The sequence below is a fragment of the Hypomesus transpacificus genome, chromosome 4 (genome assembly GCF_021917145.1).
Source record: "Hypomesus transpacificus isolate Combined female chromosome 4, fHypTra1, whole genome shotgun sequence".
Taxonomy (NCBI): domain Eukaryota; kingdom Metazoa; phylum Chordata; class Actinopteri; order Osmeriformes; family Osmeridae; genus Hypomesus; species Hypomesus transpacificus.
The window spans coordinates 6,972,692-7,243,729 of NC_061063.1; the positions used below are offsets into that span (position 1 = coordinate 6,972,692).

Genomic DNA, 271,038 nt, shown 5'->3' on the forward strand with positions numbered 1-271,038 from the left:
CACCTCTTTTAGCAGAAGGTACTATGGGACAGGAGACTCCTACAGGATACGCAATCTTGCACTAATAGTTATTTAAAAAGTCATTTTTATTCAAAGCATCTGTACAATCACTCTTATGGCCATTTAAAATCAAAGACGTAGCAGAAGTTAGCATAGTCACAGGTTTCTGTCTAATCAGTAACATCCCTGGTCTGATTTCCCGGTTCAGTGTTGGGTTAGTGAACCGTGTTGACATGGCCACCTAACTTCACCCACCTTCCTAGTCTTTGACCCCGTCTCCCTCTCTCACCCCTAGTCCAATGTGTATTTTCAAATCCTCTGTTTACCTAACCCCACTGTGCCAAAACAAGCAAGATGAGAGAGAGAGAACAACTGGATGAGGGAGGCACAACGAGTGAGGGATAGAAATAAAAAGGTAGGACAACAGAAATGGTTAGGTGCATTCAGACGGAGATAGAGACTGAGAGATGGCAAAAAGAGAGAGGCTACAAGTGACTGAGATTAAATCGTAAAAAAAAGAAAAATATGATAATACAGATAATTAGATGGAGAAAACAAGAGTGAAGAGATGGATTGAAATAGCAGGGGGTGAAAAGAAAGAGACCAATAAAAGCGAGGTAGGTGTCCAAGTGGAAAGACAGATGAATGGAGAGAAGGCCACCAGTGAGCTGTTGTTATGGTTGGTGATGAGGACTGTGGTAGGACTGAGCTCCAGGTGGACCCAGACTGTTTGTACCCCTGAGCGTAGTGCTTAACCTGCTTTGCTCTAGTAAGTACCCAGCTGTACAAATGGCTAATGTGATTGTGAAGATATAAGCCCAGGATAATGGCATCTGTCAAGCCATCACGCACAATGTTCTGCAATGTCGGGGACATGATGAAAAGGGAGAGAAAGAAAATAGAGGTGTGGATATGGGGTGAACCTTTGGGAAATGAGCGGGAGGAATAGTAAACGTTCAAGAACAAAAGGAAAAAAGGATTTGAAAAAGAAAAGACAAGTGGGACTATGTTCTTTATCACTATGATTTAGTCCATAAAGCTTTGGTTTCTTAAATGCTGAGCACTGACATCACTTGATATAACCAATACAGTGAAGATATGATGCTTGACATCAAGAGAAGGTTAAACGAAGGCACCACGAAGCAAACCACTGCCTTCAGGGTCACTGCACAGGATTGCCCCAACTGGGAAGATTGAGAGGCAAGAGGGGGGGTATGAGACAACAGAGAGACGCAGGAAGATAGAAAATTATGTTTTGACAGTTAGGGAGGTGGTAAAGCATTTGGAAGACCAAAAATAGATGCACTTTCAATGGCATGAAATATTGAAGAGAAGGGAGCAAAAAACAAGAGAGGGTAAAGCAGCATGTGTTTGATGAGCAGACAAAAAGAGGAGAGTGAGTTATTAGCATGAGTGATGGAGGGAAATTTACTGGGGAGAAAGAGGCAGGGACGGTCTGAGGCTCTGAGAGAGGAGGACAATGAGCTCGGTACAGGTAAATACCTCATGGCACTCTCCTAATTGACTAGAAGTCGAAAGAAAAAAACGAATGTGCTCTGGATCCTTAGCTTGAAAATCTGACAATGCGTAACATTAGAGAACAAACGCTTTACAAATGCTTACATTGGCCTTGTTCAATAACACCTGACAAGAACATGCACTGTATGAACGAGTATTGACAAACGGGAAACTCAAACCTCGGAATGAGAATCTGTGTGCTAAGCAAGTTGAGGCGAGACTGAGCATGATGTGGTCTGTAAAGTATATTTTAAAGCCAATATTTTTTTACAATGCACCCCTCCTCTTAAGCCTCCAAAGATTAGGTTTTGTACGACAAAGCAAATACGGAATCAACAACAGGGTCAATAACCTAGCCCCAATCAGCAGTCTCAACTGACCAAGCCACAAGACGACGATCGATTAAGGAAGCAATTAAGTACAGAGGTCAATGAATCCATAGATGTTTCTCTTTAATTTCCTACTACTGTCTCTCTCTCCCTCCCTCTCTCTTTCTCTCTCTTACTCTGGCTCTGAGTTGCTCAAATTTCATCTTTCTATGAGTTATACGCAGATTGTGACCGGGGAGTGCAATCAATCTGTAAATGTAGCAGGATTAGCACGATGGTGGGGATAATCACGATATTTGATTCTCCTCTCATTGCCTTGATGAGTTGCATAGCACTGTACATTTGGGATGCCGGAGTTTTGCTCTCCATCCCATCACTTTGTTTCATTCCCAACGCTAATGAGAATCTATGGAAAGGAAACTGGGCTGGCAGAGTCAACTGGTTGGCAGAGTGAATCAGAGCCAACTGAATTAGTCACTGTCCTCACTGCCTGAGGCACTGACAGTGACCTGGCCTGCTTCCTCACTCTAACGCCGATTTACAACACAAAACAAATAACAGAACAGTGAGTGCTCACCTCCATTTTGAACCACTTCCATTTTATTGTCTATTTATAAAAAATATAAAAAGTGTACAACAAATGTTTCTCAACAGCACTGTTTAGCATCTCCATCCTTTCAGAAACCTCACCATGCCAAAATCCTGTTTCTTTAAAGTCGAGAGCTATTTTTCGCCTCCTCTGTAAATGTTAGGTCGAAAGTTCACTTTGAAATAATGGAGCATGTGACCTTTTTCTCTGTGAGGAAGAGCTATTGCTCCTGAGGCATAGGAGGATTTGGGTGTGGGGGTGTGGCGTGAGGGTGAATATTCCCCTGAGGGGGGGGCAGGAAATGTCACAATCACTATCAGAGTGTGGCTTAGTGTGGACATCAACCTTTTCCTTGTGTGCATTTTGAAGGAGAACTGGCGCGGGATTATGGCATTACATTAGGGAAAAGAAACAGCTCATTGGGTTTGAGTGAGAGTTAGAAAGGGGCTGATTACGGAAGAACATGACACAGCAGGTTTTGGATCCAGCCGCTACCTGATGGTTTGTTAATTGACGTCTTTGCAGGGCAGCAGTTAACTGTCAACGACACCACTGCTCAGAGCATTAACTATGTGGATGTTTGATGTTCTTCAAAAGGTATGGAACAAGTTTTTGTGAATACCTCTGACCTTCTTAGAGGTTAGAGACATTTAGCTACCACGGGGACTAACCTGTCTGAGAACAGTTGTGGTCCTGAACCACTGTACTTTCGATGCTAGGCCAATCTTACACTCAATAGGATGTTTGCAGTTTGCCAGCTCTAATTCCATCATATGTCTGAGAATATCATGGGGCAATCATGGCAAGCCTACACTGAAGGCTCAGGGTCTTAATCATGAGTCCAACTGACGGTTAGGTCAACCTTCCCTTGGCTGGGGACCAATCCCAGGCAGGAACACTCAGAAAACCCGCTACACAGAGCCAGTAAGGTCAGCCTGGGCTGTCTTGCGCGTCTGTCGTCGTGTGGGGCTGGAGGAGTTGACTGACCTAATTAGTCGTCTGAATAATTGCCGCCTGTCTGGCGTGGAGCCGGTGGGTCGGGGGTAGGTGGTGGGAGGTGGTGGTGGTAGTGGTGGTAACATGGATGGGTGGTCGATGGCCTGACCGATATGAGAAGTTTGCCGCCCTCTCACTCACTGCTCAGCGTATTGTCGATGGGAGGCACGGTTGGACAGTGGCGGCCGGCTGTAATGAGGTCTCGTGCTCTGTGCTGCTTCCCCTCTGATGGATAGATGGCCCTCCCCTCCCCTGCCTACCTGACTGGGGTATTGACCCAATTGACAGAGCAGTGCTGCTCTGCAGAAAGTCTGGTTACAATATTAGCTTCTACTTAAGTCACTTTTATCTCGTACTCTCTCAGGGCCTTTTTCTAGTGTCTAACAGTAAGCCAAGGGGAGTGGCCTCCAGCTAACCAAGGCACACCCAGAGAGCTGTTTCAAAGGATAGGGATTTCAGCATTGTTCACCTAAGTGCTAGGTCCAAATGTGCTTCAAGAACATTACTAGGCAACACTGCGATCTGAGATAATGAGTCTGCCAATCAGGCGAAGCAATCAGCGATACTTGTTCGTTTCTCATTGACAGATTTGAGGCATTTCCTATCAGACAAGGCATGTATGAATGGTTCATGGTGTTTAGGTGACATGAGTGGAATTTTAAAGATAATGTATAGCAGCCATTTTGAAATTAAATGGTCTCTTCTGTTAATGAACAATATATTGTCCACAAGAATAGCACTTGCACAACAGGGGTTTTAGTCTTGATTGTTCTATATAGCTTTATGGTTGTGCATGACTGAGGGTCTTGTAATGTGGCAGGGGTCGATAATGCTGGTTATTAAGGTCGAGAGGTTTTTGCATGTGTCTGACTGCACATGTGTACCTGTGGCTGTGCGTTTGGAGACTGCATGTAGTAGCCAATACATTTATTCCTGGAGGACCTATTTACAAATTGTACATCACATTTTGCAGAGAGGAAAGAGATAAAAATCTTTCCTTGATTGAGGATGCAACATTATTTGAGGATATTGTGAATTGCAGCGAAGCAGCAATTAATTTTTTACAAGTTATTACCATCATCAGCACTCGATAGCGGAGATGGTGGTGATCCACTCCTGAGCTCCGTGCAAGGCTGTGCTATTGATTTGGCTGTGAAGAGGTGCTTGTGCTACAAAGGGCACATTGCAGTCTTCCATTAAGATAATTGCGCTCTCCATCCCCTTCTGCACACCTCCGTGGACATTTGATTGAATAAAAGGGCCGATAATTACGTTGCTTCTATGTTTTTCAGCTGACAATGTTCAACAAGTTAAGCAACTGTGTGCTTAGCTGAGGGTTTACCAGATGGTAGTCGTGGAATTAATATTTCATTAGCTTGAGAACATTATTAATGGTCTTGATCATGAATAGTTGGCCACCGACCATAATAGACCATCATGGTTTAATAACCTGACCTGAACTTGAAATACCTCTTATTTTTCACCCAAACATCAGAAGTTCTACTTCCACTTTGGCCTGTTGACTATCTCTTCCAAACAGTTTTTTTATATTATTATCCGGGTGTCAATCGTTTCTGGGGCTCCTCAAAATAGACCTAAATATTCTCAAGCATTTTCTGTCCCCAGATCCCAATCATCCACACCTTGTTCATGAAAGCACCTATGAAGCCACTCATGTTGTGGATCTGTCACAACCACGACCCCAGACTTGACTCAACGCTCCCTCGAGAGCACGGCTTGTGGTCCCCCCGTTCTCGAACGCCAAGGGCTTCTCGGAGGACCTGTTTCACAGCAAACCGTTTGGTATTAGCATTTTTGAAAGGTCAATCGAGTCGGCACGTCAAAAACAGAGAAAGGTCACCAGGTTTCCTGCCGGTTAGAAACTCCACACTCTATCAATCTCTGGCCTGGCCGCCACAGACCAGATCACGCCAAATTGAGAGATTGCCCGTCGTTCTCGCCAGTGACATTAAGAGGGTCATTTAGCACTCCAACAGGAAAGACTTGATTGCTGTCCTTCACAGGGGGCTTCATGCGCACACACACACAGGCAGAAACTGACCCGGTGTATGTCGCCTCCAGACTTGGTGGTGGAGAACCTTGTGGGTGTCACCAACAGACTGGGAGGGGCGGGGGGGGGGGGGGGTTCTACAGAACAGAAGGAGGGAAGGGGGGTTGTTCTCAATGTGGCTGGCTGTCTGGCTGTCTGTCTGGCTGTCTTCCAGGCATCCAGTTAAACCGGCCGTGCACGTATGGTGGGCTGTGTGGCCAAGCCAGCGGGGCCTCCATGGAGGCTGGTTCCAGTAGTCTGGGAGATGTGCTTACACGGATGAGTTAGCTAAGCTCGGAGCTCTGGAGGGACCCTGGAGGGGGGGGGTTGACCTTGGCATGCTCTCACTCACAGTCACTCTGTCAACATGCTATAGAAAGAGTAAAAGAGATGTTGTAACCATGAAATCACACATCTGGTGGCTGGAATGGGTTGGCTGAGCTAAGCTGTGAATGATATGATCCAGTGTAATGTCATCTGACATCTGTGGGCTTTGGAGGGTATTTTGAGTCTTTGAAATCTGTATGCATAACTCATATCATGATTAAAACTAAGCTCATCAATACACAATGTGAGTGAGCATATCAACACTCGGTCAACCGTCTCCCCCCCACCCCTGATCGTCATATCTCTCTCTCCTGAACTGTAAATCTGGACCAAGTGTTTCCATCTGTTACTCTCATTGTCAGCATGTTATCATTGCCTGAACACCTCTCTTCTCTTCCACCCGCCCTCCCCTCACCTTCCTCACCCCATCCCTCACCCGCTCTCCTTTAATTCTCTCCCTCTATTTGTCCTTTTGGCTGAGCGATGTGCGCAGAGCAGGTGAATAAATCACTAAGCAGCCCACGAGAAGATAACGAGGCGATGGGGGATATGCTGTTCACGCTGCACATGTGTACAGATGCTTCGCCTGAGGCCAAACACACAGTCACAGATCTAGACCAGCAGATATAAACACTGTGAGAGTCATATTCAGCATACATAGATATGGACATATACAGCATACATTCTCTATATATGTACACACATACACAGTCACAGATCTAGACCAGCAGATATTCTCACTGCTTGAGCCAAATATCGATATGCAGCTTAACCCAAAAAACGAATGTCTCTTTCATGCTCACAAATCCCCTTCTCCCCCAAAACCAAAAAGAATGCCTCATTTCACAACAGGACCCAAGAAAGTGAAAGAGGGAGAGAAAGAACATATCCCGTAGAGGAGGCAATAACTGCCCTAATACACACATGATGCAACGCAGAATCATTGGATCCTATGGACATAGACTTGTCTGACTTATTGACCGACAATATTACTTGTACAGGGCATGTATGTAGTATGAGTTTAAATATTAAGGATGAAATGGGGATGATCAGATCCACCCCGATTTATGTCGTCAACGCCAAGCTTGAGAACAGTAAAACTACAAGCAAAGTGCTTCAAACATGCAATTAAAATGGCATTGTTCGAACTCTAAACGCCCATTAGAGAAAAGTGGCTTGTTCCTTATTTGAGAACAAGAGGGAAGGAGAGGGAGGGAGGAAGGGTAAAGCCAACTATCAGAAGGATATCCATTTACCAAACGACACTGAGCTAGACTGAAAGAAGAGCAACACAGACAAATAAATCTACCAGCCACGTGATTTACAAGAAAATAAACAAGTGCGGAAATGTTATCAGAGCACATTATACACTGCACAGTTTTATATGATAACATTATACTGTTATAACTAGCGTTATAGTGAGGCTTTGAAATGAAGAAACTAAAGAAACTAATTATACAGAGATACTGGATATGTGTGTGTCTGTGTGTTTGAGTGTGTATGTATGTGGGTTTGTCGGTGGGTGTGTGTGCGTCAAGCAGAACTTCATGACATTGAACAGTTTCCTGCCTGCCGATTAGCTAGGTGAAGCACTACAGTATATTAGGATTTGCTCTGTTAAATGCTTCATGGCGTCTACACAATGGTTTATTTATTAACACTTCTGCCAAGCATTGAAAAAGCAAATGGAGGCTCAATTAAGGCGAATAAATTAGGATTAGTGCTGAAATGTGCCGCATTTTCATTTTAATTAAATGTGTTTATTATTTATTTTCCCAGATATAGCGGAGGGAATTAGGAGAAAATAAGACGCCTGACTGCTTCCCAGCACAGGCTGAACAGGATGACAGCCAGGTAGGAAGGCAGGGTAGCATCAAGGGGACGTGGCAACTTACTACCACAACAACGTGGTGAGATATCATGTGTTGTATCTGTGAAACAAAGGTTCAACAAAACTCACAGAACAGAAAGCTTACAGACAAACACACATCCAACACATCAGCCGTTTCTAACTGTATTTGCACAAACCCTGCAATGCGACAAGAGGATTCCAACCTTCACTTCCATTCTTTTTTGAAGTTACGCATGGCAGAGTTTTATGAGTCTGTACACACAAATCATATTAGACCAGTTGCCCACAAGTCAATTCTTATATATTCCTCCTTTATGTCTGACGTTCCCAGAGGGAAGGAGAGAAGCAAGAAGGGGAGAGAAACCTGTCCCCCATGCAGAGACAATGAAAGACACATCACTAAATGGCAGGGAGACTGCGGAGGGGTGACACACGTTGTGTCATCAATGTCACGCAGCAGCATCCTGCTGTCTTGTTCTGTATAATCTAACCAGCCTTGGCATCAGCCGAGCCTTTACTGCCATGCCAATATGGTTCTTTGGAAAGAAACACACAGAGAGAGAGAGAGAGAGAGAGAGAGAGAGAGAGAGAGAGAGAGAGAGAGAGAGAGAGAGAGAGAGAGAGAGAGAGAGAGAGAGAGAGAGAGAGAGAGAGAGAGAGAGAGAGCAACATAGATGAGACATGCAGATGAGTGGCAGCAGGAGTTGAGTGTTTGGAATACAAGATCATGTCCAAATATCCTGCTACAGTCAGACAGACGAGCATGCTGACACGGTGCTGCAGTGACCGGAGAGACTCTTGTCCACATTCTCAAAGCTGTTTGCTGGTACATTGTGGGTACAGGTTTTCTTTTTCATATAAGTGGATGTATATGCAAACCTGCCTCCAGCTATTTATTTTGAGAGCTGTTGGCAGGTGTAACATTTCATAATTACATAAACACATGACCTGTCCTGCATTAGCCCCGATCTCTGCCTGAACCTAGTAGGTGTGCATCTGTAGGCCCAAAGCACTTTAACCAAAGCTGTATAAATAGGCATCATACCCCAATTGTCTTCTTAGATGCATATAAACATGAATCAGCTCAACATTACACTTGCATGAGGGTCCAGAAAGACAACCCACAGCTTTGATCTCCTTTACATTAACTCCCTCTTCACTAAGGCAGGGAAGTGTTGGCCAAACCGAGATATATCGTTTATACCCACTCACACGCATTACCATAAAAACAAGCTCCAGTAGGCCTTCTCCTGGCAGGAAAGTGTCTTCCCCTCCTGCTTGCAGCCAGACAAAGACGGAAGCCCTGAGGTATTGTAAACACCTAGATTGGGAATCTGTTTGAATGAAGCTCATTTGAGCATTGGGGTAAATTAGGCATTAATTCTCTGCAATGAGACTTGCATAGCAATTGACTGAGCTGATGGAGGCGGTGAAATTATTGAAATAATGAGATTTGGAGAAAGAGTGAGACGATAGAAGAAGAGAATGGAGAACAGAAGAATGTGGGGAAGAAGAAGGAAAGAAAATGAAAGGTAGAAAGGAACAAAACATTTTTAATAGTAACCGACCAATAAAGAAAAACAATACTAACCAACCAATAAATGTATGAAAGAAAGAATAGAATGAGCGGAGAAAGGCAGAGAATGGTCGGGGGATGGAAGAGGGAGAAACGACAGAGAGAAAGGGCAGACCGGGAATCATAAAAACAGAAAAGTGCATTTATAAACACGTCTCTATAGTAACCAACTGGTAATCTGGCTTGTGGGGAGAGAGAGGCAGGGCGGTGGGGGGGCAGGAGGGTGAGCATTTACCAACGTCTCCGGCATCAGACCGGTTATTACAGAGGAGAGATGAAGAAAATGAAAGATGGAGACAAAAGAAAAATGGAAAGGGGGGGGGGGGTGATTGTGAAGAATAGACATTTACGTGTAAGTGACAAAGACGCCAATTAAGGAGTGAGTGGAAAAACACAAAAACGCCGAATTGGAGAAAAACAAGAGACGGACATCCTTTTTTCTAAAGAAAAGAAAGACAGAGGTCACGGTCCCTTGGGTTCCATAATTCTTGTGGTTGGGCTGTAGTTTGGTCCTGCTGAGGGAGTAATTCTATCCTCCCTTTTACTGCGCAGTTTTCGGGGCGCTTTACCCTTGCTGTGTGAAATCACCAGCACTTACAGCCAACATTTACTAGTGGGGCAATAATGTTCTTGGAGTGAGACAAAAAAATTATAAATGAGATTGAACATGGAAGATAGAGGTCATCGTTACTGTACGTGATCAACATACTGCATGTTTGTGTGTGCCGTTACCCTTTAGATATGTGATTGCACTGTATGTATAGATCACGTGGTGCATGTGTGTATGTGGGTGTGTGTGTGTACATGTGTGTGTTTGTGTGTGTAAATGTGTGTGTGTGCGCAAACCACTTCAAACCCCACTAATGAGTGAACCTGTTGGTAGGGTTTTCTCTGTCACTGTTGTGCTTCTGTCAGGAGGGTACCCGTTTATTTTTGATGTGACATGCAGCCTGGAATGCACACAACCTTTTACACCCTTTTATACACACACACGAGACACAGAGCACCAGGCAGGTGTTGATAGGGTTCTTCCACACTGAGCAACAGCTGCCTTGTAAAGATTCAGATCTTCCCCAGATTTTGTATCTGAAGGTATAAAATGTATACTGTCTTTACTTGACAAGTATGGAATACTGTATTAAAATTACACATGAAGTGCTTTTCTGACACTTGCAAATCTCTTGAGTGAGAAAAAGATTGCCTAATCTACATACTACAATGGTTTTCATTGACTATGATCTCCTTTTTGCCTAGAGATAGAGCTTATGTTGCCTCATGCTTCTTCTCATCACCCTTGAGAAGCTGGAGTATGTGAGGAGAATCCGGTAATCTCCAGTTTCCTTTATCCCCATTACGGATTCTCCCCTCTCTCTCCGTCTCTCTCTCTCTCTCTCTCTCTCTCTCTCTCTCTCTCTCTCTCTCTCTCTCTCTCTCTCTCTCTCTCTCTCTCACCCTTCCTCTGTTTCTCTCTACCTACCTCTCTCTCCTTCCTGACATGAATCCTTGCCCTAAAACAGCGGTAAACAAAGAGCAGGGGCATGTGTCTCCGGCTCCCAGAGTCACCAGAGAGAAGGCACGTCCTCTCAGGGACTACCCAAGGCGCCGATGAGTAACAGTCCGTGGTTGACTTCCAAGGCACCTAAGCAGACTTGAGAATTAATCACCAGCGCTAGGCTTACTGCTGGAGACCAGCTGGGCCCTTTTGCCAGGGCTAGCCCTAGCTCAAGCTGTGTCTGGATTTGTAGCAGTGACTACAGTAGCATTAGTCTCCGTGCACCTCTGGCTGTCTGTGTGAGTGATGGCAGTGTTCGGTCTCAGGTGAGTTATCTCGCCACTTTATAAACTCCTCGCTGCTGTAATGTGACAACAACATGGCTAATAATGGGTGACCCTCCACAGCCTTCCGTCTTTCTCTGTCTCTCTCCAAACACACAGGCAGCTAATTCCACAAGGAATCCCTCTTAGCTACATGAATGCTGTACAACTTCATACAGCCCATCTAGGGACACCTTTGTACAGTATACATAACAACATATACAAGAGAGGTGGAGAAAACACAGGTGCAAATCTATTTCAACACATGCTCACAAGCAATAAGTACTGTACAGTATAATATATACAAACATATATTATTCACAATAGTTTTGTCATGTGAAAACATTTTGTAATTGAGAATGCTGTTGAGGTGTAATTCATCTAGGATGACAGGACAGAGTAGTTCAAATACAATTCCCTCCTATTATCGGAAGCACTGTTTGAAAGTCAGAGGTCTTGTACTTTATCAACACCAAACTGAGGAAAAACAGATAAGAAGCATTAAAGGAGTTGGTGGAGGCTAGAGTACAGTAGACAGGCCCTTACTTACATATAATACATTCAAAACGTGAGATAAACAGCCAGTAGACAAACAGCTGCAGCAAGGAGGCTGTGTTGTTGGTGGCAGTGCTGTCAGAATCAGGATCAGAATGGGCTTTATTCAAATGACTGGTAGATGACTTGTCCCCTCCTGAGCGGGAAGCCTAAATGCTGTGTCTTAGACAATGCTGGGTTCTCTTCATTTGGCCCCAGTACAGGGACCCTGGCGGCGCCTGCTGTTTGCCTATCTGTCCGAGAGGACCCCGGTCCTATCACTGGTGCGTTGTGGATAATCCAGCTAATCCCTCCTCTCCCTGAAGACTCCTCCTGGCTCTGGGCTCATCTGCTTTGATCCCCGGCCGTGGTAAGAGCCCGGCGTCTTGTCCACAACTAAGGGGGGACTCTCCTCGCGCCTGCTACTGAAGGCTACTCTCAACACACGGGGTCCAAGGGGAACGAGGGAGGGAAGCTTGGCAGGGGCCTTCTCTTCTCCTCCGAAAATATCCCTCACTCTAATCCTGCAGGAGAAGATAGGAACTGGCTCAGGTTGTCTTCCAAGGTTGAATATTGGATTCTGCCGGATGCTCATTTCCCAGTAAAGCAGGGCGTGATGACTAATCATGTCTAAACAGAGAGCAATTTTACTATAGCTCTGCAGACAGTTTGGACTGACAAGAGACCAATACTAGTTGATTTTGGGATGCAAAAGCATCAAAAGATTCAAGTCCAAAATCCCTAAAAAAATTCCCTTCCATCAAATACTAGACGGTCTGCTGACTATTGAACATGACCTGTGTGTACACAGAAAATCTCCTATCGTGAATAAACCAAGAAATGTCAAACATTGCAGTAATTGGTTGTTTTTCTGAAATCTAGATATTTGTTTACCAGACTGGCCATAGGATCAATGTGAGCAAATATAGATCAGGGTCAAGAGTTTTTGTGAAATAGTTACAGTTTTTTACAGTCGCTAGGACACATTTCTCAATACTTAAGTCATGTTTTCAAAACTCTCCACACAGTGAGCACAACAGAAGTACATGTGGGTTACATAAATGTGGATCATTTATCGTTGTTTTGGCCCAAAATGCATTCAATGACTACATCTTTCAAATTACATTTTCTGAAATGTGCTACATTTCTACAGTAATATTGTAATAAAATATATTTAAAATCAGTGTATGGTGTGTATACAAATTATTGTATTCTGGAATTAGTGAAAACAAATTTATATATATAGAACATATTGAAGCATACTGCATCATCTGTCTAATTACAGTAACATATATTGCAGTGAATTCAAGGTGTCCTTGTTTTACATAAAAAACATTGTATAATGGTACCTGTTGTTAGTGATTTTTAGGTAATTGTTTTGTGGGTGACAAAGAATGTTTGTTGGCTGCCAACCTTTGCTAGTGTTGAGTTGATTTGAGACATGTATGAAGTGATTTGGTAGTTTTACTGCATTTTGAATGGGCAATTAACTGCTGTGCCGAGCTGAAAGTTGGTTAGGAGAACTGTTAGAAGAGTTTTTTTAAAGTGGCCTAAGTATTGAGAAATGTATCCTAGCGTCTGTAAAAAACAGTAATAAAAGATTGAGCACGCTTTCTGTCATCATTTATGCTTTCAAGAAAAGCTACATCTAATTGCATAGAGGGTGTACATCCAATCAATATCACAAAATATAATTTGAAATGGAGTTACAGTTTCTCAGTCTGTAAAAAAGAGTGTATGTTGTTGCCTTAGTGTGTTACAAAGTGTGCAAGGGGTGTACATGTTCAAAGGAAGCTGTGTGAACGCTGGGAGGCGGTGATAAGCATAAAGATCTGATTTCACCTCTCAGTACGCCTCCTGCTTTGGACTAATTTTCATAATGAATTAAAAACCCTGTAAACATTACATAGCGCATTTGATAAGCTCTCTTTTGATTTCCTCTCCCCCCATTAACTCCCCATTATCAGCACGTGCTCTATTTTTTCATTCCACCTCGCTGTTTGACTGCAATGGAAAGATCCTTGAGCGTGACCTTTCGCTGTTTAGTCAGCCCCCTTCCCCTCATGGAGCTGTCAATCACATGATGAGTGATGTCATCTCCACAGAATTATCTCCAAAACAACAGAGTTGATCCGTTAACTGTAAAACGCATACAGTATGCAAATGAAGTCATTCAATTTGTTTTGTTTAGTACATCACAAAACCTATGGTATATTCTTTTGATGGAAACGTAACACTTGTAGGAGATTGGCATAATTTATGCAAAAGTCTTTTATACATACTCCAAACCTTCACAAATTCCAGTTATTTGAGATACCCTAGCTCCACACAGACTCACGCAGCAGAGACAGCCTGTGGTGTGGCCTGGCCCCATCTCCTGTCAAGAGAGGAGGGAGAAGGAAAGGAAGGAAAAGGGGATGGAGGAAAACCAGGGAGGCGGACGACACAGACTGAAAAGATGAAGAGGGGGAATGGGAGGAGAGGAGATGGAGAAAAAGAAGGCAGGGAGAACGAGAATGTGTAATTGTAGGAAAACAAAAGAAGGAGGAAGAAGAGATGGTGGAGGAGGGGGAAGAATTGGGTGGGGTGGAGAAGGAGGGTAAGAAGGGCTGTATAGTCTAATGTGATAGCAGCTGCCTGCTGTGAACAGGCCCTCTCAGCTTCCTCTCCCTTGGCGGGCAATCCTCGCGGAAATGCCATAGGCCCTGTCTTTCTCTCTCTCTATCTCCCTCTTTCTTCCCCTTATTCCCTACTCTGCCTCATCTCAGTCTATCTTCCCTTCTTCCTCAATCATCCCCCTCTTCATCTCCCTCTGCCACACTTTCTGCACAAGCTCACTCTCTGTCCTTTTTTTGCCGTTCTCCGCATTTTCACCCCACTACGCTCATCTTCAGCCATACTTTGCCACCTCTCTCCCCTACCCTCCTTCCATGCATCCCCTCTTCTCAACCACCAGCTCTACCCTTTATTTCTCCCTTTCCCTCCCTTTTTCTTTCTCTCCCTCTCATTCCTCTTCTTCTCCATATCCTTCTCGCTATCTCTTTCTCTCAGACTGCAACCTTGCATCTTTGCTGCCCTGACAGTCACTGTTATCCTCTCCAGCTGCTGGGTGTGTATGCATGTGTGGCTCTCTGTGAGTGCGATTTCTGTGTGTGTGTGTGTGTGTGTGTGTGAAATGCATACTTTCCATGTGTTTACTTTGTGTGTTTGTTTATATTGGTGCGTGACTGCGTTTGTGTGTCTGTGTGTGTGTGTGTGTGTGTGTGTGTGTGTGTGTGTTTGTGCCTGTACGGTGTGTGTATATGTGTTTGTGCCTGTGCTGTGTGTGTGTATGTGTTTGTGCCTGTGCTGTGTGTGTGTGTGTTTGCTCCAAGCTGTCTCTGTGTGAGCAGGGCTCCTGCTTGGCACTGGCTTCTCTGCTGCTCTGTGTGATGAGTGTCTTAGCTTGGGGATTAAGAACGTCATAATGAGCAGCACAGGGAGGAACACAGCTCCAAGGTAGTGTTGGAACAGTGCTCGGACGGATTAACACAGGAGGGAAGTGTTCGACTGCACCTCAGTCCTGCTTTGAAGAATCCAATTCCTGGAAGGAAAGATTCAGTATGAGGCACTTTCACTCAAAATAAGATCCTTAATTCCAACATGATTGACCTCTAGTAAAACAAATCGATACGAGAGGCTGGTGTTCGAATTGAACCAAAACCCTGTAATTCCACATTTGTAGAAGCTTGGTGTGTGGTTGTCTAATGCTACTTTTGAACAGAAACCTTATTGACCATATGACCAGACAGGTTAACCCTTGAAAAGTTCCTTCCCTGATGGTATCCATGACAGGCACCTGCAGGAGGGGGAATAGACGGACGTGTGTCAGACACACACCTGAGGCCCCGAAATCAGGTGCAGGCCTAATACATTTCAGGTCTAAAGGCACAGAATAACTCTCCGGTTTAATTGCACATTTTCCCACAGTAATTGGCAGAATAATTAAGACTCAGAGGAGCCTGTGAAACCATCTGTGCAGGTAAGGGGGGGGGGGGATGTCCAAGAGGAGAGAGAGAGAGAGAGAGAGAGAGAGAGAGAGAGAGAGAGAGAGAGGAGAGAGAGAGAGAGAGAGAGAGAGAGAGAGAGAGAGAGAGAGAGAGAGAGAGAGAGAGAGAGAGAACATGGATGGGAAAGATGTACTCATAAGTTATGTTGTGGTGATTCACTATAAAGGGAACATTCTGCCAGACAACCCTAATTTCTCCTGGACACTGAGACCCCTCTAGCAGTCTGAAACCCCACAGTTTTGAAACCCACCGAGTTGAGCAAAGTTATTTTGCTGTGTGTGACTGCGCGGTTGTGTTTCACTTATCTTTACATCAATGTGATCATTCAATTTAGAGGACAAACACACGGGCACGGCAGACAGCTGGAGAGGGCATCCAGAGAGATACAGAGAAAACAGAGAGAACAACTCTGCCATTACTCTTCTCATGTCTCCTCTCTCTCTGCAGACGTCTTCTTATTGAGTCTCTGTTCTTTACATACTGTTCTCCGACGCTGCTCATTGAGCTTGGGAGAAAGTACATTACTTCTGTAATAAAGCCTGCGAGATGGAATCAACAGGGGAGAAAACACATTTCAGAGGAGTTGGAGGGGGCAGTTGACAGACCTCGACTCCACCCAACATCAAGGGGGGCCCCTGGGGTAAGAGAGAGAGAGGAGGCGAGGGCGTCCTGGAAAATGATGGGAAGGGCTGGAATACGTTCCTGTCATGGCCGACACACTTTCTGAGACGCAGAGGGCTGGAAACTACTGCTGACAGAACACAGAAGAAAATCCTAGAGAATTACAAAGTGCTGTAACTCCATGATGTGTGAACCGTGAATAAGATGTATTCTTTTTACAGCATTGTGTCTCATATAGGCACAACCCAAACTCATACTCACATTGCATAGAAATTATGTGACTATGTGGCACTCCGACAGAAAAAATTCACATAAACTACACAACATTGTAAGTACAGATGTATATATGTACCACCATCTAATTGTCTTCATTTTAATATTAGGACCTTGGAATTGACTATGTTATTGAGACATGCGTAACTGCTTGTACAGTCAGGAGATACAATACCATGTCCCATAAGGCCATTTGTAACAGATTACTGTAAATTGTTTCGTAATGTCTCAAAATGTCTCATATTTAAATGCTAAATGATGTATTCACAGAAGATAAAAACTCCTCCAATACACATTGTTATCAAAGATAATGTAAATCTAAAACTTGAAGAGTCAGATTACTGTCTCTCCATTGCTCTTGTTAAATTAGTCATAGTTGATTGTCACCACTGCCATATCAAAGTTTTTAAATTGGACGGAAGAAAATGTGCTCTTTTATGACATCCATCATAATTATAATTGCGAGCTGTTTGGAAAAGGTTTTCTTTTTATTTAATGATTACAAGTCTGAAGTCTCTAAGCAAATTTTTCTTTTATGCAAGTTATATTTGGCCCAGTTTCTCCTGAGTCCCTCAGATCTAAAAAGCTCTGACAGTGAGAGAGAGAGAGAGAGAGAGAGAGAGAGAGAGAGAGAGAGAGAGAGAGAGAGAGAGAGAGAAAGAGAGAGAGAGAGAGAGAGAGAGAGAGAGAGAGAGAGAGAGAGAGAGAGAGAGAGGAGAAAGAGAGAGAGAGAGAGAGAGAGAGAGAGAGAGAGAGAGAGAGAGAGAGAGAGAGAGAGAAGGCCCGGGATGGCTTTGAACGATACATTTCCGAATGTTTAAAGGAACATTGCAAGGAAGATAAAAGGAGGGTAAAGAAGTAAGAGAGAGAGAGACAAAGAAAAACAGAGTGAGACAGGGAAGGAGAGAGTGTGTTAAGAAAGAGAGTGGGACGGAGGGAGGGAGAGAGGGGGGGGGAGAGAGGGGGGGAGGGATGAAGAAAGGACAGTTCCGCCCAGTGAGAGCAGGGTGCAGTGACCGTGAAAGTGCTTAAATAAACACTGCAAGAGAGCAGGAGAGGGAGGGAGAGAGGGAAGATTGGGCTACTCAGAGAAAGAAAGAGCAGAGAGAGATCTATATGGAGGGGAGTAAGGAAGACAGGCCTCCAGAAAGAACCTAGGGGGGAGACACTCGAAGCATTAACGACAGAAAGGGAAAGAGATAAAGTAAGTGAGAAGGCCACATGGAGGGAGAAAGTGAGCAAGACAGAGAGGTGAGAGGAAAGAGTGTAGATCACAGAGATAAAGAACGAGTGAGAAGAGAAGAGAAAAGAAGAGATAGATAAAGAGTAGATAAAGGTATAGGCAGAGAAATGGGCCAAAGTGGAAGCAGTGGAGAGTAAATGCAGTTAGTAAAAAGATAGGACTGACCAGGGAGAAAATTGATCGCTGGATTTAGAACACATGACTGCTGGAGGAACTACCCCAGGAACTACCCTAGGAACTACCGAACCCTTGTTTAACACAATGTCCTGTCCTTCAGACCGGTGTGCCAAGTAGATGAGAACACGCAATGTACACGCAATGCAAGAAGTGAGGGGGGGGGATATACCCCAAAGATAAAAGCAACAATATCTAGATGGATGGACAGACAGACAGACAGATAGATACTGTTACCGCAACATTTCGTCGTTGTGACATTATTTCATCATACTGTTCTGGATTCACCTGCTGTCACATCCCAATGGACTCCCATATCATATGATATACCAGGCTATATGGCAACATTGTCTTGGCTTTAGAAGAGGTGTTTGTGGGTTTGCACATGTTTGGATGTTAGTGAGGTTAAAGACAGTGCATGAGCATGAGACATACAGACTTATGGACGTACTAGTGTGCATATCTCCATGTTCACACACCGACAGGCTGGCATTGCTGCAAACCTTTGGGATTAATGTAAAAGCCATTCGGGCTGTGTGTGTGTTCGTCTGGGTTTGGCGGGTGAAAGGGCAGTTATTCAACTGTCACATTTTGTCCGTCATAGGACCTGCACCGTGTTACATCTGTGTGCGGTTCAAGGCCTGCAGGCGGTGTTGTCCCTTCCTCCCTTGCAGGCCAGCAGGAGAGTGACAGAGTGGGACAAGGGATGGCAGAAGACACAGAGGTCACAAGGCATGGGGTCATGGAGAGAGCTACCAGGATGGGGAAAAAAAACATGTAGAGGGTGACCAAGGAGAACTGAAAAGGACAAGGAAAGATGTTCCACCATCCTGGCAAGCGAGTGTGTTTTCAGACATTCTCCTTCTCTCTCTCTCTTTTTCGCCGATACTTTTGTGTGTCTCTCTTCCTCAGGCTGTCCCTCTGTCTTTCTCGGTCTCTCTGTCATGTTCTCCGGTTTTCTCATAGCCCCCATCCTGTCTCTGCCTCTCTCCTTCTCTCTCCTTCAATCCCTCCTTCGCTCTATTGCTCCATCGGCTGCAGGCGAGGCTGTCCGTTCCCCTTGCTCGCTCTGTGATGGAGGGACGGCCTGTGGAGTGAAAGAGCAGTGAAGCGACGGAGGCCCTCGGTGGAGCGACGGAACGCTGGAGAGCCGGGGGAGGGAACATACTCCTCCTTTACCTCGCACCTCCATTGCTTGCCTTTCTGGGTGGCAACGTGCTCTTCCACTTCTGCACTCTCCCACAAAGCTTGTCCCTCCATTTCCTCGTCTTCATCTTTCAGACTGCCTTTGTCATGAGTACTACAGTGTGCCTTCTGGACATTGACATGCTTGTGCTAATTACACGCAAACACTGGTAAAGTATCTATTTTACGGGTTAAGTTCTTTTAAGTTCTGTACAAGTATTTCACACTGAGGAGGCTTGTCATTGTCTAATTAAACACACAGGAAAAGCTGTGTCTTGTGCTTTCGTTCGCCTCATTCTGCTGGTCTGCAACATGCTTCGTTATCTCTTTAAACTATTTAATGAGCAATTTCTGTGGATTGGACCAATTAGTCTCAGTAATCTAGTCAGTTTAGCCATTGGGCTTCCTCCGCTGGGCTTTCACTCCTGGAAACGTGTTAGTGCCTCTCACAGTGGTTTCAGAGAGAGCCTCCACTCAATATCGTAATGGTGCATTACGACAATGGGGCTTCCAGTGAGGCTGTACAGACACATACACACAACAACACAAACACGTACACATCACCGGAGGTCAGTGAAAAGTCTCACTTAGCCCAGTGTAAAAGCATCTCTGTTGCAAGACCACAAAAAAAACTCTTTCCTCTGCACTATCATTTAATTGCAGGTGAGGAGGGCATATGAGCGAACGACGAGGTCGTCCTGGATGGGTAGCTCGGTTCGTCCTAACGGCAGATCATAGTCCAGACTCAGACCATTAGGAGAGCTGTGCACATCAGTATTGATCTCCGCTTCTCATTTACATTTAATATGCACCACAATTATGGTAGCTAAATGAAGATTTTGGATCTTTGCCGTCACCCATTGCTTCTGTGTTAGTAGAGTAGGGCCACAACCCTTTCTTTCTCTATCTCATTATCAAGAAGCCCCTGGGTGGCAGGCATAACAGCCATCCGCTGTAATTAAACTCCACCTATAATAAAGACATATGATGTTGTTTTCAGGCACTTCTCGTCTCATTGTCTTGCTTTGTGGTGCTGTCAGGTGCAACCTAGAGGGGTCAACCCCCATCACCTGTCTCCATTCCCACCTCCCTGCGCCTCAGTGAGCTGTGTACATTAACTTGTACCGGAACGGGAACTGGGGCTTTGTCTGTGCCTGTGAGCTTTGAGAGATAGATGTTTTTATTGACAGTACGGTGGACAGTCAGATACCTGTCTGTCTAGGCCAATGTTTCTCAGCCTAGAATTTGTAGACTTGGCATCCCTCCTTGGAGTGTGTCGCTGACAGAGGCCTATTTTACAGTGGACAATCTGTTATTTTAATTTACAGGAAGCAGTCCCTTCTCACCCTCCCCTCCCCCCAAGGCAAAAGAACATCATCTTCTCAGCCCTTCTGAGATCTTACTTTGCAGGTTCCTTGCAGAACAATCCTTATGTAAAAATCGCTATAGGTGGTGGAAGCTCTTTCCAACTCATTCATATTTAAACAGAAATGCACAGCCGTGTTTCCAACATGGCTGCTTGTTCACCGCGCTCTTCTGTTTCCCATTGGGTCATTACTAACAGCTGGAGGTATCTCTGTCTCTGGCATCATGGGCTTACACTCTATGTCACATGCTGATGTGCATAAATGGGTCTGTTTATCAAACTATACAGCAAAGTAACGACGAGTTAATTGAGATACAGTGCGTTTGTTTTGCACTAGAATAGACACACAGTGAATCGACCGCGCTGCCTTGTTTATGTCACATTTGACTGAACATGATCAATGCACTCCTGGCACTTTGATTGATCACCAATATGCTGTCACATCTATTGATAGAGACAATGGTTAGAATAATGCTGTTGTCCTAAATGTTGGATAGACTGGAATCTGCTGAGCTGGTGGGATTTTGTTTGGAGTCTGACCTATAGTCCCTGTGGGCAAACTCTCACAGACCCACACACACACACCTACACACGCTTTCTCTTGTCTCTCTTCTCATTATCCCCCTGTTCTCATTTTTTGGACTCCCCAGTTCTCCGTTGGGTGTTTGTGAATTCTCTCTCTCCACAGTTCTCTCTCTCTGTATCCACAGTTTTGACTCCATCCATCTCTGTCTGATGGCCGTCTCCAGCCTCTCCTTCCATCCATCTCTCCCATTTTCTCATTCATATCCTCAGAGCTTTCTCTGCACTCTATCGTGTGTCATGGCAACCATCTCTCTCCCTCCTCGCGGCAGTCAAAACACGGCGTGCTAACACACACCCACACATCCACAAATACACAGGCACTCACACAAGCACATCCGCACACACACACAGAGAAACTGACATATACACTCGGTGCTGTCCGTCCTCTCCCGCTCTCGACAGAGCAGGGCCAATTAAGGAACATCCCAGTTTCCTCTTTGGCTCCACGAAGACGCTCTCCAGGGTCGCTAATTAAACACAAACCTTCTCCCTCTCCGTCCCTCCCTGCTCTCCGTCATCACCTCTCTCCATCTGTCTCCCCCTCCTTTCTTCCCCACCAGATTCTCTCCGTCTTATCCCCTCTCTTCTCCCCCCCTGCACCTCTCTTCTACTCTTCTGCTTGAGTCCATTTGTTAGGGAGGAGGGTGCAGACAAGCAGCTGGTCCTCAGAGTCAATCTGGACAAAGTGCAAGGCTTGTTCTCATCCCGATGGTGTTAACCATGCAGTGTGTGTGTGTGTGTGTGTGTGCCCGTGTGTGTGTGTGTGTGACCTCACACATGTACACTTTAGGCAAGTGTCCAGTTTTGACAGTCGTCTCCTCTTAACAATGTTCCCCACGCCGCAGCTGAGACCCCCAAGTCTGTCATCCCGCACCCCGTTAATGGTGTCTCCATAGAAACGCTGTGTTCTCTGCCTCTCTTTGTCTGTCCCTCCTTCTCGCTCTCTCCCTTGCTCTCTCTGTCTGTACCTCTCTCTCTCGTCTCTCTTCTTACCTCTGTCAGCTCACAGCAGGAAACGTATGCAGGCTAAAATAGGAACACTTACCTGAACAAGCAGAGGGTCAGTCACTTTTCATATGAGGCTGATGGGGCCGTGGAAAACATCCCTTAATACCATCACAATAAACATAAAGCATTGAGCTGTCAAGTCAAAACCATGTTTACATTGTTACTTTTATTCATTTAACATAAACATCCACACTAGTAAGTGATAAGAGGGCAAAGTGTTTCTGCTTGTATAAGACAGTTGTTTGAGACGAGAGAGATTGCCTTAGGTCTTACTTGGTCACAAATTGATTGATAAGAGGGTTTGTTTCCATGACGCCAACAAGATGGGCCAACTTCAGCTTCATCTTTCAATCCCCTGCCCCCGTAGCAAAACTAATCCTAAGTAAACTCCTCGGTTTCTTCCCCCTCTCCCATCCCTCTCCTCCTCCTCTCCCATCCCTCTCCTCCTCCTCTCCCTCTCTTTCTCCTGTTCTGGTGCTCCTGGAGTAGCACTAATCCCCCCCCCCCCCTCTCTGTTTCATCTCCTCTTTCCTCCCTCTCGTGTTTTTATGATCTGTCGTTACCGGAGCAAAACTAATCTTCCCTCCCTTCCAACGTTGCTCTGTCTCCAGACCCCCTGTTCTCTTTTTCTCTACCCCCCACCCCCTCCATCCCTCCCTCTCTTCCCTGGTGGTTTGACACCCTACTGTTCTTCATCTCAGACCTCGACTGTATTTACTTCTGTCTGCATGCCCTGTGGAACATCTCTTCTGTCTTCTCTGGCAGACATCAGACACACAATCCTTTCACATGCAACATGGAACAACGCTGAATGTAGAGTTACTAGCTGTCCACCAAGCCCTGAAACGAACACACTTGCTCTGGTCTGTGCATCTGGGGGCGGGGCAGGGACGCAGAATGGAGAAGAGTTCCATCATAAGGGCAGGGTGGAACAGTAGAACACAGTGGGGGACAGATCTCTGTTAAATCTCAGAGGGTCTGTAGGTTCACCCACACACATGCACACAAGGACCAAGGACAAGAAAGTGTCTCTGTTAAATGCTGGAATTTCTATAGGTTCAGTCTCAGCTGACATTTTATCCATATCCTGTAGCACCACACACACACACACAGACAAACACACACACACACACACAGGCATACTGTACACACACAAATAAGGAGAAAAGAACATCTCTGTTAAGGCACTGGCGTTTCTATAGGTTCAGTCTCGCCTGACAGTTCATTCATATACCGAGGCACCACACACACATCCGGTAAGTTCCTCGCCTGCACATTCAGCTGTATCTGACAGGTCCTGGTAAAGACAGTAAACTTACAGGGAGCCCTAGCTGTCAGCTCGTTCTTCACTACACCACGGAAGCTGAGTGTATCTGCTGTAGCCACATAATTACAGCCTTATCCTAAGCCTTTCTCAGGCCCTCAGCCAGTGACAGCATATGAAAAGGCCCCAATTAAGCAATTATCTTTAAAGGTAGAGCCTAATTCAGTCATTTGAGCTCCACAGAAACCCAGAGAAGGAGGCCAGCACTGCTGACAGCTAATTGAGAGTGTGGGGTATTCAAAAAAAGGACATTAGAAGAAAAAAAAGACTCTGATAAAAAATACAAATAAATGGAGTGGGCTGTCATTAAAGAAATATTGGAGAGGCTCCAGCAGTTTTTAAAGACTCAGTTCAGATTCAGATTCAACTTTATTTCGCCATGTATACAGATACTAGGAATTTGATTTGGTATTCTTCATGCACTCCTGCCTGATATCTCCACGGCCGCAACACAAGCGCCCCTACCAGTTGTTGTCAGATGTGCACAAGCACACACACATAGAGCGGCAAATACAGACAAAGACAGAAAAACACACCCGACAATGAATTCATTTGCGGTGTTATTTTCTCCTTTCGTAAATCCTACTCCTCAACTTTCGTAGTGCCTAACGCTGGGTGCAAGTCTCCACAAACTCCTAGATTTACCAGAAGCTCAACAATGATGAGTACTGCTGATGAATGAGCCCCCAAAACCATAGCCACTATCTTTTCAGCCTTGCTTTTCTCTACAACAGGAGCCTGGCTAAACATTTTACCTCTCTCTCTTCCGCTGTGAGAAGCCATTACAGCCATTTTGACTCTCTCTCTCTAATTGATCCTCCCTCTCCCTTCTCCCCCCTGATGTGTTCTCACTGTAATGGAAATCCCCCTCCCCCATCCCCCTTGAGTTTCCCCATTTCATATATTAAAAAAGGCCCTGGTAAATTCATCCACCTTTTATCCCCCCTCCCCCATTCAGAATTACCATCCCTCTGTCTCTCTTCTTCGTTCTCCCTCTCGTTGCCAAAGTAATGGCTTGTTTGTTCTTCTGATGAACACAGTAAATGTTGAGGCGCAATTTTCAAGCCATTTGCCAGCTACATCTTGTTTTATGATTCATTTATTTGTTTCATTGTTTGTGTGGCTCTCCAATGTACTTTAATAATTATCTGCTCTTAGGCATTCAGAATCGGTTGTAAAATGCAGATACAGTGCATTTTTACTTGGACTAGATGGTAGATTAAAACAGGTTTGTAGCCTACACAGGCGTCTTTTGCATAAACACAATCGCTTATTTAAGCGCTTGGGGTAAATATCTCCTACATCAAGTGGCCAATTACGCAGACCATACAGAATATTGAAAGACAGATTCGGAGTGCCAAAGTAATTCATTTCATTTGAACAGTACAGGTCGTATAGCCTTTTCCTATTGATTAATGTCATTTCGGAAGTGTGTTGCTGTCAGGAGAATAGAATGGAGAGGATACTTAAGGCTCCACACAGAGATCAATAGAGCAGTCTCCAGGTCCAGTCTGGGCTCAAATCAAGGCCATGGAAGTCTACCGAGTTCCTTTCCAGTAGAATCAATAATCTACCGACTCCATTAGACACCTTTTCATCAACAAGTGCCGTTTAATATGCTCCTTTGTGTGAGCGTACGGAGTTCGCCATGATGAGAACCTCAGTTCTTTGGAAAGAGACGTCCTAGGTGACAAGAAGAAAGGAAGTAAAAAGCGTCTCAAAATCAGACGTCAACCAAAGGAACACGTCAACTCTAGAAATTGATTTGTCAGCCTATTCATGTTCTACGCTGGTTTCAAATATATTCATTGACACATATATATTTCCACATTTAAGACTTACTGGAGTCGCGTTAATAAAACTTTTGGACTTAGCCTAAAACCTGGCGTGGGGGGGTATTTAGTTTGTCTGTCTCAACTTAGAATGAGTCAGACACCTGGAAAGTTTATACCTCCACAATGTTAAAGCTGCACTAAGTAAATTTATGAAAAGAAATTCAAATATGAGAAACAGTTCTGCAAATCCTTGTTTAAACTTCTGTGCTTTCCTCCCACTCGAGTTTGATTGACAGTTTTTTCACCCTATAAACCAAGGAGGAAAGCCTGGTTTGCCAAAGACCATTGGCTGAAACTGGAATCCAGGAAAGAACATAACTGGATGGAAAGTAACGGGCCAGTCTTAATATGTAAATTGACATTCCACTAGCACTGAGCTATCTGTGTTGCTAAACAACCCTCAGAGGGCCTCATTAGCTTCCACGTGTTTATTGGCGGACAAAACTTTTCTTTTAGACTGAAACAATCTCCCCCTCAGTATTGTACCTTTGAACGCCACAGGGACTGGATGCTTAGCTGTATACTGTACATATTGACAGCCTCTACTGATTCTCTGGCTTATCAGACAAAATCTGTGGGGGCCTGTTCCAATAGGCCACCAGCTCACAAAACAACTCTCCCTCAAGGAGCACGGATGTACCAACAGAAACCTGCCCTAAGATCAACACAGCTAACCTGCAGGACTCCTAGTCCTCCATCTCATGCTGCCTGGAGATGGTAATGTCTCTCTCCAACCAGATCGATAGTCTGTAGACTCAGCCTTTATACAAACAAGAGTGATGTAGTCAGTGAATGAGTCGGAGGTAATGCAGGGATGGTATACAGCACAGTTTATCAGTAAACAAAATGATGTGGGTAACACTATCGTTTTTTGGATTGACACTGAACAGACTTATCACAGAAAAAGTCTGATATTATTTAGGGCATTCGTGGATTTAGGATATAGACAGTATAGAGCAACAGGCAAAGAATGGGAGAGAGGGGATGACATGCAGGAAATGGCCCGGAATAGGTTCGAACAACTGAACAAGATACCTCCATTGGAAGATACAGGCAGACCTCTATTGTTTTAAGAGACTAAATAATGGATTTGTATCTAATATTTATAGGACCATTCTTTCAACTGAGACGGTGCCAAATAATATTAAGCCTTGAAATCAAGTTTGTATTTACTTCAATATATTTTCTCATTAATATTAATATTGTAACTGCATCATTGGGCAAAATATTTCTTATTAGATTTTGGTTTTGAAGGTTGGCAAACAAACACAAAAGGATCCCTCGATCTGTCTTCACTTGCATACAAAACATGTCAATCACGGCGATGTTTCTGTATGAACTTCATCAATATTTTCTGCTTCACACATTTCAACAAGATAACTGTAGAAGCAGGTTATGGGTTAATACCAAGGAAAATAAGCTACTCTTCCTGTCAACCATTTCTTTTTGAGAGCAAAATTCTGCTTTCCCTCCCAGACTTTTATTCCCCATTCCCGTCCTTTAGACGACTCCCCACTGCGCAAGCGACACCCAGACACAAATACCCACCCTTCTACAGCACTCCCCATCTTTCTGTCTGACCTTCTTTCTCTCTCAGCTCCCCCACCCGCCCGCTTTTTTTTCTGTCTGTCTGTCTCTTTTGCATTTCTTCACTCCCCTCACCCATCTTCCTGTTCCTCTAATCCTCTCTTCTTCCTGACTTTCTCTGCTGTGTTAGCTTTGTCTCTCTGTGTCCTACCTTGCATTCTAATTTGTAAAAGATTTAGTCTTTCTCATCCTATCTTTGGCATTGGATATCTTCGACACAAATGTATGTCTCTCTTAAACCTTTCCCTTATATTTTGATGGATCCACCTATCATGTGAAAGAGTATTTATTATTAACTGTGCACAGTGGAATAATAAAAAAGAAAAAAAGAGTATCATAAACCTGTGCAGTTTTCATATAGCAGGTATTTAATCTTCTATATCAGTTCCTTCTCACAAGGTCTGGTGGACACACTGTTGTGATAAGTAATTCTGTTTGCCTGCAACGGTATAGTTACCAGTTTTGGTATCACTTTTGAGGCTAACCGATCCAGTATGATTCATAGATACCTCTGTGTGGAAGAAAACCATTTTTCTACACAGAGAGGCCAACTGCTCATTCTCACAATCACATCTCTCAATCTCACCAGGGGCCCGAAATAGCTGACCATTGGGCCCGGGTGATTGCGACTTCGAAGACATTTTCCAGGGCAATTGTGGGAAATATCCTCCTGATACCTAAAACATTTTCTCCTTCCATTACCACATATCACCTAAAAGTGCTGTATATTTACTGCCACAACAAAGTTAACTGTCAATACCACAATGTAAACTGGCTATACTGTAGCAACTGCTATACTGTTGGTTGTGAAAGACATCTATGTGATTTTTGTTCCACGTAACAACGTAACGGTCTGATTTCAGTCTAAAACATATGCACCTTCCATGTAAAATCTTAAATAGCTGCACGAGTCAGCTAGCACAGCATCAACATTATCACTGTTGAGCTGGATGTGAAAAAGCCAAAAAGCTGAACACCTCCAGCCCAACTTCCATTTGCCAATGGATAAATCATGATCTCGTCCTTATCGTGAGAGCGACATTTGACCTGCATCGTATTCTCCTGCTTTATACTGCCCTCCTCAGCTCAAAGAAGGAAAATGCAGAACACAATCCTAAATTATTATTTAGCATGTACACAAGTGTACACATACATTACCCCGGGAAAACAGACATGCCTGTATCATGAGTTAAAACGACTTTCCAAAAGTTACAAGTTTAATTTCAGGCTGGGTAATAAAAAATAAAATAAAAGACGTATAAATACTGAGCAGCTGATTCTTACAATCATGAAAGACAGTAAACAAAGATAATGGCCCCTATTTTGACAGTAAGCCTGTACTTCATATTTGCAGTGGAATGTATTCAATAAAATCTTTTTGCAGCAAGGCTGTCTTTATTGTACACTGTATGTAGATAATGTATGCAAAAGGTTTACATACTGCTTCATTCTAACTCCTGTACTTAACTAATTGGAATCAATCATCATGAAAGTAGCCTATGTAAAAATTCATACAACCAGTCGTAAAAAAAAAAAAGAAAAAAATCTAATTGTCACACTCGTGTGTACAATTTCTCTATTTCAACATCTGGTTTAAAATACTAAGCATGGCATTTTAGATATCTTACAATAGCTTAAGTGGGATTTTGAATCATTCAAAAATGTTGACACAAATTTGACATTTCCTTTTTCTTCCAATACACTGGTAACATTATCACATTGATTAAAAGAACCAAAAAAAAGGGTCTTGAAGGTTAAAACTATTCAGCGACAGGAAAATACTCCAAAGATGCCTTTTGGAACTGAAGTCGAAAGTTTTTGCAGTGAGGACAGAGCTATGGAGAGCCCTAGACTGGGCGTATGATGCTGTACAGACGCATGAAGATAAAGTCTTTTGTTCATCCGGCTGTGTTATGTTGGTTCATACTGCCCTGCACTCTCTTCTGGTCTGTGGTATAGTGGATCTCTCTGCAGGCAGTTAGTGGGAGGCTGTGGGTAGTGGTCGACGGAAGAGCAGGATGTGGGGCTCTGGAAATGATAATGACAATGTATTCATTAAGCAGTTGCTTTTATCCAAAGTGATACACAGTACAGGTGGAAACTGTGTATCGCAACAGTTTTCAATTGACAGTCTACTGCTATCAATTGATTTAACCATTAAGCTCTACCGTCCCTCGAAAAACAGGATAAAATGAGTAAACGTAAGATAACAATGGGAACAGCAGGGTAATGTGTACAGTGGCCCCAGGAGGTTAGCTGAGGTAAATGACAGCATGACATGAGCTAAGGTAATGACTCTAAACAACCGTTAAAGCTTTTCACAAATATGGGAAGACCTTGTCTGGTTCCAAGAAAATCAGTGCACGCATAGACCATATGGCGACCAGTAAACTGCACTAATAAAAAGTGTAATTAGATACATATAGTATCCATTCTCCTGATGTCTACCTGCTGGCTAAATGCTCAAATCAAACCCTAGCACCTGTTACCTACCCACAGGGCTTGTTTTTCCATCTTAGATATACCCATGAAGTCTAATGCATTTGCAAGTCTTCCTCAAGACCTAGGTATTTAAATCCAACTACGTAGCAACACAGTAAATAATATAATAATACTGCCATAGTCTATTTGGTTCCTAGCCCACTGCCTTTAGTTCTGTTGATATCAAACAAAGAAAATGTCCTCCCAAATAAAGCCTGCCTCTATCTTCTCAACTGTTGATGCCACAAAAGGTGAAAATAACTCTTAGAAGTGGCTCAGTCTGTCTAAATGTGTTTCGCAATCCGTCAGCTAGGCAGCATTTCAGACACCACTGTATTACTCTAATATTTTGCACTTACCAGGCATGGCAAGGACGACTGATTAACACATCATATTTGCACTACACTTAACATAATTTCCGTATTTATAAGTCCTTGTCTGAGATATATTTTGCATTGTGCCTTTCAATGTGACTGTACCAATATAATGTTTTCCTTCCAGGGCACAATAAAGTACTTAGTTACTTTACATCTGCCTATAAGCAAGCCAGCCAGTCAGTCAATAGAATCAGTCTTTTGGTTTAACTTTACCTGGTTGGTGGATCATATAGTGAATCCAGCCCTGACTTTGCTGGACACCCAAATTCCTCCACTCCGTCTCTGACATCAGATGGGTCTTGGGCACGCGCTTGGCAATGTCCTTGGGCAGCATCACATGCCTACAATGAAGACATATTAGAGGCAGAATGGCACAAAAACATCTGCCTGCTTGATCATGAAGCTGCGCATCATGGAGCAGACAAGGCTATAATAGATGAAAAGCATTCTAAGCCACGTTAATATTGATGATAATGTATAGTCAAAAGCTGGACTCACCTGTACTCAAACTTTTCGTCGTCATACTTGTCAGAGTAATAAATCTGCTTTTGAGACATGGTAGGTATCTCCTAAAAACATGAAAACGAGAATATAAGGAAGTAGTCCACACAGTTCTTTAGCCAGGTGGCTAGCAAATTTCATTAGAAACGTTCTAGCTACAACCAACAATGGTACCCGAAAGTTTTTGCCGTATGTATGACAACTGGCTAACTAGCTAGGTGTAACCATTTAAATGGAAGTCATTAACAATCGAAGTTGTTGTTATGGGATGTTACACGTCAACTGGGCGTTAGCCAACTAACTTGATTTGAGAGGTGGGGAGCTAGCTAACTAGCTCCAACTAGCTGGCCTGGTGTCCGGACACAAAATCAAATAGATATTGTTAGCTAGATAAATAGGACGACAGCATGCAGAACAATCTTAGCTCACCTTTAACTAGTTGTTCGTGTCTACTGAATCTCTGTTGTAAATCCAGAAATAAACACGTTTCTGAATGTTTATCCAGTGGCTGGAGTGCTTTGTGCTGGATGTCTTCTCCCCTTCCACTGTTCACTGCTAGGTTTCCCTCTCTAATGTGTCCCTGATCCCGCCTTGATCATTCAAACACTCTCCACTGCTTCCTATTGGACAATGACTGTCATGTGGCTCCGATCAGGCTTCTCATTCGTCACAGGCCAAGATTACGATTGGTTACTGTATTCGTTATTTCACACATTAGATATGTTTTAGTGGATGTCACACATTCATCTGATATCATGTAACTAGTGACCATACATTTTATGTTGATAGAATAATTTCCAAATTAACAGAACCACGTGCTTTTAAAATTTTAATTAGTAAATGGCGGATTTTGGGGACATTACAGGAAGTTCTCAGTTACAAGACATTTGAACACTTAGATGGTGTATGAAGAATATACATGATAATGTAGCTACCTATTTGGGTGAAGGAATATTCAGCCACTTGTTCCATTGAATCCAACCCAAACAATAAGTCATAATCGAATCTGACGAAACAGAGTGCAAGTCTGATGAAACAAATCGGCAATCTCTTCCAACAGTCAGGAGCTGGGGTGAAGGGACAGTCCGTTGGTAAGTCCCTTATTGCTGTCCAGACAAATATAGCAGTGCAGACGTGTCAATGGACGGCTGGTTGAGAATTCCTCTCCCTTCGTTATATATATGTACATGCATGCATGTATCTTGAGTGTAAGGTTCCTACAAGTCAAGGAAAAGAAGGGACTGCTCTAAATCCATCACCTGTCACTTTCACCTGCGAACATCAATCAAACTGCGTGTCAATCGCTTTCGTGGCAGTTGTCTTCATTCTGATTGGCTTTCTATCCCTTTAGGGCGTAAACGTATACAATTTTGTTGGAATCCTATTGGAAAACGCCGAGCTTTGCTGTAGTGACGCAGTTGGAATTCCCAAACTTCCTAAGTTCACGAGGAACATTGCGCATCTCGACCAAGCCGCAAAGGACTATCCAAAAACGAAGAGTAAAACTAGCATTGAAGTATAAACCAAAAAGGTAAGTATTTGCGGTTTAATTAGAATGGCACGCGGCCTTAAACGTTTGATTGGGGGCTGGCCTGTGAATGCGGAAAAGAGAACGTGGGATTCAGACAGCACAACATCATGTGTTTACTAGGTGTGTGGCAATTATTTTAATCGATTCAGCATTCAAGAAACGATTTACTAAGTCGGCTACCAGAGTCCTTTGAAAATCAAAATAAGTGAGCTCTCACAGAAAATCGTGCATGCTATTCTAGCCTGGCTGCTCTCCTTGGTCTGACTATTTTTGGTCCTATTGGTTACAGTATGCATATATGGAAATAAATATTGTGTATGGACATTAAAGACAGAAAGAGAAGCGTGTGCCCACACATTATGACAATATTTTTGCTATGCATTATGATCACTGTTATGTAATAGGCTAACAGGCTTTGCTCTTTAGAATCAATAGACTACACTGTCCATATTTCTATTGATTGTCTATCTATCTTATTTCATATCTGGGGGATTACTCTCTTTAATTGAGTCATTTATATGATTTATTCTGCAAAAATCCTTTGCAAGTACCTGTATTATGATCATCCACAATTCCAGTGTTTTGTTTCCTCCTCTGTGTTCTCTGGTTGACTGATTGAGTATTAGGCATGTATATGCTGTAGTTCAAAAGCTCAAAGTCCCTTTTCAGCATATTACAGGCCTACAGCACTTCCAATGATAATTTTGTTGTTGTCAGCAGGACAAGAGATTACATATCTCTGTTGCTGTGCCTGGCCACCAGGGGGCAATGTCGGACAGCAGCAGCACAGGCAGTAGTGGCTCCTCCAACAGCTGGACCATTATCAACCCGGAGGTAAGTCATTCGAAACCCCATACAAACTGAAAACACAGTGTAGTTCAGGTCACCACACCAGGTGTCTTAACATATAAATGATTTCAAAATGTAGTATTGTGAAATGTAATGATAGGTATTTCAGAATGTTTTAACATATTTGACAAGGGCATTCTGGAGACCTTTGCATCCCACTGCTGTATGTTACATTTCAGTCGACAACTTTGCTAAACTTTTCTCCACACCACTCATCTTTCTCTTTCAGGATGCTGCAGTGGAGTGTGTTGGCCTTGCGGACGATGGACCAGAGAGTTTGGGGGATGTCCCTAGTCTCTACGAGGAAGTGACAGGTATCTCTTTCTCTAAACATTTGTCAATGGGATTAAAATGATCCTTTTGAGCGTCATAAAGTCACGGTTGATTCTAATTCGTTGAGTTGAAGATGGTTGTTGTTGCTCCAGGGCCCACACTACAGGTCAGGCCGGGTGAGGCTTCAGTAGAGACGGTTCTGTCTGAGGAAGGCCAACAGGTCAGTCGGTATCCTATCGTGAGTCCCCATTTAAACACATTGTTTTCCCATGGATTCATTCTTGATGTTCATCTTAGAAATGTGTCCAAATGTATAAAATTCAACCTCAAACATGATTCAAAAGTTCCAAGTCTTTTGTTTTCGTTGAGTCTTTATAACTAATGACTACTAAGTTTATAAATGCCTTGACTGCCTTTTTGCATCCAGGTTTGTCAGGAAACCACTCCTGATGTGGGCGAGGGCTCCTCTAACCCCACCTTGCTCAGCCCCTCTTCCAGCAGTTATATCCCCCTAGAATCTGACCTGGTGCTCAGACCCTCCCCCAGCAGTTATATCCCCCTAGAATCTGACCTGGTGCTCAACCCCTCCCCCAGCAGTTATATCCCCCTAGAATCTGACCTGGAGAGCCAGCCCCCAGTCATCCATGACATCGTCACCAGCTCCCCCTCTGACAACAATGACCAGCTTTCGGCCACCCCCTTTGTAACCCATATTGACCTGCTTGAACCCTTCGACGTTGCCTACACGGAGCCTGAGGGCGAGGCGGAGCCTGAGGGCGAGGCGGAGCTTGAGGGCGAGGCGGAGCCTGAGGTGGAGGCGGAGCCTGAGGTGGAGGCAGAGCCTGAGGTGGAGGCGGAGTCCGAGGCTGAGGCCAAGCCCGAGGTTAAGGCCGAGGTTAAGGTCGAGGCCGAGGTGATCTGGGCCCATGAGTCTCCACCTCCAGAGGGTGCTGTACCCAAGGACCCCGACCTAGACACCACTGCAGACATAGCCCCTGCCCCTGAGAGTCAAGCCCCTGCCCCATCCCTGTCCGAAGAAAGCCTCCCTGTGGAGATTGTCACCCCGTTGGACGTTCACACAGATAGTATCCCCGCCCTCGAGAGCGAGGAATCTGTTAGCCCCATCCCCGAAAGCAAAGAATCTGCAAGCCCCGCCTTCGAAAGCGTGGAGTGTGTAAGCCCCGCCCCCGACAGTCGTCTCCCAATGACCATTGGTTCAACCATGACAGCTGAGGCAGTCGAAGCACCAGCAGTGGAGGAGACCACGCTTCCTGAGGAAATAGAGGAAGTTGGACAGGTTGAAGGTATGGGATAGTACGGCATAGTATGTACTGTGAATAAGAGGTTAAGAGGGATGGAAATACTTCCTTTTTAGAGAGAAATTAGATCAAAAGGTTTCACACATAAGGTAGCTAATTTTCTAGTTTTTCCTTATTAACAGTCAGGTGTCAGGTGGGGAGTCAGGGAGTCAGGTGGCTGAACGGTGAGGGAATCGGGCTGGTAATCTGAACACGCCAGTTCGATTCCCGGCCGAGCCAAAAATGACGTTGTGTCCTTGGGCAAGGCACTTCACCCTACTTGCCTCGGGGGGATTGTCCCTGTAGTAGTTACTGTAAGTCGCTCTGGATAAGAGCGTCTGCTAAATGTAAATGTAAACAGTCAACACCTTGCATAACAGATTGCGCTGGAAGGTCTGTGTTTGAGGTCTAGTGTGAGGTTTAAAGTGAGATCCTCCTGTAGTGGAGCAGTTGTTAAGTGTCTCCTATCTTCAGAAGGACATTGGCTGGACAAGGACACATTGATATAACACGATTGCATGCTCTTCAGTAAATAGCAACACTGTGTACCACGTATAACTAGTTAGTAATCTGCAGGAAATTGCTTTTTTATTTAACTGAGTTGTGTTGTCTACTAGAGTTAGTGTTATCATTGACATTTTACGTGTTGACTTTTCTGAGGTTAATGTGCTCTCTGCTATTAAATGTCTTGAGAAGTTTGTTTTCTGGAACTTTCTGTTCAAAGCCGCTATGCAAAAAGTGGTGCATTAAAATAAATGTATCGTCTTGGTACAGCATAGCCCATTTATAATAGTTTTGTGCTTCAGTAGATTTAAAATGGTTGTGTGGTGTGATTAATCAAGGTTGGGTGTCAGCCATGTTGCTAGTCCCTTATACTCTATACTGTATTTATAATACACATATACTTTACGTACGTCATATTGCTCATATTGCCTGTTTCTCCTCCAGAGCCACCTAGGAGCTTTGACATGGGAAGAGGTGACACCAGCACTGAGGGGGATGGCCCGAGGAGGAGGACCATACCGTCCTTCGAGGTGCCGAGGCGAACATCCGAGGAAGAAGACGAGGAAGAGGATGTGGAGTTCAAACTGCCGGAGAAGGAGGAGGAGAAGCGTGGGTTCTCCCTGAACAAGCTGATCGTGACAGCAGTCGTCCTGCTATGCCTAGGATCCCTCTTCCTGTCAGGTTAGCCTTTCACTCGGTACCCACTATCGGGATTGACCATACTTTCTATTCAGACCAGACCAGAGCTCTATTATGTTTTGTATCCTTTCGTTTGTTGTTTAAGTGTTTTAAGAGTACATGACTGTGAGGGAAAACAATAAATTACTTGTTTGCAACACTTTCAATTAATTATCATAATTAAAGGCACCACTCGTAAATTGTATTTATTTATTGATAAATCCTTTTTTTAAATTATATTTTAGCAATATTTAAGATATGAAAAACGATGAGTAATGCGCTTGACTGGAAACGTCAGCATCAATATCATACTTTGTTGTCGGCTTCAAAACCTGCATATGACAATGTTGTGTACATTTTAAGCCATCTCTATTTGACCTCCAGTGAAGGTGCTGAGGTAATGTAGACACCTGTAGATGTGCTTGACTGAGCTGTGTCGTACCCGCAGGTGTCGTCACCAATCTGGATGATGGTGGGTCCAAAGAATGAGATAAGATGGCAGTTGTAGCTTTTGCACTAGCCAGCTAATTCTCATGCACTCGCCCCCAAGCGCTAATCTTGTCTCAACTATCATGCACTACTGACTGCTTACACTATGGCAGCTTGCCCATAGGCTTAACACTTACAGACATACTGTGTAGTGTCTATGATGGGATATAACTGGCATATTGCAGCCTAGTGCTGGTCAGAAGAGTGTGGTGCTTAGGATATTCCCTGCACTCCGACTTGCTGCCAGGGATTAGCAAATTCAGCAAAAAGACATCATTTTAATATGTGTCTAGGCACTTTTGTTTTGAGCTGGCCTTGGCCAACTACTGGATTCTGTCATCCTCACCTGTTCGTACAGCAACTGCTTTTTTATTAGTTGTATATTCAAATGGTAATTATATGCTTCAGACCAACAGGAATTTCTTCATGAGCATGGTTTGAGAAACACTGCTTTATGAAACCTTTGCATAATGCATAATGCAACCCCTCCCCTTCCACCACCAATTCAAAGATTATAAATTATTTAATTGAAAGGGTGTGCACCTGGTTGTTTCTTGTCCATTGGTTGTTGAAGAATCTGCCCAATCTGTCAACTACTGCTGTATGTGCTTTATTGGCAATGTATTATTTATACAGACAATATACATTTGTCTGTTGTAATATGGCAGTGATGTAAGCAGGCTATTTGTGCGTTGTGTCATCTAGTGTTGTAGATACACAGGTTTTAGAATAGCACATTCTCTTTGCCTACAGACGACCTTGACTCTTCTGAGATGAGCGATGGAGACCAGGTTGGTAAAGTATACACTTATTGTCCCAGTGTAATAACTAGAGGGATACATTGTTGATTGTCTGGTGTGATGTATGCTGGATAGGACTGGGTAAACCCTCAGGAAATGAAGGAGGTTTTGGACAAACTGGCACAAGAAAACCATCAAATCACCCAATTAGAAGCCCAGCTACAGGTCAGCCCTTAAACAACATTCAAACTGTTTGGAATTGTTTGAAGTCTTAAGACTCGTCAGTTTGTTGTAGGTAGGCAGTAACATTATGTACTGTCTCCGCTGGCTGTAGAATAAATCAACTTAATTGGTCCCAGACCCAGAAAGAAGAACTCGACTCAGCACTAAAGTTAGCATCAGCAAAGGCAGGGGAAGAAGGGAAAGGAGCTTTGGAAAAAGAAAATAGCAACATGAGAGAGGAGCTGTCGTCCCTGCCTGACCTGAAGGTGGAGCTGGAGACCCTAAGATCCAGAGTGAGAGAACTTTCCCAAATCACAGGTAGGCTTTGTAGATTTCTTCTATTCTAGGTGAAAATATAGTAGAATTGAATTTTGAATAATCAAACTCGCCATTCGTGTAATTGTAGCCTTAAGGCTCAGGCTGTTTTTCTTAGTGGTTGTGATGTAATCCTCTAATGTGATAACTGTTGCTTAGCTGTACCGTATTGGGGTCAGGTGGCTGAGCGGTTAGGGTGTCGGGCTATTAATCAGAAGGTTGTTTGGTTCGATTCCCGGCCGTGCCAAATGAAGTTGTGCCCTTGGGCAAGGCACTTCACCCTACTTGCCTAGGGGAGGATGTCCCTGTACTTTACTGTAAGTCGCTCTGGATAAGAGTGTCTGGTAAATGACTAAACATAAATGTAACGTTCTCCCATGTCTCCCCTCAGCCAACCATGACACTCCCACTCCACCACCTAGCTCCTCCCCACCTCCTGCTGGCCAGCCAGGGAAGAGCAGCCAGAGCACAGCTGGGCCTGACGGGGGGAAGGACCTCGGGAAGGGGATCCGCATAAAGGAAGAGCTACAGAGACAGAGGGTCCTCTTAGAGGAAAGCAGGAAAAGACTTGAGGGGATGAAGAAAGATGGAGGGCACAGGAAAGGTGTGAGGGAGAGCCTATCAGAGATCCAGAAGAGGCTGACTGAGCAGGTGGAGAAGCTCGGCAAGAGGAGGCCATGGGAGGGTGGGTCCAAGTGGGACGCAAAGAAAGGTAAAGATAACGGGAAAGACCACTGGAAAAAAGAGGAGAAGGAGTGGCGGGGAGAGAAGGAGTGGAAGCACAGCAAAGACAAGCACGTAGGCGGGTCAAAGTCACACAAGCAGAGCTCCCACAAGGAAGCCTGGCGGAAGTACCAAGATGAGTGGAACAGTAAGAAGGACGAGCGCAGGCTGGATAGGGAGAAGAGGAAGAGGGAGGGACACTGGCATGTCCGGTCTGCTAAGAAATCCAACCACCACCATCAGCATCAGAATCCCCAACATAACCAGCCTCCCCAACACCAGCCTCATCAGTCTCACCAGTTCGACCATACCACCTTCTGGAAGCACCAGGAGGAGAAACTCATCCGCAACATGCACATTAGGGCAGGATGTGGTGGCATCAAGGACTGTGCTGCCAAGGAGGGGCTGAAACCAGTGGACCAATCCCAGTTCCAGGCCCTTCTCGAGGGCTACCTGAGCAAGCTGGAGGGGGTCACGCCAGAGAGCAAGAAGGAGATCCGCGAGCTGACCGCTCAGTTTTTCAAGGGCGGTGTGTTCACCCACGACAGGGTGCAATTCAGTGACTTTGCAGAGGACGTGGCAGACATTTTGGAAGATTTGGCAGACCTCCTGGAAGACGAAGGGCAGGGGGAGGATGATGTGCTGGAGGAGGCGATGGAGGAGTTTCCTGTTGAGGCTTTGTGGAGGTTTGCTGTTCCAGCTTAGAAACCAAAACAACAGAAATAACTGGAAAGAAAATGAACACCAAGATACAATGGTATAACATGGTTGTTTACAGCAAGGTGTTGCCAATTCTGTGGTCTATCTTGGAAAATGCTTCTGGTCCCAGGAGTGATCCGTTGCCTCATAAACACTCCCCCCTCAGTCTGTAATTACAAGTTGTTTGTGTGTTGGATTTTAGTTGTTTACCTACCTCTGTCAGTTCAAGGACACTATCCTCAGTCACATCAGCTGTGTGTGCAAATTTGTGTGTGAGTGTGAAACAAATTCTCCCACTACCTTTAATATTTAACACTCAGAATGTAGCCGTTTACGATAATGGTCAGATGTATTTGCTTGTGATCTCCCTGCCCCCTCAACACGGTTACCGTCAGATCTAGTAGGACTGGTTCAACTGTCGGCTCTGTTTGAGTGTGTAACTGTCAGTGTTTATTAACAGCACACGGATCATTCTGGAACATGCAAATGAAAGGAGATTTTTACCAGGCGAGAACTAGGTTCTTGCTCTGTTTCTCTTTGACATGGTTCTCTCACTCACACTTATAGAATGCTGTTATAATGCAGGATTAAACTATTCTGATGTATGGTGCAAAGCCCAGCACACATTAATACAGATTAGCAGCTCGTGAAGATTTTATTACCACATTATTATTTGTCACACTGTGCATTTCTGAGTAATGTAACCTAAATGGCTCTGCATTGTAATGGAAATCTTGAGTCTTACAACCCAATGTTGTTTCTATTGAATTGGGTAAAAAGTGCAATCTATTGGTTTTTAGAAGATGTTTAAAAAGAAGGACGTTCAACCTGTACATTTCAGATAGACCCTTTGATGTTTTTTAGTTCCTTTTATTTATCACTGTTAACACTTTTTCGAGATTTGAGTTTACCATGCTGATGTTTTGATCAGATATGTAGGATAGTTGTTTGAATATTGTATTTAATGAAGGATAGCCCTGGTCCTTCTTAAAAACATTTTAATAGGTATTTGTTTTAGTCCACCGCTGCAGTATTTTTGATCATTATATGAAAAGCAAGCCAAGTGGCTGAGGTTAAACAAATGAGTATGCTGTTTCTTAGAAACCTTTTATTTCAGTGAGCTACTGCTTTTGTGCCTTTTATTTATAAGTAAATAACGATGACAGTTTGAAATCTAAAAAAGCGTTTTCAATTGTTTTCTGGAGCCATTATCCTGCTGATTTAGAAGAGAGACAAAGTATCTAATGTATAGAAGGATGTATAATAACTTGATGCCATGCTTTAATTGACATTCATAGATGCAGGCTTTTCTTTTTTCTATGATCTTGTAGCGTGAGAAAGCCCTTAGGGGCATCACATAGTACACATACCAAGTTTGAATGTCATTGAATTCAAGATCAGCAGTTGTTTTGCGTGAGTTTGATCAAACATTTTAAACAATAAACTGTTTGAATGTTGTCTTTTGGCTTAATCTACATTTTTCCTGTGTATTTGCATTGGGAAACGAATGTCTGTAGCCTTTCCACACTAAACTTCTACAATCCAGATGATCTGAATCTTGGTCCATCCAAGTGCTTTCTGATAGCAAGTTACGTGACTCCTTCACATGCAACGTGCAAGAATGTGTGTAATCCACCATCACATCTGCGATGCAAGATAATGATTCATACAACTCAATAAACAATGAGCAATGATAAAACCGAGTAGAAATCCAAGACACAGAAACTCACTCATGCCAGTGAGCTGTAGAATAACATACAGACTTATACAGTACCAGTCAAAAGACACATTTGTATATTACTGTTCTGTCCAGGAACCCCCCAAAAAGTGTGTCTGGACTGGTCTTGACTGGAAGAGCTGATGGTCCCAGTCATCTGTAATGATGAATGGTTTCTGTCAGGGACTTTGAAGCTGCAGAGGCTGGCATACCTAACATTCCATCTCTGCAATACACCTGGGCAGTTGCTTTGAACAGGCCTATTCGTATGACACCCAACAGCTCTGCACGAGGTGATCATGGGAAACCCACAGCACACATGCTGTGTATATTTCCCTTTCAGTGTCTTTTGAGTGGGTTGACTTGGCTGTTTTTCACCAGTTTGAGCTATGTTGTGTGTAAATCAGTTTGTGTTTATTCAGTTTTGATTCAGACCCCTGATAAGAATGACCTGAAGAAGGTTAGGCATTAATACCTTTAACTGCAAGCCGAGCACCAAAATAAGTTTTGCCTTGTCATCAAGCGAAGAATGGTTTTCTGTTATTGGTCAGACGCACTCAAGTGTGAATGTGTGTGTGTGTGTGTGTGTGATGGAACAAAATGGCAGATAAGGATATCTTGGTAGAGGGGGAAAAGTAGTTTGGTGTTTTCCGCTGATGTCGGCATCACCAGGGAGGAATAGAGAGAATAAAAGAGCAGAGAAAAACATGAGGAGTTTAGAACTTTCCTCATACATCACCACACCATACCTCAGGACAGTGACTATCAGGTGAGACTCTTTATCCTTCTTTTGCAAAGTTTCATCATCCTCTATGTTACCAATATAGTACATTGTGTGTAGAAAAGTACTTATTTGTTAGTTTGTTTGTTTCTCTTCAAGCCCTCTGTTCACAACACAATGGAACCTGCCATCAACGTTATTGTCTCTCAGTTCAAGACCTTTGCTGGGAAGGATGGGTCCTCTAACACCCTGAGCAAAGGAGAGTTCACCAGTCTGTTGATCTCCCAGCTTCCTAACTTTGTCAAGGTAAACAACTGCATGAGCTCTGAACAGTTAGCTCCACAATTCCTTGGACAGTGACACACAATTTCTTTTTTTGCTTCTGTCCTCAAAGCAGTTTTGGTTTGTCAAGATGCATTAAGGAATATTTTTGGGTAAAAGTGTAGACTAATGGCTTTTTAAATTTGAGGCAAAAATAATACCAGGAGACCTTTTTGAAATTATACTGTTTAACTTCAAATGTAATGTTCAACATGATTGTGTACAACCAAGTATTAAAACCTGATTGTTTTATTGTAGATATGTCAATGACTTTTGGTGCTAAAATGTAGGGACTAAGAAAGTGTCCTAATTTCTCAGTTTTATTCTTTATGTATTAAATACCCAGTTCTTTAAGTCTTTTGTCATTTTCTCCTGTCAAACACAATGCGCTAGAGTATAACCTAAATGTATCTTATTGGGTAAGTTTAGTTTTAAGATTATAATGTAGTTCTATTCTTGGCCAATAGATGGCAGAGCAGGCTGCAGTCCATTTGGTTCCTTATGTTTGTTCTTAAGTGTCACTGTCCTCTTTCTGATTGCCTACAGAACGCCACTGATCCAGCCACAGTAGACCAACTCATGAGCTCATTGGACGAAAACAACGATGGCGAGCTGACATTCCTTGAATTCTGGCAGCTGATTGGGAAACTAGCCGGCAAACAAGGAGGCTTCTGCTAATAAGAACCAGCTTCGGGGCCCAAAATTGCAGGAACAAAACATACTGATCATACAAAATATACATATTATTTTCAAGTTTATCTTTAAATTGTTTCATGATATCCCCAGATTAAGTAAGATTGTATAAAGTCACATTCTCACAGTTATCTAAAAGTATATTGGCCAATTGCCCCTTCTATGCTTGTCCTTTATTTTGCTTTACCAAATTCAGATCTCCAGAGTCAGTTGGCTTTGAGAGACTGTTCAAGATTGAGCGACGCAACACAATGAAATTGTCCTGTCCATGTTGTCAGGGGTTAGATTTTGATCTTTGTATGATGCGTGATTCCAGTTAACCGTTTCCTAAACGGACGGCTCTTATTAAAGGATCCATTGTTTGAACTCTTCCGTATTGTTTTCAATGGTTTGTTTACTCCATTATATTACGTTAACCCCCTTCTCCCCTTTTGCCACTCCTCTCATTTGAAGAGAGAGAGGGGGGGGGGGGGTATTACAACCTTGATTTAATGGCATAATTGGGTGTGTAACTCTACACTGCTCTCACAAACATCACTGCCTAGACGGATCCAGTTCCACATGGTCTCATAAAGCAAAGCAGTCTATCCATGTGTTACACAGAGTTGTAACAGTATGGGCTACTAACAACATCATCCATCAGTGACTCTGTAATGTGTGTTGAGTACCTGTGTGCTAATCCACAGATGGCTACTCAGTCAGGTGTCTGCACATGCACTGCAGTTGTTTATGTTGTAAATGTAAGACTGTTTATCTTGGTGTCATAGCCGTGTAGCTTTGATTTCTTTGTCTGGGTTCAACTTTTTGTGGTTTGCTCACCTTCTTTACTTGCAAGTGCAACTCTGGATTCAGTCATTCAGATTGGGCAGGCATCTCACAGTGGACTTTGTATTGCAAATAGGTGTGGCAGTGACTGACAAATGACTGTGTCAGATAACACACAGTGGCACCCACTGACACAGCATGGCATACCTCCTGACGCATGTGTGTGTCTGTGTGTGTCTGTGTCTGTGTGTGTGTCTGTGTGTGTGTCTGTGTGTGTGTTTGTGTATGTTGGCACGGATATCCTTCAACTGCCACTATGACCTGTGAGAATGTACCTGTCCCAGACAGTTACAGAACTGTGAAAGGCTTAATGAGACCTCTGGTACTTTCTTTTTTTAAATGTGAGTATAGATGTGAATCTATTTTTGATATGAAGAGTTAAAACTGCTTTGGTCATTTATCCCTCCCACCTCCTCTCTTTTCCTGCCTGTCTAATGTGAATCCACATCTGCAGCCTAGATTTGTCACTGTACAAATCACAAATGACGTGAACCATACTCCACTTTATGCCAAAAATATAGGCGAGGAAATCAGTTTCAACGTTGTGATACACTTTTTTGCTATTTCCTAGAAAGTTTCGTCTACCTCTCCTCTTCTTCAACCCCCTTTTTCGCACTCTCCCAGGTACACGCCCTTTGACTTGTCAGGGGAAAAAAGTTAAAGAAAAAACTAATTCACGGAAGCCGTAGCCTAAGTTAGGCAAGTTTTTGTGGAGCAACGGAGAACGACGTCGAGAAGAACTTAATAAGTAAATAAGAGCACATTCGTATTGTTCTTTTGTTCTGCAAACATTATCTGGTGAGTTGAAACGTTTGTTCATGCTCAAATAAATAAGTTTTGCTTCATGAAATAGAATAATGCTTTTCGTTTATGCCACGTTTTCGATGCACCCTTACGAGATCCGTCTCGTGAAATAGACAGGCTGCAGAGTCGACGGGACAGTGACGACGCAACTGGAGAGATTGATCTGCTCATCTGTCTTTTCATCACATAGTATTAGGCTATATGCTTTGTTTATTAAGCACTCAGTTTACTTTCGCAAACTTACCTGGGTATGAGGCGTCAGCTGTCAGGCTACCTGTCACTGATGGCCCAGACACTCGGTCTTAGAAAACGAACACCACTTTTTTGAGCTAGCCTATATAGCTATAACATTTCAATTTTTACAATTCAAATCAGGCCTGGGAAGTAAACATATTGCTATTCGCTGTAAAACAACTAGGCTACGTTTTGTCATCAGATGACTACAGACAACCGTCCTTTATAGTTGATGAGAATACGTTTTATTACTTTCTATCGGCGACTGTCATAGTCATTTAGAAAGATATGGATGGAACACGGCGTTGGCTGTAATGATGAAGAAGGGTAGCAAATGTAGCCACACAATTGTTTGTGTGCGCAACTATGATTTCTTTTTTTCGTGCGATACAAGACCACTGGAAGCCTGTTTTATGCAGCTACAACCTAAAATGTTCCTCTGTTAATATTTCATGACACACGAGCGGTAGTATTGTCATTACTCTTCTTGAGCACGTACCGTATCGCATTCGCCCATTTGGAAACGCAACACTCAATCTACTTTGGGCTCTGAAGGGAAACGGGAAACCTATGGGTGTATATTTAATTATTTGCGCTGTGTTTTTTTTTTTTTTTGGGGGGGGGGGGGGGGGGGGGGTTGGTTGTTGGTGCGTGTCTGAACGCGGGAAGGGGCGAATTTGGTTCTGACGTTGGTTAAGTAAAGGAAGCCCTGCATTCATTAGTCAAAATTAGGGAGCGTTGCGGGAACACGTGCTGTCTGACGGTTGTTGGAGATGATGAAGTCCGCGGTCAGATACGCTTCAGTCATCCTGTAAATAATGAATAGGCCTATATGTAAAACGGTGCAAAATGTTAAGTGTTAGAGACAGGAATTGGAACAAATATTTGAAAACGTGTGTCATCATTGTCTCTTACTTTACACGGGGTCAGTGAAGGTGTGACACCTTGCGTGACATTTTCCGTTGGTGACGTAAAATGACAGTGGCTGCATTCCTAGAAACCTTCTATCAGTGGCTTTGCATACTGTGGTATGTATTATGTACATAAGCATATTTTAAGAGTTAATTATGTGGTTAATTCAGGGTTAATAAACAGTGGACAGGATAATGCAATGTATAGCCTAAATGATCAGAAACAAACCGCAGAGTGAGGAGCCTACCGGTTGTGGTCGACAGCCGAGTCAGATGGCCAATGGAATTGTATCTTATAATATGCTGTTGTGTCGTTGCTCTCTCGGCATAATTAAGCTATTAGCCGTGTATCTTCTATCCTGTCGTTGCCTGTGGATGTGTTAATTGCAGTAAGGGGAGGGAGGGGCGGTGTAGGCAGAGGCGGATCTTTCGGGGTGGCAAAAGGAAGTTGTTAGGTGGCCTCCTGGAGGCGAACCAAAACCCAAAATAGTGTGTGGGGGGGGGGGGGGGGGGGGGGTACGGTACTCCCTACGGTAAATGATTAGGCTATAACATTGTAGTTTAAATTAAACACTTATATTAATATTATTTGTTTAAATTTTCCGTAATGTACAAATCTTTTTTTTCCATGGGAATATTGGGGTGGCAAGTATTTTTTGGGGGGATGACAACTGCCACCCCTTAGATCTGCCACTGGATGTAGAAAGTTGAGAGGGTGCTGGAGTGTAACAGATCAGCGCAGTCACAGGCTTGAAACGACCCTTCGGATTTTGGCCACCAACGATATACCGAAATGGATAATCATGAGACTCCAATCCTTGGAATAGCTTTTCTACTTGGAGAGTTGACAGGCAAACGAGGCATTCTCTTTCAAAAGCAACACCTCACTTTTCTGCTTTGGGGCAAACTTGCATAGTTGGCCTGTAAATTCCTGTTTAAGTAATTTCCACAGACTGCACTGAATGGAATTCCAGCGTGGATGTGCCGATCAGTGGCATGCATTGTATCTTATATGCATTCTGAGTGTTATTTACACATAGATGTATTGTGGCTAAATGAAAACCATATGTCACCCAATTAGTCATAAGCAAATAAAACCAATTGCATGCTACCATTCACTCACAACAATACACAAACATACATACAGGCAAAACCGTTTCTAAAAAGCCCACAGAATGGTCCCATCCTCAAAAGCCTTTATGATACTGTTGTTTAAGATTGAGCCAAGGATTGAAGGCAAGACAGACACACCACGGGGACAGAAGAGTAGGTATAGGAAGGGGAAGACGGAGCAGACAGGTGGCAGGTAATCCCTCGGGTAATCTGAAGCCTTGTGTCCCTCTGCAGGCTTTAGTAGATCAGATGACCTATCAAAGATCAGAACTTCCATTGTGCGTCGTCTCTCAATCAGACTACCACTCAGGCTCTCCGCTTATCTCACGTCACCCGTCCATCGCTGACTGCGGCTCTAGACCCAACACCTGAAACGACAAACAGGCCAAGTGTGGTCTCCAAGGGGGATCCGTCTTTTCACGTATTTTTCACCACGGTGGAGCCGTTCTGTTTGAGTTCATTTGTCACAATCGTTCATGTGTCTACTATTAAGTATCTTACTAGTCGCATACTGTGACATATCGTCTCTTTTTCAATTCTATCTCTTGCCCCCCCCCCCTATATTATTTACCCCCTTGAATCCTGCTCCCTCTGTCCTAAACCCTTTGCCCCTTTGTATGTTCAGACAGAGGAGCCATGGAGGCAGCCATACAGACAATGGTGACAGTATTTGTGAAGTCCTCCAAGGGGAAGGAGAGCCTGGGAGGGAAGGACTTCCAGAATCTGGTCAAGAACAAGCTTGGAAACATATTGACGGTTAGAACCCTCCTTTTCCATTGGCCATGAATAATGGGCACTCAAATGACGAAATTGCTTTGTCCACGTAGTGAGCTTTCTCTGCTCAAGTTTAAACCAATAGCGTAATTATGAACTGTGCTGTGCTGTGATTATGAATCTGCACAGTATGGACACATCATGTCTCCTTCTTAGAATTGAGTGTTTTTAACAACTTTTTGAATTACAGATTGTATCTTGTGATGACACTTGGTGGAGGTTGGGCTGTGTGGAGTCAAAAGTCTCTTCCTTTAACTTTGTTTCCCCCCAAGACAAAGCCAATTCTGTAGAAGTGTTATGTGCTATTATTTCACATTCATTATGCATAGTTGTCACATCCTCTTGTTCATGTCTTGAACCCCGTAGGATGCAGACAGCTCTGAGGCAGTGAAGGAAATGCGGAAAGGTCTGGATGAAAACCATGATGGGAAAGTCAGCTTTGATGAGTACATGAAGCTGATTGGTTACTTGGCGACCTCCCTCAGCAAGCAGTGTTCTGATGGCAACAAGGCCACCGCCAGTGCTAACGAGGCTCCCACCACCGCCAACCAAGTCCCCGCCATCGCCAACGAAGTCCCCACCACCGCCAACGAAGTCCCCACCACCGCCAACGAAGTCCCCACCACCGCCAAGGAAGCCCCCGCCTCCGCCAAGGAAGCCCCCTCCACCGCTATCGAGGCTCCTGCTGCCGCCAGTCCAGGGACTCCGGCCAAGGAGAAAGATGAAGAGAAGCAGGAGGAGAAGAAAGAGGGGGAACAGCCTCAGGCTGCTGTGGCCATGGTAGAGGAGGTGAAGGAAGAAAATCAAGAGGAAGAGAAAGATGAAGAGGCCGAGGAGGAGGAAGCAGCACCAGCGGAGGTGGAGAAGACATCCTAGGGAATTCACACCGACCAATTTGGACACTGTGTTCTTAGCAAACTCAAACACAAACTGACACACACTACACACCAAACACACAGCACGTGACACCAACCTACAAAACACACAATTGTCCACCTTACAAAGCCAATTGAAATTTTCTTAACTAATGTATTACTAACAAACATGATGATGCATTGTATACCACTATATATTTGATGTAGTTCCCTGTGTTTTCTTCATGATATTCCTATAATAGGACATTGTGATAGGTCCTATAATAACACACAGATAATCACCAACACGTTCATTATCCCTGTGAGTTTCTTAAACGCTACCAACTAAGAGTAGGCCACAACATGTCCTTATAGCACACTGACACACATCCTCCTGGGTCAGTGTATGCGAGCTACACCACCTACAGATCTGTGCACCCCTTACTATATCGCTGTCCGTTTAGCTGGGAGCATTGCACTGTGACGTAATGTCCCCTTGGCGTGTACAAATGGGACCCTCAAAGCCCTCCATATGACGTTACCCTGCGAGCTACATGCCAACCCCTGATGCATGAATGAAGGAAACAAGCTAAGATTGTGTCAGTGCTTCTGCTCTGTCTCTGCTGTTTTCAGTCCTTTCCGCCTCTCACCAAACTCTGGATCTCTGTTTGGCATGACAATAAACAACATGTGTTGCCTTTTTACATTGTCGCCTAAATGTCTGTCTGTTTCTTTGTCTCCCTATGTAATTAGTGTTTTCAGCTATGTTGACCGCAACATCAGGAGTTCCTTCGCTCTTAGTTAGTCATGGAATTAGGAGCTGATAGATCAGGTGTTGATGTGTCCTAATAATGGCCCCAAACTAAATAATTAAGGCCCCATGCAGGCTGGAATCCACACCAGGAGACCCTTGTGGCCCTGAAAGGGCCTAAATTAGCTCTGGGAGCAGGTTCTGACCCGGGTAGGCCCCTATGGGTTCTTGAGATGCAGACAGAGTCATTCCCCCTATGCTACCCAATCCACCATACCAGAACCAGGAGCTTCACTAAACACACCTATCAAAGGTTACAGAAACCCCAGCACACAGACACAGTGGATATAGATCAGGGTTCAGGGTTAGAAACTTTCTAGAAACTAGAAACAGGTTTTTGGTCGTTTTGATATCTTTGATATTGGTGTTTTGTTTCTCTCGTGATTTTGGTCCCAGATCTATTAAGTGTGGCTTTCCCAGTGGCAGCCTGCTTCACCAGCGAGTTTGCTCTGCAACTAGATCCCTCAGCCAAAGGGCTTAAAAACATGGACTGAAGCCCTTGTTGGGTGACACACCCCGGACACAAACAAACGGCACTTTGCGATCCAGAGGCTCTGTTGATCCACTAGGCCCCAGCAGAGTCTCTGAGGGACGTCTTTGTAGCCTGAGATCATAACCTTTTAAACCGAAAACAGCATATAGATCCTTCAGACATTAAGAACCTTTAGTGTGATAAAGTATGTTTATGATATTACATTATTTTCCTAACTATTTTATTATATTATTACATAATTCAAGACACTCCTATGTCTTTTCCCGGGTGAATTAACATGATACTATTTCATGCTAAGGTGAACGTTGTGAGAATTGGGTCTGTTTTGCGACACATTACTTTGCATGGTTAATTAGGGGGGTCATAAACCTAGTAGTTGTGTGTCAGTTGTACATCTGTCATTTGTTAATTAGAGTTTAATGGTTTGTAAATTGTTGGATCATTAATAATGCAACCATGAGGAAAAGCTCATGTTGCATGTTGCCCTGTAATGCAAAGACACATTTTGGGAAAACATTGATCAACCTGGGTATTTTAACACACTGTTTTCCAGAGCATTGGGTGTTAAACTTACCTGAGAAATACATTTTTGTGAGTCATAAGGTCGGTCTGCCTGTCGCCACTCCCATTGTAAATACTGCTCTATTTTCTATACTCCTACCTTGAACTCCATTTTTCCTCACTGCATCTGTAGCAGGATCTTACCCGACAAACCAATGTCACAAAGCCTGGCCAGACAGGTTGTCTATATCACAGATCAGGCTATACTATCCTCTCTGTATACAATGCAGACTTGGACAATGTAACGTTGCTATAAATGCTTTTTGTGAAGAATTGGTATAACAAAGTGCCCCCTGCAGTTTTAATCACATGAGCATGTTGCCTCATGATCAATATTACAGTAGTATAGCTTCTGAACATTGACCTCAGCCATTGCACATAAGAACCCTCAAACAAGGTCACCTACTCTTTCCTTTAGTCTAGACACACTAAAACCCTTCAATGCATTAGACATCACATGACATCATCCTTTGGATAAGGAGGAAATTTGAGCTCAAACTAACTTACCCCTCTCAGACACACAGGCTCCCACACTTCCAACCAATGTTTTTTAATGCGTTGTCATTTCTAAGGTTCACCACTAAGATGATAGTATGTTTACAATCCATCCGCCTTTCCGCCTTTCCAATCACTCAAAGTTGTGTAATAAAAACCACTAGCCAAATGTTATACCTTTTTTCGTGATGTTTTTCATCCTATGCTGTGATTCTTGCCCTTCATCTATCTATACCTTTGTATGCAACCGCTGTGTAACAATGGCCAATATTATACTGTGATGCTAACACGCTGCAACTGTTCTGTGGTCTCCTGGTGGTGTGTGTGTGTGTCTCCGTGCGCATGTGTGTGTCTGTGTGCGAGTGTGTATTTTTGCAGGCGTCTAAGGTAAGAGGGAGGAGGCAGGAAGCGGAGAGGATGGAGTGAGAAACAGAAGCAGGTAATGTACGTAGGTAGGTGAGGGAGGGGGTGGAGGATGGAGGGGGGAGGGGGGGGGGGACAGGTGATATTTAAGCCGCTGTCAGACTTTCTCCCCATCCGTCTTCCCCTTGGCTCTATCTCGATCTCCCTCTTCGTCAGAAACAAAGGAGGCCCTCCATCAGCAGTCAGGTAAGACGGACAGCCTGGAGGAGAGAGGCACTCAGTCCCTTTCTCCTGTATCTGATAACTGACTGCATGCTTGGATCAACCGAACACATGTTTTAACAGGTGTACCTTGTGGAGGAAAAGTAGAGAGGGTTTTTGGATGTAAAGTTAGCAAAATAGATTAGGATACAGAGCGATAGGAGATGTTGAATGAACGTAGTTTGACAACTCAAAAGGTTTTTTAAGGACAGATACGTTTAAGATGCTGTAGGTGATCATTAGGAAGCTGATTTGCAACTGCCAATCAACATCAAAATAGTCAATAAGTTACTATTATTATGTTATGTTTTATGTACAAAAGTGAATGCTGTCAATTATGTTCTTAATAAGGAAGACTTTATGACCTAAAGCACTGAAAAAGTACACTCCTCGGTATCCTATGCAATATTTAATACAGTCAACACTTTGGTCACCATGGTATCCTTTTGTATTGTGTCGGTCATTGTGACAACTGACCCCTACAGATTTTCCAGTCAATTGTTTCTCTTCTTCTATTGTTTTCTCTTGTTTTCTCTCCTCTTCTCTTCTAATCTCTTCTCTTTTCTTCTCTTGTGTTCTCTTCTTAATCCTTTATCATTACTTCTGGAATGTTCCATGATAAACATTTAACTATAGTACTGAAATCAATCAATTTAGTTTTCAGAATTTCTATAACAAGAATCCCAAATATGTCAATGTTACATTTATCGTATTATTGAATATTACTGTGTGTGTGTGGTTGTTTGTGTGAGTGTGGTGCCTGTGCACCAGTGTGTGTGTGTGCATGCGTGCATGCATGCGTGTGCACCAGTTTGTGTGTAAGGGCACCTCAGGTTACTTGTCTCCCTGTTCTTGTTTGAGATCACTCGGTAGTTGATCTACATTTTAACAGTTTCATGTTTCACTGGTGGTTTCCACCCCAACATTGGGATTCACTGTTACATGGCCAACATAGGTAGATAGGATATTCCAAACTCGAGACCTGTTCTGTAACAACAACAATTTTACTATCTAAAAGTAAAAATAACTCAATTGAAATTGGAATAATGTAACAGTAGGGAAGTGATTCTGAAACGTTTCTCAATGCACGGTCTTTCACCTTAGGATACTATCTATGTGAGTTAGTGTCGTTGACAATGAACTATCTGTGTCTGTGTGTGCACAGTCTCTCCACGAAAACCAGCTCAAGAAGATTCAAGATGCCGGACACAATGTGTGTAAGACTGTTGCTTTTCAAAAGCCCGCCCTGTCCCTTTTCAACCTCAAAATCTTTCCAGTATCAAACCACGTAAGGTTACATACAATACACACAAACAGCAGCCCCCTGTGGGCCCGGGCATAGCTTCCTATCTGTCATCTGACCTTTGTAGTAAACTGGGACAGCTTCTACTCTTTCCTTCCATCCGCCAGGCATGTCTCTGTCACTCTCTCTGGGAGGTGGCTTCATCCCCGTCTGTCATGTGATCGCACATGCGGTTGGGACTGGAGCGAGCATCTTACGACAGAGTCTGATCTATGACCTCTCCCACCCCCCCCAACCCCTTCCACCCCTTTAGCATGTCCAAGGAGCCCACTACCAACCTGGAGAGTGCCATGCAGATGTTGATCAAGACCTTCCACAAGTATTCAGGCAAGGAGGGGGACAAGTATACTCTGAGCAGGGGTGAGCTGAGGGAGCTACTAACGGAGGAGCTGGGGAGTTACCTAGGGGTAAGAGGAGAGCACACACACATTCCACATTTGCTCAAACACACGTCACACACATGCACAAACATGCACTTGCATACCGACTGTGCCGACCAGGCATGCTGCACATGTGCATTCACAGGCACACGCAAACACTGAAAATATCTGACAGTCTTACTCTAATCTCCCCCACCCTCCCTCACCCCCACCCACCAGAACGCTAAAGATAATGACGGGGTAGAGAAGGTGATGAATGACCTGGACGCCAACAATGACGGAGAGGTGGACTTCACTGAGTTTATCATCCTCATGGGGGCGCTGACTGTCGCCTGCAACGACTTCTTCCTGGAGTTCAAGCAGGACGAAAAACCGGCAGGCACGGCTGCGACAACAGAGGGGGAGAAGAAGGAGTGAGGCGGTGGGGGAACGAGGGGTGGGGGTGGGGAGGGAGGGTGGAGATGGATGGAAAATGGATGGAGGGCAATGAACTGTTGAAGAAAGGAAAGTTGGGATGCAGTGTCAACAAGAGGGTGGTCTCACGCAACGTCTTGATGTAGAAGGAAAGATGAGGGATGGGGGTCATTCCTGTGCAGAAGGAAAGGGATGATTTAGTGTCATGTGGATATTCAGAAGGAGCTGTGTGTTCCCATTGTCTGCAAACGTATTTCCTAGCACAGATACGGAATCACTGTCACAGTTCTTGTGTAGATGATTGTTACTTAATTCAGAGTATGAGTGAGGATTGTCCCTTTAGAAGACCAAATGTATCTACTCAGATTATGTGTTGTATATTCAGACAAATTGTGTAATGGGTTGGTGAAAGTGAAGAATTAAGATAGATCAAAGGAAATTAAATGACAATGGTTTAATATCTCTTTCACATGAAAGACTTTCTGGGCGTCAAATCAAGTCATTACGTATTCAGTGTTGACCATATGAATATCATTTATCTCTTTCTTTGCAACTATTTTGTAATCTTTTTGGTAATAACCGCTGTGTTCTTCAACATATTAAACATTACATTTACCCTGACCTAAATCAATACTATATAAGTTGTATTGTCTTTGTCCAAAACAACAATGTATGTGTGTTTGTCTGTGTATATGGTGTGCGTGTGCAAGCATCCATGTGTGTGTGTGTGAGGATGTTTGGAGTGGGGATTCCCACAGAGTTAAATGCTCCAGCACACACATCCTGCCAACAATATCAAAACCTGTTCCCCCCCGAGTTAAGCTGACCCAGATGTCGAACTTGGAAGAGCAGAAAAGAACCAGGGAGGAGCACAATTTGCATGTGATCTTGAGAGTGCAACATTTTGGAGTACATGAGTTAACTAGCTTGGAGGGGGAATGCAGAAGTACAATTACAGAGGAATGCACATGCTCAGATTTGTTGCGAGCCCCAGTCTGTCAATCAAATAGAATGCACCACTCTTATTGGCTTGTACCACACTCTGTTGACTGAAAGTATGCAAACTGATTGGTGAGTCATAGACCTGCCTCTTCCTGGCAGAGTTAGTCATTCTCATTCTTTTGCCGCCAGCGCGTGACGTTGAGAGGAGCTAAGTGATTGGAAGGTTCAAAACCTCAGCGCCAGGTTGAGCCCCAGGGCCCTATGAACAGAGAACATTCATTCAAAAACAAACATCATTCTAAGGTAAAGGTGAGAGGAAATTGTGAGCTAACACAACTTTATTGGTCTTTTGTAGTTCAAATTAAAAAACACAAACATATCAACCTGGTAAAACAGTCCAGCATAACATGTAATGAGCTGAACATTAACAAATGCATGCAGAATGGAAATTAAGATGAGCCGTCTCAAACATGGTGTAGAGTGATATAATTTGAGCTTAAACATGTCAGAAAGCAACATGATAGATATATTTCTATGTGACAGTTAGGCCCTACAAGGGTGTTCTAGGATCATGTGAATGATTAATAAAAAAATATATAATTCACACCAATACTTTTTTACACACAGAGAAACCAAACGTTGAAACGAATGATGCCGCGCCTCTTACAAACACCTCAATCTAGAAAACACACTTGACCTTGGCCAGGGTCTCGCCAGCAGGTTGACTTAATGGGACACCCCTGTCAGGTCCAGGCAGTGTAAACTAAGGAGGGGCAGGACACGGAGCCTGCTCATGTCAGGACACACAGACTGAAGCAACAGATAAGGATGGCAGCAAAGACACTTCGGTTACCGCCGGCCAGGTCAAGCGACACCAAGATGTCAAACTGCCACGTCCCTCATCCAACAGGTGGCCCCGTGCTATTACACAAGCTGGGGAGGACTATGTCATATCAGTGTTTGTGTGTGTGTCAGTGTGAGTGTATGTGTGTGTGTTCGTGTGTACGTATGTGTGTGTGTGCTTTTGGCAATCCCACAGACATTGCCAAAAATAGAACAATTGATTGTTCAATTTCAAATCATGAAGACCGATAGGATCAAGTCGGTTATCTTTTTATATCACCCATGAAGAATTGAACTGAACTGAATTGAACCAAGAAGAGAAGAAAACTTCTGGATAGCTTCCAGTGTTAGGGAAGCATGAAATGGCATGCAACATTATGCTGTAAACTACAGCCTAATTTATGGCCTAATCAATGTATATGATCTAAGATCATTTCAATACCATAGTCACTTGTTTGTCATCTAATTTTATTGCATCTCTTGGCGGTTCAACAAAAATAAGACAGACACTGAATCGCATAAAGAAACTCTTGGCATGTTGGCTTCCCACCCTGACATCAGGTCCAAACCCACATCCCTCCAACCTCGTGACCTAAGCCTGACTCAGCTTTCGAGACAATGTCCTTCAGTCCTCAAGGTGAGTCAGATGACAGCAGATGATCAGAGCCTGATACCAGTGATCGAGTGAGGAAGGTAAGGGAGAGGGGGAGAGACAGACAAACCAGAAGATGAGGAAGGAGAGAGGGATGGTGTCAGTTCCTCGTTTTTCCTTCACGCTAAGTATCATTGGTGTAATGATACCACTCACACTTCAGCCATCTTTACTGCTGCGTTTACCTCAAGTACACATTAAGTGATTTGGCCACTTTCCTTGTCGTGGACCTGAATTGAACCTTGCACAGCGTGGAAATCAATCCCTTACGAGACCCATTCCCCATCCTTTGAACTCTTAACCAGAGTGTGTTACATAGACTTTTGGTGGGCGACGCAAGCTACTGGAACACGGATAGATTTAATGAACCATCTAATCACCCGATACTGACAAAGTAATAAATTTTTCAGCAACATAGACACTTCAGAAGCAGGATGACATTCACACCATAATTCTGCTCTGAGGCATTGTTACATATGCATTAAGTATCAGTGTTTTTACATGTATTACATATGTACTCAGTATTAATACTTTAAAAACAATGATGGATTATGTGTGGCCTAGCACTTATTATTCCTTGAGCAAAAATCCTTACATAACCCATACCACCTTGCATCTGACAACAGGTGGCCTAAAATAAGGAAACATCAATTGGAGGATAATCCAGGATTGTGTTTTAATTCAAATCAGCTATCCAGCACATTCATGCTAAAACAGTAGGTATCAACATGCACGCACCAACAGACAAGAATCAAGGGTTGCATCAGTAGCATCAATTGTAATACAAATGACCAGTTGGCACATATCATTTGTTTGGTCATTTTCCATAGCACCAGGGGCTGAAGTCATAAACTAATACAATGCAAAAATGTATCATAATATTTTGATTGAGTTTCTACTACAATAACATTTTCAGATACCAACTTACTGAAAATAGTAAGGCACTTTTACATTAGGACATCATGGATTACAGAGCATATTGCCTACACACACAAACAGCATTCTTCACAGTATCTCCAAAGGCAAAGAACCACAAAGAAAAAAGAAAGATCTGAAACTATATAGCTCTTCTAAACTTCTAAACGCAAGTCCATAACTTAAGATTTCTACTTCAAGGTTCATCTGTCTCTGTGTGTGTTCTTCATTCGATATGGTGTGATACTCCCATCTTGTTGAGTCACCACAGTTTAGTATATAGGTTTGTCTAATTGGTGCAGTGAGCCAGCACATCCACCAGAGAGAGCTAGAGGATCATAAACAGCAGCAATCTTCAGACCAACCCCTTTCCCCCCCCCCCATGTTTGCCCAATCAAAACGCCATCTGGACAGAGCTACTCCCATGTGCACATGCAAAACAGTAGTCGTCAAGCTGTTTTGCATGAGCTGCAAGTGAATGGATAAGATGGCACGGCAGCATGGAAGAGCAGCTCGCAGCTCTGGGAAAGACCAAAAGGGTCAGGGAGGCAACACGTATACAGGGTAGAGGAGGATGAGCAACAGAGAGGCTGAGCAAGAGAGGGACACGAGTAAAGACGTTCATCTCGATGGGTCAATGGGTCATCTCTCTCTCTCAGGTTGTGCTTTAACGGTCTGTGACGGCCATTCAGTTGCCTGGAGATTTTTTTTTTCTCTAAGTGAGACTGAAGGTCAAAATCAGAGCGAGAGGCGAGGGCGCCGTGGGGGGCGGGGTCAGTCAGTGAGGGCGGGGCACAGGGTGCAGGAGGGTCATGTGCTCTGCTCCGGTGAAAGGCAGCCTCTGGGTGCCATAGTGGTGCACCACCTCTGGGATGCTGGAGAACACACAGCTGCTCTGGTCCAGTGTGAAACCGTTCTCTTTGGTCTGGGCCACAATGATGTGCACACAGCCTTGGCTCGTCCTGTGAAGGAGACCACAACATGGAGGTCCGGGGAACAGTGAACATTTGCAAAAACAAACAATAAAACTAATGTCGACATTGATTATTTTTATATCAAGGTCTCTATCATGAGGGTTCACATACATAAACTATAGTTGTAATCATGGAAAGAAAAGAAAATTGACTTATCATGGAACAAGTACAACGGGACTCACTTAAGGGCAATGGAGTACTTGCTTGTTCCTGATTCACTGTTTCTGACCAGGAAACTAGCTTCTTTGCAGGTCTGGAGTAGAGATTCTACTTCTTGGCGTGTCACACAGCCATGGTACCAGCTGATAGAAGACCCGAGAGAGATAGAAGAATAGAGAGAGAGGTGGAATTGCACAAGAGTTAGATGAAAAAAAGGTCAGCATGTCAAGAAGACAAAAAACACCCCTCGCCCTCTTTGTCCTAGTATGCACCAGTCTCCAATGCTCACTTCTGTTTCTCCAGGGGCAGCATGGGGTCGACACGGCTCCCCTCTCCCTCCGGAGTGAGGCTGGGGGCAGAAGAGGGGGACAGGGTGGGGGAAGACTTGAGGATCTTTTGGCTCCAGCTCTTTTGTCGTAGATGCTGCTGGGGCTGCCTCGTTAGGGTGGGGTGGGGGGGCTCATCTTTGGTTGGGGAGGGGCGCTCAGCGCTGTCAAACTGAGCTGAAGGAGACAGTGTGGTTATGTAAGGCTCACAGGCTGAAGATTTGGCATTGATGAATAACTTTGTTTACAGAAGACAGAGGTGAGCTAGGAATGCAAACTAAGGTGCAGTGTTAGCTGTAATGCCTGGACAGAGAATCTCCTGAGCTACCTGACAGGGCCCTCACTATCTGCTCCTTCTTCCACTCCCAGGGCAGTTCGTACTCCACAGAGGGCCGGGGGTCTAACTCTGGACGGGTGACGGGGGTCTTGGTACTTCCTCCGTCACTCTCGGTGCCAGCGTCGTACGGGATGTCATAGATCTGGTTGGCCCCGGCAGGGCGGTCCTCGTCTGTGGACCCTTCGCCCCCCTCCAGCAGGACACACATCTTTAGCAGGTCCTTGGAGCCCCTTCGTCTGATCTCTGAAGGGAACAGTAGGATTGGTTCACTTGTCACATTAGGTTAGGCTAGTTTACAGAAAGTACTATGGGTGTATTTATTTATTTTTAACTGTCCATCAGATTAAACAAAATGATGCCACACAAGGGCTGGAATACCTGTTTTACCTTGTCAATCCAACAGCAGGAAAAATAACGTATTGAAGTTAATGTAATACTGTGAACTAGTTTGTCTCCCTTAAAATCTGTGTACATCAGTGGCATCTATGGTATATCGGAGTCATCCATTTGATGTGTACAGTATGACACATTATATAAATATGAACAGTCAAATAACATTAGAACTACAGACTGAACCTCCCTGAGGAAATGTAGTGAAAGAAACGTAGGTGAAGTGTAGTGAATTTGAGTGCTACAACCATGTTCACAGTCACAGCATGCTTTTGTGTTACCACTTTGGGTAAAACAATGGCATGACGAAGTTAAAGGTCAAGGGAGCACGTGATTGGATGACTGACCAGTTGTCTTCCTGGATGCGGGGAAGTTGTGAGAAATGGTCTAAGGCCTGCCAATATATGGGGGCCATGTAGGGCCTTGGTCTGAGGGATGGGAGTGGGGGGGGGAGTCAATGACAGCCAACTTCCTTTTCATAGAATAGTACCAGGAAACAGAGACAGGAAAAAGGAAGTCGAGACAGGAAACTGCACCCATTGTCCTAGCACAACACAGTTGCTGTGGCAACCCCATGGGGTACAGTGCTGCAGCCTAGGGGGAGTGACTTCAATTGATTCTGTAGTCTTTCCAACTATACTGGGAACAGTCTCCGACTGTTGCTGTGGCCGCTCACCTGTTATCATCTGCTGGGCATCATATGGCTCCATGTAGCCATCGTTCTCGCCCTCTCTCTCTGCCACTCTCTGCTCCCTGGTTTTCTGGGCGTCAAAGGGATCTGCATAGTCCTCCAGTATGATCACCTGAGACCAACAAAACTGATTATGGTTGATGATTGGTATTCACTGCTTTAAAAGGTATGAGGTTGTCAGTAATTGAAGGACAGGTGAGTTAGCCAAAAGTGATCGGGCAGTTGCATGATGCTGTGCTTTTCAACAGACATCGAGAGTCGATAACAATAACTTCTTCAAAGTAATTCATTAACCGGCAGTTTTCCTGTTACCGGTCCCTTTACAAGGGCTCCAGCTTTGTTCTAAAAGCCATTGTCTTCATTATTGCTTCTCTTTGTCATCATTACCATTACTAACACCTCTCTTCTAAGTGCTGCCAGATCTTCTGAGGAATTCACACTTGGCTGTCAAGACGTATCACTGCCATAAACTTCGTAGTTTATCTCCATGCCAGAAGACAATCTTTACAGTGACATGTATTCTCTTTACTCTCTCCCCTTTTTGTTTTCTTGCCAACTAAACTATTGAAAGGCCTGTAATGCTAAAGACGGCTTTGAATCATTTCCCCTGGATGCTAAACACATGCATGTAAGTGATACACACAATACACACCTGGGTCCTATCTAAAAGCTGAAACCCTTCAATGTTTTTGCAACAGACTGCCACTGCCAACAACAGGTGAACACAAGCTATAGAAACATCATACTCTCAACTCTCTATTTCACCTGCTTTCTTTGATATGGCTTTCTTCACACCATATTGCTACATCGTCTCACTGACTTGTCTCGTTTTCTTCTTTTTTTCAAAGTGGTGCCAAAGGGGACTTGGGTTTGCGCCCAAGTCTCCGATGACACAATGCTTTTTATAACATGATAGCCCTCACCGGGGGTTGAATGCCAGTAAAGAGGGGGATGAGGTGGAGAGGTGAGAGGGGAGGAACACTGGGCCAGGAAAGATAGGGGAGGAAGTTTAGGATTTATATAGGTTAGTCCAGCCATACATTGGCTTTTTATTCATGGAGGGGGGGGGGGGAGATTAGAGAGGAAAGGAAAGAAAGATAGAGACAGACAGGGAGGAGTGAGCACAATGGGAACCAGAGACAAAGAGGAGAGAGAGCTGAAAAAATGATATCAACTTTCAGGGCTTTCAACGTTAATTTACTTTTCAGTGTCAACAATGTTGATGACACCACATTTTATTTCTGGGCAGAATACAATTTTACTCGAAGTTTACTTATCAGGGCAAAGCATGCAAGTAGCCTTCAAGCAAAACATAGCTTCTACAGATTTCTTCTTCACTCAGGTTTGAGGGTTGGAAGTTTTACAGAGGGAGTCATATTAACCTACAGGTATGAGGTAAATACACCAGGCAACAGAATGTTTAGCTGTGTTGTTCACTGACCATTGACGAATTCATCCGCATATTGCGGATTAAGACATAACATAACCAATACAAAGTGTGAGAATAAAAAGATTAGGAAAATCCCAATTTCTTACCGTCTCTGCTTTGCACTGGGTCTGTCCTTTCTCTGTCTCGGATATCACTTGACAGGTGGTACCATTGTTGAAGTTTGGACTCTTGTCCTGTTTGTCTACTTTTATCAGGCGACTGATGTAGGCATTAGCAGAACTTTTTGGCCGGTGTTCCTCAAACACCATATCAGCTTTGGAATTTTTTCGACTCTTCCCTGGAATAAGACTATCCCAAACTTTGCCGTCTTTTGTTGAACCTGGTGAGCCATTTCTTCCCAATTCGATTGCAGAATTTTTTCGATTTCTTCCAGACAATAAAGAGCCAACTCCACTTCCTCCACCGCCGTTATCTGTGCCCGAGTTTTTGCGCAGACTACCTTTTGAGCTAGTTGCCTTGGTGCCAGCTACCAGCCCCGCTTTGGTTCGTGACTGGGACCCTGATTCAGAGGCAGAGCGGATCCTGTCGGTACCGTTCTTCAAATTGATGGGAAAGTCTTTGAACCATTTTGCCATTGTAACTATTGTAGAAAGCCGAAAACGTATTTGCTTCAACACCTTTTAGCGCCATGCACGGATACCCTAGAGACGCACCTTCAGAAATATTTTTACACAATAGACTTCCGTTGCTTAGGCTATAATACTAAAGGTTTTTCAGGTTCTTTGTGATCTATGTAGGCTACAAGGATGCTTCGGTTATTTTCCACCCGGAGAAATATTTAATTATACAACTACTAAATTGTTGTCAAAATATAACAACAAATATTTGCATTTGATGGAAATTTCATCCTCATGTTAATTTAGGCTATTCAATCTCTTTTCTTTAAATTATGTATCTAAAAAAAGGGCATTATATGAATACCCTACCTGTGACAATGTATGGTCAGAAATTCTAAACAAATCAAATTAGGCCTATTTACTAAATTATTTTAGCTTAATGACTGCCGAGACCTAGTTGGACGAAAAAGAAAAATCCCTACTTTATCCCATTTGTGATTTCCTTTGGACAGTTCCCTTTTCCATTCAGCAGATTAATTATTCTCTTTGGATAAAAAAGTGTCTTCGGATTAGGAAGACTCGAAATAATAGAAAGTTGGTCTTGGTTCTTAGAGGTCCCATTCCCAGTGTCCAATCCGTGGGCTACAGTGTGGCTCAGTGATCTCTCAGAAATAGAGTGGCTGAGAAACAAGGGTGGGGGGATTCATTTATAGGGGGCGGTGATTTTGGGGGTCTGCTCTTTACTAAAGGCTGTGGCTAAGGATAGTCTTTTGGAAACAATTCAACGATTCATGCTGACACTTTAAAGAGTTTATCAATTAATCAATTCATCATATTTATTATAATTGTATTCAATTTATTTTATTTTTTTTCTTTCATCAGTAGGCTATAGGTCATTTTAAACGTGGGTAATTAAATGTCTAGTACCAAAAATGACAATATGAATATTGTTTGAAATTCATGACAGAGCAAATCTTGCATTTTCCATATCTTTTTTTATCTGAAAGGATATTTGCTGCGGGTGGCAGCGTTAGAAAGTAGTCCGTTCTCAAATAGACTACTCCACGACTAGTGGAAAAGGTATGACTGTTGAAACGCAAAATAAACAAACTAAGTACAGTGGAAATTTAAGCTTTACATTCTTACAATTTAATCAAAAGTTATATTATATGAGGACTTACCTTGAATTTGTTTGCATACCATTGAAGCAGGCAATACACAAGTTGAATTTATATTTATGACACCCCCATAGTTCTTACAAATTGCAAACGTCCCTGGATCGCGTTTCTTCATTGCTGATGCGCAATTCGAATCCCTAAATTGAATTGAGTCCTTCTAACCATCAGTAGTTCACACAACTGGGAAATACAATTCAGTGCATTCGGTTCACTAAAAGGATTTGATTGCGAATCATTTGAAGAATCCACTTCACTTGCTACACTCCTGCCTGTCCCTCTTTGTCCAGCGGCGACAGTAGGCCGTGATTAATATGACAAAATTTGCGTATCTATACGAATTATAATTGTATGCTGTATTGCAACTAAAGGGTTGTACCGTGCGAGGACTGGTTTATCGACAATGACACACCGGAGGGCCCCAATTTAACGGACAACAGAGCAAGCAACGGATAAAGGGTATAGTTGCCTCCAGAGAGCTAGCTAGCATGCTAGCTAGTGATAGCTAGCTAGCAACGTTTCACAATACCAATTATTTTTCTGTCATTTACTAACTAGTCACAAAAGAGACGAATCAAGTCTACTGACCGAAGTTTACTAAGGTTTATGAGCTAATTAACTATTTGTTGCTCGCTGACTACCCATTTGCATGCTGCAGGTTTAGGTATCTAATTAGTTAGCTAGCTAACCTGCTACTCAATTCTAGCTTGTGTGGGTAACGTGGCTAGCCTAGGCTACACATCTGTAAGTGATCATTTTTAGAGGGAGGAGGGGGAGTGCAACTTGCATGCACACTGGCAAACACAAGCTAGCCAACAAGTGAGTTATCTAGCCCGTGACCACAGTTTCATTCAGCACTCTAGTTGTGTCACCCGGGCATAGCTCGGTGTTCAAGTTGCAAGATGAAAAGGCTTGTTGATCACCAAACCCCGGCGTGACAGTCAGCGTGGCGAAAGGTTGGTAGCTAGCCAGTTACCTACCCTGCCGATACCCAATAATTCTGCAAGGGCTCATAGCACATACCACGTTGATTCCTCATCCGAACCCTGTTCTTTGACTCCGTCTGGTGACACAGCCCGGCTACAAATTCTCCAGACTGTGCCGGTCCATTTAAAAAAATTCTTGTATATGAACGGTGACATGGCACCGCACCGACAGTCATATTAATGGCTGCCGAATCGGGGAGACTACTGGCGGGACAAGGTCAAGGAAAACGAGGCAAAGGTAGGCACTAGTTCGTCTCCGTGTCAGATCTGAACGAGCAGTCAGCTACGTTGGCTCCTCAATCTCATCCTTTCCCCACGTGTGTAAACTTCACGACTGTCTGTCCCCGTGCCAACCCTTGTATGTCTTTTTTCATACCCCTGGTTTTATCTGGGGGTTTATGTCTTCCTTGCTCTAAATTCGGCTCTTAAAGTTCTCTCAAGTCCAATTTAAGGCTCTCTTGCCAGGCCTGGTCTATAATGTTGTACTTCCATCAGACTTGAACAACGGTTATGGGAATTCAGTGTTAAATTTTAAATGTCAGTCTCTTGCCAGTTCTAGAAACTAATTCCATGCCCTATATTTTCTACCACTAAACCTTTAACACAGCCCATCATAACCTGTCTGATTTGTGTCAGTCATTTAATGTTTCCATTTAATTATTCCCTCTAATTTAGCCATTTTCTCCTTTGCAGGTTCACAAATGAAAAGCCCAGAGAAAAAAAAGAGAAAAACCAACACTCAGGTAAAGGCTGCCTTGAGCAACCTGGACACATTCCTACATAATGTAAAGATGTTTGACGAGTGCTATCAGTTGAAACAGTTGCAAACCTGTCTTCCTGTACTAGCCTCACTGTCCCTAAAGGCACATATCTACCCTTTAAAACAAGCACTTTACTACATTATGAGATGTTCCGTTTCTTATGCTTTCTCTTTTTCCCCTCTTTCAGGGGGCAGCATTCTCCCACCTCTCTGAGTTTGCGCCCCCACCTACCCCTATGGTAGACCACTTAGTGGCGTCCAACCCATTTGACGATGACTTTGGCCCTCCATCAAGACCAGGAGGGGGGGGTGGTCCAGGAGGAGGTCCGTTCCTTCCCAGCCCAGGGGCAGGTGGTGGAGGTGGGTATGGAGGTGGAGGGAGAATGGGTGGGGGCATGGGCTTCATGGGAGGCCCTGGAGGACCAGGAGGCGGGCAGCCCGGACGCAGACCTCCCTTTGGCCCACCGCCACCCAACGCTGGACCCCACCACCAGTTGGGCTTTGGAGGTATGCCTGGCTTTGGTGGACCAGGGGGTGGAGGAGGTGGGGGCGGAGGAGGGTTCCCCCCAGGGGGTCCGGCACAGTTCAACATGCCCCCCAACTTCAGTCCGCCCATGCACCCTGGACCAGGGTTCAACCCCATGCTATCCCCTGGAGGTATGGGGGGGCCTGGTCCTGGAGGAGGTGGACCACCACACCCCCGTTTTGGAATGCCCCCTCAGCAACAGCATGGGCAGGGAGGGCATCCCTTCAACAGCCCCCCCTTGCCTGGTGGTGGAGGCCCCAGGGGACCCCCTCATGGCCCCATGAATCCCATGGGGGGGATGTCTGGTGGAATGAACATGATGGGCGGCATGGGGGTTGGCCCTGGTGGAAACATGGTGGGAGGGCTCCCGGGATTACCTCCTCAAGGACAGTTTCCTCCTTCGCAAGATGGGCCTTACCCTGGCCCCAGTCCCCCAGGGAACGAGGAGGGAAAGAATTTTGGTGGTGGACCTCAGCCCGGGCCTCCGCCGCAGCAGCCTAACATGAATCCCAACGGCCCCCCTCCTAACAACAACTCTGGACCCCCCCCTAACTCTGGCCCTCCCCAGCCCGGTTTCCCTGGCCATCCGGACGTCCAGCAGCCCAACCCCAACACCCCTGGCCAGCCGTCTTCAGCTCCGCCCCAGCCTAACCCCAACTCCTCACCTACGGGCCCACTGAATGGCTCCCAACCCCAGCAACCACCACCCAATCAGCTTCAGCCACCAAACTCTGCCAACAACTCCAACAACCAATCACAGCAGCAGCCTACTCCTCCCAACTCTGTTCCAGGCTCCGCCCCCTACAACCAGCAGAACAACACTCCAGGTGGAGGCCCAATGTCCAATGCCCCCCCCAACTCTACCCAGAACAACATGACAAACAACAGTGGGGGGAATACTCCAGGTAGCAACCCAAACCCCCCCTCCAACTCCACCTCCACTCCGAACACCCAGTCCCCATTGCCCCCCGGCCCCGCTGCCCCCTCCATTGGCCCAGGCTCTGGCCCTGGAAAGCTGAGTGGCTCAGGGATGGTGTTCCCTTGCGGCTTTTGCTTGTCGGAGGTGCATGACGATCAGGATGCCATCTTATGTGAGGCGTCATGCCAGCGTTGGTTCCACCGCGACTGTACGGGTCTGACGGAGCCAGCGTATGGTTTGCTGACACGGGAAAGTGCCGCCGTCTGGGCTTGTGACTTCTGTCTCAAGACCAAGGAGATCCAGGCTGTGTATGTCCGCCAGGGCCTCGGCCAGTTAGTTGCAGCCAATGAGGGCTGAGGAACAGAGGGTGAGGTGGGATAGGGCACCAGAGAAGGGGATGGAAGGGAAGAGACATTCACTTCTACCAATGCTATGGAAGGGAAGAGACATATACTTCTACCAACCAACTGCTTTCTGGACTTTCTCACTGTACTCACACAGTACACTCATGCTAATGTAAAGCACTTTTAGTGACTCCTTTGGACTGAACGGCCACCTCCTCCCTGTTTTGAGTTAATCGTGTAACTGATGTCCACTCCTGGATCCTAATTTAGACATTGTGTCTGCCGACCAGCAAAGCACTGACATCAACACACTACCTCACACACTTATCTGACAGCACAGCGACCACGCACTTACTGGAACATGACTGACTTGACTGACTTGAATAACTCACGTAAGGAGAATGTGCGATTAACACAACCAACAACACACACACACACACACATACACAAACACTCCTCCTGAAACTGGTCCTGGCCCATTCTGATCTGTTGAATCCAAAGGAGACCCATGATATCCCCACCACCTCTTTGTGTACCAGACTTGTCTCTCACCTCCCACACCCCTGAGAGAAGAATATCACCACAAGGATATGTGTAAATAAATATTCAGCCTGAACATTCGCCCAAAACATGCCTCCGTCCATTGTGGAATGCTGGAGAATTTAAACCAATGAACAGAATGAAATGGAACTATCTTTTGAGTCTTTGGTTTTGTTGATGGACTTAATGGTTTTATACATTGATTCAACTGTTTTTATATCTCTTCGCTGTACACAGAAATTGTGATATCAGTGCTTTTGGATGGTGTTGGCATAGCAAGTAGTTACATGTCATATCGGATGTGTGTAGTCTTTGGGGTTGCATGTGAATCAATGCAGTAAACATGTCCGATCTGTTTTTGTTTTTATTTGGTCTCTGTTAGAGGCCTTGAAGTAGACCAAATAACTGAACGAAAATAATATCAATTTTCATATTTCTGTCATGGCAGATGTTTGTAACTTTTCTTTTTTTTCTTTTTTTTTATATTTCTGTCCAAGTTGCCTTTTCTCAGCCGTTCCTTTGTTTTGTACGGTATTTGTGCTGTTAAATGTGCTCTACATCGCCCTCTAATGGAATATGGAGGGACCATTCCCACACAGGGTGGGGAAAGGGGAAGGTACTGAACTCTGAAGTAAAGAGAATTTTTTGTACTGTTCCTTGTCCGTTTTTATTAGTTGCTTATTGTGGTATTAAAATCGGGTACTGTAAACCCACTAACCTATTTTGTGTTGTCATAAAAATGATTATTAGTCGCGACGCGTTATATTTAGTTACACTTAGTGTTCCACATTGAGACATTAATGCCACAGTTAATAAAATACGCACAGTACGACATGATTTGGTTAACATAAGAACACTTTTAAAGGATCACTAAGCTATTCTTCCCCAATGACTAATGAAGTAGCCCACAGTAGGTCCACTGCGACTAGCAGATATGATGAAGAAAACCAATGGGCCCGGGAATTCATTTTGCACCCCCCACCCCCAACAAAAAAACTGTCAACCATATTCATATGTATGTGATTTTGACAGAAAATGCCTCTGCATAATTTGGGGAGCGCTAGGGAAAAGTGATCGACTGGTATTTACCAGCGTACTACGGCTAGGAGGCGCCGCCTTTCAATGTGTCCTCAGCCAATAGCGTAAGTAAGGCGAAACGATTATTATCTGACGTACTAGCAACAGGTTGCTCGAGTAGCAGTAGAAATTAGTCTGCTCAAAGGGAATTGTGAGTCGTCTTTTTTATTTAACTATTCCAAACGTATCACAGGAAAATCAAAGGGGCTCAAGACAAGACAGCTTTCTAAAATATCTCATCGACGGACTTGGACTCTCGTTTTTAGAAGGTACAGTCCGTTTGTATTTGCACAGCTGTGTAGCCTATCAGCTCACTGTTTGCTGTACTCAGCGAAGTAGAGGAGGATGTGTTATGTAGAGAATTATTGAATCGGGTATGCTGGGTGATTTTTGCTGATCGAGCATGTTTTGGGACACCTGTGGCTTTGTGGTGCGTTGGCAGCCGCTACACTACACTCAGCATACCCTGATCTCAACAATAACCTGAATCCAGATGGTAGAACGATAGGTTAGCGTGGGTAATTTAGTCTAATGCGCATTCCAGTGTGGATGGGAACACAACCCCTGTTACAGTAAAATAACGTCGCAAACATTACATGTTCGGATGTATGACATACTGATACTGTTCTGTTTTTCCTGTGCGATGACAACAACTCGTGGTTCTCAAGCCACATGAACACCCCGGTTTCGGCTTAACCGATACCGACTGACCGGCTGGGTGGGTGTGACGCAATTAATTCATGAGGTCGGGTGTCAGCTAGTTACCCGTCTTTGCTAGTGTAGGCTATCTGAACGATATTAAACATCCTCAGTTGACACCATTGTGGGTTAAATGAAATGTAGGCTATATCCCAAGTCTTGGACAATCTGGATACAGTTGACCAAGCCTATTTTACCGTGCCTAAACCCTGATGTCTTTGTGTTCGCATCCATCTACAGTTAGTAGTGTGTGTGTGTGTGTGTGTGTATAAAGAGAAATAGATTATTGAAAATGCTTAACTTTCCTGACAGCTATGCCTTGGGGCACACATATTTAAAGCACAGGAAAACTACAGGAAAACAGATCCTCTGATGATAAACTACCCCCTTATTGCTCGTTTTGCATATGACCTACCCCCCATCCCTTACACACCTACACTCAACAATTACAACCTAACCTTAAGACAGATGACAGACACCCTCCTAAACAGATGTAAGTGTCGCTGTGTTGCGTTGTCATTCTGAGGTTGGTCAAACCTTGTTTGTGAAAGCATTTGTTTTAATGACAGATATTCCTATGTTTCAGACATCTTGTAGGGTGGTGAGCGTTAGAGTTAGAGGGGCATGAGAAGAAGAGAAGGATGATGACATGCAGTCCTGTTTGGTGGCATTCCTCTGTCTGTTGACACAGTAACTCCTTGTGACAGGAGCGCTTTGTTTGAGAGCCAGAGAGAGTAAGATATGGAACATGGGATAGGATGCTGTTATTATGTGTGAGACTGGGTTTATGATTTTGGCACACCATTGATAGCCGTGCAGTAGCAGATTTGAAAGCATCTTTATGTCTTGGGTTTTCTGACATAGTACATGGGAATGCAGTTACTAGACCTGCTGAACACTGTTGAGTCTAACGACATCTTCCAGATTCAAGTGAGACTGAATACATTCGATGCCCCAACTCCCCAATTGTACAGTTGCTCATAATCCGCCCCTTAAACCAATGCAAACCACGCGGAACTTTTAGTATAAAGAGAATGTCTGGAATTCTAGGAATTTTTTCACAAGACAAATACTTCCTTTGACTTGGTTAATCTACTAACCTAAAGCCTGGTCAGGGCTCAGCCTGTTACAGTGTAACCTAGTAGTCAGTTAACCCTGGCTGTTGATTAATCACCTCCAGGTTATCAACTCAGCCGACACTGTGCCGCAAGGGTTGAGGTTAGGAAAGGCAACTTTTATCACCCCAAAATGAACACTAAAGAGCCATGCTTGGACAGAGGGACTGCCGCGTGCAGGTGTGTGAAAGCAAACAAGTGTCCACCTGAGTGAGTCTGGTGAACAGGAGAGCTTAGGGAGACATTGCTGTGGACTGGGAGAAGCAGGGCCCATTCCTAGCATACCCAGAGTGTTTCATGGTCCAAGGGGCCTGGACAATGGGGAAGAGTATCCACCTCTTTCCAGCTATCTTAGCAAGGCCACGTCTGGAGAGGGACATGGGAGGGTTCTCTGTTTCCACACACAGGGTCATTGGTTGTTTTATGTGTTTCATTTGATCTAAATTGATTGATGGTGGTCAACAAAATCTTTTTCAAACAGAACACGTTCAGTAGCTTTCTTTTTAGAATAGAAACGGATGGATCAGCTGACTAAAAAGGTAGAATCTCAGAAGAAGTCAAGGAAGCATCTTAGGTTCTTGGAAGTGGTGCGGCTTGAGGTGTTGCCACCCCCATTGACAAACTGACACACATAGATAACAAGTTCCTCCCTCTATGTCTTTCTCTCTCACTCTTTGTGTGTGTCTCTCTCTCCCTCACAGCCAAAAGTAGGTCTAAAGCAGAATAAAGAGACCCTTAATGTCCCAGTGGCCCAATTGTCTCGAGATGAATAGAGAGCACACTGCTCTTAGATAATCCAATGGAGTTCTAGGAAAGTGAATGAGTTAGATAAGCTATCATCACAGTATGTCATGTAGATGGTACGTCTCTGTATGCCTAAGTGTGTGATTAAAGAGTAAAGGTAGAAAGAACCAAATGGCGAAGCCAATGAGATCTCGGATAGTTAGTCAGTGTTGTCATGGCAATGATGGAGGCTATATGCAAGGGTGGCATTTGAGAGAGACAGGTGTATACTAAAAAACCAGCAACATGCAAATGCTATCTGGGAATTTGTGATGTACAAAAGCAATGGGCACATCCTTTAGAGAGGGAGAGAGAGAGCTTGACAAACAACAGTGGAGGGAGTAAGTAAATATGAAGAACTGTGAGTCAGAAACAGTTCTTTGTTAGATCTAGAAAGACTGTGTACCCCTTAAGATTCATGGCCTCAGAAGGAGAACAGGAAGAATAGAGATCAATAGGGGAAAAAATAATCCACTTCCTATTTTTATAATCTTTTGTCAAAGAAACTGAAAAACTAAGTAGCTTGTTTTCAGGAAGGTGCTATTCTTGGAACCCATTTGAATATCTCTCATCCCTCTCTTTGTGCAGGTCTCTCACAGCTCAGGAAGTCGACATGAGCGCTCTCTCCTCGGACAGGAAGCCCCCTGTGGACTACGGTGTTCAGATCCGCTTCATCAAAGACCTCCACGACACTGGCGGGGGCTACCCGGAAAAGACCAGGGGTCGCAATAACGCAACGCCCCCTTCCAACAAGTATGGCGTTGCGGTTCGAGTGCAGGGCATATCCGGGCAGCCCTACGTGGTCCTGAAGGATGGGGACAAAGGAGACTCGTATGGGGTCCAGCTGAAGACCGATCCCCCCCAGGTGCAGCCTAAGCCCCCAAGCTCAGCGCTTGCTTCCCCCTACAGTAGCCTGCCTAGAGGGAAGGACCCTGGAGAAATACCAAACCCTTACAAACCTGAACAGCCAGCCAGCTCCCCAGTCTCCTCAGCCTCCCCGACAGAAGAGCAGGAGGCCTTTGGGAGCCCCTTTAGGAGACCCCCAGGGGACGGTCAGGCAGGGACTCAGGGGGAGGGCGGGACAGGGAGGGAGGGACGAGCAGACAGAGCGAAGATGGACCCCCATCCGAAACCGACCAATGGAGTAGAAAAGGACAGCAGCTGGCCCAGTCAGGACGAAGATTTCTTTAACGAGGCGGGGCTGAAGCCTGTTGGTCTCAAAGGGGTGGGGTCCAGAGATCCTAAGAATGGGGTGGGGCTTACTGGGTCACTTGGCAGACACAGCGGGAAAAAGCTTGATTCACCCCCGGAGACCTTCCCAGAACCCCCTCCACCAGTGCCGTTTGAGGAGGAGGAGCCTGTGGCCGCCATAGACACCAACTCCCTGGCTCCCATCAACAAGCTCATCAGCAAGTTTAACAGCAGCAGTCCCGGCGTGCAGACCAGGGGGCGCACCGGAGCCAGACAGCGGCTCAGGTTCGACGAACGCAGGCGCTCTCGAAGTCTGGATGCCCGGAAGAACGCGCCTGAAGACTCTGTGACTCCTCCCCCGACTGCTACTCCCAACCCCTACGCCTCCTCGCTCACACCTTCCTCCACCTCTTCCACCCCTCGTCACGGTAGTCTAGGAAAGAGCCCCATCTCCATTGCCAAGGGGACAGCTCTCTCTGCCTCCAAGCCAGCGAGCATCAACAAGACACCTGGGAAGTTTGCTGCCAAGGACATTCCTCCAGCCATTCCACCCAAGAAACCTGTGAGAAAAATGGCTATTTGTGACTGACATGTTTTTTTCTACCTGTGCTGGTAATGATCATTCATGTTATCTGAACCCTGGTTATGGGATGCCATGTTTACCCCCCACACACTCACTCACTCTCTCTGTCTCTGTCTCTCTGTCTCTCTGTCTCTCTGTCTCTCTGTCTCTGTGTCTCTCTCTCTCTGTCTCTGTGTCTCTGTGTCTCTGTGTCTCTGTGTCTCTCTGTCTCTGTGTCTCTGTCTCTCTGTCTCTCTGTCTCTGTCTCTCTGTCTCTCTGTCTCTCTCTCTCTGTCTCTCTGTCTCTCTGTCTCTCTCTCTCTCTCTCTCTCTCTCTCTCTCTCTCTCTCTCTCTCTCTCTCTCTCTCTCTCTCTGTCTCTGTGTCTCTGTGTCTCTCTCTCTCTGTCTCTCTGTCTCTCTGTCTCTCTCTCTCTGTCTCTTTGTCTCTCTGTCTCTGTGTCTCTCTCTCTCTCAAATTAAAGGGGATGCCCCCCCCTCTGAGGGAGCGGGGTCGAAGCGCAGAGGTCATCAACGGAGAGGAAGCACTGACACAGCAGGCCATCCCCTCCCTCCTGAAGGAAGGGTACGTGAGAGAGTGAGGCAGTCAAATCCTTCCCATCAGGCCACATCGCAGCCCATCTAATCAGGCACTACTCTCGACACCTTTGTTTTTGCACCAGGCCCAGTGACCTGTCCATCCATCGAAAAGTCAACCGTGTCAATGACACACCAAACCATGCCAAGGTATAAGTGAGTGGATGGATGTCTGTGTGTTTGTCTTGACACTATGTGAGGATGTAGGGGCCTGTGTGTGAAAGGGATGCACTCTTTGGTCTGCCAGTAAGCTTGTCTGTCTCCACGCCCATGTTAACTGAGGAAAAATGTGAAGATTAAGTGTCGTGCAGAGAATTTCAAATGATCGGCCTAGTTTTGGCAGGATCTCAGCATTGCTGGACAGACTAAGCTCCCGTTTGTCACTTTATGTTCTTTGTACAGTATTTCTTGTATGAATAGTCTTAGTCGTGGTAGCCTTGGTGTCCTCTAATGCTAATTACAATCGTTTTTTTGTGCATGCATCAATATTCATGCATGCGTGTGTAGCATGTAATTACACTGTATGTTTTTGTTTAACCTCCTGAGTATGAACTCTTATGACGTAACTCTCACTGGGTTTGTATCTATGCCTGTTATTCCTGCATTCAAATCATCCCTGTGGTCTCTTAGCAACCCTGCACCCGCAGAGGGAAGATGATAAGGGGCAGTGCATTAGGAGTCCCGCTCTTTGAAACACATCAATAATTGAATTGGACTGGAACCCGGCACCAGGTGGTGGTTGGCTAGCTGGAGTGTCCCTCTGTGGGGTCATGTGTTCTGTGGTGTCCATAGCAACGTGGGGCGTGTCCGTCTTACCTAGGCCCCAGTTACTGCCCCCCCCCTAATGAGGGGTCATTTTAGGAGTGGTGGAGGACAAAGCCATCTACTGAGAGCTGAGTATCCTGTGATAAGGAAGAGGGTTTGTTTTTCAGTCCTCATTTGTACCAGTGGACTGTTTTTTTATTATTTCCTGGTTCTCCTGGTGAGGGCTAGCTAGTGCGGTTGTGCATGAGGTTGTGTGGGTATGTGTATGTGTTGCCTATTATCACACTTTCATTAAAGCTACAAGAATCTCTTCCAATGCACTCGATAATCAAAGTCTAATACCCCGAACAAGAGGAATGACAGATTCTCAGGGCTGACCTCTCTCTCTCTCTCGGTCTCTCTCTCTCTCTATTCTCTCCCCCCCCCCCCCCATCTAAACTCTGTAGAATGAGTGTGTGGGAGGGTTTCATATCCAGCTATTGCTGCTGCTGGTCTATTCAGGGATTAGCGGTCCTGACAAACAGTGCAGCTCTGGTGTAGGCGGTGGATAAGGCACGCTTCAGCTTTACTCTTTGAAAAACGTTAAAAATGGAGTTGCTTGTGTGGAAGGACGGTGGTACTCTGAAGTATGAAAAATGGGTTGATTCACACACTGTGTCCTGCCTGCTAAACAAATGAGCTACTGTAGCCACTGGAAAGAATTTGAGATTGTTTAGTCCTGTTATCAGTAGCTTTGATGGCTGCATGGAAAGCCAGGATTTTTTCCTCATTGGACAACTTAGTTTGGATGATACTGTACAGTACATACTGTACCTGAGGAGGAGACAATATAGGTCTACAGTTTGCTGTGTTATATTTGTGCTGATGTGTGTGTGTGCTCTCAGCCATCAGGAGTTGAAAGAAACCTAAAGAAGGATCTGGAGGACTGTCTTCATGGCAACACCCAGCTGCAGACACAACTAGACAGCAAACAAACTGAACTGCTGGAGGCCCAGGAAGAGTAAGGACTCCCCTTTGATCAAACACTAGTCAAGCCCCTTCACTTTGGCAGATCGTTTTTGGTGTGTCTTTTAAATCCGCTGCTTGATGAGTATATTGATTAGTAATTGATTATGGATTGGCTCCTCCCAAAGGTTGACCCAGCTACGGATGGCCAAGGAGGAGGCGGAGTCTCGGGTCCGTCAGCATGAAGACCAACTGGCGGAGCTTCAGGAAGAGCTGAGGGGAATCTCGGAGAACTCTCCACACACTGTTTCACTGCAGACGGTACACACACACACACACACACACCCACACCCACACCCACAGACTCGGAACTGTAAATAATGAGCACTGCCCCTTCTTACGTGAACTCCTCCTCCCCCCCTGGTTTGTCCGCAGGATGTGATGATGCTGAAGGCGGAGCTGGCGGAGGCGGCCATGCTGCGCCAGCGGCAGGAGGAGCAGCTGCACCAGCGCGAGAGGGAGCTGACCGCCCTGAAGGGGGCGCTCAAGGACGAGGTGGAGTCTCACGACAAAGAGATGGAGGTCCTCAGAGAGCAGTACCACCGGGACATGGAGACCCTCCACTCCACCATGGAGCAGGTGTCGCAGGTAGATGCAGAGGTCTAGGAAGAGGGGCGGCAGGGAGGAAGGACAAGCATGAGCTGGTTCAAGCTGAGCTGGTTTTCAGATGTCCAATGACCACTGTCACAGTGAGGGTATAGACTGGGGTAAACATTGAAATAGCTGGACAGACAAGGTACATGCTTGAGCACAGTCACCACACATACTTTACACCTGGGTACTCTGGGATCGTTTAAGGTACCATGTATGCACAGGTCTTCAACCCTATCCCCTCAATGGTCTCTTCCCGTGTGTCAGTCGCAGCAGCAGATTGAAGAGGAGAGGCAGAAGGTGAACGAGTCCATGTTCAGCCTGGAGGAGGAGCTCGAGAGCTGTCGAGACCAAGAGGGCTTGTGGAGGTCCCAGCTGGACACTGCCACAGAGGAACTCCAAAACAGCAAACAAGAGTGAGTGTGTCCCTCCAGCTAGCAGCCACGCTCACGATGAACACCACCTGACGTGGTGGTGTTCACCACCCCCCCCCCCCCCCCCCCCCCCCCCCCCCGCCCCTCTGTGTTGTATGTGAAGCTTGACTACCTTAGTCAAACAGAACGCATGGTTGGAGAACAGGGCACACTGTTGTTATGCCACAACTATGTCAAGTGGGCCAGTCAGCAAAAACAGATTAGTCTCCAGTTTTAAGATAAGTCCTATCTGTGTTTTTTTATTTTTTTTTACATAACCTCTCTACATGGTCAAGTGTTTGCATTGTGGTATCGACTCCATTTCTGAGAACGTCCTTGTGCACGTATTGGTAAGATGTATGTCTAAGTTCAAATCCTGAAGTCAAAGGAAAATTGAAGTCAAAGGAAAATACCTTTACCAGGTCATTTTGACCTGGTAAAGGTATTTCAGGCTTGAAAATGTTGACTTTTTCCACTATTTGCTTCACTTTAACACGGTCACTGTTTTTTCCTCTTTTTTGTTTTTTTTCCTCCTTGACTTTTGTGTTGGGCAGGAAGAGACTGGAGAGCGCGACATGCATGTGAGGGAGAAGCTCAAACTCACTCTGTTTGATCTGAGTACGGTAGACTAGCTTTGTGTCAGAGCCAAATGTTCACTTGAGATGTGCAACCCTCCTGCGTGCATCCCAAGTGACATTTGGCTGATCTGTCAGTTCTGACCATTCAGGTCTTTGTTCTACAATCCAATGAGCAACCGATCAGTTGAGATTTATGAATCAATCGATTTAGTTCATCTTACTTCATTTCAATCAAGTTTAACATGATGAATGATGATTCAACTTCAAGTCAACTTTGCATTCGTGCATTGTGACAATCAGGTATCTGATCAACACGGTATCTGTGATTAACTCGAACACTGATCAATATAAATCCTTATTGAGTCAGTGATTTTCATTCAGGTTCAAAAAACACTTTTCAGGTGTCTGAAAGTAGAACTTACTTTGTGTTTGTTTGTGATGCTCCATAGCCCTAGTGTGTGCGTGTTATTGTTTACACCGGGTGTGGTGTTAATTATTCACTGTCTGTTTTCTTTGTCTAGTCTCCTGAGAGCTCGCCTGGAAAAGGATGAGTTTGAGGAGGAGCTGAAGAAGCTTCAGATGTCCATGAAGAAGACACCTGTGCTAGATGACACAGACTCACCGGTAACGCTTGCTTACAAAGCATTTCACAAAGAAACTGGTTTAAGAATTCTTGAATTTCTCCCTCACGCTGAAGCAAACACACACTCACACACACACACACACTCACATTCATTATGTTCCCTCACGAACATTCCTCTCCACATACACTTAATTCATCCGTTCTGATTACTTTTTTTTAAAAACCCTCAGCGTCGCCATGACGATATTAAGCAGACTCGCTCAGAGCTCGACAGACAAAGAGTTGAGTCGAAGAAGGAGGAGGAGCTGAGAGCGTTTAGGGCAGCCAGCGAAGAGAAGGAGGCCAGACTGAGCGCCGAGATTGATAGACTGAAGGACCAATCACAGAGAGACAGGGATGAGCTCCAGAAGGCACTGGAGAAAACAAAGGAGGTGAAACATCAGTGTCCTTATCCTGTCTATGATTGGTTGAATGTGTTTTGATTGAAGGGTTTTCACACAACCCCCCCCCCCCCCCCCCCCCCCCCTTTCCCACTTTCACAGCTGGATCAGGAGAGCACCAAAGAGACCAACCTGGAGGAAACCAACACGCGTCTCAGGGAGAGACTAGCCCGCATGGTACAACGCATTAAATGGAGAGACTCATGTACACACAGGGCAGGTGCTCTGACACATAGAAAACCAGACGTTTCAGACATGAAAACAACTTTTTATTCAACTAAATTGCCTGATGAAGTCACTCTTGGTGTTCTGTGTCCTTCCACAGCGTCTCCACTCCAGCGTCCCCCTGAGCTCAGACACCGAGCAGGCCCTGGAGGATGAGAACCGCTCGCTGAAGTCCCAGCTGGAGGAGGCCAGGCGAGCAGCCTCTCGCGCGGGCAAGGAGAAGGAGGAGCTGAGCCGGCGCCTGGAGGAGAGGGACCTGGAGAGGGAGGTGCTGAAGAGGGGCAAAAGTGACCTGGAGGAGCAGAAGAGGCTACTGGACAGGGCTTTGGAGAAAATCAACAAGGAGGTGCGTGTGCGTCTTAAGAGAGATGGGGAGTGGCAGGAATGGAGAGAGTGTGGTGGGCACAGTTATGCTCTTTTGAGGTTGTCAATAATCCATCCATCCTCTCCTCCCCCCCCCACCCACCCCTTCCCAGATGGAGATGATGATGGGGGACTCGCGCCAGTCGTTGCAGACGCTGCAGAGCCAGCTGGACGACTACCGCGAGCGCTCCAGAAGGGACCTGCTGGACGCCCAGCGCAACAGCAAAGACAGGCTGGCTGAGCTGCAGAGGGCCCAGGCCGCCCAGAAGAGCCTGCAGGAGGAGGTGAGGGAAGGACGGAAGGGGTGAGGGGCCGAAAGAAAAGAGAGAGGAGGAGGAGGGAAGACTTCTGAGTGGCTTTGAGCGTGTTTGGACCTTGTTCCTGCAGGCGTCCCGTCTCAAGAAGGATCTGCTGGCGTGTGCAGAGGAGAGAGACGGCGCTCAGCTGGAGAGAGACCTACTGAGCAGCCGCCTCAAGCACCTGGAGAGCGAGCTGGAGTCGGAGAGAAGCTCCCACACCGACCGAGGCAGGGAGATCAGAGCTCTGGAGGTGAGGGCACGCAGGGGTCGCAAGGTTCCGGTGGAAAACGAGGTCTCATTGGGTCAGTGGTATGAGAGGACTTCTCGAAAATATAGGATTCCTCACTTTCTGTTTTGTGTGTCAGGACAAAGTGAAGACGATGGAGATTGAGCTGGACGAGGAGAAGAGCAGCGTGGAGCTTCTCAACGACCGAGTCACACGCAGCAGAGAGCAGGTAGAGCTGTGTGAACACACGGGGGGGCCATGTGTCTGCAACGTCACTTGAAAACAAGACTCCGCTCAGACGGCCGTTAGGTAACGCTTCTCTGTCCTCCCCTTCCTCTCACAGGTCGACCAGCTCCGTGCAGACCTGTTGCAGGAGCGATCCTCTAGACATGACCTGGAGATGGACAAGAGTTCCATGGAGAGACAGGTACCCGCCATGAGAGAGACACCTTACGGGTGCCCTGGTATCTCACCTGTCAAGCGCCTGTGCAATGTAGGCTGAGGCCTTTCCGCAGGGGCCTGGGTTATGATCCGGCCTGAGTCATTTCTTGCGTTTCTCTGTCAGGTGAAGGACCTGAAGTCTCGCGTGGCTGACATGGAGGGCCAGTCTCGACTTCCGGCTGGAATCTCACTGCTGGAGGGCAAAGTCCAGGAGCTGGAGGAGAGGCTTCGCAGCGAGGAGAGGTGCGCACACACGAGCACGCATGCTAAACTACTGGGCAGAGCGTGCACATGTGATAACCCAAACTGTTGTGTGTCGGGGTATTTTATCCATGCATACTTTTTAGATCATTTGTGTAGATATTGCATTACACGCTAGCTCTGTTAAAGATGAGCTCATCCGCTGGTCTGATGTGCACAGTCACTAATTGTCTTCTGCTTGAAACTAATCCTATTAATATCCGTGCTCTCTTAAAGGAGCCCTGCCCTTTTGAACAAGCTCCGCAACTCGTAGTGACATGCACTATAACTCTGACTTGTCAGGGAGAAGGGCAGTATCCAGGCCTCCCAAAGGAGAATGGAGAGGAAGCTGAAGGACCTGAACATCACTCTGGACCAGGAGAGGAACACGCACGCCGAGCAGAGAGATCAGGTACAACGTGCTAGCCTCACATCATCTGAGCGGCATCTCTCCACCTCCACCTGGCTGCATTTGGTCCCGTGTGTTATCCTTCCCCCGACCACTCTCCAACCTCTCCTCATGGAACACACCGTCTTCCCTTCTCACAAAGTCATCTAGCTCATCTAGCTCATCCAAAGTTCTTCGTCCTCTCAAAGCCATCCTGAACATTCGGTTGCCCCCCCCCCCCCCCCCATTAAACCCTCACCTGTCTTGCTTTCATCCCAGCTGGCGCTGCGTGTGAAGGCCCTGAAGAGGCAGGTGGACGAGAGCGAGAGCGAGGTGGAGCGTCTGGAGGGGGTGCGCCGGAAGGTTCTGAGGGAGCTGGAGGAGCAGCAGGAGCTACAGGACACTCAGCAGGCGAAGATCTCCACCCTGGAGGCTGAGCTCAAGTAAGACTCCCATAAGACAGGACGTGGCTCTGGCACATGCAGGGCATGACTCTGCCACTTATACTTGTTATTACTGCTGTAGTATCCATTCCTCTTGGATCACTCCCACTCTGTATTTCCTAAAGGCTGAATGTGAAACCTCTCAGATCCAGCAGGTGGTGCTCTTCTATCACTCACTGAATGTCTTAAGTTTTTCTGAAACTCCTGCAGTAAAAAAAACAAACATTTGATCTGAAGCACAGTATCTGAGGCATTCTCTCACCAGCACTTGCCGGTATGCCTACTCTGCACAGCTATGCTTTGGTTAAACGCTCCAGATTCATTTACATTTAGTCATTTAGCAGACGCTCTTAACCAAAGCGACTTACAGTAAGTACAGGGACATTCCCCCAAAGCAAGTACTGTAAAGTGCCTTGCCCAAGGACACAACATCCTTTGGCACGGCCGGGAATAGAACCGGCAACCCTCAGATTACTAGCCCAATTCCCTAACCGCTCAGCCACCTGACTCCAGATTCAGTGGTGTGTTGATGCTGTTTCCTGCAGGAGGAAGGGGCAGCAGGCACGTCGCCCGGTCCTGGGCTCATCCAACCTCAGCTCGGAGGACGAGGACGGCTTTTACGACACCAACAGCATCGCTTCCATCCTCAGTGAGGCACAACTGCAGACAACCAACTGCTAGAGTACGAGGAAGGGGAGGGGGAGAGAAAAGAAGGGGAAACAAGTGTATTTTCAACAAAGTGTTTCAGCCTTGGATTGTCAGAACGAGAAGTTCTTAGGGGTTAATGATAAGCATAGATGCCAAGCACTACATGACTGCCTTGCAGCCAAAATACAAATGTTCTAGAGGAGCTATTATAAAGCTGGCTGTTTCAAAACCAGGCATTCTGCCAGTACAGAGTAGCATTCTGGCACTTCATCCTGGAACCTTCTGCTGTGATAAGTGTGCTGATTTCATGAATGTTCCGTATCACAAGGGAAGCGTATCGATCTACTTGGAGTGACAGGGTTTTACTGTTCTTCTTGATGTGTTTTTCAGAATGCTTATTACTGTGTATTACTGAATTATTACTCCAACATTTACTGATGCAGAACATTAATACAACAATAAATTACTTTTATAGTTGTTTGAAGTTGTTAATGTGGATTTTTGCAGTTTTCACAACTTTTGCACGTTTTTCCAACTCTACTGTTGTAAATCCAAAAGGCAACAAGCATGTTTGTCCTTAATGTTCTAAAGCACTGCGGTTTTATGTTCAATGTTGTTGTGTTAAGTTCCAGGCACGACATGACTGCGATACATGATACTGCTGTACCCTTTCTGTTTGTAGCATGTCTTCTATGTTACTTTGGTGATGGGATACCTTTTTATCTGAAGTCAAGTTAATTATTTTTGTGGTACCTCAGCATTTGATTTAGGGCAGCTTACAGGAAGGCCCAAAGGTTTCTGGTTTAACTTAAACACCAGATATTCAGGTCAGTCAGGTTTACAGTTTGTTTACCCTCTAAGGGAAGCTCTCAGCTATAGAAACATTATTCTTTCTATTTCTGTCCATACCCTCAAACCCCAGGCTGTTTTGGAATTTTTGCAGCCTCTACTGAAATGCCTTAAGGTTTTACTGTTACCTGTTATGAAATGAAGTTGTAGTTATGGTTGTTTGTGTTCATTGTTGTACTTTGCTGCTGCAAATTATTTTTGTGTTGATTATACATTTCTTTGACTTTGAATCCCAAGGTTAGACTTGAAATTGCGTGTCATTTTCTCTCCTTGCAACTGCCTTTTCGATTATAACTTTTTTCTTACAAACAAGTGAATTGTCGCAAACTGTACCTACTTTTCTGTTTAAAATGTCTTTGTGAAGCTAAATATTCTTGGTATTCTAAAGATGAAAATTGTATGTTTATATGGTCGATATATGGTATATTTGATATGTACTGCATAATTCTGTATGCTTTTCTAGAATGTTGACACTTTGCTATCTCAAATACATTTTAGACTTTGTACATACAGATGAATGGGTTGTTTTATGTTTTACATTGTATCTCAGACTATTTCACCCACTAACATTTGAGTCAGTATGATTCTGTGCAGGACAGGGATGATGTATTCATCCATAAAGTGAAAGGAAGAAATTTACCAAACCAATCAGAGGCAGAGATCCTGTATAATAGCAAATAACATATCTTCTACACTCTTTGATAATAGCAAATAGTCCAACTTCCTCATTACATAGCCACAGTCCCACGAACCTTGACCCCATGCCACTGTAGATGGTGAGCTTTCTATGACATCACGCCAATGCTATGCTATGCTCTGGGCACTCCATGAAATTGCTGCAAGTATCTGAACAGAGCTTTTTCTACGGTAACCACGCTCATGAAACCGCCTCTCTTCTCCATTTCACCCCAATTAAACATGTACAAACTCCCCAATGTTTCACTGAAGGAACACTCAACATCACTTAATTCTCTTAAATCTAAATTATTTATCTGAATTCCTCCTATTGTTTTGCATGTCATAATAATGATCATACATATCCTATTCTCTCTCCTGTTGATGTGTGGACTGCAGTGATCGCGGCCCTGCAAGAGACTGTAATTACTGAGCTGGCAGCATTCCCCTGCAAAGATAGCTTGCTAGCCCTTAATCCCCCTGTTAGTTTACTGTAATTACAGGAGACATCAGGTCATTATCCTCTGTCTGGCTCCTCTTTATCCAGGCTTCCCTGCTTTACTCCCAGCAGTCCGCCTTATCTGGCCAAGTCAACTACACTATGTTTGTGTGTGTGGTGTGTGTGTGTCTCTGTTTCCATGTCCCTCTCTCATCTTTCCTTTTCAGTGTCCCTCGACCTCATGGTTCCTCTGCCTGAATGACTCCTGTCCATTGTCTTCCTCGAGAGTTTTAGGTTGTTTTGGGTGCAGTGTTATGGGTATCTGGGAATCCCTCTGAGACATTCCTTGTAAAAAGGGCAGTTATACATTCAATTTGATTTGATACAAATTTGACTAAAAAGAAAGAGAGCATGCTGGTTTTGGATGATTGACACAGTTAAAGAAAACAATGATGTACTTAATTTCTACACGCAACTTCTTTGCATGCACAAACATGCATGCTGTCTTGGCACTACTTTAGACCATTGGCTAGGTGCCTTGCAGTAGATTCTAGTGCCATTGAGTTGCTGAATTGATGTAACCTTCACCCTGGTTTTGTAAACATTACCAGAGGAATCAATCTGACAAAAGTTCCTTTTAAGTTAAGAGGTTTCGACATACAATCTGACAAAGACTTGTTCCGTAAGGTGAGCCTTGAAACTGCAAATTCATGTTTGCATTGGGTTGGGCTTAAAAGTAATGAAAAGGTTAGTATTAAATTGATTAAATGCATAAGGAAGAAAATTGACACTCAGGATTAAATGGTCATATGTTAAGAATGTCATTGTGTTTCTGTGACGTACAGTACATGACTACAGAACATTAACACCTTGAAACAACTATTTTGATTGTCTCATGTAGTGCCGAATGTTTACTGGGCTGTACTCCTCAAATTCAACATCTAAGGCTATAGTAGAAGACTGTGCATCCACCAGGAAGAACACAGAACCAATCTCTAGCTCATTTACCACCAACCTCTGTTCATGGATTGATTGAGGATTGGTTTTATAGTATAGTAATAACAGTATGGTAATGCTTGTTCTACAGTAGAATAGGGATGCTTGGCAGCACATCTGTAAAGCTGGAAAACTGTTATTGTTAGATGCTTCCAATAGCTATCAATTAAGTCTCAATCCAATTTGGAGCTGTGACTAAGCAGTGGATGAAAGCTGATTGGTTCTCTGGCTGAGCAACCTTTGACAGGAATCACAGCCATGAGAAAGGGGCCTATCTGAGAACACAGAACTGTATACAGCAGAAAACATGGCATGATGGAATCATATGAACAGGTGGTGGGATGGTGAACATTAACATCTATGAGGTCAGTCAAATTAACGTAGAGTGTGTTTGTGTGTGTGTGTGTGTGTGTGATTCCTTTGTAGGACAAAATATTAAAAAATGTGCTGCATGGTTCACATTAATTTCAGTCAGCTCTTGTTCTAGTTTCTTGCCAGTCCAGTTGAGACGACGCTTACCTAACGCATATTCATGCTGTACTTGCATTCCTTGCTTCGGTCATAGTTTGAAGTTTTCAACATACCAGACAGTTGAGGGCGCGTGACTTCATCTCAGCGGATAGGACAAGTCATGGTTAAATATTTAGTCGTCTGAGGGCAAGGCAATGAGTGAAAAGTGATGTTATTTTTGAAGTGGGTCGTTCATGGACAAATCATTCAATGAAAGGTACGATCGACTCGAGTCAACTGTTGCATGGTGGCCGCGATAACGTTTATGTCCAATCGACAAATAAGGATAGCCTACATATGTCATCTCTTCAAACTCCTGCTGCCCAAGAGAAGATCAAGGACGTGACGCAAATATTTTATACAAATGAAGATGTCAGAAGAGATACAGGAATGAATGTAAGTGATGCAATATTGTCAGTAATTTGACTTCTGATAACTGACCAACATTTTCTTGATTATTGTTTGCATTCATTTCGTGTTTCACTTGACCCCTGGTATTTGTTTAGTAGGGTCGGGCTATATGTCACCATTGTGTAGAATGTGGAGGATTTATCGTTTTGCCTGTAAAGAGAAGCCTACTGAGAATTTCACAACACTAAATCACAACCACGTTGACAGTACCTGCAGTATCTTATTAGAGCACTATCCATATCCATATCAATGTCCTTTATAGTTCAGCTGGCCTATATGGCAACAGCTTCTAGAAAATAATTGAATTATTACACTAAACGGGGCATAATCCGTAAGAGAGGGTCATGTTTATCATTTACGGAATGCCAAACACTGAATGGTTAATACCTACAGTATTTCCAAGAATGGAAAGTCAGTTTCTGTTCAGTTGTTCTATTTATCTTGGGGAATCTGACTCCAGACAGTTCAATAAATAAAACAGATTTGTCTATGTAGGTTAATATATGAATTCAAAACGGTGTTGTCTTGCATGGCATACCTGCAGTATAGTGAACAGGCTACCTGTGGGACCTTGAACATTAAAGTGTCATCTATGAAATACAGCAGCCAGCATTTTTCCCTTCAAGTTCAACTTCTGATTTAAGAAGAAGAAAAACTGGAAGTGCAGTTTGAAATCATTGTTGTGTTCAAAACTCTTTTATGTGGTTTGACAAAGTAGAAAATCACAGGCCTATGTCGTTTTCAACAAATGTGCCTTTTCTTGTTACTCCTTAATAAATTACTCCTAATTATTTAGACCTTTTTGAATTACACAATGAGATTATTTGACACAATACAAACATAACTCGCTAAATAAACAAACTCAGCAATGTTTAATGGCCCTCAACCCATGCAGTTCAGTTTTGGACCCTGTCCAGTTTGTTGCATAATGCTCTTTGTATGCCTTAAGTGTATGATGTATTTGACATATTCAATTGATTAAAGTTGGCACTGGAAGCATTTTGTTATCTGGAAGGAAACAATCACAGATTATTTTAGCTTTGTCACTTTCTGACCTCACTTGATTTTTGTCAGCCTATTTGATATGGGAGGATTTTAAAGTGACTGTGAGCAAGTGTTAGAATGCCCTTGGGCAAACACAGCCTTTTCTCAAAAGCTCTTCCTCCCGAGGTCTGTTGTTACACTTCATGGTGAACAGTCTTGTGGTTTCCGTACACATGGCACTTTAACTCCTAAAGTACCCGTTCCTCTATGCAGTGACTTTACATTCCCTCTGGGTTTGGTGCACTCTGTGCAGTCAGACACTTTCACAGAGTTACTTTTGGGAGTCAGGTGGCTGAGCGGTTAGAGCATCGGGCTAGTAATCTGAAGGTTGCCAGTTCGATTCCCGGCTGGTGCACATGAAGTTGTGTCCTCGGGGAGGCAAGTAGGGTGTTTGCTAAATGACTAAATGTAAATGTAACTATACTTAAAGGATTGCACGACTTGGAGCTGTAAAGACCTTTAATCTGACCTGATGTAATTTGATTTGATGTATGGGGAGGTGGACTGAACCATCCTATTTGACTAGATGGAATTAAGATGTGGGCGAGGCACAGGGTCTTGAATTAGCTTGGGTCAAGACATCCCTTACACAGACTCTGCTGTATTTGAGGATCTTAGAAGGAGGTATGCCCTCAGATCAAGCATACTCTATTCATCACACACACACACACACACGCACACACACACACACACACACACACACACACAGTAGGGAGAAGACATTCACATGATCATTTGGAGCTGATAAACACTTGAAACCTTCCGTATACACAAACACACCCACTAACACAGAGAGAGAGAGAGAGAGAGAGCATGTACACACAGACAAGCACATGCACATACTGAATGCACAAACACTTACACACACACATTTATTTGTATAGGCCTGTTTACCTTATGCATAGCTCATGTCAAGGGACTCTTACATAAAGACACTTCATTAATCTCAGTTATATAACACATCCCACATTCTGCACCAGGGCTCTATTGCTGGCACCATGTAGGGATGAGGATTCACTTTTGTGCCAGCTATTTACCTACCTGTGTGCTATACTGTAATACACTTGTATATAGTGGTGACAGACATGCTATACAGACACACACACACATAACCACACACAGGTTAATATGCCTGCACACTTATTCATATAATGGAAGTCTTGTAGTCGCGTCGTATGACTTCTTTGCTAGTCTAAACAACAATTCTTAAAACTAGGGAAAACATGTGAAATGTGCAGACTTCCAAACAGACCGAATACAATTTTCAAAACAATTGTGCTCAAAATCTAACCATCTCAACAACCCAACTGTTTTTCCTCACTCTGGCCAGTGCAGTGGCCTTGTCTTTCCTGCAGGGGGAGCTCTGAGGACCTCCAGGGGTTGGAGGCAGGACCAGGTCTGGTAGAATAGGGTTGGGCTGGCTTTTGGAGCCTCTCCCTTCCATGTAAGGCAAGACAGCAGTGGATTCCCACACTGAGTCACACACGATTACACTCAAAACACTTAGGACACCGACAGAAAGGGCTCCAGACTACTACTTCTAGACAGGTACATTTGGAACTGGTTTGCATGTGTGTTGTGTTGTTTTCACCTGAGTTAGTGTAGAAGTAGTTTTGTAGATGTGTAAGTCTGTGTGTTATTACTTGTATGCTTTCTTCGGACATGTTTTATCTATTGCCATTGAAGAGGCTATTGTGTTGTTTTCGTAGTATCTACCATGTAGCTCCAGTCAAATAACTACATAAAGTAATATATTTACATATTTTGATGTAATATGTTGTGTATATTTGAATGTGTATATTTCATATACACTCACTCCTCCTATCTTAATACAATCCCATACTAAATAGTACTGCCAAATGTACCTCATACTTTGACACAGAAACATTGTAAATGTATTATAATTTACTCTGTTCAAGATACATATGTGTGTGCATCAGAGTAACTTTGAGCTTCATTTAAGAAGGCTGACAAAGGAAGCCTCATAGCAGACATAAGAGAAACAGTCGTGTCTGACAGGCTCTGAGAGTTTCACATTTTACGTCTTAATTGTGGATTGTGGGAATGACATGACAACACCTGCATCATGACGTGCAAAAGTATTTTATTATCTTTCTTATCTTTGATAATCTCTTTTGTAATCATTTACGTACCTTGTTAATATGACCCAAGACGGGATATACGTCAAAATGTCTCTGAATGTGTTAATGATACTCTGCAAGGAGTGGAAACTAACATGTTGCTGTGAGTAGCCCAGCCTCTGACTAGACATGTGCATGTGGAACTCTTTACTTGTATGTCGATGTTCCACTATGGTCAGTTGCATATTTGGCCAAACATTATAGCCAGTGCTCAATCCTCTGAGCCAGTAGCTGAACTTGTTCAGCTTGTGAACCAATAAGAGCAGTGGAGTCTTCATTGGAAGGGATGGGAGTGGGGTAATGGGTCTCTTTGATGCTGTACATCAGAAGGGGAGGCTAGGTGGTTGTATTTATAGAGGTAGAGGGATTGTATAGGAGCACCATAGTATGTGAAGCTCTCAGCTCCAGTGCGTCCAGAGAGGAGAGCAAGGTACAGTAAACTGATACTCGCTCTGGGAGCTCAAGGGCCTTAGTCTCAGTGCAGCTTGTAAGAGTAGCCGCTGTTTTCAGCCCAGTTATTGACTGCGTTCCTATGTATCTCGTTGTTTTATTTCTGTGGATTACATTGCACAGTTGATAGACCAGGTGGAGAAACAGGCCATTCTTAGCTGTGTTGCTTGTGGAGTTTTCTAGCCCTCAGATGTAGTGGTTTGTATACAGTGCGTATACAGTGCCTGCACAAAACAACTTGATGGTCTGCTTACAAAAATGTGTGAAACATTTAGACAATTGATTGATGAGTCTTTTGCAATAACACATTGGCTAACATGTTGAGTCAATCTAAAACAATCAGTGGGTTGGCGCCCACACGTTTTATATTAAATTGTGTATGGAGGGGAATAGCACGCAAATGTGTAGTCCTCTAGTACTTCTAAGAAAGGTGCTATTTATTGTCTTTTTTATTCAAGTGTATATCCCCAAGTTATTATGAATCAATTTCAGCAAAGAAGTGAACAAATACATATCAAACAACAACAACAACCTTTATTCATAAAGCACATTTAACACAATACAAATTGATCCAAAGTGCTGTACATAGTGCATAGCAGAACTACGCTATAAAACAACAATTAAAAGTTTCCAAAAGCTAAAGAATAAAAAAACTGTTTTTAGAGTAGATTTAAAAATATCCAGTGAAGGAGCAGACCTCACATGATAAGGGAGAGCATTCCAAAGCTTTGGCCCAGCCACAGAAAAAGCCTGATCACCCTTTAATTTGTAGCGACATTGTGACACATTTAAAAGCTAGTGATTTGAAGATCTGAGTCCTAGCAGGACAGTATGGCACAATGAGATCACAAATATACCTTGGTGCACAGCCAGACAACTCCTTATAAACAAACATAAGGATCTTAAAATCAACTCTAAACTTCATGGGAAGCCAGTGAAGGGATGCCAAAACAGGAGATATATGATCCCTCTTTCTAGACCCAGTCAAAAGTCTTGCAGCTGCATTTTGAACAATTTGTGATTGAGATAGTGTAGAATGAGGAAGACCACAATAAAGAGAGTTGCAATAGTCTAATCGTGATGTTTAAAATGCATGAATTGCAGCTTCTAAATCTTTCCTTGAAAGAAGATTCTTCAACTTTACAATAGATCTTAAATGGAAAAAGCTTCCTCTAATAACAGCAATAATTTGTTTGGCGAAAAATAATGAAGACTCAAAGATCACTCCAAGGTTTTTGTTTTGTTTGCATACTTTTGTTGAGAGAGGACCTAACTGGCCTTTCATAGCAGGAGTGGAATCTGCCAGACAACCCAGAATTAAAACCTCTGTTTTATCCTCATTTAACTGCAGAAAGTTACTTGTCATCCACCTCTTAATATCATACACACATTCCAATAACACATCAAATGAAGCAGTATTGTCAAGCCTTACTGGAAGGTAAAGCTGAGAATCATCTGCATAACAGTGATATGAAATGTTATACTTCTGAAAAATGAGGGCCAAGGGGAGCATATAAAACCTCATCAATCCATTCTGATCAATCACAAGATGTGCACCATCCTAGAAAGCTAATCTGTGATCCCTAACAGCAATGAAGTAGCTCAGCTTTTAATACACAATGGGATCATTCGCTGGACAGGGTCCATAGTTTAAGGCCTGTGGATTAGATGTTGATATGGCCGAGGCGGGTCTGTACAGACAGGCCTGGGAAGAAGCCCTCAGGATAGCTGACTGTCTCCCTACTGAAGGCAGATGCTGGGGATGTTTATCAGGCCGTAAACCAACAGAGATCAAAAATTGTTTCCACATCCAAGAGTATGGGTTCACACAAGCCCACCATAGTAAAACACACATTGATTTAAACTTTATTACATTGCAGGTTTCACAAGTTTATCATAACGTATTTGTGTGCCAGTGAAGGGTCCTGGGACAGAATGGTTTTAGGGGAGTACATGAAAGTACCATAAATACACATATTTACTTATTATTCCACTACCATCCTAATACTTGAATGTTTGTTGATGATTTTAACGTTTACTTTAGTAATAATAAGATTACTACCAATGTAATAACCAATTATATGGGCCATAGTTATTTTCTGGTTGACAAGACATTAACATGAAACCAGCCTTCTGCTGCACAATACAGTACTGGGTGAAGCAACAAGGGAAAATCATGGGTTATGAAATGACTGTGTATGTGTGGTGGTATGTGTGGTGGGAGAGCCAGAGATGGAGTTTGTGGTTGTGGACGATTCAGGAAGGGAACATTGTGTCTGTTCCAGCATCCCTTGTTAATGAACGTGTGTGCGTGTGTCTGAACACCTCTGTGGGTGTGTCAGGATCCTCTCTGTGAGAGAGAGAGAGAGAGAGAGCTTCTCTCTCTGTGTGAGAGAGAGAGGCCCCAGAGGCTGCAGTCACTCGCTCTGATCTCAGCCTGATGGTTCAGCTGCCTGCCTGTTACAAGCACAGACACAGCTCTGATGGTTTTTCAGGATTCCATACTGACAGGAGAGGAGGGGGTGGTGGTGTTTGTGTGTGTGTGGGGGGGGGGGGGGGTATTTAACTGGGTCACTCATACACAGAGGCTCTCCCACACAAAGTCCGTACTTGCTTGAACACTTGGACACATTTGAAGAAGTTTGCGATACAGTTATGCTTGTTAGTTTGATAACATATTTGCAGTTTTGTCTTGCTACATGTGTCTTGTTGGTGTTGACACAATCTTCTCTCTGGTTACTGGTAACAGATGATGGTATGCTGAGAATGTGTTTGCCCCTTCTCTTTCTCATGAATCCTGTGCTATGATCCCTTGTGTGTTCTTCACACTGAACAATTAGAGATGTACTGTTCTGTTTAACTGGGTGTGTCTTGTCAAAAGTATTTTGTGGGTAGCATGAAAGAATGCATTGCATAGGAGAAAACAATGACAATGACAGGTGTAAGTAATGGTTTTCTCTGTAAAGAAGTAATGTAGCCTATGGCAGCTAAGCCTAATTATGCACTTCCAAGGAATGTTTCCATGATCTTTCGTGTTGATATTTTACACGTTTTTTCAAAAGGACTTTAAATTGATTTTTATTTTAACTTCATGATTAGATTTCAGTCAAATAACTTAATTAAAGGTTATTTGGCACCTGAAGAGGCACCTGAAGAGGAATACATGTTTATGTCACCATAATAGCAAAACAAAAGTTAAACAAAATGAGTAAAACCAAATTGTTTTAATATTGCAGTGTACTTGTGAAATCTTTTGAATTATCGTGATAACTGATAATGTAATTAACATGCACTAATTTTTCAAAGAGTTTGAATGCAGAAACAGTCTGCTTTTTGTATCTCCCCAGACATGATTCAGAGATTTAAACCTTGCCACCAGGTTTTTTGCTATCATAGAATCTCATCTGATACAGACCATCTCCTATGGTATTCAGACAGGTTCCTTTGAACCTAAGGCAAAAATGTGGACTTATTATCTTACTCAGAGCATTACTGTGGTATTTGGCATGGCAAAACATACCTTAAGAGTAATTATAAGATAATAATATATCAACCCATGCCAACAATGTAATGATGTCATTGTACCTGCTAAAATGCAGTATGCAAATTAGTCATGGAACATAGTGGATGTTAATGGACATCCAGTATGTTCCTGTTCAGTCAAGACAATCACGTATTAGATTTGAGCATTTATTGTTACATGACATGGACATGTAGATTGAGTGGCGTAGTGGATGATCTAAGGGAAGCACTCCCTGCCTCCTCGATGCAACACATACATACATGACATATGAGGCAGGGAGCAATAGAGCTATAATCCCCCTGATGGATAGAACATCCAGACAGCATGGGGGAGAAGGGGATGGTGGAGGGCGGCAGCAGCACTGATCATACAACAACCGGGGTGAGTGTGTGCGTATCCACGCGTCTTTAAAGACGACTTATCGGACGTGTCCCAATGGGTATGCGCTGCTACATGGGTGTGGTAGTGGGCGGAGGAAGGAGGTGGAGTCGCACGCTGCCTGATTGCCCTGCCTGAACTAGCTGCGGTTATTATGTTAGTCTATGATGTCCAGGGTTAGCCGTATTAAAAATCTGTTAAGAATAACAAAGGTTAGAACACTTCGTGTTGAGCCAGTTGAGTATTGTATGTGAGAGTCATATAAAACACACACACATCAACACACACACACACATCAAAACACACACAAACATCAACATAAAAAACACATTGTACACACAAGCCCAGGTGTACTGTTCAAACATTGAGCAGACATAAAGTGATTGATGAACTTGACTATGCTCTGTTATGATAACACAAAGACATCTTGGGAGACTGCATTGACAAAAGGGTCATGTAAAGTCTAACTACAGCTTTTTTCAACTTAGTTCTTTGGAAAAACACCTTTATCCCTTCATCCCTTCCTGAAAAGGTTTCCTTCATGCTGAAAAGCTCTTAGATCTGGTTTGATTCTCACGTTCAGAGATATTCAAGTAGTTTGTTTAACCTTCACCATAATACCTGAAATGGGTGTTCCCGTTTATTTTGGAAGCAGTGTATGTATAATTTAAGAGGGACAAAGGGTTTGTTACCCACGCAGAGAGACATTTGAATTGTTACAATAGATTACGTTTAAAGATTAAGAACAGGTCATTTATTGTCATGCAAGACAATTGGCATGGATCTCGCTGAAAGTCATTGTAACATGATAAAAGTAGAAGGTACATCTGTTGAAAAGTTTGCTTATCTAAAACTTGATATATTGGCATCAATTCATGATTTTTGACAGTTCATCCTTGAAAATGTTTGGCAGTTAGCCTGTACAGTTTAGTAACAACACTTTCAACAAATCGACAGCTGGCACTTTACCAAGTCCTTGTTTGTATTGTTTTGGGTAGCCTACAGAGTTGTTCAGTGACTCAGCACTCGTTTAGGTGGTCGGGGTATTTTTTGGATTTCCTGGTTTGGACTGGGTTGACTTTTCCAGTTAATAAAGAGTTTGCGTTAGACCCAGAGTTGGGTGGGGTGGTGTTGGAGACGTCCACCCACAGTCTGGTGTTGTGTCACAGGGTTCACTGTCTTCCAATGAGTCATTGGGTAATTTCTTCATGGGCAGCTTTGACTTTGACCACCTATCACCTAGCTACAGCTCACTCTACTCTCTCTCTCTGTTCTCCCATATGACAGGGGCTATATATCCCTTTCCTTTCTCCCCAAGCGGGTTAACTTCACTTTCACATCTCTTACTCATACAAATCCCTTTTATATTTTTGTCTTTTGAACTCAGGACAGATACAGGCAGCTTAGACTAACTCTGCAGGAGCAGAACCAGTCCAGCCAGCCCACATAATATTACAACCTCTAAAAGGGCAAAGACAAATATTTGTATGATATTTATAAATCCAAATGGACTATTGTGAATGTTCTTTCCTTTTTAATTAACAGCCAATCAGCAGAGCTTCTGACCTACCTCAGCCAATCAATCAAGACCAGAGACTTGGTCTGGTTGCACCCTCAGTAGAGAAAGTAGAGGTCATCAAGGTGAGTTGTCTGTGAGATGGGCGTGGCTGTGTGTGCGTGTTTGAAAAACTAACCCCCTTCTCCGATGACTAGGTGTACCTTGAGGCACGCAAACAGAGAGAACCCAAACAACCGAGTGTCAAGATGCTGACAGATGAGGTGTCTCAAATACAGGAGGTCAGTACGGCCAACTAGGAACAGTTGTCTGCACCAGTGTATAGAGGATGAGTCAGTGCGTCAGGCCCAGTCATTGGGTGGGGATGGATAGACTAGCTATTAAGTTGAATGTTTAAAAGGGTGTGTCAGTAGAGAATAGTGTGTGTGTGTTGTGTGTGTGTGTGATTTTTCCTCAAATATGGGCATATTTATCAAAACATTTTCCCATGTTACTAGGTGAGGTACTGTCTAAAGACCTTGAGGGAGCAAATGGCAGCCAGACAGAACAACAACAATAACAAGGTACGACTCATGAAAAATGAATAAACATAACCGAAAAGAATGTTATCCATGAGAAACGTCTGCTTATGAATACATAACAATATTGGCACAATACTAACATCTCTAACCATGCTCTTTTTCTCAGTTTCCTGTTAATGGCTTTAGAGTCAGCCTGCCTAGCAACCAAGCTGTTGTCGCCAATGGTAACCTTGTTGGGACTGAGTCTGAAGCTCATGTAAGCTATTATTAGCTCATCTACATGCTAAACTTGAGTGGTAGAGTGGTTTGGCTATCGTTTTTTTTGTTTTATTTCTTTTGCATTCGCTTTAAAGGAGTGCATCCTGATGCATGCCTACAGTCACAACAAGTAGAAATGGAATGTATTCAAACTAATATGAAAATGAAAGGCAAAATTCCTCTGACATTTTCCATCCCGTGCAACATGACAAAATTTCTGTTGTTATTTAAAATGGCGGCTGCTCTCAGAAAACCATGCTGGTAGTCCGACTACACTCTGAGAGATATCTTGGTGTATATCTGTTACAGCCTCCCCATACACACATAGACAGCAGATATTGGATATTGTAAAAAGGCATTCTTTCCGCACAGCCCAGCACAGCCCAGACAGCCTGTGTAACATGAAGCCGGACATCCATTCTCTCTCCTAAAGGCTGTGTTGCTGTGAGAATGCAGGAGAATCTACGGGGAATCTAGTTTCTGCCCAGTGACCATGCACAAGCACAGGCCATCGCTGTGCGAGAGTGTTTCTCTCTCTCTCAATCTGTGTCTGTCTTTGTTCTCTCAGGTGAAGGACAACCAGGAGGAGAGCAACAGGCTCAGGGAGGTGACTAAGCGTCTGTACGCCCAGCTGAAGGAGTCAGAGAAGAAACATCAGGATGAAAAAGAAAGACTGCATGTGTGTACTTGTTAGGTTCACCTAATGGTTCATTCCCAACTTTCTCCCTCCTTTCAATCCATACCATTCCATCTTTTAGTCTCTATCCATCTCTTTTCATTATTGTTTGGTTCTCTCGCTCATAATCAAGAGTTACCTCAGGGCATGACCCACTGTGTGTGAAATTATCAGTCTTGGTGTCAGAAGGCTGAAACTGTATTGTTCCAAGGACAATCCTTAGTTTCCTAAATATAGGGTTCTACTGCAACACATAATACACAAGTTTAGTCCCGACTTTGTGACAAGGCTAACTTCCTGACTCGCAAAACTGCTTTAGTTCCTAAACATTTTAAAAGATTTTACTTCCCATAAGCTTAATGCAGAAACCTAAATTACAGGTTGGCATGTGGTTTGTCTAAACCATATCTAAAGAGTTCCATACTTCCAGAGGGGCAAAATCACCACAGCAAGCTTAATGCCATGGTAACCTTGGGACTCTGGGTCCCCCTGCAGGCAGAAAGCAGCGAGTTTCGCCAGCGCCTGGATGAGCAGTCTGAACGTCTGCAGAGGGCAGAGGGGCAGGCCGAGGACCGCGGCCAACGGGTGGAGGAGCTGCAGAGGCTCCTTGGTGGCATGGAAGTGGAGAGCGCCGGTCTGCAGGACAAGATGGCTGCCACGGAAGCTGAGCTAAAGCAGCTGAGGGAGTCTAAGGAGGAGGTCCTGGAGAAGGAGCGGAGGTGAGGTCCACCGCTCCACATATGGCTCTTATGTTGTGTATTCACATTCTTTATAATGAGAAAGAAAGATTGAATAGGTTAAAGGGTCATGGATACTAATGCTGATATTACCGTATACACATGTATTTTACATCAGGACACATTATTTATGGCTGTGCTGTTCGTAAGGTATCATTGATCAGACCAGATACTGTATTTACAGTATATTACCCACCTTACTTCGTCCTGATCATGAGTTATGGTGATGTAACCATGGTAACCACATGTTGTGTGTGTGCTCAGGTCTGAGGACTTGGAGAAGCAACTAGCCGTTCAGAAGGAGAAGATCCACCACCTTGACGATATGCTGAAGTGCCACCAGAGGAAAGTCCGCCACATGATCGAACAGGTGACAACACACACACAGTATACTTGCACACACACACATATACACATGCATACACACTCACAGGAACTTGCATACAGAGTACCAGAAGCAATTAACGGGCCATTAGATTGCCAAGAAAGCACTTAATTTGTTTAGTGGAGTGAAGCGGAAGCTTGCAGGGAAACAAAAAACATCAATAAGTGATGAGCATGCCCCCGCTGGAGAGTTGTTTTTCTTCTTCAGTTTCCCATCATGATATCCCTTTGTTTGTTTTCTTTTTGTCCACAGCTGCAGAACTCCCGGACAGTGATCCAGGAAAGGGATCGAGCGATCAGAGATCTGGAGGAGAAAGTGGCTTTCCTAGAAGCTGAGGTGAGGATGCTTACAAGTCTTGTGTGCCACTCAACTCTCTTCAGCTCTGCTCTTTCTGCAAGAGAAGGCGGGTAGGTCTGTATGGGGTCTCCAACCCTCTCTGAATGACCTTTGACCCTTTCATAACGTGTTCCCTAACAGAACAGAGAGATGCACGATCAAATGGAGTACTTCCTAGGAGGGCAGGCACCCGAGACACAGACATCCGCTGAACACAAACCTCAAATCCTCTTCAGGTGACAGCTCACTCACCAAGTCGCATCTCCCAAAACAGACATCAGAACACAGCAAAATGAGTGAACAACTACAAGCAATGTTTGTGTACTCTCCATGACTTCAAATTTTCCTCTTATTTGCAGTAAGCCGCTCACACCAACCACCGTTGCCAACAAGTCTCTTCCCTTCATCAAAGTAATTGAGATTAAGTCCTGAGTAGTCGGCGTGAGAGATATAAATAAAAAAGTGATACAAACACACAAGCAGTCTTGACCTGGACAAACAACTCCGTATTCCAACTCACAAATTTAAATATATGCATATGTTACCCCCTCCCAGAATAATGTTTTAAAGCATGAAATTCGGTCAGTGTGAAAATGTTGCCTGTTGAGTCCATATGCTAAATGTGCAGTGCAAATACTCAGTCAACCTACTAGTGTTGTATACTGTAGAGGAGTTGTAGGAACACTAAGTTTCAGTAGTTTGAGTATGTCTTTTAAGGGGTACTTCTAAATTGAACATTTACAAATGTTGTCCTGTTTTCTTTGCTTTCCTTAAATCAATGCAGTGATAGGTTTGCTAGTTGAAGTGTCAATACTCATGAGTCAATACTCATCAATATTTAAGTGGCTTAAAGTTTCCCTCATCATACAAGGCTATGGATTTAAAGATCCACTCTGTTACAACCAGTGATCAGGTATGCTATCAACTGTTCATTCGGACTGTGAGATATTATTTTCTGCCTATTAGTCAATCCTGGTTTCAACTACAACACACTATATACTGTATGTGTACTTAATGTGAAATATGTCCCTCTTTGATAGGTAATAGTGTAGTGGTGAACTACATTTATTGTTATTATTCTTTCATGGTTGACTTTGTTTAAAATTATTTTATTTAAAAAAAGATATATATAAAAGACTGTTGTCTGTTTTTGTTGTGCATAGCAAATTCTACAACACTTGCTAGCTTGTATTATAGCTGCTTATACTGCAGCTGCCACCTAGTGGAAAAATTAAGCACATTGGAATTAATTTCCCCCCCCACAAGAACATCAACACAAATACAATTTACAACAAAGTAATACATTATGAAATGTTATAAATACATTAATTTGTACAAAAACATTTTTGTTAACATTAGATTGTACTGTGGACAGACAGAAGCATGTTCAAGAAACATTGACAATGATAACTGCCATATAATGACTGTCCAGAAGCACTGTGTTTTGTCATAGGAAAATGACCTTTTTAACTCATGGAGACAAATGTTGCAATGAACCAGCAATGCACTCTACACAGTAATATTGTTTGTGGATGACTGTGTTGCAATTTAAAACAATGCATTCTGTAGTAAAATTTAACATGAATATTGGTCAGGCTGCTCGTCAAGTCCAACCCATTCTGTGAGGAAGTCTCAAAGGGTGCTCTCCAGGGTATTGTAATTGTCTTTGAAGCTTTTGAGCTCCAGGAAATGCTTGGGCCTCTTGCTTCGTTGGCCGGTGGACGGCAGGTAGGTCACCTGGATGGTGGAGGGAGTGCCACGCGTTGGGGAGCACGTCAGATCTTTAGCTGCAGACTGGTGGTGCTGGTCCAGACTAGTGGTGCTGGAGTAGGCTTTCACACTAAGGGAAGAAGGGAACGGGCTGTTATCTCTGTTTCTTTAGCAGTGCAAGTGTGAAGTTATTCTACAAGAAAATGACTTATGGGGGAAAAAATATATATATATTTCAAAGACCATCTTTAAAAGAAACCTGACACGTTTTATGCACCTTAAGGAAGTTGTTAGACATCCCATTCCAAATCCTTGAGCATAAATATATAGTTGGTGCCATCATTGTGGCTATAAAACTGCCACTAGAAAGTCTGTCCACACAATTTAGCAGCGTGTTTGTGGGAATGTGTGCTCATTCAGACACATATTTTGGTTAAATAGCTATATTTTGTCTGACATGCTGCAAACAGCTTAGCTATTGTATTTATATTGGCTAGAATTGGTTGCAAATACTTACACATCAGCCAGTTCATTAAGAGCCTCCTGGTATTTCAGAAACTCTGCTTCCCCAAAAACCTGCAACACAGTTCAGAGAAAGACATTAACCACAGGGCAAATCAAATAACAACAACACAGTGAGAAACTTAACCCCAAGCATAGACAGGCAAAGACAAGATGCCAGCACACATGTAAACACACCCCGGTCCCGTGGCGGGCACTGTCATAGCCCTCCAACAGGTTGTCTATAAGGGTGCTGCGGCTGCTCTTAATTAACGAATGGGAGTTCCGCAGCTCCAGCAGCCAGTTCAGGAAGCTGCGTCCAGTCAAAGCATTTGGGTTTCGACTCATCTCCTGCAGCGGGATACCTGAAGTTAGAAGGATGGGAGCAAAAGGTTGGTAAATTGTGAAGAAATAAGCACAAGGACAAGTGCAGAGAAGCGTTTTGGTGTCTCTCCAACTGTTCTTACCCGATTCACGAATAGCATCCAGGGCCTTCATTCTGTACAGGTAGTTGAAGCAATCTAGGAAATATACATGATTGCATGTCACAGTGTTACTAAAACTCCATACAAAGCCATATTGCAGAGATTCAAATGTTCAGCTTAATAATATATTGTGACTCACTAAGCTGGGTGCCAGGCTTGAGTCTATCATCTTGTTCTGAGAGGAGCCGAGGTTCGAAACGAATATCATGGACCTTAGACAGGCGAGAATCTATGTTCTCCCGCAGACCCTGCAAAACATTAATGCACAGAATCAACAAAGACACGTTTGATTTGGTTTGAGTCGGAGCAACAATTGATCAGGACACGCTTTAAACTAAGTGACATGTTGGGAGTCTACCTTAGGGGCGTTGTGTCCAATAGGGGCATGGGGTCCTCTACGAGACCTCATTGCAAAACGCATGATCTGCCTCTTGACAAAGATGAACAATAATACAAACACCTGCACGGGACGAAATATTTTTGCAATTAGCTGGTTAACCACTGTTAATAGCTAGCACTTGCTTGTGAAAAATACCCTAATGCTAGCACACAGTAAACTACCAAGCTACCTAAACTAGCTACTGTAGCTATCCAGCTTTCTTAGTAGCTAGCATCTAAAAAATCGGTCACACTTACCAAGCTACCGTAGGCCATGACAAGAACCACATTTACTCCCGACAAAGGTGACTCTGCCATTTTGTGAAAACTTTTTAAATCTTTGAGCAATTTAGAAAAGTGATTACTAGGTTGCTGTGTTGTTAGCTAGGAAATGGCAACGCAGAGCTCTTGACTGCCTGCCCCGATGTGTCGTTCGTGAACGATTCGTTCATTTTGAACGAATCCTTATAAGGTGTCGGGAGTAACGAGTCCTCTCAACGTGTGATTCGTTCATTTCCCGACTCGGTCTTTCTACGAGTCTTTGGATCATTTTTCACGTGACCTGCATAGGCTCTGTAGCTAGAGGAAATGAACGATTCGTTCCTTTCCCGACTCGGTCTTTCTACGAGTCTTTGGATCATTTTTCACGTGACCTGCATAGGCTCTGTAGCTAGAGGAAACTAATGATTAGTTCCTTCCCCGACTCGGTCTTTCTACGAGTCTTTGGATCCTTTTTTCACGTGACCCGCATTGTATTTTTTAGTAGAGGAAACAGTTTCCTTATTCCCTTTCGCGTGGCCGCTGTTTTAGTAAGACGTGAATGAATGATATTCGCTCAAGTCATCATACTGACTGGTTTTGTTATTTTCACTTTACACTACACACATTTACACTTACAGTTTAGTGCAGTGTAATTGTTTGACGTGATAATTAAATGCTAGTGTGATAATACATGACCAAATCATACAAACTCATGATACATTATTTTAATGCAGGAATTTATTTTGAAATAGTATTTGCTGGTGCACATGTCATGCACTAACCTACAGTGGACGTATAGGGGCTATAGGTATAGGGCCCCCCCCCCCCCCCCCCTGAAATGAACAAATGACTCGAAAAAAGATTCGTTCATTTTACTGAACGAGATTCAAAGAACCGAATCAGTAAAAAGAACCGAACTTCCCATCACTAGTGGCTGCAACCTACAACTCTCTCGATAGCTAGTCATTTAGCTAGTAGTAGCAAATACAAATCATTGATCTTGTTTAGTCAAATAGCTTCCTAATTGTCAAGTGATAATGTAAACGAGTGGAATAAGCACCAAATAGCAATCAGCATACACATTGCTTTACTGTGTTCCGGGGAATTCAGTTCCCCTGTTCCCCCTTCTTTGCGCGTGCGCGAAATCATGACGTTTTCTCTTGTTACTTGGTTGAGGTGAATGTGATATACGCGCGTGTGTTTGTTTATAGCAGGGTTTCCCGCAGCACTTTACAGTTAAGGCGGCCGCCTAAGCAACACACGCCTGCCGCCTTAACTACGTTGAAATGAATTTGTATTTTCAGAATCTGTAACAGCTAGAGATAGTGCTAATCCGTCTGGTGTAGAAAGTAGTAACGCTACTGTAATTTACAGTACCAATGTATCCAAATTTGAAATGAAAATGGCCTAGTTCTTCGTGTGCATTGTCTTGTTCGGACGGTTGTTTATATTTTAGTTTATTGTTATTAATTGTATTATTGTGTGTGTGTGTGTGTGTGTGTGTGTGTGTGTCTTTTTTAACACAACCTTAAGTTTTGTTGCAGGCACAAATAAACTATTGTATGACAGGCAAGTCGGTGTTATAATTTTAGTGACCATAATGTGTAATAGGTTTCATCTATACATCCGTCTTTTACACTAAGAGCACAGAGGGAACAGATTTCTGGAGGCCTGAGGAAAGTGGTTCCCCCTTGTATATTACAGTCTGGCCCAACCTCTGGCCATTTATAAAGCAATACAGTGCTGCTGGTGGTGTATGCTACTGTGATCCTTATGTAAAACAAGTTTCATCTGTACACCAGACACCAGTCTTTTACACTTAGAACACAGGGGGAACATATTTCCCTGGCCTGAGGAAAGTGGTTCCCCCCTGGGAATTTCAGGATTTCTCTCTTTTTGGCTGTTACATTAGCCACGTGGGTCCCGTTATCGGCCGTTCAACCACTTTCAAAAGACTAACGTCAAGTTTGAAGATGTGCAAGACATAAACTACTACACACATGGACGGCGGCAGCCGGCAAGGTGTGGCTTGGTTGGGCTACAACATGACAGAAAATCGTTTATTCAATATTGTGTATGTATTAACATTGAAATTCAGACATTGATTTGAGCCCCATGACTGTATGGATTACTTAAATTGTGTTGCAAATAATCTAGACCCATGTCAGAATGTCAAAATGCAATAACACAAGAATTTACAGTTTGGGACAAGTCAAGTTCAGTCTGGGACGGTTAATTTTGCAATTCGAGACGGTACTATGAGGAAAAAAGTTAGTTGCGAACCCTTTTTTTCAAAACATTTTTCAAACGTTTAGAAAACATTTTTGCTAAAACCTTTTTATTTACTTTCCTAAACTTTTTTTCGAAAATATTTCTTCATAAACAGTAAAAGCTTTGAAGCACAATGTATAAATACAATGTTTTGTACAGTGTATCCAACTGTATTTAACATTATTGGATTGCAACTTCCTTGTTATAAGATGCAGTGCAAACTGACAAAGCATCATTACATTTAGTGTGAGCCCGGTATTTATCAATGCGTTTGTTTAATAATAATAATAATTCTCGGTGATTATTAAGGGTTGATCACATGAGTGGGTCTAGTTTCCTTGGAGCGTCCTGTCAACCAACCACGTGACGCAGCTATCTGGTGTGTCAGTGGAAAAGAAACAGGTAAATTCCGAGTCTCTCGCTTATTGTCTGCGCGAGTCGGTTCGGTGTATTTCCTCAGCTTGGTGTATGAACTGAGGGTTTAGGGGATTTACTTCGTCGAAATCCGTCAAGGAGGTCGACAAAGAGACCACTTGGTCGGTTGTATAGCAGAATATCTGACAATCGCCTAGGTTTCTGGTCAGTATATCGACTGTTATTTATTTTCTTTTTCTGGGCCTACTGCAGGCCTACCTTGGGCCTCGGGTTCTTGTGTTACGCTATAGCTCTTCTATTGCGTCTCTGAAGCAGAGAGCACGTTGGTGGGTGGGTGATGCGAATTCATACTTCAATTATATAATGCATAAAGCTATCATTCGTGTGGGTTGACAATGCGCTTTTCAACATACAATACTATTTTGTATAAACGGAGCATGTCGACAAGTTTACTTTTTAAGAAATTAGGTTACTGCTAGCTGCTAATACTTAGCTAGGCTAGCCAGCTCCTGCTGGCCGGTTAGACCCTAACTTCCTAGCTACCACCACCACTCACTAGACACGAGCTAACGTTAGCTGTAAGTCACAGGCTGCTCGCCATGAGGTGAGATTGTGAGAAACGGAAGCTCATTTAGGGCTTCGAAGAGTTTGAACACGGTGTCCTCAAATGTTTATACTATTGATGGCTCTAATTGAACTATGTGGTCGCTCGATTTGCATGCAGAGATAGTTAATCTTTTTTGATATGTCGTTACTGCGGTTTGTACAAAACATCCCTTTTTACGTAATGTCAGCTAAAAGCTAATTGGTCGCCTAGCTAGTTAGTTTGTTTCTACTTGTCTAGCTAAACAAGGTACCATGTAATACTTTGATGGAGGTAGCTAGCTAGCAGTGGGTGTGTATGGGCATTGTTGGCTAACTACCGTCGGGTTAAAACCGAACCTCGATTCATCAGCTTCATATATTGGTCTGAACTAATTCAAAATCGAAGAAAATCTAACTGTCAGATGTGTAGTTACAGTACAGTAGATCATCTACTACTTGTGCACATATTTTACCAGTGTAGAGCTACCCAACCAAGACTAGTTTCATCCTCGTAATTAGCTAGCTAGCTGGGTGCATGTGACTGAAGCTTTTCATCTCAAAATGTCAGCCACCGCAATAAATGGTCGACACATCCGTCAGTAGTTTAACGTTTAATAAGGAGGTTCCATAAAGACAACACAAAGCTTGTGAAGTTCATAGCTTTAGTCCAGGTAACCTTACTTCCCGGGTTAAACCCCGCGTGAAATGTGATAAAGGTTTGTCCAAACAGCTCGTGGTGAGGGCACAGTACTTCTGCCACTCCTTAAGTAAGCATCAGTTCCTCGGTTGTTGGTTACCACCGAGTTGTTAACTGCCATTTTACCAGAAAGTAACATTATCAATTTTCACAGATGTACCACAGAGACCACATTTTCTGTCAACGACTTCTTTTTGCAACTGATTACACATTGATGAAATCATATTCAACTTAATCTTTTCCTGTTATTTTATCTCTTGACAGGTGTTATTTCTTTGTAAATACTGTTATTTGTATATACTGTAAATGATGACATCGGTGGGTGGAAATCGAGCCCGGGGCAGCTGGGAGCAGACACAGGGCCAGACACAGAGTCACACACAGCAGAAGCAGAGGCCTCAGGTAACCCTACCTCCTGACTCACATCCACACATCTACCTTTATGAGGTTCTCTGAAGTTCTAAGATTGTATAGGCCTTACTGCCTGAGTAGAAGACACACAAGGATATTTTACCTTGTCAGCCAGTTGTGCCTTGAACCATCTATACTACCAAGATTTTTGCAGAGCTTAAATGATATGAATCTAAATTTGAGCACTTTGGGTCTGTTGTCTTTAAAATAAGTACTGTAATTGAGATTGATGTAAGGGAGACCCATAAATGTAAAGTGATCTTAGAAGCTGATCTAATTGTCCCTCCCAGGCCACCGCTGAGCAGATCCGACTCGCGCAGATGATTTCGGACCACAATGATGCTGACTTTGAAGAGAAGGTCAAGCAGGTGAGTTTTTTGTGCATCCTGCATTTTTGCGACAACCTACTATGTTAGCTTAGATGGGCTTGTCTGATCCAATCATGCACTGTTATGCACTTTTAAGTCCACCGTGGTAGGGCCGATTCTGGGACCAGGTATAGTTGCCAGTCACACTCACCATCTACTCACTTCACCCTGCACAGCTGATTGACATCACAGGCAAGGACCAGGATGAGTCTATGATTGCTCTGCACGACTGTAATGGGGATGTGAACAGAGCCATCAACGTGCTGCTGGAGGGCAGCCCAGACACTGTGAGTATGACCTCTGTGGGGTGGTTGTGGGGCGCTTATTGGCACACCCCCAAAGGCTCAGAGTAAACTAGGTTACTACCCATGTAGGGCCATGCTAGTGCACTACCAGAACAATTCGCTATACCTCTGATCCTCAGGACTCCTGGGAGATGGTGGGGAAGAAGAAAGGTGTGTCGGGCCCCAAAGAGTCTGGTCAGGCGGAGGTGGGGGAAGAGGGCAAGGAGAACCGGGAGAGAGGAGGAGAAAGGGATGTGGCCCGTCGTCGAGGTGGGGTCCCGCGTCGCGGCCGTGGAGCCAGCAGGGGCCGAGAGTGTGAGGAGAACGTCACATGACTTTATAGTTTCAGCCTTTCTCTTGTTGATGAGACCATATCAGTATCATCACATAACTGAGGATTATGTCTGTGAAGTGAATAAGTACAATTTCTAACATGCTCCTCTCTCAGTCCGTGGTCAGGAAAATGGACTTGATGGAAGCAAGGCTGCTGGGATTGCGGGCCGGGGCACAGAGAGAGGCCGCAGGGGAAGAGGCAGAGGAAGAGGTAACTTATTTATATTTACAAGCTCAACAGCTACACTGCAGCTGATGTGTGTTTTTAAAACCAGAAGCCTTTAAGTTAATGAAGGAGAGCAGTGAGGAAATGGCTTGAGGGGCGGGGTGAATTTGCTTCCATCTCTTCCCAGGAGGTGCTGGAAGGCGAGGGGGCAGGTTCTCAGCGCAGGGCATGGGGTAAGTGAACACCTGTGCTCCTGTGGCACCAGAGGGGCCTTATGCTCCCTCTTACCTGTTGCCATGGTCACCAGAGAGCAGGACCCCCCCCCCCAGCCCATTGTTATCCGTAATCCACATGGGGGAGGGATGTGCATCAACCAATCAAATAAAAGCATGTGGGTTGAGTACAGCCCTTATGTAACTCAATCCTCAGTGAGAGAACAGGTCTCAAACTACTGCTTCTCAGCCCATAGTCAAATATTGATAGACCCATTTCATGTGGTCTTGTGTTAGTAGGGGGGGGTTTCAGATGGGTGAAAGGGGGTCTAACGTGCTCTCTGTCTCTGGCATATGGTGTGTTCTTGTCTTTTGGGGCACTAGGTTTGTTTGTTTTGCGTGCGTGTGCGTGCAGTTGTCATAACGTAGAGTATTTTACCTAAACCTGGTCACTGAGTGCCCTTGATATCATCACCAAGGAAGTGTTTGGATTTACTTTCAGACAGTATTCATTGGACAACTCGCAAGCGGTTATTTAAACCTCCTGCACCAATGAGTAAATTAAATCTGAATTCAATTAGACAAATGTATGTATGCTGCTAGGCTGGTGCCTGTATTTCTATGCCTCCCCTGCGTTTTTGAAGATCCTTTTCTTTAAGAACAACTGAAACAGCCAATCAGTTGGAGCCAGGGGGTTGTGACCTCATTGTTCAGATTCTGAACAAAAAATTTCAGATTTTATTTTGGTACAAGATTGCATACCAGCCAAATGTAAAAGAGCATGTTTCAGGATAAAAAGTTTTACTCAAAGAATAATGACTTTAATAATTAAATCACCTCCTTGTACTTACTACTAGTTGGTTGATCTAATTCTTTTTAACGGTTTCATTTATTGCCTATTGGGTGTAACAGGTTGCAATTTAGTCATTAATCGAGACACAGATTTAAGCCATAAGACCATCAATCTTAGAGCTGGTTGAATGGAAAAACTCACTGGAGGCATAAAAATACTGGACACATTGTGGTTGGTGATGATGGTTTCATTGACTATGGTTTGGGCTGTCGCTGGGGTTGAGCTGGGTGCTAAGATGGCCCCCTTCAGAGGGGCCTGCAGGGGGTGAAGCTTCTTCAGGGACAAGCCAGCTTCCCATATTCACCTTTCTGAAAGTAAAAAACAAGGATTTATGTCCAAAGCACCTGGTTTAGTGTGTCGAGTGTTGCGCACTGAGGACTGGGGCTTTGACTGTGATGGATCATGGGAAAGATGAACCTCTGTTAGGATGCATCAGATGAGCCTCCCCACGTGTTTGTTCGTAGCTTCCACTGTCGGCGCTTAAAGTAACAAGTGGACACAAGCCCTCCTACTGTTGTCCCAATGGTTTCCTAGACAAATCACAGTACTGGAAATGGGAGAGGGTCAGTGTTTGTGCTAGAAACAGCAACGTGTGTGCGTGTGTGTGTACTGGTAAGTTTGGCTTGGTCTGGATTAGCGACTAACCTTGAGTGGTGCACATAGGCTTGCTGTGACGGGGACGAGACGGCTCCTGTGTGTGTGTGTCCAGGACGTCCCTCTTTGTGGACGTGGCTTCTGCTGCTGTTCCTGTGTGGCCTCTGGAGCCCCTGTTTGCATGTGCGTGGTGTGCGTTTTGGTTCCTAACTGCTTTCCTTCTGATGATCAGCTGCAAGTGTAATTCAGTACCGGTTCCCTGTTCAGTTTGATGAGCGTGCTGTTTGGTTGCGGGGTTCCTCTCACGGGAAAACCTGTTTGCACACCTGTAGAGCGTGTCACTGCCTTTACAATGTAGCGTCCACCGATGGTTTGTGTGTGCGTTTCAGACTGTTAGTGTTGCAGTGACGTTATAATATCCTTGCATGTAATCCCCCACCCCCCTTACATTATTAGTAGTCTTGTCATTCTCACGTACATTGCATCCCCCACTGTCCCCCCTGTTGTGCTGCTTGTAATCGTTGCTGTTGTTTTTCCTCTAAAGCCAGATTGATAAGGGGCCCAGATATGATTTTTCAGGAGACGAGAGGTGAGTGCTCCGCCACTGGCGTGTCAAGTGTGTGAATCTTGCTTTCTGTGTGTTGGGGATGAGAGGGAGGGGGGGGGGTCTGTATATGCCACCACAGAGAAGGGAGGATGTAGAATGATTGGAGTGTCAGGGCCAGAGAAGGGGGCTTTACCTTTTGGTCACCTGATATGGAGAGATGAAGGAGATATGTTTTTGAACTTTTGCGTGTGCAAAAGGTTGAAAGAGGGTGTGTTATTTCTATAAAGATATTTTCCTACGTAATAGTGTGATGAAGCCATGTCTCAGTGCCGCGCCAGCCTCGAGTGGGACCTCCCGCGCACACTCGTATGCCAGGAAAACAGCGCTCGATAAATCCTCCTTTCCGCTTGTTCCTCATCTTTTCATTCCAGCTTCCCCCCCCCCTCCCCTGTCCTTTGGACGAGCAGAAATCTGTGCCCCCCCCCCCTCCACTCTCCCCTCTGTCTTATCTGATCTCTCTCTGACTTCTACCACTAGTTGAGCACCTAACGCTGGTGAGATGCTCCTGTTGCTACGCAGAGAGTGTAGGAGTTCAACCGTGCCCCCTTCTCTTCTAGAACGTTCAACCCCGCAGACTACGCCGAGCCGGCCCAGACGGAAGACGGCTACGGAGGGGGAAGCACCTGGAACAACACGGGCAGCGTCGAGCCAGATGAAGGAGCCGGTAAGTCTTACAAACATCCCGCCCCCAGCCTCCCAAGCCCTAATGCATCATTGATCCATTCAAAATTCGATCTGCGTAGAGTGAAGGCTTCCGCGTTCTGTGTGCCGAATGGATTGTTTTGCGATTATGATATTGGAAGTAGGCGCCTCGTCACTGTTAAATTGCCCACTGAGGCGACGGCTCGGTCGGCCGAGATGTTGGCCCCTAATGTCTTCAGAGGAGCCCGTGGAACCAGGCTCGCAGCCCAGTAGGATCTCAGTCACTGGCCAGTGGTCTGTCTGAGCCTCCCACTGCATGTGGGCTGGAACCCACTTTGACAGAAGATGACCAACAAATATAAGGCAATGGAGTGAACAATCGAATGATTCTGAGGGGAAGGAACTCCATCCTGTACGCTCTCAGCCCTCCCGATGCCAGGCTCCCTTGTGATGTGGAATTTCTATTTTGCTCAAGAAAACCAAGTGTAAACGGGGCTTCATGTACATGAGAAGTGTCCTCACCTCCCCCACTGGCCAATGCCCTATGGTAGAGCAGTTGAAGTCGTCTAGCTCCTCTGCTAACATCTCGTCTGCTCTTCTCTCTCTCCCTCCCATCCCCCCCTCCTCACCTCCAAAGGGCTGGAGTATTCTTCTGCGGGTGAGGGAACAAATTACCAGCCCAAGTTTGAATCGGCTCCGGGTAAGAGTGAGTCCCCCTTCTTCTGTTTTGATTTCTGCACACACATCCCCCCCCCCCTCTCTCTGGTTTAGAACATCTACTTGCCTCCTACTCTACTGTGTTGAAGGAGCCGTTCTTCCTCTCCTAGGTGCCTGGAGGTCGGCCACAGACGAGTGGGGCACCGAGGACTGGAACGAGGACGTAAGCATCTCCGCCCTGAAACTCACAAACGCACCATTTGATTAGGCTTTATTGAGAGAAATCCAACCTTGGATAAGCTCTTGCCTAGTTTTAATAAACTCCAAAAGGGATCTTTGTGACTGTGTGCTACTGCCAATCAATCTCTCTCTGTCTTCAGCTGTCAGAGACCAAGATATTCACAGCCTCCAGTGTAGCATCCATGCCCCTCCCCCAGGAGAACGTCACCATCACTGCTGGACAAAGGTACTTGGGACACCCCCCATCCCCCACCCCCTCCTCATATAGGCCGGTCCCATATAACAGAAGAAACATACCTGTTAGCACACGTTTGCTGACTTGCAGCCAACAACATCTGACGTGTCAACGTCAACCTTCTAAAAAGCACACGCTGTATTGGGTGATGGAAGGTTCAGCCATGTCTGAAGGCAGTATGTGATGTGTGAGCGCTGGTGCCCCCCTGCAGGATCGACCTGGCGGTGCTGCTGGGGAAGACTCCCCCGTCCTCTTCCTCTGAGGCCGAGAACCCCCCGCTGGAGGCTGCCCAGCCTCCCCCCCTCTCCCAGTCTCTGGTCTTCAGCAACTCCAAACAGGGGGGCTCTCTGTCGCAGCCCCCCTCCGGCACTCCTTACAGCCAGCACAGCATGGTGAGGAGGCTCTCAGAAACATTTAGCAAGTTGACACTGGGGTGTCAGTCTCTGCTTTGTACACCGCCAGACCTAACCCAAAGTTTATTACTTGTTGTGGGAACCTTTTTACTGCTGGAGGTTTCGACGAGCTGTTGTGTTTTTACGTGTCACCTCTGATTCCAGTTTAACGACCACTTTAAGACCACTACCACCACTGTCGGGGTAATCCCTCACTGGCAGATACCTTACAACTTCCCCTTCTTGTCCCTGTCCCCAGGTCAGCATGCTGAGCAAGGGCTACGGGGAGGTGGGGGACCCTAAAGGGGGCTGTACAGGGACCACCAGCGGCTCCCAGTTCCTGGAGCAGTTCAAGACTGCCCAGGCTCTGGCCCAGCTGGCCGCCCAGCACTCCCAGGCTGGAGCCCCCAACACGACCACCTCCTCCTGGGACACCAGCCCTGCCGCGCTGGGGCAGTATGGTGAGAAGACTTCTCATATATTGAACGTAAGAATGCATTTGTCCAGCTCCACTCTTACAACCCCCTTGCTTCCTCATCCAGATTTAAAGGCCCAGGCTGAGCCTGTAGTCCACGCCCCCTTCACCAAGCGCCAGCCCTACCAGCCCACCACATCCACCCCCTCCATGATAGATGCCTTCCTGCAGAACAAAGACGTGCCCCCTTCTTCCTCCTCCTCCGCGTCCCTGTCTCATCAGACCGCGCCCTCGTCCCACATGGCGCCGGCCTCCTCCGCCGGCCTCCCCAAGATGGCGCCCGTTCCCTCGCTCGGCCAGCAGGTGTCGCCCGGCTCGTCCGACGCCCAGGGCTCCAGCCCGCTGCCTCTGCAGCAGCACAAACTCAAACAGCAGAAGAAGAGGACCTCCATCACCTCCAAGGTAGCCGCTCTCACCCGGTCAGAGAACAGTGAATGCTGCTGCTCATAGCTGGGTCGTCTGGACATGAAATGGTCACAAGCATTTCCAGGGAGGCGTCCAAACATTCATCAGTACTCGTCACCCAACTCCTTTTTGGGGGCTCTAAACTTTGTAACCTTTTTTATTTTTTCCTTCTCATGATGTACTGATGATGATCTCCCACCTGTTCACCTCAGATCCCTGCTCTGGCGGTTGAGATGCCCGGCTCTGCAGACATCTCGGGCCTCAACCTGCAGTTCGGCGCTCTGCAGTTCGGCGCTGAACCAGCGCTGCCCGAGTACGACGCTCCGCCCGTCACCACCTCCGCGCCCGGCAACCAGGTTCCAAACAGTCTGTACACTAGCCCCAACAGGTGAGCTCCCAGCTCTACAGCACGCTAGGCGGGCACGCTAGGACGGCACGCTAGGACGGCACGCTAGGAGAGCACGCTAGGAGAGCACGCTAGGACGGCACGCTAGGAGGGCACGCTAGGAGAGCACGCTAGGAGAGCACGCTAGGAGGGCACGCTAGGACGGCACGCTAGGAGGGCACGCTAGGAGGGCACGCTAGGAGAGCACGCTAGGAGAGCAAGCTAGGAAATACCTGGGGGGGTTCAGACAGGTTTACACCACCAAACTTAATTAAAAAGCTTTCTACTGGAGAACCTCTATCTAGAAACGATGTACCCATCCCCCCCCTCTGTCCTCCAGCGAGTCGACGGCTGCTCTCTCCAACCCTGGTCAGATAGACATGTACGACCAGAGAGCCCAGGCTCAAGCACGCCGCTACCCCCCCCCCCACCTCCTCCTCCCCACAGAAGGACCTGCAGGCCAAGGTGAGGCTCCCTTCACCACCTCCTTCATGTCTCACTCACTTGTCTGCTCGCCCGGGCTCATCCTCTTACTATTTGAATCAAACCTGCGGTTACGTGAGTCATTTGTACTTATTACTTTCATTCATTGCTCTCTCTTTTCTGCTCTTTTAACATCTGAATTTCCCCCACCGGAGGATTAATACTTGTATTTTATAACCAAGGCCTAAATTGTCTTGTTCTGCTAGTGAAGTAGGATTTTTTTGCTCATTAATTTTCTTGGGGATTTTTCTTTGTGTGAACTTTTGTTAAATGGCCTGTTGGCATGGAAACATTCACCAATGTCCTGTCGCCTGTTTTTACAGAACGGATTCAGTTCTATCCAGATGACGCAGTCTGTGGAAGGTTTGTCATTCTACTTCTGTGGCTACTTCAAGCTATCTGTCAATTATAGACTGTTCTCTAGCTGTTTAATTGGATTGGCATTAATCCCAGAATTCTCCCTTCTACTTCTCCTCCCGCCCCTTTTCTGTCTTTCTATTCCCCCCCCCCCTCTCTGTCTCTATCACTTCAGCTGCAGCAGGCTCTGCAGTGTCAGTGAAGTCGGCCTCTGATTCGACCGTGCCAGCGTCAGTCTCCAGCATGAACGACGGAGGCTCAGGACCCGCCTCTCTGCTGAGCACATCCAATCAGACGTCCCTCAGTGTTCTGGGGCACAACGAAGACCTGCCTCCGAGCTCCATGCCTCCGCCTCAGCACAGCAAGTGAGAACGCAGCATGTTCAAACACTCTGGTCCCACTGTGTTGAAGTGCTTGTCGGTTGGTTCTTTGGAATGGACCCGAATGTTCCGTTGGCTGATTTGTTCCTTTTTCTTCCCTCCAGTTCTCTACCTACACAACAAAATAGTATTTCTCAGTCATCAGGGCGCACATCAAATTCTAGTTTACTGGTGAGTAGTGGGTGTTTGCATTTTCCATGATGAGGGGAAGCAGAAGTCTTTTTAGAATCTCGTCACCATCATGGAAATGACTCTTATTTCCTCATACTGACGCCTTACTTTCCCCCCTGTCCCGTGCCGCTCCCCAGCACCAGGGCGTCGACGGCGACTCCAGCCTGCACTCGTCCTCCTTCCCCTCGTCCGTGTCGGCGGTGGCCTCCTCCTCCATCCCCCCCCTCTCCTCCTGCTCCTCGGTGACGGCGGCGGTGGCGCATGTGTCCCTGGGCGGGGCGCCTGCCTCCTCCGTGTGCAGCGTGTCGTCGCCCTCGGGCATGGGGCCCGTCAGTAACCTGGCCATGGGCCTCAGCGCGCCCTCCATCGCCTCCATGGGCCCCACCGCCGCCTCCACGGCCTCCTCCGTCCCCTCCTCGCGCGGCTCCGCTGTCTCCTCAGGTGGGGCTCGGGGAGAGACAGGCTGGCTGGGGGGGTGGGGGGTGACTTGGTAGGATGATGCCTTTATTTTGAAAAATCGTCCTTCATGCGTTTTTGTGTCCTCGCAGGGAAAGCACCTCCAAACCTGCCCCCTGGAGTGCCCCCTCTGCTGCCCAACCCTTACATCATGGCCCCGGGACTGCTGCATGCCTACCCTGTAAGTTCACCCGCAGTCTAGGCGGCGTTTCTCAGTTCTAACGGAAGCCCGTTCGCTCATTCATTTCATCCCTGTTCCTCTCAGCCTCAGATGTATGGCTATGATGACCTGCAGATGCTGCAGACCAGAATACCACTGGTGAGTCCAAGCAATGAAGACACATTTTAGTATGCACTCTTGGGGAGGAGGGGAGAATGACAGGCCGTCCACCTTTTTGAAATAAACATCCTGGAATTCTATTTCTACTCTCAGGAATGTTTCTTTTTTTTTCCTCTCCTTTTTCTTTCTCAGGATTACTACAGCATCCCGTTTGCTACCAACCCAACAGCACTGACTGGTAGAGAGGGCAGCTTGACCAGCAACCCTTACTCCGGTGAGCCCCCGCCTCTTGCCCCCCCCCCTCCACACTCACTGTGGGGCTGTGTTGCATACTTGGTCGATGCCTTTTGACAAAGCACCGCAGTTGACCCTGGCCTGCTCCTCTGTGGGGAAACGGGGTCAGTGTGTGCTACATAACGAGAGCAGCTGCCACCAGATCTAGTCAGGCCTTCGTCACCGTGGCTGACTAAAACTGATAAGCTGCTACAGTTTGTCTTTGGCTCATTTAACCCCATCAAATGTTCTTCCATCTTCTTCAACTTTATGGCGAAAGATGAAAATATCTCGTTTGTACAGCCTCTCTTACTCCCCCCCCCCCCCCCCCCCCCCCCCTCCCATTTTAGGCGACTATCTCGTTTGTACAGCCTCTCTTACTCACCCCCCCCCCCCCCCCTCCCATTTTAGGCGACTTATCGAAGTTTGGCCGCGGCGACGCGTCCTCCCCGTCCCCCTCCACCACGCTGGCCCAGACGCAGCAGAACCAGAGCCAGAGCCACCACAGCGCCCAGCAGCCCTTCCTCAACCCGGCGCTGCCCCCCGGCTACAGCTACACCAGCCTGCCCTACTACACCGGTGTGCCCGGGCTGCCCAACACCTTCCAATACGGCCCTGCCATGTTCCCAGTAAGCGCCAGTCTGCCACTTACTCAGTCTTGGGGGGGAGACCACCGACTAGCTCCGTGTTTCACAATGCAGAGGAGGAGGAGGAAGTGGTTTGGAAGCTGTGATGGCGACGTAACGCTGATGCGTGCAGGGAACCCCAGGGTTGTTTCTCTGTAGACGTGCCTGCGTGTGTGTGTCTGAGACACAGTGTGTGTGTGTGACACGGTGTGTGTGTGTGACACAGTGTGTGTGTGTGACTGTGTGTGTGTGTCTGAGACACAGTGTGTGTGTGTGACAGTGTGTGTGTGTGTGTGTGGCCGTAGAGCAGTTCTGACCCGTGCGTGACCCCCCAGGTGGCTCCTACCTCATCCAAGCAGCACGGTGTGAACGTCGGCGCCTCGGCTACGCCGTTTCAGCAGAACGCCGGCTACGGTTCCCACGGATACAGCACCGGTGAGACACACCGCCACATTACACGTCGGCTGTACAAAGCGGCAGCTGATTCAGGTTCATGGATCAGCAACGGATGCCCCCCCAACCTAAAACCATCCACTGAAACATATGGGGGAAAAAACGATGACCACGATTTGTCCTCAATCCGCTGTCCTTTGTGTATTTTTGTTTAGGTTGTACCTGAGTGAGTGAGGAAAGGTGGACTTGAGTTATGTCCTCTTGTTTAATGTTGGGGGAGGGCGGGGGGGTGGTCGTCTGTTGCTATCTAGTATTCGACTGCTTCTGCTCATCAAGCAACAGGAGTTCAGCTCAGCTTCTCCCTTCACTCAGTCTCTCTCAGTGGTCATCAGAAACCTCTCTCTCTCTCTCTCAACACCAACTGAGTGCTCATTCTTCTCTCCTCTCCAAGGATCCCCTGCCTCCTTTTATTATTTTATTTTTTCATCCATGCGTCAGCCCATCATCCAGTGTGCCCCTCATCGCTTGCACGCGTTCTCCTCCTGCGGTTCACAATGCACCTCTATCCTCTTAAGTCTGCACCACTCGCTGCTTCCTGCTTCTGCCCCACCCACCCACCACACGTGTCCGACGTGCCCTCCCCCTGCCTGCCCCGCCCCCCTCCTCCACCTACCCATCCGACTCCCCTCTCCTCCCCCCGCCTGGTGTGTCTAACGCTGTGGGCTGCGGCTGTGTGTCTGACTGTTGCAGGCTATGAGGATATGGGCCAGGCTTCGGGGAGTGGGGATTTCTGTAAGGGTGGATACGGCACTGCCGTGGCCGCCGCCGCTTCCGCGCAAAACAAGCCAGCCAGCTCTGTCACCGGGCCAGGAGTCGGTGAGTGCCGCCACATGCCAAACCTACCCCTCCCCCTCCTTTTGTCCTCCCATCACCTCCTCGCTCCATCCATCCTCTCCTTCATCGCTGCTCACCACGTCTGAGCAGAGCCCCAATCCCGACGGCCATCATGCAGACCTCCTGCAGAGGGCCCCCCAGGCCTACTCACCACCTGCCACCACCAAGTACAATAAAACCCCTCAGATGGAGCTGAAAGCCCTTTTTTTCTTTTCCTTTTTTCGCCTCTTAAACTGGCCTGGTCTGGTGTGCAAGTCAGTGGAGGTGTCCTTAGCCTCTCGCAGGTGTTGCGTAGCCCTGGGTGTTCCTCGCCATTCTCTGTGCTGCTTGCGCTCCCCTCCTGTGGTGCTGTCGCCTCAGTGTTCATCTCTCAGATGTCCCTGTGTGGTTGGCCTTTTGTGGGTGAAACGGGCGACACGGAAGCCCAATGCTTAGGATAGTTGCTGCTTGCTTACTTCCCTACATTGAGACTACAATGCTAGCTGGTGTTGTGGCTGGGAATCCAGTCTGTAGTGGCCTGGTGTGTCTGCTCTGGAGCACATGACCCTGTGCTGCGTCTTCATGGCTAAACAAGACTGTGCACTAAAGCAGGGGCTATCAAACTTCTGGGGGCCAGGGACCCCTTAAAGGGGGAGAACATTTTCCAAGGCCCCCCCCCCCCCCCCCCCCATAACCCTAACACGCATTCAGCATACCTTTTGTGCTCTTAAATGGACATTGCTTGTTTTATTGGTGAAAATGGTCCCCATCTGTAGATTTTTTTTTTTTCACTTTGTAGTGATACAGCACAATTTCATAATTTATGGCAAATTATTTCGCGGACCACCTGGATATGGTTCGCAGACCCCACTTTGAGAACCATTATATGAAAGGATGGAGGTCAGCTCAACACCAAACAAGACTCTGGCCTTCATCATGCTCAAAACTGACACGGCTACATAATTCTCTTTTCTTCCAACGTTTTTCTCCACCACCATCCTCTCATGCCGTCATCAAGCAATGTGCTCCCTGAGAGCATTTTAACGCTGTAGAATGTTTGGTAACCTACTAAGAGATCTAGAATTTCCCAGTGCCCATCACAGATGGCTGTGACTCGGTGGATGGAGTCACACTGGGGTTTCCCTGTGGCTCTGGCAGGGGCTTCCCTGTGTCAGTCTAGCAGGGATTGATTGGTAGATGTCCTGTTGTGACGCAATGTACTCCATCTGTCCTCTACGCAGGAGTTTCAGTGACATCCAGCAACACGGGAGTACCAGACATTTCAGGGTCCGTTTACACAAAGACACAGGTAGGAAGGAACTTGGACATTGATTTCAAACTACATATTTGTATATTTTTGGGGTGGTTGTGGAGGGTTGGTCAAGGATAATTTGGCAGCAGCTGGAGTAGTTTACATGCCACCCGGTGAATGTTTTACAATGTTAACTAATAAGGCTTCCTCCTGTCTTTTAGTCGTTTGAGAAGCAGGGTTTCCACGCTGGCACGCCAACCGCTTCCTTCAGCCTGCCCTCGGCCCTGGGCAGCGGGGGGCCCATCAACCCCCCCGCCGGGGCTGGCTACGCCCCGGCACCCTTCATGCACATTCTAGCTCCGCACCAGCAGCCCCACTCCCAGATTCTGCACCACCACCTGCAGCAGGATGGACAGGTACCACACACTGGGTTCCATCTTGTTCCCTATGCAGCTACACCCATCCCATGCATTTTATAGCAAAAACATTTGTAGTGTGTGATGGATACAACAGGCCTCCTCACTGTATTTCCTTCTCTGGCTTCTCTCTCTCCAACTAGAGTGGCACTGGACAGCGCAGCCAGAACGCATCCATTCAACAGAAGTCCCAGATCAACAAGACTGCCTATGGCAGCTACAACTGGGGAGCCAACTAACACGCATCATCCCAGCTCTGTGTCCCGAAGTCTGATCGGAAAAGAGGGGGTCCTTCCTTTCCTTTGTGTGGTCTCCACATAACCCCTCTTTCTCCCACTAAAATCCCATCCCCTGCTCTCTGGGCTCAGCATACCTGCAGTACCAACCACCTCCACTGTGTCGATAAGGAGCTCTGTAAAGCAGTGATGGGGTTAGGGTAAGGGACAGTCTTAATGGAGAGGTCTGCAGCAAAATGGTTATATTTAACCATCAAGATGATGATTATGATTGAGTGTTTGGAATTTGTACCGTGGTCAGCTCCTCTTCCCCCCCCCCCCCCCTCCCTTTCTCTGTTGTATGTAACATAGAGCTGTTTTCTAAAGGAATATGTATTTGGTTGGTCCTTTCTGTTCCTTTCCTTAGATTTTTTTACTGATGGACAGGAAGGAAGGTGGGGGACAGGCTTGTTTTCTTTTTCTGAACCCCCCCCCCTCCCCCCAGACATCTCATTTGTATCACCCTAACCGAATACTCCAAATAATTTCAGTTCCCTGTTGAGTTTTTACAATATTTTAGTTCCATGGAAGATTTCTCTAAATTGGCAGAAGAGTTGTGAAGTTTATTTTTTACCAAATATATATATATATATAAAGATGTATAATGCGAGCGCACTAGCTTGACATATGTGCAGAGTGTGTGTTTTTGTGTGTGAGTGCGTGTGTATGTATATACTAGGAGGCCTTGGGTGTGTACTGCTTCTCTTGTTACTGCCAAACAGATCAGTCAGGTACATGCCCCTCAGTTATCTCATCTTATGTCATAGTAGTTCCCATTTCTGAAGTTAAGTTACATGTTATGCAGTAAATCGTCACAGTAAATGGCATGACATGAAAGGCCAATACACACCCGTCACCTTCCTCCCTGTTGAAGTTCAAGTTAATTTTCTAAGCCCCCCCCCCCCTCCCCCCGAACACACTTCACCCTGTGGTCACCTGTCCCCCATTATATTGTAAGCAGCATTGAATACCGAGGGAAAGAATTGTACCATGGGTTTTTGTCAGTGATTTTTCTTTTTTGTACTGTGCGTTTTAAAGAGAATTTAAATGGATAAACTTGTCTTGTACATATATAAAATACACAAGTACTGTAGTCCTTGTTTGTTCAGTTGCTTTCCCCTACCCCTTTCTCAAAACCTCACAGACTTGTTAGCATTTTTTGTTTCATGTTTTTTATTTTGTAAAAATATAAATATTAAGGAAATAAAAAGGAAAAAGACATTTTCATCATTTTGGATGTGAATGTCTTTTTTTAAGAAACTTTATTTTTGTATCATGTGCTTGTAAATAGAGCAGTGTCCTTTTGATTCTGTATTTAGGTTTACACTCATGCCCTGGCTTGGTCCATGGACTGTCCTTTGTCTCATTCCATGGGAGAAAAGTCACCAAGTTTGTCATCGAGGTCTTCTGAGGGAGAGGGTCCAGGGAGGGAAGGTTGTGTTGTCCTAAGGTAGTTGACTGGAGGTTCAGCAGTATCAAATAAAACTCAAAACACCCTGATTGTTTCTCTACTCATCTGCATGTGGATGTTTTCCTTTTTTTTTATCCATCAGTAAAGCTAACTACAGTTCATGAGTTTATAATCTGGCAGTTGGTTAAGCCTAAAATGCCAGTCCCCAAGGACGAGAATATCGTTGTAGCTTTGTTCCATTTGTGTTTCAGACATTATCCACTTTTGTTTTACTTTCACTTAAGGTGATATATATATATACACCATGATTTTATATTGCCATGTTGTTGGATGACTTATTCACACGAGCTTCTGGTCCCTAAAGCTTAGCAATATTGGCACAGAATTAAGAATGGAGAAAATATCAGAATCTTTTTTTACGTTGTTTATTAGGTGACAAGTACAGATATATAAAAAAAAAAAACGACATTTATCAAGTAATGTCTGAGTGCCCCAATCTGGGAACAAAAATGCTCACCCTCTTTAGTGGATGGCTGAGACGGAATACAGAAAATAAACTGGATGCGCATGATCTATGAAAGTGCTTCTATACTCTTTGGATCTATTACGTTTTTTTACGACTGGTTACGTCATTTACAGCGAAACGTCTAGTACTTTACGCTATTGATGACATGTCACCGGTCTTCGACTTGTCATGGTAGAGTTTTACCCAGTATCTTCAGAAACTATAAATGAGTGTATTTGATTTATTTCGAGGATTTTTTGGAGTACCTGGAGGTCACTATCGTGGGGAGGGCCGAAGGTTGGTTACAATGAAGCCAGCTAACGCTAGCTAGCTAGTTTGAGTATTAGCAATCTAGCTGGCTAGTAGTACTAATAATACACAACTGCCATACCAAAACGTTATTTAGAAGACATTACAAGATTGTAATAGCTGCTGTGGTACAGTAGCTATGTGCTAGTTTTCAATATTTTATTAGGTATTACGTAGTTTCATTAAGTCAAGCTGACGTGGATGTTGCAGTTGGCCCTGTTGTTCATGGCTAATCTCAACAGGGACCCCTTCTTTGATGGCATGACCCATGACGATGATGATGACGAAGAGGATGATGAAGATGGTGGATTCTACCATGATGATTTCAGGGGAGCTCAGCAGGACCCGTTTGACGATGCCTGGAGGTTTGGGTTCAGCTTTGGCCCCAATGGTATGAGGATGGATGAGCCACAGGTGTTCGGCGAAGTCTTCAGACAGATGGAGGAGATCTTCTCTCAGTTGGGTGGCTTGGACAGACAGCATGGGGCGGATAATTTTGGTAGGATAATTACCCTTTTCTAGTTACAGTCTCAGAACATAAGTTATTCAACCTTGAGCTTCTTTCATCCAGCTGATAAAGTAATACTGCTTTTTGACTGGAAAATGACACTTTTGTTCCTAATCACTTTCTTCTATCCTTCCCGCTGTTCCATGTCAGGTTTCCCCAGTATTCAGTCGCCTCCACCCCAGGACACGCCAGGAAGAGGGGGTAGCTCTAGTGGGAACACCCTAAGAGACTTCATGCTGAAGTCCTCTGATGACGCCCCACAACGGCCCCCCTCAGGACCACCACGAGAACCCAGGAATGACGACAACCCCCCTTCTGGGTCCCCACACTACCCCAGCACACCGTTCAAGCAATGGACACCATTCTCTAAGGTACAGGAGGTTAAATGTGTACTCAGATGTCCTGACTGTAGATTAAAGCTTCCGTTTGAAAAACTGCTTTTCTTGATGGACTCACTCCCGGTAATGTTATTTACTATATATTTTAGCTCTTGAATTCATTAACCAGGTTCCCTCTTGTCCCTCAGTTTAATGACAGATGGAGAGGGGGACCGCAGGGAGCTCAAGAGGAGAGGAAAGAAGATAGAGGTAGATACATGACATTCTTACCCTCCCAATTGTAGCAACAATAAGTAAACTTATTTTGTATGTATTTTTTCTGTTTATGACAAGGCTGTACAACCATAGCCTGGCTCTGCCCTCCGACGTACTTCCGCTCAATTTGGATTTTGCTTCTGTACTAGGTCTGTGATTTCAGTGCATCAGTTGGTTAGAAACAATTTTTTTGTAGGTCCAATCAGCGAACAGAGGGAGTGGCTGAGAAAGATGACGTTGATGTTGTCCGACTAGTTTGAGTTGTAGTTCAGGAATGGCGGCGGAGAAAGATGCGAGCGAAGGTATTCTGCGGTTGTGGCAACACTGCCGAATATCCAAACGTTAAAGCCGGAGCAAGAACAATCCTTGCTGAGTTTTGTTGGGGGTCATGATGTTATGGCCCTCCTCCCCACGGGGTTCAGGGAAAAGTTTGGCTAAGGGAGTTGGCTAAGGCGAACACTAGCGATTGGTTATGGCAGATCAGAGTGGCTCTGGGCAAATCCAATAGTTTTAAACTTCAACAGAGTACCCGCCTTCAAGGAAGTTAACGCCTTGTCAATGGAGCGATCCCAGACCCTCTGTACAAATTAAATGTACGAGGGTCTAGTTAGGACCAGGCTAGTTCAACCCTGATTTTGAGAATCTACCATCATGTAGGTCAGAGGTCGCCAACCTGTCGATCGCGATCGACGTGTCAATCTCGGAGACTTTCCCTGTCGATCTCCAAAATAATTTCAGAAATACTGATCTCCGACTAATTCATGAACGCGGAGGATTCTTAAACTGAACGCGCGTTCTCTTGTACCTGGATTTGCATATTGGCCTGTGCGTGTTGCAAAGCAATTCACCGACAGAATAAATGGGCGTTTTTTCCCGAAGACGACCTTTGAGAGACCTGCTATCCCAGGATACCTGTGGGCGTGGTTGCCGTTGGTTTGTTTATTTACCCGGCCGTGTTGTCCACATAGTGTTAGCAAGCATGGCAGAGGCACCACGAAAGAGGGCGAAAAACTACAGTTTCCATCATGAATGGGAGGAGGAATTCATCTTTACCTTGGTAAAAGACAAGAGTGTGTGTATGTTGTGCCACCAGCCACAGGCACTGTCTAAGCGAGGGAATTTGGAGCGGCACCACAACACTAACCATCCGAAATTCAAAGACTGCTATCCACCAAAGAGCGCAATCCGCGCCAAAAAAGTTCAGGAGCTGAAAGTGGAGTTGAAGGCTCAACAGTCGCTTTTCTCACAACCTACGTCTCAAAGTAAGGCTACAACAGTGACACGAAGGATCGAGTTACTGTCGGATAACGTTGGTCAACAGGTGTTGGAGGACTTGTCACTCTGTGAATATTTTTCACTGCAGTTTGATGAATCGCTGGATGTAATGGACACGGCTCAGCTTGTTGTATTTGTCAGAATGGCTTTCCAGGACTTTACAACAAAGGAGGACTTCCTCACTCTTCTCCAATTAAAAGAGAGAACGAGAGGTGAGGATATTTACAACGTTTTTAAAAGCTATGTCCGTGAAAAGAACATCCCCATTCAGAAACTGGTGGCAATCACTACCGATGGGGCACCGGCAATGTGCGGTGTGCACGCTGGTTTTATAGCACTGTGCCGTAATGATCCGGATTTCCCCGACTTCATGAAGTATCACTGTGTGATTCATCAGCAAGCCTTGGCTGGGAAAGTTGTGGACTTTTCTCATGTCATGTCACTGGTGGTCAAAGTGGTAAACTCGATTCGAGCAAAAGCGCTTCAGCATCGCTTATTCAAGGCGTTATTGGATGAGCTCGATTCGGCGTATGGAGACCTGCTTCTGCATGCTGATGTCAGGTGGTTGAGTCGCGGAAAAGTGCTGCAGCGATTTGTTGACTTGCTGCCTGAGATTAAGACGTTTCTGTCGAAAAGGAACGAGGAGCACAAGGAACTTTCAACGGATGCGTGGCTACTGGACCTGGGGTTTCTGACGGACCTAACCGGAAAACTGAACTCGCTCAACCACGAACTCCAGGGAAAAGACCGGCACCTCCTCCACATGATCAGCGCAGTGAATGCGTTCAAGGCCAAACTCTGTGTCTGGACCACGAATCTGAGGAAAGGGACGCTGACACACTTTACAAACCTGGAAAAAATGTCACAGTCCATCAAAGACTCTTCTGACTTTCACCCTGAGCAGTACTGTGTGCACCTGGACAAACTGGCAGCGGAGTTCAGTCGACGTTTTGGTGAGTTAGAAATCATGAAGGATATTGCTGCATTTCTTTCAAACCCATTCCTGCCTATTAATACAGAGGAGGTTGCAGACCAATTCGAGAAAGCATTTGCTTTGCCAAGTGGAGTGGACATGGAGATGCTTGATTTGCAAAATGACATTGAGCTGAAAGCCAGGTCAAGGGACAGTGACTTTTGGGGACTTGTCAGCCGAGAGAAGTTTCCTCTCCTCAGTGCATGTGCACTAAAAGTGAGTGCCTACTTTGGATCGACCTACCTCTGTGAAATGGCATTTTCACAGATGAAAATCACCAAATCCAAGTACAGGAGCCGGCTTACTGACAGACACCTCACAGACTGCCTCAGACTGGCTGTCTCTGCTTATGAGCCAAACTACAAGGCACTCACAGACAGTGTTCAGTCACAGCCATCACACTGACTTGTCACATGAGAAATTTGTCAGTGTTGTGTTGTAACTTCAGTTTATAAATAAAACCGTTCATATCCAGCCTGCTCATTGCAAAAGTGTTTTTTCTTGTTCATATTGTTCACAAAGTGTTTGATTTCATTCAATTACAATAAGGCCAAATATAAAGTTAAGTTGTAAGTTCAGTCTGGAGTCTGTTCTGTCTCTCAACGCCTCAATAGGTAGATCTTCGGGTCACCAAGGCAAAGGTCGGTGATCTTTGGCCTAAAAAGGTTGGTGACCACTGATGTAGGTGTTTTACCTACACCAGCTGTAACAAACATGATTCCGTTTGTCAGTCAAATAGTTATTAGAATCAAGTGTGCTGGATTGACATTGGAATTTAAACCTACAGAATGGTAGCTCTCCTGGAACAGGGTTCGGCAGCCCTGGTGTAAGGTTTATCTCTCATTCAAATCTCTCATTCAAACAGACCTGGACTCGCAAGTCTCCTCTGGAGGGCTGGATCAGATCCTAACTCCTCCACCAACTCGCACCCCCAGCCAGCCCAAAAGCCGCTCCTTCTTCCAGTCAGTAACCGTCACCAAGGTGGTAAAGCCTGATGGGGTAAGATTTTGATCAACATTGAAATGCAATGTTGAAACAAGTTGTCTCTACTATCTAATGCTGTTTTGGTATTTTTTGAACAAATGCATCATGTTATTTTTATCATGGCAGTTAATAGGCAGTATGAGTTTAAAGGAAGTCGTTGTGCTTGATGGTGTTTGCTGTGTTTGGCAGAGTGTGGAGGAGAGACGCACAGTCAGAGATGGCCAGGGGAACGAGGAGACCACTGTGACCCGCTCAGGGGGTCCAGGCAGTGTGGAGGGAACTCAGGATCATCCTAGACCTCATCTACCTGGTAAGTACCTAGCCTTAAAGCAACAGCACAACATGATTTATGGATTTATTCTTCTTCAATTGTGTCTTTTTTTTCTAAACCCCCTTTTCATTATCCACAGGTGACCAACATCCCTTTTCAAGTATGCAGGATGATATTTCTTTGTTTTCAAAGTTCTTTGGAGGCTTCAAGGGGTAAAAGGAAGCTGTGGATTGTGAACTTGAGAAAATATAAAATCTTGCAAGGATTTTCTGTTTTTGGCTTGTGTGTGATGTTAATGTTTAGTTAGATGTTATAAATTCAGTAAGGCTTGAATCAAACCAGATGTTTATATTGTCTCTTATTAGGTCAACGATGTGTTGAGAATGACTGCCGAACATCACAGATATTCTTATGTAGAGATGTATGTGACAGTGGTATTCACTTCTGATCGCCAAATGGGAAGTTTAGCAGCTAATCACTGCTGATGATGCAGTTACCAACACGCAACAAAAGCCATTAGTACTAGGTTGTTCACAGTACACATTTATTTTTGTAACATTATTTAGATCTTGCTCTTTGACCAATAAAGAAGCTTAATATATTTAAATGTGTGTTGTTTATTTTTTTTGCACACCATCCTCTAAATATTTCAGAACATGAAGTCCAATAAAGGAATAAAGTGTACACTTCAAGATTAAGTCTTTTGTCATTAAAGATAAACTTTCAGCTCCTAAATAATAAATGCTGCAAAGATAGGATGGATAAAGACCTTCACCAGTAGACATCTGTTCTATTATTTATCAGCGTCAGTTCATCTTAAAGTTTCTCTTTTGTAGTTGGACAATTATTTTGCGACTTTGAATCTATTTCATACTTAACTCAAAGACAGTCTCTGCAAATGGGCACACAATTTGATGGATGCAGACCAGTAGTCTGCAGAACTGACAGACACATCTATATATAATGAATTGATTGATTATATATTGTGGCACCGAGACACAAAAACCCTTGTGCCATTAAAGGAAAACATGGCGTATCTTACAATACTGTTTACAATTGTACTGCAGTGATTATAAGTGTTGTCTTTACTGCTCCCCAGCGACAGACAATAATCTTCACCCTCAGCTAGAGAGACTAGTGTCCATCATTCCATTTACAATAGTTTGTTGATAATTGGACAATTGTGCATAGGTGCTTAAAAGGCTGATATTTGCCTCCTTGTTAGGCTACCTCAGTTCTTAACTTAGGAAAAACTTGATTTGAAACTTTTTATTGATGTGAAGGTGATATTTTACTAGTCTTAGCAGATTTCTCTCCCCCCACACCCACAAACACACACACACACACACACAAGGACCTCAGACATGCCATAAAATGAGTGACGCAGTGGCTATTGGTGGGCAGTTTCAGCAAGGAGGGACGACAGTCAGGTTTGTTTCTTTAAGTTCAAATGCAAGTACTTTATTTGATCTCATCACAGATTCAGGCAGTGGGCTTTCCGCGTACAATTGTCGTTAACATCAATGTAAAAGCTTTATCTATTTTATCGACTCAGCTTTTTATCTGCTCCATTGCCTTTATCCTGATTTATTGACTACGTTTTATCTGCTCCATTATTTATACCAAAATATACTTATTTATACAAAAAATCATTCCTGTGGTTTTAGCCGCATCTCAATTAACTTTTTTTGTCTTATTTGTAACTTTAGACTAAAGAATTAGTGGCCACTAATCTCTTGCCTTTTCTCCCGTTTTTTTTCGTTAACCCTCACATGACATGAATTAACATCGCGATCTGTCATACAGTTTATTTAGCCTACGGTTTTATAGTCATGACTTTTTTCCAAGTTCGGTCTAAATGTATTGTCTCCCTTGACACTTATGTACCTAACAATTAACTCTATAATTTTCAATATTCTTTAATCTCAAAATGGGCCTTCCTCTTTGGGAATTTGTCCTAGTTTTAACCAAAGTGAGTTTTTTTTTTATTGAGGAGCAGGACCGGATTGGCCACTCGCGGTCTGTTTTTGTGGCTGCGAGGGCCAATGTTGTCATGGAACTGGATTGAAATATGGATCTGTCCGTAGGCTGCCTGCACTTTCAGCAGCCCCACTCTATTTATTTTATATTTTAACGCAGTCCCACTGTATTTACATTTATTATTTTCTCGCAGCCCCCTCAGAGTGCACTCAACCTGCAGGTTAATGATGACGTATTGTCCCGGCCGGTCCAGGGGTGGTCCCAGACCCAAAAATGTAACATGTTGAAGGTATGCAAAACTCCGTTAGGGCTTCCAGTAATATGTTGGCTATTTATTTTTATAATTCCACAGTGATTTTGTGGTTGATAATGGTTAACTTAGGTTTCACGTTTACCAATAAAAGTGAAATCAACCTGGAAACTCTTGCTACTCCCTTCTTCTCGAAATTATTTTGTGTAAAGGTTTTGACGGATAGTTACAGGTAGGAATATTAAACCCTGCAATTTCTTACCGTTGTTTCAGTTTTAATCTTTATTTGTTTTCTGGCCACAACCAGGGGCGTCATTCGACCCATTGTACTGGGGCATGTGCCCCAGTATCTGCTGTGACCAAGTAAAATCTAAAGTTTGCGTTCCACCAATATACTGCGCTCAACAAATTATCTTTTGAGAGCAATACAGAGGCTGTCTGTAAAAAGTCCCAACAGACTTTTCTTTTTGAGGAAGAATAAATCATTCAGGGTGTGCATGACTTTGATGACTGTCTTACCAGGGTTTTATTGAATCTGTCTTGACATTCGGCATTGTGGTGTGGTACAATGGTCTTCCAATGATCAGCAAGCGTAAGCTTACAAAGCTGAGGTAGCATCTAAAGTGGTTGGGTTACATTTACATTTAGTCATTTGCAGACGCTCTTATCCAGAGCGACTTACAGTAAGTACAGTGACATTCCCCCCGAGGCAAGTAGGGTGAAGTGCCTTGCCCAAGGACACAACGTCATTTGGCACAGCCGGGAATTGAACCAGCGACCATCTGACTCCCTGGGGGTACAGCTAGCCCAGCTGCAAGGCATATATGATAAACAAGTTATGGGTAAGGCTAAACACATTTTAAACTGCCCAGATCACCCACTCTTTGGGGAGTTTATCCTGCTCCCTTCGGGTCGCTGCTTTAGGCTACCTAGGTTAGGAACTGGACGTGCCAGAGATTCCTTTATTCCTGTGGCTATTAGGAACCTGAATTCACTTGGCTGACATTTTTTCTTTCGATATAGTAGGCATGTATTTATTTATACTTATTTTTTCCTGTAAATGGCCATTTTGATGGATTCCTGTTATAGGCTACTGTCCCAATTGGACCCTGTCATTGGGTTTGGGGGAAGGTGGGTCTCCATTGTGTCCTGTGTTGTGTAATGTTGTTGGCATTTGGCGGTGCTGTTCTGTGTTTGTGTATATGTTTCTGATCCCTGCTGCACACTCATTTCCTTTTTAAGGATAAATAAAGTTTAAAGTTGGCCACAACACTATCATGATGAAAGTGCAAGTCGGCACTTTCTGTAGGCATGTGAACCTTTGGTCCGTTTTCAGAACTGCTGATATTATGGATCAGAAGGCTGTCGTTTTCGACCTGTATAGGTAGCCCACCCTACGCGCAGGCTAACTGCATTAAAATGGCATGCCTTTGAACCTATACATTAGTATTTTTTACATTTACATTTTACATTTTAGACATTTAGCAGACGATCTTATCCATAGCGACTTACAGTAAGTACAGTGACATTCCCCCCGAGGCAAGTAAGGTGAAGTGTCTTGCCCAAGGACACACGTCATTTGGCAGGGCGGGAAATCGATCCGGCAACCCTCTGATCACTAGCCCGACTCCCTCACCGCTCAGCCATCTGACACCGCTCAGTATGAAGAGCCATGTGAAATACTTTGAACCTGCTAAACAAGGGGGTTAGTTGTTACTGACCCTTTAGACTTAGACCTTAAAGCCTTATTGTACTTTAGGTATGGACAGACTGTTGAAGAAATGTTGCATCAGAAACAGCCTGGTCAAGAAGTGCCTGGCGGAGTGTCTTGGGGTCTTCATTATAATCGTGAGTGTTGAGACTGGGGGGAGTTGCAAGGGTTCGGGTTAGTCTTGTGGTGTACAATGTACAATATATATTTATTGGTCCGTTTGTTCACCTGTGATTATGTCCTATTTAGATTCGATATATTAAAATCAGTTTTAAAAACGTTTTACGTTTTTTGCCATTTGTAACAAGTACATTGGTATTTTATCTACTATTCACGCTAGTATTATCTAATCTATCCATCTGCGAGGTATCTGCTAAGTACAGGAAAGCATAGAAGTGACAAGAACAATATGGTTGATTTGGTTCTAAAGGCTTTAAATTACTAACATCTGTCCATGTGGGGATTAAGTCAGGATTCACAATCAGGATTGTGATTCAGGATTCTTACAGTAATTTACTGTATTATGTTCCTTTACAAGACTAATGACTAGAAAAATGAAAAAAAAAAATGACTAAATGACTAAATAAGACTTTCAATCTTCTCCTGTTTAATATATGTAATGCCTGTAAACTTTCTGTACAAATATGCAATAATACACAGTCCATTATCTTTTCTTCCATCTTTACTTTGCTTTAATTAGTTGATTTCGCAGAAATGAAAACACCAGAAAAAAACCAGCGCCTACAGACAAAATCTCCTCGAAAAAATAGCGGATCTTCACAATAGCTAACCAGGGACTTTGAGCCCTCAGAGAGAGGGCAAAACACTGCCCGGGATGTGGGGGGGGGGGTCCAAATTAAGCGATCAAATGTATCAAAAATTAATTGCAATGAGGTTACAGGGTTATGTTACACCCTATGCAATAAGATGCACATAATAATCTGAATGTTGTGATTATCCAATCCAAACCTCAATCACATATGACCTACAGCCAGTTGCAACGATGGAACAAATCATTAACTGATACATTTCTACAGAACAGACCTCTAAACATATCAACAGTTCAACAGCATGGGGATTTACAACCTGCTCATGGTTACATTTAGTCATTTGAAATGACCTGAACGATACAGTCTGAGAGCTCTCCACTGTGTACTGTGTGATGACTGTGCTGTGTTGTGTTTTGTTGGTTATGTGTTGTGTTGATGTGGTTATGTGTTGTGTTGTGTTGTGTCCTGTGTGGCATGTGAGTGCAGCTGTTTGGATGTGGATCGGTCGCCCAGGTAACAACCTCAGAGAACAAGAACGGCCAATACCTGTCTATCAACCTGGGCTTTGCTCTGGGGACCACCTTTGGGATCTATGTTTCTCGTGGGGTGTCAGGTACAAGCTGGGAAATTATATCTATACTTGAAATGAATTGAAACCAGCTCACTAGAAAAACTTCCCTTTTGTCTCTTAATTTTGTATTTGTGTTCTCAAATCAAATGAACAAATATGTAACTGTAATGAATAACATGTGTTATTGTTCTAAGGTGCCCATCTGAACCCTGCTGTGACTCTCAGTCTGTGCTTCCTGGGCCGGCATCCCTGGTTCGACCTGCCCTTCTATGTGTTCTCCCAGGTGCTGGGGGGTTTTCTGGGTGCAGCCACTGTTGCCCTGCAGTACTACGGTACTGAATCGATCAAAACTGTTTCTTACCTCACTACAGGTATACTCTCAAATGTCTGGCTGATAACAGTCAAGCACAATCTAATGTGTGTGTGTTTGTGTGTGTGTGTATTTAAAGACGCCATCATGTTCTTCGGTGGAGGTAAACTGACTGTGACCGGACCTACTGCTACAGCGGGCATCTTCACAACCTATCCTGCTGACTACCTCAGTCTGTGGGGTGGAGTCATAGACCAGGTCATAAACCAGCAGTATCTACTCACACTTCTCCAGAACTCAAATCACTTATCTTCCTGGGCAAAGGTTTATTGATGACACATCGTTTCTACCAAATAGAATCAAGGAAGAGCAAAAGGGCCTATATACTATCGACTCACCATCATGTGACTTGTGGCGTGTTTGATCCATGCTGTTCAGGTAATTGGTACAGCTGCCCTGATGGTGTGCCTTCTGGCTTTGGGGGACCGTAGGAATTCCCCGGCCCCTCCTGGTCTGGAGCCAGTCCTGGTGGGGGCCGTGGTCCTGTGCATTGGGGTGTCCATGGGCTCCAACAGCGGCTACTCCCTGAACCCGGCCAGGGACTTGGGGCCCCGTCTCTTCACTTATTTCGCTGGCTGGGGTGGAGAGGTGTTCAGGTCAGACAAACACTCACAGACTCCCCCCTCTCTCTTTCTTCTTTTCTCTCAAAGGGGTATGGCAGACACTGAGTGACTCACTTTACTCTAATGTTCCCTCTTTGTCCCTCCCAGTGCTGGAGATGGGTGGTGGTGGGTGCCGCTGGTAGCCACTAATGTCGGTGCCCTGGTGGGAACACTCATCTACGAGCTTGTGGTCGAGGTCCACCATCTAGAGCCGGGGCCCTCTTCCGAACCTCCTGGCCTAGATATGAACGTTGAGGGCAAGCACATTGTGAAGTTGGAGGGAGAACCAGACCTAATTTACTACCCAAAGGAGTTGCAGTGTGGGACGGCAATGTAAAGGAAAAAAGCATTGGGATCAGTCGTACCCGAGAACATGTTGTGGCTTCCCATTCATAGAGGGAATAAGACTTAATTACAAAAGCACTTAAATAGGTGTAAATAGTGTGAAAAGTTACTAGTCTATCGTTTATTTCTATTAGTTATTCACTAAGTAACCCATGTTCCATTTCAGACATTTATTTTAAAACGACACAAAAAGTGTATGGCATTTTCATCAAGCAAACCACAACCATAGAAAATTAAAAGGACACACATGGATTCACTAATTTGCTATATAAATATGACAATAGGTGATAAAAAAACGAACAGAACAACATCCATACAAACAGGCCTCCTTCACAAGACCATAAAGGTCGTAATGAAAGAAATCGAAAATTAAACTGGAGGACAGCAAGCACTGATTCTGTATACGTTATTACAAAAAGAATCATATCAAAGAGATATATGTTTGTTTTCATACACATTATTGAAAGACACTATACGCCAGTGTTCTCACGCTCGCTCCGGCCATTCATTATAATGTAGTACTCCCCTGTTTTTCTTCAGATTGGTTGGTGGTGGTGGTGGGTAGTGGGGGGGGGGGGGGGCAGAAACCAAACAGTACATGTACAAATACTATACGTATTCACATTTTCATAACAAGTAACAAAACTCAAAAGCTTTTCTTTTTGTGTACTGTATATGTATTTACATCGCAACGTACAGGTTGTGCACTAATGGCAAGACTGCGTATTTTCTTGTTCTAGCTTCACTGTAGACAACACCACCACTCACACCACACGGTCTACAACAACTGTGTGTAACCTCCACTCCTACCGAAAAGTTCAAACAACAGAGATGGAAGGAACATCTCATCGCTTTCTTTAAACCATGCGATAGCGCTTCATCTTGAGATAAGACTGGCAGCAAAAATGTTTACAAAGTCAATATTTATTAAAATCAGTGTTTAAAATTCTCCTCGTACTCCCTTTTTTGCTTCTGGTGCCTCTAAGCTTTATCTGACACTGATTTGAAAATGGAACAGTTTTTCAATGCCTTTTTATTACAAAGATGGCCGACAGCTTAGGGACCAGCGGGAGTGCTTCTTCAGTGAATCTGAGAGGATGGCAGGGTGAAGAGTAATAGCAATACTGTACGTCTTCGGGACCCAACTGTTCAGCCGACGAATCTGTATGAAAAAGTTATGGACGACGTTGCGTACAAAAATGTTGGTGAATATAATACAGAGAACGGTAGAAAAGAAGTTAGCTTCCTGTGGAAAGAAACGAAGGTGCAGACAAAGAAAATGAGCGATGTGGTGGTGAAAGATGACGAGACGGGACCAACAGTGTGATTGGGCGTCCGATGTTCTCTAACTGAAACATATTAAATCCTTTCACCTTTTTTTTTAAACTGGAAATGTTGGGGACGGCACACCCTTCACCACCCAAAAACTTAGCCCAGTGTGTGCACTACCTCTACTTATCTTGGACATGTGCTCTATATTAGAAATGTCAATAGACCCAGGGAGGTTTCACTGTTTTCTGTTTGTAGGAGAGAGAAGAAGGCTGAAGAAGACGAGACAGCCCAGGCCCTTTGGTGCTCCAGAAGATGGTATAACTGCACCTCTGTTTTTATAGAGGAAGACTGCATTCACCATTGGACTGAGCTGAATTCACTGCTCAAGGGTACTGTCTGAAAGAATAATCACTAATCCACAATGGTCCATCCATGGTTTGTGAGATAGTCAATGATGTTGGGCGGATATGAAAATCAAGAAAACTAGGCAAATGTACCTGGAACATGGAAACATCTAGTTTATTTAATGTCAAGTCAGATGGTCCTGATTTCATGTAAGGCAGCCATTTTACCACCTAAATGCACTTTCCAACAATGACATTTTAAGTTTGTGTTATCATTCACAGAGAAGAATCAATTGTGGAGAACAGAACTTGTAAGTTCTAAGCAAGAACTGATCAGGTGTACCGGCCATGTGTGTCATTCCATCTTTGACTGGTTCCATGACATAAAAAAAAGGAATTCAGTAGGCTTTGATATAAATCACTGTTTGTACCTCTCATGGATTGTCATCACATTATCAACACTTATGTATTTGCTATCTGCCATGATATAAGTATTAATATTTTCTTGATTATTTTTAATTGTGTAATTTGTGAAATGTTGTATAGAAATATGGAGAGCTATTGTAAAGACCATATAACAACTTGTGGGGCATGACTAGGAAAAATTCTAGTTGAGGACTTGAGTAAGTTGCAAGAGAAATACAAAACATTCCAAATAGCTCACAGTCCAGAGATGATTACTGAGGTGATGGAGCTGGCTGGCAAGAACATCACCAATAACAGGGAAAATGTGCTGAAGGAGATTGAAATGGTCTCGAACTGAACAACTCATGACAAGTCATCACAACAGAGATAATCAGGTCTTCAATGAACTTTGTCATGGAATGGCCAAATAACAGAATCTTGTTCACTTAATTAAAAAGATGATGTTTTTACAGTTTTGTTTTATCTTTGTTTTTCAACATAGTAATTGGTACAGAAATTATAAACTCAATGATTTTAGATGTTTAGTTTTATTCTTCAACCTTTGTTCTTCAACATGGCAATTGATATATATATATATTATTAATCATTAATGATTATATGTAAAAGACAAATTACCCTTTATTACTGTCTTGATAGAGATTATCAAGGGGATGTTTAGAAAATGCACACCCATTTGTTAAAACAACACTGACCCTTTTTGACTGGCAATAAACAGCTTTAAAAAAAGATTTGAAATAGTAGTTTTGGGAAATCTAATAATACCTGATAAAGAACTAGAAAACAAATTGCTAAAAGACATGTCACACAACCAGAGCTAACCAGAGAGAAGGAAACAGTATTGTTCATCATTGGGCAGCTGGAGCCGCTGGAGCTTCTGGAGCTGCTGGAGCTGCTGGAGCTGCTGGAGCTGCTGGAGCTTCTGGAGCCGCTGGAGCCTCTGGAGCCGCTGGAGCTGCTGGAGCGTCTGGAGCCGCTGGAGCTTCTGGAGCCGCTGGAGCTTCTGGAGCTGCTGTAGGCTCAGGACACAGTTTCCTAGAGGATACAACATGTTTTAGTATTAGTATGACATTTCACCGAAGCACTAACAAGAATGTAACAACAATGGTACATGAATCTAATGCTTTGATAAGCAGCCATAAAGGTTCATGTGGACTCACTTTGCAGCTGCTGAGTTCTGTTTGACAAATGTACACACTTGGCTGGTCTTCTCCATCTGCTGGTTGAGACTGGTAACCTCTGCAGTCCAAGACTCTGTTTCTGTTTTGAAAGCAGCTGAACACCAAAAAGAGTTGCGGGATTTAATGTATATGTCTTGTCTCCTTTTACATTAACTACTCAGAAATATGCAGACCTTAACACTGAAACAAAAAAGCCATCATGTTCACCACAAGGTGGCAATGCTGACCAATCTCATGTTGACAAGACCCTCAAATGAATCACTTACCTATATGATCATTCTGCTCCTTTTCTACTTTTAACACTTCTTTCGCCTTTTTAGTCTGAAAATCAAAACATTAGCAGTTAAAATATTACATATATTGTGTATGAGTTACTGTCACAAATCAGACTTTTGAATAAATCAAAAGTGTTAGGGGAAGGGAATCTTTTGACAAATCATGCTGCTGGGGACAGTGATGTTCAAAGCACATAACACTTCCAGAACACTTGAACATAATCCCCCCCCCAACACACAAACAGACTTCTGATTCAAGAGAATATGCCCCACAGAAGTTCATATTTGAGACATAGAAAAAAGCCGGACTTCTGGGTACCAAGAGTTTGTGTGACTTAACATACCTCTGATACTCAAAGGGATCAAACACAAGGTAACAAAGCAGTTTGGCATAAGGCATACAGCTAAACACCATGCATACAAATGCTGTGCTCTCAACCTTTATTTATAGGAGTGAAATTAATAGATAAGAGTTAACTGGATAGACAGGAGTTAACTGGATAGTTTTGTCATATCAAGGGTCCGTCTCTCTTACCTTATCCGCCTGACAGGTCGCAATCTGAGTGTTCTTCATACCACTAACACTGACCAGTTTATTTACTTCCTCTTCATGTTCTTTTATCTCATTCAAAGATTTGTGTAACTGTATTTCCAGTAGTTGGTGGGTTCCTTTACTATCCTCTATTGTTTGGAGGTACAGCTGTAAATTCCTCTCCCGCAGAATTTCTTTCTGCAAATGCGTAGCCACAGCCTGTCGTTGACCGAAGATGACCAGGACCAGTGCCATACACACCAATGCAGAGAGGCAACCCACTATTATCTTGAATTCTGCCATCTCACCGTGTGGGAGTGTTGGTGGCTTTGTATCTGTGGGAAAAGTGCCAAAAAGATCAAACAAGGGAGAGAGCTTCCACTTCTTCCTGTCTGTTACATTTGTGTTTGTCTCAAGTGATTTCAAGTGGTTTCAAAATGTATGTACACCCTGATACTGCCTTACACTTGAACACTCTATGTACTTTCCAACTGGTTCCACCACTTTCTCACAAGCCACTTTACACACTGTCACTTGCTACTGGTTGCTCTACCAGCAAAATTGTTACCCCATTTTTCTTTAGGTTAGTATAGGTCTATAAGGTTAGTATAGGTTATTATGTGTATTAGAGGTTTAGTATACTGTATTGTATATTATTTTGTATATTCAGGAGGTTTATTATATTTTTGCTTATCTAAGGTGAAATTCATGTTCAGAGTACTCAAATGTTATGTTATGCCGATTGACTTTGTGTTGTTCTGTGCATCTGACAATAAAAGACTTGAACTCGAACTTCAATCTATCAGACATGATTTCACTTTGCACTTTTTGTGGTTGTCCTTCGGTAGAGCCTATCACACAAGTAACTACAAGGAACTCACCTGTTCTCTTGTTACACTCTCCGACATATAATACGTTTAAGCTTGGTTTTCCCTTCCAGGTTGTTCGCTCAATTTTCTTTTGAGTAATCCAGTATTTGAAACAGACATCAATACACCAACACTTCAGAGTGTTTTCAATTTCTGGTTTTAAAATGACCAGGAATCCGTAGGATTGTTCTCTAGTTGCTGCCTATTTTGTTTAAAATGTTTTGCGGAAAAACCTGTTCAACTCTACAGACAGGTGTGACTAGTCAGTGGCACATAACCAACCCTGAGGCTTCATTCTTGCAACACCCTTTTTTTTATAATATATATATTTTTTATAATATATATATAATATATAACATTTACATGTAGTCAATTAGCAGACACTCTGATCCAGAGCGACTTACAGTAAGTACAGGGACATTCCCCCGAGACAAGGGCACACATTTTCTCACTTCGCATACTGTAGCGTACTTGCGCAATACTTTTTGGTAGTCTGTAGAGAGGGAATGGCAGTTTGACTAACCCCTGAACCTGCTGAACAAGGCTGGGTGCCTCTGTGGATGATATTATAATCAAGCTTCTCTACTCTTTGCCTTCCTACTCGAAAGTGACGTCCACTGTATAGTTTCTTAATATATTACATAGAAAAAAAATTGACTGTGCAGAAAGTCATCTGATAATATACACTTTGTGAACAAAAAGAAAATCATCATATCAGTTCATTAAAGGCTCAGATAAAGAAACAGTGCATGCGGTTAACTCGACACCCACTGGTGCAAACAGCTGACCACTCCTGAAAGTCCATTGTCTGTAATGACACAATTCATCTGTCGGCCTGTAAGCAATGGCCACACTTGTACCTTGTACTTGTGATTCAAATGGTAGAAAGAGATAAGAAGAGATCATTTTTTTTTGCATTTATCATTCCAATCCCAATTAAACATAGGCTTTCTATGGGTGGTAACCACATGATAACAATGCCTGTCAACAGCATCTAACGAACAGCAGGTCTTGAGGAGTCTCTCACATGGGTTTTAAGAGGGAACACATGCGCCCTTTTCTTGAGAAATGCGCAGTCATGCAATGGTCATCAACGATGATGTCAGATCTATGTTTGTATCCAAGAAGGCCCTTAGTGCTTGATTGTTATCCAGTACAACAATTATAAATAAAGTATGATATTAAACACCTATAAAATGGTGATGGAACACTATCGATAATACCACATCATACATGAGTTTACAATCACAGATCTAAGTTGTGCTTTGTCGTAAATATTTTGCACCTCATTCTACAGCACACACACACACAATTTATCTACAAAAATAGTTATCAGACTCAAAAGATCAGATGATTAAAAAAGGTCATTGTCTGATAAAAGCTGTGTGGATACAAAGTGTGTTTGGTGAAGCTAGGGCACGTCTGGATCTATTTGATCACCACGCCAGTGCCAACTGAATGCTGATTGGCTCTTGGGTGGGAACCTTTAGCAATTTAAGCCTTGGCCACCAGTATGCCCACACACCAGCAATCCATACAGGTGAGAAGATGCTTAGATTCTACCTTCCAGACACAAACTAATTCAAGCACCAATACAGCACATGTTGACATTATATAATGTACATTTTCACTGGATATTTACGTTACAAAGCCATAAGATGCAGTAACAATTAGTACTGGTTAAAAATGACTGTTCTTTCTGATTTGCTTCTTAATCCAATATTTGTGATGTGACATGAACGTTTCAGGAGATGTGTTTTTATGGCATCTGTCAGTAACTCACATTTGTCTTTTGTTGTTTATTAGTCATGGGGACTTTTGTGACTACCCTTGCAGCTCTACTTTTGGGTGGTAAGTCGCATTAAAAACATTTGCCTTTTCTCTAAACAATATGGACAACAGCACAGTCAGAAAACTGGTGAAGTCAAAATGGACCTTAAAATCTCATATAGTGACAGGTAGTAATTATTTTATAATTATTGTTTAGCAGAGATTGTGTCACAAAGACATTCATTAAGCTATTTACTTGATAGCTTAACACAACTGGATATAAAGATGTGACAACATTTACACTTTTTTTTTTAAGTGTGTACAATCCAAGGTAAAATCACAGTCTATGAGATGTCTTAAAACAACAAGGACAGGTAAGACAATGTTTTCCTGAACTCTGGAGATAACACAGATGTGTGACCACTTTCAGGACTGTGTTCAGCAGGACCAGGTGTTTTCCCACCTCAGACTAGTGCCATGTGCATGGTGTCTGGAGACCCCCACTACTTGACCTTCGACGGACAAAACTTTGATTTCAAGGGCACCTGTGTGTACCAGATGGCCAGCGTCTGCCACAACAATGATGATTTGGAGCCTTTTGGTGTTGTAGTGCAGAATGACAACCAGGATAAGAAGGTGGGCTCCGTCACCAAGCTGGTGAAGGTCCATGTCTACGGATATACCATCGTCATAAGCAAGGAGCACCCAGGGCTTGTCATGGTAAGAAATAACATGAAAAGACATGGCAGCATACTTTTTTATTCACAGCTGCTTTAGAGAGTAAAATTACATGTATTTTTTTATCTGTTCACAGATAAATGGTGAGCTGAACAACCTCCCAGTGATGCTGTATAACAACAAACTACAGCTGTACAAGAGTGGCTGGTTTGCAGTGATCGCGAGTGACTTTGGTGTGAAAGTCTCTTATGACTGGGACAGTGTGTCCTTCGTCACTGTTCCCAGCAAGTACGCAGGCGCCATGTGCGGCATGTGTGGCAACTACAACCACAGACCAGACGACGACCTCCAGATGAAAGACGGGAGGCAGGCGGCCTCGGCCGAAGAGCTGGGTCAGAGCTGGACAATGGCCACCATTCCTGGCTGCGTCAATGGCTGCATAGGCCCCTGCCCTGACTGTAACATCACTCAGAGAGATCTGTACGCCACCAACAAGTACTGCGGCATCATCAGTAATGTAACAGGCCCCTTCCGCGACTGTCACGCCGAGGTCGACCCCGCCGGTTTCTTCCAGAACTGCCTGTATGATGTGTGTCTCTACCAGGGCAGCAAGGACATGCAGTGCAAGACTCTTACTGCTTACACGGCTGCCTGTCAGGAGAAAGGGGCCACTGTCTACTCCTGGAGGACTGCTGACTTTTGTGGTGAGCATAACCAAATTGAACTTGGTTGGATTGGCTAAACTCCACAGTATATCCACTCTACAGTATATATACAGACACACACACCACCGAGGAGGAAGGTTTTTGGTGGCGTAGATGGTTAAAGCAGTGTTTATAGACGTGGTCATCACATTCTTAAGTCTTCGCAAGGATTCAAGTTTGAACCCCAGTATGGGCAAGATCGGATGAGAGCTTTACTGACGAGCGATGCATGACCAGTTACAGGGGTGCCGTTGACTCCAGATACATGTTTGAGCTCAGCTAGACCAGGGTCACTGTGGTGCAGAAGTGAATTTAGGGGGGTGAATGAAACTGAGTTGAAGTGGGTAAACGCGCCATCAAAGAGCTAGCTTTTATAAAGATGCTCGTCCAGTCATTCCTCTTTGTGTATGAGACGGGGCATGGGTCAACCAAAGGTATAGTATAAGAGTAACCAAGAGTTTAATATCAATGCAATTTATTCACAGCTTCCCAGTGCAAAGAAGGCAGTCACTATGAGCTTTGTGCCAGCAGCTGCTCTTTGTCATGCCAGACTTTGAACACATCGGCTGGCTGCCAGGCTCCCTGTAGAGAGGGATGTTTCTGCGATAGTGGCTTTGTCCTTAGCGGAGACCAGTGTGTGCCCCTTGCCCAGTGCGGTTGTCAGTATCTGGGCAGATACTACAAAAATGGACAGGTCTTCTACCCTAATGGACTCTGCCAGCAAGAATGCACTTGTAATAGCACGGTAAGATGAACAGAAGTAAATAGGAATGGTACCCATCATTCCATACAGTGGAAAAACCCTTAAACCCTAATCAGTTTCACTCTTTCACGTTTTTTTTCACGTTTTTTTTTCAGGTGAAATGTGTTGAATTCACTTGTGGACCATATGAAAATTGTGCTGTGAAGAACGGAGTCAGATCTTGCCAGCCAGAAGGAAAGGGATTGTGCTCCATCTCAGGTGACCCACATTACAATACCTTTGACAACAACACCTACGACTTCCAAGGCACCTGCACCTACATTGCTGCTCAAGGCTGCTACCTAGAGGGCACTCGCCTTACTCCCTTCACCGTAGCGGTAGAGAATGAGAAGTGGTATGGAATGTCGTCCGATCCACGAGTGTCTGTAGCAAAGCTTGTGGCTGTTGAAGTTTATGGAATCACCTTAACTCTGCACAAGAACGAAATTGGAATGGTCATGGTATGTTTTTTCACACTGATCGTGTCAAATTGCAATTTCTAAATCCTGTTTGTTAATTGCAAATCAAAGGGTTACCCAGCCTTGTGTGTCAGTTGAGATATACCAATCAATCCATTTGCATTAGTGTTTGGAGTATTTATTAAGAATGGATACATTTAAATGCTTTGGGGTGAGAGTCCAGATTGAAATAATAATCTGAAGAGCAAATCCTGTGATCTTCTCCACAGTTAAATGGAATCATGGTGAATATTCCTTTGACAATCCTCAATGGTACAGTGCAGGTTTATCAGGAGGGTTTGTATGATGTAATTGCGACAGACTTTGGTCTGAAAGTCACCTATGACCTGGTCTATAAAGTCACCATCACCGTGCCTGGCAACTACCACGGCAAGACCTGTGGCTTGTGTGGAAACTTCAATGACAACAAAGAAGATGAATTCCAGCTTCCAAACGGGAGCTTAACCAAGGACCTTCTGACCTTCGGGGCGGCCTGGAAGGTGATTGTTCCTGGGGTGGTCTGTGAAGATGGCTGCAGCGGAGATCAATGTCCCCAATGTGACATGACCAATAAGCCTGTGTTTGAGAAAGACTGCAGCATCATTACAGATGCTAATGGTCCCTTTGCCGTCTGTCACAAAGTCATAAACCCAGACTCTTACTACAGAGACTGCGTCTTTGATACCTGTATGGCAATGGGAAACCGTATCATGCTTTGTAACAGCATCAACGCATACATGTCGGACTGCCAGAACTTTGGGGTAAACATCTTGAAATGGAGAACACCAACTTTTTGTCGTGAGTCTATTTGCCAACAACTGACTGACATGGAATGTATTCTATCTCTCACTACATGTCAGCTATGTGTGCCTTCTCAGTAACCAGTGACTATCATAACTCAAATGTGAAAAGTAGATACCAAATTTCTAAAAGCCATGGACTAACATCAATGTATTTTGCTGAATATCCACAGCTTTCTCCTGTCCGGCTAACAGCCATTACCAGGTCTGCGCTGAGACATGTTCATCTCCATGTCCCGGACTCTCAAACGCCATCTCTTGCCCATCCACCTGCGCTGAAGCCTGTGCCTGTGACTCAGGATTCTACTTCAATGGCACAGGCTGCGTGGGCTTGGAACAATGCAGCTGTTACTCTGACGGACATACTTTCAAGGTGAGAGAGTATACTGATTAGAGAGATACTGTCGCTGAAGCGTTCATGGAAGTCTAATCTATGATTTATTTAAATGTTTCTCTGAAGCACATTTTTTGACCAATCGACCAATAAACTGAACCAGATTGTAAAATATTTCATGACGACACGGAGCTCTGAAATTCACGTTTGGTTGTAAATTGTCCAGATTGGGGAAACCTTGATGACAGAAGACTGTTTTGGGGTCTATACCTGCCAAGTATCTGGAGTGGTCCTGTTTCAGTCTGTGACTTGCAAGACTGAGGAGAGCTGTGGGGTCAAGAGGGGCGTGCGAGGCTGTCATCCCAAACAGTGTCAGATTCAGTCTGGTGGAATGTTCACACCTTTCGATGGACAGAGCGGCCACGTCACAGCTTCAGGGTCCTTTGAGTTAGTGAACGTGTGTAACCAGAGTCTGGTGTCTGAGTGGTTCAGTGTGGTGGTGACACTAGAGGAGGAGAACACTGCCCTCAAAGACATGGTTGTCTTGTATGTCTTCTTCAAAGATGTGGTCATAAGTGTCAGTGACAAGCATGAGGTTCAGGTGAGTACATGCCTTAACCATAATGCTTTAAGGTTTACATTGTTCTCTTGACATTCATACAAACTGAAATTAATAGATATTCATTGTTATCAAAACATTTTATGTTTTTTATTCATTAATTAAATGAATGAAATATGAAAATGTCAAATTAATAAAAATGTCTTTACAGGTCAATGGCAAGAAGATGACCCTGCCCAGTTTGATACAAAATAACATTTCAGTGAAAATGTTTGACAAAACTCTGTTTATTGAGAGAAAGTCAAACCTGCAGGTGTCCCTCAGTCCCTCTCTGGAGACCACAGTTGCAGTCAGTGACAACATAGCAGGCAAGATGTGTGGTGCTTGTGGAAGGCTCTTTCCTTCTGGAGCCATGTTCCGTACCTCCAGGAACACCATCCTCACCGCTCTCCTTCAGACCAGAGAGTTTACTTACACACAGCAGTACATGTCTGATTGGATAGCCAGAGACATCCCTCAATGATAAATCAGCTCATGTCAAACATTAAACATGACAATCCGACTGTGCCAATCTAATCTCTAAATCAGAAATATTTTAATTTGTCTGTGAAAGGTTTTTAAATATTGTTTGGTATAACAGCTTTTACAAAGAATGATGATAAACAATACAATATGCAAGGGAGGAGTTTGACATTCTTTTGTTGAATATGCACATTTCCCTCTGTATTTTCCATTCAGCATGAGTTGTTTTTATTTGACAGATATTGACCCTACAGTACATCCTAATAACTTTTTTTCTAAATGACAGTTCAATCGTAATGTGAATTCCATCTTAAGTGTATGTAAACAGTTGCCATTGCTGTTTATGAACATATGAATCATCATCAATAATCTTTTTGATAACAGTCACAAATTCAATAAATGTTCAATAAAGTTAATTTTCAAACAGCACCTCAGATTCACCTCTTAATGTTGAGCATTTGCAGAAATTGTTTAATCCTGTTTATTTCTCAGGTAATTTCTTCCTTGTTCTTTGAGATTGAATTGATATTCTATTACAGTTGTGTCATTTTCAAGATTGTGGGAGAAACTGGTCAGTTTCCCCTTATGTTGTGGCATCACCTTGGGTTCTGGTTTGGAATACAAGTTAGCGATCAGTTGAAAGGACATATAACTGACTAGTCAAAGAAATGAAGCAGACAAGAGTCAGCTGGTGGCTTTGCAAATTCTTTCTGAGACATGAAGGTCAGAAAGCTTCTTTATACAGGAAAAGAGAGAGAGAGATAGATACAGACAGGTGGTGGTAGTGGTACAGAATACAGCAACAAACAACAGTAACTATTTTGGCAACATCTAGATAGACAGGAACGGGATAGACAGTACATTCCCAATTACTGCGAATAGCAGGCGTGACCACATTGAAGAGATAAACAGTATAAAATACAGAATACAACTGCATTCATAGAAATATACTAAACTATACTTCCTGGGAAAATAAAAAGTAGGCTCAACAATACCAACTTCAGTAAGAGGAAGAGAGAGACAAAAAGTGACAAGTTCTTTCACCTGTTATGGATAATTTATTGATTGATCATTTCACAGAGTGATTTTAATAAAATTGTTTAGGAACACGCTACAAAGTAGCCACAAAAATGCATGCACATAACATTTCTTAATGATTAATGTTTAATAACTTTGAAAACTGATTAAGTACGGTAGAGTAGGCTTTTGGATGTTCAGTTGAGCTGGTCCGTCATGTTTACAGCCCACTGCAAAACAAGATACAACAACTTTATTAGAAGGAGAATACAGGACCCCACCACCAAAAATACAATGTTTTAACATGCAGGTTGAACACACTTATACACAAATATATTCTCCTATAAAACAGAGGTATATTTCACACAGTTATTATTGGGAATGAACACAAACTCACCAGGTGGGGAAGTCAGGTGCTATCCAAGAGGCGATGTATTCCTGCATGGACAGCTGCATGTTGTCGTTACTGATGGCTGCCAGTTTCCCACAAGCCCCACACACCTTGTTCACCATGTTCTTACTGACAGTGATTGAGATTTCCTCAGACAGGCTGTAGGACACCCGCAGGCCAGATACCTTCTCAATGACCAGTGTTTTTTCCAACACCTTGACTGAAATCTCATTCTTGTATAGACCGGGCAGAGTGCCAGTTCTACCGTTGACCTGCAAGAGCATGGAAAAGGCATTTAGAATTTGTTTTCAAACATCATGGAATCTCAAGCAAAAACCCTAAGGCCTGGTCTCCCATAATCTATTCATATGGGAGCTGATCCATTATCCGTCAAAGAAATTGTATTTTCATCTTTGTGTGATGTAGCATACTCACCCAAGTCTCATGTTTGTTGTTAACAGAGATCATGAGATCATCAAAGAAGACATACACAGCCACCACCCTCTTCACCCCGGTGTTTCCACACGCCTCCATCTTCACCACCACTCTGAACCACTCGGCTACCAGACCACCGTCGCATGCTTTCACAACCTCATAGGCTCCAGATGCCGTCACAAATCCATTCGTCCCACCGAATATAGTGAACAATCCGCCGGTCTCCATGACGCACTGTTGGGGGAAGCAGCCCCTCACGGCATTCCGCACTTGACATCTTTCATTACTCTGGCACTTCTGTTTTTGACACTGAATCCCACTATCAGCGGTACAAGTGCACAGCTCCTGGCAGTCCTTTGACAGGATAGACTCCCCAATCTAAGACAGACACAAAAAGGCACAGCATATTGTTTCATCATGACAGACATAAATGGACTTAGACGTACACACAGCTGCAACAGCATCCGCCAGCACACAACACAGGCAAAATCAACGTTTTTTCAGGCCTTCACCACTATAATGAAGAATGAATCCTAACGTTTCATTTATGAACCTTATGCTGTGATGTGACCGCACCTTGTAGGTGAGTCCTTTGTAATAGCAGCTGCACTGATCTGGGATAACACATCCAGTCCCATTGAAGTAGTGGCCTGGATTGCAAGCACAGCCCTCAGCGCAGGTGGTGGGGCAGGTGATGGTGTCTGACAGGCCGGGACATGGGGTAGCGCAGATCTCGGAGCACACCTGGTAGTGGCTGTTAGCAGGGCAGTTCAAGGCTGAAAAACAGCACACACACAAAGACCTTGTTATTATCCTGTCTACAGTCATTGCACTTTCAGGCTACTCCTTTTCATGCGTTTCAAGGCTGCTCTTCAACCGAAAACAAGTGTTCCGTATCGCTTTGTCAACCATAAATATGACACGTACGACAAAAGGTGGTTGTTCTCCATTCTTTGATGTTCACCCCAAGGTTCTGGCAGTCAATCGTGTAGGCGGATATGCTGTGACACAGAACGTGGCGGTCTCCTTTAGACAGACACACATCGTAAACGCAGTCTCTGAAGTAAGAGGCGGGGTCTATCCTGGCGTGACAGGCGGCGAAGGGACCATTAGAATTCGTTATGATGCTGCAGTCTTTCTCAAACACGACCTTCTTCTTGTCGTCGCATTTGGGACATTGATCTCCGCTGCAGCCGTCTTCACAGACCACCCCAGGAACACCCACCTTCCAGGCCGCCCCAAAGGTCAGAAGGTTTTTGGCTGCTTTCCCGTCGGGAAGCTGGAAATCATCTTTGTTGTCGTTGTTGAAGTTGCCGCACAGGCCACAGGTCTTGCCTCGGTAGTTGCCAGGCACAGTGACGGTGATGTGGTAGACCAGGTCATAGGTAACTTTCAGGCCAAAATCTGTGATGATGACATCATAAGTGCCATCTTGATAAGCCTGTATTGCTCCGTCATTTAGATTAAGAGGGAGGGTATTCATGACGCCATTCACCTGGATGACACAAGGATAACATGTAATCAGTAAAACTAAACATAAAACAACACAAAACAATATCGATTCATTATCCATTGAATACATCATTTGAAATAATACATTAAGTAAACAAAATGACTTAATCATGCTTAATCATACTCACCATTATCATTCCAATCTGATTTCTATGCAGGATGAGGGTATTGCCATAAACTTCAACAGCCACAAGCTTTGCTACAGACACTCGTGGATCGGACGACATTCCATACCACTTCTCATTCTCTACCGCTACGGTGAAGGGAGTAAGGCGAGTGCCCTCTAGGTGGCAGCCTTGAGCAGCCGTGTAGGTGCAGGTGCCCTGGAAGTCGTAGGTGGTGTTGTCAAAGGTTCTGTAATGTGGGTCGCCTGAGATGGAGCACACTCCCTGTCCTTCTGGCACGCAGGTTCTGATTCCGTTCTTCACAGCACACTGCTCATTCACTCCGCAGCTGAACGAAACACACGTCACCTAAAAACAACAAAACAACAATGAGTGCCTCATTTTTGTATTGGATTTTTTTATGGAAAAGGGATTTTTTTAATCACTGGTTCATCATGAATGTCAATTATCCATTGAATTGCTGTATTAAACAAAGATCTCATGAACAAGAGACATAGATCAACTTTTGAACTATAGTACAGAAATGAACCTAAATGTACTCAACCTGGTTGTTGCTTGGGCTGCAGGTGCACCTCTGAAGGCAGCGGTCATCCCCCCAGAAGGATGCGCCGGCCGTCACATAGTGACCTTTGTACTGGCAGCCACATTGAGACTTGGGCACACACTTGTTGCCGCTACGTAGGAAGCCATCGTCACAGGCACAGGTCTCCACACAATAGCCTTTGCACGTGGAAGGACCGTTTTGATTCTCACACGTGGCAGCACACGGACTTCCACACTGCTCATAGTGGCTGTTTTCTGGGCATGTGGGGTCAGCTGTTGAATTGTAAAGGACATTTAAATGTAGCTGACAGGACCGTCCATTTCCTTGATTTGAACACATTACATATTCTACGTAACTTCACCCCTTACAATTCAAACACTTAATATGTAATATGGGTTAGTAACTCACGACAATGGGCAATACGCCTCCAGTCGTGAATTTTGACGCCTTCTCTCTGGCAGGCATCGCTGTAGACCTGTAGGGTGTTGCAGAGGAAGTTCTTCATGCCCTCGCCCATGCACACATCAAACATGCAGTTCTCACGGTACACCTTTGGCTCGATGACAGCTTTGCAATCTTTGAATGGGCCTTCCATAATGAGTGAGAGCGTACCACAGAAGACCTTATCTGCCATGTGCTCGAAAAATCCATTGTTACACTGGTCACACTGCCCCACGCACTCATCCCGACAGTAGGCGTCATCTGCAGAGCCCGGGACTCTCCAGCTCTTTCCCAAGGCCGTTGGATTATTGGCGGGAGAACCATCAGGTAAGGTTAGGTCATCCTCATTTTTGCCGTTAAAGTTACCGCACAAGCCGCAGGTCCTGCCTGCAAAGCTGCCTGGCACTGTCACGACAAGATGCTGTTGCCAGTCGTACTGCACTGTCAGACCAAAGTCAGTTTCCAAGACAACGGAGAGACCGCTCTGGTATATCTTCAGTTTGCCATTGTTCAGGGTGATTGGCAGATTCCATAACATGTAATCCATCTAAAGATAAATAAAGATAACTGAACAAATGCATCTTATTACATTAAAATAAACATAGAGTACATAGTAAATACCAGCACTTTCAAGCAGAAAAAATGGTACATACCCTCACAAGGCCGAACTCAGAGCGAACTACAGTGATTGTGTATCCGTAGACATTAATAATAATCTTGGCAACAAACGTAACAATTGAGTTTCCCTTTTTGGCATTCTTAGCCTCCACTTCAAATGCTGGATGCCCCTCATCCACGTGACAGTTCTTGGCCATTGTGTAAGTGCAGTTGCCCATGAAGTTGTAGTAGTGGCCGTCAAATGAACGGTAGTGAGGGTCACCCATGGCCCAGCAGGTGCCTGGGGGAAGAACTGGAGGCTTTTTTACACAAATTGGGTTGTTGTCCTTCATTTGACACTCTTCGTCCTTTTGACATGTCATTTGGCTGCACTCAAGCTTCTCTGGGGAGAGAAAGTAAAGGGAAAAATAATAGGATATAATAAAACTGAAACTGAATATGGCAGTCAAGTAGAATAGGTGAGGTAGGCTAAACCATCAAGCAATGAACATCAATGGTCTGCCTTAATTGCTGCAGCATGACTGACTTACCTGGTTGACTAGCAGAGGCAGAAGATCCATATCCAGTGGCAGCAACCACGCCAATACTATAGACGCCAAATGGAGAGTTGGGGTGGGCTATCTGGTGGAACCCAGCACCCCTGCCATAAGAGATATCTGCCCATGAGTACTCACTCTCTCCCACCTGTTTCCAGCTAATGTCACTGGCCATAGGGACCTGGTCTAGCGTTAAACCACCCAGGTCCTGGCTACGAGCTATGATAACAGCCATGTTGGTGAAGTCAGCTTGCCCCTCCAAAGAGTATGAGGTACTAAAATTACTTGTCGGTAGAATGGTCATGAGGAAGGGATCATAAGCTGGGTTTGTATGATCAGGCCCCCCGTTGAACTCAAAAAGGACTTGGATGCCTTTGTCAGCCGTCAAGTGTATGGGATTGGGCCATTGGGAAAACAGCTCAATTTTCTGACCAGGAAGCATTGGCAGAGTCATAGCTTTACCTCCATTGTTCACCTGGATGTTGGTTGCCTGAGATGCTTGGATGAAGACACTGTCATATCGTTTGGGGTCCTCATGGTAGGGCAGGGGTGCAATGATGAATTCCTTTCCCCAGCTGTTTACAGGGAGGAGCTGCTCATACACATGGTCACATGAAGTAAACTTAAATGTACAGGTATGTCCTGTGGATACTGCTACTGGCTGCTTTGAGACTACCCTGCAACCTGTGAGGTCATCAACGCTTTGAATCTGAATGCTCTCAAACGGCTCAAGGTTGAAGGTCAGCTTGCTCCCTGCTTGATACAGACGCCTGTGGAAACGTACGTTTGCCTTCAGGTAAATCTCGACTGAGTTTTGGTTCTTGTGGTTGGTGATAGAAAACTCTTTGAAGGTTTCCAGGGGAGTCCCTTTGGGAGTGAAGATGTAGTACTCTGTCCCCCATTCTTGAACTGGGTAGACCACGGATGTGTCGGCCGTGTCCTTCTTGTAGTTGAGGGACAGCACAGTGACTTCTTGGCTTGCCTCGATCAGAACGGTGGGAAGGTTATTCCAGCTGCCTTTCATCTCCACACCATTGGGAAGCTGGAAGGCCACACCCTGACCTGGGTCGACGCTCTTCTGGTAAACCTGACCCAGGGCCGTTACCTTGACGACGGTGCTTCCGTGGGAGGAAGGCAGAGCGGAGACCTCGATCACGAAGCGTGCTTGGTTATCCCCCATGTAGTTTTGCAAAAAGACAGTGGCAAACTCTTTCCCTGCTGGTGTGGCAGAGCAGAGGCCTGGAAAGACAATTACAAATATAATTGTCAAACATCTCATGGGACAGTTCACCCAAAAATCTTAAATATAATTTTCCTCTTACTTGTAGTGGTGCCGTTTACCCCTCTAGAATGTTTTGGTGTGCTGCCCAGCTTTGGAGATATTGATATTAGAGATGTCTGCCTTGTCTCAAATGTTATGGCGCTAGATGGCACCCGGCTTGTGGTGCTCAAAGCACCCCACAAATACATTTGAAAAACGAATTGATGTCGGTAGAAAGATAAACAGTTCCTGCATGAAACTACTCACAACAAAGTATGTGTATTATCTTGAGTAGGCTAGGTGACAATTTCTGGTAAGGGACATTGTTGTTGAGTTTTTAATTTTTAAATCTAGCCAGCTTCTTTTTTCGAGAGAGAAGGCAGACAATATCTCAGCAAAAGAAAAGGCCAATATCTCCAGAACACCAAAACAATCTTGGGGGATAAATGGCATTAGAGGTAAGAGGAAACTTATGTATTTTTGATCTTTGTGTGAATTGTTCCTTTAAGTAGTCAGACACTGTGGTGAAAATGTGGAGAAAATGTGGTGTATTATTCCTGTCTTGTTGTCACTATGGAGAACCAAATAATACAAAGAAGAAACTAGTTATTCAGCTCATTTTCTCTTCCAGTGGTATTTTCTGTATTTCTTCTGCCTTGTTGTTTGACCTTGTTATCTCATTTTGTTTTGTCTAAAATACTGGCTTGTTTTAGAATCCAGTTCTATCTTACCACAAAGCAGCAAAACAACGACGCTATGAAGCAACCCGTCCATTCTTCCAGCTAAAAAACAAAGAGAAGGTCAAGTACAGAAGTTCGTCTATGGAGGCATATCAGCAATTTAAGTCAACTTGAGATCATCACAGTACGCAGTAGTACAGAGGAATTTTACAGCACATCTGGTACACCAATCATGGTGTTTCCTTAATATTAAACTTTATCAAAGGCTCTAGGCCCAATAGCAAGACATACACCATAAAAAAACAGATACGTAAACACATACAAACATACTCTTATTTATGAGAGTTTTAAAAGGCACCCATACAAATGTTTCCACAGATATGATTGATATCTGACTGAGCTGCACCTGGGACTCGTGATCATCATTATAATAGTTTTGTGACTCATCAAGTCGAGACATAAACTTAAACTTCAGGTTCCTCAATAGAGCTTAGCCCTGAGTCAAAAAAGAGCTTACTAGCATTGCTACACCTGGGCTTTTTCAGCAGTATCCTCAGGCAGTCATTGTATGTATTAACAGATTAACAAGAACATTTTAGATTTCAAGTAACCAAGCAGTACAGATGAATGTTAATCAAGTTATATTATGTGTTACTGTATACAGTTATAAAGTTACACCTGTAGAAATAATGCTACAGTCTACCATGGACATTGATCAGATGATTCTTACCTGAACCAGGTGTCTGGATGATAGGACTTAGGGTACATGGCCTTTTATTGAGGTTTGTTGCTAGATGGTAGCCAATCAGTAGGGTTACACCTCTGTGGCACTTTCAAGTAAAGGCACCACCAGGCACCACATGGCAAAGTCACCTGTCCGGATGTTGGCACTGGGCAGATTCCAACTGTGTTTAATCAATTTCCTTTTGTTTCTGATACTGTTTGAGATCTGTCTGGAAACCATCAGATTTTGTTCAAGATTTAATGTCCCATTGTTGTCCCATTGAGGAAAATTTGATCTCACAGTCGGGGTATGAAGCGGTCACAAGTCCTAGACATCAAGATGTATTGTAATCTTGTAATCAAATACCTTCGGTTTAATGTTTATGATGTGTTTGAGTTCGTCCACCACTACAAAGCAAAGCCCCCCCACCACCCCTTTGCCCCCCCCCCCACACACACACACACACACACACACACATACAGATTATATTTTTGTTTGAGAAACCACAGAGGTTGCAATCATGTACAATTTAAAGATTTAACAGTTTGCTCTTGATGCATTAAAGTATGGTGATAGCTAATCAGTTCACCTCTGGTCCCAGTACACATGTCAAATTTGACATTATTTAGTCAGGGTTTGGCCTTTTGAGGGTATTTCTGAAAGTACTGAATGACAATTATTCACTGATTGCCGAAGGCGGTGAACAGGAATTCCCGCACCCATAAACATAGATAACCTAAGGCCTACCTCGTAATGTCAAACATGCTGTAGGTAGATTTAAAGGTTGTTGATTGCAATCAAAAGTTACTTTCAAGTGCAAAGACAATCACCAGAAAAGATTAGCCAGCAAGGCTGTTTGAACATTAGGGTGTTACTTAGAATGTTGACAAAAAATACACAATTTAAATTCTTTCCATCATATAAAACACAATTTAATTAAATGAAAATAATTCAATTCACATGTTCTGTATCCATGTGATCCTTCTACATCACAAGGATAATTTAGAATTCTTGTTTTGCACTTTCTAATCATTGGGGTCAAACAAATATACTTATTCTGGGAAGCCATAAGAGTGATTAAGTACTTGTGGGAGTAGTGGTAAATTTGAGAATGATTCCAGAAAACACTTCCACATGTCACAGTCAGCAAAGACAGCAAAAAACTGACCACACAACTGTTGACTCTGATGCAGAAAACATCCTGTCCCCTCAATGTCACGCCCACAAACGCACACAACATTCTGCCTAAGATAAAAGCATGGTGAAGATTCAGAAGAAGCGTCTCAAATGAACAGAACAAAGAAGCAACAGACTTGTAGAATCATGGGTTTGGCTGGATGTTTGGCGGGGTCTTGGTTACTTGTACTACTGGCTCTCAATTGTCCAACGCTTGGAGGTAATATCTGCTGTTTTCATGTATCTAGAGATTGAAATGTCATTTATTCAACACAATAAAGCCTTGCTTTGTTGTTTTAATTCACAGACACCGAGGATGTTGTCCTTGACTATCCCCTGCCCCAGGAGCCTGACGTTTCTTTCCCGCCAGCTTATCCTTCACCTCAGAATATTGATGCCATATGCAAAAATGGAGATTACCGTCGTCGGTACCCCCCTAGCTACTTCCCCCCCTCTGGTTACAGTCATTTTCGCCGTCGTGGAACAGCCATCAACCGCTTGGAGTCTTGGTACAATATGTGTTGCCATGGAAATGTCCCAAAGGATGACAACCAGAACCTGTGCTGTGCCCAGCAAGCTGTGAGTCCATGACCATGTGTGTCTGTCTTTTCACTGGCTATAAAACATGAAATTGATTTTCTTTAAACTGTTTTACCTTCATTACAGTGGCATCAAGCCCTTTTCCAGTTCTGTGAAGATGAGTTCGCCATCAAGACCGTCGCATACCCATGCTGTAGGATAAAAGGAGATAGGAGATGGATCTGCTTTAAAACGCAGGCTTCAAGCACCTATCAAGCCTTCCCTGGCTACCAGGCTCCAGCACAGCTCCCCCAGGAACCTGACTTCATCTGGAACCCAGACCAATGCCTGCATGATGAATAGTGACGATGAGTAGTTAGACATGCAAACTAGCTTGCAAGAGTGATGTAAAATAGTTGCAACTTGCATGCTCCAGCATGGTTTAACTAATGAAGCCATGCTGTGCTGTTTTGGGACACTTGTTGTAGCACAGTCTATTAGCATATAGGCCTACACTTTACAATGTTTTTGCTCATGTTTTGAAAGCTTAACAATACAAAACGATTTGTGTTTGACGTGTTTGACATAAATTTCATTTATGGAGATAATTTGTTTCTTTTAAAGTATCTATTAGATGACAGATGACAATTACGTAATTTCAATCTCATCACCAATATCTTGTCATAAACAAATAAATAGGTACTTTTTCCAATGATGTGTTAATCTCCATTCCTTGGGTTATCTTGAAAATGAGACTAAAAGACTTCAAGTTTTATTAAATTTATTTGTTAGATTCAGTTAAAGCATTTGAAATAGTTCGACAGTTTTGCCAACATACACTGCAACATCTGCAGCTAAAAGGAATAGAATCACAAACACGTATTAAAACCAATAAAACCCTGAATCCAGAAGGGTGGTGTGAGGGGTGCTTGGTGGAGGATACAATAGAGCATGTATTGTTGCATTGGAGGTTATATGATGTACACAGGGATTGTGGTTTGAGAGGTTCCGGGAACCTGGACGGGGCTGGGGTGTAGTTGAAGTGGTGGGGTAGGGTGGGGGAGGTGTGGCGTTGGATAGATTTTTGAGAGGACAGGGTTGTGGACAGTAAACACACTCTCCTACGCAGTAGGTGGCAGTGCAGGGTTTCATTTTGAAAAGATCTGCCAATAAAATTCAAGGAAAAAGAAGAAGAAGAAGGGGCTAACGTCAACAGAACTTAAAGTTGAGCTTACAGTAGTTTAGCAAGCTACAATATACAAAAATAACCCGGATAACTCATCAATTCGGAAAAAGGAATCAGAAAACCTAAAGCACACAGACTTTCTGTTCGCTGCTTTGTTGTTTGATAGATGTACTGTAGACGTTATCCTAGTTTGCTAAGTTGTGGTAGCTAGAGCTAGCTACTGTCGCTAGCAACCCAGCCCAGCTGGACTAACTTGTTTGATACATGGCTAGCCAGCTCCCGAGGTGTTTAGCTAAGTACAGCTAGCGAGCCAACCAGTAAAATATAAGTTAAACCCGGATAATCAAGCAACATAGCTAGCTCTAACGTTTTAAAGTCCTCAATTCAATGCTAGCTACCTATCTAACTGTAAGTCAGTTGGCCAGCTAGCAAGCAATGGTCGGCTGGCTGTTATTTTAAAATGTATTAACGCTATGTGTCTAGCTAGTTAGGTAGATCACCGACGTGGCTTCCTTCTCTGTTGATTCTGTAACTAACTTTCTTGATATTATTGACACCACCGTCTAGACGTTAGCTCTAGCTGTCTCGTTAACATATTAACTGAACAGGCAAGATCAACATTGCAATGGCCACTGCAGAGGTCTTATCGGGTCCCTCTGGTAAGAGTAAACAAACTTTGTAGGACTAAGCATAACTGGTCATTTTCTCCTCTAGAGAGTGAGATACTGTCATGTGTAAGAGTGAAAACTTTTTGGAGAAGACGACGTAGAAATACACAGCGTGGTGTGTTATGTGCAAGAAGCGAGTGTGTGTGCTTCTTTTGGGTACTCCCTGACATTGTCTTTTGGTTGATAACAATATCTGCTTACCACACATTGACGGTTTGTCTTGAAGTTGCACAGCTATTGTGTTGTTGATCCTTAAGCAAGCGATAACCATTGTTTGTGAACATTTAGCCTATATGTAGTCCATTCAGCGTTTGCAAGGCCTAATGCTTCGTTCCATCCTTTAGGCTCAGGGACTCGGAAGATGGCTTCTTTAGAGGTGAGTTAACTTGAGACCCCTAACGATCTCTCCCATCTTTCCTGTACCTATTAGTAACTCTTTCTCCTCCACAATCAGGGTCTAGGGTCCCCTAGTTCATCTCAAACCATGAAGAAGACGATAGGTCATCGTGGAATTGATCCTACTGGGGAGACCACATACAAGAAGGTCAGAGTTTGCAAGTCTATTGTGTCAAGTTGTGTCTAAAGCACAAAAAGGACATTTGGAATCTCTTTAAGGCAAAGGCCTTTGACAGAAAGTCTTTTTGCATTTAAACTTAGTCATGTTTGGCAGCATTTTCAGTTTGACAGGATTAAGCGAAAATTAGGTTAGAATTCAGATTGTCAGCAGTAATTCGTACTATTACCTGTTTAGATGTTTAAATGTATTCATTTAGCAGACGCTTTTATCCATAGCCTGGGTATGGCTACCCAAACATAGTTTGGTTAGCCAAACCCTGAAGCATACATTGTGAAAAGAAAATAAGTGCTAACGGGAAGAAACACAAGAGCATGTAGTTAAACAAGTTATAATTAAGCAACATGAACCTCAAAAGTGCAAGAGTGTACCTGTAGGAAAGCAAGCAACAATAATATAATTCCAAGCGAGTACAAGAAGTTAAATCAGTTACAACAAGAGAAACAAGTCCCTCAATAAGAGTCATTGTGTTCCTGGAGGAAACTAACATCAAGTCCAACAAATCATTCCTAAGTAGCGTTGTACTCCCGGAACAAGTGCGTCTTTAGCCTTTTAGATGTTTTAGCATATTTTGTATATAGTCCCTACATTTTAGGGCACCAAACACTCACTGCCTTGGACGGTTTAACTTTATGTACAATAAAGTAATTTAACTGTGCATGCAATTACTGTCTAAATTGTGCAACCAATATATGTCAATAATGGGTGTCTTAAATATAGATGCTTTACTTCAGTCTCTGGTTGACTGCTTAATTGGATTCATATCAGGTGACTGACTGGGTGGCTCTGATAGTGTTGGTTGATTGTCTTTCTGTACGATAAAGATGCATGGTGAATAGCGTTTGCACTTAAACCTAAAAACATTGCATTGTGTTTACTCCAAAGTGCTGCTGGTAGACATAACTTAAGAAGGAAAACTGCCCAAGGACCAATGACTACCAATATTTAGTCTCGTAACTTGTTCTGTGCTGAGAATGGCAGTTTTGGAAGGTCTCAGGTGTTTGTTTTCTTACTCTAATCAGGTCAAAGTCTAGGAAAGGAAAACCTTCAGTGTGTGTTGTGATTAGAAAGCAGTCTGTCAGGGATTTTGATATATGTCATTCAGTCAACCGCACCCCGACTGAGTAGAATATTTGTATTAACTAAGTGGAGAGTGTTTTCTTAACTCTACCACTTTTGTAAATAACTTTCGTCTCCATTGTCGTCTACTACAGACCACCTCTTCAGCCCTGAAAGGTGCCATTCAGCTGGGCATTACCCACACAGTGGGCAGCTTAACCCAGAAACCTGAGCGAGACGTTCTCATGCAAGACTTTGAAGTAGTGGAGAGCATCTTCTTCCCCGGGTGTGTGTATTTCAGTACGAGAATGGAGAAATAATTCCACTTGAAAACATTTCTCAAGTTTTCCATTATGTGACCTCTCCCATTCCTCCCCTGCTTATGCTTTCATGATGTATGTTTCAGTGAGGGCAGTAACCTGACCCCGGCCCACCACTACAGTGACTTCAGGTTCAAGACATACGCTCCCATCGCCTTCCGCTACTTCCGAGAGATGTTTGGCATCCGCCCTGATGACTACCTGGTACGGCTGCCTCCTCCCCACAGCTCTGTTTTGTGAACAAAGAGGGAGAAACACATCGTTGGTTGGCTCCCATTTGACGTGTGTGTGTTTGTTGTCGGTTGCAGTACTCGCTGTGTAACGATCCGCTGATTGAGCTGTCTAACTCTGGAGCCAGTGGGTCCATCTTCTACGTGTCCAGTGATGACGAGTTCATCATCAAGACAGTGCAGCACAAAGAGGCAGAGTTCTTGCAGAAATTGCTTCCTGGCTACTTTATGGTAAAGAGCGTGTGTCCTTTGTGCAAATACAGTTACCGATCAAAATAATGTAAAACGATTTACATTTCGTCATTTAGCTGGGGATTTTATCCAGAGCGATGTACAAAAGTTCACATAGCAACAGGTAATCAAGGACTAGAAGAGCACAGTTCTAACAGTATCAGTGTTAATGCCAAGGAACAGTCTGTGCAACAACAACAAAGATAACTCACAAAAAGTACAATTTGCAGACAAGACAAGAAGTAATGTTCCGAAGTGCTGTGTGTGGTGTGATTGAAAAAAACAATTAAATGTTGTGTGTGTCCTATTATATGCTTATAAATATCAGTTCAAAATCATATTGATTTCTGCTATTATGGAAACATTTAGTCAGTAAATATTGTCCAACTCACTCCTCTTCTTTCTCTCCTCACTAGAATCTGAACCAGAACAAGCGGACGCTGCTGCCTAAGTTTTACGGGCTGTACTGTGTCCAGGCGGGCGGGAAGAACATCCGCATTGCCGTCATGAACAATCTGCTTCCCCGGGCTGTGAAAATGCACCTCAAATACGATCTGAAGGGCTCCACCTGCAAGAGACGAGCCTCGGCCAAGGAGAGGGCGAAGGCCGTGCCCACCTGCAAAGACCTGGACTTCATCCAGGACCGACCTGACGGACTGCTGCTTGAGCCTGATAACTACAATGCTCTCTGCAAGACCATTCAGAGGGACTGCCTGGTGAGGGTTGGGGTCCGCCTAGTAGGAAAACACAATGACCTACTGGTCCTTGGTGCTAAATCAAGATAATCCAGTGTAGAATGTAATGAATTAGCCTTCAGTTAGATAGGCACACCATTTGATTCTTCGCCCCATCAAACACTGACCCCTGGCTCTGTGGGCTCCTGTCTGCCTCTAGCTGCTTCAGAGCTTCAAGATCATGGACTACAGCCTGCTGGTGGGCATCCACAACTTGGAGCAGGCGTGTCGGGAGAAGGGCAGCGAAGAGGCTCCGGGGGCCACCGACCAGAGGAGGCCACCGTGCCAGAAGTCGCTTTACTGCACCGCCATAGAGGCCATCCAGGGGGAGGCGAGGGGCAAAGCACACCTAGAAACTGAAGACCAGTTAGTATCACCTGTCCCTCTCTTCCCTCCTGGGAATCAGAAACAAGTTTAATTCAATATTTGCTCTCCTGCATACTGGTTTGATTAGGTTTCTTACGTTACTACTTTATGAAAGGTCTTTGTGTATGTTTTGTTAACTTTCATTCATCTGTTCTTGCAGCATGGGAGGTATTCCAGCACGTAACTCGAAGGGGGAGAGGATGCTGGTGTTTATTGGCATCATTGACATTCTGCAGTCCTACAGGTAAACACTAAGGAAAGTTGTGATTTATTTGGGTGTATGAAATGCAATACTCCCTAAAGCATTTTGACTGACGTTGAGTATTTGGACACTTTCAGGTTTGTGAAGAAACTGGAGCACTCCTGGAAAGCTCTGGTTCATGATGGGGTGAGAGTTTACTTGATCCCCATGTAAAACCTTTGGTCTGTTTGTAATTCCTTTGAATGGTGGGATGTTAACCTTGCCCTCCCTATCCCTCCCTCCCCTTAGGACACAGTGTCTGTTCACAGGCCAGGTTTCTACGCAGAGCGCTTTCAGAAGTTCATGTGCAACACTGTCTTCAAGAAGATCCCACGTAAGTGCATGCATCCGTGTCTTGGTCAGAATCCATGACAGCTGTTTCGCCCTCCAACCTGTCCCACCCCCCTTCCCCCTTCAGTGAAGACTTCCCCGTCAAAGAAGAGCCGGACCCAGAGTGCCCTCCGCAGGGCCAACACAGCCGCCTCCGGACCTACTTCTCCAGCTCAGGACGTCAGCAGCACGGCCAGGGGCCCTCTGTACGGCAGCACAGAGATACAGACCGAAACGGAAGGAGACAGTGGTAGGAACTATGGGGGAGAAGGAGACTACAGACGAGAATAATACAGAGCCGTATTTTTACTAGTCTTGTAGGATGGTTTGGTATAGTACGTGTATGTGTCTTCACACAAACTTTTTACAATTCTACACAGGCATGCAGTCAGGACGCCCTGACCTGCTTATGAAGACCCAGGAGCAGGATGATGTTGCCCGTAACTCAACAGATATCACCCACTCCAACACTTCTCTGGGAAGCGCTGGGCCTGCTCCCTCACCTCCCCCTGTCAGGTATGAGGATGTGTGTGTGTGAGACGTGTCATCCGTGCGTGTGTGCATGGAAGCTATTTGCCTTTCCAGTCAGGCTGCCATGTTATCATGTTTCTGTGAAGTTGTGTCATCACCCCTATTGTCCCCCCTTCTCTCTTTCAACCCCTGCAGGTCTGTTGGAGTGGAGGTGCACAAGTCAGCCAGCACCAACCAGGAGCCTGCTTGCACCTCCAAGAGGTAGGAAAATAAAACTGCATCCTCACAGACCAGAAGGCCCTAACGTTATTCAGGTTGTTGGACTGGAGTATGTTGTTTTTCCCCTCTTATATTCACCTATGCTTTTTTCTCTGGGTGACAGTGTTGGGACACTGGAGGAATGCATTGGTGGAGAGGACATCGTCTCATTGAGTGACATCATTCCACAGGCAAGCACCTGTTATGTAAGTAGTCGGAGTGTCTGGATGTGAAGCCTCCAACAAAATGCAGACAACAAAAGGTGGTCTAGTCATGTGTTGTAAAATAACAAACAGTTTGAACATTGTTTTTTTCCCTTCTTTGCAGTGATTTCACAGAAACAGATGATGGAAATACACTAGAAGACAAACCAAGTTGAAAAAGAGATGAATCGGAAGAAGCATTGCGACAGCCTTGAGGAGTCGAGGCAGGGAAAGTGACTGGACTTAGAAGGGGAAACAAAGAGTAGAAAGACTAGTACAAGTGTACTAGAGGAGCTCAATGCCCCAATAACTCTTGGGTGTGGGCGGGGCGAGAGGGCGGTGATCTCCTAGTTCTACAGGTGTCACAGCTCTTGCTTGAACATCCTATTGCCTGCAATGGACAGTGGGATCTGACGGATATGGTGCCTTTGCTTTGATGACACTTGTGATGGGTGTGTACAGTTCTTGACAACCACATCCATATGGTGGTTATGGGCCATAGTGCAATTGCTGTCTAAACCCAAGACATATATCGCAGTCCTCAAATCAGTGAACAGTGCTTTTCAACCCCTCATTCCTGTTAGTGCCAGTTCCTGGTCATAGTGCTTTGGTTCTCCTAGAATGCAAGGCAATGGCTTGTGGGTACCTGGTGCTAAAATAGACATATACCAGTGTAGAATAAAACTTTATAATTGTTCTCAAGTTGTAGCTGGGCACACTAAGCACAACAGCAAAAGTAATGAAATGCCTAAAAACCGATCATCCTTTCTCCTCTCAGAGATTAATTCCTGCTGCCTATGAACTGGATTGCTGGATACTTTCCATGTTGATCTTGCCTGTACTATCATTACAATGCTAGATAATGAATTGTTCCTGTGCTGTATGATGCAAGGACACCAAGTGAAAAGTACAGTAGTTCTTAGACATTTATCTAGTCATACATGGATACCCTTGAACACTGTGATTGTAAACATTGCTGGAATGTATAGTGTTTTGTAAACGTTTTACAGTGTTGTTGGACAGTAATATACCAGTTGTCAGGTATGAGTTTACATATTGACTGAGCTACATACTTCCCATTGATGCTGTTGTGAACTCTTAGATGTAACTTCTTGACCAAAACCTTTCCCATACCTTTACAGTAGGGTAATATTCAGGGCAATCAACCATACAATAATCCTTAAGTACAGTGCCTCTGCCCACTGGATATTCCTCAAAAACAAGTTATCAGCCTTACTGAACTAAAAAGATCATCTTATATTTTCCTCTAACAGCTTTCTTGACAGTGGTGATAGTTGTCTGAAGTGGAGATATGGGAAGACATTTACAGTGAGACCAAAAGTGACCTACTAAGAATCATGAAGTTTGAGTTTCTGAATCAGACTCTTAATGTGCTTAAAGAACATTTTGTTCACAACTCCTGTTGTTCACCCACGATACACAGGGATTTATGCTCGTAGTACTAACTAGTGTATTTTCTCATTCAAATAGTGTTGAATTGTGTGCAGTCAGACACATTACTTCTCTGATACATACAAAGTTATTTCTTAGGTAGTTAGTAGAGCTCAACCCTGAGTGATATCAAAGTTTAAACTATATTATAGAGTGCACCTACACACCAGGCAAAATGAAATATGTAATGTAATTTTCTTTGTACACACACTTTTTAAAAGATTGAACAGAAATAGATTTATATCCTTTCATTCTATGTTATAGAGGTAATATAGGTTATGATGTCTTTTTCAGGCTTATAGCTGTTCTCTGTCCCAATATGAGACCTAATAAGCGAGCTATTACTTTATTAACTGCAGAAGTAGTAACTACAACTGTCTGTAAATAAGCCAATTTACTAATTACTACATATGTATTACCCTATTTTTGATGTTATTTATGGTACTCCTCTAGCTTTAGGTGTTTTTATTATGAAGCTACTTAATATATTGCATATTGAGATAAATGAGATTGGAAACAGATTGCATTTACCTTGATGAAACAGGAACTAACATGCAACGTATAAACTTTATTTTTTTGGCCTACTATTTTTATACAGATATTTACATCTGTAATATATTCCTGCGTTTCTTTTCTACTCAAATGTACTTTCCTTTTTAACTTGTAAGATGGCACAAAAGTTTTTTCATATGGTGTGAATTGCCTGGGTTTCTTTTTACATGCGTTTTGTAGTATTGTATTCTTGCCGCAGTTATTAAAACCAAAGAACACACAAATTATGGACCTAAACAGATTTTTATTTATTTATATATCGCTAAATACAAGCACTTGATGCTCAGATAGCAACCTCTCGACCAATTGAATGCGTTGTTATTAATTCGTCATAGATACCACAAAGTTTCCAAAATGGGGCTAGAAAGTACCATGGTGTGGTAAGAGAGACTAAAAATACATTTTATTTGTGTATCTTCGTAAATTATTTCACGCACATTTACAGAGATTAAACTTTCATCGATGTTTTACTCTTGTTCCTACAGTTTAAATCAAGCTAATAGGCGTGTGGGGGAGATATATCAAGGGGTAGAGAACAAGCTAGTAGCTAGCAAGATAGCACCCGTTGGCTGAGTCATTATCGTTGTCACAGTTAACATGTAATTTGTCAAAACTTTAAGGCAACTTAACTGGTGTGATTGCTTGTTACTTTCATAACATATTTTCATTTCATTTAGGGTATTCGCCGTAAATACTTTGCAAGCTCACGGGTTGGTGACTATTATTGCTAGCTTCGTAGTACTACGGTACAGCGGTGCTCAGCTCGTGTCGCCATGATAAGAACGTTGTTGTCGTGTGTAAATCACCAGACAGCTACATTAGAATTAATCTTAGTGGCTGTTCACAAGGGTATGCCAATAGCTCAATGGTTGGTAATGAGTGCTATATAGATCTTACATTCTGCAAGTCATCAGTACTGTTGGCAATGTATCTGTGACTGAAACGTTGTCATATTTTCATTTGCTCAGCGTGGACAATAGTGAGTACATGCGAAATGGAGACTTTCTACCCACCAGACTTCAGGCACAGCAAGATGCTGTCAACATTGTCTGCCACTCCAAAACGCGCAGCAACCCGGAAAACACCGTTGGCCTTATCACAATGGCCAAGTAAGCTTGTGGTCGCCTTAGTTAGAGCCAAGGCACTTTGAGTTGAGTTATGGCCTACTCTAGATGCTGGCAATAATGTCAGAGACACAGTCCATTTTTTAACGCTGGTGTGTTTGACTTTTTATGCTTGAATGCAGTAACTGTGAGGTTCTTTCCACACTGACGCCGGATGCAGGCCGCATCCTGTCCAAGCTGCATGCTGTCCAGCCCCGTGGTCAGATCTGCTTCTGCACTGGCATCAGAGTGGCCCATGTGAGTGACGTTAGCCTACCAGACAGCAACATCCTCTTAGTATTCCAAGATGACCGAAAATTCGGATGTTCATGAGTGTGTGTTCATGCTGTGAATGTTTTTTCTGTTTGTGTAGCTTGCTCTTAAGCACAGACAGGGAAAGAACCACAAGATGAGGATCATTGCATTTGTGGGAAGCCCCGTTGAAGACAGTGAAAAAGATGTATGTTGTATATTTGAACAATTGATGCTTTGTACATTTCAAACTGGCCCAAGCCAGTTCTGTCCAAGGTAGAGAGTGTTTTCAGCAATATACATGTGGTTCATCACCATGGTTACTGCTCTCTCACTCTTTTCTCGTCCCGATCTAACACCCCCACAGCTTGTTAAATTGGCCAAGCGTTTGAAAAAGGAGAAGGTGAATGTGGATATCATCAATTTTGGAGAAGAGGTGAGGTTTTTTTTGTGCCAGCATAACATTATGGAAATGTTTGGGAATTAAATTAGTAGGTGGAGTTCAAAATAATAATCATGGACACCATTTTAATTGCAAAAAGATTGAACTCCCTCATCTTTCTCCCCTTCCTCTCATCATACATTCCTACCTCACCCCATTCTCTTGATAGGAGCTAAACACAGAAAAGCTGACTGCCTTCATCAAAACGCTGAATGGGAATGAGGGGACTGGCTCCCACCTGGTAACTGTTCCCCCAGGGCCCAGCCTGGCCGACGCCCTACTCTCCTCCCCCATTCTGGCCGGAGAGGGTGGCTCCATGATGGGCTTGGGCGCTAGCGATTTTGAGTTTGGTGTAGACCCCAGCGCAGACCCAGAGCTTGCACTGGTAACTAGACTCTTGACAGACAGTTCCTCGGACTTAATTAGATACCAGTCCTGTGGTGGAGCCACATGTCTTACGCCCAGATGATTTCAAGCAGTACTTATCCTCACTTGTCGCCTTGTCTTCCATCTTTCAGGCCCTGCGTGTGTCCATGGAGGAGCAGAGACAGAGGCAAGAGGAGGAGGCTAGAAGGGTGACTGCTGCCTCTGCCACCGAGGCTGGCATACCCACTCCCACTCAAGATGGTAATAAGAATGGCATTTTACTGTTTGTTAAAATCTGTATTTGCAAAGGGTGTATGGTTTAGAATAGAGAGAATTGGGATCATAGTGATCACTAACATCAGTTTGTTATGTGTAAGAATCTGAGGAGGCTTTGCTGAAGATGTCAGTGTCTCAGCCGGAGACGGGACCGGCAGCACTGCCTGACTTCAGCAGCATGACTGAGGACGAGCAGATAGCCTATGCCATGCAGATGTCCTTGGCTGGAGGAGGTGAGACTCATTTTATCATCACCCACACTCATTCCAACACATTATAGTTAAATGTTTTTGTCTCAAATGCTTATCTTTCACCTTTCCCATACCTTGTTATCAAGTAGAGTATGGAGATGCTATGGAAACAGGAGCCTCCATGGACATTGCAGAGTCAGCTAAAGTATGTTAATTCAATTGATCATTCATGACAGAATACATTACATATTGGAGCCAATACTGTGAGCTGGACTCCTGCTCTAAGTGGGATTTGGTCCCGTCTCACTGTTAATACTACCACTGTGTACTACTGGGTACCATCTGTTATATCCTGCAACTCTCCATTTACATTTAGTCATTTAGCCCTCCGCTTATGACCCTGTTTCCCTTCATCAGGAGGAGGATGACTATGATGTCATGCAGGATCCAGAGTTCCTCCAGAGCGTGCTGGAGAACCTGCCGGGGGTCGACCCCAACAACGAGGCCATCCGCAATGCCATGGGCTCTCTGGCTTCCCAGACTGGTAACAAGCCAGACAGCAAGAAGGACGAGGAGAAAAAGAAATAAAGCAGGGGCCAGATAGATACCTATGGAAACAATTTAAATAATAGACTAGTGTGCATATAGTAGACAGCCATAGACTGAAACTCTGAAAATGTACATACAAATAGATGGGACTTCTGATCTGCCACACATGTGTCAAACACCTGCATTACATGAAAACCATAAACAGAATTTCCTAAACAGACAATTGTATTTTTTTCTTTATCAACTGCCTCTGTTTGTTGATTGATTGATTTGATCTGTTGGTATTAAGTCCATGGACTGATTCAAGACAGCAATGTGAGAAAGGGATAACACTGGGTTGATGCCATGGATTTCTGTAGCATCATTTTTGTAATAAAGCACCAAGATGGAGTTAGTCTATTATTATCATCCCATGTTTATATTTACCGATTGACAGATTAATCTTGTGAACTGGGTACGTGATGACAGGTCCCCAAGATTGTAAATCTAAAAGTCCTTTTATTTACATGGTTGTTTTTCTATTGCAATAAAAATATTGGTTTCTGGCATGTGTGTTTCATACATGGCTCTGACTGTCACCTTCAGCCCATAGACAGTGTGTGGAATATTTTTGCAGAGGGGACCATTTTATTAGCACAAAAGGATGTCGAATGAAGAATGACATTAGACGTACAAACTGCGCAATGTAAACTGAGAAATTGATCATTTTTTATGAATAGGCGATTGCATGCTTTGTGGTTGCACGTACAATAAAATTCTTTTGATTCAATAATGTGATAGGACCTATTTTCATCATGTGACGGGAAGTAAAGGTTTTTCTGTTGAAGCAAGGAGGATAGTCGGGAATCTCGGATCCAGGTAAACAATCAAAATATAGAGGATAAAAAACGACTAGCTTTGACCCCATCCATAGTCCTATGCAATAACATGGCCCAAACTATTATTGCATTGCCAATATAGTAAAATAATTTATAAGTACATCGTTTTGAGTGCAAGCAATTATGGCCTCCGTTAAATGACCCCTCGCTTGCTTGGCTTGGCTGAGCGACCAGCTAGCCTATGTGTCTGGCTCAATGTGATGATGATGGAGGGGGAAGCTTAATAAACTCGCAGCATTGAGACGTTAGTGTTGTTTACGTATGCATTTTCAAATAACCGTTGCAGTTCAATCTACGTTTTCTAAATCATGCAAGTTGTATTGTATTAACTATTAGTGCCCAATTTATTTGCTAGCAAGTAGTTAGCAATCTGAACAAGAGGTGGCTAGCTAGCCTAGCAAACGCTACTACGCTAACCTCCGGCTAGCAAACGTTAGCTAGTTGTTGGCATAAATGGTTGCCAAGACGGCGGTCTGAGCCGGAGCTGGCTAGCTAGCTAATCGTTTGCTAGCTGTCAGTGTCCAAAATTGCATGCAGGTCCGCGTCATGTAAAGAATAACATTGAGTTGTTTACTGCAAGTGTAATGGCCTGAAATCGTAAACTAACCTAACGGTTAGGATTTTTTTCCCGTGTGTTTCATCTGCTTATTTTAGCTTTTTTATAAGGTTAGATGCATGATACTTGTGCATTGATAAACAATGCAATATAAAAATATATATATTTTCTGCGCCCTATTTTGCAGGATTCAGTCCCGTTATGGGGGACATGAAGACCCCAGATTTTGATGACCTGTTGGCAGCGTTTGACATCCCAGACATCGATGCTAAAGAGGCCATCCAGTCCGCTCCTGATGATGCCGAAGGGCCACATGGGCAGGGGGGAGCTTCTCTGGGCAAGCCAGATGGTGGGGTGGGTGTTGGACCCTCCCTGAGACCACCCAGCCCCCCAGACCCTCAGACAGACACACCCATTGTCAGCGTTATTGTGAAAAACAGAGTTCGTCCTGAGACCCTTGATGGTGGAGATGGAGATACAGATCAGGACCCGAATGATGGATCTTCCGGAGTGGCAGTGGGTCCTAGGCTGGGTGCCTGTGCCTCAGGCATGGCTGAATCAGAACCACTGAATCACAATGGGTTTGGAGCATCTGGGGTCTCTGCATCCATGCCTCTATCCCAGTCCCAATCCAATGGAGAGCCATGGTCCGTGAACACTTCAAAGACGGCTTCAGAGGGCGGAGGAGTCGGTGCTGGGTCAACTAAATCTACTAAACAGGGCGGTAGCATTTTTAACAGACTGAAGCCTCTAATAGCACAGGGGTCCGGAGACCCTGTAGGTAGAGCAAGGAAGATGCAGCTCCTCCAACAGCAGCATCAGCAACAACACAGCCATCAAGATGCAGGCCAAGATATGGTCGAAGAGGTCAAAGCCTCTTTTTCTTCATCTTCCTCTTCAACTGTTGTGTCTTCTCCTCTCATCCCGGGAGGACTGTCGTCTCCTTTCTTCCCTCCTTCCAAACCTCTACTCCCACCTCCTCCCTCTGCACTCTCCTCTCTCACGGCATTGAACGGCACTCCCAAAGCCACCCCTGCAGGATTCCGCCCCCGGGACTCTGAAGAGGAAGATGACTCGGACCCAGACCTCGGAGGCCCGCTGGTGATCCAAGAGGGCCCTGCCTCTCCCACGTGCACCCCTCCCAAACTGACCCGACGGTTCAGGTCCCCTGCCTCCAGCTCAGACCCAATATCAACCCAGCCCTCGGTGTCCTTGTCAGCTCACCCCAAGCCTGGGGACACACCCTCTGGGGCCAGCTTGAGCTCCACCCCACAGCCTGGTTCCACCAAGAGTCCACCCCAGGAAGACAGACACCCAGAACATGTCATTGAAGAGAGGGATTCACCCGAGAGTCCAGAGCCCGAGATGCCCAAATCGACTGCACCAGGGATGTCCAAGAGATGCTCCAGCCCTGCAGTGGCCTCCACACCACCGCCTTCAGACCTAAGAGAACCCAAGGAGGAAGAAGAAGAGATGGAAGTTGGGAATGGAGTGGAAAAGCTGGTTGAGAACAAGACAGACACGGGGAAAGCTGAAGGTGCTGGAAAAGAAGACGAAAAGATGGAGGTGGATGACGGCAAACCTAAACCCCTTTCCACTGAGGGGAGTGCCCCAACCCCTGCAGCACCAGGTGCTCCGTCCCGGCCCCTCAAGGTGCGGATAAAGACCATCAAAACCTCCACCGGGGGGATCACCAGAACTGTCACCAGGGTGGCCCCCAAGGGTGGTGCTGCAGCAGGCAAGAGTCTGGACCCCAGCAAGGCCCAACAAGGTGGACGTAAGGTCCCAGCCAACAAGGCCCGCAAAGTGGAGGCTTCGGCCGGTCGCACGGAAACACCTCAGCAACAGAAAGTGAAAGCTCTTAACGCTCTGCCAGTGTCCACTCTCGCTGCCAGCAGTGTAATGCTAGCAGCTGCGACCAAGGTTCAGAACAAGATGGCCGCCGCTTCAGACAAGGCAAAGGTGTCTGCCACGGCGGTCAGCATCACTAAATCGGCTGCCCTGCCCGCCACGCCATCTGTAGCCTGCTCTCCTAAGTTCTCTGTCGGCGGTGGTGGGATCAGTGTCCGTCCAACTGGCGCCAAGACTGCTAACGGAGCCGGTGCCAATGTCCTAGCCGGAACGCACCAGCCCAGCAAGCCGGCCTCCATCGTCAACAGCACAGGTGCTGTCATCTCTCGCAGCCAGTCCAGTTTGGTAGAGGCTTTCAACAAGATCCTCAACAGCAAGAACCTGCTGCCCAGCTACAAGCCCGACCTCTCGGCCCTTCCGCCCCCAGAGTGGGGGCTCCCACTGCCCGCCACCGGGTACCGCTGCCTGGAATGTGGTGATGCTTTCGCCCTGGAGCGTAGCCTTGCCCGCCACTACGATCGGCGCTCGCTGAGGATTGAGGTGACGTGCAACCATTGCGCCAAGAGGCTGGCCTTCTTCAACAAGTGTAGCCTACTGCTGCACGCCCGCGAACACAAGGAGAGAGGCCTGGTCATGCAGTGCTCTCACCTGGTCATGAGGCCCGTCACCGTGGAGCAGATGATTGGTCAGCAGGACACGACACCCATCGGTGAGCGTGGTTTGCGGAAAGTGTCGGGTTTTGTCTTTCGCCACATTGTGTGTATTTCCTGTTAGGAATGTGTGCAAAAAATATATACAGCGACCACATTATTCACCAAGGAATTAGCTCCATTGACCCATCTTCTCCACTCTCCATCTCCTTGTTTGACCAGGCATGCTCTCCTCTTCAATCCCCTCTCCTCCAGTCCCGTCGCCCTCCGCCACTGCTGGCGCTGCCTCGTCGGCGGGCTGCAGCCCGATGAAGGACGCCCCCTCCCCGGCCTCCGCCCAGCCCAGGCCCATGCGCCGGGCGCCCCAGAGCCCCCAGGCCCTGATGCCCCTGCCCTGCAAGAAGGGGGAGGTGCTGCAGTACCAGAACTTCAAATGCCCCGAATGCCAGACCCAGTTCTCCGGGAAGGCCGAACTCGTCGCCCACTTCCAGCAGATCAGGGCCACGCCTAACTCGGTGAGTCATGATGATAGACCTGCTTGTGATATTGGAGGATCTACTGGCTTCAGATGGGATACTAGAGCATCATAAATCCCCCTAACACTTAATGCTGGAGAGCTCTACCTTACGACTGTTCCCCCGTCTCCTCCACCTCCTCCACCCCAGACCTGCACCCTGTGTTCCCCCCCGATGATGCTGCCCAACTCCTGCAGCGTGTCCGCCCACCAGAGGATCCACAAGCACCGCGCTCCCCACGTCTGCCCGGAGTGTGGAGGCATCGCCAGGCAGGCCAGCTTCCAGACCCACCTGCAGGAGGCCTGTCTGCACTTTGCCAGACGCATCGGCTACAGGTGCAGAGGGGCGCGCACACACACCAGACCAGACCCAATGACAAAACCCCATTTGTAATATTCTGCAGTCAGTGTGCAAAACCCACCTTAAAATAGAGTCACACTCTACGTCACTATCCCGGTGTAAAAAATGTTTGTTGATCTGTGGTTGTGTGTGTGATCATCTGTTGTGTTGTTCCTGTGTGCAGGTGCTCCAGCTGTCAGGTGGTGTTTGGGGGCCTGAACTCCATCAAGTCCCACATCCAGACGGCCCACTGCGAGGTCTTCCACAAGTGCCCCAGCTGCCCCATGGCTTTCAAGTCGGCCCCCAGCGCCCAGGGCCATATCAGCACCCAGCACCCAACCCTGACAGGGGGACAGGCCAAGTATGTGTCCAAGAACCTAGCCTATGAAAACATACTTCAGTCCTTTTGGAGTATCTGAATTTGAATCTAGTCGTGGTTTAATACATTAATGAATTTGTTATCAATAAGAGCATGGACATTTATTTTACTGATGGTTTTTCAATGTATTTATTTAGCTTTTTTTAAATAATTGTTTTCTATTCCTTCTCTTTCCAGAATGATCTACAAGTGTGTGATGTGTGACACAGTCTTCACTCAGAAGCCCTTGCTGTACATGCACTTTGATACTCACCTGGCCAAACAGAAAGTCCATGTGTTTAAGTGCCCTGACTGCACCAAACTCTACGCCCAGAAGGGTTCCATGATGGAGCACATTAAGGTTTGTTTTTTATGTTAACGATGAATGTGGTTCTATAACAGTAATGTTTTTTTGTTTTTCTAAGTTCCTTGTGTGTTTGTCATTCTCCTTCTGGTTTCGATGTTATTACTGGCCAGACTGCCCACAGAGGCCTGTCAGTCAAACAGGAAGGCCAATCAGATGCCCCTGCCACGCCCTCCACCAACACCCTGACCCCCTCCCTCCCCAAATCGAAGCCTACTGCAAAAACGGACAACTCGGACGGAGAGGACTGGGGCCGGGACCAGGAGGAGGAGGAGGAGGAGGAAGAGGAGGAGGAAGGGGATGACGACGCGGATGAGGACTACGAGGCTCCTGGGAGTCAGTCCAGCACCATGGATGTGGGCAGCCATGTAGGAGAGAGGAACTGCCAGCAGTGTCAGAAGAGCTTCGCTGACAGGGAAGACTACATCAGCCACATCAAGACAGAGCACGGCAAGGTAGCTGGAACACACACACACACAGGTAGCTGGAACACACACACACACAGGTAGCTGGAACACACACACACACACAGGTAGCTGGAACACACACACACACACAGGTAGCTGGAACACACACACACAGGTAGCTGGAACATACACACACACACACACACACACACACAGGTAGCTGGAACACACACACACACACAGGCACTTATCAACTCACTTACAGAAGACGTCTCATAATGTATGCATTCGTTCATTCTTCTTTTTTTGTGTGTGTGCAGTTCCCATGTCATATATGCGAAGGCTCGTTCAGCACCTCGTCCAGCCTAAGGAGACACATACGAGTGATTCACGAGGGCAACAAGAGAGTCTTCCACTGCCAGTGAGTCCATTGTCCTATATGTATTTTTGTTTTCTTTACATATATTTGAAGCTGTAGGAAGTACAACTATTACACATGTATTTATATATGTGTGTGTGTGTGTTTGCAGATATTGCACTGAGGGAAAGCGGACCTTCAGCAGTCGGTTCCTACTGGACAAGCATATCCGGGTCCACCATGGGGTCCGAGCGGCAGATGGACAGGTCCGCCTCTAGTTTAGTGTTAGGCCCAATCCCAATACTCTGTCTTACCCCTAGCCCTTAGATCTTAATTGAAACGTTTTTTTAAATCGCTAGTTTGCTACGCTAACGTTACATTGCTGATTTGCACAACAGTCCTGTATTTCTCTGATTAGCCTTGAATGGATTCCATGCATGTCTACAGTTTTAATTAAACCCCATTAGCAGTGAATTTCAAGCTAATTTTGTTTGATATCAGTGCATAACACTACATGCTTTGGAGTCAGCGATACATGTAACCGTAACAAAGTGGTGTCTCATTTCATAGGGCTGTGTAGCCCTTACCCCTCAGTTTCAAGACACAAGGGCTAGGGTAAATTAAGGGCTAGGGGTAGGGGTAAGACAAGTATTGAGATTTGGCCTTAGTCTCAAGCAGGATTAGCTCTAATGTCCACCCTCACTCACTGGCATTCAGCGATCACGTGTATTAAACTATGTATTTATCATCCCCCATTTCCAGGGCCCACAGACCAGAAAACGTTCCGCCCCAGGAGAAGGGCCCGGTAGCTCCTCGGAACTGGATGGCGAGGGCGGCCCCCCGGGCGCGAGGCCAAGCGGGGAGGACGAAGGCCGCGAGGCCCCGGAAGACGCTGGCGAGGAGGGCCCGGCCAAGAGGACGCGGGGCTCTGTGGCGACGGCAGCTCCAGAACCCGAGGAAGACGACAGCGTGTTCCGCTGCGTGCCGTGCGGCTTCACCACGGAGGACGGCGCCGAGTTCCAGCAGCACATCCCCCAGCACCGCGCCGACGCCGCCTCCTACCAGTGCCTGCAGTGCGGGGTGTGCTTCGCCTCGGCCGGATCCCTCGGGCGCCACCGCTTCATCACGCACCGCGTACGGGACCCCCAGGGCGACACCGAGCGCGGCACCGCCCGCACCCTGGGCTCCCCTCAGGGCTCGCCCTCCTCCCCCTCCTCCCAGCAGGGCGAGGACGGGGAGGGCAGCATGAGCTGCAAGGTCTGTGGCAGGCGCTTCGACAAGGCCTCGGACCTCAACACACACTTTAGGACCCACGGCATGGCTTTCATCACCTCCCACAAGACTGACAAGCCCCAGTAGGGTGACTGACTGACAAGAACCAAACTGTCTGGATCCCTCCCTCCCACCCCCCCGCCCGTGCTGTCTGGAGCCACCTGTAAGCTCGATGTTTTTATATTTAACACTCTATGAATCTGACTGCATGTCGATCATTATATGGATCGTATAACTAAACGTAACAAGATGGGCCTCCGAGGGAACTGCGCCGTCTGACCACATGACCAGGAAGTGAGGCGTTGACGCCCAATCACGCTGTGGGTCCCGTCTCGTCATCTTTCACCACCACATCGCTCATTTGCTTTGTCTGCACCTTAGTTTCTTTCCACATGAAGCTAACTTCTTTTCTACATTTCGTACCGTACTCTGTATTACATTCACCAACATTTTTGTACGCAGCATCCATACCTTTTTCATACAGATTCGTTGGCTGAACAGTTGGGTCCCAAAGGCGTACAGTATTGCTATAACTCTTCACCCTGCCATCCCCTCAGAGCCACTGTATAAAGAAGCACTCCCGCTGGTCCCTAAGCTGTCGGCCATCTTTGTAATAAAAAGGCAGTGAAAAACTGTTCCAACCATTCTCAAATCAGTGTCAGATAAAGCTTAGAGGCACCAGAAGCAAAAAAAGGGAGTACGAGGAGAATTTTAAACACTGATTTTATTGAATATTGACTTTGTAATATTTATTTATATGAAACACGTTGTTGTTGGTATTTGTGCTTTCTTTTGCTGCCAGTCTCATCGTAAGATGAAGCACTATCGCTTGGTTAAAAGCGGTTCCATCTCTGTTGTTTGAACTTTTCGGTAGGAGTGGAGGTTACACACAGTTGTTGTAGCCCGTGTGGTGTGAGTGGTGGTGTTGTCTACAGTGAAGCTAGAACAAGAGAAATACGCAGTCTTGCCATTAGTGCACAACCTGTACGTTGCGATGTAAATACATATACAGTACACAAAAAGAAAAGCTTTTGAGTTTTGTTACTTGTTATGAAAATGTGAATACGTATAGTATTTGTACATGTACTGTTTGGTTTCTGCCCCCCCCCCCCCCCCCCCCCCCCCCCACTTCCCACCACCACCACCAACCAATCTGAAGAAAAACAGGGGAGTACTACATTATAATGAATGGCCGGAGCGAGCGTGAGAACACTGGCGTATAGTGTCTTTCAATAATGTGTATGAAAACAAACATATATCTCTTTGATATGATTCTTTTTGTAATAACGTATACAGAATCAGTGCTTGCTGTCCTCCAGTTTAATTTTCGATTTCTTTCATTACGACCTTTATGGTCTTGTGAAGGAGGCCTGTTTGTATGGATGTTGTTCTGTTCGTTTTTTTTATCACCTATTGTCATATTTATATAGCAAATTAGTGAATCCATGTGTGTCCTTTTAATTTTCTATGGTTGTGGTTTGCTTGATGAAAATGCCATACACTTTTTGTGTCGTTTTAAAATAAATGTCTGAAATGGAACATGGGTTACTTAGTGAATAACTAATAGAAATAAACAATAGACTAGTAACTTTTCACACTATTTACACCTATTTAAGTGCTTTTGTAATTAAGTCTTATTCCCTCTATGAATGGGAAGCCACAACATGTTCTCGGGTACGACTGATCCCAATGCTTTTTTCCTTTACATTGCCGTCCCACACTGCAACTCCTTTGGGTAGTAAATTAGGTCTGGTTCTCCCTCCAACTTCACAATGTGCTTGCCCTCAGCTTTCACATCTTGGCCAGGAGGTTCGGAAGAGGCCCCTGGCTCTAGATGGTGGACCCCGATCATGAGCATGTAGATGAGTGTTCCCACCAGGGCACCGACATTAGTGGCTACCAGCGGCACCCACCACCACCCATCTCCAGCACTGGGAGGGACAAAGAGGGAACATTAGAGTAAAGTGAGTCAGTGTCTGCCATACCCCTTTGAGAGAAAAGAAGAAAGAGAGAGGGGGGAGTCTGTGAGTGTTTGTCTGACCTGAACACCTCTCCACCCCAGCCAGCGAAATAAGTGAAGAGACGGGGCCCCAAGTCCCTGGCCGGGTTCAGGGAGTAGCCGCTGTTGGAGCCCATGGACACCCCAATGCACAGGACCACGGCCCCCACCAGGACTGGCTCCAGACCAGGAGGGGCCGGGGAATTCCTACGGTCCCCCAAAGCCAGAACGCACACCATCAGGGCAGCTGTACCGATTACCTGAACAGCATAGACCAAACATGCCACAAGTCATATGATGGTGAGTTGATAGTATAGTAAGGGACTGGCCCTTTTGTTTGCACTCTTCCTTGATTCTATTTGGTAAAAACGATTTGTCATCAATAAACCTTTGCCCAGGAATAAAAGTGATTTAAACAAGTTACAATTAAACAACATGAACCTCAAAAGTGCAAGAATGTACCTGTAGGAAAGCAAACAACAATAATATAATTCACAGCGAGTACAAGCAGTTAAATCAGTTACAACTATCCAACAAGTAGTGCAACAAGTCCCTCAATAAGTGTCATTGTGTTCCTGGAGGAAATAAATTAACATCTGATCCAGCAAATCTTTGTTAAGTACGTTGTACTCCCGGAACAAGTGCGTTTTTAGTCTTTTCTTGAAGGTATGATATTACTATTTTCTTTTTGTTTACATAGTGTATCAGATGACTCTCTCCATGCACAGTAAATACTTAAAATGATCAAAACTCAATACAGATTTCATCCTTGGAGGGTAAAGGGTTAAATTGGTGGGGTTCTATGTTTGTGATGTTACTTCAATGTATTTAATGTAACATGATTAAGTTGCATGCCACCACCCAGCCAATCAGAAACACATGACAAATGTGTGTCTCACAGTTAGACACAAGTTATAGAGTTACATGCCACCTACCACCCAGTTAACAAGTTAGCAAGTTAGCAGTTAACAAGGATGGTTGGTGTGGGCGACCCAATTAAGTAATGGCCTAATATGTATGCATGTGTGTGTGTTCAACAACTGGTGGAGCTGGTGTGGAGAGGGTGGTGTGGGGACGTGTGCTTCGGAGTTACAGTTACATGGAACCCACAAACCTGGTTAGTCCAGTTTAGAAACACTTCCTTAGAAGAAGTGCCCAGTGTGGGATTTGTTATAAAATTCCTATTTAATCTACCAGCTGATATTTGTATTTCCATGTAAAAATGTATCTCCCTCAAAATCATACACCAGCTCCTATACATACAGGTACCCATGCATGCACACACAATCTCTAAATTCCTAATGAACAAACACACACAAAAACACACACAATCTCATTCCTGTTGAACATGCACACACACACATGTACATACACATGTTCAAGATAAACAGTAAGTGATTCCTTTACTTGAGAACATGACACCTGGCTCTTTACAAAATAGACGACAGACAAACTTGAAACAAGACTGTGTCGACGGGATAGTTTGCAGGTTGACCTGGTCACTCTAAGCCACAGCAAAGCAAAACACCACTGTGGTTACTGTAATAGGCGAGGAAAACAATAGTCTACTTTAGGAAAATATGATGCAAGTTGTATTAGGCCTTTCAGACACACAATGCAAAAATACAAACTGCAGTTGTTATGTTGTAGTTGACAGTAGGCCTAAATATTATAAGTCAACCGAACTGTCCAATTATTCTGTAATATGTGATCGTGCAGAGTGCGCACACTATAGGCTACTCTGTGGGTAGTGTCGGGGAAGAGGGACATTCCGTCGTGGCAGAGGAGGGGAAAGGTGAGAGGACCGCTGCCGTCATGACAACAAGCCGATTACTCTGAGTCCGTTCTATGTAGCTTATTTATTTGCGTCCCTGTCGGATACTACTCGCGCACTGCACACTTTCAGAGACCCTGCGTTTGCCTCGTGCAAGGGTTATTTTTCGAGCGATTCATTTCAACTATTGCCCTTTTTGGATTGTAATTTATTTGTATTTACCAGAATGGTGTACTTAAACTAAGTCGTAATGTATGGATGCGTGGAAAGCTTCAGAATTTCATTTGAGGACGAGGACTTGTTGGACATCGTTTGAATTAAGATTATCGAGAGGAAACAACTTCGTTAATCACAAACAGTATTTTTTCCAATGCCCCTGAATCTTAATCCCTTGTTTTTCATAGACTTATCGGCAAGTAGGCTAATTGTTCATCACAAAAGGCCTGTTTAAATCAACTTTTGTATTCATCCTCCTCCTAACGCCAATAACCATGTATTTCAGGGGCTGTTGTTGAAAGGTAACCGTGACCATGTCTAGTCCCGTCAGAAGTGTTGGTGGACAGAGAAGTATTGAGGAAAGCCCTGCCCACAATGTGGAGTCCAAACGTCTGGGCAGAAGCAGCTTCCTCTTCTCCAGCTGGCGGAGGAGCTCCCAGTCATCCCCAAGGGGTGACACAAGGAGCGATATCAACAAGAAACTCTCCTCCCTGGTAACCTCCCATAACGATGAATACACAGCCGATCCCAATGGCCAGATGGTGTCTGAAGAACCTACCATCTCCAAAGATGCAGAACATGTTGACACTGAGCCACAGGAGACCGAGGAAGAATATGATAGCAACAAGTCGTTTTTTTTACAGAGAAAGTTTGTTTCTATGCTTCAGCCGGGGGTCAACAAGTTTTCTCTGCGCATGTTTGGCAGTCATAAGGGGGTGGCCGCTGAGCAAGCCAGGGTCAAGTCCTTTGGAGTGTGGATCATCCACCCCTACAGTGACTTCAGGTAACACAGAGGAAAGGGAGAAGTGAGGAGGATGGATGGAAAATGAACAAGATGTCCTTGTGTCTTCAGAAGGCAATTGGCAGATGCCAAACATATTATTGGATGACTCAGTCTCAAGATCCCTCAGTTTATCATTGGCTTTTATCATTTTCTTGCAAAGCAGTTCTGTACACATGCCTTAGACCTTAAAAATGACTACATTGAGGGTTATGTCAACGTTAGTCATCTCAGTTTCAGTCATTATGAAGCAGTACACCAGACTTAGATTTGTCAAGGTTATATCAGTGGTAGGGCAGCTGGTGTCATAGCACATATGGAACATGATAAGGAGATGAAAGGGATTTGGTTAGTGATGAAGGACAGAGTATTGTCTGAGATCATCTGGATTAGCATTACCATGTGCCTCAGGTCTTCCAACCAAAGACTCTTTTTATTTATGTTATGTTATCTGTCTGATTCATAGATTACTATTTTGAGTTTGTCAACTTTCTGAATTTGTTTTCCACTGTTTTAAACACTGTATATTGTGTTTTTAGAGGAGGAGGAGGGGGGGATGTAGACCCATGGAGCATTATCTAAGTATACCAAGCAATCTGTCTGGACTAGATGCTTTAATACCATAAATACCATCCAGTTTAAACATTTGGAAATAGTAAACCAATGCATCGTTGTAACATAAAATCCATGTGGACGGATTATAGTCCACAAGAATCTCCAATCATTTCAATCTTGCCCTATTATGTCATAAATACCGAGGCAGATGATAGGAGATTAGGAAGGCTTCCTTGTACTCATGTTCCAGTTTCAACCATGCTGGGTGGAAGGACAACCCATATTGTTTAGAGACTGTTGACTGGATTCATGTCCATCAAATAATTGACTCAATTGGGACAGATTTTGGGAAAGGTTAGATGAAAGAGGAAGAGAGGAGTCTGTCCTCTCTGCCGCTTTGCTCTGATTCTCACAGGACTTGGGTGACAGCAGCCGGACACAGGGAGCAATTAAAACTAGAGCTCATTTCAAATTCAGGCCCTGTGATCAGAAGAAGGGGAGGGGGAGAGAGGGAGAGAGACAAGGAGAGAAAGAGAAGGAACAGGGGGCAGTGAGTGATTGACATACTGTATTGGAAAAATGGACCTCTCAAGGAACTCTATACTCAGACATGGGAGACCCGTAGGACAATACTGGAGGGCTTGTGTAACATGGGGCCATCCATAATCAGGCACTGTATGTACAGTAAAGGTCTAGGATCGAATGTTTTACATTCTAAATACAATGAAATGTCCACTGATAAATCATCATAGGTATTATTTGCCATATTAGATATAACTATATCCAAACAACTGTACAATGAGTTATTTACTATTTAGTTACTTATAGTATGGCTGCTAAATGGGAACACAATATTTATGCCTAGGATTTTTGGCACCAATGGCAAGGCAGTGTATTTATTTTTGTCTACAAGAGTTTAGTGGTTTGGTTTGTTGACATCATGGGACATTTTTTATGAAGGTTTTCCTTCTACAACAGAGACTGTCTGTGAAAGAGTCAGCCCAGATGTACTAATGCTGTTTACTCGGCTTTAATGACTTCCTTTGATGGGCTTTCCTCATGCTTTCTTAAAGTCTGTTCATGTTCCGTGGTGTGTTTATTACTTTAACAAAAATTTCAGCTGATATTTAGTGAAGACAGGATAGTGAAGGCCTTGATGTGATATTTTTCTGTAATATACCCTCTAGTTACCTTCTAGATGTATATTACACAACTAACTAACAATACCACACCCGTCCTTCTCCACTGCCTGGCCTTGACAATACCTCTTCCTGCCCTGCCCTGCCCTGCCCTGCCCTGCCCTGCCCTGCCCTGCCCTGCCCTGCCCTGCTTTGCGATACCCCCAACCATCTGTCCTACCCAGGTTCTACTGGGACATAGTGATGCTTCTCCTGATGATGAGCAACCTGATCATCCTTCCCTGGGGCATAGCCTTCTTTGAGAACCAGAACACTCTACCCTGGATCAGCTTCAACTTCATCTCGGATACCCTGTTCCTGGTTGACCTGGTGCTAAACTTCCGCACTGGCATCCTGGAGGACGACAGCCAGATCATCCTGGACCCAAAGCAGATCCGTCGGCGCTACCTCCGCACCTGGTTCATGGTGGACTTTGTCTCTTCCATCCCGGTCGACTACATATTTTTCATCGTGGACATAGAGTCCCGCTTGGAGTCGACCGATGTGTACCGCACGGCACGAGCCCTCCGCATCGTCCGCTTCACCAAGATCCTCAGCCTGCTCCGCCTGCTGCGGCTCTCCCGCCTCATTCGCTACGTCCACCAATGGGAAGAGGTGAGGTGTAACAGGCGGGATGACCTTGACCTGTTATGAAATGCGAAATGTAATTTGTGTTCAATGTCCCTCTACTTATCTTAGATCTGTCACATGACCTACGACCTGGCCAGTGCTGTTGTGCGTATATTTAACCTCATTGGCATGATGCTGCTGCTGTGCCACTGGGATGGCTGTCTGCAGTTCATGGTGCCAATGCTGCAAGACTTCCCCCCTGACTGCTGGGTCTCAAAAAACAATATGGTGGTGAGGGCAGCTTCTATGCAATTTTTTTTATAATTACAAATACATTAAAAATAACATTGTTTTCCCTTTGACTCTATAACTTAATCAATTTCTGTGTTGCAGAATTCAACCTGGCACTTACAGTACTCATACTCCCTATTCATGGCGATGAGTCACATGCTTTGCATAGGATACGGTGCCCAGGCTCCGGAGAGTTTGACTGACGTGTGGCTCACTGTCTTAAGTATGATTGTGGGCGCCACGTGCTATGCCATGTTTTTGGGCCACGCCACTACCCTTATACAGTCTTTGGATGCGTCCCGACGACAGTATCAGGAGAAGGTACCTATTTCTTTTTACTTTAAAGTTCAAATAAACTCAACCACCGGTCACTGATTTGTTGTGAAAGTAATTGTATCTGTCTGTATGTTTGTCTGACGTTATGTTCTCGACAACCTTTGTTTTTAGTATAAGCAGGTAGAGCAGTACATGTCATTCCATAAGCTTCCGGCAGACATGAGACAAAGAATTCATGAGTATTATGAGCAGCGCTTCCAGGGCAAGATGTTTGATGAAGACAGTATCCTCGGAGAACTCAGTGATCCACTGAAGGAGGTCAGCTCACACCTGCATAACCCTCTCTGTCTCCCTGCCATCTGCCACTCCACTATCAGTAACTCTGCCTCTTCATAAAACAAACATTTCCACCTCACATAAAAGCTTTTACGCATCCCCTTCATGATCCCTTTCCTCTGCTCTCCACCAGGAGATCGTGAGTTTCAACTGTCGTGGGCTAGTGGCCAACATGCCGCTGTTTGCCAATACCGACCCTCACTTTGTGACTGTGATCCTGACCAAGCTACACTTCGAGGTGTTTCAGCCAGGGGACTTCATCATAAGGGAGGGAACTCTGGGTCGAAAAATGTACTTCATCCAACATGGATGTGTCTCAGTGCTTCCGCGTGGCAAGCAAGAGATACGTCTCAGTGATGGATCTTACTTTGGGGGTAGGTTTTAGGCTTCTTGGATATGAAAACCTTTACCCCAAACCCTTTCTTGATCGTTAAAACATCTAGTCTGTGTAATGTAAATAATTCCCTGGCTCTTTTGCCATACACAGTTCTCCTCTTTTTCATCTCCTCCATACTTCAATACCTTTGACAGAAATGTATATTCTGACCAAAATGTATCCTTTTGTGTTCCACTTTCTTTCCTCTCTGTGGCTCAGAGATCTGCCTGTTAACTCATGGGCGTCGCACAGCCAGTGTCAGGGCCGAGACCTACTGCCGTCTCTACTCACTGAGTGTGGACAACTTCAATGAGGTTTTGGAGGAACATCCTTTGATGAGGAGAGCCTTCGAGAGTGTGGCTGTCGACCGTCTGGTTCGGGTTGAGTCAAAGCACCAGTTATGATCCCCTACACGAAACAGAAAACAGAAGAGGAAAAGGGAAGGACACAATGTCATGTGTCAAGATTCATGTTCAGTACACTCATGAAGTAACATGGACTACTGACAAAGGACTGGGGATTTTTTGTACTTTGAGTGTGGAAGGAGGGAATTTTTAAGGCAGCCTATTGGGGAGTTCAAAAAACCCTTATTATATTACTGTTTATTCAAATGCAAATGTATAAAATAGCAATGATATCAGACTGCCAATATTTGGGGGATCATGTGGTTTTGAGCATTTGTTGATGCATTGGCAATAATCAGCGTAGATCTAACAATTGTCCAAATACCCAATAACAGCTTTTTATATTACATGCCGTGATGCTAGAGGATGATTCCACAGCATACATTACAAGGTCTTCAGTATGGCTTCAATGCCAATTAGGATTGCTCAACTTCGATAGTTTCTTTACAAAAATATTGTACCGTTTATTTAAACAGACCATTAGTTTGTAGAGCAGTAAATTATTATTATTATTATTATTATGATTATTTTATTATCATTAAATTGCTAAATGTGCAATGTGTAATTTAGTTTGTGATTTCAATAATCTTTCAATTTTCAGGGGATTATTCGCTTTGCACAAGTACATTTATAATTAAAAATATTTATGTTACTTGTTCAGAATAACTTTTACTTGGCATTATGCATTTATTATTCATTTTCACAATACATAGTTTGGTGACATGGATGGTAGCTTAGGCAATTATCATGAAATTAAAGCGTCTTATTGAATTATAAAAGTGGGATTGCCATAAAACAAATTAAGCAACAAAGTTAATAAATAAATGACAACAACGCCTTCAATAACTTGAGTTTCTCGACGACTGGTTCCAGGCTGTATTTGCAGCCACGTTCAACGTTTATAAGCAGAAAGGTAAAATTGATCCTATACTTTTTGATCGCATATAATATAACTCAATAATGTAATATACTAACTAAAATATAAGATCAAGAGTTCTCAAATGCATTTTCAGTTTTGCAAATATGCCTTCAGAAGAAGAGCATGGCCTGAAGCGTGCCAAAAGTGATCGTAGTTAGCCTAAAATTACAAATAGAACCAAGTTTAAAAAGCGTATATTTATATAAATTATTATAGGTGTGATATGAATACTTACTATAATGCAGGCAACGTAAGGTGTATGGATGGATTTATGAATGTGGGATGTGTCTGAAAATGTAATGGCGTGATATTGGTGCAAAACAAAAAGTCTGTACTCCCACAGTAATATGTAAACGATATTCTTCAAACAAATGTTCTTAATTTTTTAGGTACTTTTGACATACAAATAAAAAAGAAAAGAAAAAATTGATTTTCTTTTTCGATTTTGTTTCTTTACCTTTATTTAAAATGTTTTTCAAAAATTCAACCGGAAATTGTATTCATTTTTGTTTGAAGATGGCATCAGATAGAGGATAAAGACGATAAAGAAACACACATTATATCAATCAATACATTTTTGCAATTGATTTAAGACAATTCTGGAAGAATGGTGAGATTGAAAAGAAAATGGGCAACTTGTCTCCATTTTAAAAGTTCCTGAAAATGTCCATTAGATGTCCACTAGATGTCAGTGGAGGATTGTTGACGCTTTCGGATTCATCCTGCATTAACGCCTAACCTCAACCAGTTTCTGAAGGTTAACCCATGTACATGTATTGATGTAAAAACAAATAAATTTGCCTGTCATGATACGAGACGCTTGCAGTATTTCTATGGAATGTTGTATTGGAATGCAAATACAAGGGTTGAATGATATGCAGTGACTCTACCACCTTTACCCCCTATTCAGTTATTATTGAAGTAAAGGTACACATGACATCGTTCTAGGCAGCTGACCTATTTTCGCCGTGCCATTGTGATGATCATTAAGCCACTCCGGGAATGCATGGTTGGTGACTGAGAATCCCACACAGTCCAGTGGTGCAGCAGATGACTTAGACTGCATCTATGGACAACAATAAGGCACACTGCCCTCTACCATGACAAAAAGCCTTTTCAAAGCTTGCATTCATATGGGTTTCTATGCTTGAGGGGCGGGACCTCTGTTGAAAACACAAATCCTTGTAAACACACCATGTACAATTCCATGCACAATTGGAAACTAAGCTAATATACACAACTGGTTGTGCATGGTACTTCCGATTACCCACTTGTTTTCTGTCTTTTATAAGGAGCATGCCCATCTGTGATTGCATCATCAGTAATTCAATCTCTGTTAAATTATTTTGTTTAATTTAATTTGGAAACATGCATTTAGGATTATATTGATATTATCAAGCATCCTAATGTGTTTATCTGCATCGTATCCATGTATGCGCCCACAACCTGTCTAATTTCTTTCAGTCCTGAAGGTTGCAGCTGTAAAAGAAAAAGCCTAAAGACAGTGCCTCCCACACAGGGTGCTTGGGACGAGGTCAAGCCCTGTAATTAAACTTGTATAAGAGACGTGTTGGTCTGATGACGGCACTCCACCACAGATTAAAAGCAACAATCTATCTAAAGGAGCATCAGGACTCACAATAGCGTGCCTACATCCAGTGTCAGCAGACACTGTGTCCTTCTAAGGATCAGCTGTACAGTCCACGTGGAGGAGGGTCAGAGGTATGCACCTTCTAGGAAAACATGAGCTGTGAGACTTTTGATGCCATGCCTGCCCCACGGTGCTGCTCTGGGGTGATGACGTGGATTATGTAGTGTGTATGGCGTTATGGTCCAAAAAGAAAAGCTTTATTTTATAAGAGGGTTATGTAAGCTTGCAAGTGGCGGTGGGGTGTTCTGGGACAGTGAACATGAATGATGTCTTTGTGTGTGTGCATGCAGCCTGCAAACTCCTTATCAGCTGACCTGAATGGAGGAGCCGGACTACAGGCCTGGGCCAGACAGAGATGACGAACACCCTCCATGTGACTCACCGTGTTGCGTGCGTGTGTATAGGTTACTTAAACTCACATTTATGATTAAATGTGATCGTAAAATATAAATGTAGATTCCAAATTCTGTGCCCATGCCTACAGTATGCTATGTCTGTCATTGGACAAACTGCATTTTCCATTATAACCTCATTTGCAGCCCAGAGAGACAGGAAGTGGAAGCAGGGGCAGGAAGCATGTGGAGGCAGCTACTGTCCCAAACCATCAGGAATGTTATGAAATAGCCTTAATCTGTGTTTTTTGGAGGGGCTGGAGGGGTCTCTTTCTCTCTCTCTCTCTCTCTCTCTCTCTCTCTCTCTCTCTCTCTCTCTCTCTCTCTCTCTCCTCTCTCTCTCTCTCTCTCTCTCTCTCCTCTCTCTCTCTCTCTCTCTCTCTCTCTCTCTCTCTCTCTCTCTCTCTCTCTCTCTCTCTCTCTCTCTCTCTCTCTTGGCTGACCACAGTGCCCTGCCAACCTCTGTCCAACTTCTTCTCTTGGTACGGTGGAGAACCAAGCAAGCTATTTCTGGAGGGCAGATCCCTCTTTAATAGCCTTATCACACTGCAGAGTGTACCATGCCATTGCATGACTCTGCAGAGCTGTACTGTGCTCACGGCCTGGCCCTGCCTCCCTGTCATTCGCATGTGAATAGACTGCTCATCTGATGCACTAACAGCATGTGATTAATGACAAATGCATCCAGAATCCCAGATTATAGAATCCCAAAATAAACCATATCACAGAGTAGCATGTACAGCTGAGATAAGTTGTGGAGCCGTCATCATCAGTAGTCTGTTACTAATTGGAACCTTCCCAGTTAGAGTCTTGCATCTTCGTCACCAAGATGTCCTGTTCTCTAGGACAATATGGTTGGCACTGTTGGGAAAATGTGCCCCTTGGTGTTTATACAACATCATCAGGACAAAATGCTGTGTTCTATTGCTCATAAAGATCACATTTTATTGAATCACTGGGATTTTCCTTTGAATGGGGAGGGGCTAGTATTGCGACAAAGCTGTTTTATTATCTAAATGGCCCTCCATGTATATAGTCCACAACCTCTTATGCAACAAAAACAGACACCTTTCCTTTTGTTGAGAAAGATTAGGCGGAAGTCGTAAATTGTTAAAACTTTCCACGTCCCAGCTCAAAAGTAAATAACAAAATATTAATGTTTAACTCAAACCATTAAAAAGACTTGGATTTAAATGTTCTTGTTTTGTATCTGCCTATTGCGCTTTATCTAGTTCATTAGCTTCAGTTTACAAGCTATGCTAAGATACAGTACACAGAGGTGGTGGAAGCAGTCTTGCAGTTCTCACAGTGGGTACAGAACCATTGATATAATTACAACATCCTGACCACCCAGAGCCAGTGTGGACTGCCCAGTTGAGTCTCTTAGGATATCTCCTGACCAGATGAAGGGTTTTATCCAGACAGAGCACAGGCCTGGTGGAAAAGCACCGCAATTTAATTAGGAGTAAAAGAACAACAATGGTGACCCTTGTTCTTTTTGACCCACTCTGGAATATGAGTGTTGTTCTGGCAAACGTATGGCACACAGAGTATTGGACACACTGTTCTGAGCCAGAGCATTTGCGTACACATAGAACAGCCACCATGGGCGCTGTCATGACGATGGGGACATGCCAATCCCATCTAGACCCCTTCAAGTCAGTCAGTCACTCTGCCTGTCTGATGGTTGGCGTTGGAGTCTTGGTGTGTTGTGACCCGTGTTTGGCAGACAGACAGGTTTTGCTTTGCAGGGTGTGCCAGAGGGTTGAAGGAGCCTGGGCTGGCCAGGCGGAATGGTGGAGACCCCAGAGAGAGGGGGAGGTCCCACCTGTCTGGGTCTCAGTACTGGCTGCCTCACGTGTCCCTCCCTGGGGCAGTTGTGTGCAGGGAGAGAGAGAGACTACCATTCAGATCCCTGCTCCGGATCTCAGGCCTGATGTGATTGCTGCGGAGCTGACTGGCTCCATCAGGCAGGCACTAATTGTGACATAGATGTGAGCAGACGGACTGAGGCAGGGGGTGGAGCACATATGCAGACAACAGGTCTGGGCAGCTGTGGGTGTCTACACTGAAGCTAGACTCCACAGCAGCGTTGTCATTCTCCTTCCTGTTAAGAAGCTGGCCCATTGTTGACGGAATACTACTCACTCACTTATGAATGAACCGGACCAGGGGTTTGGTCTATCTAGAGCTTTAGCCAATTCTAATTGGCTGGAGAAAGGGAATCAATACTACTAATTTCTCGCAGTCATAAACTATTTTGTTGACCGTGGGAAAACCTTTTCTTAAATCTCTACCCACATAGTCATTGTGCCTAAATTAGCTGCTGGCCTTTTCCGATTACCCAAGTAATTTCCTGTCACTGTAGCTGAACTGTACAGACAGTGTATACAGACTGAGTTTACGCTCATCTGCAATGAACACAGCTGTTGATTAGGTTTTGTAATATGACCTACTCCCAAAAACAGTTCCTTTTGATTTGGTTCATCTCAATCAACAAGACTTCTCTGTCCTTGGTTGACTCATGAAGCTCTCATGATGAAAAGCTCTCAGACTAGAAATATAACTGATTCCAACTCCTCAACCTTTTCTTTGTGAATGAGTTTAGCCCCTTCAGCCTTGAAGCTCACTGGTTGAAACCAGGTTTTATTTGACTCCTGACCTTGCAATAACTGCCAAGAGTGCAAAGGGGATTCAGGTTAAGTGGGGATCTGGTTGCTAAGTGCTTTGGCTGGACCAATCAGCCTGGACTTAATGCCAGATGACTGGGTGGTAACCATGGGAGCACACAATGGAGAATTTCCCATTTCAGAAGGAAGGCCTTTCTTCCCACTAGCACACACTTTTACTGTTTAGATACACATAAACACACACACACACACCTGAAGATACAAATGTGGCTGTCAACACCAACTACTGTTTGGTTATTGGCCCTTGTGAGCAGCACTGTTGACCAGTGGGCAGAGGGTTGCTTACAGATCCTGCTTTGTAGTATGACAGGAACATTGTGTTCTGGCCCATGTCAGTTATCCACCCAGTTTGATTTATCAGTAACACTTCAACTTGAACACTCCTTTCACTTTGTAGCACTGAAGTCAGACCAATACACAGAATATTTATTGAAGGAGAATTAAATAATTGCAGTAATGTAAAAAAAAAAAAAACTTTCTTTGCATAAATTACAAAATTGATAACTAAATCAACATAACTCTCTGTCTATGTGTAGTCTGATCTCTTAATTGGCAAGGCTTCACACCAATGATCACTGTGATTAGTGCTGTCATTAAGAAAAAGAGGGGTGCTGGTGTTTGGGCTGCCTGGATCTGATTTAGGATTATTTTAGTAAAAATCCTGCGGAATCTCTGTGCCCCCGCTGTCACCAGGTTTACAGTAATAGGGATAGAGACATTACCACTGGAAGTGTCATATGACAGGCCCCACACTGGGATGACAGTAGAAAACATCAGAGCGCATTTTTATAACAAAACAGGTCATATTAGTGCCCTTTCATCAGCATGGGCTTGTTGGAAATGAGGGAGAGCAACCGCACACAACACCAGATGTCTAAAGTCCTCACTGTTGGGAAGCATCTATTATTGGTCATACTCCCCTGAGTCTGAGTCAAGATAATAGGGTATCTACAGGAAGTAAAGTCCAGGCCGCCATTCACGCTGGGCTGTGGTTATGTGCTCTGGGCAGCATGGCTGACTTTTCATGTGTCTGGGGTGGAAGAACAGTCGTTGGGAATGTCATAAAGAAATACCGGCGGCTCCAGTAGATTCTCCCACCTCACAGGCAAGAATAAAAAAAACACTCCTTCATGCTTCTTTCATCAAATCAAACTGAGGCAGTTTGTCCTTGACGTTTAGACACTACATTGAACACATCGAGGCTCTAGGCTGTTTATTCTATGCCAGGATATTATTTAGCATTTCAGGTTGTTAAGCGATAAAAGGCTATCTGTGTCTTTGTTCTCCAGCTGTTGTTGCCGGGCAGGCCTCTGCGCAGGCGGCATTGTGGTACAGCTTGTCCCCAGGTCTGGAACACTGGGTCTTGTCATGTGTCACTCACACATACACTCTGAGACCCGCTCATCTCTTGAATCCATCCATCCGTCACGCATCCACATTCTGTCCACTCATTCATTCATAAACCAAGATTAATTTGTGCGTAGGTAACCAATTCATGGCCCTCCTTCCCCCTTGCCCTGTCCAATCCTCTTTCTGCATCTACCCCTCATCTGCAATCTAAGCCTGTTGTTTTGGGGGGGATTTGTTTGTAGGATTTTTTTTCTGAATGATGGTTTTGTCTTGAGATTATTTGGCGGGGTCTTGCATGGAAACTTCGGTAATCTTATTTACGCGGAGGATATAATCCCCGCCCAACCCAACCCCATCTGCTGAGAGGGAGGGAGAGAGAGAGGCGACCGGGTGGCGGAAGAATCCTGGCTGCTCAACGGGACCCCACCAGATTAGGCTGATGATAAGGTGATAATGGGAGTCACACATGGGCCTGGTCAGCTCTATGCAGGCCCAATGGAAATTTCCAAGGCTCCTTGTTAGGTGTTAACAACACAGTTTAGTCCTCAGGTGTCCAGTGTGCCAACAACCAGCATTTCTCTCTCAGACATTTGGTTTCTGTAGAACTGTCATTAAGTACACTCCACCGCTTGCTTTGTGTGTGTAAATTCTGACACTATAAGGTTTTTCTTGTTTTCCACAAGCACCTCAAGGCTCGAAATGACCATGTATAATACACAGTGTTTCAATCTCAGAACATACAGTACAATCTCAGAACATGCAGTACAGCAGACTTGTCGTGTTACATCCCATGTTCTAAGTGTAATCAAAACAAAAGGGAAATTCTCCACAAACGTTTTTTTCAACAACATCCAGGAGGGAGTGCTTTTCCTCCATCTGGAATGTTCTCACTGAACTGCTCACGAGCAGAGCACATGCAAAGAGTCGATGTGTGTGCATGTGTGTGTGCTGTGTGTGAGAGAGAACAAGGGAGAAAGAAAGTGAGGAAAAGAAAGACCGGTAATAAGAGAGGAACATGGGTGTATATGCATACATTCCTTGCATATTTCCCATGTCTCTTGTCTTAAGTGCAGTAGGTCTCTCACATGATGTGTATGTATCAGTAAGTGTGCATAGACTCCCCTCCACCAGCCCTGCTGACCCACCATCCCCATGATTCAGCTCAGGGGCGCCTGTACTCATGATTCACTCTGTTCAACGCCTGGTAAAATCATGTGGGGCTTAGAGATAGTTCACCACATTTATTTATTTACTTATTATTTGGGTCGTACATTTGAAACTTCCCCATGGTAATTCTGTGATTCCCAAATTCTGTAAATTATATTTTGAGAAGGTTTCCAATGTACCACCTGACAACCAGTTGCAGACCTGAGGTGAAACCCCTTGATAAAAGATCTAAAGGAATGCAACTCAAGAAAGCACCAACAGACGCCTCAACATGTAACAATCCATCTCTTCACAAAGCATCGCTTTACAGTATATCCATATCATTTCCTTATATTCACATTTACCAGAAAAGTGTTCCACAGTCTTTCAGCAGTGACAGTGATGTGCATGACATGATTTACTGACATGGGTTTTCAGAACCACACCCTTCTCTTGGAAACTGGGCTGCCATGGGAGTCTGTCCTCCTTGACATAGGGCATGTACGTGAATCTGTTCTCTCCTTTCACACCAGTTTTTCCTGAGATGCCAGGGAGCAGGCACTATGTCCAGCCACTAAATATAGCAGTGTCAGTTGGAAAATATTGGGAAGAGACAGCAAGCATGGCAGATGCTCTTTTATCCTAGAGTGCCTGCATCTACTATCTATCTACTTATCGAAATCAAACAAGTTGGAATATTGCCCAGAGCAAGAAAGAGTGAGACATACAGACCAGAAGAGAAATAAAGAGAGCGAGAGGGAGAGAGAGAGAGAGAGAGAGAGAGAGAGAGAGAGAGAGAGGGAGAGAGAGAGAGAGAGAGAGAGAGAGAGAGAGAGAGAGAGAGAGAGAGAGAGAGAGAGAGAGAGAGAGAGAGAGAGAGAGAGAGAGAGAAAGAGAAACTTTGAAACAGAGACAGAGATAGCTCTGTTTTGCTCGCATTGATCTCTGAACTTGCAAATGATGCTGCCAAAGAGACAGAAGGAACATGCATTTATGAGTCAATTCATTCCCTCTGTAGAATTAGCCATGCTGCTCTAAGACAGTGGCAATGGAAGGGGAAAGAAAGCAGAGTTCGTGTTTATTCACACCACAGAGTGGACAAAATGGGTTGACTGATGATATCTGCTGAAAGGAAATTATTCTTTATGTGGTTTAGTTGGTCCAGTGCTACAGGGTGTTGTGTCAACAAGCAGATTCTGCTCCATACTTTGTACGGTATGTTCGTGGACATTCCAGGAAGAGGTTAACTGCTCACCTTGTCCCTTGCTGTGGATGGGAGTGGGCTGACTCAGATGGCTCGGTTTGACTTGGTGTTGCTCAGCATGTCTGAGAGTACTGTAAGACTTTTACCATGGATGCGTCTGAAGCCTACATATTTCAATCATTACTGTAACAAAACCATGTCCTCTGATTTGTAGGTGATCCTATTGTTGTATCTAGTTGCTGTAAATGTCAACAAGCACAAAACACGCTTTACTGCTTCCTCTTTTCACTCTGCAAACAACTCTGAGACTAGCTGGGCAAGGCCTGGAGACCTACTTGTAATTTTTTATGTCACTTAGTGACAGTGAGTTATTACAGTTATAAAACCGGTTGTGTCTCCAACACTGTAATTGAGTGGGTTGGAATCTGTTGTTAAAAATAAACATCACGTTTGTGCGTGCCACTTTGACTTTTTGTCATTTGATTGCATTTGCTCAAAGGATAACGGTGTGAACCATTCTGATAAAGGAGTCTACAGGTACATTGTGTTGTTTTATTATGTATCTTATGTTACTATCAATATCAATGACACTCATTCGATATATTTAGGAAAATCATGTAATCCATTTTCCCTACTTTTACTGTAAACGCTGAACCGTATTCTGTAGAAAATGAATTGTCTGTGATTAAATGAAGTGTCATTGTGTCACAAAGTACAGTATGTGTGACAAAAAAGCACAATTCATATGATTTCCAGCTGTATCAAATTGAGCTTCACTCAAAACATTGTTGCATACATTAGAGTTACCATTTCCACCTGTGTCTATAAAGCAAGCTGCAAGCTGTTATCTCCAGGGAAGGCACAAAGTGGAAAATTCCTTCTTCAGTGGCTAAACAAACAGCATGGGCCCGAGAAGACGTCTGAACCAACTCTATTGTTCCAAAGAATAGCTGCTTTATCAGAGGAATATTGTGGAGAAACAGGGGGAGTTGCAAAAGCTCAACTCAGCACTAAAACATCAACATTCCATAGATGGAGAGAAAGAGAAAGAGAGGGAGGAGAAGAGAGAGAAAGAGAGAGAGAGAGAAGAGGAGAGAGAGAGAGGAGAGAGAGAGAGAGAGAGAAAGAGAGAGAGAGAGAGAGAGAGAGAGAGAGAGAGAGAGAGAGAGAGAGAGAGAGAAAGAGAGAGAGAAAGAGAGTATGAGAGAGAGAGAGAGAGAGAGAGAGAGAGAGAGAGAGAGAGAGAGAGAGAGAGAGAGAAAGAGAGAGAGAGAGAGTAAGAGAGAGAGAGAGAGAAAGAGAGAGAGAGAGAGTAAGAGAGAGAGAGAGAGGATGAGTCCATCAACCTGCCATACAAGAGGATGCAGAGAGAGAGTGTAGGATTGTGTTTTCTGCAGAAACCTGCAGACACCATCCTTATATCATTGTTGCATAAAAGAGAAGAAGGAAAAATAAGGAAAAAAAGGGAAGAAAATAAAAGACAATAGTTGAGACAGTTGTGAATAGTGGGCTCCATAGTGTGCCATTTCAGAGTATAGTATAACATACACATTTGTGGATTTAAGGTTTAATCAAGTTTTGCTTTGTGTTGTGTGTGATCCTGGAACCATCCATGCCATAATAACGTGTGGAATAGCGTGACCTCAAGTCTTAGATTAGAAAGAGCCCTCACACACTTCTACACGCGGCAGAAAGCATGGAGTTTAGTGGGTGATTTAAGAGCGGTTATTACCGCATCTAATCACAATGTTCCGGGCATGTTTACGCCCTGCTGAGAACTAATGAACTTTTGAAACAGCTCACAATCAAAATGAATTGACATTATTGTCCTTGTGTTCATAATCATACAAATTAAATGGTAGATCAAAAATGTATAATAAGGATAAACTGTTCTTGATTTTTTCTGTGAAGAAATAACAGTAATATTCAAAACAGGTAAAACAGGGTTCATCCAGAACACTGCAGAGTGACATCTGGCTGGCAGGAAGAGAGAGGCCAGTGTGATGAGGGTGTGAGATGGCATCAGATGGGGCAGGGCAGAGCAGGGCACAGATCCATCAGGCCGTTTGGACCAGATGTTCCCCCTTTCATAACACTTTGCCTGTGTCCCTAATCCCCCCCACCCCCCCCATCCAGGCTATGTCATCACCGACCCATGCCAGATTCTTTATAATTCTCCTTTTCTCTCTTTCTCTCTTTCTCTCTTTCTCTCTTTCTCTCTCTCTCTCTCTCTCTCTCTCTCTCTCTCTCTCTCTCTCACACACACACACACACACACACACTCATTCACTCACTTTATTCTTTATCTCTCTCTCTCTGTCAATCACTCCTTTTAACTTGCCCACTTCCCCCTTCGTTCAGCTCACCCCACCCGTTCTAATTAATATCTTACCACATCTAACTAAATGTGTCCTAAATTGCTGTCTGATGTCCTGTAGTGTCATCCTGGCCTACAACTCTCCTTCTGGATGCTGTCAACAGTCACGTAACTCTTCAATAAACCCCAAACTAAATAAAACAAGGACTGACTTACCTCAAGAGAGATCTCTGATCTCAATTTCAGAGTCAAATCTTGACGGTTTGTGCATTTGCTAATAATCAAGTCTGAGGGTCATGTCAAAAACAGAATGTGTTGGATAAAAGCCTGCAAGCTTTTTGGTGCCAAAACTGGCTGTTGTGTTTGACAAACACCTGTGATGCATGGCAAATACATTGTTGGCACTTGAGGCCAATATCCCAATATGGAGAAGTCTTTAGCCCAAAGTAGTTTCAGTCCATGGAGGGAAGACTGTGAATGATTGCTCTGAACTGACCCTGTGCCCAGTATCATCTTTCTATCAAGTATTTAGATGTAGTGTGTGATGTTCCTGACACAGGAAGGGTGCTGTCCCACCGTTCTCACTTCAGATCCGACAGGGACGTACTGTAGCATCTGCCTGTGGTATGTGTGGTAATGTGTGGGAGTGTGTATTCATGTTTTCCAGGGTTCAGATTAATATCAACATTTGACGAGAGGCTGGGTTTTCCCTTGGTTTATTTGTTGTCTACTAAATGTATTAAGCTGCCCTAGTGTCAGTAAGCTAAAAACTACCACATGATTTTGTGTTTATGTCCCAAATGTTATAGGCAGCCATTGGGATTCAAGTATGACGTGCCATTCTTAGAATGGCGTGCTTCTTTCAGGTCGTGTGTCCCTGTCTATCTTGTCTATTTTGACACTCACCTTACTTCCAGCCAGTTTTGCATACTTGACCTTGTTCCTTGAGTTAATGTAACTCAAGGAATGTTTATTTTGAAAAATGCATACCTTTTGCACCTTTAATGTAACGTTAGAGCATGTCTTAGTAAAAAGAAGACACACAAAAATAAAGTCAAAATACTATTTTATTGGACTAGTAATTTCAGCCTTTCAATCTGCGAGGATTGTCTCGAGCTACACATTCCGTAAAGCCAGAAACGTATACATATGTTGGACATTTGCACATTCCACTGGGTCAGAGAGCGAGAACACCCTGTCCTTGCTCTCAGAGGCTTTCATGACCCCTCTCATGTGGGACAACTGCGCATCAACAGGCCCTGAGGTGGCTATTTTTCCACTGGCTATTTTCAGATAATCTCCAACATGAGAGTGACACAGTAATAGAGTACACAGTGTCAGTTCCAGAATCTAAAACAGTCGCTTCAAATACCATGTCAAACTTATAGGGTCAGAGTTGGCCCACCATCGCTTTATACGAATTTGTGCAAATTCTTAATTATTGAAAAATCCCGCCCCCCCCCCCAGCCCGTCTCTCCTTAACCTTCCCTCTCCCTTCTCTCTCTCTCTCCCCCTCTCTCTCTCTCTCTCTCTCTCTCTCTCTCTCTCTCTCTCTCTCTCTCTCTCTCTCTCTCTATCTCTCTCTCTCATCTTGTCCTCAGCTGCACCCCCTCCTGCAATTTAATGTTCCTTGCCTCATCATGCAGAAGCATTAACCCAGATGCAGGGCTGGACAAGGGAAGGTCTGCAGGAAAACTTGAATGTTGCCCATGTAAACCCCCTGTGCTGAACATGCAGGACAGCAGCCTCTGTGAGAACCAAAGAAGAGTAGTGGGATCAGATAGCTGAGCGGTTAGGGAGTCGGACTATTAATCAGAAGGTTGTTTGTTCGATTCCTAGCCGTGCAAAATTACTTTGTGTCATTGGGCAAGGCACTTCACCCTATTTGCCTCAGGGGAAAGTCCCTGTACTTACTGTAAGTCGCTCTGGATAAAAGCGTCTGGTAAATGACTAAATGTATGAGTAGGAGTGGACAGGAATGAGTAGGAATGAGTAGGAAGTGAAAGACAGTTGAAAGACAGAAAGACAGGAGAAACTGTGAAAGACAGTTTCTCCTTGGTTACTACATGTCATGTCTGTGCCTTTGCTCCCGTTTCCACAAGCATCCACACTATTTAAAAAGAGTAAAAAACCCTTCTCTTTTTTCCTTTTCTTGCATAATGTTTTGAGTTGTTCTGCAGCTCTGTCCTTAAAGTTTATGTAAGAGCAAGAGTTGCAATCAAGCTAAATGACGTTCATGGTTTTGAGGGATTAGAAGTGAGCTCAATGAGAGAGGGACAGAACCAAATAAAGGAAAGTCGATGTATTACGTAATCTAAGATCTGAGTGCCATAGCTAGGTCGAAAAGGCTACGAGCTCAGAAAGTCTTGACCTGAAATTCAGATAGCAGTCTCATGAATCACTGTATGGAGAACCAGGTCATTCATTCAAATGCTCCTTTCTTGTATAACAAAATCTAGAAAAAACACAGGCAGTTCTCAATGTTACCAACATTTGCATAAATTGTCCAAATATTTTACATGACAATGTAACAACAAGTCCATGACATTTAGAATTGGCAATTTGTTGGTATGTTTAAATCTCAAACAATATTTTCCACTAGTTCTTCTGGTCCAGGCATGTCCTACTCAGCGAAACATCCAAGTCTTCTAACTTCCAGACCAAAATGTGATCATGAAGCCTTTCATTTCAGCTGCACTTCTTTTGCGGTTTGCTCTTAAATGGAAGGAATTATCCAGAACCAGGAACTTGCATAAGGCTCTTTTGTCAGCTGTTCTATAACCGCACAGCTGCTCTCGTGTGGATGAGCTCTGTTCACTTCCAACCAACACCACCACACAGCACTGACTAGCTAGTCGGATGTGGAAGGTTCTGTGTGTACTATGTGTGTCCTTTGTACAAACACAGGGTTAAACAGACAGATCGTTTTTAATCTGTTCCTGATTAACATGGTCAGGAAGTCTTTTACAGGATGTTGACAGATTGTACTGTCTCTTAGCTAATGGTATATCATATTGCCTGGGCATTTTCACTTAATGTACACAAGAGTGACACACAATTTTAGCCACTTATCCCCGCCTCTTCCTGCAGTTCAAAGGGAGAACTGCATGGCCCCTGTTACAGCACTGATAATCCCAGAGTCATCGTGTTTTGGATACTGTAGTTGCCACAGCTGCTTGCTTCTGCCCCCCTGGCAGAGTTCTCCCTTCCCTTGGGCAACCCTTTATGACATGGAGGGTCGTCAGCGGGGAGCAGGAGCGGCCAATGGGGAGCGAGGTGGCCCTGCGGCCAGGGACAACTCCCCCTTCCTGTCAAATACAGAGAGCAGTCTGACTGGGTCCATGGTGGTGAAAGAGATAACTTGGCTATAAAAGGTTTAGGTCTCCACAGAGCATGATTTTCTCTGGCAGTAAAGCTTAAATCCCTCATGTTTCAGCACCTAAAAGGTTTTAGGTGTTCCCCACAGAAAACCAATTGTAATTTGTTATTTTCTCATTGCTATATCCTCCCTCCTCCTCAGAGATCAGTCCAGCCTTTGTCTCCAGAGAGGCCTGCAGCAGGTTGTCTTAACCTCCTGACACCCTGTCATGAGACTCCAAGAGAGATGATACGGGGAGTCAGATGGCTGAGCGGTGAGGGAGTCGGGCTAGTAATCAGAAGGTTGCCGGATCGATTCCCCGCCACGCCACATGATGTTGTGTCCTTGGGCAAGGCACTTCACCCTACTTGCCTCGGGGGAATGTCCCTGTACTTACTGTAAGTCGCTCTGGATAAGAGCGTCTGCCAAATGACTAAATGTAAATGTAAATGTGATACCAGGAGAGCAATAAGCCCATTCTCAAACCCTCGTTCAGGACTGTGACTTGCGCATGGTCTTGAATAACAAGAATTAGTGCACAAGCCCTTGGACATTCTTTGAAACTGTGACTCTTTAGGCAACTTTCTATAGTTTTAAAGTCTTTCAAAGGTTTTCTTGACTTTTTTGTGATCCCCAGGAGGAACCTACACAGCCCACAAGGTTATAGAGTCAGCTCTGTTCATGATGATCTACTCAGTCATGAACCTGTAGTAATGTCATGTGAGACCATTTAGAACACAAAGTATTTGTGTTGGTGAGAGGGAGTTGATACTCTAGATAATGGACACCTAGACATAAAATGGCAGCAGTCTAAAGTCTGAAGTCTAAAGCCAAAATATCAGTTGACATGAATTTGATTGAATGTTATTCATGGGGTCAGACAGGATAACTTGTAATTCACCATCCACAATTCACCATATCTCATTTACATGCAGATTTAGCACTTGTTTGGAGAGACCTTGTTTTCATGAATAAAACTGTCTGTTCAATTTCAAGCACATTCTCCTCTTTGATCATGTTTTCCATATATGGAAGATAAAGCTGCACGACGAGCCCAACACAAGTTTAGTTTCCATCCACCCCAGCCAGGACAGGATCTTGTCAGGAAAACAGAACTGGATCTTTTCGGTTTTCGTTTGGTCTGTAAACTTTAGTTTTTCCCAGCAGCGTGCAGGACCTCTTGAAGTGCTTCTGGGGTGGAGTGAGAGTGAGGTCAACAGTGATCTAAAAACAAGGGGCCCCCCACTGCTGCTGCACCTGCAGGTCAGCCCTTCTTCCTGGCATGTTCTTTCTTTGGAGACCCCATCTCTTTCCCCTGCTCTCCCGCCCCCACCACCACCCCATCCATCTCCCCCTTCTCCATCCACCTCCTCCTCCCCCTTAAATGTTGCGTAACTCCCTCGGGGAGTGGGAGGATGAAGAATCGGGAAAAACACGTTTTTCTCCAGTCACATTTCATTCGATGTCCTGTGTTCATTTCATTTCAATTTTTTTTAAACTTATTTTGTTACTTTCAAATCACACTTCATCAATGTAGTTGTTGTCTTGCGTTTCACAATGACAAAGTCAAGACCACTTCAATGCTCCAGCCTGCTTCTAAGAAGGTGAAAGAGAATTCTGTGACTATGCATTTTCAAAAGGGAATGAAATCCAGAGAAATCATGTCTTCTGTGGGGACATGATGGAAGCTTTGAAGGGCACTTTGAAAAGGGGTCTGGATATTCTGTTAGTGAGCTGGATGATGATCAAAGGGGAGTGCGAGGAGGATGACAAGATCAAGAGGATGTCCTCAAGAGACCACAACTGAATTTCTCTCTCTTTTCCTCTCCTTTGAGCTGTCAAGTCATTAGTCATTGTTTGGTTGAGTTTAATATCTTTCCCTTCTCTCCTTTCTACTCCTGCTCCCTCTCTTTTTTTCCCTTTCACTCATTCACTCACTCACTCATTCACTCATTCACTCACTCACACAAATATGTAATGTAGATGTACTTACCTCTTGTTCTCAAGGGATGTTAATCATTCTGTTATCAATTATAAATTAGAACTGGTCGGCCCCCTACAGTGTCAGTGTGGCTGGATGTATAAAATGTTAGAATCAGACGGACACGCGCAAACACACACAGACATAGTTCAGTCTATAGGTCAGTGCATCAACTTAATCCTACATCTCCATTCTTTGAATAGTGTGGTAACAGGAGCGTGAGAGGTGTTGTGTAACCGAGTTGATTCTCATGCATTGGACATTACTGCTCACATAGTGCACTGGTCTGCACCAACACACACACACACACATGCATGCACATATGCAGGTAGGGAAGCAGTCACTCATTCACTCTCTCACTCACACACTCACACACTCATTCACTCTCTCACTCTCTCACTCACACACTCACACACTCTCTCACTCACACACTCACACACTCATACACACGCCACTGGGGATGCTCCATCGAAGAAACCAATGTCTGAATTATTTCCGCCAGATGACAACAGTTTAATATATACCACAAATCAGGGTTATTTTATAAGACTTTTTATAAGACTTTTTATTTTTATATAATATTTTATAAGGTCTACTAAAATAATGTCAGATGTCATCTTCATAATGATGTTATGCTAAATATTGGTATTAGTTTAATCAATCCAGTCTGTCCACAAAGTTATTGGACTTCAGAGAACAGCTGACACAGACAGACAGTATATTACAAGAGGGACTAGGTGGCTATTTTTAAAGTCCATATTTTCCATGATGCCCTCTCTGTCCTTTTGGCTGTCCGGATACACTGCTTTAAGTTAAGTTGAGATGAGTTAGTAGACTTTCAACACTGTGGATACCTGATACCCAAACACTGGCCTCTGGCATCCTCCCGCTGCACACTCACTCTCTATTGACACCAGTTGAGTTGATTCCAAACAATCCTGATCCAATATGTACCTTAGTCAAATGACTCTCCTGTAGACAGTAAAAAAACGGATAAATCTTGAGACAAAGTGAAAAAAGTGCCCCACTTTGTATTTGAATGCTTGGAATCATGAAGTGATAAACCTGTCACTATGTGCTCCATAGCCATATATACATTTTTTTTAATCACGATCATGAATGTACAAGCAATATCATTCAAAAAATGTCATACTATACAATATTTTGTGCTGCTCTTTACACTATATGACATAAAGTTGACCTACTGTATGGCATTCAGAGCAACAGACAGCAAAAGGATTTGGTTTCCTGGACAAGAAGGAGATTATAAACAACTTTGCCAAGTGTGATTCAATGTGGGGTCAACACCTATTATGACTGTACAATATCTCTGTCTAATTATAACTGCTGTCAGGAGCTCTCATGCAGAGACACCATCCTAGTAAATCCTGCTTAAACATGGTCACACGTGACCAATGTCTTGGTGCAAGGGAGCTCAAGTCTGGTCTGAGACAATAGCTCAGTCAAGCCAAAGCCCAGCCAGCAGAAGGAAAACTGGTCTTACATTCGTCTGTGTTCACACGTCTGTCGTTAGCATATGAATTGCACTGCTGTCCTGCCACATCCACTTCCCAAAGCGATACATGATGTACCTGATCAACTTGACAAACCACTCTTGATTGATGAAGGAATGTTAGCTATGGCCCACGGACATGTAAGATCAGAACATGTCCGTGGGCCAAAGCTAACCACATAATTACAGGCAGGGGCGGTAAAATGTCTTTTCTGGCACTATGCACTTTAGAGTGTACTGAAGCTGCTGACATTCTTAAGTAATTCCTTAAGCTATTTCTGTGATGCCTTCAGTTGTATTTTGCATTATTTTATTCTTGCATTTATTGTCTCGCTGTGCTTTTTAATAATGATGTTATGTACACTGTCCTGTCTGCAGTGTTGAATATATCTCTGTTTTCAAGCTCTTGGTGCAGAACAACTTCCCCTCGGGGCAATAAAGGTTTTCATTCAGGAGTGAATTACTAATGCTCCAAGGGCCCTGGTCCAGGCAGGCAGCCCTCGGAGCCCCAGCCCTGACAGATCGTCCTTCCTCTCTGCTCCTCCACTTGACCAGCTAATCAGTCTAAAGACGGAAGCGTGCAGGCTAGCAAAGGGTATTTAGAGAATGTCCCACAGTACAGACAGGATAAGCTCCTTCTTTACCTCCTGATGAGCTGAGCGCTGCTACTCTCCTTCGTAACCTAGAACTTTCAAGGCAGGGTGACTTTGCAGTTTACTGTCGTGATCACAGCCATTGAAACATTGACTCATTTGTTCAGGTGCTTGAATTTCTAAGTCAGTAAAAGGGATGTTTTAAAACAGATTCGGCCTGATATGTAGAAATAGAAAACAAATAGAATTTGGAAGAATGCATCGTTAATTGTAAGGGTTAGTCAGGCGACAACACACGCATGGAAGTCTTGTGTGTTCCTGTCTGGTCAGCACTGTACCAGGAAGAAACTACCATGACGTTTGCAAAATGGCATCAATCATAAGACATTATTTTCCAAAATGTGTCCGACCTTGGGCCAGTCAATAATCAAATGTCTGTTGCTTTAAAAGACAGATCCGTCTCTCACTTCAACTCGTCTTCACAGTTTCTGTTCAGTCCAAGTATCCTGCTTCATCACATTATTCCTCCCTGACTGTATAATTCAGTCATCAGTTTTAAGGAGTTTCACGGAATCAGTCTGGATTTATTTTCACTTCCCAAAGGATTGACGAACATGTATTCTTGGGATGGTCGTTCCATGAGATGCCTCATTTGGCACTGAAGGCTTTCAAGGATACATTTCAATTTCAACAAGTGGCATATAGTAATTAAATATTAGGATGGGAATTATGAGGCAAAAACTGGTGTCGATGAAATGACTTCCAACATAATGTTGTAACAACTCTAACTTTTGTTGGTGGGAGCGGCAGTTTGTTTAAATCTTTGAGTTCAACATTAGAGCAAGGAAGCTCTGCATCAACAACTGCCATACACCATTGGTTCAATATCAATAGAGGATGGACTGAAGAATGCCTTGAGGCATTATTATGCAAGTGGCCTTCAACAGAAGCATCTGATGATGTGAAAATGACACCCAGCACAGCCAGTCAATTGCATTACACAGTGAGACATTAAACAGGCCTCTTTTTTATCACCCAACAGCCATGGTGTTTCTGCATGACATAGCACAGCCTATTGCCTCACTGGCTGGGGTACCAATGCAGTCTATTACAGCAGGGCTATTAAAATAAAACAATGGGCATGCTTTATCTTTCAGGGTTATAGCAGGTACTGTAAATGCATGTTGATGCATCACCATGTGAAGGGGAAATATGTGCTGTTATCAGTGGCAAACAGCTTGACTATGCCCGTTTGCAAAGAGGATAGAAAATCAATTACAGGAGAAGGTCCAAAGGGACAGGCAGCTTCTAGTAACAGAGGACATCACTGTGAGGAACATGGAGCAGAACATCACTGTGGGGAACATGGAGCAGAACATCACTGTGGGAAACATGGAGCAGAACATCACTGTGAGGAACATGGAGCAGAACATCACTGTGGGGAACATGGAGCAGAACATCACTGTGAGGAACATGGAGCAGAACATCACTGTGGGGAACATGGAGCAGAACATCACTGTGAGGAACAAGGAGCAGGCAGGACTTGGTTGCTCTCTTGTCTCGTGATCATTTTAAACTCATCGTGTTTTTAAGATACAACCTTAAAATACAACCTTTCAAAAGTGAAAGAAAAGTTGGCAGACATTTAAGATTTTTGCTTTGATGTCCTTTAAAAAAAAATCCCTTCTCATTGAATAATTGCTTACGTATCATCTATGACCCAGTTGTTTCTTGTAGCATTGCATTGTGTGGGCATACCAGCCCCCAGCTTACCACCCCCCCTCCCCACCCCCACACACACATTGTCTCCACTGGCCTACAACTCTGGGTAGTCACGTAAATGCTGTCAGACCTGTAAGTGTTTCTAACCACCTCCTTCCCTCGACTTCTTTCAAGACATTGAATGAGGGAGCAGGGTGTGACTGACGGGCGCATCTTTATGAGCCAATTAGAGATGGTTTTAGAAGGCGGCATTAGGGGGTTCCTGTATCATAGAGACCGGATTCTCCTGGGCAGGTTTCCCCCTCCTCATGGGAACGGTAACCTGACACCTGCTTTTGTTTTGTTACGCAGGTAGATAAAGGAACAGGTGTGGGGGGCTGAGTGGAGATGCATCACTGTTCTTTGGTTTCTCGGATTTCAACAGTGCGAGGAGAGGGGGACGAACCCGAAAAGAGGAGACAGGGAGGGAGTCAGAAGCACAAGGGAAGTGCAGTGTGGGGACATGAATCGCCAGACTTGTGAATTGTCTACTTCCAACCGTGCTGCAGAGAGATAGAGAGAGCGAAGGAAGGAAAGAGAGGAGCACATTAAATTAAGAGAGTAGTCGCCGACGATTTTACATTCATACACACAAGACCAGACAGGAGACTGCTTCAGACACAGTGTCTCTCTCTCTTTCTGTCACATACATTCAGTTGGCACACCCAGAGGCTCTCACAGACCGCAGACAAGAACCAGAAGTCATGAAGACCGGCAAGAAATCCTTCATAGGTAAGAACCAATTCAATTAATTGAGTGTGAAATACAACAAGCAAGTGTTGTTGACGGCAGCAGCAGTCTACGGATGGGGTAACTGCTTAATTTTTATTTTCTTATTCATTGCTGTTCGTCTCCTATTCTGTTCTTCATTGTGTGAACGATGTGATCCTGGTCTGAGTGGAGGGAGTTCATATCACCTCCAGGAGAAAGCATCCTATGCTTCACTCCATCCCTTGACCAAAGAACAGCTCAACAGAACCCAGGCTTGGAGCTCTGAAAGACAGATCTCAGTCAGACAACTCTGTCTGATATCTGGACTGTGTTGGGACTGTGTTGAGACTGTGTTGATATATATTTTTGCACCGGCTACCCAGTCAATAATTCATTCACATTGTCACAACCTAGACCATGTATGGAGATAAAGGGGGGAATCCACCCTTGAAGTAACTTGAGTCACGCCATTCTGACATGGAGTCAATGAGGCCTATGAGCATGAAAAGTGTATTGGCTTGAATGAGGAAGGAAGGTTGTTCTCTAATACATCTCTCGGCTGTGCCATTTACTGAACTGTGAGAAGATGAGAAGAGAGAGAAGAGAAGATCCTGGCGAAGTCCCTGACACGCGAAAAGTATTTAAAGATTCACCTGCTGCACAGACAACTGTGGCCAAGGGAGCGAACTGTAGGGATCTACGAGTTTCTCGCAATACAGATATCACCGTTCTGAGTTGTAGGAATTTTAACAGTGAAATGGCCATAGTAGGTATCATAGAGGTCATAGAGGTATCACTGATTGCCCAGTTTAGGTGGTTGTGGCAGTTTGCTTGACTGTTCATCTCCTTCTTCAAGTTCTACCAGAAACAATCCAAGGTTGTCAAAGGTGAGCTGATTTGATTGGATTCAACAGCAAAAACAAGTGAAACAACCAGCCATTCTATTCTATTTCTAGTTGAAAAAGTGAAAAGTAATTTTTTGTCTCTCTGTTGGTATAATTTCGTGAGTACAAGCAACAATACCAGTGATACCATAACGCTTAAAGCACAGGGTGGACACAGACGTTAATTCGAATAGGCACTGGCAGAAAAAGAGCTGCAAAAGAAAGGAGGTGTCGGGGGAAGAGGCTCTGGAAGAAAATGAGGAAAAGAGCCATAGATAGAGAAAGACAGGGATGACGGACATCTGATTATACGTGATTTAACAGGTGAGACTTTCAAGGAAATGACAGCGTAGGCTTATTACCTAGAGGCACTCTCATCAGGGAGGGATAAATCAATGGAGCTGGAACGACTGAATGGGCAGAAAGCCTCCGCTTCGCTTGCCTCTCTCTGAGCAAAATAAAAGCGCCCCCACTTGCCACCCACCTGACACTCTGGAGCCCAAACCCACCCCACAGCATGAGGGGAAGCGGGGGAGGCCCAAGTGACTCATGTCCCTGCTGCCCCTCCAGACGGCCTCCCTACCTTCCCACTAGCCACCATATCAGAACCAGGCAGATGGAGGCCCTGGCTAGGCAACACACAGCCAGCACACCTATCAACCAGGGAGAGGCTTGTGTAGTCGAGGCAATGGAAAATAGCTGTAGTAACAAGTGTTGAGGGAAAACCTTGTGTTTGAGGCTTTCACTGGCACTTCCAATGCAATAGCAGTGCCAATTGTGCCACCTGTCCACTTGGCATTAATCAGACAACCAGACTGCAAAAGAGAAAAGGGGGGGGGGGGGGGGGGGGTTGCATTTAGACTTGGTTTTGAAAGAGTGGCTAAATATAAAAGCTTTTCGCTAGTGGTGCTGACACTGAGGTGTTTTTTTTCTATAGAGATAATGTATCTGTCCCTACATTAAGCTAATGTAAATTCACTTGGCAACTATTGGTTTAAGCTACCACAGATTGTCATCAGGACTGGCAACCACCTCCAAGTTTAGTTAGTGGACAGACGAAAAAGGCAATGGATGTTTAATTCATCACAATACATTGTGGTCAGGTTTCAGACAAACGTCTGATCGGAGTTGTCTTACAGTTGTGTTCTTTTTGTTCTTCTCATTCTACAAATTCACACCGGTCTGCGAAAGATGAAGTTAGACAGGGTTGAATTTTCTATGACAACTCTATGATTATTTGTAAATATGCCTAATTGACATACAGTGAGGGTAATAACACACAATCATTTCTTCATTCTTTTAATTTCATTTACTTTCTCAGTCCTGGTTTGAGACTTTGACAGTGACGTCTGTACCTTTGATGTGCTCCTAATCAGCTGACACCCTGGTATGACTTAGAGGAGGCTGTGGGAAAAAGACAAGAGGTCAGATAGTATGTCCTGCCAAGACGGCTGTACGGTGTCAGTGACGTGCAACCGGATCTCCACTGTGTGTAAGGAGATCAAGACTGAGACGGCTTGCTAAGGTGACACAGCACAATTCTGACCAAATGTCCTGTGCTTTCTGACCAACTAGCGCACGTTTACCAAGCTTAAAGAACTTCTGTACTTGTTTTACACACGTGTTGCATTGAAATGCATGTTTAACAACTCTTGTTGAATTGTAAGGCAGTTAGATAACTAACAATTTCCTTTGTGATCTCACATCCTTATAATTCAGGCTTTGGGCAATCAGGCTGACATAGATAGGCTAGATTTGACACACATATATAACTTATATAACAGGGTCAGTGGACTACATCTGTTACAGCTGGATAGTATGTTGGGGCTTAAAGGAGCATGATGTCATTTTAGAACAGGGGTTTATATTATGTCATGGCAATGGAAAGCCACCTTTCAACCTTGACCTCCAGAGACGCTGTGAGCGCTGCAAGTTGAGGACATCTTCGTTTGGTCTTATGGCACCAAGATGGACATAATGACATTTCTTTTTTAATTCGGGTTTGTACAGTGTCACTCAAAATGCAAACTACTTTCCCCACTGGTTTTCTTTGTGATGTTATACAATACGAGCAAGTCACCACATCTCTGCTGGTGCTGCAGACTGGAAGCTGGAATGATTTAATCATGCAATGGATTCCCTCATCCTCATGAATTAATCATTACATCACATCATTGGTCTAAGCATGTGTAAATGTAAGCAGTCTGTATGGGATACATTTCTTTATGAGATCTGTTGCAGAAGTCAATATGATTATATTGTTGCATCCATTTTTATTTGTATTGATACAGACTGCCTTTAATCATTTTGGTCTCAGCTATTAGGCCAGCAGTATATTTCCACTGAGAAAAAGAGGTTGCGGTGAAGAGGCGGGGGAAATGACGGGGTGATCGTGCCTTCGGAATCTCCGCCAATGCGATGAGCTCTTCTCGCAAGCCCCCGCCTCCTGCAGGCAGGACGAAGAGCTGCGGAATCCCGTGACATCACTTAACCAAGAGTTGCCTTGGTTACTCTGATGATGTCAGTGTATTTTGCGTCCCAAATCACGTGCTCCCTATATAATAACTGGTTCCATCTCGCAGTGGATAGGCAGTTAGAACTGATCGCTCCCTTGACAGGTTCCATAGGCGCGCAGTGAGGCATCTAGAGCAAGCAAGTTGGGTGACTTATTTTATCAGCTGTTTGGAAGCCTGTTTCTGCGCTTGTTGGATATACATTTTTCCTCACCATGGCTGTCACAGAGGCTGGATGTGATTTGACTTATTGCAAAATGAGGGGCATTGTAACAGTTCTTACTGGTAAGCATCATTGTTCAACCTTAACTTGTAATCGAGATTGTTGATGAATTAACTTCTGAATAACTAGTAAACAGCAGTGTATGAGAATGACTGGAGATTGGCTTCACCTCTAAACCTGGTGTTTTATAGGCTACCACAGACAAGTTTCTGTTGGGCTATGATATGAGAGTCCGACGTCCGGGCACCAGAATTTGAATTGTCAATTGTTCCTTAAAGACGCTCGCACAATCTCTATATTGTGATGGTTACGTGGTGATGTGAATTTCACATGTTTGTGTTACAGCATTCATTCTTTAAGATATGGCGGGGATACACAAAACAGTTCCGTTACGCAATGCATAATCTCGTAGCCTAAATGTACATTTGGCCCACAACAAATGTTCCCCTACACCATATTATAATGTTGAATATGTTGAAACAATCTCAGCAGCTCAGCTTGTTGCTCACTTTGTTGTTAAGTCTGTAGGTGATGGCACCGCACAGCCCAGTATTGGAGAACAAAATTGACTGATGATGAATTCTCTAGGTTCACAACTGACGTGAGCTGCCTATATGCTTATTATCCATTTGCAGCTTTCATCAAGGAAAGGAAAATGGGCCTGAATGACTTCATCCAGAGGCTAGTGTCTAACCCGCACATCTGTCAACAGTAAGTATAAAACGTGAAAAATGAGGTTTCAGAATGGAGCTGAAATAATGGCCTATAATCCAAATAATAACAAGAAACCCCTTTAACACTCAAGTGCGCCGATTCCCTCTTTGTGCGTCACTTAAACCTTGGCGTGTCTTAATGAAATAAATTGAAGATCAGGTCAACGTCCAGTTTCCAATCCAATCAGCCTCATTCAGCCGTTGCTTGGTTTGGCTGTACATTCTGTGACCTGCGTAATCTGCCCTCAAGCAGACAAAGCCATAGCCAGAATAGTTCTTTCGTGTTCCAGGTAATGTTCACGCCGCAGCTTCTGGAATGCATAAGCACCTTTATGCAAATCCCCTTGGTCCGCTACACTAGATAACACCATAATTCAATCAAGTGCTCACCACACAATGTCTGTCGGCCATTCAAGTTCACACAGGTGTCCAGGTTTGGACCTGTAAATGTCCTAATTAGCTAATTTGTCCAACTGCTTCCTCCAGATGCTTGGGCAGTCTGTCACTACTTTGATGTTTTGATTTCAAGGCCATATATAGATAGTCCTAGCCTCTTGTTAGGAACCCTTCCTTGATCAGTGTTGTTTTTTTGTTGATGTTTTGCTCTTAATTGACAACTAAAATGTCTGGAATACATCCTACCCAGGAATGAAGATAGCCTTATTGACAGTCCTATTAAGAGTCTCTCTTTGAGACTCATGTGTACCCTCTCCCTTCCATTGTCATTTTAGCAAAGCAGGGATTTTTTTACTCACAACATTGAACCTTATCATAACAGATACTGAGAAACAAAATAATAAATGACAATTTAATCTAACATTGTTTTCTCTCTCTCTGATCTGCTTTTGTCTCAGCTCTGAAGTTAACACATTCCTGAAGATTGATGAAAACCAGAATGATGAGATGGAAAATGATGAATATGGACATAGTCCTGTAAGTAATTTGCATGCTTGACTATTAAGACTAAAATGCAGTAGGAAAGTATGTATTGTTACTTAGCGATGGATGTGGCATTGGTGTTACTCTAAGATAGATTTTCATCTGTTATGTCCATCCCCCCTTTCAGATGTGCTTGAAATCGACAAGAACCTCATTGGCTGAGGAGTATCAGTAAGTAGACTTGACACCTCCTTATGTAAAACTCTCTATCTCTGTCTCCTCATTTGATGTTTTCCATGTCCATATCTTCACGATTTTAAAATGTTATCTTTCTGTCTATCTTTGCCTTGTACCTTAGGGTCAAGCCATGTGACTTTGACTACCTGAAAATCATCGGAAAAGGAAGCTTCGGGAAGGTGAGCGTCTGATTGTGCAGCACCATTGACAATGATATTAGACCATTAGTAGTGTGATAGTTGCACTCTTTCAGTAGTTGAGCTTAACATGTTGTCTGCTTTGTTACAGGTGCTACTGGCTCGGCATAGGGAAAGTACTAAGTATTATGCTGTCAAGGTTCTTCAGAAGAAAATCATTTTAAAGAAAAAAGAAGTAAGCTTCACTCTCAATTACTGCACATAATTTTCCTGTTGTCCTCTCTCTGATGAGTCTTCTTTGCTAACCTAATTGCCTCTGCCTTTCCCCATCCAGCAAAAGCACATCATGGCAGAGAGAAGCGTTTTGATGAAGAATATAAAGCATCCCTTCCTGGTAGGACTGCACTACTCCTTCCAGACAACCGACAAACTCTATTTTGTACTCGATTACGTCAATGGAGGAGAGGTAAACCACTAGACTTACCCATGTTCTGCACCAAATGGTGAAAAGAGGAACTTGAGTTTATCCACATTAAACCTACATTCACTCAAGTACTTAATCCTGCTGTATTTTCTTTCTCAGCTGTTCTACCATCTCCAGAGAGAGAGGGTATTCCTGGAGCCCAGAGCCAGGTTCTATGCTGCTGAGATAGCCAGTGCACTTGGCTACCTCCATTCCCTGCATATCGTTTACAGGTAGGAACCAACAATCCACAGCGCCCCCTGCTGGAGAACAGGGGGTGACACAGCAGAACAATTACAATTGGAATGAATGGTCAACGTGCATCGTTGGAATTTCATTCAACACATTTCCTTTCTCTCATTCACAGAGACCTCAAGCCTGAGAATATCCTACTAGACTCTCAGGGCCATATCGTCCTGACTGATTTTGGTCTTTGCAAGGAGGGTTTGGAGCCCACTGGAACTACCAGCACCTTCTGTGGGACTCCAGAGGTACGGCAAACCCTACTATGACCCTCTCACCTCCTCCTTGATTCATGTGTGATTTAAACAGCTGAAGACAGTCGGGATTGGGGCTTCGGAAGGATTTGTTTCCAATTGTGCTTTCATGTCCTCCACAGTACTTAGCCCCTGAGGTGTTGCAGAAGCAGGCGTATGATCGCACCGTTGACTGGTGGTGTCTGGGGTCCGTGCTCTATGAGATGCTCTATGGCCTGGTAAGTGACCTGATTTCTTTTAATCACCTCTTTTCCTCCAAAAACGCTATAACCCAATAGGTTATAGCGTAGTCCATATATGATACCTGTTCATAGTGAATGTGGCCCACGGTATCCTCAATTGATTTCCCTATCTTTATCTCTCCCCATAGCCTCCCTTCTACAGTCGCAACACTGCTGAAATGTACAACAGCATCCTGCACAAGCCTCTGGTGCTGAAGCCCAACGTGTCCAATGCAGGCAGGGAGATGCTTGAGGGACTCCTGCAGAAAGACCGCACAAAGAGGCTGGGCGCAAAAGATGATTTTGTAAGTAAATACAACACATGCACACACACACATACATTGGGATAAGTTGTTAGTGTTGGGTGTTTTCTGTCAGTGGATTGACAGTGTTTTCTTCTGCTTTGCTCTTGCAGATGGAACTCCAGTTCCATTCGTTCTTTTCACCCATCAATTGGGAGGATCTTATGGCCAGGAAGATCATACCTCCATTCATTCCCTCAGTGGTAAGTAAAGTACACATCAATGCATGTTTACATTTATTCATTTAGCAGACGCTTTTATCCAAAGCGACTTCCAAGAGAGAGCTTGACAAAAAGTGCATAGGTCAATGATCATAAACAACGAGATAGCCCCAAAACATTGTGGGTAGCCAAAACATGAAGCATACCTTGTGAAAAGCAAATAAGTGCCAATGGGAAGAAACATAAGACTGTTGGACTGTGTATGTGTGTGTGTGTGTGTGTCCGTTTTTGAACATGCAACAACATGCCATCCCTGTTTCCTTCACAGAGTGGACCCACAGACCTGCAACACTTCGACACAGAGTTCACCCACCTCCCAGTGACATCCTCTCTGTGCAACACTGACTCCCTGATGGTGACCAGCAGCATCAGGGAGGCGGCAGGAGCCTTCCCTGGCTTCTCCTATGGCCCACCTGCTGACCACAACTTCATGTAAAGGCACATACCTCTGTCTTCCTCATTTCCGACCCAGAGAACACAGAGCCCGAGGACAAAGAGAAGAGAGAACACAATGCATCAGTCTGGGAATTCACAACCGACTGGAACACCCTGGGATGGTTATGGCATGGACTGCTGACAAGAAGTCTGACATGCTGATCTTGTGGATATGAACTTGTGAGGGGACCCCTACTCCTCTCCACTATTGGAAGTGATGCAAAGAGTGCCAAGTTAACAAAAAATAGTGAAAACTCGTCCTCTAAAAACAGAAGATGTTGCTTTCTAATGGTTATGGACCACAGCCCTTTGCCAGGAGACCTGTGAAGTGCCTGAGGCTAGAAGGCTATTTGAAAAAGTAGCTATTGAGCTAAACAAGAGCCAGTAGCATCAAAACTTAAGACTGACCATCTATGTGGACTACTGACCATGGAGGTAGCTGTAGATTTCCATGGCCTTATGATATTCTCCATCATCTTAAAGAACCATTTGTCTCTTCTCATTTCTGGTTGTTTTTTATGCGAATGATCAGTTGCACTTGAGAAAACAGGGCCAATCTTAACTGAGTAGATAGTTGCATATCTGGTCCCTTTTAAATTGAAATGTCAGTTACAGAAGGCAAACAACCAATTGACCTGGCATTTCAACAAAATGTTTGCATTTGTTAATACCAAATGTATTTGACCAAATGATGAACTGTGGTACTTTTAAATAGTTTGTTGACCAATGTATTCTCAAACTACAGTTTCACAAAGTCAGTTGTCACAATCCTTGTGGTATCTTTATGTTGTGGCAATGTTTTACACGACAGTAGCTTTTTTTTTATAAGAACTGTCTTAAGAACTTAAAATCTGTACCTGCTCATTATTTGCTTGAAACTCAAATCTTATATATTTGCTATATCTAAATGTTTAACTCTTACATATGACATGAAAACTAGTCAAATTCATGTTTTATTTTCTTACCTTTTGTCTTTGAATATCTTCACTTCATCTATTTACCGTCTGAGACTGTGTTGACTTGAAGTCACATCTACTGTTTGTAAACATTCAGATATTTTTATCCATGAATTCAGATAATGCGATGTGCAGTTTTATTAGCAATAATAGGCTTGTATTGATAATACATAATATAGCAACTTCTTGTGTGAATGTGTGTTTCATATCAAACACTCCAGATAATCCACCGTCAGATTGTTTTAAATGCATCATGTACAAAGTTCCTAGAATAGAGAGCTGTGAATGTTTTTTTTTTATTTTGTCAAGTGTGCCTGTCCAGTGATGTAAGTCTCCTACCCTGGCACTCCATCATGTTTGTACTGTATGTACATATATTGAATCTTCCCTGTAATCTTAAGGCTCTATATTAGGACCTGAAAAGCTTTGAACTAAAGAAAACTAAAATCAGAAACAGGTTTTCAGATAGTACTGCTACACATGGCTCTGGAAAGTGCAATAAAATCTCAGACAAGAAAGATTATATTAAGCAGTCAAATTCTGTAAACATATAATGAAATCTTGAAAACGGTAGTGTAATCCACTGTGTAATATCTGCTACAAACATATTATAGATAGATAACATTGAAATAGTTCTGGATACATACTTTTTGATGGGTACAATTTGATGAGTTTTACTTAAATATACTTGACTTGAAGTCTTCTAAAATACATTCTAAACTACTCTCTCAAGGGTTGACTCTTGGATGACAGCTTTATCCAACCAGTTGAAAACGAGCAAAAGGCAATACAGTTTTAGGAAACCTTCTTCCATATTTGGAAGCTTATCTTACTTGTTTTGAATTGTATCCATGTATATTTATTTACATGTCATTTCACATATTGTACTGTATGTTTTAAAAAGAATATATTGTATGGTTTAATTTAATATCGAATGATAATCTGTTTAGAATTTGTCAAAATGGCTAATAAAATATGACCAAATTACAAACCCCCAAATTGTATATTTCTGCTGCTTTCTTTTATTGAGCTGAGGAGTTGCACACTGTAAATATCTGACATTATAGGCATCTGAGAACTAAACGTTCTCAACTAGACTTTTTACCCAATGGTTAGGCTACTGCAGGCATACCTTATGTGGATAGAAAAGTCGTTGTAACAAGCAAGTGGACAAATCAGTGTGCAATAAATTCCAATACACTCTCGTTGTAGAAAGCACCCCTTCAGTTCATGGTTTAGCATTAGGCTACCTTACCACAACCTGTTCCCTCTACAGTCTACTCCAATCATTCAAGTAGGAAAAACAAAACTTTTTTTTTTATATATATATATATATATATATAGAATAAATAACTTGTCTACACATCTTAGAGCCTGCGTTTTGACCTGGATGCATGCAAAGGCTCTGGTAAGTTGCCAGGTGCAGCATGCATAACTGATGCTGACACTCCAGAGCAGAAGATGGCGGTAATGCACCAATAAACTGGAGGCCAACCACCGTAAAACAACAAGAAGTTCGTTTTCTTGCTCGTCTCCTCGGCCCGACCTCGCTGGTTAGCTTACTTGAAATAGCGTACGGTGTCGGTGAGTGGTCAGAACTTCCTGCAAATTATAGTTCCCTAACAACAGACAAAGCTAGCGAGCTTGTACTTGTAGTAGTCTAGATTGTCTGGATTCAATACGAATACGTTTATTGAACAAAAGCACAATTCATCCCCCTATGGTAAGGTTAATAACGATATTTTATTAAGCTCATCTTAAATATAGCTAGCTAGGGCTACATTGTTTCCAGAACGTTGGAAAAAGAAGAGGGCAATGCCATCCAAACCCTAGCTGGCTAGATGGAATTTACTGTTGCGTTACACGTTGCCTTTTGCTTGCTAGCTAGCCTATCTAGCTGAGTGTTATTGTTAGCCAGTTAGCTAGCTCTAGCTAGCGCAATAATGTAGCCAACCATCTATTAAAGACATGTCAATAAAGCTAAATTAAATACTTAAATGTTAGTTGCGAGGGACATTTTGTCATAATAACTTGCTAGTTGCATGGCTGGTGTAACGGAACGTATACTAGCAAGAGACTAGTACTGTAGCAATCTTAACTAAGGTAGCGGTATGTACTGCTTAGCTGGCTAACACTACATTGCTGAATTTCACCTTCAGAATATGCTGTCCTTGATATGTAATTAACGAGGTATTGTATACACAATTTCCACAAGTAGTAAGGAAAAAATAAAGATATGTGTATAATCTAGCAAGCTGCATTTGCGAGTTAGCTTAATTCTCGGATAATGTTTACAGTTGGGCAACTGCGGAATGCCAAAGCGTAATGTTACTCACTACTGTAGCAATGTAAACTATCTGTCTTCGACACACTAGTAAGCAAACACATATCTCAGCAGTCAATAACTTTGCGAGTGAATGCATCGTCTGTAATAGCAACAACAACAACAACAAACATTTAGACTTATTTAATACTTAGCTACAGTGAATTTCATTTATTTATTGTTTCATTTCATTCTGTTAAATGTCTGAAAACATCAGGTTTCTGTGAAGACTGATAATCAGAAAGATTTTACGTTGACATTTTCTGCGTATTTGATGAAACTATATTGATGAACATATATCGTAGACTACACTGTTGAAATAAAAGTTTCAAGGGAATAATACATGTCACCGTCATTGCATTGTCAACGGTCCTCCTGTTTTGTTGAAAAGAAACGTTCTGAAGTAAAAACTATTAGTGAGGACCATGTTCTTGGTGCTCAATTATTCAAGCATTTAATTCATTTTAATTAGACGCATTACAGATAGTTCAGGTACCCCAATACCCATGGAGCATTATCCACCATTTACTTCCATCCATCAGGCTTCAATTGGAAAAAGAAATACCATTCATGACAGCACAATGGTCAGTGGACATAAACTGAGCTACTTTTCCTGACCTTTTTCTGCTTTTGTCAAATTGTAGCCATTGCTGCATTGGTCAATAACTTTCTTCAATCAGCCACTGTGTGCTCTGGCACAGAGGTGGAAGGGATGATGGGAAAGGTTCACAGGACAGTAGAAACAGCCAATGACAGGTGTGATGTTCTTTTTACGTTACCTAGAACAACGACAGGTCTCTTGGGCCTGGGTTATGTCTGGTTGCTGGTGTCAAGACACCAGCAATGGCATGTTACTATCTGTCCACACCCCTAAAATGACCTTGTACATCATTTAGTTTGCTGAGATTTAATGTAGGACAGAAACTTCAAGCAGTTATTAGAAGATGGCTGGTAAAGCCACTTTGAATTGCACTGTTAACTTTATAAGCCATTTACTTGTCTTAAAAAAAAACATATATATACCCTATATTGTGTCTCACTGCTTGTTAAAGACAAGTTAAACATTTTAAACAATTTAACTTGTAATGTTGTTCATCTCTGAGGTTTGCAATGCAATTTCATACACGTTGCGGAATGTTTCATTTTGACATGCTGTAATTTCCTTCTACCTGATGCAGGTGCCCCCCCTGCTCATGTGCTCACATGTGCCTGATATTTAAAAAACTAAGTCAATCGAGGTGGACTGGAGGTAAAACTAGGTTAGATCTTATCCCTCGGACCACCTATTTATATACGACAGCTTGCATCTGAAAACCTAATGCCTCCGAATGATCCACAAGGAATAGATTTCGTCAAATGTAGGTCAGGTCACATGTAAGGAATCACCCTCCCTCTAATCCAACTGTAAACACAGGAGTTGATGAGACAAGGGGGGGTGACGTCTGTATGAGGCCTACACGTGCCTCACATGCTGCTCTTGTGTGGGGGATTATGCCAGTGTGCCCCATTTACTGGCTCTCGTGGGCGACATTGTACCTCTCTTCTGATCACCCGTATGATAGGATGGGTGGAGGGGGGTGAGGATGGACAGACCATAGAGGGACTACATAAAGCAGTGGCTCCGTCCACTCACTTGTGCCATGTGTTTGTGTGTGTTGTTTGTCTTGTGATCTTGTGAAGCAGGGTTCTAAGGGTCTTTCCAGAAACAGCAGAGTGTAAGACTGCAGACATGTCGGGTCTCTCGGCAGACATGGATGACTTGCAGGAGCAGCCGGTAAGTTTGCTCATCAGATACTTTTACCCAGATATCTATGATGTGTTCATCCCCGCCATGATGCATTAAACCCTTTTTTTTTACAGACAAAGAAGGCCAGGCATGAGCTAGACATGGGACTTGAGAAAGAGCCCAGGTCAGTTTTTATTGGGTATGTTTTTGAACCTAGGGATGATTTTAATTGCCACATTTACACTGAAGGAAAACATGCAGGATGAAACAAAAAAGACTACAGGAGCAGGAATTGTCTGCCAAGGTTATCAATGTCTGCTCCCTGGCTTTTGTGATTTCTTTTTGGTGTTTTTTCCAGTTCACTCGTCATTTAACTCTGTTTGAAATGATATGTCAGGAACTTACATTTGTTTTCAGACCGAATGTCACAGAGTAGTTCTGGCTATCTGCAGACACTGTGTGGGTTGTGGTTGGTAATATCTACTGTTTTTTTTCAGGGGCTTAGGTGATGAAAGTAGTCCCTCTGCTCTCTTGGGCTCAGTAGAACAGGACAACTCTTACTCCACCTTGTCCAGTGCCTCTCTTGGAGGTGAGTGGATGGCCTCCTCTTACAACCGCAAACATACTACCTTACAGGACAACAAGGACAGATTTAAGGGAGGGCACAGAACCACTTGGAGGTGTAGATATTTTTTGATGATGAAAAAATGACCTAAGATTGTATGTGCGTGATGTTTGTTTTGTCTTGCAGGACAGCCTGGACCAGAAACTGGGTCAAGGCCTCAAGCATGTGATGACAACATGAATTCGTACACGCACACTGGTAGGAATTTTACACATATTTGTTGAATATTCTATATAAATAAGACACACTTCCTCAATTCAGACTGACTTGTTTTTTTTTGTTAAGCTGTGACCTGCAAAGAGCTTACCACAACAACAGCCTCTGAATATACCTCACAGATATACCAAGGAAACAAGTGAGTACCACAGTGTTAGGGTCAGACAATATAGATTTACATACATTTTGCTTACTATATAAAGAATGGTCTTTGTCCTATACCTATATACAGGTCTATAGCCCCAACAGCTGCCCCGACGGTTCTCTCTTTGTTTCTCTTTTCTTTCTCTCGTTCACTCTCACACATTCTCTTTGTATTTCTCGTACGCTATCCCTTTCTCTCTCCCACACCATCTTTCTTTCTCACACACTCTTATTATGTAATTGTAATTTTATGTGATGCTGATGATTGTGGGTTGGAGGGTGTGTGGTGGTGTTTTTAAAACTAAAAAAAGATTGATTTAGCAGTGTGTTTTAAATGTGAGAGTCTCAATAAAGAGCGTCTCTCTCTGTCTCTCTCTCTGTCTTTCTGTCTCTCTCTGTCTCTCTCTCTGTCTTTCTGTCTCTATCTGTCTCTCTGTCTCTCTCTCTCTCTGTCTCTTTCTCTGTCTCTCTCTCTCTCTCTCTCTGTCTCTCTCTCTCTCTGTCTCTGTCTCTCTCTGTCTCTCTGTCTCTCTCTCTGTCTGTCTCTCTCTCTCTCTCTGTCTCTCTCTGTCTCTCTGTCTCTCTCTGTCTCTCTGTCTCTCTCTCTCTCTCTGTCTCTCTCTGTCTCTCTGCCTCTCTCTCTCTCTGTCTCTCTCTCTCTCTCTCTCTCTCTCTCTCTCTCTCTCTCTCTCTCTCTCTCTCTCTCTCTCTCTCTCTCTCTGTCTCTCTGTCTCTCTGTCTCTCTCTGTCTCTCTGTCTCAATAACCCCTCAGCCCAGCAGTGACATCCTACACCAGCCAGGTGGGCTTCCCTCCTCTGGCTCAGTCCACAGTCTACACACCCTTCCCCCAGGCAGGGCAGACATACGGCCTACCACCTTTCGGTCAGTTTCCCCCTCTCCTCTCCACATCTCCCCCACAGCCCTACTTAACATCACCTGGTCCTAACCCAGCTCCCAGCCCTCTTAATTTAAGACGCTGAAACTGTGACATGCTTTTGCGCTGTTGATTTAACTACCTACGGTCTCTTCTTGTCGATGCTAGCGACACACGTCTTAACAGAGAGGTCTATTTTTATTTTTACTCTCCCATCTTGCTTGTTCCCCTGCTTTCTCACACACACACACACACACACACTCTCTTTTCTTTTTCTGCTTCTTTTGCCACCTCCCTCTCCATCTATCTTCAGGTGCTATGTGGCCAGGCATTAAGACAGAAACAGGGCTGCCTGAGGCGCCCTCTGTTGGCCAGCCTGGGTTTCTCAGCTTCAGCACTGACTATACCTCCACACAGCCAGGCCAGGTGCACTACTCATACCCCAGCCAAGGCAAGCCATCACCTCTCCCTGTCTCACATGTGTGTCTGGCTCTCTACAAATGTGACCAAAAAGAACGTTGTAATCGGTTCCTGAATTGAAGGTTCCCACGTGTTTCCCCTCCCGACAGGCTCCAGTTTCACCACATCCAGTGTGTACACTAATCTCACCTCAGCTACAGCCGCCACCACAACCTCGGCGTCTGTGGCTCACCAGGTAAGGACAGACCTCAGAGGGTCGGAACAAAACCCTCGTAGTCCCTCCATCCATCCCACACAAATCCACCGGCCTTATCCCACTGATCTATACATTTTCCCCTTTTTGTTTATGAAGGAATTCAGCAGTTACAACTCTTTGGGACAAAGCCAGTTCCCCCAGTATTACGCCCCGGCCCCCACCTATGTGCCCGCTGGCCTGCCCAATAACGACGGGCATGGTGCCAATGTGGGCGTGGCTGGTTACCCAGCCATCAAGACAGAGGGCAGTGCCTCAGCCGGGCTGCCCAGCACTACAGGTACTGCCAGCACCTGCCACCATCTGGATCTGCTCACTTCTACACATCACAATCTGAATCAGAAAGGGGTTTTAATCGCCATGAAAGTTTGCACAGACAGAGGAATTTACTTTGGCAGGAAGGTGCATACATACAACATATAGGAGTAAAAACACATTGTGTTCACATCAAGATACCTTGTCTTCTTCTTCTTCTGCCAGCTGCATGGATCCCACTACCCAATCGAGTAATACTCATGTGCACATATTAGCAGTTAGTAGTAGAGTAGGTGATTTTCGCCTTTTTCAGAAAAGATTTGAAATCTGCATGCGTTTAAATATTCTGTACTTGTCTCTTTAGTGTCTGTCACTACCTGTCTGTTTATTGTTTATTTTTAGATGCGTCCCCACATGAGAACCTCCCTACAGGAGTAGCTCTGCCTTCAGGGGTGGGCCTTCCTACGGGAGCCAGGGACCAGGATGAGGCTGGCCGCAGGAACTCTGCTGGGAAGGCCAAGGCCAAGAACAAGAAGTCCGACAGCTCCCAACCCACTGACATGGATCTGGAGGTATCTGTCACGACTGGCTCTTAGGCTGTAGCATAAAAGAGTCCACACAGCCAGCAACATGTCTGAGTGGGGCTGGCAAAGGAAGAGGGGAGAGTTTGGAAGGCTGGCTGCACAGTGGCTTATTAGCTCATAGACGGCCTCTTCAGCACTCTGACTCCTGTCCTGCTAAGAGACCATAGCCAGGCAAAGCAGCATGGAGCAAGGAAGATGTCACCGTAACCACGTGTGAAACAAAGCCACACGGTCACATGAATAGACAAACGTGTGTTTACATGGCTGGAGCACGAGCCTGGGGGGGCTACACCACAAGTAAGGGGTGACAACATGACGTGTCTGGGCCAGGGGGCTGGATCCTCATGGGGTAGGATAGGAGATGATGGGGTCACATTTATTCAGAATGTGTGGTTTTCAAACATCACAAGTTATGAAACGTCATTATCAAAACCTGCATCGGTTAGGTTATAGCTAGGTTTATAGCCTTGTTTGTCATTCATAGCTTAGCTCATTCTCGATTCAATTTTTCAAATTCTTTCTTGTCAAGAGAAACAGGACGTAATATTTGCAATTTACCTGTACTTAAATGGCAAATACAACTAAACTTGAACGTAATTGATTATGCTTCTGTTCTCCTCATGAAGCGTGTGTTTCTCTGGGATCTGGATGAGACCATCATCATATTCCACTCTCTCCTCACTGGCTCATTTGCTCAGAAATTCGGCAAGGTTTGTCTCCAGACTCCATATATGGCTTGATCTCAATCTGTCAGATGTTACAATGTAATCTATAGTATCTGAATGAGTATGTTACATGGAAGGTGGTCAGATTCAATATGTATATTGTATGTTAACTGTATGCACCTGTCCACCACAGTAAATTCCTTGTTTGTGAACACTGACTTGGTGAATAAACACAATTCTGATTGTGATTGTGATTGCCTCTGTGTGTCGTGCTGGTGCTTTGTAGGACCCTGCTTCAGTGCTGAACCTGGGCCTGCAAATGGAGGAGCTGATTTTTGAGCTTGCGGACACACACCTGTTCTTCAACGACCTGGAGGTACGGCATGAAGCTTCCTCTGTCCCCGAGCCCTCAGCTAGCCTGCTGCCGCGTGAGGCCTCGCACCTGTGCTAGCTTCCACAAACAGCCGTGTTTGTGATTAGATGAGGGATTCATCTCCCTTTGCTCTTCCCTCCGTAGGAGTGTGACCAGGTGCATGTTGAAGATGTGGCCTCAGATGACAACGGCCAGGATCTGAGGTTGGTCTCCAGCTACATTTACGTTTAGTCATTTAGCAGACGCTCTTATCCAGAGTAAGCACAGGGACATTGTCCCCGAGGCAAGTAGGGCGAAGTACCTTGCCCAAGAAGACAACGTCATTTTGCATGGCCGGGAATGGAACTGGCAACATTACGATTAATAGCCCGACTCCCTAACCGCTCAGCCACCTGACCCCCAGCTAGGACTACTGCGGCCAACCGGTTTTGACATTGCATGAGGCACCGCTGTGCACAGTGATGACGCACACTGACGTCTCTATCTCACCCCTTTCAGCAGCTACAACTTCCTGGCGGACGGCTTCAACGGCCCCAGCAGTGGAGGGGCCTCTGGTGCCTCCACAGCGGTCCAGGGAGGGGTGGAGTGGATGAGGAAATTGGCCTTCCGCTACCGGCGACTAAAGGAGATCTATAATGGATACAAAGGGAATGTGGGAGGTAAGAGACAGGTGAAAGGAACAGAGAGAGAGAGGGTCTCTACGGTGCCACCTACTTGCAGTTGAGACGTTGGTATTGCACTGTGGGTAAATGTTTTTGTTCACTGTGCATGCCTGTTCACTGTGCATGCCTGTTAGCTGACACATGGTTACTTTGTGATGTGGCTGGAAAATACAGACCGTTCCTTGACTCCGAAATACCATTAGACCCATGCTCTTCTGAGCCTTGATCTTCTCCTATGTATAATAAAAATGTCAATGGAAGTATCACCTCGATGTTTCCCAAGGTGATCATGCACCACTATACCCATCTGCTGTCATGTCCTGCAGGCCTGCTGAGCCCCATGAAGAGAGAGCTGCTCATGAGGCTGCAGGCAGAGATAGAGAACGTGACAGACGCCTGGCTCAGCACCGCTCTCAAGTCCCTGCTGCTCATCCAATCCAGGTTGGCTGGTTATATAGCATAGGCTGGTTATATAGCATAGGCTGGTTATATAGCATATGCTGGTTATATAGCATAGGCTGGTTATATAGCATAGGCTGGTTATATAGCATAGGCTGGTTATATAGCATCGGTTACATACACAGACACGTATAGCATAGCACTACATAGAGTTATGTACATTACTACATATAGCTATGTAGCACAGGCCATGTGGTGTTTTCCTTGTGAAGTCATGTATGCCTTTATTCTCATAATGTGTGTGTGTGTGTGTGGGTGTTCCCAGGGGAAAGTGCATGAATGTGCTGGTGACCACCACCCAGCTGGTGCCTGCTCTGGCCAAGGTACTGCTCTATGGCCTGGGAGACATCTTCCCCATCCAGAACATCTACAGCGCCACCAAAATAGGTAGACCACACACACACCCAGAGTCGTCCTTGAGAATATATGCTCTTTCTTGTCCTATCGTCCATGTTTTTCCTGTGGTTTGTTGAATAGGGAAGGAGAGCTGCTTTGAGCGCATCATCTCTCGCTTTGGGAAGAAGGTGACCTATGTGGTGATAGGGGACGGACGGGACGAGGAATTTGCAGCGAAACAGGTATCACAAGCATGCATCTTGAAGCCAGGTCAAGCCACGCAAACATTGTGCAGAACATGCAGTATTTCCTTGACTGATCACCTGACGCTTTACTGTGAGAAATGACTCGTGCGTAACAGAAGGGACTCGTGGTGTTTGTATTTGCAGCACAACATGCCTTTCTGGAGGATCTCCACCCACGGGGATCTGGTGTCCCTCCATCAAGCCCTGGAGCTGGACTTCCTCTAGAGCACCATACGCTGGAGGTCATTCTCACTAAAGAGGAAATACAGTCACCTGCCTCTGCGGCCCCGCGGAGCCCTTAGCCCTCCCTCAACCCTCCCAACATTCACACACACACACCTGCTCTCTGTAAGTCCTTACTTGCGTCTGACAGCCATAGACTAAGGTGGATTGGGATGGTGGTTTTGGAAGAATTGGGAGTAGAGCAGGACCGGACCCTGCCCAAGCGACTTTTCTCCCTCCCTCGGCAGCTAACCTCTCTCTGGCTGAACCTGGCACTTAACCACAAACATCTCTTAAGCTCCAAAGTCTGTCTTTTCACCCAACCACCAGTGGCTGAGACTGTTCTTCTGTTTTCTCTCTACCCCCCCCTCCTCAATGTAGTGGACTCACCAAAGGGACTACTGACTGACCAAAGGTCTGCACTGGCATGGTCTCTTTGGGTTGTTTTCAGCTTTCTTCTTTTCAACCCCTCTGGAGGGTGTCCGGGAAAGTATGATGTCACTTCCCCATCGGAAACATCAGTTCCTCTTTTTTTTTTTGGCCACTCATTCCTAAGCTTGAAAGCATCTATTATTTACAGTCTTTGAATAAAATTCTGAGTTAATGAGGCTGCATTGACGAAGTCAGCCATCATTTACTGTAAGGTTTTTCCCAAAGTCGTATGAGGTATTTGGAAAGTATTTTTACCGCTCTAGCCTTTCCCACTAGCTGACTAATGGTAGTAGTAGTCAACAGTCAGATGATCCGACCATGAGGCAGTCAGCTGACCTGACCTCTCCACTGTTACACCAGTCACTCCTGTGGAGGCTTTGCAGCCAGCCAGTCTGTCAGAGGCATATTGAAGAGCCAAACCTGCATTCCCCTCCCTGCATGCTTAGGACTAGTATGATAATTGAATAGTGTTTGTAAGGATTATGGATTCATTGAAATCAAGATGTTGCTTTTTATCAGGTAGTATGGATGGGCCCAAGAAAGCAATGCATGGCATTGCATGCTTCATCCAAACCCTTTTGGCTAACTGTTCCTCAGTGCACAGCCCTAAGTGTCCTTGAAATCCTTTAAAAGAGACTTCTGTTGACAAGGCATTTAAACATTGCACATTGCATAGATACAGTGGAACTGTTTTAGGTTAGGTTGCAGAAGGTTATTTTTATGGAAAACATTATTGGATATTTGTCTTGTTCATTACAATTTCTTAACAATTTGATCAACCACTAATCCAATCCCTTCGTAGGGATTTTAAGATGCAGGACAACTAACCCAAACTCAGCTGTATAAATCTACACTCCTGTTTAGTCTGTCTGTCCCAAAGCATTGCAAACCCTCCCTTGTCATTATAGCCTACATGTTGGGGAAAACAAGGGATGTGCAATACACGTATGTCAGTGGTATGCTCTTAAACTATATTTCAAGGTAAATAACTTTTTTTTGCCTGAAGTAGCTGATAAAGAAAGCTGGATGGCCCAAAATCCCTGGTCTGTGTGAGATTGTGACTGAACAATACTGAGCCTGAAGAAGATTGTGTTCCTTGTTTTTGTTTTTTGTTTTTTACTCACATGCAGCTTGACAATTAAGAATGTGTTTTCTGTGTATTTGTTTGTATTTCCTGAGTTTTCATAAATATTTATATAGTGCCTTGTAGTCAATACCATTATGAATATATAATCTCTTAAGGGAATTACTTAAATGTGTTTTATGCATTATCAATAATGGTTGTTCCACACTTAAGCTGAAGTGTTATTTTTCTTATTGTGTTACCATACTTTTTTTTTAATGATATTACAATATACTTTATTAATCAGTGCAAAGACTTAGTTGGTCCTGTTGGACCGATGCACAGGAGTAATTGTTACCTGAGGAAATTATACCACTGAAACTCTTTCTCTGCTATAGCTTTGTCCACTGAAGCAGTAGCATTCCCTTTAGCCTTTCTAAATTGGAATCACATTGTTGTTGCTTTCAGTGGCTTGTATGACTAAGACAATCAATCCGTAAACTACAAGGTACTTTGATTTATGTTTAGACACACCGATTTTGGGTAAAGAAAGTATACAGAGTGAGGTCATGTTAGCTCTCTGTTAAAATAATGAAAAACTACCTAAGTGAATCAAGGAAATGATACTGTGACATATCTCTTTTAAAATAAGTCCTTTGGAAAGTAAATGTTATCAATGTAAAGTCAATATGGACTGATCCATTTTATTTGAACCACCACACACAATCATTTGACTTGTTTTTCTAGAGACCATTGAAGTTTACCAATTGCAAAATACATCCCTTTTGTTGCATTTTCTTTCTGTAATGAGTTCTTCTCTGCTTGCATTGTTTTTCTGGTTGATTGGTTTGATTTTATTTGTTTTGAAGTGCATGCGTTTCTATAAATGTTATTTCTGTTTTAAAGTTTGTTGTTATGAAATGTATGAGTATGCGTTTTTTTACTATGAGGGTCTGCTATGGATTTTACTCCCCACACTTGTTCCAAAGCCAAAAAACGAAGTACTGTTTGTCATCTTGTTTCTAGATCTGTCTGTGTTGGCTTATGTAGATTAGTGTGTGCAATATCTCAACTCAATGCAAGAAGCTATGATGGCACATAGCTTTGTAGGGATCAACTTTATCATGTCAATACTGAATACACTTAATAGGCTAACTTATGTAAAGTAAGAACAGATGCAGAGCTTTCTCTTGTGTATGTTTTGTTTCCAGTCTGTTGGATAGGACCGGAACACTGTTGATCACCCTGCAAGGTTTTCCTGTGTACTAATATTACCCATGTACATTTAAAAAAAATAATAAAACTTTGAAATGTACTTAAACTTATATTTAGTTGACCAATGCAACATATGGCCAAAAAAGACTTGGACAGATAAGTTCCAAACGGGTGATTTAAGGATCCGACCTTTAGGGGTGCTCAGCCCCAAATGAAAATGTGACATTAATACAGTGCCTTGCAAAAGTGCTAAACCACCTTGCTAATAATCCGTCATGCAAACAGGTCATGGGTGAAAAACTTGAGAAGGATACGGAAAATGTATTACATTTTAAAGTTAAACGCATGAATCTGGTGCACTTTGAGAGCAAATTTAAGAGGCTAGATCTATGTAGAATCTGTGTTCTTGTAAACAATGTCATGTTCTTTTAACCATAAAGATATTTTTTGTATAGCATAGATCATAAAAAACTATTAAACAAAAGGGATTACCTGTGTTAAACTACTTAAAAAAAACTGTAAAGCTAACACACATCCAATAGACATAATTTTTAATATTGTATAAAAATTGCTTCTACTAGATGATGTAAGATGGGTCTGTAAACCTCTCCCCACTCAGCCTCTGATTGGCTGTGAGGTTTAGGCATTAGGAATGACGATTGGTTCCAGAGCCAGTTGTAAAGTTGGGAAGCACGGGTAGAATGCTGTGTTGGCCACGGCCACTACACGCCACGCCGCTAATTTCAATAACAATTAATACATTTATGTATTAGAATGCAAAATATTAAATGTATGAAAGCCTAACTAACCCTAATTAAGGATGTCCTTTTTCTTCATGAACTACCAGCGTCAAGTGATAATAAACAATATATATATATATTTTAGGGGTGCTGAGATTAAATGTAGGGGTGCTTGAGCACCCCTAAATGGTGTGGAAGGATTCAATCCCATCAAACACCTTTGGGATTAATTCCAACGCCATCTGAGATCCAGGCGTTTTCGAAACATTTAAAATGTATAGAAAAATATATTTAACTATTATACTTAGTTTATTATACTTTCCAAAGAACTTAGTGAAGACAGCCAAATGAGTAAGTAAGTAAGTAAGACTTTATTTATATAGCACATTTCATACAGGAATTTGCAGCTCAAGGTGCTTTACATAAAATCAACAAAAACAATAATACAAGTGATAAAAGTAATAGATCTCAAACATATAACAACCAGACTAGCCGCACTCTATCTGCGGTCTCTCGAATCAGTCTTGGATCCGAGCTGCCTCGTGCAGTTTCCACACATATAACAACCCAGACAAGCCGCACTCTATCTGCGGTCTCTCGAATCCGTCTTGGATCCGAGCTGCCTCGTGCAGTTTCCACACATATAACAACCCAGACAAGCCGCACTCTATCTGCGGTCTCTCGAATCCGTCTTAGATCCGAGCTGCACTTGCAGTTTCCAACCATATAACAAAACACATGCACTCTTGCACAGTCTTTGTGGTTTCTCAATTAAAAAATTAAAAACTAAAATAAAGTACAATTATAATAATAATAATAATAATAATAATAATAAAAGCTACAGAATAACAAAATACAATAACTCAACAAAATTAATCAAATGTAACACATAATAGTGCAAGTCAAACACAAGCCGCAATCTTTGCGGGAATACAAAGCAAATCTATAAAAACAATAATATAACTACTACCAGTTGTAAGGCCCTTCTGAGATAAAAATTAGTTAAATGCTTTGGTAAAAAGGTAGGTTTTAAGCTGTCTTTTAAAAATGTCTAGCGTATTTGCTTCTCTGATATTTATGGGTAATTTGTTCCATAGTTTTGGGGCATAATTGGCAAAGGCATCACCAATCTTCTTATGGCTGCTTCCGGCGACCTCTAATAGGCCTGCATTTGATGATCGCAGTATTCTAGCTGGTGTGTAGTTTATAAGAGAGTTAGCAATGTAGCTAGGTCCTTGTCCGTGTAGAGCTTTGTATGTGAGGAATAGGACCTTAAAGTCAATTCTGAAGGTAACAGGGAGCCAGTGTAAAGTAGCTAGGACAGGACTAATGTGTTCTCTCCTTTTAGTTTTGGTTAATAATCTAGCTGCAGAATTTTGAATGAGCTGTAGTCTTTCAGTGTTTTTTTTGGGAAGACCAGCGAAAAGTGCATTACAGTAGTCCAGCTGGCTGGATATAAAAGCATGAATTAACTTCTCTGCATCATTTTGGTTTATGAATGGTCGTACCTTTGCTATATTCCTCAGGTGAAAGAAAGCAGTTTTGGTCACTTTATTAATGTGGGAGTTGAAATTCAAATCTGAGTCCAGGATTACACCGAGACTTGTCACCTCTGGTTTAAGCCAGGGGGTTAAACTTCCTAGATTCTTAGTAAGCATCTCTCTTTTGGATTTGGGGCCACATAGTAGGACTTCAGTTTTTTCTTCATTTAATTTAAGAAAGTTATCATTCATCCATTTGTTTATTGCCAACAGGCAGCTGGTAATGGAATTGATGGCCGTTGCATCGTTGGGTACAGTGGATATATATATAGTTGTGTGTCGTCCGCATAGCTATGGAAATTCATGTTATGTTCTCTGATTATGTCACCGAGTGGTAACATAAAGAGAAAAAAGTAATGGACCTAGGCAGCTTCCTTGAGCAACCCCGTAGCAGTTCTCATGTTTCTTAGACCTATGGTCTCCTAAACTAACATAAAACTTCCTTCCTGTGATATATGATTTCATCCAATTCAATACACTATCCGTGAACCCAATAAGCTTTTCCAGTCTATTGATTAGGATGTTGTCATCAATGGTATCAAATGCTGCACTGATATCTAAAAGGATAAGGATAGAGACTTTATTTGCATCAGAGTTTAGTCTGAGGTCGCTAATTATTTTGGTGAGAGCAGTTTCAGTACTGTGATATTTCCTGAAACCTGACTGCGAGACTTCCAGAATGTTATTTTCTTCAAGAAAAGAATTTAGTTGCACTGAAATTATCTTTTCCAGTACTTTACTAATAAATGGAAGGTTTGATATTGGTCTGTAATTTGCAAGTAGACTGCTATCCAATTTGGGTTTCTTTAATAGGGGCTTTACAACAGCTGTTTTGAAGGCATCTGGGAAGACGCCAGTTTTAAGGGATGTGTTTATAATCTCTAGCACCGGACCTGAGACACTATCAAACACTCGCTTAAAGAATGTTGTGGGTATAGGATCAATATCTGAGGTTGTGGAGTTAGATTCACTGACAATTTTTGAAAGTTCACTAAGTGTGATACAGGTAAATGTGCTCATGGTTATGTTGCAGAATCTACTGATGTCAGTTTCGACCCCACTATTACTAGTACTAGCTCTGATCAAAGTAATTTTGTTCTTGAAAAACAAAGCAAGCTTTTCACATTTAACTGCTGAGGATGGCGGGGGGGCAGGGACAGTGTTTAGCAGCTGGTCAATGGTGGAGAAAAGAACTCTGGAGTTTCTGGCATTTTCTGTAATAATGTTGGAGAAATATTCTCTCCTCGATCCAGGCGTTTTCGAAACATTTAAAATGTATAGAAAAATATATTTAACTATTATACTTAGTTTATTATACTTTCCAAAGAACTTAGTGAAGACAGCCAAATGAGGCTTTACAGTTTACAGTCCAGAGATGTTCCAACCGCTGCTGCTGTAAGTGAGGTTATTTCCTGAACAGGAGTCTTTGTGGAAATAATTCACAGTGCTTCCAATCCATGATCAAATCCATAGGTAGCTTTTTTTTTACAGTTGCTGAGCTCTGTCCATCTTCCATACAGACTGGATTTAATTTAAGTTGTGTCACTGTAGAAGTTAACAGCCAATTTCTCCATCCTAGTTTTGGCTCTGGCAGGTTTTGAAGGGCCTTGCATGCTGCGGTCCATTAAACAGTTGTCTACCTCATCCCCCTCCTCTTGAGGAGCAATTCCTCTCAGCTGAGAGTCAGACTTAGACTCAGGCTCATCAGTTGTCAGATGTGTAACAGTTGGATGAAACAATTGATAGTAACCCACTCTAACCAGGATCCCAAGACTATACAAGATAGACATACCAATGAGCACTGCATAAGGTGGCAGAGAGGATTCGAAGTAGGGAGGCTCAGTGGTGATCCTCCAGTACCAAACACAACAAAGCACACATGTATCAAGTGTTATAAAGCTGTAATAGAAAAGGCACTTCCACTTGGTCCGCCCCTCTGACACATTAAACCAGCTGAAGTACCAGATGAGGCCTAAGGTGGCACGGAAGAGCGGCTCTCCACCAGAGCCCTCCATAAATGTGGTGTTTGCTCGCCATGCAAAGAAGACTAGAATAATCCAGAGGGACAGGAAGTGTGCAGGGAAGAGGCAGGGCAGGACTGACACGAAGAGTGCGAGTGCAATCACACGGGTACCAATCAAAAACAGGTTCCACAGGAAGTATACAAAAGATGATATCCAAGTTTGTTTGGTCTTATCAGGAAGGAAGGCACGCAGGGAGCGGTGGTACATGGTCACGCTGATAGCGATGGCGGCCACTGATCCAGCTGTCTTTAATACTGTGAGTAAAAACATAAATTGTCACACTCAGTTTGTTTGTTGAGAAGTGTGTTATGATTGAAAAAAGATAATAGCGGCTCGCCATGGTTTAACTCACCAGTAATGGGCTCCAGGACGCCCCTGTGGATAATGATGGTGAGCATGAGGACCAACTGTGGAGAGCTTTCGGAAAATGTCTCAATCAGACGCAACATGTTGAGGTCATGTGATAGGAACACTGCGCGTTCCTCTGGGATAGTGTTCCCAGTGCAGAAGGATTGTGTTGAGACCTCTACTACACCGGCAAACCTAGGGGTAGTAAAGAGTGATAGTGTGGTAGATGAGCCAGAGTCCTGCATCCTCATTTGTCTATTGAATAAAACTGATAATAACTATAACCAATTTGAAACGAATGTTAGACATCCTAAATGTATTCTGATGTTTAGGGTGTTACAGAGTACTTTGCTAATGATGTTGCTATTATATTGTGTAATGAACATTATAAATGATCATACATACACAGTATGAGCTTGACATCTCTTGTAGGTTGTGCTCTATTCATTCTTAACACGAACTGTATTACTTTCAGGAATGAGCCTAAAAGTTAAGATTAGTGTTGTGAGAAACTTTCTATTCAAGCTGAGACACGTTCTCCATGTATATGTGGCTGGCAAATGTTGTTGGTGAACAACTATGTGTACAAGCACAGCCTCTGGCTATTTCAACATTTCTCAGGGGAGTCAGGTGGCTGAGCGGTTAGAGCATCGGCTAGTAATCTGAAGGTTGCCAGTTCAATTCCCGGCCGGTGCACATGACGTTGTGTCCTTGGGCAAGACACTTCACCCTACTTGCCTCGGGGGACTGTCCCTGTACTTTTTGTAAGTCGCTGTGGATAAGAGCGTCTGCTAAATGACTAAATGTAAATGTGTTAATAAGTTAAAGAAGGTAACACCACCTGAGATAGACTCCCATCTGACACAAGTGGACAACCTTGAGACAGAAGCCGTCGAAAAAGCCTTCAACCTTTGTCACTGTCTCGGATTCTTCATTGCTATACCACAGCCAACTGTATGCCTGGGACAGCACAGAGGAACCCAGAAGCAGGAAGACCAGCACTCCCAGGGAAACGTAGTCCTCCTCTAGGTAGAAATCCACAACCGCATACACGTCCAACCCCACATCCACTACGCACACAACTAGACTACCAAGATTCAGAATGAAATCCCAGCAGTCAAGCTTGAAGTGTCGTTGATTCTGAATCATGTCTGGTTGAATTCGACACGTTTCCATTTTTCTACATGTCCCCAAGAAATGTGTCTATTCTTGTCCCAGCCCGAATGAAACTGAAAGCAGGTGAATAAGAGCCTGCATATTTGTTTCGCTTACATAACTTCCCTTCAAAAATATGTACCTCCTTCAACGCATGTATTGGTGTAAGAACAAACAATTTGACAATATTGTCAAGTTACCAATTACAGAAATGAAATAGGTAATTACCGTAATCATTACATGACTTGTGTCATTCATTACAGGATGTTCATTTCTTCCACAGGAAAAGTAAATAAAGGAAGGTCCAAAGTATAAAGTGTAGTTGTCCTGTGGTGTCCCCCAATGGCTCAACAGAAGTTACAGCATGCATAGTAGAAGAACCTCAAAACTGAAAATGCTTTACATAACTGATCCAAAACTTGGATTCTTTTTTAAATGTATGAATATTACTTGTTTTTTCATCAACAATGTACAGCCTGTAAACATAATTGTGGAAGAACTGATGATGACTTAGGAGGGTCTTTAATTATTCAAAAAATGTGGCTGTGGAAGAACATTATTTATTTGTCATGCTTCTTGTGCCTTGAACGATAATTAAAAAATACACTCTCCAACTTTCAAACAATAACTCCCTGGTGTTACATAGAAACTTCAACAAACATTACTATAGTTACGATATCATTTAGATGGATCACTATTACATATTTTACAATGTTGGCACAGATCATGAGACATACTGCACGTACACCTTATAAATAAAAAGAGAACATTAAAATTAAAATAACTTGAGTTGGACTACTGTACTGGTCTTAATTTAAACACAAACTACACTGTTGCCTTTGCCCTTTACTTAATATATACTTAATACACTGGCTAATAGAGATCATGTCAAATTCCAACCACCTGCATGTAAATACATACAAGAAACAGACTTATTCTGGTCAAATACTGTATGTGGTATGCGTAATATATGAAGCGTTTCACTTGTCTCAAAATGTTGGCCATCAGTACAAAGGTTATGCAGTAAACAAACATATTTCAACAAAACCAACCAGTTGAAACATCCAGCATTACTTCATAACCTTGAAACAGTAACAGTATACTACTCACAATTTGTACCAAAGGTACAACTTTAGCAGCTCTCATAACACTTGTTGTGATATCAAAACCTTCTAAAACTAACCATCATTAATTTTCCACAGTTTAGTTTGCAATCGGTTGCAAAACACTGTTGGCATCACGTCCGTTTGTTTTACCAATAAGGTTGGTACTAGCATCTCTCTGAGAGTAAAAGCGATTAGCATGATAGGCCATCCTCTTGTTGAGAACCTGAGAGGAAGCTCCCACCTGGGAAACCATGGCTCTCACAGACAACTGACCATCAGGCATCTCAATGGCACCTGTGTCCCGCGCTGGGGGCCTCCACAGTTTGGGGTGAAAGCAGCAGTAGTAAAAGACTTTGAAAAGCAAGCCCACAAGGTAAGTGAGTGGCAGAGCGGCAAGCAGGATCGGGGCGTAGGAGTCTGTCAGGACTGGGTCTCTGTACCACCACCAGGTAATCAACAGGATCCCTCCATCCACGACCATGAAAGAGTGGTAAATAACACTATTCCCCCTTGTTCGCCCCTCTGCCACGTTAAACCAGCTAAAGTACCAGATAAGACCTACAGTAGCCCGGTAGAGCCACTCTCCGCCAGCACTGTCCATGAAATCTGTTTTCTGGCACCAGACCCAGAACACCATTACAAGCCATATTAAAAGTAAGTGGACAAAGACGTAGTTGCACAGGACTGAGGTGAAGAGAGCCACTGCAGCCACACGTGGGGCGATAAGCAGCAGGTTCCACAGGAAGTAGACCAGAGAAGAGCCCCAGCCCTGTTTGGCCTTGTCAGGGAGGAAGGAGCGCAAAGAACGATGGTAGTCCACTACCATCCAGGCTATAGAGGTGGTAGATGCTACGACGCTTACACCTACAAAACAGAAAGGGATGGAAGACAAAGAGAAGTTGGGTCATCATCACACTACTGATTAGAGCAAGGCAATAAAGTCACACAGATATAAGCTGTGGTTGTGATAGTGAGACAGCACGTGGACGTTTTTACTTTATAAAAGTGAAAATGTGATAGTTATAAGATAAGTTACAAACGATGTGTTAAATACTGTAACATCAAATCACAATCTATGGCTATTACAATCACATAGCTTGTAGATCGCACACAAGTCAGTTGCCTTGCACAAGAATGTGTGTGACAGGACACCTCTACTCACACTGTACAGTCCTTGCATGGTTGGTGTAGAGCATGATGTAAGCCATGAGAGTGAGTTGGGGGGCGCTCTCACAGAAGGTCTCAATAAGCCGAAGCATACTGAGGTCATGAGTCAGGTACACAGCATATTCTGAGATCTGATCCCTCCTCCACCACACCCGGAAGCCTTGCCATATGGCAGAGATGTGCCTGAGGACAAATGACACTCAAATCAAAAAATAAACAACAATCGAGGTATAACTCGGGGGAAGCTAAAACCATGTTTAAATACATCGGTAAAAAGATGGTGGTGCTATGGGAGTTGTTAAAAATGGTGGTTGTTGTTTCTTTGGATTCATCCTCAAAATCCAAGGTCTAAAAACAGTATGTCATGCTTGCTTATCATGCAACTCCCTTGGCTGTCTGTGTTAAAATAGGATGCCTATGGAATCTGAGCATGTTAAATTGATATGCGCTTAATCGTCCAACCTGTTAGCATCACTTGACAAATGGCCTGCAGCTCACTAGTGCTTTAGTACCTTATGTATTAGGCCTAATATAATTCTGATAACCTCTACTCAAGGAAAATATGTTAGATGTAGGCCTGAGTGGGACTTTCAATGTTTAGCAGCCAACTACATGCGCCTTTGAGTTTGAATTAAATAGCCTAGATAACTTTCCTTTTAAGATGGCCATTGACCCATAGGCAATGTTTACAAATCTGCACCAAACAAACTAATAAAATACCTGCAGAAGAAGCCCAACTGAAAAACATGTAGAAGGCCTGAAAGCTTGAGGTGGTTGCCAAAAAGTACTGTATCTGTTGAGTTTTGCGCATTGAACCCTTCCAGTTTGCGGTCGTATTTGAACCAGTACCAACTGAACATCTGGACCACAACTGAAGAAAGGGCCATGAGGCCGACAAGCACTCCAAACCATGGAACATCCCCGCGCGAATACAACTCTGTCGCTACCCATACATCAGATCCCACATCGAACAAATAAGTGCATACACCGATAACCGAAAACCAAAAATCCAGACACGAGTACTTAGAAATTGCCGGGCTTTCCATGGTTAGCTATGTTTCCCGTTAACATTTCATCCAATTTCACCATCTCGAACGCACACTCCCCGCTTGCGCTGTGTTATATCGGGCTTGTTAATTTATCGATTATCTCTGTTCGCCCATGTTGCCCAAGCAAAGAAAACCTTCCGCAAAGTTATGTGTTAAGATGGCGTTAAATACATAGCTGCTTTACTGCGATCTAACCGCGAACTTCTTATCTAGCTACAAAAGCTCGACATCAGAAACTTTAAAAGCCCCTCCCACAACAACAAATTTGTGGACTCAAACTGTTCCAGACTGCAGCCAACTTTTATAAAGCAGTGACGATACCCACTCTGACGAAACATTGTAACACTACTGGCTCGGTGGAGATGAATGCAAATGGACATTGAATTAACAATAATAATAATTAACTAAATATTATTCCATTAAATATATACAGGATTTAGCTGCCGGGAATGATCATATTACCAATTGCAATCTCATTAAGGTATGGGGTGGGTCGCTATACTGTACACACAAATAGTCTGCACAAGGGGTTTCAGACATTGGTTATTGAGTGAAAAAAAATAATATGGCGAATAATAAACTCTGGAGTCTGCCCAGGCCAGGGGCGTAGCCACGGGTAGCCACTGTGCCTACCCAGGCCTACCCAATTTGTTCTAAAGCCTACCCCACATCGCAAAGTACTTTTTAAATGTATTTTTACTGAAAAGATTCTTATTCATATTTTTCTCTATGCCTACCCAAAAATATTATTCTGGCTACGCCCCTGGCCCAGGCTACTAAACGTTATATTATTAACGTAGGACTACTACTTAATATACTGTATCATCCCTACTAGAAGAATAATTAGTTCAGTATGGTGCACTTTTTCCACAGATATATTTTTTTATATTCAAAGTCCCCTCTCAATGTATGAAGTGAAACAAATCGTTTAATTTATTCATTATCTGTATTAGTTTATCACATTTTACACACAACGGTGTTGAAATTAGACACCTCAGATATGTTAAGTGAGACACGCCCATTTCATGGCGCGACCTATGGTGTTCAAGAAGCACGTATAATGTAATGAGCATTCAGCCTCCTCGCGCATAACGTGTGTTTTTCCACTTTGAGTGTGCAAGCGGACGCACACATATTTCGCCAGGACAATGTCAAGAGTATACATTGGAAGATTGAGCTATAGAGCAAGAGAAAAGGACGTCGAAAAGTTCTTCAAGGGATATGGGAAGATACTGGAAGTGGATCTTAAAAACGGGTAACAAATAGAATAGCACCCTTGTGTAATGGATGCAGCTAGCTAGTAGCATTGGCTAACCCTCGTTGTGTCTGGGGCCTGGTCGGCAGGCCTACTGGAGTCGACCAGATAATAATCAAAAACGGCCAGATGCATGTAGCCACTTTTCTGTCTACTCTGATTCAATATATCTATTTCTAAGGAACTAATCTGCAATTGGCTAATAAAAAGAACAGATTAGGCGTCATTTGTTGGCGACATATCCAGCAAACTAGCTAGCTATGTAGCCAGCTATCTAATAATGGCGACGTGTCGTGTGCAGTTCGGGAAGAATGCGTCCATGATGGTGCAGTCAGTGTATTGCAACTAGCTGTTGGGCTAGTTGGAGGGCTACGTGTTAGCCAGCTAAATGTTTGTTAACCTATAGCTAGCTCTGTGTTGGTTTTTGGTTATACGTTTTAGCAAAACAAAGATTCATTCGAATACAAAATGCATTCCGTCTAGCAGTGTCAGAGATAAAAGCGCCATCTTCCTCTGTAAAATGGACGTAGTTGGGTCAGTTAACCACAGGTAGTTTTCAGCCTGTGTCACTTCAGTCATAAAGTAATGGCAACACATTATATTTTGTTGAGTTTTAAGAAGCTAACATACTGTTTATCCCTGTAGGTATGGGTTCGTTGAGTTCGATGACCCCCGTGATGCAGATGATGCCGTGTATGACCTGAATGGCAAAGACCTGTGTGGGGAGCGAGTGATAGTGGAGCACACCAAGGGGCCGCGTCGTGATGGCAGCTATGGCTCAGGAGGACGAAGTAAGTATTCAACGAAGTGTTGTTTAATCATTAATGGGAGGAAATGTGATTGAGGAAGACTCATCTTTTGCATGACTTTCCAACATGTCCTTGGTGGCTCCTTTGCACACAATTTGAATTATGTTTGTGGTGGAACAGTATTATTTAGTTTCAGTTGCCTTGGGTCACATCTAGGCAATAATCCACCAATAATATATTCACCCCCCCTCCCTCTCCAACATACCCACACCATTGCTGTGATTGCATCAAGTCTCAGTTCGATTCAGGTTTACGTGTCCCTGACTCTTTGTCACAAATTGTGATTGAGTTCACAGATTGGAATGTGGTAAGCAGTTTGGCTGCTTTTATTTACTCGAGCACCATGACAATTCAGTCTTCATGGTGCTCTGCACCTTTTGTTTGTAAAGTGGGTGTGAAGCAAGAATTTACATGCGAGAGAGTGGAACTGTGTGCATCTTAGCTACCAAGGACTATAAATGATCTTGGGGGAATCCAGATGCGTGAATGATCGTGGTTTGGGTTTTTTTCTATCTAAATTAGTCTGGGTTAATAAGGAGAAGTTATCCTCTGAGATTTACCTTTTTAAATATATTTGACAATGAATGTGCTTGTAGTATATGACATGTATGAGTATGTATGAGTATCTATTGCTGTTTTATTCAGGATTTTTTATTTTGTTTAAAAAATGTGTGTCAATAAAGGTAAAGATTTAACAAAGAACCTCAATGTTTTAATTGAAAGAGTCCTTTGCTGACTGCCTGCCCCTATTGCTGGCCATGGTGTCCCCTTTCCAAGAGTGTGGTTTGACCATTCTGGGCCCCTGGGCAGACCAAAAAAGGGAGCCATTGTGAATGAAGACCGCTTTTGCCATTAGGCCCAGGCCGGGTGGTGAGGATGCCATGGGGTTAGGAGCAGATGTGGGTTGAGCTCTTAATAGGTGCCTGAAAAAAAAAAAAAAAATGTTAAGTGAAATGTCTGTGTAGATGTGCTAGTTAGGACATACTGTAGTTCACCGTAAGTACTTCTACAGTCAGTTTTTGTTCCTTTTTTGTAATTTTATGTTTCTGTTTAGATTCTTAGATTCATACGTTGGCCTAAAAGACTAGTTATGGTACAGAGCTTGATAGTTAGAGTTGTCAGAGTTCTTGATTGAAAAAAACAAACAGTTCAGTAAAATGAGCATTTTGTTTGTTTCCCCCCTTTTAGTAACTTTTGTTGTCTTTGCTTTCCCCCTTTATTATTTCTCCCAGATTTGATTTTGTTTATAGAATGTAGATGAAGGGTAGTATATTGACTGCTTTTTAATTGGTTCCCTACCCTAACTGTTCCTGTTCTTGTTACCTTGAAGGTGGTGGTGGTGGAGGAGGGGGAGGAGGAGGTGGTGGTGGTGGTGGTGGTGGTGGGTATGGGCGCGGGGGAAGAGACAGGTATGGCCCTCCTGCTAGGACAGACTACCGCCTGATTGTGGAAAACCTCTCCAGTCGCTGCAGCTGGCAGGACCTTAAGGTATGAAGCCCAGTATGATAAAGCACAGCTTCAATTCTTTCAAGGCATTTTGTAGAAGTTCACAGCAATATTATTACTTTTTTTTTGTGTGCCTCCTGATTTTGATGGAACTGTTTATAACCATTCCAAATGCTCTCCTCAGGATTACATGAGGCAAGCTGGCGAAGTGACCTATGCTGACACCAATAAGGGTCGCAGGAATGAGGGAGTGATTGAGTTCAGGCTTTACTCTGACATGAAGAGGGCTCTGGAGAAGCTGGATGGTACGGAGGTCAATGGCAGGAAGATCCGCCTGATTGAAGACCGCCCCGGTGCCCGGCGCTCTCGTCGCTCCTACTCCCGCAGTCACAGCCGCTCCAGGTAAACTTCAACTGAAATCCCATCCTGCCGTTTCCACCCCCTACTACAATGTTTTTTTGTTATTCACGCCTCAAATGGTTTCTTGTTCCTCTTTTTCTCGTAACCCTGCCCTGCTGTTCCTCTTCCTCTCGTAACTCTGCCCTGCTGTTCCTCTGCTTCTCGTAACCCTGCCCTGCTGTTCCTCTTCCTCTCGTAACCCTGCTCTGCTGTTCCTCTGCCTCTCGTAACCCTGCCCGGCTATTCCTCTTCCTCTCGTAACTCTGCCCTGCTGTTCCTCTGTTTCTCGTAACCCTGCCCTGCTGTTCCTCTTCCTTTCGTAACCCTGCCCTGCTGTTCCTCTGCCTCTCGTAACCCTGCCCTGCTGTTCCTCTTCCTCTCGTAACCCTGCCCTGCTGTTCCTCTTCCTCTCGTAACCCTGCCCTGCTGTTCCTCTCCCTCTCGTAACCCTGCCCTGCTGTTCCTCTGCTTCTCATAACCCTGCCCTGCTGTTACTCTGCTTCTCGTAACCCTGCCCTGCTGTTCCTCTTCCTCTCGTAACCCTGCCCTGCTGTTCCTCTTCCTCTCGTAAACCTGCCCTGCTGTTCCTCTTCCCCTCGTAACCCTGCCCTGCTGTTCCTCTTCCTCTCGTAAACCTGCCCTGCTGTTCCTCTTCCTCTCGTAACCCTGCCCTGCTGTTCCCCTTCCTCTCGTAATCCTGCCCTGCTGTTCCTCTGCTTCTCGTAACCCTGCTCTTCCGTTCCCAGGTCTCGCTCCAGGAGCCGCAGATCCCGTAAGAGCCGCAGCCGCAGCGAGAGCAGCAGCCGCAGTCGCTCCCGCTCCAGGTAACGACCCCGTTCATAGCTGTGCACCCAGAATAACCCATATAACTTAATATATATCATATCACTTAAATCACATTTGCAGTGTGTTTAGGGCCGAGGGAGGAATATAATCATACTGATGTGTTTGTGTGGATGAAATTACGTGTTGGGTTGTTCTCCGCAGGGCTGCTTCGCGTTCTCGCAGTCGCTCCAACAGCAAAAAGAACAAGAGCAAGGGCCGGAAGGAGGAGGAGGAGCGCAGCAACGGCGCCCACAAGGTCAAGGAGGGCCGTCCTCGTGACGAGGGCCGCAGCAGGAGCAGGAGCCACAGCCCCAAGAACAAGAAGATCAAGAAGGAAGTGAAGAGGGGCAGGAAGGACGAGTCCCACTCCAGGTCTAGGTCTCGCTCTCGTTCCAGGTCCCGTTCCAGGTCAGGGGTCAAGGATCGCTCAAGGAAATCTGACTCCAAGAGTAAGAGCCGGGAGCCGGTCAAGAGCGATGAAGAAGGTGGCGCCGTTGAGAGGGCTTCGTCCCGTTCTCGTTCCCGCACCCCAGTCGAGTCCAAACCCAAGTCCAAGTCCAAATCTCCTTCCCCCTCACCTGCCAAAGCTCGCTCTCGGTCACCTTCCGCCTCACGCTCAGAATCCCGCTCCAAGTCTCGCTCTGCGTCTCGTTCCCGATCTCGTTCCCGATCTCAGTCCTGAGGTGAAATGTTATGACCCCTCTACCCGTCTTGAGCCCCTCACCCCTTGTTTTTCTTTTTTATATATATATATGAATCCAGTAGTGATAGAATAAAAAAATGTGTCTTTAGTACACATGCTTCCCCATCTTTTTTTTTATATATATATATATTATTTTCTTTCCCCCCCAGTAGTGTCTTCTTGTATTTAGAGACATTTGTAAAATATGTGGTAGGTCTAAGAAAAATATGCCTGGATAGACTTTTATAAGTTGTAATGGACTGTTGTAGTGGGTGTCTTAACATTTGTATTACATGCATACATAGTGTGCTGTCAATGTGCTGAGTGGGATTTGTTTTATTCTGTCTTTTGATCCTTGTGGAATTCCTTTTTAACAGTTAATTTGAAAATAAAAAAACCCTGATATGGAATGAACAAGTTGTTTGTCTATTGTCAGGTTAAAGGACCACCTTTCACGTTGGAGTTCAAAGTGTGATTGGAAGAAGGGGGAGGGGAGGGAGACACGGCACAGTGAACAGGATGCCAATTAAACGGCAACTTGTACTTGGCCAATTATTCCGATTGCCACAAGATGGCGTTGCGCTCTTTTTCTTGACCAGCGGTCTTAAGAATTGACAATCTGTTGCATTGTTTTAGAGAGATCTTATGCAGAGAAATATGTAATCTAATTGGATTTGCTACAATCAAGTTCGTAACCTAATAGATTTGTTTCCATAATGCACACATTTTTAACAAGCAACCCGTTGCCTCGCTTCAAATTTTCGTGGATAGACATGGCTAACTTCATAGTCAAAGTCACTAAGGAGAACGTTCATTAATGTAGCATGTGTTGTACAAAAATGTCCAATTACTTGTACATAATTTGGTTTTAAGTACTTTATAGTAATATGCTGATAAGGTGTCAGTAGCCTATACCAAAACACGCACAACAACCATGACATGCATAACTCCAATCGTGGGGTGTCAGACTGGAGGAGGCGCCACCGAAAATCGGCCGTGGAATGGGTTGTTCAGTTAGTTTTGTGAGGTTGAAGGGCACATGTGATTTTAGGAAGATTACCTATAAACTGGCAACATTTTTTTATATTTATTGGAAGACTATTGCTGAGTACCTTTTGGACAAACCAAGAAGCTCCATACCGACGTTGGAACAACCTCTTATCCATGCAAGTAGGATGTTCAGCTCAAGTGATCAGGCTATATGCAATTGTTTCGTTCAGTGCAAACTGCATGGGTAATCGGACGAATCGTATTGCACTGTTTTGATATGAGTCGGAGGACGATGAGACGGCAAGAGAACACAACGGCAGCATAGGCAAGTAACTTAACCTTATTCAAAAGTAGCCTAATACCCTAGTCGAGCGGTAATGCACAACTGGTACAGCTCAACGCTTTGATGCCGATGAGAACTTCAAATGAACGTGCCTTGTCTAGAAGGTCATTGGAGATTTAACATTTTCACCTCACAAATCTGCAAACGTTGTAATTGGCTGCGAGCTGTATATGCTATTTCTTTATTCTATATATTCTATATATTTTAATAAATTGCTGGTTTTAATGACGTTGTAGTTGAGGAAATGACTAATTCCACTGCAAGGCTTATCACAGTCAGACAGAATCAAAGGAATGCAACATCACGTTCCGTCAGGTTTCTTGTAGTCACAGCAAGGAATGTTTTGTGTGTGTTCAAATAATTGTTTTTAATGGCTTAAAAACATATTAAACATTTGCAACCCACAGGTGGAGGTAGCATGCCCTGTTACAAGTAAGACACAGAATAGATGTTAATACCATATTTATTCAAATTCGATGCAACCTTATTTGCCTATTTAATTCCATCCAAGAATCAGTCTCTACGTATACTTAATGAGCTAAGTGATACGCAAGCTACCCATTTAAAGAAAACGAATTGGGTGTGTGATCATTATCATTAGTGATCTGCAATTAATGTAAAGAAAGATAGCATACACGTTATGTAAGGTACAATTCAAACTTAAAGATAGATCTTATTCTCTGATTAAGTAGCCTACTTTTATGTTTAGATTAGTTGGCAATAGTCCACATTCCTCACTCATTAAACTGCCAGTGGAAAAACAAACTAATGATAGGCATGTCTGGTTTGCATCATTCATTTATGATGGCCATATCAGTGACCATATGAATACATGGAATGTTCTTGCCAGAGGCAAGTCTTTCCAGAACAATTCATGCTGTACAAAGACTAGTAATACTTTCCACCGGACTTTTTCAGCTAGCCTGGGTCATCTTTATTCAAGATTATCACCTTCCAGGAGTGTACATGATCACTTGAGGTTTAATCCTTCAGGGTTGACACTCAGGTAGATTTACCCAGGTCACAACCTTTTCTTTTACCATAAAGTATATTTATGTTCCACTAGTTAAAGAGACAGTCAAGCTTTTCTGTTTTACCTGTACGTACATAGCATTATGCATCAGCAAGTAGAGGTGCAGTTTACTAGAAGAGGGACACCGGCAAAGGTTTCAATTGTTAACTGTTCAGTTGCGCAGTGCAAAAAACAACTATCCATGCTATTTATCTATTCAGGGATTATAAAAAATTGTTATTGAAAGTATGTCAATTCAAGTAATTTCTCATTTCTGGTGCTATCAGGACAAATACATTAATGAGCTACTATATGTGAGATAAAAAAGTACCATGTACATCAAAACAGTCCTATATTTGGTCTTGGGTTGTGGCATCACATTTGACATTTTCTTGAAATATATACTACATTGCATTAAGTTGCTCTTTGATTTGTCATTCAAAGTTCTAAAATCCTCTCTGAACATCTTTAAACACCTAAAGCCAAAGGATGTGGCCTGACTGACTCATCTGTGCATGCATAGTAACCAAACAGCCAGGAAGACACGTTTCTACCCTGTGCCAGGTTTTTAGTGAAGGTCCGAGAGACCTGTTCAGAGATATTCAGTTTGTTGGTCGCCAGTACAGGCTGAGAGGCAGGCTGTACAGGCTTACCTGATAGTCATCCTTCTGGACCGGGGTTAGGGTAGTGTGCTCTGTTAGACGATTTGGTGGAGACAGGATTTTAAAGGCATTGCTGCATATGCGGAGCCTTACAGTAATTTGCAGTGTGTGTGTTTGAAGCTGTGTTTCCATTTCACTGCACCTTGTTTATGGTTTTGTGGGAACTGAAGGAGAACAGCACATGTGCAAGTGTTTCTCAGTAGCATCTGAGTTTGGAACTCCCTGAGATGTTATCTCTCAAGTTACATTTTTTTGTCTATGATGATTAACATGGAGTTCAATATTTTAAACACAGAATGTTACGGTCAGTTTAGATGCATTGGAAAGGAGGCCAGATGTAGACAAGGATCTTTCATCAATATTTTAATTAAAGGTCAGACTAATTTATTCAACAGTGAAAAAACAAAAACATTTGGTTTGAACATCAAAGGCAATTTGTCCAAAGATAACAAAGGAGCAGTTTAATAAAGTAAATACTTATGAATATGTAATGAATGATGAAATTCAGTGCTATATGAATTATTTATTTCTAACATGCTTCACGTCCATTTAGAAAGAAAAATCTGGGATTACAGACTTTTAATTTATTAAAATCTGTATGATTCCATAAACAGTTTTCTTTCACCAGAAATAGCGATTAAAGATGCCAGTGATTTATTCATTGAATCTTAAAAGGATTACATTGCCGTTTTTGTACTGAAACACTTACTGTACATACTTACATACTGTACATAGGAGTCTATCTTTAAAAGTTGTGTCATTAATCCCTGACCCTTTCCCCCACTCCGTAATCTCCCAGGAGCAGTAGTTCCGCACGTGACCAGGACCAAGAGTTTTGGATACTCAACCATGAAGACCCCGAAATCCAACGGCGAGATGCCAGGCTCCCCCTCGCGCTCTCGGAAGTCTCGCTTCAGCCTCCGCGGCCGGAAGAAGAAGGAGAGCCTGATCCAGGGAAAGCTGCGCATCCGCTCCATGCCAGGTGTCTTCTTGGTCCTGGGTGTCATCGTGGTGGTGGTGGGCACTGCCCTGGCCGTGGCAGGGTACTGGCCCTACCGGACGCACCGCTCAGTCTTGCCTGAACCGACTGATGGAGGAGGGGTTGTGGAGCCTCAGGCTTCTGGCTGGAGTCTGGGGGCCAAGGGCTTCCTTTCCACAGCCAGCCTCATCCACAGTGAGAGGATGAAGCTGCTGGGCCCTGTCATCATGGGCGTGGGCCTCTTCATCCTCATCTGCGCCAACACGGTGCTGTATGAGAACCGCGACAGGGAGACCCAGATGCTCCTGGCTCAGATGCGCAACGTCATCTGCTCCGTGTCAGCGGCAGTGCCCTCGGCCGACCTCTCGGAAATTGCGGCAGCCAACTCCATGGCGAGACACTACCAGTGGTTGAGCACTCTGCCCGCCGCCCACCTCAATATTCTGTGTCTACAACAGCTGGCCTGTTCTGAGCCCTTATTGCAGACCAGGGACCTGGGGGAGGAGGACATGCCAGGCAAAACCTACCGGCAGGCTACTCTGAGGACAGAGGCCTTGCACCACCAGGAGTCCGCCTCCACCCCCTCCCTCCACTCATCCCACTCCAATTCCTGCAACTCCAGCAAGACAGACTGCAACACACTGGCAGACACGGAGGTAGACCCCCAGCGCGCCACCCTCTTTAAGCTCAACAACTGCCTGGTGTCGGCCAGCTCCATGTCCACCCTGGGTGTGGATGACTGGGATGTCCCCGCCACGCTGCCCAGACGCTCCCACAGTGTGAGCTACAGAACTAACCCTCGTGACCCACACACCACTGCAGTGTGTCTGGGGGACAAGCTGGCAGCACCCTGCGGACAGGGACAGTTAGGAAGGGCCAAGCCTGCCAGGAGAGAGTCCAACGCAGACGTGTGTGTGAACGTCTGTGGCCGGGAGGCAGAGCCCCCGGAGCTTGCGTCTGTTGAGGTGCAGAGGCATCGGAGCTGGCCCCGGATAGACCTGGGGTATGCCAGGCGCTACCTGAAGCTGGAGAATAAGGAGGACTCTGTCGACAAGCTGCTGGACCAACTAGAGCAGCAATGCTCTCAGTGGGATAAGAGCTTTGGCTCGGGGCCTTTCCAGTGAGGGAGATCTTGGCAAGGATCCATCAGCTTGTTGAAGAAGAATTCCCATGGATGCTAATGCATCAATGAGAAGTGTAGGCTCTTCCTCTGGATCATACCACTGCACTTATTTCCATTGACTCCTGAATTCCGAGAGTCCTGATGCAACCTCAGTCCAGCCCATGTATCATTCTGTGATAATACTGACATACTGTCGGAAACTGTTTTCTTTTGGGAGGTGCAATGTGAAGGAGCTTCCAGTGTTAAGATATCTAAAGATACAACACTTGGTCATTGCTTCTTAGGCTGTGGAGTTCAAAGAACAAAAGTTGGGTTCTGTGGATGAATTACATGGAGTTGGCAGGCAAATATTAGTTTTTCTAAGAGGGTAAAAACTCCATATCACATACTGTCATAGTTGAGTGGAGCGATTTGCCAGTCTGTTTGCTGGATTGCATTTGTGGTTGGCAAAAATGTGAGGAATCAATTTTGTCCTTCCTTTGCCAAAGCGTTACTTGTTTTTAGGATACAGCAAGCACATCCTATTTGAATGAGAGAGATAGATTGTAGGCAGAGGAACTGTCTTCACTGTGTAATCCATTTAAAACCAAACCACTAGAATATGCAGAGCCTTAAAGGTGCTGATAGCTTCTGACAAGTGCAGCTAGACTAAAGAAAGGTTGGGGCTTAGACATGTAAGGTCTAGGAGACCACATTAGTTGCATGATGAAGATGCCGTATGTCACATTGTAATAATTATGCAGAACAATGGCTGTATTCGTGGTGTATTAGGGAGAGAGAGAAATAGTCAAGGTTCCCTGTCATGAATAATGTGTCGATTTACAGTGTCCTTTCCCAGGTTATTAACTAGATTACCGGAGTGATAACACCCAGGTTATTAACTAGATTACTGGGAGTGATAACAGCAGAGGAGGCCTCTCCGTCCTCTCCTCTGTTGATCACTTCTCTCTGATTCCTAGAATGAATATCATATGTCTAGGTGGGGTGTTCAGGAGAAATAGAGCTTCAAGTATTGGAGGGCACCAGCAGAGAGACATCTCTGTTTGATTTAGTGGGACGATTCAGTGTATTTGCATGCAGTCGGGGATGTTGGGGGGTATCGTAAAGGGGAGAACATGACTCTTTCCAGAGGACACTTCCCCCCTCCTCTTTCTTCTTTTCCTTCTCCCACCCTCCACTCACAGATGTGAGGAGAGGGCCCCAACATGTTTACAATTCCACAGTCTCAATTTGTCTCGCTCTCTTTGTCTGTACTGCCTGTTTTGTATGCCGTGTGTGACAACTTGTGTTCTAACTGTATATCAAGCAATATCAGTGGTCTGACAGAACAATCAATGGCCACGTCTGGCCCTGTTGACCCACAGAATTAAACGTAATGCCATGTCATGCCTGTGTTTTAAATATAAGGCAGAGCTAAGAAAAACACATTTGTGCTGTCAGTCATTTAATTAATTCCAGTTGTCAAGATCATGATCTCAGAATTTTTTCTCAATGCAGTATAATTAAATCTTTGCTCAATGCTGATGACCCTGCTTCTCAGTAAACAGGCGTTTTTGCATTTCACTCTGCCTCACAGCTAGACAGTGTCAACTTGGGATTTGCACAAGGTTGCCTTCAACATCTCCAGAAATCTGTTCCTTCCACACTATTACCTATCACCGCTGAGCAACACAGAGGGTTGGATTTGGGAGTAAATGGAAGGATAAGAATGGAGCAATCTTCAAAGCCTCAGCACTCATCCATCTTCCATTCCTTCACGGATCTCGTTTTTATGCTAAATTCTGTTGTGGGGTTGACATCCTCTGACCTTGTGTTGAGGCACAGCCACTGTCGCTGAATCCTGACAGATCCTGGCACCTTTGTAGAGATTTGTGCTGGTCACAGCCTCGGTTTGGAGCTGTCCTTAGGGGAGAGAGCGGAAAGAGAAATTCCCTAGCTGTAATTATACTCGGCAACACCCTTAATGCTGGCCAACTCCCCCCCCCCCCCCCCCCCCCCCCCCCTTTCAGATTTTATGGTTCCTTCCGGGCAGGTATGCAGTCTCTCGTGATCTCTTCTCATTTAATTGGTCGTCTACAAGATGGCTTCTGCGATTCTAACAGCTCGTAAAGCTAGCAGGCAAGACCTGGGCCCCATGCTTCCAAAAGACATGATGAGGTGGGGGCATGTGGGGAGAGGGGTTGAGGCTTCTATTGTTACAGGAGAGCTTGGGGGGGGGGGGGGGGGGGGGGTCGGGGTGGAAAGTGACATCAGCTACTGCCAATGACAACAGTACTTGTCTCACTCGACTGTGCACCTCCCACTCACTGTTTCTGTCCATTAAGCCTTGTAAATCCAGATGAAGGGCATTCAATCAGAGCAGTGCCGAACAGGAAGAGGATTGAGATGTTTGGAGGTTTTCATTGATGGATCTCATATATGGAAGATCCTGCTGGGTTGGCTAGCACTGGCATCCAGTAGGCAAGGTGCTTCCCATTACTAGATCGAGTGCATTAGTGTCTGGCAGGCAGAGATTAAGCAAACCTAAGCATCTGCAGAATTATGTCAGTGGTGGTCAACAACTTCTAGTCCTGCAGTCTACAGACTTTTCGCTGATTCACTTAGACTGGGTACCATTCATTACCAGAAAATACTGTCATTTTAAAGGTATTTATTGTTGTTTCATCTGAGATGTAAATATAAAAAAATCATATTAGTCTCTTTATTCAAAGTTAATATATACGACCCAGAAGGCAATCTACAGTTGCTATGTGAATATTTGGTCAAGAATTCTGACCTTACAAAACGTACTGTAGGTACTTTCTCCGGCCTAACTGCAATGTAGCATTCATAACGTGACTGCTAAAGCAGCCATTAAATACTGGTGGGTGGGAATGTCATGTCGCCCAACTCAGCCCAACAGTCTTGCAATTAGTGTGAGAGTGTGAGAGAGAACAAGAGAGAGGGAGTCTGATAAACGGCTTCAAGCTGGTTGTAATCGTTTTTACTGCAGTCACTCCCAGAGGCGCAGTCTCGTTGGCCTGGGTGCAGGAGTCAATGGGATCCAGGTGTAGACAAGCAATAGTTACAAAGAAGATCCTTCTTCTGAAAAGAGACAGGGATGAAAGTTAGGGTAAAGTGTGACAAGACATGTTGTGTCCATGACTAATTCCCAGAATGTTTTAGTTTGGAGTTCACAAAGCATGGCGTCCAACCTTCCCCAACCAAGCAGATCAGCCTATCAGATCTGCCTGTAGGGTGTCAGTGGAGTGCGACAGGGAAAACACTTGAATGGAGGTTTCTGCTTCCTTTTCTCCGAGCACTCCAAGTCACCAGCTTGTGGAAACAGTCTCACACAAAACAGGCTTTACAGGCTCTCCAATGAGGCAATGAGGTAGAAAGGGATTAATGACAATGGGGTAATTATGGAGCCCGTTTACTGCAGCAACAAAAGAGGCACACTGCACAAACCCTGAGTTTCTGAAAGGCTTTCCAGCATTATTCAGACATGGAGGATTATACTTGCATGTGCTCAAAATACTCAATTACATTATATGTACGGTCATTATCCAGATTCCAAGGTAGCAAACACCCCTGTTTATTTTTATTATGTGTTCTTAATGTGATTTTCCTATTATTTCCTTGCTGTGGTGGAGCTCTTGAGGTTGAGGACATTCAGACTAGTTTATAGTGAATTTGGGTATTTTTTGTGTTCACTTTTGCAATCCTTTATGCAGATAAACAAAGCACAATCTGATGGCTGGGAAAATTGGATGACAATGTGATTCAATAACAAAAGTGTCAATGACAGTACATAACTCAGCTACCCCCCCCCCCCCTGCATGTTCAGCAGAGAGTTGGCCAGTGGGAAACTTATAGGAATCATGGGAATAGGCAGGGGTGGGTATTAGCTCAGTGGTAGAAAATTTGACCGCAGATCAAAAAGTAACAGGTTTTTAGTAAGATTTGAGTCATTTCAGGGATTTGCCAAAAACTTGTTTTAAGAGTTAAATAATAATAGTAGCTGATTTGAGTAAGCCTATTCAGTCAGAACAGTAATGAGTTAAAGTGTCGGTTGTTTTTGGAAACCTTTTCAAGTGACCTTTCTAGCTGGAATTCTATGAGCACAAGTGTCCATGTATGCAGTTGGTGCTTGTCTGCCTGTCTAGTGGGACTTGTATGACAGCCGGCTGGGGCTCTTTGATGATGCGTGCCCACGCGCAGGGAGGCAGGGATCCCCGCCAGCGAATCACTCGGCTCATGGGGAGAGTAACTCGTCCTCCATGTCAAAAGTGTCTTTGTGACTAAAACTTCATTATGTCAACTGTTAACCCTATCAGCTTACATCTAGTCTGCTATTTGCCCACCGATCAATAGAACAAAGGGCTCGCTTCACTCTTGAGAGCAGTGTGTTTTTTGAATTTATTTAACACTTCTCAGACTCCATACTGTAGGGATCCCTGGCTGGCAGAGATTCCCCTCATCTTCCCCTCGTCTCTCTCTCTCTCTCTCTCTCTCTCTCTCTCTCTCTCTCTCTCTCTCTCTCTTTCTCTCTCTCTCCTCAGCTCATATTTCATGATTATCACGGAGCATCACACACTCCCCCACAGATCACTTGACTGTGCGCTCGGGTGTGTGTGCGTGAGGTGGAGAAGGAAAAGGAGGGAATTCGGCGGCTGGTTTTCTGCAGTGTTCTGATACTGCTCACTGTCCAATCAGGATGGAGATAACCATCCAGCAGAAGGTTTTCAAAGCCTTTGACTCTGACATGCTGGAACTGACGAGGGTGCCTAGCTGTCGTTGGTGTGTGCCAACACCAGTCCTCCTGGAGATGGCTCTGGAGGTGTTTGTTAAACATATCCCATTCCTTCTGACTGTTTTATTTTAGGACAGCTGCTCTGCTGCCGGATGGTGTGTGTGTGTATGTGTATTAATTTGATTTTCTTTCTCAGATGTGTGGATGTGTGAAAGGAGCAAGCCTATGTTTTAAACAGTGAGTCAGTATGCATGGGGTGCAGCGAGAGTGTGAGATGGGACTATCTCTAAAGCCTAAGTGATGTTTACTTTCATCTGGCTCAGATAGCACATCCTTGCAGACCGCACAGACAGAATGACAAATTGAGGAGGAGTACTGCGTGTGTTTATGAACATGCATGTTTACCGTTTAGATTTGATTACATCGCCATTTAAAAAATCGAAATAATAATGGTAATCTTGTACATTTTTTCACAGAGGGTTGAAGCCCGTTTATAGAATGTGTGCGTGTTTGTGTGGCCAGTGCGACATCACTTGTTTACCATTAGTCTCCAGGTTCCAGTCACGAATCTGCTCTGGTGTGGAGCGGAGAGCGCCTCTGTTATTCAAACAGAATAATCAAACCTCACCCCTCCTCCCTCGCCTTTCCTCTGGCCCATACTTTACTCTGCAGTCTCCTCTCTCTCCACACGCCTACCTTACATAAGGTTATCAATTTTGGATGGATATACGAAGATGGCGCGAGAGCCTGAAAGGAATAACTTTTTTATTTTTCACCAGCAAATTATGCACATGTAGTTGACATCGGGCCGTCGTCAGCTTTGGGAGCAGACCACAGAACGAAGCCAGATGAAGTGTGAACGCAGCTGAGAGGGCCGAAGTGAAGACTGGTCACATTTGTGTAACACAACGTGTGCGTGCATGAATCCATGCACGTTTTATCCAGTTACGAGTTCCATGAAACTCAATTTCATGTCGCTTCTCCTGGGAAAAAGGTTTATGGTTATACAAACCTTTAAACAACAACCCTCACCACCACCACTAACGTTTCAGAAAGTGGAGAAATTGAAAGATTTGTTGACATTTCCCTCCCTTCGCTTTAAGACTTGACCTTTTCTAGCGCTAGCATTGGATGTGCCGAGTGGCCATTTTCCTCTATTTAATTGTTGACAGGCAAAACAGCTCCGTTGCAATAATCCTCAACCCAAGTCACTAGCGTCTAATTATGCATTTGTTTCCATCATTAATTCAGCTCCAATTGAAAAAAAGACCCCTTGCATTGCAGAGCTGCCAATGCAGCCATAGGATGACATTATCAACAACTCCCACATGCTCTGCTCCTCAAAGCGCAGGATTAAATAGGTGTCATCTCTCTCTCTCTCTCTCTCTCCCTCTCTCTCTATCTCTCTCTCTCTCTCTCTCTCTCTCTCTCTCTCTCTCTCTCTCGTCTACCTCATTTTCTCTATATTTCCCTCTCTCTCTACTTGCTACAGTGTTCCAGTGCCCCTGATGTCACAGAAGGCCCCTGCAGGCCTGTCCCTGTTTCATGTATGCTAGGTTAACCTTGTTTTAGTACTCAGACATTCATATGGCTAAGCAGCATCAAGGGAAACACATAATTCCAGTCATTACACAACAGTTTTTAAAACACATGAAACAGCGAGGCGTGGCCTCCTCCCCGTAATACACTAACACCAGATTTGCTGCTGTTACACATGGCTTAGTAAAGGAGTTGAGTTAAAACAGTCCTGACACGTTCTGCCCTCACTTCTGTCTGTGCATAGCAAAAAAAGAAAAAACAGGCTGGTGGGAATGTTTTAATGCTGGCAATAAAAGCATGCTCAGAGATGTTTTGTAAGATTTAAGAACTGAAGTGGATGGCTTGTGAGGCATCATTTCATTAGTGTAACTTACAGGGTGTTGGAAATGCTTCCTTCACTAAGGATCGTGTTCGTAGTTGTGTCACAGTGGCCCTCAGTGAGAGATCGATGAGCCTACGTGATTAATACTAAGATGTAACCCATTCCAATGATATTACATTTCCATGGTAATTTTAAGGTGTATATAAAGGTTACTGCCTTAATACAATGAATGCGTACGTCTGATGATTCAAAAATCTATACGGAGAACTTGAGGATTCTGCAAGCTCTGTACTTTTGAGCAGAGCCCCAGAGGATAATGTGTCTTCAGTGATGGACTCATAAAAGCACTGTCAAATCCAACCATGGCATCTATTCTGAGGTCCACAGGAACTTACAGTAGACAGGGCCATAGCTGTCTGGGAGAATTTGCTCATCAACACTAACTCAAAGATGTCCAATTCAAATCACTGAGGCACCAATTACAGCCTCAGTTTAATACTGGGGAGCTGACCTAAAAGGCCATCCAGACACTCAGTGATTCTGCGAATGAATAATATCTAGGAGCCAAGCCGTTAATAATAATAATAATACATTTGATTTCTAACGCACCTTTCATCTGAAAACAGATCTCAAGGTGCTATAGTTAAGAGTTATAAAACAAGGTAAAACATCAATATTAAATACAATTAGACATTTACATTTACATTACATTTACATTTATTCATTCAGCAGACGCTTTTGTCCAAAGCGACTTCCAAGAGAGAGCTTCACAAAGTGCATAGGTCACTGATAATAACAACAAGATAGCCCCACAGCATTGCGGGTAGTCAAAAACAAGAAGTACATATTGTGGACAACCAAAAAATAGTGCTAAAGGGAAGAAACCATAAGAGCATGTAGTTAAACAAGTTAAAATTACACAACATTGATCTCTAAGTGCAGGTGTACCTGTAGGAAAGCAATAAAAATAGGATTAACTAAAAAAAGAAGAATACAACAGTTTAAATCAGCTACCACTAACCAACAAGAGCAACAGTCTAAGCAAGAGTCATTGTGAACCTTGAGGAAACTAGCGTTGGATTCAGCAAACCATTCCTAAGTACCATTGTACTCCCGGAACAAGTGCGTCTTGAGCCTTCTCTTGAAGGTGGAGAGACAGTCCGTGTCTCTGATGGAGGTGGGGAGTTGATTCCACCACTGGGGTGCCAGGCAGGAGAAGAGCTTGTGCTGGGACCGGGCGGTCTTGAGAGGTGGGACCACCAGGCGGTTGTCTGAAGAAGACCGTAGGTGGCGGGTGGGGGTGTAAGGCTGCAGGAGAGACTTGATGTAGTCGGGCGCAGTTCCATTCACTGCTCGGAAGGTCAGTACCAGGGTCTTGAATCTGATGCGGGCCGTTATGGGTAGCCAGTGGAGGGAGATGAGGAGCGGGGTAACGTGGGAGCGTCTGGGTAGATTGTAGACCAGACGGGCCGCTGCGTTCTGAATTCTCTGAAGAGGGCGGGTTGCGCATGATGGGAGACCGGCGAGCAGCGAGTTGCAGTAGTCCAACTTGGAGAGGACAAGTGCTTGGACAAGCAGCTGGGTGGAGTGCTCAGACAGGTATCTCCTGATCTTCCGGATGTTGTAGAGGGTGAATCTACACGACCGGGAGACCGCAGCAATGTGGGCCGTGAGGGAGAGCTCGTTGTCCATGGTCACCCCAAGGTTCCTGGCAGAGGATGAGGGGGTCACCGTCGCAGATCCCAGGGTGATTGAGAAGTCATGGGAGATGGAGGGTTTGGCCGGGATGATGAGAAGTTCTGTTTTGGCAAGGTTCAGCTGGAGATGGTGCTCAGTCATCCAGGCGGAGATGTCTGCGAGGCAGGCCTCAATCCTAGCTGAGATCCCCGGATCGGTCGGAGGGAATGACAGGTACAGCTGCGTGTCGTCAGCGTAGCAGTGGTAGGAGAAGCCATGGGAGGTGATGATTGGTCCAAGTGAGGTGGTGTACAGAGAGAAGAGGAGGGGACCAAGGACGGAGCCCTGTGGGACACCAGTGGAGAGCTGGCGTGGGCCTGACAGTTTGCCTCCCCAGGAGACCTGGTAGGATCTTCCCGACAGGTAGGATGAGATCCACTGGAGTGCAGTGCCAGTGATGCCCATCTCAGAAAGTCTGGAGAGCAGGATCTGGTGGTTAACCGTATCAAACGCCGCAGAAAGGTCCAGCAGAATGATGACGGATGACCTGGAAGCCGCTCTGGCAGACTGGAGGGCAGTGGTGACTGAAAGGAGGGCAGTCTCTGTGGAGTGGCCGGTCTTGAAGCCCGATTGGTTGGGGTCGAGCAGTTTGTTCTGAGAAAGGAAGTTAGACAGTTGGTTAGATACAGCACGTTCAATTGTTTTAGAAAAGAAGGGCAACAATGATACCGGTCTGTAGTTCTGGAGGACGGCAGGGTTAAGGGAGGGTTTTTTGAGTAAAGGGGTAACTCTGGCCTGTTTGAAGGCAGAGGGGAAGGTGCCAGAGGTAAGAGAGGAGTTTAGAACATGGAGCAGAAAAGTTATGATAGAGGGGGAGATGGTTTGAAAGAGAGGGGAGGGGACAGGATCAAGGGGACAGGAGGTGGGGCGATGAGAGAGAATGAGGTCAGAGAGCTCTGCCTCGGACAGGGGAGAGAAGGAGTTTAGACATTTAGTTGGGTCAGAAATGGAGGGTGAGGGGGTAGGAAGGGTGGGTTTAGGGAACCGACTGCTAATGTCGGCGACTTTTTTCTCAAAGAAAGAGGAGAAGTCGTCTGCTGTCAGGGTGGAGGGAGGGGGTGGGGGAGGTGGGTTAAGAAGGGTGGAGAAGGTAGAAAAAAGTTTGTGGGGGTTTGAAGCGGAGTTAATTTTGTTAAGAAAGTAGAGGGTTTTGGCACCAGATATGTGAGAAGAGAAGGATTTGAGGAGGGAGTGATACTTATCAAGGTCCAGACCGTCTTTGGACTTGCGCCATCTCCTCTCAGCTGCTCGAAGGGTGGACCGTTCTTCACGAATAACATCCGTAAGCCACGGGCAGGGGGGAGAAGATCGTGCAGGCCTGGTAGACAGGGGACAGAGAGAGTCAAGTGCTGCAGTTAAAGTTTTTAGCAAGGTGTCGGTGGCAGTGTTAGTGGGGTGGGACGAGAACCCGTCAATAGGAGGGAGGGAGGATGTTACAATAGAGGAGAAGTGGGAGGGGGATAGCGAGCGGAGGTTGCGCCGGAAAGTTACAAGGGGAGGGGAGGTAGGAGGGGTTGGAGGGAGAGAGACAGTGAATTGGATAAAGTAGTGATCAGAGATGTGCAGTGGGGTTACAGAGGTTAAGTCGGTGATACAGTTGCGTGTCAGGACGAGGACAATTCAAACTCATAGACACTAGACACTAGACAATTAGACTAGACACTAGACACTAGACACTAGACACTAGACAATTCAAACTCATAAGATCTGCTAAAAATAAATGTTTTTAGTCCTTTTTTAAAAGTCTCAGTGGTTTGAGGTGCCCTCAGATGGTCGGGGAGGGCATTCCAGATCCGGGGAGCGGCGGAACAGAAAGCCCAGTCGCCCATGGTGCTGAGCTTAGTCCTGGGGAGATGGAGGCGGTTTGAATTATTTGAGCGGAGGGATCGTGCTGTAGTTGTAGGGGTTAGTAGTTCCTTCAGGTAGGGGGGAGCATTGCCATGGATGCATTGATGTGTGAGAAGGGAGACCTTGAATTCTATACTGGCGGAAACGGGAAGCCAGTGGAGTGAATGGAGTATGAGTGTGATGTGGTTGTATTTCCGCACTCTCATCAGGATCCTTGCTGCACTGTTTTGGACATACTACAATCTCTGCAGGCTCTTGTGAGGGATCCCAGTGAGTTCACTTCACCGTAGACCCTGCGTGAGGGCACAAACAAGCAGCGCTGTATGTGATGCTCAGCTTTGACAGCTGATGGAAGACTGGAAAGACAGAGGAATGAGATTGCCTGGTATGTGGAGAGGGAGAAAGTAGAGAGATAAGAGAATAACTGTCATGGTGAAACTAAGGGGAGTCTGACAATGAGAGCTGAAGTCAGAGATAGTTCTCAATATGCTGTTGGTTTATATTAAATGATGACTGGAAACAAACTTAGCTATAGATACATTTCTAAGAAAGAAACATTTAAAGAACTGCGTAAAGATAAGGACTGTCAAGATCTATATTTTTTATATTTGAATAACTAAACCTCTTGGTTCCATTTAGAGTGTGTTCATCCATCTCTCGTTCTCCTCAGATGTTTTGAAAGCTACTTTCACAGAATGACATTTTATTTTATTTAACCTTTATTTTATCAGGCAAGTCCAGTCAAAATGTATTCTTATTTACAAAAACAGCCAGATAAAGGAGCTCCTTGAACTTGGTTGAGAATTGGGAATTGTACACTTCCATATCATCACAGGGGAAAGTGAGCGTTGAGGATCCTCTCCCGGAGTCGTCACAACAATGCGTGATGTATGACTCTATCCTCTTCCTGCATCCTGATGTGGATCTCCAGTTAAGTAAACACAGAGCGCTGCACACGCTGTCTTCTGGGACACAGCGTTCTGTTCTAACCTGTGTGTAGATTCTGACTGAAGATTCGTCTTTATTCTTTCAGGTGAGATCAAGTCTGTTGAATGCAGATGGGTTGGGAATGGGATGAAGCAGAGTTTACCACTATGCTGGATGTTTGTCGCTGGCTTTGCACGGGAGTTTGATTCCCCTCTATCTGCAGTGGCCTCCTCAATGCCTGAAAAATGATTTTTCATGGTTTGTATTTGCCCTGACTGCTGCACACTATGCGGGGGAAAAAACCTAAGCATAAAGGACTGAAAATACATATAGATGAAAATGCTGAATAGAAGAAAACATGATCTGGGAAATCCTCCAGCAATGGTGAAAGGCACAGCACAGATAGACAGCTTACAGTCAGGGATGGTTTAGTGCTGAGTTACTTCTTTATTCCTCTATTATTTATTTGACTTTTCCCATACGTCAACAGTAAAAGTTTAATCTCTTTTTAAAAAGCCGAGCATATTATCAACGTAGTTTCTTCCAACGCTCCCTGGATTTCTTTAACTATCTAAACAGCCTCTGATAGCCCCGGGCAGCCTCTTCAACATGGCTGAGTTAATGATCCAGAGAGCTTTACTTTGACAACTCTTCTCTGACCTCCATATTAAGGCCCTTTTTCCCAAATTAGACTAATTCTGTTTGACTCTGCTAAACCATCCATAGCCCGTGCCTCCAATTGGATTTTGCTGCCAGATCAAACTATTGTCAAATATGATACGTTGTAATGCACATCAGCAGAGCGATGATATAACAAAGTATTCATCTTCATCCTATCGTTTAAAGTTTAACTTCTGTTTTTGTCTTTTGTAGGGTTTAGGGAGGAATGCACAATGGGCTTGAGTGTAGGTAAACACACAGTACAACAACATAAACAAACAAAACGCCTTAAGGTACTCGTACTCAGATTTCAGACGGACCCCAAGGGGCAGAGTGTTTAAGATGGAATATATTTTTAGCCGCCGAATCATAGAGATTGCTACGTGACAACAGAAACAGAAGGTCCCACTCCATCCCTCTTGCTTCTGTCAAACACAATCTCCTCCTCTTCCCCTTGAGAGTAGCTCCAGTGGCGCTGTCTCTATCTCCGTCTGAGCCACCTCCAGCCCTGAGAGAGAGAAGGGGGAAGCACATGAGTCTGAGTGAACATCCTCCTCCACCTCCTCTTTTTCATCTTACCCAGAAGAAAACGTTCGGTCTCCCAGATCAAACGCAGCAACTAAATCCGACAAACCGGAGGAGAGTGGGTTTAGAGGGCTCTACCTATCACATCCACGGAGATGGGTGACACCAGTAGAACTACAGCTGATTGGACCATTATGTAAGTAGCAGGTGCAGCGGAAGCAGGAAAATTGCTTTAATAACAAGAGTAAAACACTGACGAGGAGTCGCTGAGTCTTACTGAGTTGACCTTATACTTCTTGTATTTTCTCTCAAGGCGTCTACGAATGATTAATGTTTGCCATGTAAAGAATGACACTCATTATACATTTGGTATCTATTCTGCAAACTGGGTTCTATTGAGCTTCAACAAGGACCAGGGCAGTGGCATATCTCCCAGGGTCACTTATCTACTCCGCTCACCACTCTACCACCACAAAGCCCACCACACTCCACTCTTAAAGGCCAGACACCACAGACAAATAGATTTACAATAACCACAAGCAACCCCCCACTGATAAGTGATGTCTAATTCTGTTTCCATGGTCCCAGGCAAACATATACAAAAGATAAGTTGGCACAGACTCGCAGAACACAGAGTTCTCTGAGGAGTCAGGAAAGATATTAGAGTAAAATTACCTCCGCTGTTCTCCTGCTGACTCAGGCATGCTACAATGGAATCAGTCAAATGGTATTGTTTCAGATGTGATTGGATGGAAGGCTGGCTGGCTGTGCAGCCTAGGAGCATGCAAACAGACCCCAGACCTGATGAAAGTAATTGAATGACTGTCATGCCTAGAATAGAGCTTCTCTTTTCCCGCGGGGGGTACATCAAACAGAACCCTGCTCCTGTTATCATTCTGGATCCCACTGCTGTACACATCCAGTCATCCCACTGCTCTACACATCCAGTCATCCCACTGCTGCACACATCCAGTCATCCCACTGCTGTACACATCCAGTCATCCCACTGCTCTACACATCCAGTCATCCCACTGCTCTACACATCCAGTCATCCCACTGCTGCACACATCCAGTCATCCCACTGCTGTACACATCCAGTCATCCCACTGCTCTACACAGCCAGTCATCCCACTGCTCTACACATCCAGTCATCCCACTGCTGCACACAGCCAGTCATCCCACTGCTGCACACAGCCAGTCCCCATCACATCGCCACCGTTAACACCAACCCCCAGGCTGTTACCTCCCAATGTTGCACCTGCATTCGAGAGCTTCATTTTCAGCCTAGCATGGAGGGGGTGGGGAGTGAGGGGAGAGGGGTTATCAAGTGAAAAGCAAACACTGTCTCTCTGTCTCCCCAGAATACCAACTCAAGCAGTTGGTTAGATAACACTTCCCTGCTTTCATTCTGACATGATGTATCAAGATTGTCATCCACACGCTGCGCAAAATAAGGCTTCTAAGCATACACTCTACGTTGCTAACGTTGCTCTATGTAGACGATGCTAATCTGAGTCTGAGTGAATGACTATTTGCTGAAGTCTCTCTCTCTCTCTCTCTCTCTCTCTCTCTCTCTCTCTCTCTCTCTCTGTCTCTGTCTCTCTCTCTCTCTCTCTGTCTGTCTGTCTCTCTCTCTCTCTCTCTCTCTCTCTCTCTCTCTCTCTCTCTCTCTCTCTCTCTCTCTCTCTCTCTCTCTCTCTCTCTCTCTCTCTCTCTCTCTCTCTCTCCCTCTCCCTCTCCCTCTGTCTCTGTCTCTGTCTCTGTCTCTGTGTCTGTTTCTCTCCATCTGGTACAAGGTACATACAGTATTGCACTCATGCTATTTTTTCTCTGTATAAACTGCTGATGCTATCTCGCTGTCAGACCAAACACCAGCTTTATCGCAATGCCAGTGCAACAGTGAGATAATGCTCTTTATGACAGGGCGAGTGCTGCCGCTCCCTGGGGTCGTCACGGATTCTACCCCAGCGCCGCTGGGTCTGTCAGAGAGGGAGGTTATCTCAGCGAACCCCCCCCCCCCCCCCCACCATGAAGACGGATCAGACAGGATGTTTTCTATTCACATCACAAGGGACTTTTATAGTCATTTGGCTTTTTTTTTTAAACACTCTTGAGTACTGGGGCCAAATGGAGGTTGCACGTACCTGTGCAGAAACACTAACTGGACAGGGTAATAATAATGATCTTATAACACACACCATAAACGAAATTCACACATTAGTAATTTGATTGTAAAATACGCACACAAACTTGATGATCTATGTTTGCCAATGTGATGGTCATTAAAGTCACAAATTGTTTCCCCAGTGGACTCTGTGACAAGCCAGCAAGTGTTGTGAGAGCAAGAAATCCAGTGTTAGCCTGAGGTGATAGTGAGCGTCTGCATTCTGACCTTGGCTCAGCAAACACCCCCACGGCAGGCAGACAGACTACTCTCACACAGCCCACTGCTAGACGGATGCTCTTCTAAGCCACGCTCCCAAAAGAACACACAATTACACACCAACACATCCACACGCACACACAATGTTCTTACAAAGTCTGCAAACTGGTCTGTTGAGTCTGCCAAAGGAAAGCTGAGGAGAGTAGAGTGAGGAAAATGATAGTACAGTTGTTCCATCTATGCTAAAACAGCACCCATGGTTAAAAACCTGTTCCCAAACACAGCACTCAACCAAGACGATCTGAGGAAATACACCCTGTAAGCTACTTACAACGCAGCTCAATAATTCTATCCAAAAGTAATACTGACGTCTACTTTTTCACTTGGATTCTATCCTAGTCACTTTCCTGACAGGTTATTAAACGCTGGGAATAACATTCACACCTCACTTCGGGATGAGGATTAAACTCAGCATTTGCCAAGACCGGTACTTGATGGTGTGTTACAGGACATTTTATTTAGAATCTATCGTCCAGTAATAACAATACTATCCTTCAAAACAGTTGTATTAAAGCTTGTTTTAGTTAGGCAGTATGACTTGGCCACCCAGCTCTGCTTTCAACACAGTTTGTTGCTATTTGAAACATTGTTATGACAAGTCAAACTGAGAGGGCTTCAAGAATATTTGCATTGCCCAGACATTTTGCAAAAAAAACAGCTTGGGTTTTCAGCTTGGCTCAGTCACATGATTTAGCAAGACGCTAACAAGGACAACAGCCAAAATCTCGCTTTCAAACACCAAAAAAACACAGATGTTCAGACGATGCTGCTGTATAATGCTATTCTATTGACATGGCTGAGCATTTCAGTACAGTGAAAGCATGTTTTGGAGCACAGCGTGTGTGTGTCAGTACATTTTAGCGGCAGGGAAGACAGGCAGGGCAGGAGGGGCTGGCAGGAGGGAGGCTGAGGTCCAGAGGCTGAGGGCTGCTTCAGTGATGTCCTGCTGGGACAGAGAACGCGACCCTCTTCCTGAAGGATCTGTCCGGAAGAGCCATGTATGCCAGGATGACAGTGACAGCGCTCACTTAGCAGTTACCTTACCCCAGGAAACATCAACACCCATTAGCTATCTAAACCATCAGGAACTGCCAGCATGACTGACAGCTACTCTCCCTCTAGAACAGATAATCAACAACCCACAAGAGAATATGTCACACTGAAAAGGAAAGTCTCTGAATTGTGGGATGGATCGAGGGACAGAGGGGTTTTGGGAACAGATTAGGATTGCATATCCATGACATATATATATCCGCACATCTAAATATTTGTATACAACCACGTGTATGTATGTACACACACACACACACACACACACACACACACACACACACACACACACCCTCACAGACACCCCTTGGAGGTGATAATTAGGCTTTTCATCAAACTGTTAACTGTTTATCATGAGGGAGAAAGGAAGCAGAAAGAGAAGAGTGGTTCAAACGAAGTATAGGAGGATGATACAACCTTGTGTTCTTCACAGCTTCCTAATATAGTATTGCAGTGCAGTAACCAATCACAAGGAACCCTTGGGACATAAATATTCACCAATCTACGTGTCAAACAACCGCTGAATGCATATTATATTGAATTTCACCTCAGGTGTCCAGGCATTTGAAAAGCATCAGACAAATGTGCATTAGCATAACCTGACATTGAACTGCCTTGCCTGTTCGTCTACTCAAACAATGTGCGCCTAGTGTTTTCAATATTAATATCTGAGATGGGCGGAGGGGAGGGTGATCAAATAGAGAAGGGAGGCTCTGAGTAATCAAACTTCTAAAATCCTTGTCTAAACTGTCTTCCCTTTTCCCATGAAGAAAGTGTTAGGCTGTTAGAAAACACAGTGTGCTTTCTGAGATGTTTTCAAAACCAGCTAAGGAGGCCCTGGGATCTCATGAACAGTCACTTGTCTTCTACGGGAGAAGAGAAACAAAAACACAAGGACAAATAAGGAGAGAATTGGAAGAAAGGGAAGTTACCAATGGGACAAGTTGAGAAGGTATGAAGAGGAGGAGGATTGGACGTGTTAGACGATTCTCTTTTCTCTGCTGGTGATTGTGGCCGTTGACAGATAGACCAGGGTGCATGGAAGCCGTTTGGGAAGTTGTGTGAGATGGGGGGAGAGGATGAGGTCTGTCAAGGACACCAACATTGAGAAATATGGAAATGCATCACAGGGAGAGGTGCCATGGAAGATAAAAGAAAAGGAGAAACCAATGAAGATTTGTCTACAGGGATTTCGGAAGTACCGGAACAATTCGGATAGTCATTTTGACATAAATACAAGCTTTTTTGGCCAGGAGTACAGAGTAATATCCTTCACCAGTCTAAATATAACCTCAAGCCCCAGTCTATCATAAAACCAGAGTAAGATCAAAGATACCCTTCACCTGCTTGCTACATGTCAGTAGAACAGGAGTGAAGCCCCTCAAGCCCCAAGGACAGTTCTACACTACAGAGTTCTGAAATATTACTGAAAGTCTTTACAGACAAGCTGTATTGGGTTATTGAAATATAATGAGGGGAATCTTACTTAAAAATTAATCTCTTTTCCTAATCATTGACAAAGCCATTAAAAGGGAAGGTGAATTAAATAGTTCGACCTGATATCACTCGGAGGCCTGTTTCAAGCAGAAAACATAGTAAAGTGTGAAAGTCTCTTTCCAGAGAATAGATTTATTCGCTCTCATTACTGGAGATTAAATTGTGCTGACCCAGTGCTGGATGACCGCAGGGTAATCGGTGGGAATCATCTGACAGAAGCATTGAGCTGCTCTGACACGTGGGCCCCACCAGGGTTTCCATTGCCTGGTGTTCCCATGGAAAGATGGTACCATGTCAGCCTGACACCGCTGGGGAGGTGAGCATTCCAGCAACTCTCCCTCGTACACTGGCTCAGGAACTATCCCTCAGGCCCGTCATTACATTTACATTTACATGTAGTCATTTAGCATACGCTCTTATCCAGAGCGACTTACAGTAAGTACAGGGACATTCACCCCGAGGCTAGCAGTTGCATGACTTGTGCCTTGCCCAAGGACACAACATCATTTCGGCACGGCCGGGAATCGAACCGGTAACCTTCTGATTACTAGCCCGATTCCTTAACCACTCAGCTATCTGACTCCCACACTCCCTTCATCCAGACTGGATCCCCCTTCAAGAATCACTCTGGGTCCTCCTCTGCTCTGCTGTGGGTTCATGACGCCATAATGAGGCACTGGCTTATTGCTGTCATCAATCTGAGAGCTGAACAGAAACACAGGTCCCATAGTACTCGTTTCGCCTTAGAGTCTAAATAACTCATATCTGTGTCATCTGACCCCCCAAGCAATGAATGTAAAAGCAATTGCCGCGGTATGCAAGCCCGAAAGCCCTTGTTGGACTTCCAATTGCACCATGGGAAATATATGGTCTTTCCGATACATTCTTATACCCAATAAAAGATTGTTCATTGCAAACGAGGGTGGATATGAATCTGAGACGGTTTGTGGTCATTCAGATGCAGTGACAGCAGGGCAGTGGGCTGGTTCGTTATTCTCCATGGCGATTCCAGTGGGGAGGACTGATTTACAGCCCGAGACTGATTAAACAGCAACAAACAGCAGCTAGTCTCTCCCACATGCATTAGACGGAACTGTCAATCCCAGCATGGGTTTAGCATCCAAGTCAAAAAAAAAAAAAAAAAAAAAATCTCTTTGCATATTTCACAAGCTCTGTCCGGGCCTGAGACGAATGCAGAATGAGACGACCCTGCTTGGAGGGGCTCAACTGCTAGAGGAGGCTGATGAAGACCAGAGAGGAGCTTCACTTCAGCCTGGGCAGGAAGACCTCTCAGAACTGCCTTTTAATAGCTCTCTCTCTGGGTGAGTATGTGACAGTATCTGTCAAACCAGGCCTGATGTAATAACACATTGCTATAGCTATAAGTATGCTGTCCCTGTGCAGTAGGAGGGGGAACAGACAGTGTGTCTCTCTGGTCTCTTCACTGGCCATGTGAGGACCATGCAGCCTGAGGGAAGGTGGACGAGGTCATATTGGTAAACAAGTTGAGGTTATCACAGGCATTCACTTGTAGCATTCAGGGTGTGTAAGGGTCAGATCACACAGAATGAAAGCCGAAGGCAATAACAATAATTGCTAATCATCAAAATCAAATAGAATGTACAACATTTTTGCGCGATAGAAGTACATACTGTACAGTCCCATATGAACTTCTAGAGAATAAACAGTTATACAAGTAATCTTGGGCATCTCCAGTGAGTTGGAATGGATGAATTAATGGAATAAAAAAACTAACAATTGAACCTCTATGGTCCCTCCCCTGATTGAATCTTTGCAGTTCAATACAATCTCAACCTCTGAATGTGTGGATCAGGATGTGTGTCCTAGGGCTAGCATGAAACCCATGTAATTCTCCTGCTGCATGCTGGAATAGTCAGGGGACTATAGTTGCCCTTATCTTCAACTCCTACCGATAATGGGCCAGAGACAATCTGCCTGCGTCCATCAACTTAAACTGTCCATTCACATGGCTATATGGGTCCAACAGAGAGGGGGGCCTTATCACATGCCGGACCGTGTGCACAGTAAAAAAAAAACATGTTAGCCCAACTGAGCCATGCTGTCACGGAGAGGAAAGGGATCAGTGAACCATGTATTTTCCTCTACGATTCAGACCAGCAGCCGGCAGAGAGAATCAGAGGATGTAATCCAGAGAGAGGGAACACACACGAACATGATACCATGTGCCGTTTGAATACAAAACAGTCTTGTTTTTCAGGAGTAGCATTTAGCAGAGAGAGAGTGAAAGCCAAATGACTGCTATCAGAGACACACATTTCCAAAGTGATAAGGTGGAGACAGTCCTGGGCTTGTGAAGAGGATAAGATCTGCTGCGCGCCATCAGTGAGAGGAGCTGTGTCTCGTTCCAACTCTGCATACTCCTGCCGTGCTAGGCCTCTGCCACAGTTACCACTCCGTGACAACAGAGGACAGGTTTAAAGGTGTTGTTGGGAAGATTGATGAAGGAGTGGTGATTTCGGGGATATGTTCTCCACCAGCTGTTGAGAAGTTCTATTTGGCTCCAGAAATGTTCTGTCTGTTACATAAATTGCTAAACAGTGACGTCAAAAAGATATGTCATCCTGTGGGGAAACAACAGAAACTATCCTATGTGTTTCCCTTTTGTGCATTGAAAGGCATTGGAAGACTTTGACAACAAGCTTGGTTACATACTGGCAGGGTTTTCAATCCCCTGTCCTCCTGGACGAGGTTTGATCACAAAAGCATGGGAGGAAATGAGCGCTGGAAAATAGACGCCTGCAGAACTGCCTCTCTCTGACGAATTAGTAATCCAGCCTCCCTTCCGTAGCGCCCGCCCTGCTCTGCAGTCGTCTGTGCTTTCAGCGAGGGTCGAGATAAGCTTTCCCTTCAGCCCTTTTACTCTCTCTCTTCCTCCCTCGTTCCCTTCCCAAGGCTTTTTTTTGAAGATTTGGGGTGATGCTTAATCTGTGCTCCCCATGACACTTCCTTCAATGGCAGACAGCTGTGCAAACAAAATGTCAGCTCCATCAATGATGAAGCGTTTGTTTGCTTTTTACCTGTTTCTCTACAAGAATGGGAGAGTTCAGTTCATTGATAGAGGTCATAAGGTTTGTATTGATATTGTTAAGAAAGTTGTATGACGAAAATAAAACAGATATATACAAATTAAGATAATTGTGGTGACAACTGTGCAATTTATACAAAGTAAAAGCACAAGGATGTGGCCCAAAGGAATGCACTGTTGTTTATCTGCTTGCTTTGGCTTAATCACATCCTTTAGGGTTAGGACGAGGGTAATTTACACATTCACATACCACATTTCACACTGCATTAAACTGTCACAGCAGTAAACCGTGTCATGTCAACAAACAGCAAATAAATGACTAGTAGAGGTAATTATGTATTTTCCCTCAAGAGCTTGTCAAAGTCAAACGTCTGAGTCATGTCGTCTTTGAAAACTTCAAAGACATTAGGATAGGTCTTTATCAGTGTTTGAAGCTTTGACGGAGCCTAACATATGGAGAGGAAGAGTGACCTGGGGATGTATTTTTAAAATGGAAGACAGTGATTTATTTCATAAAGACACACAAGAACAGCACACAGTGAAATAATATCTGATGAAAGTGATGCAGGGTTGGCTGACCCAAACAACCAAAGTAATCATTCATTAAGAAGGACCAAAAACGCTTCAGAGTGCTCAAAAAACATGGCGTCTCGATTAGAGTGATTTCACACAAAGGCCAAGGGGTTTGATAAAAGGCTTTGCAAAACCAATTAAGCATAGACACTGAGAGCAAGGGATGTTTGAATCAGCGTATTTCAGGAGCGGGGGGTTATATAACTCAAGCCGACAATACTGAAGATGCAAATTGCTGTAACTAGCAAGACCATACTGTCCCAAGGCCAGGGAGAGCACAGAACACATCAGGCACTCCACCCAGACAGACTTCAATAAAACTTCTTATCCCTTTGATTCACGGAAGCCCAAAATTCCTTGAACCCTTAGGTTTATAGACAATGTCAGAGATACTACACCACAATGAACAGTTGGACCACTGTAGATGGTGCGATGGAGCAAAATATGTTTTCTGTGCTATACTTTCCCATGACATTTGATATGACTACAAACAGCAAGTAATTTAAAGCTTATGTGGTATACTCAAATTTGGTTTGGTATATTAATACGGGCAGATGCATAAGATGATGCAACGAAAACCAAACGGAAGGCAATAAGGAATCTTTTACTTGGGCTGGTTTTTCATAAAGTACAAAAACAGCATTGCTTTGCAGATATTGTGTCGATATGCACTGGGAGAGACAATGACTCAAGGACTGAAGATTAGATACAGACGGACAAATCAGCCACTTTTAAAAAACTCAGTTGGAATGCGTGTTCAAATATGCATGTGTTCCTCATTCAAGTCCAAACAGACTTAGATGCATTCCATATGAGCTACCATGAACCAAAATATATAGAAACAGTATATGAAGAAGATAAAAATCGACATGAATACAAACTTTAAAAAGCAACTCCAATTGGTGGACGTATGAAGTCAACAGACAAACTGTGCTTCCAGTGAGCCGTCCTGGTGTGAGGATGACACATCACTGAGCCACATGGTTCCAGCTTGGGTCTGGTTGCCCTTGGCAGCAGCCAAACTTCGATTGCCACACACCTCAGTGGAGTCTGGCATTTTGTGCCTGTCCCCTGAAGAGTTTGGAGCCCTGGGCGCCGGAAGTGTCAGCATTCGCCTCTCTTCTCCCAACTGCTGCAGCATGCGCTCATCTTGTCCTCAAACTGAAGGTGAACGAACTGCAAATCAAGTGGAAACAAGCTTCCTGGTCCAGACCTGAGATGATGGATATATAATGGGCTTTGGAGAACAGGAGAAAGGCTTTGACAGCAGATCAAAAGATGTTCAACTTGTTCCGGCCAATCAAACTTGAGTGAAAACACTTTCTAGGCAGTTCACAAACCGATTGTATGCACACCTTTTGACCATGAGTTTTAAAATGGTTTCAATGCTTGATCAGGGCACTGCTCTGGTTTTGTGGCCAATGTAAAACCCCTTACACAGCCAAGACATGATATGCAGTAAAAGTGTATCCATGTATATGTATTTATGGGTGTATTTAACAGGGGACAGTGCATGTAAATAAAGATAGCTGTACATGCGCGGGAGTTATCCAAAGGGCTATTAATCAATTGTAATCCCTGGACATATGAATATAACACAACATTTAAATGAGATTGAAATGAAAAAGGTATTGATATCATTCATAATCATGCAGCAAATAAAAAAAAGTTTTCATGTTTTCCATAAATAAATAAAGCCATACATAATACCATACATTATACATTCCATTTCCTGTCCTTGGTTGAAGGTTTTGCAAGGCCACAGTCCAAGGTTTTGCTACTCACCCAGCCTGCGGCCCACATTACACCCAAGCCCACTTGGGGAAGGCCATTAACCTGGGCTGCAGCAGCCTCCAGCTGCCTCTAAAACATGAACATTGTCTCTGCTCATTACAGATGTACAGCAGGCAGAAGACAGCGAGCTTTAAACATCAAATGCCTGCGGCAAACACCTCCAGTAGGAGCACAGAGGTAAAGACAGAGGAGGATACAAACATAAACACACACACATACACGCAATCACACTTGTAAACACACACAAACACAGACACCACTTCTAAACCACCCCCTCACACACACACACACACAAGTTTTTGGACTAACTCTACTTTGTGTTTACACTTCCATCTGCTGTTCCATTTCTCACCTGAAAAATTAAGTTTGAGAAGCACATGAAACAGATTGAATATGCTCCTATTGACCAAAGCTCCCTTGCCCAAGAGAATTCCCTTTTCAGAGATTTTTCACAAAACAAACTCAGTGGGAGAGCTGGTACACATATCCTAATGAGAATAACGCAGACAGAAACAAACATGTTTGTATAGACTAGCTCTGTGTCCATGAAATAACAGACATAAACAGTGAAACAGTTATTAAGTCTGACTTACAGAATGGACAGTGGGTGTTGGGTTAGATTAACTCATGTTAATCACAAGTACTCAACACAAGCGGATGTGATGCAGCACAGCAGAGCACAACACATAGAACACAGTAAGGCACCACTGAAGTTGATGGACCAGCTTTATTTAGAACCAAAACTGTCAACTGGCAAAATATAGCCTAAAAATCCTCTGGCTAGGTTTCAAAATTGCTTTATGTTTTGGCTTGACAAGTAAATAATCACCTTTCAAAACTTGCCAAACTAAGGGTAGCCCTGAACTGTGGCTTGATTCATTGTGTCTTTGACCACTTCATTTAATTTCCCAGGAGGCAGTGGAAATAGATTCCTTTTCAAGTCCTTTTCATTTATTTATGTGAGGCATGTAGCCAACCGATCCCCTAGTTAAGGGATTTCACGAATAGATGGATCTGCTGAGACACATGACAAACACACCTGTGAACACACGTCACACAATCCCACAATCTGTGGTGATCCCACAGGATTAACAAAAGGATTCTAAATGTATGACCAGTGGGACAAAAATCATAAACAGGAGGACAAATCAGGAATGCAGCGACAGGCTCTCTCATCATCCGGCAGTTGGTTGTGTGGACCTGACTAACCTCCAGCTACTTCTAATCAACAGAATGCAGCCAGCTGTAATTTTCAGCCCACATGAGATTTGCTCTGGGTTTGGTTGGACGGGGAGAGGGTGGATAGTTGAAGGAGCGGTACAGTCCTATCTGAAGACATTACTGTAACATAGCCCTGGAAACATGTGGATAACAAGTGGAAACACCTGTTAACAGAGGACAAAGGGCAATGACAGAGGTTTCACTATGTTTTTGTTCACTACACATACTGTATGTATTTTTCACAACTTCCCTTATTTTTCACAGATGACTGTAGATAGCTCCCTGCAAATGAAAGGAATACCGAAATATAATACAAGAATGTATATCACACAACGTGTCCTGTTGTCAGACACATTGGTTCTATGACCAGAGGACATAGTGTGTGCGTGTAATCTGACGCAATCCTCTGAATCAGCTCACGTTAGCTGTGGTTAGACGTCCCCAGGGAGGGAGCAGGGTCCATGATGCCAGCCATCCCACAGAAGAGAACAGAAAGCAGCAGGGGTGCAGGAAGAGACACAGAAACATGCAGATCATCAGGAGCTAAAAACAGACTTGGAAAGGAAGAAGACTGGGTCAGAAAAGGATAGAGAAGGAGAGGTGGAGAAGAAGTAACAGTTTAAACAGAGATAGAGAGAGACAGCGAGAGACAGAGAGAGAGACAGAGAGCGAGAGACAGAGAGAGAGACAGAGAGAGACAGACAGAGAGAGAGAAACAGAGAGAGACAGAGAGGGAGACAGACAGACAGAGAGACAGAGAGACAGAGAGACAGAGAGAGAGAGAGAGAGAGAGAGAGAGGGGAGAGAGAGAGAGAGAGAGAGAGAGAGAGAGAGAGAGAGAGAGAGAGAGAGCGCGCTGGCTGTAAAAAGGCAAAGCTGTTTTCCACATGGTTGGGTACCTCTGGGCAGGCCTGCCAGATCCTGGTCTCAAGATGAGCAGGACCTATTCACTGGCTGCCAGTCATGGGATCTGCAAAGAGGGTCAGTAACAAAGCCAACGAAGGGCTGTTCTGCTGGCGATAAAAATACATGCTACAAATGCTATGTTATTACAGCCAGGGAGATAATGCTAACAATCTGTTCCACTGTACTGCCAATGGGCAGGGAGGAAGTAAAACACCAGGCAGCAAAGACAACGCAAACACACAAAACCACACACACACACAAACAAACAATGTCACACAGACACATGCATACACTCCCCACCCATACACACACACACACAAACACAATCAGTAAAAACATCTGAATGGAAAATTCAACAGACTTGATGGTTCACATGAGACCTATCTGTGCCTGTACAGTGGCAGCGGTCACATAGTGTGAAGCCAGCACATTGTGACCACCTGCTATGTGACTGTCCCTCCCCACAGATGTGACAGAAAGGTTGGGGACACAGATGGAGGATGGAGCATGGAAAACTAAGCATGTGAAAGCACTTGAACCCCAAGAGAACACGAACAAACCTGGTCCCTAACTTTCCTGTCGTTTTCCCAGTCGGTTAGAGAATGTGACACTTACCCACTGAGTGAGCAGGTGGAGGCAGAGATTTAGCTGGCAGGGAGGGGAATCAGAGGAGGGGAAAAAGGGAATGGAATAGAAGCAGAGTGAGAAAGAGGGAGAGAAATGCTGCACAAGTGGTGAGGGAGAGACGCCGGGAGGAAATAAAAAGAAAGAGAGTCAAGAAAGAAAGAATGAGATACTTAAGATACGAGACAATCGAACGAAAGAGCTGATGAAAAAGTGTGTGTGAAAGCAACAGACTCAACCTGCTGCTCCTGGACAGGTGAAACTGATTACCTCTTACCTAACTCCATTCTAAAAATCAATTTAAAATGTTCTACGTATTTCTGCCTGGGCTGTCTGAGCTAAGACTGGCTAGAGACACAGAGGCTAACGTCATCAGCTCTCCTGCAAGGTCACTCTCACCTGGAACGACACAGACCGAGGCTATGACCCCCATCCTCTGTGCTGCTACTTTCCAATCTGCCGGATGTTTTCACACGGCCCCTAAACCCATGGAGTTTCTTCTCAGCGCATTAGGCTGGAGGATGGAGGGTGGTGAGTGTGGCGCTAGGCTCTGATTGACAGGTGATCCGCAGGCACCCAGCATCAGCCCAGTCCTGCGGGGCCATTCCCAGGCAGTGCCTCAGCTCAATGTTACCTCAGTCTTGTCCTCGTGTCTTCCTGTGGCAGAGAGACTGTGGTGCCTTGTTGGAGGGGGTTCAGTTAATGAGGCGCAGGAGATTAGGGGTCGTGAGGAAGGGGTGGGCTTCCCTTCAACACCAGAGTCATCATTACTGGCAGCTCACCTATATGGTACAAGCGTTGGTTGGGGAGAGGGGGAGGGGGCCTGGTGCTATCAGTCACGGTTTGAGTAATGGCACTATAAAATATTTATTATAAATCTGCCCCAACTAACCGTACCCAGGACTTTTAGAGCACAAGTGGGACAGCACGGTCCCACAGCCTTCGAAGGACATGAGAAAGAACCTGGTTCTCTACCCTCATGTTGACACGGCGTGATGGGGGTTGTCCCTGATATCACAGTGGACCTGCATGACAGGGAGACAGTGCCGGGGGTCCTGACACGGCTTCTCTATATTCCTACCATGCAGTGCTTGAACATTTAATCAGGTAATAAATATGCCTGTGGCCTCACGGCGGTTTCCCCAAATCTCTGAAAAGAGGACATAGGTGCCAAAACACCTGCTGGCAGGTTTCTGATCGTCAAGCTTGAGGGAGGGACACAGAGGCAAACAGTCTGGCTCGGTGTTCATTAACAAACCACACAACCCGGAAAACCCAGATCAAATGATAGAGCACAGGAGTCGTAGATCAGTTCGACAGCGGTAAACGTTCCGTGGATGGCTTCAGTGTGCCTCAGAGTCGGTGGCAGGTGGAGACAGTTTGTGCAGTGCAGGACTCGTCTGGTTTGACAGAGTGAGCGTGCGACCTGGGAGAAGACAAGCAGGGCCAATCACAGGGGACGAGTAGCACACGGCCAGGACATGTGTCACTTTTGATCAAAAGATGATGATGGTGGCCTGAGGTTAGAGCTGTCCAGTGAGGGATGACACAGGTCAAAGAGAGAGAGAGACAGTGGGAGTGGGAGGGAGAGACAGAAAGGAGCGGGGGAGAGAGATTGGGAAAGAGAGAGGGTGAACTTATAAGCAAGTGGAATGAAAGTCAAAATAAAGGCGGATGAAATGCCACCGTTAATGAAACAGTGGATAACGTGAGGAAGGGTTGTAGGGGGAGAAAGAGAGAAGTGCATAGAGAGAGACGAGGCACGGAGGCAGAGATAAACAACAGTACGGTGTGATGGAGCGACTCCTAATGCAGATGGCTGCTTAACTATGCAGCGGAGCGTCTGAGGGGCTCAGAGAGAGAAGGAGGAGAAGGCTGAAGGGTTGCAGACGGCAGACTCTTGGTGCTGCCTCCATTACCCGACCTAGCTCAATTAGCTCAGCAAAGCTCCCCCGGGTTGCCCCGGGCCCCTCTGGACTCACACTGCCATCACACAGGCTACCATTACGCCTGGATGTCGCCAAGGGCATGACAATGAACAGGTGGTTGTGAGTTTGTACAGTTGGCAATAACTACCGCAGCACTTATGCTTTGGACCATGTTCAGGTGATAAATACAGCTGTATGGCAGCTCTTATTCCAATAAAACATCCTCTATTTGCCTGACATGGCGGTCTGAGGACAGGCAAGATGAAAGAGAATGTATTTCTGCACTTGAATGAAATTAGTGGTATAACTAAGGGGTTGAAGGCGGCACGGCACTTGGGCCTGAGACCAGCCTCAGGAGATGATGTGGTCGTGACTAATGGAAACCGTTTTTAACCGAACAACAGTTTTAAAATGAGAGCTGGATATGGTCACAGCACTGGTTACAGGTTCTTTTCGGCAGTTAAATTCAAAGCTAAACATACAAATGTTAATGATGAACACACAAAGGTATAAAAGGGAAGCCGGAGTGTCTTTGGAGTGGAACCTCCGGGACATTTGGTTCCATTTCAGAATCCAAATCAAGCTAAATCCAATCTAGATAAAAATGTGCTTCTGGGTACAAAAAGTTATTTAATCAGAGTATCAATATTTCATTATTATTTCATCTTCCTACGAGGCTTGTGCTCTTCCACTAGATGCTGAGGAGAGCATGAGTGCTGCAGTGTTTGCACACCATGTTCAACGTAACAAGAGCCCCCAAAACCTCTGCCACTTTAATTGCATTTCTCTACAATTGTGCAAAACATCCATGTCGGCAGAGGAGACAGAGAACACTCCGCTGGGATTATTCCTGCTTTCTTCCGGCTATGCTTTTAAGTCCTTTATGGAGAAGTCGACAGGAAACCAAATCTCCTTACATATTTACTATCCAGTACTGTCTGCACACAAACTGTACTTTTACTGTCTGTTCATGTAAGACTACTTAAAGTGAGGTGAGAGATAGAGAGAGAAAGAGAGGGAAAGGGGGAGAGAGGGGGGTTGGGAGGAAGAGAGAAAATAAACAGACCAACGGAAAAG

General features: G+C 44.2%; 28 protein-coding genes across 47 annotated transcripts; 20 read left to right on the forward strand and 8 right to left on the reverse strand.

Moving 5' to 3' along the window:
• Nucleotides 1–28,039: 28,039 nt before the first annotated feature.
• Nucleotides 28,040–30,870, reverse strand: cks1b (CDC28 protein kinase regulatory subunit 1B). Its single transcript, XM_047019006.1, has 4 exons — nucleotides 30,625–30,870; nucleotides 30,193–30,263; nucleotides 29,908–30,035; nucleotides 28,040–28,864 (listed from the first exon to the last, which is right to left on the reverse strand). Exons 2-4 carry the CDS (start codon nucleotides 30,249–30,251, stop codon nucleotides 28,815–28,817), a joined length of 237 nt encoding a protein of 78 aa, XP_046874962.1. The 5' UTR covers nucleotides 30,252–30,263; nucleotides 30,625–30,870; the 3' UTR covers nucleotides 28,040–28,814.
• Nucleotides 30,871–30,949: 79 nt separating this feature from the next.
• pbxip1a (pre-B-cell leukemia homeobox interacting protein 1a) lies at nucleotides 30,950–39,974 on the forward strand. 6 transcript variants are annotated; one of them, XM_047019000.1, is made up of 12 exons: nucleotides 30,950–31,286; nucleotides 31,547–31,726; nucleotides 32,447–32,560; nucleotides 32,805–32,889; nucleotides 33,001–33,086; nucleotides 33,276–34,152; nucleotides 35,095–35,331; nucleotides 35,777–35,800; nucleotides 36,571–36,608; nucleotides 36,693–36,782; nucleotides 36,917–37,097; nucleotides 37,486–39,974. In XM_047019000.1, exons 3-12 carry the CDS (start codon nucleotides 32,495–32,497, stop codon nucleotides 38,520–38,522), a joined length of 2,721 nt encoding a protein of 906 aa, XP_046874956.1. In that variant the 5' UTR covers nucleotides 30,950–31,286; nucleotides 31,547–31,726; nucleotides 32,447–32,494; the 3' UTR covers nucleotides 38,523–39,974. The 6 variants fall into 6 exon arrangements, with proteins under 6 accessions (XP_046874956.1, XP_046874957.1, XP_046874955.1 ...); XM_047019001.1 differs by having other exon boundaries at nucleotides 30,950–31,726; nucleotides 32,444–32,560; XM_047018999.1 differs by having other exon boundaries at nucleotides 30,950–31,726.
• A 918-nt stretch (nucleotides 39,975–40,892) lies between these two features.
• Nucleotides 40,893–42,339, forward strand: s100a11 (S100 calcium binding protein A11). Of its 2 annotated transcripts, none has more exons than XM_047018595.1 (3): nucleotides 40,893–41,002; nucleotides 41,114–41,260; nucleotides 41,822–42,339. In XM_047018595.1, exons 2-3 carry the CDS (start codon nucleotides 41,132–41,134, stop codon nucleotides 41,951–41,953), a joined length of 261 nt encoding a protein of 86 aa, XP_046874551.1. In that variant the 5' UTR covers nucleotides 40,893–41,002; nucleotides 41,114–41,131; the 3' UTR covers nucleotides 41,954–42,339. The 2 variants fall into 2 exon arrangements, with proteins under 2 accessions (XP_046874551.1, XP_046874552.1); XM_047018596.1 differs by having other exon boundaries at nucleotides 40,913–41,002; nucleotides 41,094–41,260.
• A 1,002-nt stretch (nucleotides 42,340–43,341) lies between these two features.
• On the forward strand, nucleotides 43,342–48,187 carry s100u (S100 calcium binding protein U). Its single transcript, XM_047018593.1, has 3 exons — nucleotides 43,342–43,591; nucleotides 46,481–46,611; nucleotides 46,996–48,187. Exons 2-3 carry the CDS (start codon nucleotides 46,492–46,494, stop codon nucleotides 47,503–47,505), a joined length of 630 nt encoding a protein of 209 aa, XP_046874549.1. The 5' UTR covers nucleotides 43,342–43,591; nucleotides 46,481–46,491; the 3' UTR covers nucleotides 47,506–48,187.
• A 2,197-nt stretch (nucleotides 48,188–50,384) lies between these two features.
• Nucleotides 50,385–53,194, forward strand: s100s (S100 calcium binding protein S). The gene is made up of 4 exons (XM_047018594.1): nucleotides 50,385–50,452; nucleotides 51,633–51,680; nucleotides 52,024–52,177; nucleotides 52,370–53,194. Exons 2-4 carry the CDS (start codon nucleotides 51,667–51,669, stop codon nucleotides 52,565–52,567), a joined length of 366 nt encoding a protein of 121 aa, XP_046874550.1. The 5' UTR covers nucleotides 50,385–50,452; nucleotides 51,633–51,666; the 3' UTR covers nucleotides 52,568–53,194.
• A 2,391-nt stretch (nucleotides 53,195–55,585) lies between these two features.
• Nucleotides 55,586–61,593, reverse strand: LOC124466758 (SH2 domain-containing adapter protein E-like). The gene is made up of 6 exons (XM_047018592.1): nucleotides 60,330–61,593; nucleotides 58,779–58,905; nucleotides 57,704–57,955; nucleotides 57,339–57,552; nucleotides 57,073–57,192; nucleotides 55,586–56,878 (listed from the first exon to the last, which is right to left on the reverse strand). The coding sequence occupies exons 1-6, from the start codon at nucleotides 60,816–60,818 to the stop codon at nucleotides 56,695–56,697; spliced, it is 1,386 nt and encodes a 461-aa protein (XP_046874548.1). The 5' UTR covers nucleotides 60,819–61,593; the 3' UTR covers nucleotides 55,586–56,694.
• A 645-nt stretch (nucleotides 61,594–62,238) lies between these two features.
• pygo2 (pygopus homolog 2 (Drosophila)) lies at nucleotides 62,239–66,763 on the forward strand. Of its 2 annotated transcripts, none has more exons than XM_047018590.1 (4): nucleotides 62,239–62,931; nucleotides 63,051–63,199; nucleotides 63,655–63,704; nucleotides 63,910–66,763. In XM_047018590.1, exons 2-4 carry the CDS (start codon nucleotides 63,142–63,144, stop codon nucleotides 65,521–65,523), a joined length of 1,722 nt encoding a protein of 573 aa, XP_046874546.1. In that variant the 5' UTR covers nucleotides 62,239–62,931; nucleotides 63,051–63,141; the 3' UTR covers nucleotides 65,524–66,763. The 2 variants fall into 2 exon arrangements, with proteins under 2 accessions (XP_046874546.1, XP_046874547.1); XM_047018591.1 differs by having other exon boundaries at nucleotides 62,240–62,434.
• A 446-nt stretch (nucleotides 66,764–67,209) lies between these two features.
• Nucleotides 67,210–81,081, forward strand: cgnb (cingulin b). 2 transcript variants are annotated; one of them, XM_047019308.1, is made up of 21 exons: nucleotides 67,210–67,396; nucleotides 70,313–71,477; nucleotides 71,961–72,061; nucleotides 72,159–72,222; nucleotides 73,722–73,837; nucleotides 73,971–74,103; nucleotides 74,218–74,430; nucleotides 74,701–74,849; nucleotides 75,401–75,427; nucleotides 75,946–76,048; nucleotides 76,238–76,438; nucleotides 76,550–76,624; nucleotides 76,773–77,018; nucleotides 77,149–77,319; nucleotides 77,423–77,584; nucleotides 77,700–77,789; nucleotides 77,904–77,987; nucleotides 78,126–78,244; nucleotides 78,545–78,653; nucleotides 78,909–79,072; nucleotides 79,618–81,081. In XM_047019308.1, exons 2-21 carry the CDS (start codon nucleotides 70,338–70,340, stop codon nucleotides 79,751–79,753), a joined length of 3,603 nt encoding a protein of 1,200 aa, XP_046875264.1. In that variant the 5' UTR covers nucleotides 67,210–67,396; nucleotides 70,313–70,337; the 3' UTR covers nucleotides 79,754–81,081. The 2 variants fall into 2 exon arrangements, with proteins under 2 accessions (XP_046875264.1, XP_046875265.1); XM_047019309.1 differs by lacking the exon at nucleotides 75,401–75,427.
• Nucleotides 81,082–83,301: 2,220 nt separating this feature from the next.
• Nucleotides 83,302–96,714, forward strand: tuft1b (tuftelin 1b). Of its 2 annotated transcripts, XM_047019179.1 has the most exons (11): nucleotides 83,302–83,585; nucleotides 92,682–92,777; nucleotides 92,850–92,933; nucleotides 93,150–93,215; nucleotides 93,340–93,429; nucleotides 94,000–94,110; nucleotides 94,603–94,826; nucleotides 95,109–95,214; nucleotides 95,482–95,565; nucleotides 95,707–95,801; nucleotides 95,925–96,714. In XM_047019179.1, exons 1-11 carry the CDS (start codon nucleotides 83,400–83,402, stop codon nucleotides 95,995–95,997), a joined length of 1,215 nt encoding a protein of 404 aa, XP_046875135.1. In that variant the 5' UTR covers nucleotides 83,302–83,399; the 3' UTR covers nucleotides 95,998–96,714. The 2 variants fall into 2 exon arrangements, with proteins under 2 accessions (XP_046875135.1, XP_046875136.1); XM_047019180.1 differs by lacking the exon at nucleotides 93,340–93,429.
• LOC124467076 (protein C1orf43 homolog) lies at nucleotides 95,932–99,117 on the reverse strand. Its single transcript, XM_047019182.1, has 7 exons — nucleotides 98,898–99,117; nucleotides 98,620–98,721; nucleotides 98,401–98,509; nucleotides 98,244–98,297; nucleotides 97,975–98,141; nucleotides 97,793–97,851; nucleotides 95,932–97,405 (listed from the first exon to the last, which is right to left on the reverse strand). Exons 1-7 carry the CDS (start codon nucleotides 98,955–98,957, stop codon nucleotides 97,198–97,200), a joined length of 759 nt encoding a protein of 252 aa, XP_046875138.1. The 5' UTR covers nucleotides 98,958–99,117; the 3' UTR covers nucleotides 95,932–97,197.
• Nucleotides 99,118–101,579: 2,462 nt separating this feature from the next.
• ubap2l (ubiquitin associated protein 2-like) lies at nucleotides 101,580–117,587 on the forward strand. Its single transcript, XM_047018873.1, is given in 31 exon segments — nucleotides 101,580–101,750; nucleotides 103,093–103,230; nucleotides 103,530–103,607; nucleotides 103,784–103,894; nucleotides 104,032–104,206; nucleotides 104,340–104,435; nucleotides 104,578–104,623; nucleotides 106,594–106,638; nucleotides 107,214–107,320; nucleotides 107,936–107,998; nucleotides 108,126–108,178; nucleotides 108,336–108,421; nucleotides 108,642–108,822; nucleotides 109,082–109,283; nucleotides 109,365–109,699; nucleotides 109,915–110,090; nucleotides 110,428–110,506; nucleotides 110,508–110,552; nucleotides 110,894–110,933; nucleotides 111,103–111,292; nucleotides 111,412–111,478; nucleotides 111,616–111,919; nucleotides 112,027–112,115; nucleotides 112,200–112,253; nucleotides 112,407–112,488; nucleotides 112,899–113,116; nucleotides 113,449–113,548; nucleotides 114,257–114,382; nucleotides 115,621–115,688; nucleotides 115,853–116,047; nucleotides 116,191–117,587. Coding segments are annotated over 30 exon segments (3,603 nt in total). The 5' UTR covers nucleotides 101,580–101,750; nucleotides 103,093–103,134; the 3' UTR covers nucleotides 116,287–117,587.
• A 757-nt stretch (nucleotides 117,588–118,344) lies between these two features.
• Nucleotides 118,345–123,752, forward strand: hax1 (HCLS1 associated protein X-1). Its single transcript, XM_047018879.1, has 7 exons — nucleotides 118,345–118,535; nucleotides 118,790–119,046; nucleotides 119,206–119,426; nucleotides 119,582–119,642; nucleotides 122,762–122,895; nucleotides 123,070–123,190; nucleotides 123,291–123,752. Exons 1-7 carry the CDS (start codon nucleotides 118,465–118,467, stop codon nucleotides 123,365–123,367), a joined length of 942 nt encoding a protein of 313 aa, XP_046874835.1. The 5' UTR covers nucleotides 118,345–118,464; the 3' UTR covers nucleotides 123,368–123,752.
• Nucleotides 123,753–124,570: 818 nt separating this feature from the next.
• Nucleotides 124,571–130,342, forward strand: aqp10b (aquaporin 10b). 3 transcript variants are annotated; one of them, XM_047018880.1, is made up of 7 exons: nucleotides 124,571–124,581; nucleotides 125,325–125,420; nucleotides 128,349–128,475; nucleotides 128,628–128,765; nucleotides 128,883–129,001; nucleotides 129,182–129,399; nucleotides 129,514–130,342. In XM_047018880.1, the coding sequence occupies exons 2-7, from the start codon at nucleotides 125,412–125,414 to the stop codon at nucleotides 129,740–129,742; spliced, it is 840 nt and encodes a 279-aa protein (XP_046874836.1). In that variant the 5' UTR covers nucleotides 124,571–124,581; nucleotides 125,325–125,411; the 3' UTR covers nucleotides 129,743–130,342. The 3 variants fall into 3 exon arrangements, with proteins under 3 accessions (XP_046874836.1, XP_046874839.1, XP_046874837.1); XM_047018883.1 differs by lacking the exons at nucleotides 124,571–124,581; nucleotides 125,325–125,420 and adding an exon at nucleotides 127,140–127,229; XM_047018881.1 differs by lacking the exons at nucleotides 124,571–124,581; nucleotides 125,325–125,420 and adding an exon at nucleotides 127,143–127,229 and having other exon boundaries at nucleotides 129,235–129,399; nucleotides 129,514–129,644.
• A 1,958-nt stretch (nucleotides 130,343–132,300) lies between these two features.
• Nucleotides 132,301–134,950, reverse strand: LOC124466918 (testis-specific gene A8 protein-like). Its single transcript, XM_047018884.1, has 5 exons — nucleotides 134,659–134,950; nucleotides 133,781–134,112; nucleotides 133,237–133,291; nucleotides 132,950–133,064; nucleotides 132,301–132,824 (listed from the first exon to the last, which is right to left on the reverse strand). Exons 2-5 carry the CDS (start codon nucleotides 134,078–134,080, stop codon nucleotides 132,638–132,640), a joined length of 657 nt encoding a protein of 218 aa, XP_046874840.1. The 5' UTR covers nucleotides 134,081–134,112; nucleotides 134,659–134,950; the 3' UTR covers nucleotides 132,301–132,637.
• A 1,130-nt stretch (nucleotides 134,951–136,080) lies between these two features.
• On the forward strand, nucleotides 136,081–141,642 carry LOC124466911 (IgGFc-binding protein-like). The gene is made up of 10 exons (XM_047018874.1): nucleotides 136,081–136,186; nucleotides 136,453–136,497; nucleotides 136,847–137,136; nucleotides 137,231–137,798; nucleotides 138,284–138,543; nucleotides 138,657–139,001; nucleotides 139,229–139,796; nucleotides 139,972–140,171; nucleotides 140,359–140,733; nucleotides 140,903–141,642. The coding sequence occupies exons 1-10, from the start codon at nucleotides 136,105–136,107 to the stop codon at nucleotides 141,212–141,214; spliced, it is 3,045 nt and encodes a 1,014-aa protein (XP_046874830.1). The 5' UTR covers nucleotides 136,081–136,104; the 3' UTR covers nucleotides 141,215–141,642.
• Nucleotides 141,643–141,951: 309 nt separating this feature from the next.
• LOC124466909 (IgGFc-binding protein-like) lies at nucleotides 141,952–149,579 on the reverse strand. The gene is made up of 12 exons (XM_047018872.1): nucleotides 149,504–149,579; nucleotides 148,825–148,875; nucleotides 146,827–148,071; nucleotides 146,332–146,678; nucleotides 145,646–146,225; nucleotides 145,238–145,509; nucleotides 144,697–145,041; nucleotides 143,984–144,551; nucleotides 143,633–143,832; nucleotides 143,057–143,434; nucleotides 142,628–142,893; nucleotides 141,952–142,460 (listed from the first exon to the last, which is right to left on the reverse strand). The coding sequence occupies exons 2-12, from the start codon at nucleotides 148,865–148,867 to the stop codon at nucleotides 142,451–142,453; spliced, it is 4,254 nt and encodes a 1,417-aa protein (XP_046874828.1). The 5' UTR covers nucleotides 148,868–148,875; nucleotides 149,504–149,579; the 3' UTR covers nucleotides 141,952–142,450.
• Nucleotides 149,580–150,726: 1,147 nt separating this feature from the next.
• On the forward strand, nucleotides 150,727–151,904 carry LOC124466919 (extracellular matrix protein 1-like). The gene is made up of 3 exons (XM_047018885.1): nucleotides 150,727–150,893; nucleotides 150,981–151,252; nucleotides 151,340–151,904. Exons 1-3 carry the CDS (start codon nucleotides 150,785–150,787, stop codon nucleotides 151,553–151,555), a joined length of 597 nt encoding a protein of 198 aa, XP_046874841.1. The 5' UTR covers nucleotides 150,727–150,784; the 3' UTR covers nucleotides 151,556–151,904.
• A 448-nt stretch (nucleotides 151,905–152,352) lies between these two features.
• On the forward strand, nucleotides 152,353–158,760 carry LOC124466913 (phosphatidylinositol 4-phosphate 5-kinase type-1 alpha-like). Its single transcript, XM_047018876.1, has 16 exons — nucleotides 152,353–153,037; nucleotides 153,391–153,422; nucleotides 153,501–153,590; nucleotides 154,835–154,965; nucleotides 155,086–155,203; nucleotides 155,308–155,460; nucleotides 155,877–156,176; nucleotides 156,355–156,560; nucleotides 156,721–156,804; nucleotides 156,900–156,948; nucleotides 157,051–157,135; nucleotides 157,220–157,381; nucleotides 157,512–157,647; nucleotides 157,798–157,863; nucleotides 157,985–158,066; nucleotides 158,188–158,760. Exons 1-16 carry the CDS (start codon nucleotides 153,004–153,006, stop codon nucleotides 158,188–158,190), a joined length of 1,731 nt encoding a protein of 576 aa, XP_046874832.1. The 5' UTR covers nucleotides 152,353–153,003; the 3' UTR covers nucleotides 158,191–158,760.
• A 1,598-nt stretch (nucleotides 158,761–160,358) lies between these two features.
• On the forward strand, nucleotides 160,359–163,794 carry LOC124466914 (26S proteasome non-ATPase regulatory subunit 4-like). 2 transcript variants are annotated; one of them, XM_047018877.1, is made up of 10 exons: nucleotides 160,359–160,447; nucleotides 161,036–161,176; nucleotides 161,314–161,428; nucleotides 161,544–161,630; nucleotides 161,790–161,858; nucleotides 162,034–162,249; nucleotides 162,383–162,491; nucleotides 162,608–162,739; nucleotides 162,844–162,902; nucleotides 163,115–163,794. In XM_047018877.1, the coding sequence occupies exons 1-10, from the start codon at nucleotides 160,422–160,424 to the stop codon at nucleotides 163,283–163,285; spliced, it is 1,125 nt and encodes a 374-aa protein (XP_046874833.1). In that variant the 5' UTR covers nucleotides 160,359–160,421; the 3' UTR covers nucleotides 163,286–163,794. The 2 variants fall into 2 exon arrangements, with proteins under 2 accessions (XP_046874833.1, XP_046874834.1); XM_047018878.1 differs by having other exon boundaries at nucleotides 160,360–160,447; nucleotides 162,847–162,902.
• Nucleotides 163,795–164,008: 214 nt separating this feature from the next.
• On the forward strand, nucleotides 164,009–172,379 carry znf687b (zinc finger protein 687b). Of its 2 annotated transcripts, none has more exons than XM_047018869.1 (10): nucleotides 164,009–164,104; nucleotides 164,868–167,240; nucleotides 167,404–167,696; nucleotides 167,847–168,031; nucleotides 168,220–168,396; nucleotides 168,592–168,754; nucleotides 168,871–169,212; nucleotides 169,485–169,585; nucleotides 169,695–169,788; nucleotides 170,285–172,379. In XM_047018869.1, the coding sequence occupies exons 2-10, from the start codon at nucleotides 164,882–164,884 to the stop codon at nucleotides 170,879–170,881; spliced, it is 4,311 nt and encodes a 1,436-aa protein (XP_046874825.1). In that variant the 5' UTR covers nucleotides 164,009–164,104; nucleotides 164,868–164,881; the 3' UTR covers nucleotides 170,882–172,379. The 2 variants fall into 2 exon arrangements, with proteins under 2 accessions (XP_046874825.1, XP_046874827.1); XM_047018871.1 differs by having other exon boundaries at nucleotides 167,437–167,696.
• A 117-nt stretch (nucleotides 172,380–172,496) lies between these two features.
• Nucleotides 172,497–174,563, reverse strand: LOC124467422 (aquaporin-10-like). Its single transcript, XM_047019704.1, has 3 exons — nucleotides 174,534–174,563; nucleotides 172,836–173,053; nucleotides 172,497–172,725 (listed from the first exon to the last, which is right to left on the reverse strand). Exons 1-3 carry the CDS (start codon nucleotides 174,561–174,563, stop codon nucleotides 172,497–172,499), a joined length of 477 nt encoding a protein of 158 aa, XP_046875660.1.
• Nucleotides 174,564–174,839: 276 nt separating this feature from the next.
• Nucleotides 174,840–180,077, forward strand: LOC124466912 (potassium/sodium hyperpolarization-activated cyclic nucleotide-gated channel 2-like). The gene is made up of 7 exons (XM_047018875.1): nucleotides 174,840–175,567; nucleotides 177,483–177,912; nucleotides 177,997–178,158; nucleotides 178,261–178,479; nucleotides 178,606–178,752; nucleotides 178,904–179,144; nucleotides 179,366–180,077. The coding sequence occupies exons 1-7, from the start codon at nucleotides 175,098–175,100 to the stop codon at nucleotides 179,548–179,550; spliced, it is 1,854 nt and encodes a 617-aa protein (XP_046874831.1). The 5' UTR covers nucleotides 174,840–175,097; the 3' UTR covers nucleotides 179,551–180,077.
• Nucleotides 180,078–204,576: 24,499 nt separating this feature from the next.
• si:ch211-195b13.1 (STKc_SGK domain-containing protein) lies at nucleotides 204,577–210,340 on the forward strand. 2 transcript variants are annotated; one of them, XM_047019017.1, is made up of 13 exons: nucleotides 204,577–204,818; nucleotides 205,392–205,467; nucleotides 206,324–206,402; nucleotides 206,536–206,579; nucleotides 206,707–206,764; nucleotides 206,874–206,957; nucleotides 207,057–207,188; nucleotides 207,306–207,418; nucleotides 207,553–207,676; nucleotides 207,805–207,900; nucleotides 208,053–208,208; nucleotides 208,319–208,408; nucleotides 208,695–210,340. In XM_047019017.1, the coding sequence occupies exons 1-13, from the start codon at nucleotides 204,749–204,751 to the stop codon at nucleotides 208,860–208,862; spliced, it is 1,290 nt and encodes a 429-aa protein (XP_046874973.1). In that variant the 5' UTR covers nucleotides 204,577–204,748; the 3' UTR covers nucleotides 208,863–210,340. The 2 variants fall into 2 exon arrangements, with proteins under 2 accessions (XP_046874973.1, XP_046874974.1); XM_047019018.1 differs by having other exon boundaries at nucleotides 204,598–204,818; nucleotides 207,057–207,116.
• A 978-nt stretch (nucleotides 210,341–211,318) lies between these two features.
• eya3 (EYA transcriptional coactivator and phosphatase 3) lies at nucleotides 211,319–223,010 on the forward strand. 6 transcript variants are annotated; one of them, XM_047019013.1, is made up of 19 exons: nucleotides 211,319–211,401; nucleotides 213,824–213,914; nucleotides 214,001–214,050; nucleotides 214,364–214,455; nucleotides 214,618–214,689; nucleotides 214,777–214,846; nucleotides 215,625–215,734; nucleotides 216,040–216,177; nucleotides 216,296–216,381; nucleotides 216,499–216,679; nucleotides 217,057–217,226; nucleotides 217,865–217,948; nucleotides 218,190–218,279; nucleotides 218,421–218,479; nucleotides 218,775–218,935; nucleotides 219,265–219,379; nucleotides 219,663–219,784; nucleotides 219,875–219,975; nucleotides 220,123–223,010. In XM_047019013.1, exons 2-19 carry the CDS (start codon nucleotides 213,870–213,872, stop codon nucleotides 220,201–220,203), a joined length of 1,827 nt encoding a protein of 608 aa, XP_046874969.1. In that variant the 5' UTR covers nucleotides 211,319–211,401; nucleotides 213,824–213,869; the 3' UTR covers nucleotides 220,204–223,010. The 6 variants fall into 6 exon arrangements, with proteins under 6 accessions (XP_046874969.1, XP_046874972.1, XP_046874968.1 ...); XM_047019016.1 differs by having other exon boundaries at nucleotides 211,341–211,540; nucleotides 214,623–214,689; XM_047019012.1 differs by having other exon boundaries at nucleotides 211,342–211,540; nucleotides 213,821–213,914.
• A 3,400-nt stretch (nucleotides 223,011–226,410) lies between these two features.
• On the reverse strand, nucleotides 226,411–229,121 carry LOC124467358 (XK-related protein 8-like). The gene is made up of 3 exons (XM_047019629.1): nucleotides 228,405–229,121; nucleotides 227,568–227,758; nucleotides 226,411–227,469 (listed from the first exon to the last, which is right to left on the reverse strand). The coding sequence occupies exons 1-3, from the start codon at nucleotides 228,737–228,739 to the stop codon at nucleotides 226,724–226,726; spliced, it is 1,272 nt and encodes a 423-aa protein (XP_046875585.1). The 5' UTR covers nucleotides 228,740–229,121; the 3' UTR covers nucleotides 226,411–226,723.
• Nucleotides 229,122–229,258: 137 nt separating this feature from the next.
• xkr8.3 (XK related 8, tandem duplicate 3) lies at nucleotides 229,259–232,311 on the reverse strand. Its single transcript, XM_047019628.1, has 3 exons — nucleotides 231,712–232,311; nucleotides 230,987–231,174; nucleotides 229,259–230,688 (listed from the first exon to the last, which is right to left on the reverse strand). The coding sequence occupies exons 1-3, from the start codon at nucleotides 232,035–232,037 to the stop codon at nucleotides 229,922–229,924; spliced, it is 1,281 nt and encodes a 426-aa protein (XP_046875584.1). The 5' UTR covers nucleotides 232,038–232,311; the 3' UTR covers nucleotides 229,259–229,921.
• Nucleotides 232,312–233,117: 806 nt separating this feature from the next.
• srsf4 (serine and arginine rich splicing factor 4) lies at nucleotides 233,118–237,866 on the forward strand. The gene is made up of 6 exons (XM_047019464.1): nucleotides 233,118–233,295; nucleotides 233,941–234,086; nucleotides 235,435–235,592; nucleotides 235,735–235,952; nucleotides 236,696–236,773; nucleotides 236,937–237,866. The coding sequence occupies exons 1-6, from the start codon at nucleotides 233,189–233,191 to the stop codon at nucleotides 237,454–237,456; spliced, it is 1,227 nt and encodes a 408-aa protein (XP_046875420.1). The 5' UTR covers nucleotides 233,118–233,188; the 3' UTR covers nucleotides 237,457–237,866.
• A 543-nt stretch (nucleotides 237,867–238,409) lies between these two features.
• Nucleotides 238,410–244,522, forward strand: tmem200b (transmembrane protein 200B). The gene is made up of 2 exons (XM_047019843.1): nucleotides 238,410–238,771; nucleotides 241,263–244,522. The coding sequence occupies exon 2, from the start codon at nucleotides 241,313–241,315 to the stop codon at nucleotides 242,564–242,566; it is 1,254 nt and encodes a 417-aa protein (XP_046875799.1). The 5' UTR covers nucleotides 238,410–238,771; nucleotides 241,263–241,312; the 3' UTR covers nucleotides 242,567–244,522.
• The last annotated feature ends 26,516 nt before the right edge of the window (nucleotides 244,523–271,038 follow it).

Bases quoted from the DNA above. Each gene is read 5' to 3' on its own strand.
- tmem200b (XM_047019843.1), top strand. From the start codon at position 241,313: ATGAAGACCCCGAAATCCAACGGCGAGATGCCAGGCTCCCCCTCGCGC.
- LOC124467358 (XM_047019629.1), bottom strand. From the start codon at position 228,739: ATGGAAACGTGTCGAATTCAACCAGACATGATTCAGAATCAACGACAC. The intron at 227,759-228,404 runs GTGGTGTTACCT...TACTACCCCTAG, and splicing joins CAGATGGGAGTCTATCTCAG to GTTTGCCGGTGTAGTAGAGG. The intron at 227,470-227,567 runs GTGAGTTAAACC...TTTTACTCACAG, and splicing joins CGTCCTGGAGCCCATTACTG to TATTAAAGACAGCTGGATCA.
- cgnb (XM_047019308.1), top strand. From the start codon at position 70,338: ATGAGCGCTCTCTCCTCGGACAGGAAGCCCCCTGTGGACTACGGTGTT. The intron at 76,049-76,237 runs GTAACGCTTGCT...AAAAACCCTCAG, and splicing joins TAGATGACACAGACTCACCG to CGTCGCCATGACGATATTAA. The intron at 78,245-78,544 runs GTGCGCACACAC...CTGACTTGTCAG, and splicing joins AGGCTTCGCAGCGAGGAGAG to GGAGAAGGGCAGTATCCAGG.
- LOC124467076 (XM_047019182.1), bottom strand. From the start codon at position 98,957: ATGGCAGAGTCACCTTTGTCGGGAGTAAATGTGGTTCTTGTCATGGCC. The intron at 98,722-98,897 runs GTAAGTGTGACC...CGTCCCGTGCAG, and splicing joins TCATGGCCTACGGTAGCTTG to GTGTTTGTATTATTGTTCAT. The intron at 98,298-98,400 runs GTGAGTCACAAT...TATATTTCCTAG, and splicing joins CAAGCCTGGCACCCAGCTTA to ATTGCTTCAACTACCTGTAC.
- LOC124466913 (XM_047018876.1), top strand. From the start codon at position 153,004: ATGGCCACTGCAGAGGTCTTATCGGGTCCCTCTG. The intron at 155,204-155,307 runs GTACGGCTGCCT...TGTCGGTTGCAG, and splicing joins TCCGCCCTGATGACTACCTG to TACTCGCTGTGTAACGATCC. The intron at 156,949-157,050 runs GTGAGAGTTTAC...CCCTCCCCTTAG, and splicing joins AAGCTCTGGTTCATGATGGG to GACACAGTGTCTGTTCACAG.
- pygo2 (XM_047018590.1), top strand. From the start codon at position 63,142: ATGGCTGCCGAATCGGGGAGACTACTGGCGGGACAAGGTCAAGGAAAA. The intron at 63,200-63,654 runs GTAGGCACTAGT...TCTCCTTTGCAG, and splicing joins TCAAGGAAAACGAGGCAAAG to GTTCACAAATGAAAAGCCCA. The intron at 63,705-63,909 runs GTAAAGGCTGCC...CCCCTCTTTCAG, and splicing joins AGAGAAAAACCAACACTCAG to GGGGCAGCATTCTCCCACCT.
- aqp10b (XM_047018883.1), top strand. From the start codon at position 127,143: ATGGACAGACTGTTGAAGAAATGTTGCATCAGAAACAGCCTGGTCAAG. The intron at 129,002-129,181 runs GTCATAAACCAG...CATGCTGTTCAG, and splicing joins GGGGTGGAGTCATAGACCAG to GTAATTGGTACAGCTGCCCT. The intron at 129,400-129,513 runs GTCAGACAAACA...TGTCCCTCCCAG, and splicing joins TGGGGTGGAGAGGTGTTCAG to TGCTGGAGATGGGTGGTGGT.
- LOC124467422 (XM_047019704.1), bottom strand. From the start codon at position 174,563: ATGTCCCTCTTCCCCGACACTACCCACAGA. The intron at 173,054-174,533 runs GTAGCCTATAGT...TATGCTGTTCAG, and splicing joins TCCCCGACACTACCCACAGA to GTAATCGGTACAGCTGCCCT. The intron at 172,726-172,835 runs GTCAGACAAACA...TGTCCCTCCCAG, and splicing joins TGGGGTGGAGAGGTGTTCAG to TGCTGGAGATGGGTGGTGGT.
- znf687b (XM_047018869.1), top strand. From the start codon at position 164,882: ATGGGGGACATGAAGACCCCAGATTTTGATGACCTGTTGGCAGCGTTT. The intron at 169,213-169,484 runs GTAGCTGGAACA...GTGTGTGTGCAG, and splicing joins TCAAGACAGAGCACGGCAAG to TTCCCATGTCATATATGCGA. The intron at 169,789-170,284 runs GTCCGCCTCTAG...CCCCATTTCCAG, and splicing joins TCCGAGCGGCAGATGGACAG to GGCCCACAGACCAGAAAACG.
- LOC124466909 (XM_047018872.1), bottom strand. From the start codon at position 148,867: ATGGACGGGTTGCTTCATAGCGTCGTTGTTTTGCTGCTTTGTG. The intron at 146,679-146,826 runs GTAAGTCAGTCA...TTCTCTCCCCAG, and splicing joins TGCCTCTGCTAGTCAACCAG to AGAAGCTTGAGTGCAGCCAA. The intron at 143,833-143,983 runs GTACGTGTCATA...GCTGTTTTTCAG, and splicing joins GAGAACAACCACCTTTTGTC to CCTTGAACTGCCCTGCTAAC.
- xkr8.3 (XM_047019628.1), bottom strand. From the start codon at position 232,037: ATGGAAAGCCCGGCAATTTCTAAGTACTCGTGTCTGGATTTTTGGTTT. The intron at 231,175-231,711 runs GTATTTTATTAG...ATTTGTCCTCAG, and splicing joins CAGTTGGGCTTCTTCTGCAG to GCACATCTCTGCCATATGGC. The intron at 230,689-230,986 runs GTGAGTAGAGGT...TCTGTTTTGTAG, and splicing joins CCATGCAAGGACTGTACAGT to GTGTAAGCGTCGTAGCATCT.
- LOC124466914 (XM_047018877.1), top strand. From the start codon at position 160,422: ATGGGGCTAGAAAGTACCATGGTGTG. The intron at 161,177-161,313 runs GTAAGCTTGTGG...GCTTGAATGCAG, and splicing joins GGCCTTATCACAATGGCCAA to TAACTGTGAGGTTCTTTCCA. The intron at 161,429-161,543 runs GTGAGTGACGTT...CTGTTTGTGTAG, and splicing joins CTGGCATCAGAGTGGCCCAT to CTTGCTCTTAAGCACAGACA.
- LOC124466919 (XM_047018885.1), top strand. From the start codon at position 150,785: ATGAACAGAACAAAGAAGCAACAGACTTGTAGAATCATGGGTTTGGCT. The intron at 150,894-150,980 runs GTAATATCTGCT...TTTAATTCACAG, and splicing joins CAATTGTCCAACGCTTGGAG to ACACCGAGGATGTTGTCCTT. The intron at 151,253-151,339 runs GTGAGTCCATGA...CCTTCATTACAG, and splicing joins TGTGCTGTGCCCAGCAAGCT to TGGCATCAAGCCCTTTTCCA.
- s100u (XM_047018593.1), top strand. From the start codon at position 46,492: ATGGAGGCAGCCATACAGACAATGGTGACAGTATTTGTGAAGTCCTCC. The intron at 46,612-46,995 runs GTTAGAACCCTC...TGAACCCCGTAG, and splicing joins AGCTTGGAAACATATTGACG to GATGCAGACAGCTCTGAGGC.
- pbxip1a (XM_047019001.1), top strand. From the start codon at position 32,495: ATGTCGGACAGCAGCAGCACAGGCAGTAGTGGCTCCTCCAACAGCTGG. The intron at 32,890-33,000 runs GTATCTCTTTCT...TTGTTGCTCCAG, and splicing joins TCTCTACGAGGAAGTGACAG to GGCCCACACTACAGGTCAGG. The intron at 37,098-37,485 runs GTAGGCTTTGTA...GTCTCCCCTCAG, and splicing joins AGAACTTTCCCAAATCACAG to CCAACCATGACACTCCCACT.
- LOC124466912 (XM_047018875.1), top strand. From the start codon at position 175,098: ATGTCTAGTCCCGTCAGAAGTGTTGGTGGACAGAGAAGTATTGAGGAA. The intron at 178,480-178,605 runs GTACCTATTTCT...CTTTGTTTTTAG, and splicing joins GACGACAGTATCAGGAGAAG to TATAAGCAGGTAGAGCAGTA. The intron at 179,145-179,365 runs GTAGGTTTTAGG...TCTGTGGCTCAG, and splicing joins TGATGGATCTTACTTTGGGG to AGATCTGCCTGTTAACTCAT.
- LOC124466911 (XM_047018874.1), top strand. From the start codon at position 136,105: ATGCTGATTGGCTCTTGGGTGGGAACCTTTAGCAATTTAAGCCTTGGC. The intron at 136,498-136,846 runs GTAAGTCGCATT...GACCACTTTCAG, and splicing joins TGCAGCTCTACTTTTGGGTG to GACTGTGTTCAGCAGGACCA. The intron at 139,002-139,228 runs GTATGTTTTTTC...TCTTCTCCACAG, and splicing joins ACGAAATTGGAATGGTCATG to TTAAATGGAATCATGGTGAA.
- si:ch211-195b13.1 (XM_047019017.1), top strand. From the start codon at position 204,749: ATGGCTGTCACAGAGGCTGGATGTGATTTGACTTATTGCAAAATGAGG. The intron at 206,958-207,056 runs GTAAGCTTCACT...TTCCCCATCCAG, and splicing joins TCATTTTAAAGAAAAAAGAA to CAAAAGCACATCATGGCAGA. The intron at 207,419-207,552 runs GTAGGAACCAAC...TCTCATTCACAG, and splicing joins TCCCTGCATATCGTTTACAG to AGACCTCAAGCCTGAGAATA.
- eya3 (XM_047019013.1), top strand. From the start codon at position 213,870: ATGTCGGGTCTCTCGGCAGACATGGATGACTTGCAGGAGCAGCCG. The intron at 214,847-215,624 runs GTGAGTACCACA...ATAACCCCTCAG, and splicing joins CAGATATACCAAGGAAACAA to CCCAGCAGTGACATCCTACA. The intron at 216,178-216,295 runs GCAAGCCATCAC...CCCTCCCGACAG, and splicing joins CTACTCATACCCCAGCCAAG to GCTCCAGTTTCACCACATCC.
- LOC124466918 (XM_047018884.1), bottom strand. From the start codon at position 134,080: ATGGCAGAATTCAAGATAATAGTGGGTTGCCTCTCTGCATTGGTGTGT. The intron at 133,292-133,780 runs GTAAGAGAGACG...TTTGATTTTCAG, and splicing joins CGACCTGTCAGGCGGATAAG to ACTAAAAAGGCGAAAGAAGT. The intron at 133,065-133,236 runs GTAAGTGATTCA...TTTGGTGTTCAG, and splicing joins GGAGCAGAATGATCATATAG to CTGCTTTCAAAACAGAAACA.
- tuft1b (XM_047019179.1), top strand. From the start codon at position 83,400: ATGAAAGGTACGATCGACTCGAGTCAACTGTTGCATGGTGGCCGCGAT. The intron at 93,216-93,339 runs GTACGACTCATG...TCTTTTTCTCAG, and splicing joins AGAACAACAACAATAACAAG to TTTCCTGTTAATGGCTTTAG. The intron at 93,430-93,999 runs GTAAGCTATTAT...TTGTTCTCTCAG, and splicing joins GGACTGAGTCTGAAGCTCAT to GTGAAGGACAACCAGGAGGA.
- s100a11 (XM_047018595.1), top strand. From the start codon at position 41,132: ATGGAACCTGCCATCAACGTTATTGTCTCTCAGTTCAAGACCTTTGCT. The intron at 41,261-41,821 runs GTAAACAACTGC...GATTGCCTACAG, and splicing joins AGCTTCCTAACTTTGTCAAG to AACGCCACTGATCCAGCCAC.
- cks1b (XM_047019006.1), bottom strand. From the start codon at position 30,251: ATGTCTCAAAAGCAGATTTATTACTCTGACAAGTATGACGACGAAAAG. The intron at 30,036-30,192 runs GTGAGTCCAGCT...TCTTCATTGTAG, and splicing joins GACGAAAAGTTTGAGTACAG to GCATGTGATGCTGCCCAAGG. The intron at 28,865-29,907 runs GTAAAGTTAAAC...TATCATTTCCAG, and splicing joins CTATATGATCCACCAACCAG to AGCCCCACATCCTGCTCTTC.
- hax1 (XM_047018879.1), top strand. From the start codon at position 118,465: ATGAGTGTATTTGATTTATTTCGAGGATTTTTTGGAGTACCTGGAGGT. The intron at 118,536-118,789 runs GTTGGTTACAAT...TAATCTCAACAG, and splicing joins TATCGTGGGGAGGGCCGAAG to GGACCCCTTCTTTGATGGCA. The intron at 119,643-122,761 runs GTAGATACATGA...TCATTCAAACAG, and splicing joins GGAGAGGAAAGAAGATAGAG to ACCTGGACTCGCAAGTCTCC.
- LOC124466758 (XM_047018592.1), bottom strand. From the start codon at position 60,818: ATGGCAAAATGGTTCAAAGACTTTCCCATCAATTTGAAGAACGGTACC. The intron at 57,956-58,778 runs GTGAGCGGCCAC...TGTTCCCTTCAG, and splicing joins TGCCCAGCAGATGATAACAG to AGATCAGACGAAGGGGCTCC. The intron at 57,193-57,338 runs GTGAGCATTGGA...GTCTTCTATCAG, and splicing joins CTGCCCCTGGAGAAACAGAA to CTGGTACCATGGCTGTGTGA.
- s100s (XM_047018594.1), top strand. The intron at 52,178-52,369 runs GTAAGAGGAGAG...CCCACCCACCAG, and splicing joins AGCTGGGGAGTTACCTAGGG to AACGCTAAAGATAATGACGG.
- srsf4 (XM_047019464.1), top strand. From the start codon at position 233,189: ATGTCAAGAGTATACATTGGAAGATTGAGCTATAGAGCAAGAGAAAAG. The intron at 233,296-233,940 runs GTAACAAATAGA...TTATCCCTGTAG, and splicing joins GAAGTGGATCTTAAAAACGG to GTATGGGTTCGTTGAGTTCG. The intron at 235,593-235,734 runs GTATGAAGCCCA...TGCTCTCCTCAG, and splicing joins GCAGCTGGCAGGACCTTAAG to GATTACATGAGGCAAGCTGG.